At 40.6% G+C, this 245,788-nt stretch overlaps 4 protein-coding genes across 10 annotated transcripts; 1 reads left to right on the top strand and 3 right to left on the bottom strand.

The window, feature by feature from the left end:
• Nucleotides 1-2,285: 2,285 nt before the first annotated feature.
• Nucleotides 2,286-138,307, top strand: WDFY4 (WDFY family member 4). Of its 5 annotated transcripts, none has more exons than XM_069864116.1 (62): nt 2,345-2,524; nt 7,683-7,944; nt 10,951-11,065; nt 11,617-11,720; nt 12,580-12,726; nt 13,364-13,553; nt 14,588-14,777; nt 16,994-17,154; nt 17,490-17,942; nt 19,491-19,595; nt 20,070-20,260; nt 24,306-24,901; nt 29,245-29,338; nt 35,620-35,834; nt 37,582-37,694; nt 38,613-38,820; nt 39,089-39,165; nt 39,881-40,099; nt 41,079-41,263; nt 43,264-43,495; nt 45,365-45,516; nt 46,017-46,128; nt 46,242-46,432; nt 47,990-48,142; nt 48,571-48,644; nt 49,768-49,929; nt 51,590-51,681; nt 52,688-52,787; nt 54,271-54,476; nt 55,087-55,256; nt 55,815-55,940; nt 56,418-56,579; nt 56,692-56,889; nt 58,379-58,496; nt 58,976-59,133; nt 59,575-59,813; nt 62,268-62,377; nt 63,304-63,495; nt 64,065-64,204; nt 77,342-77,419; nt 78,298-78,498; nt 79,327-79,378; nt 80,779-80,942; nt 91,372-91,520; nt 92,639-92,759; nt 95,166-95,251; nt 96,018-96,080; nt 107,934-107,976; nt 108,752-108,871; nt 109,155-109,272; nt 110,115-110,224; nt 114,860-115,013; nt 118,673-118,764; nt 121,740-121,949; nt 122,483-122,630; nt 123,411-123,568; nt 125,225-125,383; nt 129,310-129,489; nt 132,350-132,532; nt 133,150-133,237; nt 136,467-136,578; nt 137,690-138,307. In XM_069864116.1, the coding sequence occupies exons 2-62, from the start codon at nt 7,684-7,686 to the stop codon at nt 137,754-137,756; spliced, it is 9,567 nt and encodes a 3,188-aa protein (XP_069720217.1). In that variant the 5' UTR covers nt 2,345-2,524; nt 7,683; the 3' UTR covers nt 137,757-138,307. The 5 variants fall into 5 exon arrangements, with proteins under 5 accessions (XP_069720220.1, XP_069720217.1, XP_069720216.1 ...); XM_069864115.1 differs by having other exon boundaries at nt 7,671-7,944; XM_069864117.1 differs by having other exon boundaries at nt 2,354-2,524; nt 7,671-7,944; nt 78,298-78,480.
• Nucleotides 97,863-103,557, bottom strand: LRRC18 (leucine rich repeat containing 18). Of its 2 annotated transcripts, none has more exons than XM_069864120.1 (2): nt 103,188-103,557; nt 97,863-98,851 (listed from the first exon to the last, which is right to left on the bottom strand). In XM_069864120.1, the coding sequence occupies exon 2, from the start codon at nt 98,758-98,760 to the stop codon at nt 97,978-97,980; it is 783 nt and encodes a 260-aa protein (XP_069720221.1). In that variant the 5' UTR covers nt 98,761-98,851; nt 103,188-103,557; the 3' UTR covers nt 97,863-97,977. The 2 variants fall into 2 exon arrangements, with proteins under 2 accessions (XP_069720221.1, XP_069720222.1); XM_069864121.1 differs by having other exon boundaries at nt 97,863-98,794.
• A 10,110-nt stretch (nt 138,308-148,417) lies between the features above and the next one.
• Nucleotides 148,418-181,261, bottom strand: VSTM4 (V-set and transmembrane domain containing 4). Its single transcript, XM_069863201.1, has 8 exons — nt 181,107-181,261; nt 175,556-175,954; nt 171,387-171,455; nt 169,769-169,876; nt 165,859-165,892; nt 160,881-160,993; nt 159,974-160,035; nt 148,418-148,587 (listed from the first exon to the last, which is right to left on the bottom strand). Exons 1-8 carry the CDS (start codon nt 181,159-181,161, stop codon nt 148,462-148,464), a joined length of 966 nt encoding a protein of 321 aa, XP_069719302.1. The 5' UTR covers nt 181,162-181,261; the 3' UTR covers nt 148,418-148,461.
• A 20,704-nt stretch (nt 181,262-201,965) lies between these two features.
• On the bottom strand, nt 201,966-222,546 carry TMEM273 (transmembrane protein 273). 2 transcript variants are annotated; one of them, XM_069864123.1, is made up of 6 exons: nt 222,295-222,448; nt 217,767-217,817; nt 216,837-216,947; nt 215,515-215,539; nt 206,112-206,138; nt 201,966-204,178 (listed from the first exon to the last, which is right to left on the bottom strand). In XM_069864123.1, exons 1-6 carry the CDS (start codon nt 222,347-222,349, stop codon nt 204,136-204,138), a joined length of 312 nt encoding a protein of 103 aa, XP_069720224.1. In that variant the 5' UTR covers nt 222,350-222,448; the 3' UTR covers nt 201,966-204,135. The 2 variants fall into 2 exon arrangements, with proteins under 2 accessions (XP_069720224.1, XP_069720223.1); XM_069864122.1 differs by lacking the exon at nt 215,515-215,539 and having other exon boundaries at nt 222,295-222,546.
• Nucleotides 222,547-245,788: the final 23,242 nt, after the last annotated feature.

Below are 245,788 nucleotides of genomic sequence, written 5' to 3'. Positions count from 1 at the left end.
GACTAATTATCCTTGTCATGCATTACAACATTGCTACTACTTGATCAAACTTTATCAGCCAAGGTGCAGGCTAGGTGCTGGGAGGCACAGAGGTTGCAGAGTGCCTGGCCTTGTTCAGATGAGAATGCCAGAGGAAGGAAATTGAGACATTTCCTGAGACAAGTTAGGAACTTCACACCAACACTGCCAACTGACCCATCCTTTTACAGCCAATGGGTTGTGAGGCCAGAGCAGTCAGTGGTGTAACTAGACATATCAATCCAGACTAAGAGTGCTTAGGTGCAAGGAGTGCTGGCAGGCAATAGGCAGAGAAACATTGCCTTGTAGATATGCTGTATGTCTTTGCCAGCTACTAGTCTCATGGCTTCATCAGCATGAACTCCATTTAACTTCAAGATGAAGTTTAGTTATCCGTGCAGGTGTAAAGATATGCAAGTAACCTTACGATCTGCATAGTGTGGCCATGAATTTGTACATACTGCCTTGTTTTCTTCAGAGGTGGTGGCGATGTGTGGGGACAGCAGGCCTGGGCAGGAAAACCTGGCCAAAGAGAGATGGGATGGCTTTCAATCTTGCCCCAGGTGTCCCCATGTGCGTATGCTGGAGGGAGAAGAGCTGAGCTGCTCAAGCTCATGGTCCGCAGGCTTTTTGCTTCATGGCCGACTGTTTTCCCTTCTTTGGGAAGATTTCCTGAAGGAGCTGAATGCCTCCTTCTTTGTAGATGTCAATGTTTGCTGAGAAAAATGATGAGTGAAAATGATGGTTAAACAGATGGTTTAAAATTTTGCATTGCCTTTCTCTGCAGTCTCTCTGTTGGCTTCTCTTCTGCCATTGAAAAGAGAAGGGAAACGAAACAGAGCCAATTCATTTCATGATGTTAAATACCTGAAAAATTATTTCCTCATTTTTCATCAATACTATTTTTATCAAGAAAAAAGTAAGAAGATAGCTGGATTTTATCGGGAAAGTTGAAGAGTGGGGAAAAAAAACCCTGCAGCTAGCATAACCTTTGGTGAATCTAATGCAACTGAAACATACTGTAAGTTGGGTCTCAGGAGAAACCTGTAGTAGCTGGCCTCCAGCCTAGAGCTGGAGGAGTTCTGTGCTTCTAGCCGTTCTGGACCACTAGAATAAGTAAGATACCTTGGTGTGGATGTTATCTGTAAAGGTATGAAACAGGGTGTTTCCACTTATGTGTGGGGTTTAGAGTGGCAGGGAAGAGAGAAGTTTAATAAGTCTCAACATAAGGGACATTATTTGATGCTGTGAGACAAGTAGACCTTGTAGATATCTACAGATCCTTGCTTCAGAAAGCCCACTGTGTGTCCAGCGTGGGTGGGACAGAAAGAAAAGATTTTTCTCTTGATTTTTGTAGGTGGAGGCACAGTGCAAGAGGTTGTTAATATAAACAGCCCAAACTAGAAAGGAAGTTGTGGCATTGTCTCCTACTGCATTAGCTGTTAGTTTGTCTTTACCCCTTGCGTTATTTTTACTACAGATAATTTGGTTACTCCTGTTTTGCTCCAGTGAAGCGAAGATTAGGCAGCAGGGCGTGTTGACACTCTGGACTTTCAGCCCCATCAGCAGTAAGTGCAGAATGAAAAAGAGAAATGGTGCTTCCTGTGTTGCTTGGATTAGAAATGTGCTAGTGAGACTGTGGGTGCTTGAGTCCTCACAGCATCTAGTGAGGAGGGCACCACTGGGTAGGGAAGGTTCCTGGGAAACAAACCTCTCTGATCAAACAGCATAAAGGGTCTGCTGCAAATGACCTTCTATTTTGTGATTTTAAACCAAGACTAAAAGGGCAGAAATGGAGTGTATTTAGGTTTGTTTCTGAGTTATGAATGGGAAAACAATAATGTTTTGTCTGGGATGATGTTAATACTCTCTTCTGTGTCTCTGTGCTTATGCCATTCATCTCACCACTATGTTTTGGCTTTGATCTGACTAGCTGCCTTGACCATTTAATAAGAGAGGTCAAGGACTTAGCATTCACCTTGGCATGCAAATATATTTTATTTAAGTGTACTGCATTTGAGGAAGGACTCCAACTGTTGCCTTATCATTTAGGTACAGGCTGCATAGAAAGCATGAGCTTTGTGGTCCTGCGTTCCTGTAGCGGTTTGGTAAACCTTAAGTTTAAAACCAAAATGAAACAACTACCTCACCCACTCGTCCTCCAACTTTTCTTTGTGAATATGACATGGGAGGAAATATAATACCTGGTTACTCTTGACCTAGGGAGAAGCATGCAATACCTGCCACATTTGTGCATAAGCTGAATTGTTCTAAGTTGCTTTGGGAGATTGGTGGGTCCTGAGCATGTGGTTCATTTGCTCCTCACTTCTGCTTTCCTCAGGAAATAAGTTCATCAGCTAATCAGGTGGTTCACAGTGGAAAGCTTAAAGAGCAGAGAGGGAGTTGCTGCATACATCAAGATGTCTAGTAGGACAGACACAGTAGCGCTTATTTCTCTGGATGTGGTTATTGACTGCAACAGGAGCTGCTGAATCTAGGAGTCCAGGTATGTCAAGAGCTTTGCTTTGAAAGTAGATGGAGCTAACTGTTAATTCTTGAAGGAAACTGCACTATTATCTGCAACTGATTTGTTGTGGTAGGATCTTTTACAAACAACGAAAGTTTTGGTCAAAGTTCACCCTAAACCACAGGACAAGGAGGAAAAAAAGGATCAGTGGTTTGCTTGTATCCTTTAATCCAAGGATGATAATATAATTACAGATGTAAGGGATGTATCTCTCACTGCTGCTAGTGGAGACTTGTTAGATTTGGCTGAACTGCAAGTTCTTATCTAATAAGCTGTTGTTTTGTTATGATCAGAATTGCCCTGGTCTTGTTCCTTTGAGTTTGTTACAACTATATTGTCCATGACTGACCAGAAGCATTCTGTTTGCTCTAGATATGGGGGTATTACTTCAGTTCCAGGAGGACCATATCTCAAAAGCAAGGAAACCACATACCTCTGCTTCTTACTTGGCTGCAGTAGAGGTATAGGCAAGTCAGAGGAGAAACTGTTCCAATTAGATATTTAGATGCTACTTTTTAAAACACTAAAAATGAAGAGTGGGTACATGAGAGAGAGCCTAATTCAGCTTCAGAGCTGCTTTTGGATTGCATGGAGAAGCTCTTCAAACATGAAGAGAAATGCAGTTAAGCAAGCTGAAATGTTGGTGAAAAAGTAGGGGCTGTGTCCTACTGAAATGGGACTTATTCTCAGAACAGTATTCAACCTTCTCTAAACTGACAAGTGTTTTAAACCCCCTCTGTTATTCATAATTGGTCAGCTATTTGTATTTCAATGCACCAGCCAGGGTAGGCTCGTATTGTATGAAGTGCTGTGCCAGAACTTAAGAGACAATACCTTCCCATAGAATTTTCAGTTAAATTGACTTGGCAAGGGTAGGCATGATATTGAATCTTGCAACATGTTTTAATTCATTCCCGTCCTCATATTGGAGAAGATAGAGTGACGTCAAAGTGTAAATCTTTCTGGTGGTGTTTTTAGGTTTGTCTCATGAAATGTGTCAAATATGTTCAATAGATATAGAACTGAAAGGTGTAGACAATTTAAAAAAGGCAGAGGGAGCTCAGGAAGGGAGAACTGAGGTGATTAGGAGAGACAGAAGGTAAGAGAGTAGTCGATGGGCAGTGTTTGCTCTGAGGCTCACTACCTGTGAGCACAGAGTGGTGCGAGCCACATAGGGAGTTTGTGACTGAATTGGGGGACAACTAGAATTTGTGAGATAAGGTGTTCATATAAGACACCAGCGATGCCTTCTACTACTTGGGTCAGTTATGGCATCAGACAGCTTTCATGGGGGGCAGTGGAATCCCTGTTTTTAGCATTTAAAATTATTGACTGGCATGACTCTTTAAAGAACATGTTTGTCTTGGCTGACAAGGAAAGGAAGGGGATATACAGATATCCACACAGTGGATTTTTGGGTTGCTATGAGCTGTATGTTTCTGATAGTCACCAGAATCCTGGGGTTTAATAGTCAATAAAAGGCTGTTGGGAGAAGGAATATTTAAAGCATGTAGTCCTAGTAGTACAGATATGATATTTAGTCTAATACACCTCTTGTCATCTGGACAGTTGTAGTATATAAGGATGCAAACTGCATTGTTCATTTTGCTTTCCTGTACTTTTGGAGATTAAAAAAGTCCATGTACACTCAAATATAGGATTTTTTTTTGCAGATATTTACATAAAAAATGAAACAGACTCTGAAATTTGGTATGAGACTTCATAGTGCTTTAGTCAGTCATCTTGCCACAAGATCCTTCTGTGAAAAGGAATTATTTTAAACATATATATAAACTTAATCTTAGTGCAAATTGGAATTCCGTAGCTGTATGGGATCATTTTTTGGACTCCTGAGGAAGTTAGTCCCAGATAAATATAATTACATTTTCATTTTAAAAATCATGCTTGTTCAGCCAGTAAACTTATAATATGTGTTCTTCCTGTTCTTCTGTCAGCTTTGATCAAGCCTTTCTTCCCTTTTGTCTTATCAGTGTGAAAAGGTGTAGCCATATTGTAATGTGACTTCACACAAGCTTCTTTTAGAACAAAAGGGAAAACACAGGAATAAGTTCCAATTCCTCTCTATTATCTGACACTACTTTCTGGATGAGCACCAAGTTTATTTGATATATTTTCACTTCCACACCTTCTAAAATCTTTATTATTTAGACTTTATTTTTTTGTATTGCTGTGATATTTATAGCTTATCAAAACTGAAATAAAACATTAATTTACACTGAGGATTGGGATAAATGCCGGGATATAGTAGAGAGCCAATATAGAAGAACTTTTCAAACTACTGAAGCTATTCTTAATACTAAAGACACTCGAATGCTGGATCCTGTGATATTGCGATTGATCTGGTAGAATACTTATTCTCTGAGAGGAATAGTAAATGCAAAGGATTTAGAAGTGCAAATGAATGGTAGATACAAAAAAGGCTTTGGAAGAAGGAATATTTAAAGCAGATACTGCAAGTGGAGGCAACTGACTGATACTAGAGGAGTAGTATTTAGTCCAATATACCTCTTATTGTCTAGACAGTGGAAGTAAATAAGGAGGTAAATCATAATCATAATTTTGTTTTCAGTTACTACTGGAGATTAAAGATTTCTATGTACACTCAAATGTCTTACATAGTCTCTTACAATTAGGTCTTCATTAATGAAATTAATTAATGAAGTGTGTGCATATCTGGTTTTAATAGTTACTGTGGAGAGGGGAAGAATTCTTTCATTATATAGGCTCATAGAAAGAGAGCTTTTTTAATAACCAACCCTGCTTGGCTTAGCTGTGCCACCAGCAGAGGTCTGCTAAGTAAATTATGAATAGAAAGACAGAATATTGGTTAACGGATTTGCAGTGCCATTTATTGCAGTACAGTTCAAGGAGTGCCATTGATTAGTCAGTCACTGACTTTGAGGCCAGTGTAAGCACTTTATTTCACCTCTCCATACCTCAGCTTAACCAACAGTAAAATTCCTCAGTAAAGGGTTTGGGGCTTCTCTATAGAAATGACCAAGATGAACGTAGGCAGTGAGAGTGAGTTAGTTGATGCTTAGCACTGGTTTAGGCTAAGCAGAGTAGCTTCCAAAGAGAAAGATTTCCCTTAGGAAGAGAATAATGCCATTTGGGATGCGAGAGCAGCCTCATTGAAAAAGTAACTCTGAACTACGCTCACTAAAGGCCCTGGAACAAGAGTCTAGGCTTTCTCAGCACACCCTGCCGCTTCATGATTACTCACATGGGCTGAAATACCATACCAGGGTTAAGCATAATATATGACAAATGTAACTCCCACACAGTCATGAGGAACAGAGTCTTCCTGTTTACTCTGTGCAGACAGCCATCACACTTTTTCTGCTCACAGGGCTGTGTTGTCTTAACACAGATAATTAAGGAAAACAACAGCAGGGAAACACAGAATGTTGTTGAGGTAGGAAGTTCCAGACTGACATCCATGGTGACTGAGAGAAATTTTGCAGCCCTCCATCTCCTAGCAAAGGATGGAGTGTTGTCTGTGGTAGAATAAGTTAACATCTGCTGTAACGTGAAGAATCAGCATTTGCATCCAAGTGTAGGTGTCTGCTGGAACCACCAGCTTGCTGCAGGTGGTGAGGTGCACAGTGACAAGATAATGTCACCTTTTAGTTTCTGAAGTAAGGAGCTACTGCATGATTGTGGAAGTGAAGCTGGTTCATGTGGTTTGGAGTGGGTGGGATGCAAGTGGTAAGCAAGCTGCATAACTGATAGATGATGAAGGAAGGGAATTCCAAATATAGTGTTGGGTCATAATTTCTAAATAAGGCTCATAACAGAGATTTTTAGAATATATTTTAAGGGAAATGTGTGTTGCTAGTCCAGGAGGTCTGACTCAGTTTTTTAGTCATGATTGCTTTTTGGCATTTTTATTGACAATCTAGAATGACAATCAAAGAGATGCTGTAAAGAAGGACCTATTTCCTAGGGATGGAGGTACACTGGTGTTTTCTTTGAGGAGGGGTAACGATGTGTTAATGATCATTCTAGGTTCGTAAAAGACAATGTATTTTGTAAGCAAAGTGATGAGCTGTGTTCATCTTGGTGACAACTCCCCAGCTGACTGCCCACACTATGATAATCTGTGTGTTGCATTCTGAGTAGTCAGATGATGTCCTGGACATCAAGAAGCACATGGCTGATTTTGATGTAAACTGGAGAAACCTGATTTCCATGAGTGTTGTCATTAGGTAGGCTCTGGGTAACAGGGTGAGCTCATAGAAGGCTATGGCAAAGCAGTAGGGTTGCTGTGGATTTGAGGCTGTGTTAATGACTTTCCAGGAGGCTATGGATGAAAATAGGGCTGGAAAGTAAATGAAAGGACTTGGGGTTGAGATGAGGGTTCCAGATGGATTCCTTTATCTATGGTACAAGATGGACCCACTGTAGGCTCAATTTGATGGAAATGAGGCTGCTAGCAGCACCTTGCTTCTTCATCGAGTCATATCCATTTCAGTTTACAGGATCTACAAATAATGTTTTAGTGGAAATCCCTGCCTCTGTGTGGATCTGCAGAATAGAAGACCTGGATGTCGCTGCCTGTTTGGGCCAGTGCACCCATATGTGTAATCCTTGGCTTTTCAAAACAGCTGCTTTTCAACCTCACTCCAAGTTAGGAATGTATCAGAGATGTGCAGCTTAGTTTAGCATCTATACTCAATGAAATGTGTAACCTGGCTCTTGAGTAGTGCTCCTCTGTTGTAGATCTGATGGTGGCAATAGTTATGACTTGTTTTACAATTGGGACTACTGAAGTATAGGTAGAGGATCTCTTAGCGGCAAAGCTGAGACTGGCATCTAGATTTCCTTCATGGTTTACCAGCTTGTTCTGCAAAAGCCCACATGAGTTGTGTAACACATGTGCACGTCTCATGGGAGAGAGCTTGTCCATGTGACTGCAAGGTGGCAATGATCATGTCCAGAAGCAGAGTTCTTTGCCATCAGAAGTGGAAAGAAGTGGCTGCCAGTGTTTCCATATTTTGAAACTCACCAGCTCCGAAAGTTAAGACTGTCAGTGTCTTTCATGGGTGACTTGACTGGTAGGAGGTGATGTTCACTGTAAATAACACAACATCTTTAACTTAAGGTCTCATTTCAGCATGGACAAAGCAGCTGAACTCACGTGGCAGCTGAAGGATTCACTGGACAAAGATGGACAGCAAAACCAAAGCCCTCATGATGGAGACAAAGCAGAAGTGCTGCTACAGACTGTTCAGAGCAAGGACAAGTTACCCCAGAGCCAGACACTCCAGTGGGAGACTCTAAGCAGACAATTTGTAGAGTACAAGCAAGTGGCTCCATTTCTCATTCCAGAGGAGCAACAAAGAAGGCTGTTGAACTTTCTTCCCCTCTTCTTGAAGGTTTGTTCTCCTTGTTGACTTTGGTGTAGATGCCAAGGATGTAAATTTGAGTTTCTGCTGCTCTATACATTCTGTGGTCAGCCTAACTGAAGGTAGAGTTAGTTGGAGCATGATCCCTTTGTCTAGGTGATAATCACTTTTATTCCACTGGGAGCTTGGGGGACCTGTTTTTTTGTTGTTCTTTCATCCAATTAACCTGCTATGTTAGTGTAAGAAAACTCCTTTCTTTCATGAATGGCTAAACACTGTTCTTGGAGTCAGTGAGTGTGTTGACAAGACATGCATGTTTCAAAGTGAGCACCCTGCAAAGAGGTCATATCATGTCTGCATCATCTATTTTGTTACTTAGTGGAGGCCTGAAGACAGTCTTAGTCTCAGAAAATGTGGTTGTGGCGTGCAGCCAGCTAGAGGAAATGTATGGGTACAGTCTTAACGTGAAATTTTGGAGTTTATGACAATGCTTATCTCTAATTTTAGTGTTTGAAAGAGGAATTATGTTACAGATGGGGAAACTTCAGCATGAGGAGAAGGTCATAGTGTGGATGAGGGACACAGTTGAGAACTAGAACATTTTAGTCGGCAGGCTGGCCTATCCCATGCCCTAGGTCTTCCATCAATTAACAGTTTTTAAGATGGCCATATTGGAAGATGAAACTGGAAGAACTCTGTAATGACTAGGTAGGTTTTGTTTGATAAAGTGTGTGAAACATAGAGGGAATCATGACTGGACCATACAGTGACAGAATGGCAGAGCTTATGCTGATATGAGCAGAAAACCTGCTCTATCTTTAAATGTGCTGGGGCCTTGTTGTAGAATAGAATTGTTTTTCTCTTGAATTACTGTGGGTATTTATGGGTATGGAATCTGTGGGTTTGCACTCTCTCATTATGTAAGACTTCCGGAAGGAAAATAAAAATTTCTTATTGGTGAAACTGCGGTGGTGTATTTCAGCCATCTGTACTTGTGAGAGGATTTTAAATTCTTAAAGGATATTTTGACTACAGAGTATCTTCATGATGGAGATGTGAATTTCTCATTATCTTAACACTTGATTTTGTGCCATAAGACAGATTCTTCCCTTTCACTTTTCGTAGATGTATCAGTGGAATTTCACAGTTCTTTGTAGACATTTAAGTTCAGATGTGTGGCTAGAGTATTTTGGCCTGTATCATTGATTTAGGAGTACACTGTGGAGGATATGACTCTTGACCTTTGAGTCATCATGTGATTTGCCATACAACATTTACTCCTTTTGTGTGCAAACCTTATGCTTTTTGTTAAGCTCCTGGGCTGACATGTGGAAATGGATCTCATTTTGAGTTGTACAAAGGTCTTAAACTGCCTTGCTTCTTCCTATTTAACAGGGGACTCTGTGTAAGCTCCCCCCCTCCTTGGAGGATTTTCATCTCTTGCTTTTCCTTCTTCGTGTGATCACACAGATGGCAGTGCATCTCTGTGGTTTTGTACTTTAGCTGTTACTCATTTAGCTGGAGAGAGAGGATGCTAACCAGATGCCACCTGGGATGTGGGGGCTCATTACTTAATGATATTCCTTGATACAGAAGAAAAAGGTGTAGGAGGAAAATGTTAGCCATCTGCTGGTGATTAAGACCTTGGCTAAGAGTCATTTTAATATAAGCTCTTTATCATCTCTCTTGGTGCCCCAGAAAGTATCAGAAATTTCTATCACGTGGCTGGCTTTTGAGATAGCACTTTCTATGAAGCATAGAATAGGAAGGACAGATGGCAATAGCAGACACAGGAAACTTGTGGCAGGATCTTAAACCTGTAGAAACAGGCTTAAAAGGAAGAAAGAAAATCAGGTTGCATTGTTATCTTATCATTTGAGTTTCCTTGAGGGCAGACATCCTGGAATGGAGTCAGGTTTCTGTTCTACCAGATACAGATATTTTATAGGGCCAAAGATGAACATGGGCATATTTTAAAGGTTGGTGTCTGTCCCATAGGAAGATCACCTACAAAATCAAATCAGAACTTATTGGCCTGGTCTGTAGTGAGATGATATTGCTAAATTTTTGCACAATGGTAGCATTGCAATGAACCTTTGGTTACTGCTCTCTGCTCTGTATGGTCTGAACTTCTAAAACTTATCCTCCTGTTTCTGTTACCAGAAGAGAGAGTATAACAAATATTTTCTGAAGTGTTCAGAGGAATAGGAATCTATCACTGCTTTCTTAGAGTATAGCTTAATGACAAACATAGCTCAGTGGCTATGGGTTTCTTGTCATTGTGTTTGCCCAACTTGCTTCTGCTCTTTACAGGTCTTCTCTCACTTCTGCATCAGAAGTGGAGGAATCAGTAGACCTTGCTCCTGCAACTGAGAGTCTGTGAAAATCATTTTTAGTCCTTGAGAAAAGTAGCTTTTTTAAAAAAAAAAAATATTGAAAAATAATTGATAGTAAAATTGTTTTACTTTTGTAGCCCAGAAGAAAGAGTTGGAGAGATCAATGCAGCAAAACAATGTAAAAGGCAGTCACTTGCGGAACAGAGAAAACACGATTTTTATTTAATTGAAAACCCAGGTTATATTTATGTCTAGCTTTAGTTTTGAGAACACCAGCTTTTGGAGAAGGATATACTTTTACAGAAAGATTATTGGATAAATTTAGCTGTAAACTCCTTGGGGTACATGATGTTTATGTTGTATTTTGAAAGGGACTAGCATGTTTTTTGATACAAATAATTAGTGACACAGGGGCTATGAGATACATTTAAATTGCTTTGATTGTAGTCATTGGAGAAAATGATGCAAATGCGTTCTAGAAGGTGTATTACACAATTCCAAAGGTAGTTCTAGGTTGACTGCTGTATCTGTAGTCTCGGGCTCCTACCTGTCTGGCAAATACTGTAGAATGAACTACACTGGTTGGAGAAGGAATTTTGGAAAAAAAATAGTTGTTTGTTTGTTTTCAGTTATTAGTACTTCTTAATCTATCGAAGTCATGTTGTATCAGAAAGATTTAACAGTTACACTTGGATTTCAGGCCTGGGAACAATCTGCTGGAGTTACCACATTCCCCAACATTCAGCTGTTAGCCAGTGAGGTTTCCAAGCTTCTGACAAAAGAAATTAAGAGGAACCTCAGTGGCAAACCTGCAGGTAATGAGTCCACGCCATATCCGCTGGATCCACTTATTCTGGGAATGTTCTGTCATTCAGCAGTCCTCTGTGCTTACATAAGGGAAATAAAGGGGAAATAGGATGATGCCAAGTGTAGCAATCCAGATCTTCCAGTAGGTATGATATAGCACTGGTTTTGGATGATTGCACTGAAGATCTGTCCTTGGTTTTGGACTTTGTAGCTGGAAATATATAATATTGCAGCTATGCAGCTTTCTTTAATGAGAAAAGTACTGCTAGCCCCATATGGCTTTCCTGGTGGCTGTTGTACATTCTTCATATTGGTCACCTGGCAGACTTCATGAACTGAACTGGTATTACCAGTGAGACTTGTCAGTTTGAAACATGTAGTTTACATGAACTGACCTGATCTTGATGCTGGATCAATATCTTTTTATGTCTTTCTATTCACTTCAATGGTTTCCCACTGCTGTAATTTTGTTAAATTTGTCAGATTTGCTAAGAAAAGATCAACACAGCTTTTCAATCTTTCATTAAGGAATTAAAATTCAATGTTTTTGTGGTAACAGAGGAAGCTCGTCTGGCTTTGGAGCAATTGCTACAGCAGAAAGGGGAAGCAGGAGATGGGCGTTTGCTCCTGAAATCAGTTTATCTGCTCTCACAAACTGACTTGGTAAGAAAAATTACTACAAAGGCTTTGCTGTTGGTGGGGTTTTTTTGTTTGGGGTTTCTTTCTTTTTTACTTCAGAGAAGCTGGGTAGCCATTCCAGCAGTGGAACACCTAAGTCTTGTTATGTTTGTTATCCTCAGTGCTTTGTACTTCAGCATGCCCAGGGTATACAGTTAGATAGAGGGCATACCACCAGGTTTACAGTCCCAGCTTTTCTAAAAAAGAGAAGTAAGCACTCTGTACTTTCAGATACTCTTTTTGTTTTGATCATCAGGCAGCTGTTTTTTCTAGTGTTCCTGCAAGTTATTGATTTTTTCTACTGTGTATCACTGCTCTTCAACCTGTCTTTGTCCAGTTTATATATCAAAATGATTGCTTGTAAGGATCTCTTTATCTGGGAATGAAGTTGTTGGGGTTTCCATCCTGATAGCCCCTCATTTTGAAGCATTTCAGCATATTTCACCAGCTCTGCCTGTACAACCATCCTGAACTCAGACTGGCATCAGCAGTACAGCCTGCTAATAAGCATGAGGGATGCATTTATCTCTGGCATTGAGCTGAGTACTTCCTCATCCTTATTCAGATAAGTGAAGAAAAAAAATCTTATTGTAAGCTTTTTGTGGACATGCTCACTGTCAGAAAGAGCTCTCTATAATTATATATAGTTAGTCACAGCATGAAGTTCCTGATGAAGGTGGATTTGTACAGCCATGTTATATGATTGCCATGCTTGTGTGCCCTACAGCACCTGTAAGGATAAAATGCTCATGTACCTGGTTCATCTGTCATGACTGCACTCTGTGTGGAAACATAAGGGTCAGCTTCTGGAGGGGCTGATTTTGACTTGATTTTCCTTGCCTAGAGAACTATGTGGAACATCATTGAATCTGGTCTTCCAGCTGCTCTGTTGCAGTGCCTGTACCTTTTCTTTACTTTTCCCCTGAAGAAAACTAATGATGATGGAGAAAAAATTGACGATGACACTCAAACTCAAGAGATACTTGTTAAGGTGAGATGTGCCTCTGGGTTCTCATTTGACCCAAGTACTCTGATGTTCACTTAGGGCTTTGGAATGGAGATGGCAATTGGCTCAAACAGCCAGAGAACGAGTAAAATTGGACTGAGAACCATAGAATATGTATCAGGAGCAGTATAAAGCAGACTAAGATGATGCCACTGTATCTCCTTTTGTTGTTAAACAAAACAACATGATGTTGTAAGCAGGAAAAATCCATTGTCAAATATCCTACTGGTGCTTTTACTTAGTCTTTTCATTCCCTACTATTTCCTGGCATCAATTATCGTACTGTAGTTTTATCCATCCTCCCTCACAATTAACTTACCCCAAACTGATAATGGATGGAGTGGCCTACTATTTAGTTTCATGTTCAGTTAGACCTGGTTTATAGCGTTCAGTTTTTATTTCCTAGTACTTGTGTTTAGATTTTGGGGGAGGGCGTTCATGCTATGGTGTTAGGGTCCCCTCTAAACTATGAAGGAACCTTACCTAGAGTTTTGTGCTGCTTTGGTGTTTAGTGGATATGTTCAACTGGTTGGCTTGGTTTACGGTTGGCCAATGGATTTTTCTTCATTTCCCAGGTATTTGTTGAGATGGTTGTTGTAGCTGATGTTTGTTTTCTTTTCAGATAATGCTTAACATGTACAGAGAGAAGCAAGCTGTAGAGGAACTTCTGTCAGCTGATAAGCTTCAGTCTTTAATTATAGCAACTGCTTCCCTCTGGCACCAGTGTAGCCACTCATGGAAAGTACCTACAGGCCGTGTGCTGCGAACGATTTCAAAGGCTCAGACCAAAAACAGCATTATGTACCTACAAGGTGTGGTTTAGTAATTTGGCTTCTACTTTCTTCATAGTTCCAGTGAGAAAGAATTATCAAGAGTCTCCCTGGGATAGATATTTATCTCTACATCATCTGGTAAAAAGTCAATTGCGAAGCATGGACTCCTGGCTTTCTAGCCAGGAGCATTATTTAGTGCTGATGGCCATCTGGAAACTGAAGATTTTTGTACACACAAAATAAAACTACAGGCAAGAGCTGATCCTCCCAATCACAATAGGCAAAGACAAAATATATAATGTTTTTTTTGAAGTGACATCATGATTGGTTGAGTTACATTGTCTTTTCTTCCTAAGCTTTGTTAGTCAGCATTTTTTATGTTAATTACTGTAAAGGCCATAATTCTTCATTTCCACACTTATAATCCACACTTTACTGCCAGTATTCCTTGTCATGGTGTAACTGTATATAGGTGTTTTTATTTTTTAAAATAAATATTTGTCTTCTTGGATGAAATTGTAAGACTGAGGAATAGTAGTTTTAAGAGTACTGAATTGTTTAGGAATTTTACAGCTGTCCTGGAGGTTCTGGACATCAGATTAGACAAGAAAGACTAGGTTTCACTGCTCAGAACAAGATCTGTATAATTCTTTACATTTGCCTCATTGAACAAAGAATTAGTCTGTGAACTCTGCACAGACTATGTGACTAATATAGTACAAAACAATTAAATATCTCACCTTCTGCTTACCAGATACTCAGGTGGCTGGATTCACTGTTTATGACTTTTGGTGAGTGGGTGGATTGGAAGTTCATAGTCTTGAGTCTGAGTCAGCTTCTAGATCTTAAGCAAAGAAATGCATTCATGCTTTAAAACAAGAAATGGGCATCACATAGCTTCTGAGATGAACGTGATCTTTATATATCCTCCTGCCTTTTTTTCAGTAAAAAAAAATGTTACCTGGCTCCTTTTTTTACTGGGAAGTAACTTCTCAAACTTGTTCCAATTTTGGTATGTGAATTCTTTTGACTGTCAGTCCTTAAATATGTGCTACGTTTTTTTTTCACCACAGCTATGGACTGTATTAAAATAGCTATTCAGAATCTCTTTAAACTGGCTGATACCCTACCTGCTTGTGATGTGTGTGAAGCTGCTAGTATCATCTTGTGCTTTGTGAAAGATTCCTATCCAATATCATCAGCTTTATTGACGGAGTTTGAAAATAATGATGGCTACCAACTCCTGCTAAAAATTTTTCTCAGGTAAGTAGGGAGGGTTTTGGTGGCTTGTAAAGGATCATAAAACTTCATTTTCAGAACACGTTTGTCTGTTTTAAAATGTGAATCATGTAACCAATCTGTGTAGATGCAAAGCCAGTAATAAAGACCCCATTTTTGGTTCTTCCGTTGATGTTTTAGGAAGGGAAGGATTCATAAGTTCTACTGAAACCATGATGGCAATTAACTGTAGGAGAAGTTAGTCTCTAGGTAGGGTAGGTACTTAGCACACACGGAGGAAAGGTTTTTTCATTAAATTAGTATTAGATTGGATGTAGGTTGGAGTCACATATCTGAGCTAAGGTGAACACTTAATCCAGGAATGCAGTCAGCTAGGGCAGGAAAGATCTCCTTTATGTGCAGAAAGCAAATAAAAAGAACTCATCAAAACTTATCTGAAATGGTTACGTTCTTCAGAACAAGATGAATATGAACACATCAGTTATCCTAATCAAAAGTAAGAAGTAGAATCTTTTGCTCTCCTTGTTTCCTTTCATTGTCCAACCAGACGCCAAGTTTTGCTAGAGTGGAAGAGTACATTTTACCACTTCCTCAGAAGCACTTATAAGCTTTGTTCTGGTTTTCTTTAATATCATATGAAGGGAACACTTCTAGATCTTCTCAATCTTTTGCTGTTTCCATTCTGGCTTTGCCTTTTCTTTTACTTTTTCTCCAACACTTGCAAGAATGTTGTTCCCTGACCAGTATGCTAGACTCAGGTGTGGTGGTGTATTTTGTAATTTGGATCTAGAGCACTGTAATTTGAATCAGGAATCCAAAGATATCCATAGGTGATTTTTATTTCTGATGATATATGATGACTCAAAATTATTAACCTACAACTAGAAAAAGTTTTGTCTCTCTTCTGGCAGTGTTTTCTTTAGTTACCATAGATTGTTTAGCTTTCCCTTATAAATAGGCTATGTTGAGATGGATATTTCTGATTAAATTCTATCAATATAAGTGTAGAAGTACCTGATCTTTATCAATCATGGCTATAACTGCCCCCGTATTTTTTCTACTGATGTCACTAGGCTGAAGAGACAGAAAGGGTGTTCAGGGCTTCAGATTACTTTCCCTTCCCAGCATATACTGGCAGAAAGGGGTAAACAGAGAGCTTTCCTGAACGTTTTTTGTGACCAGCTGTCCTCTTCTCTGATGCTTAGGATTTCTCTTTCAGGTAAAGAGAATTCATCAGGTTGCATTTTTCCCATCAAAACAGGCACTATGTTTTACCCTGGCCCCCTCTTTTTTTTTTCTGACTCAGTTTAAAGCAGAACAGATTTGTTCTGTCTTCCTCCGAGAGAGTTTTCTAATTCCCAGTGTCAGTCTATTTCTCTGCCACTAATCTGTGCCCAGATACTGCAGTTTTCCTTAAAAACTGACACCTTCTTAGCAGTGCAGAATAGGACAAAATGAATAAGCAGCTCTCTGCCCTTTGACAGACTCTCACTTCAGTCTAAACTATGGCAAATCTGGGGTTATAGTTCAAGCTGTTTCGTAGAATCATAGAATGGTTTGGGTTGGAAGGGACCTTAAAGATTATCTAAATCCAACCCCCTGTGATGGGTGGGGACACCTCCCACTAGACCAGGCTGCTCAAGGCTCCATCCAGCCTGGCCCTGAACACTTCCAGGGATGCAGCAGCCACAACTTCCCTGGGCAACTTGTTCAAGTGCCTCCCCACCCTCATTGTGAAGAAATTGCTCTTTATGTCTAGTCTAAATCTGCCCCCCTTCAGTTTATAGCCATTCCCCTAGTCCTATCCCTACATGCCTTTGAAAAAGTGCCTCCTCAGATTTCTTGTACACCCCCTTCAGGTACTGGAAGGTAGCTACAAGGTCTCCTCGGAGCTTCCTTTTCTCCAGGCTGAACCCCAACTCTCTCAGCCCGTACTCATGGGGGAGGTGTTCTCCTTGTTCCAACATTTATCTTCCTTTTATTCAGAAGACTCTTACAGTGTCACTTCAGATTTCTTCTTCACTTAAAGTTTTGTTCCGATTCAGAATGTGCCACCATGGTGTGGAGTTTCTGTTTGTAAGGTGGTTAAACAAGTCACAGAAATAAGACAAAGACAGTGAAATATATTGTGGAGGAGCAAGGAGTAAAATGGGTAGCTCCTGTGTCCTCAGTACCTGATGATATATTCAAAATATATTGCTAAGGCATGAACGTATGACTCACCCAAGTTTTGTTCCTAGATATGAGGGGTTGCAGCAATCTGAAGGAGACCCCTATCTGCAGGAGATCTTGGACATGCTGACTTGTCTTACAACCTGTGGAAAAACTGAACTGAAAGTTTCTGGCAATATTGTTCACCCGCAATTACCACACTTTAATTTTGAACGGACACGATCTTCTGGTACTGTACATAAGTATATATATGTGGCTATTTAGGCACATCATAGAAAAATGAAGTTCTATTCATTACACATCTTAAGACAGAGGAAGGAGTATGAGATGATGCCTTCTAGTCTATGTGCTTAATGCTGAAGGAGCCTGAATGCTACCTAGATCAAACTGAACCGTGCCAGCTGTAGGGTCTGATCCAAGGTTGAGAACATGCCTCCCAATCATATCCCTCATGTCTGTGACTACTATTTCCACTCTCAGACATGATTTAACAATATAGTTATGGTGTTTGCAGTCTTAAATAGTGTTGATGTAAAAATGATCTTACCTGGTTTTATTCTGCAGGAATGACAGTGAAAAACCTCCAGGCTTTCCAGGTGTTGCAGTCCATTTTCCAGAAAAGTAATGATCAGCACCTGTGTGGAAGAATCTTGGCAGCAATTGGTATCATATGGGCCTGGGACACAGTGAACTTCTTTCTTTTGGAATGGACACTACAACCTATCAGTCAGTTTACTGACATAATCCATTTCAAACCACACCCAGTCCAAGTCCAGTTCTTCAGACTGGTGGAGTCCATAGTACTTGATCTGTCCTACATCCCCCACGAAATTTTGAAGAAGATTCAGTATTTGATTAAGGAAAATGTAGTGCCATTCTGCACCTTAGCAGCTCTACGGTGCCTTCTCAGCATCACCAAAAAGGACCTGTTATTCAGTGACATATTCCGTGACTCTGGGCTCCTAGGCTTACTTCTGGCACTTTTGAGGAAGCAAGCCAAGATCCTGAGGAAGTCAGGTACAACCTAATGTCATCCACAATGTCTGTTGAAGTAGGCACATTAATAAAAATGAATGCATCTCCTTTACAATTGATTATAAATTGTACTAAGTAGCTAAATTTTGTCTACAAGCCAACAGGCCTAAATTTATAATGTACTAAGTTGCATCCTCTCTGCAATCTTAGCTATTTACCATTTTGTTCACTAGCCTAAACAGTTCTGGACTATTCTTCACCAGTGCACAATGAAGTATTCTGGAGGGTACCGTTCAGCTCACACTTTTAAGTGCCAGCTTGAGAGCAAAGGAAAAAAGAGTTTTCCATAGCGCTTAGTTTCTCTGAAAATAACTCTTAATCCTGAGGAGAGGTGGTGGAAAACAGTTTCTTGAATTCTGGCCATCTATTACCAGCAATTACTACCATGCCTTTTCATCTGCCATGGCTATCTCCTGTTACAAAACCAGGTGTGGTAACTGTGGGGTACTGCTGACTTGGAGGACATATTCACATGTTTAAAAGTTTATAACTAATATTTTAAAGAAAGGAAAATGCATGATAACATTTTCTGTGCTACATGAATTGGGAAATGCCTTTAAATTTTGGTGCGGTATCACTTAGTAAAAGAGGAGGAACTCGAAGTACTAGGTGTAACTTCTGATGCAGAAAGCACAATTTATTATTTATGTACATTTATTCCAAACAATAAAAAGAATATGAATTGCAACAGAAGTTCTGGAGTGCAAACATTCATTACTTGTAAGGACACTTAGATTTGTGTTCCTGATATCAGAGAACTGGAGTTTTGTACACGAGTATGTAGATAAGTACTGTCAAGATAGCAACTTACCTTCTGATTATGAGCTGGTGCATAGGGGCCTTCCTCTGTCTTTGCATTAATTTCAATACTTTAGATCACCTAGTGATCTAAACTTTATAGAATGAGTGACTTCACATGTAATTTGTAAATCTAAACACACATGAAGAATGACAGGTGGGAAGACACTATGTGAAATGATCACTGCTCTTCCCTCTTTGGTTTCCAGAAATTTAGCCTGCAAACTTTAAGACATTAAGACCTAAGAATAACCTATCTTACACTGTCCAATAAAAAACTGTTTGCCTTTGAACATGCAAGGGGGTTCTGCTCTTCACTTTTAGTTTACATATTTAAGTACACCCTGCTGCTATATTATCTTACAACTTTGTAGTTCAGAATTTATCATGTTATTTTATTTGTGTGTGCTCCTACCAGGTGTCATTAAACAGTGAACTCTACTTTAGCTGGGAAGTGGAAATACAACTATTGCCTGTAGTTATGCAGGAGTTCTGGGCTTCAGAGCATAGAATCAGACCTGTATTTCCCAACCCCAGACTAGACCCTGATGACTAGACAATGCCCTGTCTGCGTTTTGTTGTGCATTTTAGGGTTCAAGTAGCCTAGAAATAATATTTAAGTGAAAATTAGAATTTGCTGGAGAACCAGTTTTCCTTATTGATTTAATGTATTTTAGCTATAGTTGACCATGTCTTGTATAAATTATAATACAACTTTTAATATGCTGACAGCTGGAACACATCTTTCTGGTCTGGAAGAAGGAACTGAGAAGGAATTAAATGCGGTGATGCTGAGCATGGTGGCTGCCCTTACAGTGGGGTCTGTGAGGAACATTGGTAAGAAGTGACATATGACTGCATTACCTTTGTGATATCCATGGTTAGTGATCCTGATACCTCTTAAGGAATGCCAACAAATCTTCTGACTTTTGTGCTTCAGCAAGAGGTAGAGAACAAAACTAGAAGTGTAGGGGGTAGCAGTACTACGAGTGTGCCAATGCATTGTCCCAAACTGTCAACATAAACTTAAGAGGCATTTAAGCTGAAGACTCTTAAGATGTCTTTTTCTTTTCATTCATTATTAAATTAGGAAGCTGGTATCTCTAAGGATTAGAAATATAATCATCCAGTCATTTTATCCCTAGTTCTTGTGCCATTCAGTTTATGTTGTCTTTAGCTTAGCTAGCTCTTCTTGCCTCTTCTGCTGTGTTTGTAAAAATGCGACACTTTACACCAACACTGAAAATCTTCCTGTGAAAAATGCAGGTAAAGGAAAATACAAGTAATAAATGGTACTGTATTTGTCCCCAGTTGTTCTGAAGGACTATGGAATGGTGCCATATATCAAGATATTTTTGGATGATGAGTGCTACAGGAGTGCTACTCTCAGCATCTTGGAGCAGTTATCAGTCATCAACTATGAAGAATATATGAGCATTATTATTGGGGCTCTTTGTTCTTCTACTCAAGGGGAACTACATCTGAAACTAGATCTACTGAAGGTAACTAATGTGGCCTCCCACTTGGTTGTTCTTTTCTTGGAAACTGCTTGTTTTGTGCCAAATTACTCTTAATCTCACTCTTAGCACTGTGTTTTTTTCCAAGAAGGTAAATGCAGAAGAAAGAGCCTTGGGCCAGTTTTTGATTCTGGTAAATCTGGTGCTTTGATTTTAGTGATGTGTGTGTGTGGTCAACACCTTGACTCAGTATCCAATTGTGAAGTATGTTTAAGATTTATATAGTAATGCAGGTTGAAGCAATGGAAAAGGCGAGATGTGGAGGGAGAATGTGAGAAGTAAAAGACTAAGATTGGAAGGGGCAGGGTGAGCATGAGATGAACAGCTTGATTCTGATGAGTTTCCAAGGTTGAAACCTCACTATCCTTAATTTTGTCACATCCCGCATACATCAGTGTCATGGAAAAAGAGATATGAGATTATGGAAAGGAGGAGTCTTGTGAATGTTTGGAGGAAGAAATTAGAACTATTCATAATCTTTATTATATTTATAGATGGTCTAATCCATAAAGAAGGAAGCAGGAAAAGAATCTATATGCTTTATTTTAGTTTAGATCGTAGGCATCAAATTGAAAAGCAACAGTGTTTTAAGCACTGAATTAGAGATTCATTCTACCTAATTCACTTTTTACCACAAAATTGCATTTGTGTCTGTTATAAAAAAAAAAAAAACAACGAAAAAAAAACCCAGAAATGTGGCAGTTTATAGATTTGACAGTTTATATTTTATAGTTTTATAGCTGCACAGCTGGTGAATGAACCAACAAGGGAGGGTGCCCTCCTGGACCTGCAGTTTGTGAACAGAGAAGGCCTTGTGGGTCGATGTGGCAGTAGGTGGACGCCTAGGACAAAGTGATCATGAGATGATAGGGTTTTCTGTTCTAGGTGAAGTGAAGAGGGTGGTTAGCAGGACAGTAGCATTAAATTTCCAGAGGGCAGACTCTGAACTCTTCAGAAGGCTGGTTGGCAAAGTCTCATGGGAGACAGTACTTAAGGGCAAGGGAGCCCTTGAGGGCTGGGAGCTCTTCAAAAAGGAAATCCTAGCAGCTCAGGAGAAAGCTATCCCCATGTTCCGGAAAAAAAGCCAGCAGGGGAGAAAGCCAGCTTGGTTGAGCAGAGAGATCTTGAGTGATCTCAAGAAGAAAAGAAATGTTTATGGGCTCTGGAAGAGGGGACAGGCCTCTTGGGTGGACTACAGGAGGGAAGTGAGATTGTGTAGAGAAAAAATCAGAAGGGCTAAGGCTCAACTAGAAATCAGATTGGCAAAGTCAGTGAAAGATAACAAAAAATCTATCTATAAATATATCAATAATAAAAGGAGGACTAGGGAGACCATACAGTCCCTATTGGACACAGAAGGAACAACAGTGACAGGGGATGAGGAAAAGGCTGAGGTACTTAATGCCTTCTTTGCCTCAGTCTTTAATTGTAAAGAAAGTTGTTCCCTCTGTGTACAAACCCAGGAGCTAGAGGAGCAAAATGAGGCTCCCATGATCCAAGAGGAGGTGGTCAGATCCTTGCTAGCCCGACTAGACACCCACAAGTCTATGGGGCCAGATGGGATTCACCCTAGGGTATTGAAGGAGCTGGCGGCTGTGCTGGCCAAACCCCTTTCCATCATCTTCCAACAGTCCTGGAAGACTGGGGAAGTTCCACTGGACTGGAGGCTGGCTGATGTTGTGCCCATCTACAAAAAGGGCCGCAGGGAGGACCCAGGAAACTACAGGCCTGTCAGTCTGACCTCAGTGCCAGGGAAAGTCATGGAGCAGGTGATCTTGAGTGCTATCATGAAGCACATGCAAGAGAACCGGGTGATCAGGCCCAGTCAACATGGGTTCACAAAAGGCAGGTCTTGCCAAACTAACCTGATCACCTTCTATGACAAAGTGACTCGGCTGCTGGATGAGGGAAAGGCTGCGGATGTGGTCTTCCTGGACTTCCGTAAAGCCTTTGACACAGTTTCTCACAGCATTCTGCTTAGGAAACTGTCAGCCTCTGGCCTGGACAGGCGCACACTCTCCTGGGTGGAAAACTGGTTGGATGGCCGGGCCCAGAGAGTGGTGGTAAATGGTGTGAAATCCAGCTGGAGGCCAGTGACAAGTGGGGTTCCCCAGGGCTCAGTGCTGGGTCTTTATCAATGACCTGGATGAAGGCATTGAGTGCACCCTTAGCAAGTTTGCGGACGACACTAAGCTGGGTGGAAGTGTTGATCTGCTGGAGGGTAGGGAGGTTCTGCAAAGGGATCTGGACCGCTGGGCAGAGTCCAATGGCATGAGGTTTAATAAGGCCAAATGCCGAGTCCTGCACTTGGGGCACAACAACCCTGTGCAGTGCTACAGACTAGGAGAAGTCTGTCTAGAAAGCTGCCTGGAGGAGAGGGCCCTGGGGGTGTTGGTTGACAGCTGACTGAATATGAGCCAGCAGTGTGCCCAGGTGGCCAAGAAGGCCAATGGCATCTTGGCTTGTATCAGAAACGGCGTGACCAGCAGGTCCAGGGAGGTTATTCTCCCTCTGTACTCGGCACTGGTGAGACCGCTCCTCGAATCCTGTGTTCAGTTCTGGGCCCCTCACCACAAGAAGGATGTTGAGGCTCTGGAGCAAGTCCAGAGAAGAACAACAAAGCTGGTGAAGGGGCTGGAGAACAGGCCTTATGAGGAATGGCTGAGAGAGCTGGGGTTGTTTAGCTTTGAGAAGAGGATGCTGAGGGGAGACCTCATTGCTCTCTATAACTACCTGAAAGGACGTTGTAGAGAGGAGGGTGATGGCCCCTTCTCCCAAGTGGCAGGGGACAGGACAAGAGGGAGTGGCCTCAAGCTCCGCCAGGGGAGATTTAGGCTGGACATTAGGAAAAAATTCTTTACAGAAAGCGTCATTGGGCACTGGAACAGCCTACCCAGGGAGGTGGTTGATTCACCTTCCCTGGAGGTGTTTAAGGCACGGGTAGGCGAGGTGCTGAGGGGCATGGTTTAGTGTTTGATAGGAATGGTTGGACTCGATGATCCAGTGGGTCTCTTCCAACCGGGTTATTCTATGATTCTATGATCCGAAACAGTAAACTTTAACAGTGTTTGTGGAAAAGTTAAGTAGTGTGTTCAAACTAATATGAGAATAAATGTAGCTTCAGTGTCTGATTTTGACAAATGATAACAGAACATAAGGAAATGAATTTATTATCTACATCATTGGGACTGTGATTGTGTTACACGCAAATTCAGATTGATTTGCTAATATATATTTAGCTGTTAAAGCCTAAGCCTAAATGCAATTAGCACTGCCATGTTCCAGCATGGCACGTGGGCAATTATGAGTAATAACAAATAATGGAATGCGAAACAAATTCTGTTAACTTTAACTGAGTTAGCGTGTTTCTAGCAGACATCAGTTTTATAGATTCAAGACAGTGGAATACTAACTCACAGGTGATTAAATTCTAACTAAGTTAGAGCTGGAGGAAATGTGGTTACTGTTGACCTTCTCTGAAATGTGTTAAAGCCAACCTGATAACTTCAACTCTGAGTTATTAAATTTAGTCTCTGTTCAGAAGTCTCTGCCTGGTTTGATACATTATCGTACAAAATTCAATGGCAGTAAGAGTTCTCCCTCCCCCTCCAGTTCTTGCAACACACTCTCACAGTCCTAGATCCTGTTACAGGGTGATATATTTATATTAAACTTCTTCTTCGGCAGGTTGCGAAGTGAATCTCTTTCGTTGGATACTTGTTGGGAAATTTGATTTCTTTGCTTATTCCTGAGAGCGCTATTCCCTACCTGTCAGGCTGTGACTCCATGCAATGCTCTTGGGGGTGCACTCAAATGTTGGTTGTTTGACTCATTGCCTATGTGGGGCAAGGGAGGAGGAGAGAAGTGGCATGGTGGCGACCTTTACTTTGATCAACTTTTTTTCTTCAGAGTGAAACTTTAGTGTCAGGATTTTGGTGGAAACTTAGAATTTTAAAATTTACTCTTCTAAAGCTTCTTTATCCCTTGCTTTAAATGCTTCCATTGTCTTCTTTCTTCCCAATGTTTGTAGTCTCTTCAGAGGGTACTAGAGAGTCCGAAGAGCCATTCAGCTTTCAGAACCTGCAGTGGATTCAATGGACTCTTGTCCCTTCTCTCAGACATGGAAGGTGCATTGCAGGACCCTCCAACTGGGCTGTGGGCAGCAGTTGGACAGAATTGCATATTAGAGCTTGTTTTCTACACGCTTCAGGGGATAACAGCTGCCTTGCACCTGGACCCCGTCAACAGCAACTTCTTTCAGAGTAATGGTCTCTTTGAAAAGATGGCAGAGGATCTTGGGTCACTTGGATGCTTCTGGACACAAAGGGAATGGCAAATCCCTGTAAGCCTTGAGAAGACAAGGACATTTGCAGAGTTCTTAGATGCAGCCTTCTGCTCTTCTGAACCTTTCCCAAAGTGGCTGAAGAACTGCATGTGGATTCTGAATTTTCTTGATCACATGGTCAAAGGAACCCTCCATCTAGAGAGCTACTTCAAGGACAGAAAGCCAGACATGGGAGAGGCATCAAGAGGTGATGAGGAGGGACCCCAAGCTTTTGCTTTCAATAAACTAGGCAACAAGTTCCCTGCCTCTTCCAATAGGCTATGGGGAAACCCTGAAGAGAAGTAAGTCTTCATTTACTACAGGAGATATAACAGTAAGGCTAGTATCTGTACTTTCTGTGGTAGTAAACTGAGGTAAGGTGTGACAGAACCTGCCTGCAACAAAAAAAATCAGTGCTGCAGTCCCAACTCCCAGGCCTCCAGACAGCAGAAATCCCCTCTTTTTGAAAGGTAAATGATGATAAACATTGGGGTATAAGTGCTCAGTGGAGCACTGGGACACACAATCCTGAGAGTTGCAGAGTTTCTGCTGAAGATTCTGACACATGCAATGTAGGACCAGGCTCTAAGGAAAGGGTTGGTGAGATGTGAAGCTTGCATTTAATCTCTGCTTCAATCTGCCTCAGTCAGTTTTGACTCTTTCAATTATGTGGAAAACTGTTTCCAGTCACCTGATAAATTAAAAATAAAAACTATTTAAAATTATTTCAAATGCTTCCCCATGCATTTGCATCCAGGCACATGTGTACTCACACATACTCATTCTTTTACTCATACAGCTGAAACTGAGACAATTGTAAAAGGAATAGTAATGTTGTCTGCCTCATGTAACAAAGGATTTTTATCAAAGTATGTATCCTTTGCAGGAAGGAAAGACTGTACCAGAAATCAGTGTAGCTATAAGCTGTGAGTCTGTTATGAATAACTTGCATTTTGTAACTTGTGAGATCTGCCCTTTCACATGTCTATAGCTTTATCTTGGATCTCTCAGTCCTTTTCTCAAAAATGTTTCTGGTTGGACGTATGCTTAAAAAGGCAAAATTTATAACTATGCAATTCCTTCAGACCTTCTTGTAGGTTGTTCCACAGTCATCTTCCAGGCTACAAGTCTGCCACTTGTAGCTAGCAGTTGCTGAAGTCAGCAGAACTTTTGTTCCCCAAGTAGTGAGGCAGGCTGAGTAAGTATTTCTGGCCATATTTGTATTTGTTTGAAGCAACTAGAAAAACCTGCAGTAGATTTCTTTGCTCCCCATGCAACTGATTCTAAAATAGTCCTGAAGGTGTTTGCTCCCTGTCACCATGCTTCAAATTACGCTGGAAGCTTCTGGTTAGGCACTCAGCGCTGGAACAAGGACTTGGCAATTCAGGACAAATGAATATTCTTTTCAAACTAGATTTTCCTAGCCCTATTTGGGAGAATGAGGGTCAGTGTGTGGAGAGTATATGGGTAGTGGTGATTGTGAGAAGTCCATAGCCAGTAGCGTAAGTATGTGTATAAGGGAGACTCAGAGAAGATAAGGGGGAAAGCATTGTCATTGGTCTGCTCCGGGAAGGGCATGGCTCTCACTTCTACTTGTCTTTCTCAAGTTACCAAACCTGAACCATAAGGCAAGGCTTCCTGAGTCCTTGTGTTGTTCTGCCTGCTGAACTGTGAGGCTGTGCAATAACTGAATGAACATCACTTTTGGAGAAATTAAGCACGTGAATTGGGATGCATTCAGTTCACCGTGCCTGGTTTGGGACAGTTGGGCTTTGGTTCTGGGATGTGAAGGCACAAAAGGAAGCCAAATTACCTAGAGGTGGCTGGAGATTGTCCAGGACAAATGCATGCAGGCACAGTAGAGGAACGTGTACTGGCAAGCTGTCAATCTTCAGACCATAGAGTCTGCATCCTTTCCCAGCAGTAAATTTTCTGAAAAGTAAAAATAAGAAATCAAGTTCTCGGAGTTCCTGCAAGCCTGTAGTTCCCCTGGTGCAGCTTCCTCTTAGCTGCACTCCATGCTCACACTTCCTCCTGAAGAAGGCTTCAGCCTGGCACTATGCAGATTGAAGGGAGGAACTGGAGTGCAGTCAGTGTAGGCGGCCTATGATGCTGCATCCTGCAACAAGTATTTAACATCCCCTAAGAGGGGGAAAGGAAGTAATCCCATGGGAGCCTGTGACTGAGGCACAGGAAAATCAACATTTTAATATTCTAGCCCCTTACACTGTCCTGTGGTCAATGATGCTGCAAGCTAATGGATTACAAGGAAATTGACCCTTTCATTCCCCTTTGAAAAATAGCCCTCTGTGTTCCTGCTTCTGCGTTAATGTTTGAAAAACCTGTGGCAGATGGGATCTCTGTTTTTCCTTTTGCTCCTGGTAATTAGAGATAGCTTGCTGCAAGCTGTGTTAACTGAGGCTGATCTCTCTTTGGGAAGGAAGCCCCTTGTCATGCCCACCCTAGCAGAATGGCTGCTGCAGCTGCTGTTACCACAGACTCACTGTGTTAATGGCACTTTAACTTTTTTGTGGCACTTCATTTTGTCCCTCAAACACTCTGATTTGTCTTATTTTTAAGTATCAGCCAGTGCAGAGCAGATTTGGGATTCATGCTGTGATACTGGTGAGGTAGATGGTGTTGGAGTCGTGGAGCTGACTGGATAGCCCTGAAGCAGTAGAGCGAGCGAGCGCTAGGCAATTTGCACTAGTGAGGAGTTGGTAAATGGAGACAGTTTTTGTACTGAGACAAGCCAGAAAGCCACAGAGAAGGCTGGAGGTAAGGCTTAGTTAATATTAGAGGGGAATGAGTGTACTGTGCTGGCAAGGAGCTAAGGTGTAGTTTGTTGCTGGTCAGAGATTTTCCTTCTTTGTTCTTCCTTCTTAACAGCCCTGGAGAGTGCTAAATGTGTCAGGCAGTCTTCAAATTTAAGAAAACATCTCCTTATGGTTATGGCAATATTTTAATCATTTCATGATTGTATTTAGTTTTTAAAGGATCACTTTCTCTTATTATCTTCTGATATTCACGTTTTGTTAGGTCACATTTACCTTTACCACTCATCATATGCGTTATTAAAAGGTCTCTAATATAAAAAAAAAAATTGAGTTCAGGGGCAACCATATTTCTTCAGTGTCTAAGTCTTTAGGGAGACTGCTGTGTTGTAGGAGAACTGGACAGTCTGCCTGGCAATGCTTTTTTACAGTGCCAGAGATGGAAGTTCGAATTGAATTGAAAGTTTGGGAAGTCAGTCCTTGAATAGAATGGCTTAGGCTAAAAGTAAACTTGCTATGGGGAGCACAGCCACAGGAGGAGAACAGACTGAATTTTGATCATGTTGATTCCAGTGGGCCTGGATTTTTCTCTTCAAATGCATTTAGGATTTTGGGGGGCGAGATGGGAGGAGAGCACATTTTCAGTGTGTACTTTTTTCTTGTTTGACATTTAAAAACTTGCACACATTCATGTCAAGTACAGCTGTGTGTCCACACTGGAGCCACTGATAAAGTAACTATTAATACCAGATCTGATTTTGATTAATTTCACAGAAAATATTGCTAATGATCAATTTCTTTGGGAGTAACTTTCTTGAGGGTGCAGTAAGAAATATTTGTCACTGTGTGGCAGTGTGCTACACGTTACACGTTACTTGCTGCTCTGATGTATGAGATGGTAATTTTTTTTTTTTTTTGAAGTGGCTAATCTGCTAATATGTTAGGCACAGCCTTTTTAGCTTTGTTTCAGTCCCTTATAAAAGCTTTTTTTTTTTTTATGCTCACTCTTTTGCTTGTACCCTTTGTTTTATACAGTCCATAAAGCCTTTTGTGCTTTATTTTTTTCAGTCTAATTACAGCTATCAGATGTTGCCTTTGTTTTCCTCATGAGATCTGTTTGGGGCTGATGTTTCTGATGGTGCACATCACAACTCCAGTTCAGAGGTGCACCCAGAAACGCTGGCGATACTCTGAACATGATGACCCTGCAGTGCCTGAAGCTGTGCTGTGGCTTCATCTGGCCTCTGGCTGGCCTCATGGCATAGGCAGATCTTCTCTGGGGTAACTCTGATGCCTCAGTTCCTTCCTGTGCTTGAATGTACACAGGTGACAAGTGGCAAAAATGGAAACTGATGGGAGAAGTACAGGTATTTAACTTTCTTTTGTTAGTTTAGGCAGATTCTATAATGTTGGAAGGGAGGGTGGCATAACGATTTCACCACGACTGTCTCATCTTTGCTGACTGGTATTATGGCTGGAATACACTGAAGTTATTGTCTGATTAAAGTTACAGACTGCTTTGAAATAGAAAATATAACACTGTTTCTGGACTGATGCATCAGAGAGATCCCTCTGGTTGTCTCTTTTCTGTACTGCAAGTATCTTCAAAGGCAAAGTTTATTCAAGGAGACTGCTGCACATCTTTGAATCTGCAGGTTCCTGAAATGCGAGCTCATGAGCAGGTTATGTCCTGTCTTTGTTACTGTAAGGATGCTTCTACCTGTTCTAGGTCACCTGTATTGTTTTCTTAGTTTCAAATGCTGAGCCTTGTTACTGCTAAGAGGATTTAATGCTGTACTGTGCTGGAATGTTGTTCTTTGCTGTTAATGATAAATGTGATTACATGTCCTATGCATCTTTTTTTCCTGCAGGTGGGAAATGGAAGACTGTGCCATTGTACACCCAGGTGCTGTCTGTGTTATGGTGAGGTTGCTGCCAAAGCTGTACAAAGAGGGACACTCTCAGGTGAGTCCAAACATATTGAAGTGGTGTCTAAACAATGTCTGCTACTTCTCTGTAGCTTCACTTGGAAGAATTGCTTATTCTGTGCAGATGTGTAAGTACTAAAATTTACCTGGAACAGTGGCAGGAGGAACAGTGAAAAATTCAGGGAATCAACAGGTATAAGAACAGCAAGAGCTTTGGCTATCATTTTGATTAAGTGTTTTTATACTTGTCTGATGCAATGCAGGTTTTTGTCACAAAATTCTTACTGGAAAGCATAGAAGTCCCTTGAAATCATTTAAAATATTGCTAATGTATCTAGCAACCAGAACATTCTGGCTCTTTACTCCTAATGCTCCATAAACTTTCAATGCAGCTTAGAATCTGCTTTGCTTTGTCAAATGTTCCATAAACACACCCTCTCTGAACAAGCACATTGCTTATATTGCATCTGCTGTCTGGTCTAAAGTACAGTTAAAGTACATATGGAGGGATTGAAATAAAACCAGATTGTTCATTCAGATCTATGGTAGGTGGAAATGCAACTAACTTCCAGCACATCCCAATTCTGTGTAGCAGAACCAAGCCATTAGCTAGTGAAACTTTGTTAATTGCAGTAACTAATTTCTGAAAAATTACTAGCATGGTTAATTGGATGAGAGAGAGTGTCTTCAAGAAACTATTGGAATTCACTAGAGCCAAGCTGTATGAGAGAGAAAGACTCCCAGACCCTCAGTAGATGGCAGTGTTCTTAAAAATATGACAGGCTTGAGCATAAATTCTAGCAGTTTCAATTACATATTTAAGTGCGTTCATCTGTTCCTGTCTCCTTTTTTGCTAGTCAACACAAAATTATTACTGACAGTGTTTGTTTAGTATTGCTGTTGTGAATAAGATTGTCCCAGGTGAAATGGAACCACTGTTATGTGGGGCCCTGAGTCAGACTCCAACTAGGAGTTAACACATCCTGAGGAACTTTTCATCAAATGACCCATGAAAATGGTAAAGGATAGTCAGACTTTTTTTCTGGCTAATTCTGTTTAAAAGTGGGTGAGAGAATGAGTGGAACCTCAATTCCTGTTGCTGCTGGGTAGTGACACAGAAGGCAAGACTTCACTACCTTTAATCATAACAAATATTACTGCACGAACCCTTATGAAATAAGATGCTACTTGGAACATGAAAGTCGGGTGAGATCTGATGCAATGGTGGACCTCAATGGATAGTAAAGGGGAGCTTCTTGGCAGAAGGACAATAACTGAAGGAATTTCGCCTTTGAATATTTCGCCTGTTCCAAACAGGGTACTATTCTTTCTTTTGGTGCAAGAGTGTGTGGCAGCTGTATGAGAGAGAAAATAATTGCTTTGTGGATGGAGCTTTTTTTTTACTGCGGACTTCCATTAAAAAATCTAAAGGAGCTTCTTAGTCTGAGTTTAAGACCGAGTCAAATAGTACTCTTTTTAGGAGCAATGGTGAAGAACAGACTTTCTGCTTGTTTTAGTGCTGTATTAGCTCTTTTAAGTCCAGGTATTCAGGAGTAATCTGGAAAAATCTTCAGAATCAGTTCAGATCACGAGAAATCCTTTGCTTTCACAGAAGTGACAGTGAAAAAGCACTGCATTTACAGAAGCATTAACATAACTCAATAAAATTTGATTCTGACTCTCAGAGATAATATCCATTTCCTGCCAGATTTGCTGCTTCTCTGTGACCTTTGTCAGATCCAAACGGCGATGGGCTGAAGCAATGTTGAGCCCGTCACTGTAGAAGACAGTAGCAGATAGTAAAATAGGTGGTCTTGCACTGCAGCCATTTCTTCTGACTGTCCAGAGCGACGATTAAAAGCTGAGGAGAGTAGGTTTGTGGTTGTATATTACTGCCATTAATAAGTATGATCAAAAATCCTTTGAAAGTCATATGGGCGTGAAAATTTTCTTAAAAGCCTTAAACATACCACGCCCCCTCACGAGACAGTCTTTGAGCCAGTAAACTATATTTTGCCAATGTTCATGCTTAGGACTGGTATTAAGCCAGTTCTCATCAAACTGTGTACAGTTTGACCAAGTTCAAAGTGGATTTTCTTTTTATTAATATGCTGCCTGTTCAGTGATAAAGGATAGTGTTGTGACATGTGTCAAAAACTATGTACGAGTGAGACAGGTTAGCATCCACTTTAGATAGGTGGCTAGGGATATTCAGTTTCCCCTCAGACATACCTCATACTTGTCTGGCATTTTGGGCCTGTGGCTTGATTTTAAGAGTCTAGAGTGTCACGCAGATCTTTTCCATTTGCTATGTCATGTAAAGAGAAATCTCTTAGATCTGTAAAGGCAGGGTAAGGGAAAGAAAAGAACTTTTGATAAGAGAAAGCATTTTTCCATGTTGTGTCACCATCCTGGCAGATTTTATGAGAGTACGGACAAAAATTTCTCACATGATTCATTATGTAAATTTTCTATACTTTTAATAAGTAATATTCTTGTTTTCACTGCAGGATTTGTCCCCTCTGTTTTTATCCATGTCTCTCCTACGATGAACTGCCATCACATTCACTGTTGTAAAATAAAAACATGCATCAATAAGGACTTTGCACCTTTTTAAACGACCTTTGTCCCTGTTTTAAATTTAGCCGAAACTAGTTGTTCTCACTGCAGATGCTAACAGCATAATACTTTCCAAGTATTTTTACTTCTTAAAAATGTAAATTATGTCTAAACTGAAAAAGTCTCTGACATAGTTAGATATGGCCCACAGAAGACTGACATTTGAGATTTGTCTGCCTTCAGACATTACCAATACCACTGCTAATGTAACTGTTAATATCACAATGACTTCTTAAATTACTGCAGTGCATTATCTGCACAAAGAAATTCTTCTGGTATTTGTCTAGAGCTTCATTCCCCTTTGGGATATGCAGCCAAGGCTTTGGTAGATAGGAAAAGAGAATGGACTAGAACTCTGGTAGGAGGAAGGAGGCTAGAAATACCCTGGCAGCAAGTCCTCCAGTCTGGGCTGGTAGCCAAATGTCAGCTCTTTCCCTTGAGCACTTTCCTGCAGGCTTTGCTCCAGCATTATCTCCAGGGGAATATTTTTTTGCTGAGCCTGTTCTGATCACAGCAGAACTTTTTTTTTTTTAAGGAAAATGCAGAGACTGTCTACGTGTTCTTTTTCCAAGGTTATTTTTGGGTTTTTAGTAAGAAGTTTGCTTGTTCATTAATCAACTAACTTCTGAAGCTTTCACTATTTATACAGACCAAGCAATTCTTCTGTGCTTCCAACCCTTTTATTTGTCCTGTTCCTCTTGCCTTGTATCTCTTCTCTTGTTCTTCTCTCCTTAAAAATCAGACAATGTCTCTGAGGTTGCACTAAAATCTTGGTAATGTATCATGGATTGAAGAGATAGGAACTCTGCCAAGAAACCCTAGCTAACTATACTGAAGGTGATTTTCTACTTTGTCTATTTTCATGCAATCATATCATCATTTATAAGGTGGCGCACAGAGGCAGCTTTGCCTTCCTCTCAGGTGTTTGATAAACACCATATTATAGCACTGCACAGTAGCTAAGAAAAATGAGGAGGAGACACTGCAATCAGCTAATGCTGTGGGAAGGAAATACTACAAGTAAACGTAATTTGGCAAATGAGATCCGTCAGATGATTAGAGTTAACAAAAGGATTCTTAACATTATAACGAGATTTTGCTGCCTGGCTTCAAATGCTCAGGACTTACTAGTACATTTTCTCTAGAAGGCAATAGTAGCCCTGCTACTCATACGAGGAAAGCTCTGTAGCTTCTCTAACACACAAGTTGTACCAAAAGGAAATGTGAAAAGCCTGATGGATGTGATATAATTTGTGAGGCTTTTAACTAGGCCCTGTCTAGGTCAAATTTTTGGAAAAGTATAAACAGTTCATGTGGTTCATAATGTTTTTTTCCCTGTTTACTTGCAGGGAGTGCATGAACGCAAGTTTCTTCTTTAACTTTGTAAAATCAGTTATACATACTGTTAAGAAAGTAAATTTTGCTTGTTAAGGTCAGTGGTTGAGAATTAATCAGCAAAATATTGTGATAGAAAGGCAATGTGCTTGCAGCTAGGGACTACACATCAGGAATTTGAGCTGAAATCAATTTATGAATTTTTTTTTTGACAATATTTAAAGGAAAAACATTGCACAAGTGATTTTCAGAAGTGACTTAAACTCTCTACATGCAGTGGATTTTAAGCAGATGGATATCTACCTTTTCTTTCGAAAGCACATTGTAAAATCCCGGGTCACTTGAAATATTTGAAAGCATTACTGTGAATGCCTTTATTTCTTCATTGGTAAACTAAATCTCTCTGAAATGTTAGGAAGTTAATTCTAGTTTTCTGTGAAGGGTTGCTAGCTCTTCAAGTGAGAAGTGCTCCCGAGATTGAAAAGTAAGTTTGCTTTTTGCAATTGCACATAGAATTATTGCTGAATCATTTTAAACCTATTAAAATTATATCATTTTAAAATGAATCCACACTGCCAAAGGTTCAAAGTTCTTGCTCATCTTAAGCACAGCATTATCATTTGAAGATGAATAACAGTGAATTGTATTCAGCTACCAAGTTTTGAAACTATATGCTCTTAGAAGGAAGAAGCTGGGAACTACTTAAACAGATTGGGCAAATGTGAAGTGACATTTTCCCCGTAAGACTCTACTCTGAGAGAGAGCCACGAGGCTGACTACATTCTAACTGCACCTTCGATATTCAAATTCATGGTACAAGTAATACGTGTTAGGAAAATCAAACCATGCATATAGAAACACACAGCCTGGTTTCCTGGCCACTGTTAATATTTCCACTAAAATCTCATTTTACTGGAACTAAGATCCATGAAAACAGAATACTTTATTCAAAATAAAGCAATCATGATATTGACAAAGTTGCTAAGCTGATGAAAACAATCAATTTTTTTGTATGCCATTAAGGTTTTATTGGATTTATTTTGGAGTAAACTAGTAGTTTCGTCTGGTCTTGACCTGTGTCCTCTGTTTTCATGTGGTTTTATACATCCAGAAACTTTCCTGAATCTAGTAAAAAAAAAAAAAAAAAGAAAAAAAGAATAAAATAGTAAGTAAAAGGTCCAAAAAGTTATGTGAGACTTTGATACACTGTAGCAATAAATGCCTCTCTGAGGAATAGTGTAGTTTAGTCTGGTGGATGATTTCTGTACTTAATGTGATGCATGGTGAAACTTATGTCACTAAGAATGAACAGTCATTCAGAGAGAAGAAAATGGTATCCAAATAACTTACATTTCAGATATCAAAAATAGTATGTATATATGTTGCATTGGATGTGCTAGTATTATTGTCTAAGTGTTGCAATTGGTGGTTTTGATTGCAGTTTGAAAAAAAAAAAAAGGCTTCTTGGCTTTGAATTTGTCCTATACTGGTTTTGAGTTTGGTCTGTATGCAAAAGAGCTGAATTCCTTTTTACACTAAGGTAGGTTATTCTAAATCCAGTGAACTTGCTTCTCATTCTTGTTACAAAACAAAATCTCAGTATCCTAACGTGCATGTCTGCCATCATTCTTGTCCTTTTCTTTAAAAGTTTGCATAGATATTTCTGAGAAAAGCATATGAGCAAGCCAGAGAACTCTTGGCGGTGGGGAACATTTCATCTTTGTAGGATTTGTGTTTAAATATATGATGCCTGGTTAGTTTTGTCTGAAATCTGTTTAGGTCAGTGAGAGTAGGCTCTCAGGAACAAATTGATTGAAATGTAATTTAGGAGATATTTCTTTAAGACCATTAAGAAGCAATAATGAAGTAGAACTTCAATGCAGAAAAAACATGTACAGAATTGTTTAAAATTAGGTGTTCCATGGTATTGCTTGATAGTTTATTTAAGAATAGTGATCTTAAAATGAAGTGTAGGTCATGTCAATATGACTATGTATGTGCTTAATGTTAAATATATTCCAAGTTACTGTGTTGGTCTTGGAGCTTATGCCTGATAACGTGTTCTTGATGGTAGTCTTTTCTTCTGAATGAGAGCCTATCATTCTTTTCCTCCACTACTACAGTGTTGTGGCAGGAAAGCTCAGCTGTGGGTGGCCAAGAAGCTACACAGATGGATATAAAGACACTGTTAAAGTTCAGAGCTTTATAGAACAGTCATGCAGTTACTCTTGAGCATCTGACCTTAGGGGCTTTTTTTCTGGGCCATATTTTTTTTACACCTAGAGATCTGACAATTTTAAAATAAAATAAAAAAAAGGTAGTTTTAATTCCAGCCCTCTGACTTAATTTTTGCATCCATTTCAGCTTTCACATGAAATCCAATGTGCTGTGGTTGATCATATCCAGTCCCTGGTGAAGTCAGAGAAGAGTCGCCAAGTGATGTGTGGATCTGGCTTGCTGAGCACCATCATAACTTCCTGTCAGGATGCTTTCCGCAGTGACAGTCACCCGCTGCATCTGCCCCTTACTAGACTGTTTGAGAAGCTTGCATCACAGGCTATTGAGCCAGATGTGTTAAGGTATCAGATTGCATCTAATGAGTCCGATTTGCTTTAGTGGTGCAAATTTTTTACAAAGTTTATGTAATAATTGGATACTTCATATAGTGCGGCAGTTCTGCAAGACTCTCAGCATTTTGTTTCATTTCTCAGTTAATACTATTATTGATGATAGGGTATATGTTTAAATGACTTGATGAAAGCGTTATGAGTCTGTAGTGTTCTGCTGCATCATCTTTGCAGGGATTGTAAATCCATTTATGAATGGTAATGAAGTAAGTAACTGCAAAGCAACCAGGGTCATTCTTTCCCAGTAGTTGTATGGAGAAGCTGTTTCCTAAAGAGTAAAAGTTACTTTCTCTTAGCTTCGAGACATGTCAACAAGAGATGAAGAAATAAAAAGCGTAGTCTTGTTTCTCAGTCTCTGTTTCCACTTTGAGGATATACTTTCCTCTTTGATGCTAACAAATGTTAGGCGTGAGAGTACCTAACAGAGATTAGAGTGTGGATGAAATTGGATGTGCAGGGGAAGACTGGATTCATTTTACTCAAAAATGGAACAGAATTACTTAAAAAAAAATCCAAGCCACCATAGATATTTTTTTCCTGAAAAAATAGTTTTATTCAAAACTATTCCTGAATGAAATAAACCTTTGATTTTTTTTTCAGTAGGAAAGGAGAAGTGTAAAGAAAACCAAATATTCGTGATCACTTTGCACCCTTAGCAAGTTTGCGGACGACACTAAGCTGGGTGGAAGTGTCGATCTGCTGGAGGGTAGGGAGGTTCTGCAAAGGGATCTGAACAGGCTGGACCACCGGGCAGAGTCCAATGGCATGAGGTTTAACAAGGCCAAATGCCGAGTCCTGCACTTGGGGCACAACAACCCTATGCAGTGCTACAGACTAGGAGAAGTCTGTCTAGAAAGCTGCCTGGAGGAGAGGGACCTGGGGGTGTTGGTTGACAGCTGACTGAATATGAGCCAGCAGTGTGCCCAGGTGGCCAAGAAGGCCAATGGCATCTTGGCTTGTATCAGAAACGGCGTGACCAGCAGGTCCAGGGAGGTTATTCTCCCTCTGTACTTGGCACTGGTGAGACCGCTCCTCGAATCCTGTGTTCAGTTCTGGGCCCCTCACCACAAGAAGGATGTTGAGGCTCTGGAACGAGTCCAGAGAAGGGCAACAAAGCTGGTGAAGGGGCTGGAGAGCAGGCCTTATGAGGAATGGCTGAGAGAGCTGGGGTTGTTTAGCCTGGAGAAGAGGAGGCTGAGAGGTGACCTCATTGCTCTCTACAACTACCTGAAAGGAGGTTGTAGAGAGGAGGGTGCTGGCCTCTTCTTCCAAGTGACAGGGGACAGGACAAGAGGGAATGGCCTCAAGCTCCGCCAGGGGAGGTTTAGGCTAGATGTTAGGAAAAAGTTCTTTACAGAAAGGGTCATTGGGCACTGGAACAGGCTGCCCAGGGAGGTGGTTGATTCACCTTCCCTGGAGGTGTTTAAGGCACGGGTGGATGAGGTGCTGAGGGATATGGTTTAGTGTTTGATGGGAACGGTTGGACTCGATGATCCGGCGGGTCTCTTCCAACCTGGTTATTCTGTGATTCTGTGAATACATTCCTTCTGGTTTAAACGAGATGTCTTGAAAATTTGGTATCCAATAAGTTGGTCTCCAGAGGACTGAGCTGTAATTGGGTAGTTTCTATGATTCCACAGTGTCCGGTGTGATTGTTTTCCTTTTTTTGTTCCTTTTTTTTTTTTTCCCTGTATGTTAGGCAATTTCTTTCTTTGGGAGGTTCTCCACTGCAACCTTCCAGGCCCAGCTCAAGCAAGACTAAGGCCCTTTCATACCAGGAGAGTGATTCAACTAACGTGGCTCAGAATGAAGGTAAGCATACAGTGAACAGCCTGTTGCCGTTACATTGGCTGGGCTATGGATGTCTCTGTAATGACGGGAAAATTCTGTTGGGGTAGGTTGCTTAAAGGTGGCCACAGTGAAGATGTAGTGTACCTAGTTGTTTTATACTGACTCTTGCCCATGTTGAATGGTATTTAAACACTGAGAACTAAACTAATAACCAGCAGAGATTGAATTACAAGATGTGTGATCAGCCAGATGCTGATATAGACTCAGACTTTGCTGGATCAGATATGGAAACAACCTATGAAAGTACTGATCATATCCACAAAGTGGAGTGTCTTGGTTTGCAGCACGTTTTCCCTGTGGTTTATAGCTAGAAATAGACTAAATATATTAATTGAAGAGCATTGCTTACAATGTCCTATTAGTCTGCCTTTTTTTATGCAGGCAATTTTCCATTAAGTCCTTTCTCTATTCTAACATATCTTGCGGGTGAAAGGCTACAATAGTAGTATTTCATGCTTAAACCATTCTCATGCCTATGAGACACTTGAATACAGTAAGGTGCAAATTTGAGCTTTGCTTTCAATGCAGTGATTCTTCAGATCATCTCCTATGTGTTGGTTGTAACTCTTCTGTCAGAATTGAATGATCTGTGTATAAGAAAAATAGAACCAATGGGCTAGGAGCATTTTTTTACTAGCTTCTTTGAAGATGCGTAGGGAGAAAATGTACTATCCCTTCTGTAAGTTCATCTCTCCTGCCAGCCTCCCATTTTGAAATTCCTTCAATGCAATATTTTTGAGTTTTGCTGAGGATTTCCTCAGGCTGCTTAGGATGTATTATTTGAAGAGCATGCAGAGTTGTTCTTAGCAGTGATAAACTGAATACAGACAAAGCCTGTGTTTGAAAAAAGTATTGCAGACACTGATGTTGATCTTCTAGGTTCAGAAGAGGGCATAGCGGACAATGAAACTGATCCTCAGACAGTTGTGCCTGTTAGCAGATCTCCTTGGATGTCTAAGGGATCTGCACTGGCACTCCAGACTGCAATGAGCCTCATCTCCATGACATCACCTCGAAACTTCCAGCTTCGCAGCACTGCTTTGGCTCCATCATTTGTGGAGTTTGACATGTCCATTGAAGGATACGGGTATTGTTGCTGTTGCTTTTTAGCTGCTCTGCAGTCTCCCTGCTCTTATTTTGGACACAGCAACTAATCACTTCTCTCTTCATCTTAGTAAATCCTGTGCCCTATCATTGCTTCCTTTGCAGCAATGTCGCCAAGCTATTTTGTTATTATCATATGGCTGAGAGCCTAGAATCTGCCTTGCTATGGTTATTCTACAGTATTAAGTCACTGGTACCTTTCAGCTACTATTTTACATTTCTGTTGAATGGGTGCTTGTTTGATTTTGTAGGTGCTTATACCTCCCTACCTTGGCCACTGTCATGGGACCCAGTGCAGAGCAATCTGTCTCAGGAGGAATTGGCATGGGTAAGCATTTTGGCTCACCTACAGCCTCCTGAAAGTGCTGGCTTTTCAGCCCCACTGAAAGCACTCAGCATTTGTGAGAAAAGGCAGAAAATAAGCTATGTGTTTCAATATCGTGTTTCCACCTCTGTGTCCCAGTCCTACTCTGAGCTATGTAACACAGACTACTCATCAAAATGCAGTATCAGGTGCAGCTTAATAGTGTGATGTATTAGCATTAACACCAGGAATACAGATTTGAAATAGACTGCTAAAAGAATGGTCTTAATAGGTAAGAGCCAACAGATTTTAGAGTAATCTGTCATGGAAGAAATAGAAACTGTCACTTAACATAACATGAGATCCACCTACGGATCATTATCCTCTGTTGCGTGAACAGGGAAATGGCTGTACCTTTTGCTTCCTGGATTTTATGAACTCTGAGAAGACTGGTTTCTGGCTCAGTGCTTGCCAATTGATGAGCTCCATGGCATGGAGATCTAGGAGTTATTTCTCTTCAGTCAGTTTTGGGTCATTTATAGCTGTGCACATACTCAGACATGCAGTCTCTATGACATTGAAGACAGACAGTAAAATCTAATAGAACAGAACAGAAATTTAACCACATGTTCTAGTGTTGGTTCTTACGTGTTTTGTGCTACAAATGAAACAAAGCAATTTGTTAATGTCTGTACAGAGAAACCGGCTTCCTTACTGCCTTTTTGTTTTCTGTCTACAGGCACAAGAATGTTTCCTCCCTCAAGTGGCCTGACAGTCTCCTGCTGGTTTCTGGTTAGCAAGTTTGGTTTGGTGCACAACAGTCACCCACTGCGTTTCCTTACAGTTGTGAGGCACATGTCAAGAACAGAGCAAGAATTTGTTTGCTTTTCAGTAAGCTTCTTACCACAGGACCATTCTTTGGTCATTTCCACAGAAGAAGTGGAATTTCAGCCACTCGGTGAGGCTCTCCTCAGTTAAGCTGTAGTACTGTGTCCTCTGATTATTTGGAATTATTTTTTTATCAAATTTCCTCTTCTTATAAGTACCCAGGACACTACTGAGACTTTTAATCTCTTCGCTTTTCTTCTGGCAGCTTGCTGTGATTGTAATTCTTGGTCATGTTTCAGTTTTAAGTTTTCTGTAGGCAGTGAGGCCTGCAATATACGATAAAACTTGTAGAAATTCTAAGGAAAACTTTTAAATGTCATTTATGTGGTTGTGTGCAGTTGTGGGGACTGGACTTGGACCAACTGTTTCCTCTCTGTTCTGTGTGGCACTAGACAGATTTAGGGAGTAGGGCTGAGGAGTTTGGGGGTGATCTAGCTTCCTCATAAAATAGTTCATTTCCTTTCTTCATGTTTAGTATCTTTTCTATCATGATAGCTTTTTAATCTTTTTTCCTTGTTGTCATTTATCCTTTTCTCCTTACTGAGTACACTAGGTACTTCAAATGTGAATGTGATTGAGCATTGCAGAGGAGGTTGGGAATGGAGCAGGAATAGTAAGGATTTTTCATGTACAGTTGACATTATATGAATGCTCTGATTTAAAATCCCAGCTTGCCTCTTTTTATAAAACCCACAAGTTAAAGTACAGAGTTCTATCATCTCATGAATTGCTAGGAATATTTTTTCAGTGTAAGCTGACTTGGTGAATATCCTGAGGGATTCTCCTCTTAGAATATGTTGCAGTGCTGAAGCAGCTAGCAGGTTCTATTTGGGAGTATGGCACGTTGTATGCTGGAGGGATCTTGAAAGTTGTCCAAGTCTTAGGTCCCGATAATAAACCTTTAGGGAATATTTTAAAGACTTTGGACAGAATTACCAAATCACTCTATACTCAGGGTTGTGTTTTGTGTCACATTTGATGGTTGTATTCCAGAGGCAGGGGAAGGTCAGTGACTTTCTGTTGACTGCTACCTATTTTTGCTGTTACAGATATCATGGAACCTGAGAGTGAAGTCCCAAATCCCTCCCCTTTGCCAGGGCAAGTACAGTTTGGCTGTGGCAAGCTACTGGTCACTGGCCAGTGGCATCATCTCACAGTGACGCTTGCTAAGGAAGCAAAGAAGAACTGCATTGCATCAGCTTATATAAATGGTCAGATGCTTGGTTCTGCAAAGGTAAAGGCTCTCTGCATAGATCTTGTACCTCATGTTTGCCTTTTCATTTTTATCACCCCATATATATGCCACGACTTTTCAGTATTAATCTGAGAGACACAAAACATGGTGATTATATGACGCATGCCACTGTGCTGTGTGTGAATGGAGTCAGAAATCCTTGCAGCCTGGGATGAGTATTTGTGCCGCTTTTCAGAAGTGTGTTTGCTATCAGCTTATACTGATGCTTTGAACCAGTTCCCAGTATACAGATAACTAGGGCAATTTTGAGTGATGGCACTCATCTGACAGGTGGAGTTACTTTGCTTGCAGGTAGCTCAGAGTTTTATGTTAATGGAATTCAGCTTTACCCTTAGGCCAAAATTTTCTGAATTAGCTAGTGATTTTGAGGATCTCTCTGTTTGCACCTAAGATTTTCAGAAGTTGTCATCTATAAAAAGTAATTCATGTTAAGGTGTGATCATAGAACTCTAAATTGAAGGTGCTTTGGACTTAGGCTAAAACCTGCCAAGGTGATGAGTTATGTAGGGAAAGCAATCCAAATGCACCTGAAGTGTTCATAATCTGCATGATAAATGAGAAGAGTCTCTGGTTTATATTATCATCATGCTTCTGGTTTTGAAGCCAATCTCAAATTATTTCTGAGGTTAGATTTTTGACTTTTGAATGCTCTAGGCTGGCAATATTGAAAATGTGGACTTTTTCTATTTAAGCTCTGGTGGACGTGGTGTTTTTTTGGTTTTGTTTTTGAATAGAATCTTTTTATTAATTGAAACTTGTAACCTTGGTCTCTTAATTTTATTGCCATATTTCAAATCAGTCTCAACACATGAAAAGCTCATTTGTGCGTTTTATACTTCCCTTGTAAAACAACCTGTTTAATTCCAAATATTCTCTTTCCCATACTTGAGAAAAATGATCTGTCTTCTAAATGCCTGTTGGGACCTATATCCATTTCAAGAATGAAAATTTAATTTAATTTGCCTTCCTTCAAATGAGACTGAAAGTCATCAATAAAACTAAGCTTAAGCATTGCAATTGATTAAGGAATTCACAGCAAATGTGTTTAACATACAGTGAAACAGCTCATAATAAATAAAACAAGCTTTTAGTAAATAAAGGATGGTCCCAGTGCTGAGGTCTCTGACATGATAAAAGCCTTCATCTTGTTGTGTACAACGAAGAAAGGCTTGTGAGAGAAATTAGGATTGCACAAAAGTTGTCAACAATATCAAAATGTATTTTTGGGTGTCATGTCTGGGCAGCGATGGGGTGGGTGGGTCACTGTGTTGCATCAAGCCTAGTTGTTCACTCAAGTATCAAGTCCTGCCTCCTAATCCTGACCAGCCCTGTCTTCTACATCTTAGTAGTCAGAGATCAGTGGATACTAGAAGTGTCATCCTAACAGCAAATTGTTAAAGGCATGGATAAGCCCTGAAGCACAATATAGCCTCTCTCTACCAAAAAACTTCCAACAGCTTCCTACTACAGCTGTCACATTTTAAAAAAACCTATGGATTCAACGTAGGAGGCTGAATCCTCATGCAGTTTAATGGCCCAATTTCTGAAACTGTGTTGCTTTCACTGAAGATAACTTAAGCGCTTGGGCTCTCTACGGTCTTTAAAAACTGTTTATTCTCTGGGAGCCTAGTACAAGGTGCGATCTGTAACTTGGCTTTCCGTGTTTAAAGTCACAGTCTGAGGTGTGAATATTAGAACAAGAAAAATACGTCTGGGGTCAAGATAGGGTTTTTCTTTGCTAACACTGGAAATTATTTTGACTGTGTTTTTTGAGCAAAAAGTAGGCTTGAACTTTATGAAATGCTTATATTTGTAATACTTCTGAAAATCTAATTTCTAAACAGTAGTTGGTAATTGTGTTGCACAACTGCCCAAGACTTCTTTAAGGAAAGAGGAAGCAGGCAGCACCTTCTAGGGACAATAGCTGAAGACACAAAGATTGTATTGGGTCCCCTCAAGGAGTTCTTCCTCTGTTGCAGATGCAGTACCTCCAGCCTTTGCCAGGGAGCTGTATTTCCATGGAACCCTCTTCCTTTATTGATGTCTATGGGTACATAGCTACTCCTCGAATTTGGAGACAGAAGTCCTCCTTGACCTGGCGCCTTGGCCCTGCATACTTGTTTGAGGAAGCCATCTCTGTGGGAACTATAGAGGTGATTAATAAGCTTGGTCCACAGTACTGTAGCAATTTCCAAGCAGTACAGCTTCAAGGTATGTGATAATTCTCACATCCATCACTATTTGTTTGTCAGGGCAACATTCTTTTTATCCTTGTAATCTACAGTTAGTATTCTAGCTGTGCCTAGAGCTTGCTCTAAATCCTGGAACTCTGTGTTGCTGAGTGTTGTACAAGATTGCAGCAAGATACTATGAGGGTCTTATACTGAAAACTGTGCAGAAAAAGAAGGGCAGGAATCAAGCAGCAGAGAGAGATGGAGGGTAAAGAGAGATAACATGTCCTTGAGATGTAAGACTGCAATTTCGGTTGGGTAAACATTAAATGCAGAAAGTCTCAGTTAAAGCTGCTGCTGCTGCTTCATGGTGCTACAGAAAAAAACACAGCAGAAGAAGCAGCAACATCTTTAATTGCATTACATTGCGTTACATTCCATTTAATGAAGAGGCTTTTTAACTAAAGCCTACTGTTAGCTTCAATTATTAAACAGGCAGGCAAAACATTTCAGTTATTGATTACTGTTTGTGCAACAAATAGTGCATTCACCTCTGTACTAAAGCTCAGGTTAAATGGGATGGTAATTTCCCATTTTATAAGAGTAGAATAATATCAACTGGTGGTGCTCCAGCCTAAAGCAAAATGAAAAGACTGGCTGAAAACATTCCTACAGAATGCTGTTTATCTAGACCAAAAAAAAATCTCTGAGTCAGCCATGGGAAGGGGTTTTGAAAAAGAAATTATATCAAAATACAACCCTAAAATGAAAATGTTATGAACACACGTCAGAAGGATTTGATTTTTGAAGTGTTGAGACTTCATGAAATCTGGGGTGTTCATCCTCTGCACACTGGTCTTCCTAACTGGACTTCAGTACTTATCACAGATTGCAGTCATCTGACTTCAGCGATGCCCTGAGGCAGGGAAATCACAGGGCACTATACAAGATGTGATCTCATCATTGTGAAATGATATCTTTCTCTTTTTCCACATCCCTGCCTCCCTTTCTTTGCCAGAAGGGAAGGGGAGGGAGGGGAGAAGGCAGGGAACTTGGTACCTAACATTTCCCTATTCCATAAAAAAACCCAAAGAAACTTTTCTGATGGAAATTTTTGACTTAAAAAAAGTTTCAACACAAACCCCCAAAATACTGTAGTTTATTCCTTAAATTGGATTTACAACCTTGCTGTGGACAGCGGTTTTGAATTTTCAGCAGCGTTGTGTCCCATCTCATGAGTATCTCATTGCTTCTCACTAATTAGCCATGTGCTAATTATTTTTCCTGTAAAGGCGTTAGTGAACAGTTACATAAATCAACTGTTTTCTCAATTTATAAAATCGTCAAAAATACAAGATTTAAAAAAAAAAAATCCAAGTGAGAGCAGGAATATAAATTCTTGAAAGAAAAGCATATCTGAATTTCATACAATCATTCAACTGCTGAACCTGGTATTTTCTAGAAGCTTTCCATGTATTGTGAGTTGGCAGCTGTAAATATTTACCACTGTTCTTTTTTTTCCACACGAGTCTTTGCTCCTGGTAGCCCTGAGAAAGCTCCCAGTGGAAGGCCTCTGAAATGTTTTCTCTGCACAGAAAGTAGATCTTGTGTGGACAGAGAAAGGGTTATCTCATGAAACTCCAGAGATCTTCAGAACACTAGGAGAGAATGTAGGATCTATACAAACTGTAACCAGAGACAAGCCAAGCACATCTTCTCTTGGTGCTTACGCTGGCAAGCTGCCATAGACTGTTGTAAAGAGTGAGGACAGTCTTCTGATGATAGAAATTGATTATGACTTAACTATAAAAACTTTGGTTTCCTCCAGTTACTTTTCATCTGCCTCTCTCCTGTCTCACATGTTTAGCATGCAAAATACCTTCAGAGTTTGTGGTTTCTCTTATTTTAGGTGAGGACAAATATGATGATCATAATCCTACACCTCTGGTGGCAGAAGAGAAGATTTCTTTTGGAATCAATGCCATGTGCTCATCCCTCACTACAGTTCAAGATATAAAGAGCTTCTACAATGAAGTGGATGGCCGGCTGATTGCCAAAGAGGTCACAGATCTTCCTCATTAGTCTTAAACACATTTTCTCTTGTTTGATTGGTTTCCTAGAGCGCAGTTTATTACTTGGTTTTAGTTGCATAACTTCAGTGAATTTTTTTTTTCATTCTAGTCATAGTTTTCTTTTCATCTATGGAGAGAGACAGATTGGACAGTGTGAACACAGTGTTAAAAGCGTTTCTTAAAATAGGAACAAAAGCCATAGTTCTCAGGTCTAATGATAATTTGTTTCAGTCTGTGATTTCTTCAGGCCTTCACAATGACCTTTCACACACTATTCTAGCCAGGCTTACTGACATGTCAAAGTAATGGCGTTATGGGATATTTTAAGTGGGTGAATATTTGTCCTAGCAATCAACTTTGAAGGGAAAATAGTTTTTATAGTCTAGAAGTAATAAAATAATCTAAAGTATTGGAGCATCTGCTTGTTACTTTTTGTCTACCCGGTACTGCCATATTTTCTTCTTAGGATGTCTCTTTTCATCTGTTTAGATTGGGATTAACTCTCGGGACAGTTCAACTCCAATATTCCTAGCGAAGAATATTGCTGGACACCTCTCAGGTTCCTTGCGGACTATTGGGTCAGTGGCTGTGGGCCAATATGGTAAATGAACTATTTCTTAATGTTTCATAATGTTTAGGAGCCGGGCTTTTCTCTGTCCACTAACGGACTAAGTCCATGTAACTTCCTGGTAGAGTAACACTGTAATTCCCTAGGGGTAAGACTGTTCCAGTCCTCTGCAGCAGCTACTAGCCTGAACTTCATTGGAGGCCCTGCCATTCTCCTGGGTCTCATTGCTATGGCCTGTGATGACCACACCTTGTATGCAACTGTGAAAGTCCTGAACTCCATCCTGAACAGTTCCCCAATGAGTGAAAAATTGATGAGACACATACGTGGATACCAGGTAGACAGTCTTTTTTTCATTCGTTCTGGTTATAGTATTTCTTTTGCAGAACCATATCCCAAAATCTATCAATGGCAATGAACCAAGCCCATCCTGGCTATTAGCAGTCATGGTTGGAATTTTGTAAGTTTTGAGATCTTTGAGAGGGGAGTATAGGATAGTGCTCTAAGTCCTGTGCTTACAATCACTGGGAACCTCTGTATCAGTATATCTGCTGATGGGAAGGTGAGGTCAGATACCTCTTGTTCAGATATGATCTAATAAACTGAAGCCAGTCCAGCAGATTTGCGAGTGACCTACCCTTCACATTTTCCCAACATACTTGATCCCTCTCATAAGAGACCACTTTTCAGGCAGGTCTGCTTCCCTTGGCTCATCCAGCCTAAGATTTCTCATTACAGACTACCCAGTGTAGGGCTGACAATGACAATGGTTTCACTGTGTATTAGGAATTGTGGTGATATAAATAATTGCTGTCTGGATTTCATTGATTAAGTTTGTCCTAATTCATCTTTTAAACCTGAAAGCTGTGCAGATCAAGGAGTTTGGTTATCTTTAAGCACTGTTTATACAATATTGGATGGGTTAAGGCTCAAGCATGGAATTTCAGCTCAGTATAGTTTACTTTAGGCTGTATAGGCTAAGAAGAATCTTACAGAACAGCGAAAACTATTTAACAGAGATGGTTCCAAATGAGACTTTAAACATTGGTTTCATGAATGACTTATTATAAACTTTCAATTTTCCAAGTTTGTGAATTTTTCATTAATTGATCCTGATTCATATTAAGATATTTATCATACTTAGATATTGCTTGCCCGGTCCTTTCTTGTAGGTGAACGCCAGCCTTTAGATTGTGTATGAACTGTTCCATTTGGCTTTGTGTTACATAGTGTTCTCTACCCATGAGTGATTATCATGTTGCAATGGAATGGTTTTACTTTTTGTTTGGATGCCTGACCCATTTTTTTCTTGAGCAGCAAAATAATAAATATGTGTCTTGATTCATATTTTTGAATGAATGTCTATTCCTTCCAACCTATTCAAAAGGTAGTGGTTTTCTAAACATTTTTCTCACTGGAATTCATTGAGCAATCAAACATAGACTTACCTGATAAACTGGCAGTGTTTCACACAGATGTCTTTCATTTGAAGAGGACAATGTTAGTGTTTTTTTTAAACTAATACCATTTACCAGCAACTAATAACACATCTATGAAAAATAGTGTAGAAAACCTGCTATGATTATTTACGATTTGTATGCTGCTTTTTGTAAATTCTGTTCAATACAATATGGCATGTATTTTGCTCCTGTGCAGTGCCACAGAGTTGTAAAACACTTTCAAAAACTTATCATTTAACTTACTGCACAAAATTTTTTTCCTGGACCGTAACCTTCTCTTTCTTCATGTTGCTTATATAAAATATATGCTTGCATGACTGCTACAGCCAAGTAAACTGTGCATTTGTCTTGAATTAAAAAGTATTATATGTTAGTTTACAGAAATACAGATTTACACGTAGTAGATACTTAGTAAGTTTTTTTTTTTCTCTCAGTTGCTGACCTATCTGTTGAAGAGGAAGACACAGCTTTTAAACAACAGGATTTTACAATTAATGCTGTCCTTAGTAGGCACAGCTGAGCTTGGCTTTGAGTCTTCAGTCATCAAGAATTATAGTGCATTCCAGTATGTTCTCTGCAACTTTGAGGTAAAACTGTTAATGTTACTTTGTGGGTTTGGCTGAATTAAAAATGGCTTTATAGTATGAGGCTTGGTTTGTTCATAGCACCTCCCAGATACAATATTTGGGGTGGGGTGTCGTGGTTGTCCACACTGTGTGGAGTTGATAGCTTCTGGAATGGCAGGTCCTCTGTCACCACGGCTCCCCACTGTTCCCTGGAGCAGTTCCTGGAGTGTTCCTGCAGGTCCTGAGAGCCTGTTCCTCAAAACTAGCTCAGGAGCAGCAGCTCCTCACACTGGCAGGGATTTCCCAGCACCTGCAGGTTGCCACTGCAGAAATGACTGACAGTTTATGATGTTAAACTCCCTGAACTATGTCTAACTATTCTCTGCCACAGATTACTATCCTCTCAGTTCAGCAAAGCAGTAAAACCTCCGCTTTACTTTGTCTTCCAGCTTTGGATGAAAGCACCAGAGAATCTTGACCTTGCTCTTTTTTCACATCTTGTGGAAATCTTGCAGTCCTCCAGGTACACAAGCTAGTGTATGATTCAGAAATGTGTAGAACAAGCTCCTTTGTAACCTGAAGCTGGAACCATGAGGAAGATATAAAGGGCCCAATTCTAATTGGAATCAGTGGACTCTGGGAATGAATCATTCCTGTATTGCTCTTTCAAGGTTGGAGTCAGCTGTTTGATAGGCCCCTGAGGTGACTGTGGTGCCAGGCTGGGAAAAACTATGTGGTGACCTGGTTCACATGGAACCACTGCTGTACAATGAAAGTTAAAATGTCTGCTGGGAAGGGGGATCTGAATATTTTAATTGAGTATGAAGTAATAATAAAAAGTGATATGTATTAAATAATAATTATATATGCTATCAAATAGATAATATATTTATATAAATATAAAATATTGCTATATAGAAATATTATAAATGTATTATAAATTATTATATATGTATACAGACTATTATATATTTATATAATTAAATTATCATGTAATTATTTAGTTATATGGATGTACACATTCTTACACAAATATATTTAGCATTTATATATAAAATATGAATATACATTAAGCATAGATATAACATATATATAATAATAAATATATATGTATGAAATAATAATAAAAAGTAAGTGAAGTTTTGTTTGATGCCAAAACACAACTCAGGAAGACCTTTTTTAGAACAATATACTTTCTTAATCAGATCTATAAATGTGTCTGGAGAGACACAGTATGGCAGAGGGGCTGAGTAAAGCAGGATGCTAGATTCCTTCTTTTTGGTACCAGAAAACTCTATGCAGAGCTGTCTGGTTCCCCTTACTCAGTTTTAAAAGAACAGCATGTATTACCAAAACCTCACTGCTTGAAAAATTCAATAATGTTTTCTTTGAACTCATTGAAATGCAGAAGTTTCTGGGGGCCAGGAGGTGCAGATAGGAAGGGTAGAGAACACACGAAGATGTCTTCAGGTCTCCATCACTGACACATATTCAATTTGTCTGACAGTGTTTGAAATGTTGCCAAGGCAACATTAGAAGCCAAAGATGCAAAGTATTAGTGTAATCTGAGAATCCTTTTAGCTGAAACCCAGCAAATTTGGTTCTTTCCAGTAAAAGCTTTAAATAGTCCCTGTACTTTTTTACAGAGATGGAAGTCAGAATGCTGCAGTTGCCTACCAGGTGCAAATGGTGCCCAAATTAATTTTCCTCTTTAATAATCCTGAAATCAGTAACTCCAGGATTACTGTGGCCTGCAATATTATCTCTCATCTGTTGCAAGGATACTTTAACACAACGGATGTTCTCAGGTAACCTTCGTATTGATACCTTTTCTCAGTTTGCAGGTGAGCTGTACTCCTGCCAAAACTTCCCTCACCTCATCTTTGGTAGAAGCCCCGAGATCTTTAGTAACTGCAGGAATTCCCACTGATGAAAATCTCTTTCATGCCTTCAAAACATACTCCAGTCCAACCTTTTATTTGTGTGAGGATGGGCTGGATAATGATCCTTGCAATGATGGCACAAACAGTTCTGTTGGTATGACTGAAACTAATCAAAGTCTGTACTTAATATTTCATTTCATTAAAGGTTGCCCCTAAAGTATTGCAATTAGTATAGTATTGCATCTTGGCCTAAGTCAACTAAGAACATAATCCCGTTGACTTGTCTTATATCACAGTAACTGTCTTTTTTATTCCTGAATTTCAGTCAGCCAATACATGTTAGGATTTCGTGAAGCAAAGAATTCAAATTCTTGTTTGCTTTCCGCAAAATATAAACACTACTGTTTTTATATTCCCAGCCTATTTGCATCAGCCTGTAGCTATGAACTGGGGAAGATCCATACAGTGCTGTCTACAGCCACTTAACTCCAGGGAGATGCTTTGCATAGATGACAACTCTGGTTTTAAAGTTCTTTGTCAAAATAAAATGTAGAAACAGAATTGCACATAGGAACTGTGGTCTCTGCAGTCAGCCTTTAGCTCTGTTGAAGAGTGTGAGCACCTTAGGTAGTTAACGTGGAATAAGCTGATAAATAAACTTACTGCTTGCCAGCTGTTTTGTGGAATTACCTGTATGTATGTTCCTACCATGGGCTTGTACAACTTAGCCCATTCTTTTTTCATATAGATATGAGCAGCTGATTTAGCATATCAGATTTGCCTTGTGGTAAGGAGTGTGCACCAGTGTTTTTCTTAAAATACCGTAATCTGTTATTCTACGGTGATTTAGCTGGTTGTCAGGTGCAGGAGTGCTGAGTGAGGGAATAAAGACAGTCTCAGTCCTTCCACCTTCAGGAGAGCAGAGACCGTAGCAGACTCTCAGCAGCACTGAAAGGTTCAAAGGTTTCTGCTGGTCCCAGGCTTCAGACACATCTAACTGAAATTGTTGTGTGGACCATATCTGTGGTGGTCTGTCCCTTAAGAAATGCTCTTCTTGTGAGCAGGAGGAGGTTATGCACTTTCACTAAGTGTGTATGTCACGTGAATCTTTCTATCATTAAAACCAGCTGCTGTGTTAAAGCACACTGCAAGTGAGAAGGTATTGCCAGTCCTCCTCTCCGAGTGTTCGCTGAGGTTTCTCTGCTCTCCTCTATGCGCTTGAAAACCAAGTGGTGATAACAGTGATATCTGAAGGCCACAGGCTGTTCAGAATCTTTTGTATGAACAGGGTGCTTAACTCAGTATTGCTTTCCTCATGGTAAAAGACTTCTAAACTCAAGAGATGAAAAGAAAAATGTTTTCAGAATAGAAATTACTTGCATTGTAGAGAAACGTCCTTTTTATTTGCCTCCTAGAGTATGAACATTTGCATTCCTATTTCAACCCTATTTCTGCAGTGATTAGAATCTCCAATGGTTGTCATTAACAGTCTTCATTAATGAGTATTGAGATTTGCATGTAACCTCAAAATAATTAAATGAATGTCTATCTGCTGACCAAAACTGATTCCCTCTTTTTCTGCAAGGATTGGGTTGTTTCTTGTTTACACTTTGAAACCTTCTTCTGTGGATGAAAATCAGATTTGCCTGGATGGTGTGGCTGAGATGCCCAATGAAGGTGAGGAGCTGCCTTTCGTGTGTGTGTTCTGATAGACAGCTGAACTACTTCCCTTCTTCCTCAGGGCATGACGAACCCTAAATGCAACATAGTGTTCTACCTCCAGTGGCAGGAAGAGACATGATTTGAATTACTTCACTTGGAAAGGGACAGGCTGCATTGAGGTGACCGGAAATTGTGGGGAAAACTTATATTGCTACAAAGGCCTGATGTGAAGAGTAGCAAAGCGACGATCACTCTATATTCATGCAGGAAGGCCTGATCTACTGCAAGATCCACCTCCTGCTGAGAGAGTGACCCTTTTGTCCTCTCTCTATTAATAAACCAGAAGTACTTCGGTTTCATTGTCCAGAGCCTCCACAATGTTGGATTTCATTGATACACACAGAGATAAAGGATACTAAATTGAAATTGCCCCAAAACTACAGTACTGGACTCATACAAGGAATAAAATTTTACTTGACATCCCGGATTTTCTGTGAACATTTTGCTACACTTAGAATTGTAGCAGATAATAATGTGGAGCTCTGCGCCTTTTAAAGTTTATGTGTATTTATGTCAGCTTTGTGTGTGGGAGCTTCTAGACAGCTGGCTCTTTTATTGTGATCTTTCAGTTGAGAATCTATTGGTTGTTGCACCTCTGAACAAAATATTATATACCAAGGAGACACTGGTCACTGTAGTTTATGTATATTAGTATCACAGCTAGGCAATACAAGTCACATTGCTTGTTTGCATTTCCCTCTGTGATTTACCTGAGATTACTTCCTGCAGATTATTATTAAATGTGTAGTCCGGATGGACTTGACAATGTAAGCACTGGTCATTTCTGATTTTAGCAGGAATTCTTACACTCAAAATCTCATGGCTGCATCTTTTTACTTTAGAAAAGACTGGTATAAATATTTCCTCTGGGCTAATCTGGTGCGAACAAGGTTGTTCATCAAAGCAATGGAACATGTGTTTTGTTTCTTCATTAGTCTTTATTACTTTCTGATATTTGCAGCCTTAAGCCAAACATCTGGAAAGACAATCTGGCTTCGAAACCAGTTACTGAAGACGCTGTTAGATGTAATGTACTCAGACAAACTTCATTTGTCCTCTGAGTAAGTAGAAACAATTTAGAAAGCTTTGTGTGTCTCTGTCTTCTAGATTTCCACTTTACTGGTACTTGACTAGAACTAAACGCACCAATAATATTTGAGCTTCAACAAAATAGAAGTATGTTTTCAGAGAATGTCTCAAAGGAGGAACCCAGATACTTCTTCTGCATTGCAAGGGTTGAAGAAAGCCCAGCTGCCCTTGCAAATCAATTCGTACTAATGTGGGATTACTTGCACCCCTCTATCATAACCATGAACATGCAGTTACTATAGTTCTAACTTGCATAACAGAAAGGCAGAGTTGGTAGTGCTGGGTGCTGTCCCCGTGCATTTTCATTTGTTAATATATGTTGAACTTCCAAATTTAAACTGTAATTTTGGATTTCATAGGTTGACAGACCTAGTCTGTGATGTAGTTTACCTCAGTTGTTGATAAACACTTTCAGAAGGAGCTTCATGTTAATGAGCTGGTTTTGCCTGACAGTAATATAAGGTTGGATTTTGTAAAATCATAGAATAATTTGGGTTGGAAGAGACCCTCTAAGGTCATCCAATCCAACCCTCATACCATGAATAGGGATATTTTCAACTAAATCAGGTTGTTCACAGCCCTGTCCAACCTGACCTTGAATGTTTCCAGGGATGGGGCTTCTACCAGCACTCTGGGCAACCTGTTCCAGTTTTTCACCACTCTCACTGTAAAGAAGTTCTTCCTTGTATCTAGTCTAAATCTACCCTCTTCCAAGTTTAAAATCATCACCCCTTGTCCTGTTGCAACAGAGGCCCTGCTACAGTGCTTGTCCCCACCTTTCTTATTAGCCCTCTTTAAGTACTGGAAGGTTGCAGTAAGGTGTCCCTGGAGCCTTCCCTTCTCCAAGATGAACAATCCCAACTCTCTCAGACTTTCTTCACATGAGAGATGTTCCTTCCCACTGATCATTTCTGTGACCCTCCTCTGGACCTGCTCCAACAGATCCATGTCTTTCCTGCACTGAGAACTCCTGAGCTGAACAAGTACTCCACGATAGGGTCTCAAAAAAGCAGAGCAGAGGAGCAGAATCATCTCCCACAACCTGCCGGCCACAGTTTCTTTCGATGCAGCCCATCATACAGTTGGCCTTACGGGCTGCAAGCACACATTGCCAGCTCATGTCCAGCTTTTCCTCCACTAGTTTTCCTGTGGCAGGACTGCTCTTAATCCCTTCAGTCCCCAGCCCAATTCCTTGTCAATCTGCCCAGCAGATCCATACCTCTCTAATTTAGAGAGAAGGATGTTGTGGGGAACTGTCAAAGGACTTTAGTGGGAATTAACTGTGTGGAAGAGTGTGTTAAATCTTTGTAATTCTGTGTTGTGATACACTTTTAGTCAGAATTTTTCTAGAGAAACTTGAGCTTTAAATCACGGTGAGATTATTTTAAATAAAATCGCCTTTCTGTCTTCCACCATGTGTCTTTTCATGCATTTTCATTTCTCTGTTTGTCGTAGGGAACAAGAGGAGGTATTTTTTGCACTGGGGCCAGACTGGTTTCTGCTCTTCACACAGAGCCACCTGCACCCTACTACAGTTGTGCTAGGAATCAAGCTACTCCTGTGCTTCCTTCACAATCGTTTACTGCTGAACAAATTCAAGGAGGGCATATTGGCAGGGCGCTGGCTGGAAAACAGCTCTGCAGGGCTGAGTATTCTAATGGGTATGTGTTGGTTTAATGCTCCAAAACCAATCCCTTGGTCCAGCTCAGTGACAGCAGATCGCTGAAGTAGGTGAACAGAGAATTCCCACTGAACTCAGCAGACCAAGAATTGATAGCACATTCTAGAGCAACCTTTTCCTAGTATTTCAGCTTTTCTGTGCTGAAGAGTAGAAGGCGTTTCTTCTCCCTTGCATGATGCTTGGCATTTCTGATTAGCAATTGCAGGGAGATGGGCCTTTTTGTCTTGCATAGTATCAGGCTAGTCAGTAAGCCTGTGAGATGTCCAGGTGTTACCTTGTGCCCTGAAACCTTCTGTTTCTATAAGATTTGTTCACCTTTCTTTTTTGTTAACTATATCTGTAGTTCTGAGAAAGAGAAGCATAAGGAAGTAGAAGAATTTACGGAACCTCTACTGTAATCAAAGTGATTATGGGAAAAACTGTTAGCTATTAGTCTGAGGAAGTTTTATAAAATATTACAACCTAGCAGAGTATTGAGTGGTCTGGAGAAAGACAAATGAAGATAAATTTGGATGAGTAATTCTTCCTCTGATATAGGATGCTTTTTTATCCACTTCCTCAGGATAATTTCCTTTTCTTTTCCTTTAAAGATAATTTAAAAACTCAGCCCCCAGTGCCTGACAATGGCTCCTTCTTGATTTTCGGGTTTTCGGTGTTGCAAAGATGTCTGACTGATCATGTCCACATCCCTGAGATATACTTGCTTGTAGCAGGGCTCTTTCTGGCAACTCCACAGTCTGAACCACCTGAAGCAGACAAGGTATGGAAAAAATAGTGTACAAGCATGAAGCAGCTATTGCTTGACTACTTTGGTATTTTGTGCTCTTTCCCATGAGAGGATTTTCAGGCAAGTTAGCCCTACTTGGGGTTTTGAGATAGTTAAAATGTAGTCATTCAAACTTTAAAAATGAAGCAAGTTCACTTTGATTTTAAGAAATCTGTGTTTGGAACAAACTTGTTCATGCAGGTGTTAAATGTTTTTTAACTGCTGTAGTTTAGAAGGTAATTCAGGTTAGCTTCCCTCTCTGTTCTTACATTGTCAAGATTCATTAAAATCTCAGAATTAATGGATTTGGTTCTTTTTCCCTAGTGCTCTGAGAAGCCATAAGGCATCTTTGCACTGGGAGCGCCAAAGACTTATTTCAGAAGAGAAAAACTCATTAGTACTACCCTGGGGAAACACATTTAATAGGAGAGGGAGGGAAGTGCTGGGAGTGAAGATGTTTTGGGTTTTTTCTGATGCGGAGAGAGCAAGTGTATTTCTTGATGCATCATATATGATTCTCCATCTCTTCTTGAACTATTTCTCCTGTTGTAGAAAGATCTTGAGTCTATGTTGCAGTGGATCTTGCAGCACCACCTTACAGAGAAAGTCCTAAAAATTGGGTTGTGTGCAGAGGCAGCTACTTTACTGCTGGAAATGGTTAGAGTCACTGTGGACAAGGTAAGCATTTTGTTGCAAGGACTGTGAAATGTAAATGGCAGAACAAACTGCTTGAGACTGTCAGATGACAGTGACAGTATTTACCTGTAAACTCTACCCTTCCTTTGCCTATTCACAGGGTAATACTGAGCACAACAGTGAGCAGGGACTGCAAAGCATCAGCCCAACTATTGTCCTGTTTGTTACACAGCAGATGATGTGATAGACTTATGTTTAAGAACGTTTTATCACTGAGATGTATCTTACCCACAATATTACCCATTTTGTAAATTCTTGATGGTGAAGATATGCCATCTCTCTGATTGGGTGTATCTTCAAACTACAAGCTGGAAGTTGGCTACTTCTCCCTTGCCTCACTTCTCTGTGGCCATGTCATGTTTACTTAGTTGCTTAGGAATACCTAGAGAGGAGCAAAGATGAACTTATATGAGTGAGAGGAATGATGCCTTGACTAGATGCACATTTGTCTTTGTTCAGCCTGTTGCAGATGCAGATGCCTCCTGGGAGATTACCTATCCAGGGAACATTATCCAGTTTCTGTGCTTGATCTATCACTGTTATACTCAGGACCCCATGTGGCACTGTCCTGACTTCTTGAAAACTTTGGCTATGGTTGCTTTCCATTCTGAACCACCCAAGGTATGTGCATCTAAGCAAGCACAAGCCCTTCAAATCTGAGATGGGCTGCTAGGAAGAAAAACAAATTTAAAGGATATCATGAGTTAAAATACATTGCTGTCTGCTTCTACAGGGAGGCTCTGAAGGCCTTTTGTCTCCTGATGGTCCAGCCATTGCTGAAGGGAAAGGCTGTGTTGATCTCTCCTCTCTCCCACTCCTACCACACCCTGCCAAGAAACAAGTGTGGGATTTTGTGCGAGTCCTCCTGATGGACAGTCTTCTCAACATCCCAGCAAACAAACAAGGACATCCACTTGACATGCTTCTTGAGGTCTCTGTTCTAGTTACCAGGCTGGGGTGGAAGGACAGGAGGTATCCTCCTAGTGGCCTGGTGGAAAAAATGCTAACAGTGATGAAGAGGTGTATTCAGTCAGCTTTTTCGACTGTCTAGGATAAGGCTGGGATTACAGCTTTTAGAAAGCATGCATTACTTCTTGGCCCATCTGGTCTTCCTTCTTAGTGGAAAGAAATTCCTGTCTTTTCAACAAGGAAGAAAGGCCTTTTCTGCATGCTTTGCATTCATATGAACTAAGCAAATGCTGCTCGGAGACAACAACAGAAGCATTTTTGGGGCAACATTTAACATTGAAGTAAGGCATGAAAAAAATTCCATTTTCCTAAGTAATACTTACTTGTCATTAGAATAGCTCTTGAATTTGTTAAGAACAGATTTCATACAGAGGATTCCTGTGTACTGTTTTTTGAGGCCATTTCTTTTCAGTGCTCAAGTAAGCCAAAACCAACTTTCTCTACTCTTAGTATAAATCCATACAAGCTGTAGTAGCTGAGTCTGGATTATGGATATCAACCACTCAAAGCACTGGAAAGAGTCAGAGTACCCTGAAGAAAGGGAAAATTCAAAATTTAGGCTTCAGTTCCAAATGGCACTAATCTAGGTATCCCAGATATGAATTCTGATGCAGTCTTAGCTTAGTAATAGGAATAGTAATGAACATAAACTTGACTGCAACTGTCATGAGCTAAATCATCTTGCAGAGCAGCAATTCCTTAAAGATTAATATAGTAACAACCCAAGGCTTGGTACAGTTTAAAATAGAGGTTGGCTCTTCAAACTGTCTGAATCTTGGGCATGCTAAATAGCACTGAAATTCCCTGAGGGAAAGATCTCTTGGGAACCACCAGTGAACCTAGGTTCTAGCCCTGTGCAAAACTTTATGTTCAGCGTGCAGAGGACCACTGTCCTGGCTATCAGCCAGAGAGTGTAGACCTACATAAGATTTCCTCTTTTCCCAGCTAGGGTATGAGGTTCTGCTGTCCAGTTACTGTCTGCACATGGGCTCTTGCTGAGCTCTGTATGAGAGGTGCCATATTGGCTTTGCATTGAGGAATACACCAAATCTCTGTATTCAAGTGTTACTAAGGATTAGCTGTCACAGATAATTTCACAGCTTGCAGCAGCTGTTTCATATTCCCACACTGGTGTCTGAAGTGTGCAAGTAAGGTAGAGTAGTTGTCCCAGCTCTTCTTGTGCTGTTTTTCCCTTCCTTTTACTAACATGGTACCTAGGTGCTTAAGGGAATGTTGGTCATTTTGAATTATCTCAGACAGTACTGAGTGTCTCTTGGAATTTCTACTTGCTTCTTTGAGCACAAGTTTTACTGAATCTGAATCTATGTCAGGATTAGCCTGCTAAATATCCAATGAAATCAAAGCATTTTGAATAAAGGCTGAAAATAAATTTGAGTATAATTTCCTGGTTGTTTTTCTGCTGCTCTAATATGTATACGGTTACTGTATAGGCTTTTCCAGAGGAAGCCACCAGTGAGCAGAAGAGATATTTCCAGACCAAAGTTTTGCTGTCTGCTATGGACATCTTCTCTGTTACCAGCCAAGGAGAGGGGAAAACAAGACCAAGAGGTGAGCAGTAAGAACCAGGTCATTAGCGAGTTGGTATTTAGCATGTAGCTGTAATTGCTAGAAAGATTTGGAAACACTAGCTAGAAGGACAGTCCAGGTCAGCAGGCTGGACTGTGCATTCTCTCCTTTTGTTGGCCAGTTTACATTAATTACTGTAGTTTTACCATTATTCTAGAAAGCCTCTTCACTTTTTCCTCGTTTTTTGAGAACAGACTCTGAACGTTAAAAAGGGAATAGTTGGAAAGAAACCTATCTGATAACTCAGTTATTGCTGCTCTCCTTTTTGATTCAGTAGTTGGACCAGTCCTTCATGACAGTATTTTAGTGAGATTGCTTCTGCTCTTCTGAAGAAGAATTTTCTTACATATGTCCCTACTCTGAGGCTGTTCCTTCTCAGCTCTGGTGACCTCACATCTCCCATAATTCTTCTTGCATTTCAGCTTGTTTTGGAATAATCAGCCTTTTTGTATCTTCTCCAGGGAACAGTGATCCTCATGGCACTTCAGAATCAATGGCACCCATAACCATGATGAATATTACCTATTTTGCCCAGAAGCTGGTTGAGAAGCTGAACAGCAGGATGTTTGCTGCTGACCCTAAGGAAATCCTGATCTTCACTACCAAACAGATTATAGTGGTGAGTCACATGATATTTTTTTTTACAACTATTATCAATACGTTGTAATGTGCTGTTTCACACTGAGGTCATGATACTACAGTTCTTAACAAGATGGCTGTAATCCATCTTCTGATTGTGATTATTCCTGTTTTCTTGCATAAGTGCATAACATCTGTAAATGGCAATCGCAGCTAGGTGTGTAAAGAAGGGAAACTTGACTCTTTCATGTGACTGTCTGTTGGCTATGTATGTGTTGCTGAACAACAATAAAATAATTTCCACTGCAATTCCAGGGACTTCAGCAGAAATACAGAACAACTGAATTTATATCTAATGATGTAGTTTAAGGGAATTTTGTTGAAATAAGTTTGCAGCAGCTTAAATGAAATGAAAGGAGTGGATCTTGGGGAGACAGTTCTTTGAGCAAGCCAAGTACTCTGCTGTTTTGTGTTTTCACAGGTTTTAGAGAGCTCCACCTCTCAAAAGGAAACTTTCCTCAATGCCCTCTACAGCTGCCTTAACAGAGCCATCCTGTACTGCCTATCTAGACCACGACAGTCACTGTCTGAACAATTGAACGTCCTGAACACTCTCAATGTCCTCCAGGAGCAGTGGGACATTATTTTTGCAACTTATAACTCAAATTATAATTTTATCATCTGCCTAATGTATTGTCTTTGCCAACTTAATTTGGGCAGGTACAAATGTTCATCTCAGCATAACCTTTGTTTATATCTCTGCTGTTATCTATGGGAGTGGGTGCAGAGGGGGACACTTCCCAAAACTTAGGCAACATCCGTTTTGAGGAAATCCTAGAAGCTGAACTGGAGCTGGATTCAGCTAGACTAGGGACTTTGGATGTGGTATATGTACTGTATCCTAGCAAGTATTTGACCCATTGGGCTCAGTGCTCTAAGGTCTTAAAGCACCATTCAGCTTTAAGTAGGGTGCACTTTCCTCTCTAATTTAGTCTTGTTGAAGTGGCAGAGTAAAATCATTGGGGAAAAGATGGCTGTTTTCCTCACACACTTAAAAACACGAAAAACACGCAACAGAAATATTTTGATGTGATTTTTTATCATTTAATCTGTAGAAGAGGGAGGTTACCAATGTGCTCAGTATTCTGGAGGCAATGGATTGTCTTAGAGCAAGAAAGTGGAAGGGATAAAATGTTCTTCAATGAGAAGGCTATTATTTTCCTTGCAACAATTGTGAGCAGAAAATTTCTTAACCACCTCTCTTACTCAAAGGCAGGCTAGTATGTGAGCTTGTGGGTATAATAAGCAAGGCACAATGCATGGTAATAGTGTGGCACTTAATTCCATTTCTTTTAATTTTGAAAATGCTGTTTTGTTTCAGAGACATCCGTACAAGCTCGCATATTTGTCTAAACAGAACCCTTAAAATTTGCACATAGGTTTGATTACTCCTCTTTATTAACCAAAACATCTGTGTTGTATTTGTGTTTCTCGTCCAGCATTTCCAGCAGCTTACTTTGGAGTAGTAACTGCAGCTAACAAGCTTGAACTGATTTAAGTGGTGCTGGCTCACAAACTCATCATTAAAATGAGACTCTGGAAATCTTCATGGGATGTTGGCTAAAATTATTCCACAAATGTGCAGGTGGCCATTCTCTTAAGACCATCTGCATAGGCTAATTTAGTGAGGTGTTTTTTCTGATCCAGCAGCTATTCTTGTGTGGGTTTAAAACATTTATAAAGCTGTGCACGGATCTTGTGAATCTTTCTGTTATGGTTGTTGTTACTCAGGTCTAAGCTCCAAAACACTGGTCAATTTTATCATTGATTTGGATAGGGCTAGAACATCCATATGTACTCTTTTTGCTCTTCTTAGAGGTGATGTGTCAGAGGTGCTCTTGCTAATGTAAGCTGAGAAGTTATTATAGAAACTTCTTTTGTGGAAAAAAAAGAAAATATTGGCTAGTGTTTTATTCACTATAATGATGACTGTTGTTTCAATGAAAACCTTCTGTGTTGTTTAGATGGTCTGAATTGAATCCATTAATACAGCATCGCATCAGAAATAAGCTTCACTTCCTGGGGTCTTTTCTTGATTGTTCTTATTCCAGTCAGATAATTTCCAGGTCAAAACTGTTGAGATGGGGGAAGGGTTACTTGTATGTTGTAAGAGCAGAAACATATTTAAAAAACTAAATTACAGAAGTACTGCTGTTATCCAAAAGCCAAACATAGCAAAACCAGAGAATCAGAATTGTCATATTTAAAACAAAATCAGAAATAAAAATGGCAGCTTTGCATACCTAAGAGATATGACTTTCCCATGTAGTAGTGCCTGTTTGCAGTTGATAGAACGTAGTATTTTGCTGGTGGCCATACTTAATATATATTATTGACAGAACTTCTGTGACCAAATCCAGGTTTTCTGGATGCCTTAACTAAGACTGTTCCATTTATTTTAAGCATTACTGCTGTGCTGAAATTCCTGATGTCTTTTACCTGACTGGTAAAATACAGATACACATCCTATTCCACCCCAAAAGCAGCATCAACTCTTTTTTTGGCCATGGTGGTGTTCTCAGTTATAATCACATCTACATGGTACTAATATAACAGTGCTAAAGACTGCATCATTTTTGCATTGGGCACTTTATAAACTGAGCAAACAGTCGCCGGTGCAAAGAACTCAGTCTCAGCAAGCAGTTCTGGAGCAGGGTATGGCAAGGCAGTGTTTCCCACATAGTGGGAGATATGTGTAGTGACGAAACTCAGAGCAAAGAGATGGGATACAGGATGTTCAGGAAAGTGCAAGAAAGCTGGATACAATCTGGGTGCATCAGTACAGACCTGTGTTCCAGCTAATTGCTATGAATAGTAGACACAATTGCACTAAGGAGTGCAGGGATAAGGCATTTACAGTAGTGTGATCCATAGGAAGGATCTTAATGATTGCTTCTTAACTTTGAAAACCTGACTGGCAGTAGTTCAGTTCCCATTTCCTGTAAATCCTCCAGTATCATGTAATTGCTGTAAATCCTTAAGCCTAGGGATGTTATCTACTAAACGAATCAAGTAGGAGTGGATGTGTAGAAATATCTTTGGTTTTTTTCACTGTCCTCTGTTTGTTTTAAGTCTGGTTTCCTCATGTGACTTTTTTTTTTTTTTTTGTCACAGCTATCCAGAAGGCTTTGGGGTGGATGCAAAACCAAAGCTAGCTTCATATCACCAAATCTTCTCTGCACCCAGTGAGGAGGAAAAGGGCAACCTGCCTACTCTAGATGATGGTAATTTGTGTCATATGCTGCCTTTGGCCAGCAGAGCAGGAAAATGCCTGGCCTAAACAGTTTTCAGAGTACTTCATGCAAGTGCTGCTTAGTTGACTCTTTGCTGTATAGGCACTGTGGACACAGCATAGTGAATGTAAAGTTGAGCTAAACTTGACTTGTGCTTGCATCATATCTTTTTATTCAGAAATTATGCCCACATCCTCAGGAGTGAGTGATTCCAGTTTTGAGATCTCTTGCCTATGTTATGGCCAGTGTTTTTGTGCCCAGATGTGTAATATTTGTAGCTCTACTTTTTTCAAGGCCTATACAGAGCTTGTGTCGGTCTGTTGAACACAGGAAGAAACATTTTGCTCTTTTAAGAACAACACTGGAAAAATTTGGGGCTGGATTCAATGTAGGGGCTATCAGCTGAACCCTACAGCAGAGTGATGCTTTTTATATATAAATATATAAATAGATATATAGAGATATGATGTATCCAAATAAGTCTGATTCACAGGGAAATGCATCAAAACAGCTCCACACTTCCTTGTATGGTATCTTGTTGCTGTGTCAAATTATACCTACTTGGTTAGCTTCCCTCCACCACCTCTAGTGATGTTGGGCAACATAAAGGTCCTTTACGTGCTTTAGCATTCTGTGTTTGATAGTAAGATCATCAAAATTCTGAAGAGGTGGTTTTCCATGGCAGAAACGAGATAGAACCATCTGTCACTCCTACTTGTTTCTTTTAGGGAGTTGTATTAGACCAACTAATCTGGCTTAGATCCCATGGAGGCAGTAGATAAAATGGAACAATGCAACTGATTCCAGCAGTTACTCTGGACCAGTTCTGTTCCACATGAGGTTTTTTTGCTTTATCTGCTGCTTGACCTGTTACATAAAAAAATGACTCTTCATTTGTAGTTTCTTTTGTTTCCTAGTCCATCAGGAGATTCGGAGAACTATAGAAATCATCTGGAAGCAGATCATTTTACAGAGGCGGCAGGCATTGGAGGACACTTACAAGATGGACCTTTCTGTAAAAGGAAATGACAAAGAAAGGGAAATGAAGATAATGGAGATCACTCCTTTATGGGAAGAAATTATGACAAAAGCTTGGCAACACTTGATAGGTCTCTGTTCTTTTATGGAACACTCATTGCAGTAAGCAAAGACGTTGCAGTACATATAGCACTTAATGGAAAGCCATGGATTCCTTTGTTGTACCTTTCCTCTGCTCATCACCAGCCAGATAAAGCAGATCCTTAGTTTCTCTTATCCAGGATTGTGATTGCTTTCTGTGTTATGACCATGGCCCTTCTGTAACCATCTGGTGATGTTGTAGGGCTTATACTGTACTGCAAGAAAGAGTAATCTCCTTAGACAGTTGTATCCCATAGGAGTATTTAAAAGAGAAGATATTAGGATGAAGAAGGGCATTCCAATGTGTGTAGTGTTGCAGGGATTCGAAGTTCATGTCTGTATAATGAAATCAATCTATGGCAGACCTCTGTGAGGCTTTTAAATAGAAACTTGAGAAGCACATGTGAATTCAATGTTGCTTTGATAAATAGAAGGACAATCCAGCTGGAGTGAGGCACTGCCATATTACGACTTTTGTGACAAGGATATAAAACCTATACCTTCCCCCAGGTTCAACTTCAAGCCTTTACAAGCTTTTTTCATCTGTTTTGCCCCACAGCATCTGAAAAGAAGCTTCTCCAGAATAAAGCAGGGCCAGGCCTGTCGCAGAGCAAGCACAGTTCCTGGAGTGAAAGCTTCTCTTCAGCTATTAGGTTTATGCCTGGCCGAAATACAAAGGAAATGATATGCAAATCTGAGGTAATTGCTATTCTTTGTCTTTTCTGTCTCTGTCACTGGTCTGCCTTTGGTGTGACTCTGGAGAGTTTGTCTGGAGTTGGGAGGCTTCTGAGTATGTCTGTTAACATGTTCTATTGCAAACTAAACGCCTATTGCAGCTGAGGTTACTTTCCGAGGCTGCTGGAAATTATTACAAAGAAACAGTCATTGATCTGAAGAACTTCAGTTGGCATCCTTAACATATAATGTATTAATACATATTTTAACATGAGGCCTAGTTATGGCACTTGAAAGGAAAAACCTAAGCATCCCATGTGTGTTTGTGCTCCCTGGAGGTGTTCAAGGCCAGGCTGGATGGGCCCTTGAGCAACCTGGTCTGATGGGAGGTGTTCCTGCCCATGGCAGGAGGGTTGGAACTAGATGGTCTTTGAGGTCCCTTCCAACCCAACCCATACTGATTCTATGTTTCTGTGATTCTATGATCACTATAGTATTGTCCTTTTATCTTCTACTCAAGTATTAAAGGTCCCAAAGCCTCAAGAGACAAGTTCTTATATAAAACATGGAAGGGTCTGGAGGCTATGTAGAATTCCAACTGCCAGCACTGTAGCTAAACTATGTTTCCCACGTGTAAGCTCCTCCTTTGCTAAGATAGAGGGATATTTCCATGCTTTTGCTGGCATTTGTCAAGAACAGAAATGAAAAAGCACCAGTTAAATGTTTCTTATTTAATTATGTTAGGGCTAGAGTAGCCAGCTATAGGGTAGGGTAGGGCATTAGAGCTTTGGACTAAGCTTTTGTTACTGCAGTGCTGAACATGTTAAGGTCAATTTTTCTTCTGTTGAGGAGACAGAAAGTCTGTTGCGGCATTAGTTTAGGGAGTCAACCCTCTGGCTGTAGGTTGCAGCTTTATCCCCAGTGATGACTGGCTCACTTCCAGGTGTGTTGATCAGGAAGGTCATGATACCTAAGTAATGTGTCTGTTAATACCCTACTGAGCTGCAAGTATTTTCTCAGCATGCCACAACACCCTTCTTATTCCTTACAAGCACTTCGCTGCTTACAGAGTGAGCAAGTTCTTCCCAGGTATGTATGTAGACTGTGACGTCATACTACAAGAACATCAACTATTTGCCCTAGGGTCTGTTTAATTATTTTTTAAAATTAATTTTGATTATTACAGCTGATTACACCTCAGTGAGCAATGTAATTGATATTCGTAGATGTATCCCAAGGAACACTTTGTACAACATGCTTTTTGCTGTTGAAGGTTAAAGACTCCGTTATTGTTTTTTCCCTAAATATGCCCACATCATTAGTTCCTCCAGTGAAAAGGTTGCCATCTGGAAAAGGCAGCGCGGAGACATTATTCAGGCACAAATGCATGAAATTGGTGTTTCTGCATCTTCTGTCTCTCTTCTGCAAGGAAGCGGCTTGTAATTAAAGGAGTTCAGAGGAAACATTACTCATTTTGTGTTATTCCTTATCATGTCAAGGACTGACAGCTCCACAGCTCTGATAAATTGTTCCTCTCAATGAGATGCAAAGCTACAGTTCCAAATGTTCTTCTCCGCTCTCACTCTCCCCCTTTCTCTCTCCAGTCTATCTTTAAAAGAGTTTGATGCGCTTTTCAGAGAGATGAAATCTAAGGGGAAGACAATCAGTTTCTTAGCTTCTCAACTTCCCTCTTCATATACTTCACGAGCAAGGTCTAAGGTGGGATTTTCAGAATCAAAGGAACTTGGGAGCACAAGTTACATTAAAAGTCAATTGTATTTGTGCTTCTAACTTTAAAAAAGTTAGAATTTTAAAAAACTAACTTTAAAAAAGCACTTTAAAAAGTGCTGTAGTGGGATTTTGTATCCTTTACTGTCTCAGGCCCCTTCTGTTTTAAGCTGGGAAAAATCTTTGCATACTGGCTTCTGTCTTCACCACTGTTAGTTATGGACCTGTGCCCTGCAGGAACCCAGTTATAACATTGAGATAAAAACAGCAGTATGAACTACGTAGTGAGAGAGAAATTCTTTAAATCCCATAGTAAAATACAAATCTTTGCATTTACTGAGAGCTAAGCACAGTTGTTCCTGACTAGCAAACTTATTAAATTTGAGAAAAATGCAGAAATTCAGCCAGGATTTCAAAGCTTGTCCAATATAAAGAAGTAGTGAGTTGAATACTGGATTATTAATTTTATTTTTTATTGACTGAAAATAAACAAGAAAGTTGAAGCAGTAATAGCATTTGCTGAAGATTAAAGCAAACAAAAAAAAAAAACCTGGAAAACCAAATATCCCCCTCAAAACTATCAGGTTTTTCCCTGTTGTAATTTAGAAAATAGCAAGTGTGCTTTTGAGACCCAATCCTCACTCTGGAAAAACCTGCGAAATTCAAACTGTTCACTCCAGCAAAGGATCAGGCCCCAGTTTTCTGAACAACTGTTTCTCAGGATCCCCAGCATCAGTGAATCCAGTTCCTTGGTATGTGTTGGCAAATGTCAGAATTAGCAAGGTAATGCATCTGTGTTCTCATCATGTTTCTGAATCCACTTTGCTATCTCATGCTCTGCTCCGAGTTTTGTCTGGAAGGTATGATCATGATCACACATCTGATAGTAGAATGGTGATGATCTGCTCTGGTAATTGCTATCTTGTGCTTTTTTCTTGTGCTAAGTGTGAGTAGCCATGGAGGAGCAAGAGCACTGTACAAAGTCAGATTTTTTGAAAGCTTACAGGTGACAGATTTGGGTAAATCACCAGCAGGAGGGTCTATAAGACTGTGAATACAGTGGTAAAGTGTTCACTATCATTGACTTTCCTGTTTCAAAGTAACTATTTTGGTCTCTTACTCCTTCTCCTCCCTCCTTCCCCCACAACTTCTGCTGTCAGAATCTAGGTTATGTATTTAATTTTTAGTTTAGCAATGACTGATTATTTTTGTTGTCTTCAACAAACTGCAAGAGCAGCAAGGGACCACTATAACAATCATACTTCAGTAAACTGTAAATCAGCTTCTACCATCCTGAGGTTCTTCCTGAGGATGACTGCCTGAGTGATGTTACAAGCAGCATAATTCTAGCTACCGTAAAATGCACTGCCTCAGATATAGTTGGTATTCTTTACAAGGGTTGCAGAGCCTCCTCATTTTTACAGCAGGCATGTTTTGGTTCATGACTGACTACAAAATCAAGCTTGATGTTGACCAGCCTGGGGTTTCAAACACTGAGCCCCACTGCATCAGAGAGGGGTTGCTTAAAGTGGAGGAAGACATGTGAGGTAGTGCAAAGGAGAGTGAGGTTGAAAAAACAGACTGCAGATGTGGGATGAATGAGGGTCAAGCTCAATTTAGTAGTTTGTGGTCGGTACAATGAAGAAGATAGACATATTTGAAATATAATCACTATTACTTCTTAAAAAGATGTTTTTCTTACCAATCAGTTGGTCTTTTATAAGCTTTTCAAGTTAACTGAGCAAGTTAAAACAAGCAAACATATAATGGTATTTATTTGAAAAGTGCATCATTTGTGTAACTTCTTTATCTTCATAATAGAAGGATAATTAACATCACTAATTATCTAATTAAGTTCATTAACTATCCACCAACAGTGCACCGTGAAGTTGACATTATGTTCTTCTGTCAACAAATGCCTTAATTTCTTAGGAAGTAATTAAAATGTAAATTAGCATGTCATTAAATGCACAAGGGAAGTTTGGAATCAAATATTCATTTCAAAACTGCTCATAGCACACTTTTTTTTACTTTAATGAAAGCAGGCTCTTTACTATTAATGGTGTATATTAAACAATTTCCATTATAATATTATTGTCTTGTTTAATAACTTGCTCAAAGCTAAATTACAGTAAGCTGTAGCAATCTGGAAAAAGTTTCTTTAACTTTGAACAAAGAAATTTTTATGTCCTCTTAACTGAATTTTTGACACTTCTCATTTATCATTTTCAGATTGTTTACAAGATCATAAAGAAATAATTCAACAGGTCATTAAGTTAGAAAAGAACTGTATGCAAACAAAATACTAAGTTATCTAATGTTACGCAGTGCCTATCACTGCACTTCCTGAAATGTCCAAGAATAGTTTCCACATTTATTGGATGTAACTGCTCAACAGAGAAGTTGAATATAAAGTTTTTATGATGATGAATACAAATTACTAGATATGCAGGCCTCTCACCCCACGGTCTGTCCCCTAAATATCCAGTACTGGTTGCTACAGGAGATGGTGTGTGACAACGCAATGCACAGTAGAAAATCTACCCTAGAAAAATTATTCCTGTCTTGATTTATATCAGTTTCATCTTAAAACCTGAAATACAAGAAATAATATCTCTTCCAAAAGTTTTTGTGGGTAACTATTCAGAGAGAATTTTTCTGTGTTTTTAAACGTGGTGTTGCCCTGTGGCAGCAAAGTCTCCTCATTTAATTATACACTGTATGAAAGATGTTTTCTTTTTTTCCTGAAGTTTTTTTTTTAAATATATTGTTGCCTGTCAAACTAAAGATTGTTTACTTCAAGTTATGTTTGCAAATAGGATTTCATCAAGTGAAGTTTAATACTTAAATTTGTTGGCATTGAACCCTCATCTTTTAAGATCCCCTGGTTGCAGAGTTTTATCTTCATGTAACAGAGATGATGCTAGACAAGTTGTATGGTGTTACTGTGAATGAAGACTTTCATTTGGTTGCAGAGAAAACATAGAAACAAGTGCTAGCCATGTAAACAGAATTATTTTTTCTCTGCTGAATATAGAAAGACAAATATTTTTTCATATTTCTTTCTTAAAATAGGTCCATTTTCTTCCAGAATTTTGATGCAGCATTTTAATTATAATAATTCCAGAAAGAAATTGTTTTTATTAAGTTACTTTATATGGTGTGTTTGATTCAAAAGCCTTAAGTGGCAATTGAAACTGGATCAAATTTACATTTTTGTTTTAAAATTTTGGATGTAGTCAACATTCTCATCCAAATTTTCCCACAAGAAAATAATTTGTCATTATTCATTACTTTTAAGTTCTAAATTTGTTTTATTTTTAAAGACAAATACTGCATGTTTTCAATTATGCTATTTATTATTAGAAATCTTCATAAGGAGAAGAACTATTACAAAATTTGCTTTTCAACAAGATAGGAGTTTATATAGTTTATCTTGTCTCATGCAGAGAATTGTATAAAACGCACATAGGAATCTGAGTACCCAGAAAATTAAGAATGAGTTTCTGTCAGACAGCAGGGGCTGAAAATAGCTATGAGTGTGAACGGGATAGTGATACATGCAAGCAGAGAACAAGAAATCAGGGGAAGTCCTACAAAACTCTGCAAGATGAACTTAAATATTTCTCCTAAATGAGAGTACATGTTGCTAACCTATGTTGAATTCTGTGGCCATTCATTTCTTGTAGTTCTTATCCTTGCTGGTCAAATTAAAAGTAAAGCTTTGATGTACGTATCTGTAATCCATTGATGCTTTCTGCTGCAGAATAGCCTTTGGAGTCTAAAAATCTCCAGAATTAATCTTGTCATCTTTAGATGTGTGCCATTTTAGGAAAATGGTAACTTTAGGGGGTAGGAAAAATATGTTTCTTTGTTTTCTGTACTCTGAACTCTAAGTATATATTCATGTTTACAGAATTCTTTCATCAGCTGAAAGATTAGAAGTGCACATATTTCATAAATAGAAGTCATGATTCAAATGTAATCAGAAAATGCCATTGCATGTGGTTTTCAGATAAATCCTTTGGGATATTATGTAATAAAGCCATAAGTTACATACACCTGCAGAAATTTGTAGAAAATCACTATTTTAAACAAAAACAGGAAGAAGGTAACAACAAATGAAGGCAAGAAGAGATCCCATTGCTATTCCACTTAATGCCAAAGTCTGACCTATGCCTTTTACTGGAGGTGAGAGATAATATCTCTGCTGTGACAGGATGGAGATTGAACCCTCAAGATGTTAAGTGAATTATTTAAAGTCACAGAAGTCATCCTCAGAGATAGGATTAAAGAGTGAATGTGTCTCAACTTCCATTGTGCTTTTTTACTATTAGGAGACACGTTTCTGTTCTCCCAAGAATTCATCTCTTCAATAGTATCATCTGTTGAAGGCATGTATGTGTATGCACACATACATACATACAGTTGCTGTAGAAGTAGAGCTGCTTCTGTGCTGCCTGAGTTTAGCTGATAAATACAGTGTGGAAGTTTCATTGTATGTACATCATGCTTTGGGTTTATCCTCTTGAAACCCACCACTGTGTGTGGGTACATTTACGATGCACTGAAATATGGAGGTTTTTCTCATTAAGTTTGCTATTCCCCAGTGAACTGGCGATGCCAGGAAACCATCCATGATCTTTAGGAGCAGTTGGCACTGTGCATTAGCCACCTAGTGGGTCGAGGCACGAAGCTTCCATTCAACACTTAACTGCTGGAACTACAGTCTGTTGAAAAGCTAAATGAATTTTGGCAAAGTAAAAATAAAATCCACATGGCAATAACAACTTTGTGATTGAAAGAGCCTGCAAACAAACCTCAGTGTGGAGAGTATATGCAAAGACTAAGACAAACTGCTCTTTAATCTAAGGAAAGCATTATCTGCCCTAGCTTAATGCTCGTTACCTGGTGACAAATGAAGCAATCGTTCCTCTTATGAAATTAACCTACTTGCTTCCTGGTGTGTAGTCAATTACTTGAAAAGTAGTCCGGTCACAAGATGGGTGGCATATGATTTGCACAGGGTAGCAATGTACCTGGTGTCTGATTCACTATGTTAGATTTAGTGGCAGTAGTAGACCTGGAGATGTTAGGACTTTGTCTCTGTATTTGAATACAACAGGGATGGTGAATTGGAGGCTCCACTGGGCTCTAGTAATCTACTCTAACCCTTGGATTCTTCTGTGTAAAACTGCCATGTTAGCTGTAATCTTATCTGCTTGTGAGGCTGATGAAGTAGGGAGTATTTAGCAGGAAGAAATCAGAAGCCTTGGGCTTTAATTGTGCATGTCAAGAGGGGAAATTCTGGCTAGATGTGTGGAAACAGGAGGAGCATGAGAACTAAAGTGAATACAAGAAGATAGTTTTCACACTTCGAAAGAGTTTAGGCTCAAAACTTAATTGCTGACAGTCTGCTTCTGTAGCTACGTAAGTCATAGTGGTTCGGGAATTTTACTTTTAAAAAATTATTGGGTTTATATGGTGACTGCAAATATCAATTGCTTTTGTGAGAAAGTGTTTTCTTCCTCACTACTTCGCATCACCTGTTATGCAGGCCAGAGCACAGAGCTGGGATATGGGGCTGCTGAGAGGAGTAATGCTGTGCCACAGGTGGATCCCATTTAAATTTGAGCTGCTGGGGAATATATACCTAAGTGAAACTGTACAGTTTGCTCTTTATAAAATGGCATTTAATCCTTAGAGTTCTATTTCATAATGTATTTTCTTCATAGAAATTGCAACTTTCCTGTTTGATTCAAGCTGGGAAGAGTGTATCATGTAATTTTTCTCACTCTAATGATGCTAATTTTCTGTTTCCCTCTCTTGCAGTCATTGCCCCTGGAGGTTTTGAGCATATTTAATTGCCACTTTTAAGGTCCAAGTGCTGTGTATACATTATCTGCGTGTTTGTATATTAAATGCTTGGATTAAAGGCAAGTGTTGCCCCCCTTCAGTAGCAGACAACTTGTATATAAAAATTGTGAAACGTATGCCTAAACATACCCTGAAACACAGTAATTTCTTGAATCAGGGTAATCAAATCTGCTTCTGCCATGCATAAAACCTTTGTCACTGTCATGTAGGCTATTTACAGTTTGTTGTGTCCCTGGGCTCCTTACCTGCTATTTGGTTTTTCTATGCTCATGGATACTTACTACAAACCTAGTGATTGCCTGAATAGCTGTAATTATATAAAAAAAATTATGCAGAATGGTGTAAGCCCAGGTTAGAGGAAAACGGAATATGGACTTTTCCTGTGATATAAAATCTAGTATCTGGTAAATCAGATACATTAGAATATATATATACAAGAGTAGAAGGTATTTCTATATTAGTTTGACAGCTTGTTTCCCCCTCCCACTACTGCATACTGTCACCATATACATACTCTTCGTAGGCTTATTAGGTTTCAAGTTAGTTCAGGTTTGGTTTGCCTCATTACCAACCCCTGCTCCCATGCAGCCAAGTCATAGTGGCAGGATGTTCCAGAAATTCACTTGTTTTTGTTTCCCCATCTGTAAGCTAAAGACTTTGACCTCTTACATAAAGTGCTCTGGGAGGTACTGGTAAAAAGTATTGTACAAGAGTAGGTTTTTTTTTTCCTAGCTGCAATGCTATATGAATGCTTTTACTGTATGTACTTACAGTATTTATTTTGCTCAGAAGATCTAAAGTAGTAGACTAATACCACCAGTTCTAATCCTCACCAACAGAAGACTAACACAAATGCTTCAAAACAAATATGTGGGTATTCCCACTATCATCCATGCTACTATTCACTTCGTACAGTGAGGGACATGAATATCGGGGCTTTCCTTTGGCTCTTCCAAATCCAAAACTATGTTTTCTTGAAGTTTATTTTTATTTATTAAGAGTTTTGGCACATACTTCTGTGTGTATGTGTGTTCTGTAATACAACACAGAGACTTTAATTCCCCAAAGAAAGCCTCAAAGTACAGAGCTCCAATTACATAATGTTTCTTTACGGCATGTGTGCCATCTGTATCATACAATATGAGTTTATTATGGCAAGCCTGAATATTTATGGGCTGCAGGAGTGTTAAGTGAGATATATATATATATATAATTTGTGTGTGTGTATATACATAAAATCAGTCATAGAATGTTCCAGAGCTCATCAGAGAATTGTTAGCTTAGAAGTCCCACCTCAACCTTTTCTTTTTGTTTTTCTTTTCAACTGTTTCTTATTGCAAGCAGCCTTTCAGCTTTCACTGAAAGAAATTATAGAAATTCCACTCTCTGTGTTGTTTTGGCATGCTGATTTCTCTATTTGCCAGCACTTTCTCCTTGCTGATTTTGCCTTTCCCCAATGCTAATAATTTTCTCTCCAATTTGCAGGAGGTCTCCATGCAGCAAGAGAAGAAATGTTTTGTTTATTTTGTGGTTTGTTTTTGTTTTTTTTAATAGGAAAACAGCTTGTAAATTCCACCACCTTTCAAGCTCTAAATATTGCCTGGGGAATCCGAGGCAGCAAAATGACCTGATTCTACTTAGAATGTGATTTCCTAAGGCTGAAAAGTTAAAAATGTGTGTAATAACTACTTAAATCATGGTATCATACTCAAATATTTACAACTGGATGGATCAATATGACCTTTTAGTCTGCTGTTTCCTAGAATACAGGTCATATTTCTTGCTTTTCTGTGTATAAAACTCAAACCAGATATTACACAGTATTAACAATTATCAAAGCTGGCATATTGTTTTGTTCAAGATAAACAATGCCACAATGCAATATCTATTTAATCTACTGCATAAAGAGTCACCATTTTAAAGAATAACAACCTACAATTTTTAATGAAACTGACTATTTTTTAGAAACTTGTTTGCATTAGCAAGATCAACAGCATCCTAGCTTGTTTCAGAAATGGTGTGGCCAGCAGAGATATCAAACGCATTGTCCCCTTGTACTCATTGCTGGTGAGGCTGCAACTTGAATCCTGTGTTCAGTTTTGAGCCTCTTGCTACAAGAAAGACCTTGAGCTGCTGCAGTGTGTGCAAGGAATGGCAACAAAGCTGGTGTTTGGAGTACAGGTCTTATGAGGAGAGGCTGAGGGAGCTGGGGTCGTTTAGTCTGGAGAAAAGGAGGCAGATAGGAGACTGTATCGCTCTCTACAACTTCCTGAAAGGAGATTGTAGTGAGGCAGGAGTTGGTTTCTTCTCTCAAATAACAAGCAATAGGACAAGAGGAAAGGCCCTTAAGTTGTGCCAGAGGACGCATAGACTGGATATTAAGAGATATTACTTAAGGGTTGCCAAGTATTGGAACAGGCTGCCCAGGGAAGTGGTTGAGTCACCATCCATGGGAGGAATTTAAAAGATGTGTGGATGTGGTGCTTAGGGACATGGTTTAGTGGTGGACTTCAGTGTTATGTTTCTGGTTGGACTTGATGATCTTAAAGGGCTTCTCCAACCTAAACGATTCTGTGATTCATTGATCAGTGTAATTGTCCTGACTGAACACAAAATAACCAATAACTTGGTCTATATTCTCCATGTTTATTGGACATAGTTTTCATCATTTTCAGGTTTTGGTTTTGTTTGGTTTGGTTTTGGGGTTTGTTTGTTTGTGGTTTTTTTCCAAATACAGTGATCTCCAGTTTTGTTAATTGTTCATTTCACTTTACAACCAGACGGTTTTCTTGTGGAGGTGATCATCAGGGACATGTTCATCTGGTTTAAGGTGGCTAGCTCTAGTTCATTTGGAAGCCAAAGTGCTTAGTCTTCGGTTCACCAGACATGGTTAGCAGAATTTTTCCTTCTTAGGATCCTTCATATGTTTCAAAGGCTAGGAGTTGGGTCAGTGACACCAGTGGGAATCTTTGTAATGGGGACTTTGACCTTAGGGGGTCTCATGAGTGACCATGAGTGACATACAGACTATGAACAACTTTGAAACAGCTGCCAGTGGAGCACTGACTTCGCTTGAATAGCCTGTGGGTATCCAAAATGGTTGTCATTACTTGGAGGAACTGGTTGTCTATTCTGAATGGCTTTTACTCCATGTCCACATAGAGCTGGGACCTCAGCCCTTCTCCTGTACTAAGCCCAGCTCAACAGCACAGAGATGCTGCTGCTTTCTAGGTCAGCCTTTATGGGAGTTTTATATGAATTATGGAATAGTTTTGAGGCCACAACTGTGATTACAGGTTTAATGATGCTTTAAACAAACAAAAATGTAATGACTTTCATCAGTGTAAAACAGGAACTTCCTGCAGGGAAACACCAATAAATGTGACTTCACGGCAGGGGTACGGACCTGGCTGGCAGCCAGCAGTAATCGGCACACCACATAGACCTTGTGTGTTAACTTAATTATAGCACAGTGCAAGCAGCAACTAGACAATTTACTGTGAGGAATCACTGCCAGCATGGCACAGAGTCCATGCATTTAAAAGTTACCCATCTGATCCACGGCTTGAGGTAGTGAGAGGCTGAGACTTTCACAGCCAGTTTATACTTGTGCTGTTATTCACAGAAATCCCCTCTTTGTCAGGGATGCTTGGGTGTGCACAAGAACCTTCAAATGGCACTGGAGGCACTCTTAACTTCTCCTGTATCATCTCTGAACAGCATCTGCCTTCTCTGCCACCTCTGATCCTCAGGAATTTATCAAAGGAATAGATACTCCTGTTCCTCACTGCAATGCATCCTTCCTACACATTGGGCTGGCACATGGAATACGTATTTATGATTTTTTTGGATACTCTGACATTTTGGATTCTGTTTCTTTAAGCAGTGATTAGGAGCATGATCCTCATTCAGGTCCCAATGTGCTGTACCATTAACTTCAGGAAAAAAAAATGTTGCTCTTTCAAAGAGCTTTTAGATTGGAAAAAATTAAAGCAAATATGCTCAGAAGATCATACGTGAAATCATGTAGTTGTAATAGGATATTGATAATCTTTTTTCCAGGAAATACACTGTCAAACACGAGAATTTTTACCTGTGACTGTTAGCAAGAAGGCCGTGGCACTGAACTCCTCCCAGTAGCTACTTGTCAGCAGTCACACAAAAAGTTACTGAGCAAGGAGACAAATAGAATTTTATAGATAGTTAGCAGAAAGGGGAACAAGCCTTGCACTTTCAAAGCTGGAAGCTTGTTCTTGATTAATGTTCAACAGCTGAATTTGAGGAATTGGTATGATAGGGAATATCTTAGGTAGTATTTTGTTGTTATTTGCCACCTGAGGAATTCCACTGAGTTTAATAATGTTTCTGCTCATCTTTTCAAAAGGGATGCACAGAAGTTCTCTGGTTTGTGTTCAGTATAGGTCTTGACTATGTGCACCTTGTGAGCCTAAAACCTGTGGGTATTTGTAGAGTAGGTAAGAAGAGGATGAAACCCATCTCTTTTCCCCACTCCCTGAATTTAAGGATCCCACCACACTGGACCTTTGTTCTTGATCTTAACCTGTGTAACTCTGAGGTTAGTATTATTGTCTCTGTTTTGTGGTTGGAGAGGTAGTGGTTTAGGGCAATTGCATGTCTTGCTGAAGATCATATAACAATCTGCAGAGTGGGGAATGCAACTCATCATTTCTTGACAGCAGTTCATCAGTTTTATACTTGCACAGATACCCTTAGCTTGAGAAGTTCATTCCAGTAAAACAGCAGATGAAATGTGTGACTATTAATGCACGTTCACTGTTCTGTCAGTCTCCTGGATTCTAGAAGGAAAGGAAAGGTGGCCAAGAAGTTCTGTCAGATATCATTAATTCTAGAGATGTCTAAGGAGCACTGAGTTTTAGGGGATGTCTCCTATGTAGTGGAGCAGAGGCAGTTGTTATAGGTGTTATGCAGTAGCACAGCTCCACAAGTTTCCAGTTCTAAAGTTAGCTCAAACATCTCTGCACTACAATTCCTTTAGTGTATTTATACTCCCAAGTCACTTTTGGCTGGAGGACTTGGGCTCCTATATCTCAAAAGTGTTTCTGGAAACTGTTCTTTTCCTGTCTGCAAAATGGCAATGTGGACCACTCTTTTGTTTGCATTTTCTGTTTACGCAGCAAGAAGCAGGTGTATCGTTATAAATATTTACCTCAGTCGGGGTCTCTACAACAGAGAAATGTCTGTTATGCTTGCTGCAGAAGCTAATTCATACTAACTAATTCAGCTCCAAAAGGAGGAGCCTTAAATTTTATTTGCTCTTTTCATTCTCTTTCTGAGTAATTTAACTAATGCCCCTTGTTAAGATAATGAATATTTGTCTTCCTGGTGTAAGTCTGCAAGTTGCTCTCAGATGATTGCCTCTTCACTATACTGTCTGGAAAGCCATCAAACTTGCAGACACAGGCCATATTCCTTAATTATTCTTGTAAAAGTCAGAGCATCTGGTGCCTGCTTCTGCCCCTTATATAGTTTGCACCTGCAAAACTTTGTTGTAATGTGTTCTGATGTTTCTTCTAGGGATTTGTGTCATGCATGGAAAGGTACCGAAGAACTGGGCAGGAGCTGTATGCCTCTTTGTACAAGAACCACATACAGGTAAAGAACAAGAATATTGTGCAGGAGCTTTCTGGTTGAAAGGATGCTCCTGAACTACCCTGGGAAATCAGGCATATCAGAAGTAAGATGAGTTAGTATGTCCAAAGAAATGCTGAAATACTCTGTTCCTGACATCACCACTGAAGTGTGATAGAGCATCACTCATCAATCAGCTTCCTTGCTTTATCTTCAGAAGCCTTTTCCTTTTTTTTTTTTTAAATTAATTATTCCACTCTCACAGTAGCCAAAATTAAAGTGGTGACTTTGACCTCTTTTTCTTAGCAGTCAGAAAAACTTTTCAAGAGGTCTCAAGCTCTTGAAACCAGTAAAATCTCACAAGTATGTTTTTGTTTCAGGATTGGCCATCAAAGGCCCAAAAGCTTTTCGTTTGTTGAAATTCTCACCTCTTCCCTCCTTTAAATTGCTATTTTAGTACTCTCCTGCCCCTTTCACATACTTCCTAAGTAGTAGTAATTCAGTTTAGGCCATGTTTGGAGGGAGAACAGTACACTTCTGACTGAAACTTTAGGACTGTGTTCTCAGTGAGCATGGTTGTTGCCATTTGACACAAAAATTCCTTAAAAAAAAAATGGAGTCTATAAAACCTCTGTGAGCTCTATTCTCCTGGCTCACTGTTTTGAGTTGGAAATGCAATGAAAGTAAGCTATTTTCAAGGAGGTTGCAACATGGTTCTATTTGTCACTGTATCTTAGTTTGACTAGTAGCATCTCCCACAGCACACTTTTGATGGGCAGTTGGACCTGTGTTTGCTGGGTCTGCAGTGATCCCACCCACCCCTCTGGATCACTGGAGTGGTGCCACTGCTGGATGGGAGGAGAAGTGAGCAGAAGGTAGCACAAAGTGGTTCTGTCCCACAGATGCTGCAGTGTGGTTACAGCAAAGCAGCCAAAGACTGGATGATACTTGAGCAACTTTTCTACAAAAGATGCCTATGGGGAGATGGATCACGATCATTAGAGCCACAATGGATTCTTGATTGTTGTGAAGGGCCTTCACGAATGAGGAGGAGGATTCAGCACGTGAAGACCCAAGCAGCAATGGTGAGAATAAAGAGTGAGGTAGAAAGCTTTGGCAGAAGGTGCGCAATTTCTTTTAGCAGTTTCTGGTGACTTTACACTCACCTCTTTCCCCTGGTTCTCATCACCTGACTCATCAATGTGTCAGTGCTATGCTTGGAGAACCCACTGAACGGGTCTGGTTTAAAGAGACTAAGAGGGGCTACAATAGGTTTAGCAGCACCAGAATGATTTTCCCTCTTTTCTGATATAAGATCTCCCCAGATAGGTGAGAGTATAACTCAACCATTACTTTTCGTCTTGTAATATCTCATGGGTATAGCACTTCCCAATGTATGCAACAGAGTCCAGTTAGATGGCGGCACTGTCCTGTTAGTCTTATGCTTATTAGAGCAGCTAGAACTGGGGAATGATCAAAAGGGAATAAGTGTTGTTGAACTGTGTGTTAAACTGTATATGTGGGGTGCTTACTACTGTCTGTCTCTATAGTGTCAAAACCTATCTGCCAAAACCTATCAACCAGAAGCTGAAGCACTTTAGTATATCAGAAGGTTCCTGTCTCTAGGACATTTTCAGATTTTATGCAAAGCTTGGATTCTGGCAGTTTTCCGTAGACTAGGTGATATGTTTTTTATCCTGTAAGTGGCCTCATGCGGGATCATTTTTGAAAAGACAATAGTCCTTTTGCTTAGTTGTTGATGTTTGTTCCTACATTTAATTGTCCCTTTAGGTCCTTTCAAATGAGTTTATTTGAATTCCCAAGGTATTTATTTGCAATGTAGTTAGAAATCTGTTTTTCTCTGTACAAGGTTCTGAGTTATCTTTTCTTGCCTGTATATTCCATTCTAGTCATACCTAGTTTCTTTTCAGATTCTCCTAGCAAACAGAAATGAAACAACTACCCCTGCTGAAGAGATTCCAGGTAATCATTTGGGGTTAAATTACATCATCAAGAGGGTAGACACAAACAGCCAAAGAGAACTGGAAATAGTGTATGGAGTTCCAGGTCAGAATTTCATCTAATGAAAAATACTTGTCGATGCTCTGGGCTAAAAAGTTACCGTAACATCTGGGAAAACACAGATGCAATTGTTATATGTGATATATAAACTGTCTTCAGAATTATTTCTCTTTTGTTGCTACCAGAAAGATCTGAAAGCAAAAAACTTACCTTGAAAGCTTTGGGCATTCTTGGGCACCTGAAATGTTCCCAGCTGCTTAAACTCAGAAGGAAAAGTGCAGACTTCCCCTTGCTTTTAGCAGATGCTCCAATTCTACCTCTGAAATGGTATCTAAAACCAAGCCTTGGATGGCTCAGAGAAATGATAATGGGAATTGTAACTTTCCAAGACTGTGGACAAAATAAAGCCATCAAGAATGCTAATGTGTCAAATTGTATTTCAGTGTTCAAAAAAGAACCAGATTTTTCAAAATGTGATCATTATGTCCTTATTTTTCATTTCCAAGGCAAGATTTTCTGTTACATGAGATATTAAAAGAAGAAGGTCAGGGAATGGGGAGTGAAATTTGGTACAGAAGTCAGTAGTTTTCAGAGAGGGGAAAACACTGAGAAAGAACTGTAGTATGGAAAAGTCAGCCAAGTCTAAGACAGTGGATTTTAACCACCTATATGGCTGCTCCAAGTCAAGCTCCTAGTGTGTACTATTGGAAATAAGCAGTATTGTTTGTATGTATCACACTTCTTAGTATGATACAGCCTAGCAAACAAATGAGAGAGAACCTTATTGTTCTAGACTCCAAAAAAAAGATTAAAGTATTACATAGCTTCTGCATGAAAGTGGTTACAGTCTACTTTAATAATACTGATTATGCCTTCCCTAACTGTGTGCATTGCATGAATTTGCAAAACCTGGTACACAGCTTATGCAAGATATGAGTGATTGTCTCTCCTTGGATTCCAAGATCCTGCTCAGTGCATGTTCCCGAAAGACTACCATTTCAGTTTTTTCCTCATTTCATCTGAGTATGTGAACAGACTATTTTTTTAATTATTTGATTCTCAGATGATCAGCCCAGCACAGTGCAGAAATGAGAATAAATACATTTCTTCAATGTGTTTGAATCTGCAGTAATTATAGGGATTTAGCTTGAATTATGACTGAATGCAGGTACCTGTTTTTCGTTCCCTTAACTAAGCATTCTTCTTTAGCAGTCACAGATTTTACTTCTCTCTTACTTGTTTTTTGCAGGTAAATAATGCTGTTTCCCAAGGTAGAAAGATTGGGTAAAAGTCTAAATTGTAAATGCTTTGGGTGTCATCCAGCTGCCACTAAAACTGCCATTACTTTTATACTGATATAGGAGAGCTGATATTAAATGGAGCAGAAAGGGAGACGGATAAGGGATCGGATTGTAACCAGCTAACATTCTTCCCTGCTCTACATGAAAGTTTCCATTCAGAAGACTTCTTGGAACTCTGCATAGAGAGACAAATTATATTGCAGGAATTCGTAGAGAATGAAAAGGTAGGAAAGATGAACTGGAAAACTTTCTCTGGGGAGAAGGCATCTTAGAGGGTGAATTGGAGGTGGATGGCTGGCTGTTCCTTTCCAGTCTGGTGTTCAGGTGGATTCAGGCTATGGAAAACCTCATCAGTATTCGCTTCTTTAGAGCAATTGCAATTTTCCAGCCACTATGTGAACTCCTATATAGACTTATTCTTGAAGAGTACTTAACATTAAATCTTTTACTTTAAAGACAAAAATTTGGGCATGTGATGAGGATATTCTCGTACCTGTGAAACAGTATTGTCTGAGTTTGCCTAAGACATGGCAAATTATGAGACTGAGAACTTCTGTCCTGCTTCCCCACCTTTACTCATGCTCAGAACAGTGCCTGGATCGTATTTGTTTATTAACTCTGGAAGAGTGTGCCAATTTGGAATAAGTTGCTAGTTGATTGATGTGTAAATCTCTTCCTGATGAATACATAAAATGTTTTCTTCCTCCCTTCACATGCCTTTTTGTTCTCTGCCTCCCCATGAGTACTGGACGGATTCTTCCCTGTAAGCCACAGAATCTTTCTCTACTTGCTGTTTGGGGGTTCTATCGTATGTTATCTGGTCAAAAGAGTACTGTCCCTTCTTTCTTCTTGTGCTAGACTGGATGCTCTTCTCCCAGATTTCTTCCCAGCAAAAAGAAGAGGCAGGTTCAGGAACCCTGGAGGAGGACATGAGCTGTGGGGTAAACAGGAGTGACTCTGTTGGGGGGGTGGCAGATTTGTTCTGGTATTCTTAACTTAATTTGTTTACTTGAAAGGCAGCAAATTACCCTTGGCTTTCAGAATAGTGCCCATAATGGTGACTACAAACCAGATCCTTGGTACTGGATGTGCATGGCACACAGTCATTTTTCTCAGGACTGTGAGAGGTTCTGTCATCAGAAGTAGACCTGGCCTCATTCTCTGGTCTTTTGCAGTGCAGTTGTTTCTTCCAGTGGCATTGTTAACCTTGTTGGCCCAAAAGTTAGCACCCATAATGAAAGCCAAGGGTCAGATTTGGAGTATTTAAACTCAGCCATTATGGTGCTGTGACAGTTCTACATAGATATAGAAATAATTGTTTTTCTTTAATGTCTCAATACCACTGCCACATTTTTGTGATGCTTTGCCAGTGGCCAGGGGTCACACTCTTGCTCTCAGACATGATGGCTTCCTCCTATTAAAGGTGTTGGTATACTGTCTGTCTATACAACATAATTCATTTCCCTGCCTCTATCCTTCCTCCCCCACCCCCACCTCCACCCCATACCTCTCCCCGTCAGAAGGAGACAAGCATGAAAATGCTAGACGTGTTTTCAGTGTGCTGATCTCATTTTGAGCCTTCAGGCTGTCTGTCTCTTCTGCATGTAACTCTGCAGGAAGCTGTCAGAAACGCCAGGCATGTTTTTTTCCAGCAGCAGTCACCATGTTGCCAAGCTGACAGAAGTATTAAAAAAAGCAGTAGGGGGTGACATTAGCTGTCCTGCACTCACTTAGTGCACTGCGGTCCTGCCTTGTAAATAGCTGCCTCGTGAGCCATTTGCGCTTTAAGCAGGCAACTGGAACCATGTTACCTACTGCACAGGAAAGTCATTGTGATACTTTGGCAGATACTAGATTGATTTCTGGAACATAGGGATAGCCCTTCTCTGGAAAGTGGCCATTATTTTAAATTGTCACCCAGTGCTATTTTTTTCTGCATTACCATTATACAGACACCTTTGTACATGTTCAGATATGTCAGAAGGCTTTTTGCAGAAGCAGCAGATTACTTTGTTGGTTCAGAGTATGTTCTCAACAAATTCAGTTAGGAAAATATAGGTGCAGGTGGGATATTGTCATGCTAATATCTAATATTTAGTTTTATCTTCCTTGCAAAATAGAAAACATTTTTAGGCATTCCTGTGAAATTAATTTTAAGTATTTAACAAGATGTGTTTATCACTTGGACTATTGAAAGAAAAGGGTTCAGTTTTAATATAGGCTAAGAAAGGAAACTGCTGAGTGATGAAGTTTGGTCTCTGACAGAGTGGAGACTAATCATATGAGGGAACAGTCATAACTCCGTGTTTAAATAACACCAAGACCATCCAAAGATCACCTTTAGATATGGTTTTTTGCTCCTTTTTTCAATGTGCTTAACTACCCAGAGAGGAAGGCATTTCTAAGATTTAAAAGTCAAACTCTCTGAATTTAGAAAATGCCAGAAATCAAGAAATTCATCCTAGATCTGTGCAATTATAGCCTTTAGCCATAACACTATCCTTTCTACTTCACCAATATATAGGGTGGAAGGTATATATATCCAAATCCGTGCCTTCAAAGTAGTATTTCATTGCATTGACGTAAGTATGTCTCTTCCATACAGGATCCTTGTAATACACATTGGCATGTGCTGGAGAAATCTCCTTTAGTGACTTCCAGGCCTCAGGTATCTGCCAAAGTGGCAGCAGGAGAGCATAGTAGGAATATGTCACAAATCACAGATCTCCTCCACAACATGTGCCTGGGAGAATGTGTTGGAAGAGCACAATTTCTTTCCTGATTATTTGAAATTTATCTTCAGCTGGTTTGCACCTCTCAGCTGCCTCTACATTCCTGCTGCATTTTGAGCTATCTGTCCCATTCTCCTCAGCCTCATAGTGCAGCCTCCAGGTCTTGGGGTTCTTGATGTCAACCCATTTCCCTTGCCCAGAGACTCCCAGACTCTCCTCTGTGGCTACCCTACTTCACATGTAGTGCCATTTCAATTACACGAAGCTCCTTGCTGTTCTTTCCCTGTTTCTTTCTATACTCTGCACCAGTTTCCTCTAGTACCCATCATGCTTACAATGATCTGCTAGGGCCAGATCTAAAAGCCAAAAACCCTGTATTCAGTGCAGGTGAAATGCAAGACACAGAGAGCCATTGTTGCATTTTGGCTCTGTGGAGGCACATAAAGAGGTGAGTGAGTGCTCAGAGGAGTTATACGTGTTTGTGGCTCGCCCATGCACTGAGAGTCTGGGCACAACAGATAGAGGGTTAGGGCAGTTCTTTGTAGGCTAAAGGAGCATGGTGGGCTGGTAGCTGAGGTTTTGTTCCTTCACCTTCTCCTTTACAGATCGCCCAGCAGCGACCATTTTTAAAAGCTAGGCAAAAAGAATGCTCTTGGAATTCTTTGTGAGCTCAAAGCTGGGAATTGAGTCACTTCATTGCTCAGCGTGGACTTGTGCCATAATTGCAGTAGTGTGAGGTAGTATTTATGTGTGTATGCCCAAAGCACAAGATGTTTTTTCTGCACACAGAAGTCAATGTGTGTAATTTGCTAGATAAATATATCAGCCTGCTGGTGCAGATTTACAGATTTTGCTGTCAAGGCTGTTCTCTCAAAAGTCACTGAACTGTCTCCTTGGTTCTATCTTTTGATGAGGCTCCCATGAGTCTATGGTGCGTTCAGGTGAAGATTATATTTTACATTATCTTCAGTGTACTGAGACTGCACGAAGTATAGGCATAGAAGGAGAGGTTATATGTGATGTGCATGATGTTGCACAACATGTGATGCTGCAGAAATGGGCAAGAGAAATGCAAATGGGAACCTGTCCTGACCTAATCTATCAATTCGCCTACCCAAAGCCAGAGCCACCCCTTAAAATAACCCTGGCTTACCAGCAGAGACAGGGAGATAGGATTTCTATATCTGCAACCTGAGCCCCCAACTGCAATGTTGCCTCCCTGATCTTTACAAGCCTGAAGTAGTTCTGCCAGGTTGTTAATGTGTGGTTAACATGTAATAGATGAAGAAAGTTTTGGAAGGCTTGGGAAATTATTTTGGCATAGAAATTCTGAATTTTGGAGAAAAGTAAACCTCTGCCAGCAAGTCATCCAAAGCAGTAAGAAAACCAAGCAGCTGAGGTAATGAACCTGAAGTTAACGAGAAGACATGGCCTAGCAGAAATCTGGGCATGCAGCCTTTCCTTGAAGAAGGGGCTGGAGTGAGCATGGGAGCTGCCAAGGACAATAATAGAAGGGATTAGCATAAATCAGTTAGAGGGAGTGGAATCAATAGTAGGGAGAGAGGAGCTTATTAAAGAACAGGCTCAGTTGAAAGAAGGAGTAGCTGTAAGGTTCAGCATCTAGGACTATTAAAACAGTGCAGCAGCTCTGCATCTTCTTGGTGGAACCAGTTCACAGCAATGCAAAACAGCAAGGCAGTCTTTCATGGGAGCACTGTTCAGCTTCATCCTAGTGGGAGGATGCAGCAGTAAAGGAGTTTACATGTGCTGATGTGCAGTGGGAACAGGGACTGGCTATTGTGGTCAAAGCAGAGGACTAGGAAGCTAGGTCCTTGGCACAAGCCATTTCCCTTTTCTGTGCCTCAGTTTCTCTTCTTCCCTCCCTGTTGCAGGAGCAGAGATTGTAATGACTACCTCACTGCAGAAGGGACTGCTGAAACTCTTTGTGTGTTCAGATGGGAGTGTCTGAAGGAAGGGCAAGGTGTAGCAGATGTTTACTTCTCTGACTTGCCCTGTCTGGGTTTCTGCTGCAGTAGAGAGGCTGCTGAGAGCCCCTTCGGAGCACATGCTCATCCAGCCATACTCCAGTTCAGTGAACAACGATGCTACTAGATGTAAAGGACAGGATCTGACTCATGCTGTCACAAAAGAACAGTAGCTTTAGTCAGATCTCTGCTCTTCTGCATGTGCTCCTTCACTGTGATACTTCCAGTATTCCTGATTCATATCTGACTCTGGGTGGGTGGTTTTGGTGTTCATCTTGATGAAAAGCATCTTTCCATTGTAACTACTCCCTGAATCTCTGCAGAGCTCCTGGCAAACCCCAGGGTCCTGACCACCAAAACAAGCAAGCACGTTTGATCCCCTAACAGTTAACTCCTTTCTGTAGAAAGATGCAACAGGGAAAGGAGCCAGCAGACTTTGCCATGGTTATTCCTGAAACAGTCATAGGAGCAGTGGGAGAGGCATGAACTTGAGTGAACTGGCCTAAGGAGAGATTAAGGACTCATATTAGTTTTCAGCAACATTTTTTGTTTGAGAGGACTCTGGAGTGAGACAGAGATGTCTGGGTGTGGAAGAGGTATGAGCACAATCCTATTAGAATTGGCTTCCAGATGCTATTACCATCAGCTAAGGGACGCCAGCTTCTCAGGCTGGCAATGGGCTGGGACAGATGGCAGCTTTCATCACAGAAAGCAAGGACAAAGAGCAGTCCCAGTGCAGATGACCATGTACAAGACAAGAACCTTCTTCTGCTGCCCTTCATTTCTCCTAAATATCTGATATTCTTTCCTTGGAGCATTTGGGAAGTTGTTAAAATGTGAGAAGTGCACGTTGAAGAAACGCCTCCTACATGGGGTTTTTGCTCGAATGGAGGGAGGGTGAGTGGAGGCTACCTGCAAAAAAGCAAAATTGTGACTGCAAGGCTTTTTTTCTAGCGATTGCAATGGTTTCACTCAAGTTTGATGGAAGAAATATGATCCAATGTTTGTAGCTGTTCAGATGTGGCCAAACTTGAGCCTAGAGCTCCTACCACTAAAGACTAGGTCAAGTAGATTTAGTTTCCTTTGGTCATTGAGCAACTGGAGAGAATGAAGCAACCTGTCATGTATTCATAAGTTGTGATTAATGAGACGCATGTGTGACCATTTCAGAGTAATACGAGACTTCAACAACAAGCAAATTAACAATCATTGCAGAAAAAGATTTGTGAGTGACACAGAGAGGGGGACCTATTTGGTCTCGCCTACCATGATAACATGTGTTTCCTTGGCCAAAAATTGTGAAAGCAACGTATTTGATTTCATGTACTTCTGTGACTCTAAATAAGATTTACCCTACTTTACTGACAGGTCCCTCTGTAGCTGATGCACCCTGGATTCCTCAGTGCACAACAGGAAGGGCAGAAAGTATATAGCTACAGATTACAGATCTCTGATTAATGATACAATGCTACCTGAACGTGTTCCTTTTGTGTGTATTGTGCAAAGTTTTTGTACTTTTTGCTGAGCACGTGATTAGCTGTGTGTTTATACACACAAAACTAACTTGCCAAACTACCTGATCACCTTCTATGACAAAGTGACTCGGCTGCTGGATGAGGGAAAGGCTGTGGATGTGGTCTTCCTGGACTTCAGTAAAGCCTTTGACACAGTTTCTCACAGCATTCTGCTTCAGAAACTGTCAGCCTCTGGCCTGGACAGGCGCACACTCTCCTGGGTGGAAAACTGGTTGAATGGCCGGGCCCAGAGAGTGGTGGGAAATGGTGTGAAATCCAGCTGGAGGCCAGTGACAAGTGGGGTTCCCCAGGGCTCAGTGCTGGGTCCAGCTCTGTTCAATGTCTTTATCAATGACCTGGATGAAGGCATTGAGTGCACCCTTAGCAAGTTTGCAGATGACACTAAGCTGGGTGGAAGTGTCAATCTGCTGGAGGGTCGGGAGGCTCTGCAAAGGGATCTGAACAGGCTGGACCGCTGGGCTGAGTCCAATGGCATGAGGTTTAACAAGGCCGAATGCCGGGTCCTGCACTTGGGGCACAACAACCCTATGCAGTGCTACAGACTAGGAGAAGTCTGTCTAGAAAGCTGCCTGGAGGAGAGGGACCTGGGGGTGTTGGTTGACAGCCGACTGAACATGAGCCAGCAGTGTGCCCAGGTGGCCAAGAAGGCCAATGGCATCTTGGCTTGTATCAGAAACGGCGTGACCAGCAGGTCCAGGGAGGTTATTCTCCCTCTGTACTCGGCACTGGTGAGACTGCTTCTCGAATACTGTGTTCAGTTCTGGGCCCCTCACCACAAGAAGGATGTTGAGGCTCTGGAGCGAGTCCAGAGAAGAGCAACGAAGCTGGTGAAGGGGCTGGAGAGCAGGTCTTATGAGGAGTGGCTGAGAGAGCTGGGGTTGTTTAGCCTGGAGAAGAGGAGGCTGAGGGGAGACCTCATTGCTCTCTACAACTACCTGAAAGGAGGTTGTAGAGAGGAGGGTGCTGGCCTCTTCTTCCAAGTGACAGGGGACAGGACAAGAGGGAATGGCCTCAAGCTCCGCCAGGGGAGGTTTAGGCTGAACATTAGGAAAAAATTATTCACAGAAAGGGTCATTGGGCACTGGAAGAGGCTGCCCAGGGAGGTGGTTGATTCACCTTCCCTGGAGGTGTTTAAGGCACGGGTGGATGAGGTGCTGAGGGATATGGTTTAGTGTTTGATGGGAACGGTTGGACTCGATGATCCAGTGGGTCTCTTCCAACCTGGTGATTCTATGATTATAGGAAAGCATGAGATCACAGAATCATTTAAGTTGGAAAAGACCTTTAAGATCATAAAGTCCAACCATAAACCTAACACTGCCAAGTCCACCACTACACCAATGAGGAGGGGGAAGGGGCCTCAGGAAGGACCTAAGCCACTGGTTGCAGAGAAGGTTTATGAAGATTAAGAATTACTCCATACCTAACATGTTATAGTTTTTCCTTAAGGTTCTGCTACTAAGACACAGCATAGTTGTTTAAAGTCTGAAATGACTTGGACTAGCCATTCTTTTGTCCTTCCTCTGTAAATATTTTATGTTCAGGAGATTGTGTGGCATAGGTGTGTTCTAGTTATGTGGGTTTGTGACTTTAATTTCCTTGCATTGTATTTTTCCCCAGAGGGGCCGTGATAACACTTCTAGAGTAGGCAGGAATAGAAGGCTAAGCCTCCTGCAGTGTTTTTGAAAACTACATAAGGACTTTTTGCATCTTCAGGCATGCAATTCCTCTGGAAATCTGTGTCTTGAACTCCAGGACAGGTATGCTTTTATAGCTGTTTGCTTAAGCACAACTGCAACATTTATGAACAGCTCTTCTGAAAAAAAAAAAAAAAACAAGAAAAAGAAAAAATCTATGCCTTCAGCTTTAATTTCCCCATATGTATGAATGAACAGAGTAATCAAGAGATGCAGGGCTTTGGGCAATACTATAGAAGGTAATTATTCAATTATTTTATGTCATGTTTGCTTCATTGATTAATGATTCCAGAGGCTAGTGAACTGGTTTCTGTTCTGACAGAAAAGGAAAGGTTTTATTTAATCTATGATAATTTCAGGCTGCTTGGTATTTCAATGCAAGATTGTAGGTATAAGCCTGTTCTATTGGGGATTCTCTAGTACATCTCTTTGTTGGATCTTTATTACTCACCTGGAATAAAATGAGCCCCATTCTTCAAATGAGAACAAATTATTTGGCCCAAGGGCCGTACTATATCTAACAGTGCAGATGTATTTAATTCTGTTGAGATAATAACATAAAATTTGAAGAAATGGACTTTGCACTGGTGACTTACTGGTTGGATAGTACAGAAGACAATGTATGGGGGCCTAGAGTTTAAGGTTTGAGAAAGAGGGGTACGCTCTCACTCCCCTCTCAAGGCCTGTTGACATGCCCTGGTCCTGCCTTAGAGGGAGTAACAAAGTGATTATTTGTGCCAGACCATTTTAGTGATCATGAGCAGCCCCCTTCACCATCCTCGTGCCTCCTGAAACCACACACGTAATTTTTGACATAGGAGCTGGGCTTTTTAAGGTGAATTTCTTATAAGTCTGGTTTTCAACTTTGTGTCCATTTAGCTATTTTACACAATTTCCTGGTGTACTAATATTAAGTTACCTTCCTTTTGGGAAGAAGCCATCTTTCTGCTATTTAATTACTTCAGCAAAACCTGTGGTTTACTACAGCAAGCAGAATTCCCCAGTATTCTTAGTGCATGCATACATGCCTCTAACCACGTAATGGCACGCACGCACACAGACACTCCAGTTTTGGAGTTTTGTGGTTGGCATATCCCCACAGAGACAGACATTCCTGTGGGATCTGTAACCATTTCTGGATTGTATGTAGTTCAGGATTCTGTTGGTTTACAGGAGGAACTCAGCAGTGAGCAGTTTTCTTGGTATGCAAGGTTGTATTTGTCTTAAGATTTCAGGAGCATTAGTGGTTTATTGTAGTGCAAGTGTTTGAAGGGATTTTTACAAATAGAGGGTGCTTCATCTGAGACTGGACTGATTATACGTCTGTCCATGGAATGTAGGAGATGCTAGTTCAAAGTTCTGGTCCAAACTGGGCACAGCAGTGAGTTGACCTTGATCCTCCCAGACTGTACTAATCAGTTGACTGCTCTTTTGGGGCTAAGTATATGTAGAAGACTGAATCAATGGACAAGAAAAATAAGGAACCTCATGCCTCTAAATTTTAGGGAAATTCTTTGCAATTAGTTACTGCTAGATTTAAAATCAAAACTTTAAGTTTCCTGCAGCCCATGGGATTTTCCAGATCATTGGGTTTTTCTGGTCTTTGTATTGGTCTGTTTACTTGCTACACTGTCTCTCAGCCACAGAAACTGTTTCAGAAAAAAAGGGGTTTTTTATTCTTTCTCAAAGCCAATCAATTCCCAACTTTCTATGAACTGGCATATATCACAGAATCACAGATTCATAGAATAACCAGGTTGGAAGAGACCCACTGGATCATCGAGTGCAACCATTCCTATCAAACACTAAACCATGCCCCTTAGCACCTCGTCCACCCGAAGAATATGACTGAAGAACTGTTTTATTGAAAAAATTCCTATTGCTTCTAAGTTGTGGGTTAGAAATTCCTGTATTTTAAGGGCCAAGTTAATTTGATCAGGAGAAAGAAAAAGAGAGTGAGTCTTATGATGCCAAGGGGGGATGGGGTTTAAACTATTCCAGAATGTTTAACTAGATCTTTAAGATGACTAGGATCATAAATTCGTATATTTTCATTAGCCTTCTTTATAATATAGAAAGGAAAATTGCCAGTGCAAGGAGTTTTGTGTTGATGAGATTTCATCCATTGTATGCTGATTCAGCTGGCTCTAGTGAGGTAGACGCTTAGCTTATTGGATCCTTACCTTGCTGGTTGTTTCCTGGGATCCTTTTGCAGGACTTCTCAAGTATAGATTTCACTAGGAACTAAATAAAAGCATTTGCCTTTTCTCTGTATTCTAAATATACATATATTTATTTTATATCACTGTTTTTCTGCATGATGCTGTGAAAGTACTTTCTCAGTGCTTCATCCCCCTGCTTGTGTAGTAAGTACTGCTATCTAATTCAGTTTCGCAGTACTAACTCCTGCAACATTTTCAAACACTTCAAGTTTTGTAGTGATGTTGCTAAATATAGCCACAGATAGATGGGGAAGGAACAGATTTACTGAGGGAAAAGGGCATCAGACCCTCCCACTACTAGTACCACAGAAGCATACACTGTCAGTTGTAAGGTCATTTTGTGGCTGCATTCCTATAGACGTGCCAGTCAAGAAGTAGCCAATCAGGAGCAAACACCCTTCTACATCATTGCATCTTGCTCCCTGTGTCCCTGTCCCTTGTGTTACCCTCACCTGGCTTCATTATGCTTGTTTCCATACTAGGTCACATTCAAGTGCTCTGTGGCTGTTGTGCAGGGGCATACGGCGTTGGAGGGAGTGTTGCTCTTTGGCAAAGAGCACTTTTACATCTGTGAATGCTTTGTGTTATCTCCTCTAGAAGATATCTACTGTACACATCACTGCTTGTCCAGGTAAGTCATTCTTCCCTCCCAGAAATCTGCTTGGTTAACTTTGGTATTGACACATGGATACCTAGTTTCACAGACTTTGGGGGGATTTCAAGAGGAATACTAGTACAGCAAGAAGTTTGCCATCCTTTCCAACTGTTCACAGAACTGTTTAATGTAAGTAACATAGGTGCCTGTTCACAGGCTCTGGAGGTGCCACAAAACTCTAGCTCCAACAGATAGAGATAATGGGAAGTCTAACACAGATGTTGCTGGTTTTCAATTGTTTTAAAGTGTTGTTAATGTTCCTTTCTGACTGGCTCCCATCTTTTATTCATACGGAATAGTCATTACAAGAGCCTTTAGCTTGATTGTCTCGTAAGTTTTTTGTTTGTTTCTCCAAGACAGAATCATAATTAATATTTGGCACACTACTATCATCTTTGACTTATAATTTATTGAAACTGATCAATATTGAAAATGAGTCTGTTAGACTTAGCTCTTTGCACATACTGTGTGCTTACATGCAAAGCCCTGTGGGACATGGGTAACTTGGCAGTTTTATCCCCCTGCCTCCGTCTGCTTTACATCTGATTCGAAGTCCTGTATCAGTCAATCTGATTGTGTGACTTAAAGATTGATTGCACTGGGTCTGATAAAAGCTTAAGTTGTTTTTCTAAGGGATTTCCTATTGGCTTTGCTGCAGATAGCCACTGCAGTACATGTACACAACTATGATAATAATGAATGAATTGCTTAATTTTTAGTTCCAATAAATTGTTGTTTATAATAGCTACATGTCCATATGATGCTTGCCCTTGACCCAGGCTTTCACATTCTCCCACCCAGCTCCTTCCCTTGCTGCTTCTCAGACTTCAAGGTGAGCAAAACATTACTGTCTGCCTATTTGCATACATTAAAATAATTCCAAACCTCCACAGGCTCTTTAATTTGTTCTTGGAACTAGTACAAAATTTTCCTTCAGTATTTAGGTTTGTTTTCAATTCATGTATGCCCCAGTTGATCTTACTATCTCTGAGTATTTTTAGTCTTCTTGAGGGAGGATTTGAATGTTCATGAAGGCTGTCCTGATCTTTTATGTTTCAAATTGTTTTTTCTTTCTTTATGTTTTTCTCTTCCAGCATCAGTGATCCATTTATTTTCAACTTGTGTCATAAAGATCATGCTGTGGGAGATCAGATGTGTTCCCGTTATTCCTATCATGATATAAAAGAGATTCATCTGATGCGCTTCCTTCTGCAGGTAGTAACTAACATGCTTGGTTATTTGATGGGAAGCTGCAACAGCAGTTAGCACATCTGACTGAAAATGGCTTACAGAATTTTTACTAAGACTGCTGAGATTTCTTTTCTTGAGTTTCCAAGTGCTTTTCCTCCCATCACTGCTTCTTTAGCCTTTGGTAATACAAACCCCTTCCTGTATTCACCAGAGTGTTTAAGTACCCTCCCTGGAGTGGCTGGCTCATTAATTGTTTAGCTAACAATTTTTTTCATTGTTTATCTCAATGTTTTTGACAATAAGACTTGAAGTCAAGTTCCTATGTTTTGGTGGAAGTTCCTAGTAAGTGTCCACTTCAGTAATACTCAGCTCCTACGGACTTCAGTAGTTTTGGACATAGGTGGATTATGTAACTTGCTTACCCTGGGCCTTTTGGAATAATTTTCAAGTCGTACATGTGAGTCAATAAATGAATCATAAACTGGAGCAGAGGATTTGAATCCTCTGTGCCTTTAGCTGCATTATCCAGAAGCTACTCATTACTAGTGGGCTGGTATGTTTTTAGTTTTGTCTGGTTTAGGTGAACTTGTGATGAAAATCACAGAAGAGTTGTAGCTAGAGCTCCTGGCAGCACCATAGCCTGCCCTTGCTCTTGAGGGATTTGGTACACTCTTTAGAGTACTTCACAGATTTTGTTTGGCAAAATTATGGAGTTTTGAAGTAGCCGTAACTAGTTGCCTGTTATTTTGAATCCATTTTTGGAAGGTTGAGATTCAACAGAGAATTAAGAAATCATTTGGAAAATTCAAAAGTTGGAGAAAATGTGGCTCGTAATTATCTTATGTAGTATGGCAGTCATCCATGACTCAGCCCTGTTTTATTTTATATTTAAAGGCATATGCAAAATGGACAATTTTAATAGGTAGAGACTTGCTTCAGGATATAGCATATCTCGGTGGTTAGGTCACTCTGCAAGTGTGTATAGGAGTGTTAAGTCTTGTCCTGAGTAACTCAATGAAGCTTATTTTCCTATGTCACTGGTGAGGAATCTGAGTAACAGAACTATCGCCTCTTCTGTTTTATGAATAGTGTCAAAGCTGCTAGTGGAATCTTGCCACCTTCTCATGTATTCATGTGTCTGTACATGCATGGGGGTTTTTAATCATGTGAAATGGAAGTGCTTTGTGTGACACAAAGTGAAAAGATGAGATGAGCAAAATTAGTCTTTTAATGTGCCTGAGGCAAAGGTGGAGCTGGTTGTTTTGAGGGTTTTTTGTGTTTTTTCTTGGTTGGGGGTGTGGGTGTTTTAATTTTTGCATTGTTTCAGTTATGTAACTGAAAACTTAGGTATCTGTATCAGGCTCTCAACTTCTTGCATTGGGACTCCATGGCACAAACTGCTTTGAAAAAAATATTGCAGAAAAAGAAGAAAACTGCTTCCTTCTGCTTTCCCTGCGGCACAGGTGGATCAGCTGTGATCACAAACAGCTACTGTGTCTCAGAGAACTGATCTCCTGTTCACGCACATAGCCCAGCTAAGGGCAAAGCACTGTGAAACCACACAGCCCAATCCTGTAATGGTGACACTTAAGCAGACTTGGTTTGGAAAGCTGAGCTTCCAAGTAAACAGATGCTGCAAGCTGTTTATTGTCATACCTACACTCATATTACCTTTTAGCTTTATACTTCATTCGTGTATCACGTACAGGGTAGTTGCCATTGTGGTGTTTTTCTGAGCTTTTATTGCACCTGCCACATTTGGATTGAAACTCATGTCTGGATTCCCAGACACTACATGTTATTTATAGTTTTACTTGATTGACTTTGGGGAAAAAGGACTACTCATTGGGTAAATAATAGGGTTATATGTAAATGCCCAATATAGCAATGTGTGGAGGCATTGTGGAAAAAAAAGGGGTGTTCAAATTTAATTATTTAAAGCTTCAGTAAGAAACGCCATGAGCTCCCCTTCCTCCTTTGATTCTTCTAGTCAGGAGGAATTATTTTGGTATTTCTGTTGAGCTTGCTATTTACTTAGAAAGCAGTATGTTTGCTTTCTAAAAGGAAGTTATTTAGCATCCCCTTTTCACATTATCTTTCTCACCTAATTAGAAGTAAATGCTACTAGTGTCTCGTTGATCACACTGAGATTTCAAGATAAAATGGGAGGAGGTGGGAGATAGAACTAGTATATGGAGTTTTCTTTTGCTTCAGAGAAGCATTTGAACTCGTAGTCAACCCAGTAAGACCATTCTTAAAGTTGGAGAAATTTAGAATATTAGGCGTATTTTGTTACACTTCTTCTCACTGCAAACAAAATCAAGGCTCTTTTTCTCAAGCCCTGAAGAACAGGACTGGCTATGGTGGACACTTTGCAACACTAGGCTTTGCTCTGCAGCCCTTCACACTCTGAATTATTTCCCTTTCCAGGAGATCGCCTTGGAAATATTCTTCAAAAGTGGTTACTCCAGATTTCTCGTCTTCCATAACAGTGACCGAAATAAGATATTTAAGAGGTAATCATAATTTCATAGTAACATGTGAACACCCAAGTGACACTCACAGTCTATTGCCTTCACTTACCTTGGACTCATATATGTCCTGTGCTGCCCCACAGGCTTTTTCTTCAATTGCAGCTCCTTGGTCTCTAATGAGTTACACTTAAGGAAAGCTATGAAATTTTCCTTTCACTGATGTGTGAATTCTTCTGAGCGTTATACAGCAATTGATTTATTAAGGGAGCTAATACTTGTTTAGAACTCTCCTAGCACCAGTTGGTGTGTGCACACCCCAGGGACTTAAAATTATAGCTGTGTTGCTTCCTTTCAGTGAGACAAGAGCCACCTCCGTCTCACATCACAGTACTGGATGAAAGGATATTTCTTCCTGCTTTCTTCCAACACATGAAGTTTTATTAGATTCTCTAGGAATAGGTTCTGTCCAGGAATCTTACAAGTGATCTGTTGACAGAGCCAGCTGCTTTGTTTAGGCCTTATCTTTGCTTTCTCTCAGCTCTGACAAATATCTCTTGGGGGAATCTTGTGGAGGTAGCTTAAAATAAGAAACTGCTCTTATCCATCCCACAGGCAACTCCTTAACATTAAATTTGTGCTTTTGCTGTGTTTTCTTGCAGCTTTGTCCAGGGTTAGAGTCTCTGTGAAATGCTGTGGCATATTTCAGGAAGAAAGTTACTATCAGGACGTGACATAGCTTATATACATAAGTAACGTCTACAGATAACTGTTTAAAAAATTATAATGTGAACTTTCATATTTCTTATAGATTTTGTTCTTTCCAACCTGCTTTGAAGTCAAAGGGCATAACAGAAGAGTCCCTGAACATAAGGTAAAACATAGGAAACACTGGATAAATGTAGATGACAAGTGCAAATGTGAGAATAAGTTGTGCCTTAAAGAAAGCATTTAGAAACTCACCTATTTTTAAGATTCAAAGTTATCCTCATAACTCCAAAAAGCAGTGTAGTGTACAACCTCCACTTTATGAAGATGTGAAGAGTATGTTAAGTAGCTGACTATGCTGTTGATTAATAATTATTACCTCCTTAATATAGCTTTATGGGCAAATTCTACACAGATGATTACTGTCAGAACGAGACAGTTGTTGAGGTGAGGTTAGAGCTTAAGTGGGAAGTTAGAGAAAATTACCCCAGTGGGCATGCTTCCCTTTACCAAGCTCCAGTCTGGGAGGTGAAAGACTAAGGGTTTGATCAGTCTACTTTTCTCTCATTTGAATGCTGGAGCTTCTTCTGAGTTAGAAGAATTCAAAAGCAGCACAAGAGGCTCCTTCCCCATCTAGGGAGCAATGAATGTGTTCCGTGGCATCCCATCTCTTCCTGCGCTACTGGAGGCAAGGCAGACTAAGCTCTTCAACCAAACGCATGATCAATAATTGCACAGCTGAGGCATGGAAAGAAGAAATTATTAGTTTGATGCATCATATGTTGTTGAGGTAGTAGTATTTCTGGGAAACCCATATCTGTTTTTCCACCTAGTCCACAGGAATAGCACACAGGAGTTCTGACTCCCAGGCTTTGCTGTAGTCATTTATAAAAAGATATTGGGTTGTTACTGAACAACTAAATACTTTGCCCTGATGCTTTATTCTTCATTTAAATATACTTAAATGTTCATCACTATACGTTGATAAGACCACAGCCAGCACCTTTTCTCATGTCATGCTTGACTGCTTTTATAATCTGTACCTGTATACTGCTGTTTGCAGGCTGTCATCACTCTGCCCTAGGGATGTGATTTGAGCAAGTGAATGTGTGTGCTCAGGTGTGCATGTGAACAGAAATCTCACCAGACCTGAATTCATCAATTCACCAGCTGACTATTGGATCATGGAAGATGGTGACTCTTCTCTTAGTCATTGCTTAAGTGATGTGCCCAAGACTCTTAAAAAGAGCAATCTTTTCCCTACCCCTTCTCCCTTCTGTACCTTCCTTGGAAGGAGACCCAGGGGCAGACAAAACACAAACAATAATACAGGTAGTGGTGCTAGTTGTGTCATGCAAGTTAGAGTTCACTGCACCCAGGTATAGCACCCAAAATCCCAGAGAACTTGTTTGTGCAGGGTCTGGCTTCTCGATGGCAAACAGGATCACTGGTTGTTTAGCTCTACCCATTCTGTTTGCACTGCTTTAGTTACTACTGAGCATAACATTTGTTTCTGCTGTCTCTGCTGAACTGAAATAGGCTTATGATTCCTACCCTGACAGTGCATATCTGAGATTCACTGAGGGGCTGGTGGGAGCCATCAGCAGAAGTTTCCCAAGTCTGTTCCTTTTCCTTCAAATGATATTTACTAAGACTAGTTTTGATGTGTCTCATCCTATGAAAATGAACAGGACTAATGTCTGGGTGTCAGTGGTGAGAGTGGAGTTAGTAGAAAAACCGATCATTTTGAAGATTACTTCACTGGACACACAGAAGACCAGAAGCAAACAAACAAACAAACCCAAACATGGAAAAATGTAGGAACAGCTCCAGATAGAAACAGCACTTCCTTTCTCAAATGCACCTCTTCCCAAATAAACATTTGTTTTAGTTATTTTGGGTTTTGGTTTAGACACCACACAGACCTGTTGCTTCTAGAACTAGTACATCTTTAAAGGAAGAGAACTACAGGAAAAGGAAAGTGGAAAGAGATCAGCTTTTTATTGGCATGGACTGGACTGCACAGTACACGGGATATAGTCTGTGAAGTGCCTTGGTAGATCTCAGGGCTGTTTGCCTCTTACTCTCCATTCTTCCTGGTTATCCTTTGCAGAGGAATTGGGTGTAAGGAGTGAAGGGAAAGTTAGCTTCTTTGAGGAGCTGGGTGTCATATTCATTAACTTGTTCAGCTTGTCCTTCTCACCCTGACATGTCTTCAGGCAGGAATGGCACAGGTCTTTCTCTTGTACTAAATAAAGCGTTTCTATGCGTTTGATGGAGTCAACACACTCTTCATGATTTGCTGAATCTGGGAAAGGATTTCTTTCTACATTCATTTTCTTGAGCTTGGGGAGTGTTTCCACACTGTTTGGGATAGTGGTCAAGGCATTGTCAAAGAGACCTATCTCTCTAAGTTCACTCAGGGCTCCAAGACTGATGGGAATACTTTCAAGACAATTCAAGCCAATGTTGAGAATATGTAGGTTCTTGAGAAGTTTCAATTCTTCTGGCAGGGTGGTGAGCTTGTTGTTGCATAGATTCAGGTAGAAAAGCTTCTGAAGTGTACCTATTGCCTTGGGGAGCTCCTCAAGTTGATTACTGTGTAGATCCAGCCAGCGCAGTTTCTGGAACTTTTCAATACTGCTTGGAATCTTTCTTATCATGTTTCTGCTCAAATCAAGTTCATCCACATCAGCCAGTTTCAGAATGCAGTTTGGGAAGGTGGTGATACCCATCTTGCTTAAGTCAAGATGGAGTCCTCCATCAAAAGATACACGTATTGAATTTTTAGCAATTTTCAAGGTGATCTTCTTTCCTTTTGGACCTTTTGCTTTCCCCTTGGCCATCTCGCTCTACTGAGACAGGCAGACACAGCAAATTCTGTGGATGACACGTGGGAACTCCAGTAAAGACTTTAAAAGTAATAGCTGTTACTCCCTAATTAAAAGCAAAGTAAATGCTTAGTTATAAATTAAAATGTGACTGCTGGACTCCTTAGAAGTCTTTTATTTTCAAGGGCAGTACTTTTTGACCCTGGAGCTGCAACCCTATAAGTCCTTTTTGAAAGTATTTTGAGTAGGTAAAATTCTAATAATTTACAATACTATTTTATTGTGTTGTGACACCTATATTGTATTACAGAGTGAAATTACATGTGGGGGAAATTTGCTGTCTTTCATTTCTAGGTGTTAATTTGAGCTCAGCATGTAATGGAACTGCAAGAAATGCATTGTTATCTATCTGCTGTTTGAGAACCCTGAGTGGGTCTCAATCCAGCCCTTAAGGACTACACTAAAAGAAGCTAACCAAAATTGTACTTATTCTACCAGACCAACAGGCTTCTTTACAGGCCTGGCATCTATTGACAGGTTAAACATCCTGTTTAACGGACCTGAGATCTGGGCTCTGGATGCTATTGAAAGATTAAATATTTAAAACAAATGATTGAGTCTTGTTTTAACTAGGACCTCAGGAATGTAGAGGGCTTTCAGATTTGCCAGGACTGCTTGCAGTTCACACTGCTTGCAGATTGCAACAGGGATCTGTGTCAGTGCAGCTTAATGACATGTTAAGCCAGGCCTTTGCATCTCTTTTGCTTTCAAGAACAGACACTGGATACTCTAACCTTGTCTTCCCATGCATGCTGGTGGATAGATGGCTCCCCCTGTGAATGTGCCCTGCCCTCAAAAAATGTGTGTAGGTATTCTGGTCAGGCTTTTGACTCACACCAATGCTTACCATGTGCTATGTGTTTTGTTGGATTGAGGCCTCTATGAGTAGTAGTCCACTGTAGTCTCAGGTCCCAAGAACTTACTCTCTAACTCAAGGTCATCAAATACAGCTGCTGATTATGGCTAGTGACAAAGGAAATAGACTGCTTCCCTGAAAATGAATGACAATATTCCTTTCAACCAGAGCACAGAGAGGAGTGTGGCTAATCTTAGGATGGTCTAGGTGCTCTGGCATTTAATTATGAAGAGTCAAATTGCAGCTTTGATGAATGATTGTTTGGGACAAAATATGGATTTGTCTACAGTATATTTCCCTATTAGAAAGATTTCATTACCAACCCTTGGGGCTTTTTGGCTACTCATTAATCATGTGCAAATACATGAAGGGGAAACTCAGGCTACAACTAAGGCATTACAGCTTCTTTTCAATTACGTGCCATAGCCAAAAATAATGCAGAAACAAGGGGGATCTATGCCAGTTACCACCCACCCTCCTGGGAGCTCTGTAATGAGGCAGATGCTTTAGAAAATCCTGGAAACAGCACAATGGCGTCAATCTTGCCCTGAGGCTGTGTTGCAAAATTGAATGTTTGTTGTTTTATATAAAAATATTTAAACACAATTAAATCTTTCTGTGTCTGTCACCGATGTTTCTCTCTCTCTCACCAATACTTACAGGGCCATGTTACCATTATGTCTGAATGCGTCTCGCTCTTTGCTGCATTTAGCCTTACAGCACCCCAGGGGCAATATCAATGCTTTCTTGTAGACCGGTAACTGAAGTAAAGTACTCTATGGTGAAAAATTAAGCACTTTTCCATCTCTGTTGATGTTAGCCTAAATAATTTGCCCAGAAGTGGATAGGAAGTTCTGAAGATCAAAACAATAGTGTTTGGTGGTTTTTTTAAATCATTTTCAGGATTTGATGCAATATTCTTGTTGGCAATTCCGTGCAGATAAAGTTCAGCTGCATGCAAAATGCCAGAGTTCTGCTGCTGGTACAGGACACACAGAATGTATTATTGATGCCCAGAGGGTAACTACCATTCTCCAGAAAAAAAATCTACAGGATGGCTTACTTTGGCAGAATGGAAAGAAACTTTTTGCTTCCTGCAATTGATGTGAACCATGTGACTTTGGGGTCCAACTTTTTTTTTTTTTCCAATTTTGTGTTGGATTACTTGAACAAAACTTTCAGTGTATTTTGATCAATGAAGTTTTTCATCCAAGTATGACTTAAAAAAAAATTTAAAGGGACCTCGAGGAAAAGAAGTACACATTTTTTCTAAATTCAAAATTATAATTTCTTTTAAGATGCTTTTTAAGACCTCTTTAAAACTCTCAGAAAGAAAACACTGTGTTCAGTTACTAGTAATTTTTTTCTATCACATTTAATTTAAATCCAGTGGGGAAACATTGATCTGAAACAATTTCCTTATAAATACCAGCTAGCCAAAATAATGAGTGTGTTGTGCAGCTGTCTGTTGATGCTGGCTCCCAGGGCTGGTGTCCCCCGGTGCTCTGCGTGCCCGGGAGCACTAGAGGGAGCCTGGTGCGGAACGTTGAGTGCGGGAGGCTTGTCGAGAATAACAATAAAACTTAACTGTCAATAAACCTTGCCAACTTGTTACAACAAAGTTTGAACCCGGACCTTTCAGATTTTTAAGAAACGCAAACAAATAGATAAGCGTGATTTTTCCTGAAGGCAAATATTTTTGTATGGTGTGCTGGAAAATACCCAGACTTAAAAGAGATTTAACTACCTGAAGACAGGGTCAGGTCTCCTTCAGTTGGATTTTTTTAAATGCTACCGTGGACCAGATGCACTGATCAGAAAAAAATGAGTCCCTAGGGAGAGTTCACACTTTCCAAGTGCTATTTCCTTTGGGTTAAAAGTGGGAGCCATATTTCAAATTTACAAAAAGGTGATTTTCAATCCCAGAGGTACAAATTAACATTAGATTTCTGCAGAAACACTGCAGCGCACCAGACAGCTTGAAGAGGGCAAATAGCTCTCATCTCTCTGCATGTGAACTAATTATCAGTGTTTCACAGGGCTGTAGCTGGAGATAATGGAGCTTACTTAGCCATGTCTCATTTTCTTTAGCTCTGCATAAGAGGGCTCCAGTTCTGTATCCACCGATATTAAAAATTCAGGAATCACAGGAACCCTTCTTGCTGTAAATGTTAATTATGCCTGTTCAATCTCATGCTCGCAGTGTATTCACTAGGATTGCAGAGGGAGAGGTTGCCCTACTACCTAAGAAATTATGATGATAAAATGGAACTCTTTTTATTCACTTTGCCTAAATCCTCACCCCACTGTGAGGTTCATCCTCTGAGTTCCTGGCAAGCCTTTGCTCAAGGGTGGGGATGCTGCATTTCTATGTGATAAAGTCTCGCTAAAGAGGACCTTGACTAGAAAACTCTTTCCCTTTTTATCCACACTTGGTAAAATCTTTGGTCTGGATTTGGCTTTTGAAAGCCCAGGGCTAACCCCAAAGCTTTAGAAGTGTTTCAGAGGCCCAGAGCTTTGAGGCTGATCTGATAGTGAGTAGAAAATGTGTCAAGGTCATCATGCTGCCTGTGGTGCTGGGAGCTACAGGGAGGGAACAGACGTTGAACATCAGATATACGGCTGTTGGTGTCTCTCTGAGGCAAGGAGATTACCCCCTACCTGCACTTAAGCACTTGCACTGCACCCAGTCACAGCCCATTGTAGCTTAAGCCTGTCCTAAGAAGGAAATCTGATCCTAGAAGAATACAGATTTGGACTCTGATGAAGCAGTCTCTTCTACCTTAAACTTTCTTCTTCCTTTCTCAGCATAGGGCTGTCAGGAGCAGAACAGGCCTTCTGCCTGTGACACTGTCAGGGTGTTTCAGGACCTCCTCCTCTGTGGTTCTGCTTGTTTGTTTCCTCCCATAAGCTGCTGGTTCCTGTTTTATTGCACCCAAAGCTGCACAGAACCATCCTGATCCCATCTTGATCTAGTCTGTGAGAAAAGTTTCCCCTGTCTTTCCTCCTGGAAGTCTGTGTAATGCAGAGCAGCCTTTACAAGGTCAGCAGAGTTACGTGTGCCTTACACCTCTTTGGGGGCAGGAAGGCAATGAGCTGACATGTTTTAATTCACTCATGGAATATCTCCCTGGCAATGTTTTCATATAAAGCTTAAACCAGCACTCATACAGTCACAGATTTTGCATGAAGCCAAGCAGTTCTAGCTAGGGTAGGTTTTCATGTCCCTGCCCAGCAGCCTGTTGTTTTTTTGTTGTCTGGATACAACCTGTTGTGGAAAAGAGATTAATTCACTGACTGTCTTAAATGTAGTATCTTGCTAATGAGCAGGTTTAGACTAAATACTGCAATGAGCAAACAGATAGAGAGAGGTCCTTTCCTTAATTTTCTTACTTTTCTAGATCACTTCAGAGCCACTGTGCAATCACATAGTGCAAGGTCACTTATAAAACCAAAGCCCACCAAGAATATACAAAAATATTGTCTCAACAATACTACCAGACTGCCCCATTACATAAGATCTTACCAGCTAGAAGCTAGGAAGACTTAGAAGGTAAGGTATAGATGTCACAAGCTGCTTGTTTTTTTCAGTGTGGACTTCGTCTTCATGGTCTGTTACTGTGCAGTTGTTCCCTGTCTACTCTTCTTTGAGTAACGAATTTGCCTTTCTATCTGTAAATAGACCTGTGAGCCGGAAGCGCTGGACAATTTCCTTTTCACAGTCCTACAAATTCTGAATCGTACTTCCTTGACGGAAAATGGCAGCCGTTCAAGAAACTTGTGTGTGTTAGTGTGCGAGGGTGAGGAGGAGTGGCAAAAAGGACATCCCCAGCTCCAAGGTCTTACTGTTCCATTCTCCTTCCACAGCCTGTGCAACCTTTGTTTCTAGGCAACAACAATGCTAAGTCCTTGGAGATCGTTAGCACAATGCTTGGTTCCAGAATCCAAGTTCAAGCTGCAGGGAAAAGAATTGAATGGCATTCAGTGTCTATAAATGTTAGATTTCAAATTATGCAGAAAGAAAAATTATCTGGACCTAGTTAGACTCTGTCAACTTCTAACATTGCCTTAACTATCTGTCTTAGGCATTCGGCTATTTCATTTTCCTTGGCTATAAAGCGTTGTGAGGTAGTTGTATGTGTGTATTAAAATTCGCAAAATTTGTGATACAATCCTTAGCACATGCCAGATCAGGTACATGTGGACACAGGAAGGAAGGCTCATTCAGTGGTGCAGCAGAGAGGTTATGAGCTGCACTCTTTATTCTTCTATTTGTGATTCTTCAAAAGTGCAGTTGGTAAAACAATTTCCCTTTGTAGCATGTGTATTTACTGGAATTTGTATCTCTGACTGGGGGTTCCAAGCTCAAGTTTTTAGTGAATTGTTGCAATAATTTCAAAGTAGTATCTAGAAAAAAAAGAACTATAGAAGAGATGCTGTATGTTTTGTGGTAGGTATTGTTCACAAAAGATGCAACATTGAGGTCCCTTTCTTGCTGATAATCCGTCTGGGAAATTATTGGCACAAAGAAGCTGACAATGTTGATGTGCTTGCATGATTTCAGGACTGGAGATTGTGTTCTGTGCACGTCAACAAATTAATTGAGTTTACTTTATGTTTTTCTTCTGCAACCTGAAGTGTGCCATTTCTGCAGTGGAAGTGCAGTGGAACCCTTCATCTGCTTTAAGCCTGAGAATAAACACAGTGCAGTATTCTGTACATGAGGATGATTCTTTTCTCCCTCACTAGCCCCTACAAGACATCCTACTTCAAGGAGCCCTACTTTAGTATTATACTTATTTGTGAGTTTTGTATATCTCTATTCTTTGAACACAGAGTAAGAATACCTGAAAGGTGGACAAACGAGAAGTTTCCTGTATATTCATTGTAAACTAATCAATCCTAACACTTTTCTGACATTTGAGAGAGACTTTACTGTTTCATAGGGAAAGCTCACATTCCTTTTGACCTCTTCTTTAATCTTTTAATAGCAGGAATTGGACCTAAGATGTGGCTTACCAGTAAGGGGGTTTTCCTCACAATATTTCTGCTAAATGCAAAGGTTCTTTAAGAAAAATGGGTTTAGGAAAGCCTTAGCACTGTTTTGTATACTTAAGAAGTCTAGGGGATGGAAAACAAAAAGAAAATTAAAGCAGCTTTTTGAAGTCTAAGAACCCAATTAAGTTTGTTGGAATTTTAGTATTAATTTAGGTGGGGGCAAAAATTTATCCATTGAGATTCTCATCTGCAGTGAATCTACAAATAGGTTGAAGTGCACCTGTTTCTAGCAAATGGAGAGCACTGGCCATCACAAGACTGAGATCATAGTCTGATGTTAATGGAAGTGGGATTAATAAATCATTTATGTATCGTGTAGCCAAAGGTGGATCATCATTAATACACATCATGCTTAAATTGTGACATTGCTAGTGCCCTACAAATACCTTATAGATTTAGATATAGATAAATATGTAGCTACTTCCTGTGAATTCACATAATTTCACCACCTTTTGGAGTTCAGTTATTTATATTTATAAAAAACTTATGTCTCGTTTTTCAAACCAGCATTTTTTTTTATTTGTTCATTTTTAAATGGATGTACTGTGGTTGGATAGCTGCAGTTGATCCACTCTGAGCTTTTGCTATGCTGGCTAGGGAGGAATGCTAATTGGTTACCTAGGAGAAGAGAGGAATAAGCTTAGGCTGCCTAAAATGTGATTCATATTCCACACCTATATAAGATATCAAAGGAGGATGCAGAATTCCAGATCTCTAGAGATTTGGAGGGAGCATCTTATCTGGTCCCCTGAGACCCACAAGGATGGCTCTTACAAGGGCGTGAGTAAATTTAGCCTTGCATATTTTCATGATACAGTAAACTCATCAACTTCTTTGAATTATATTGTGGCTTCCAAAGTCAGCAGAAATAGGACTGATTTGATCCTTTTAGAGTCCTTATTAGCAGTTTAGAGCATGTGACAAGCACAGCAAGAGTTCCATGAGAGGATTACGGCATCCACAATTCAACATATATTATGTATATTTGAATTACCTACACACAGACCGGCCCAGTTTAGTCGTGCATGTAGTAGTTCATAATGCTGCCACTTTAAAATGTTGGAAGGCTGACGGATTGTGCAGGTTTGTACATTATATGACTCCCTGCTTTCTAACTCAGCCATAAATCCAAAATAAACTTAAGCAGCTATAGTGAGCCTGTTTGCCGCTGCAGAAAGGGATGAACCTAACATGATCCCTCTCTGACAAACACCCTAATCCAAGCACACTTCAAATAATGTCAGGAATCTTGATCCTGTTCCATCACTTTGAGACACTCTTTCTGATTTCCAAATGTCTACTGGAAACCTTACAAAGGCAAGTAGGGCAAAGCTCTGTGAAATCTACATGTAATGCAAGAGGGCTGAACTGTGAAGGGTAAGTGTTCATAATATCTGTTTTCTCTTTCCAAATTCCTACATTCTTGAGCTACATGTGGCTCAAAGTAGGGGTGCAAAACCACCATAATTCTATGCTAGCCAATGCACTTTCTTGAGAAAGACCCTATTTTCCCATATCAAATATGCACTACATCTTTTTGTGTTGCCTGGTTTCTATAACTAGAGCCTATCATTGTTAGGTTTCATCTGCTTAGCAGGAGAACTAAACAAAGGTCAGGAGATGTAGACCATGAGCTAGAATTGGTCCTGGGTTTCATATTTGTTCATGGAATACTTTATTACTGAGGCTGTACAAAATCCCTCCCTCAGATACACACTTTTCCCTGAAGAGAGTGCCTAAGCAAGAAATAAAATACAGTGTTGAGTAAATCATAGTGGTTTTCCTTTATGTGCACTATTAACTGGTCCAGGAGTGAATAGGCAGTAAAATAATGAGAAGTAGTTTACAAGAATTTACTGCAGCAAACTCAATAAAACTGTAATGATCACAGCCAATTCTGATGTTTTATTTAGACCTTTGAGCACAAGAGTGCAAAATAGAGACTTGTTGTTCCTCTGCCAGTTTTATAATCTATGGCTGAACTGATTTCCTTACACTTCAGGAATTTAGTAATCCGGTCTCTGATCTGGGACCTTAGGATAGGTTTAAAGTTGTGCACTCAAAGGGAAAAGCATCTCCTGCTACCAGTTATACGATACCATGTCAATAACCCCATTTACTTTGGCAGATCTAAAGTTTCTTTAATCCAGACACTGTCACTTGTCTCAGACTGGTCTCTAGGAATTGACAAGACCAAATCCATGGCCTTCACTTTCTAGCTCAGTGTAGTTGAAATGTTACTTTTGTTTATTCAGAACCTTTGACCCTTCCACATTTTTAGGTGAATTCCTCTGTTTAGAATCTGCTTTCATTTGGTTTTTTTTTTATTTAAAGTTTCAGTAAAAAGTTGCATTTTGAGAAGGAAGACTGCGGAAAACCCTTATTAATTCTTCTACTTTAAAAACAACATTAAAATGGCAACCTATGGTTTAAGGACTACATTAGTTTCAAAATGCTTTGTGCAAAAAGATTGTCTGTGATATGGAGACTGAGCCACCTATGTTTTCAAGCTAGTATTTTCAGAATGCTTCAGAAAAGCATAAGCCTTTGAGAATAAGGCTTCAGAATAAAACTAGAAAGCCTTAACGGTACATGCCACTAGCACTCTGGCTCTACAGTGGGATGGGAGTGGGAGCACAGACTGTGCATCGTGGCAATACCTTGGAACAGTGGAGGAGGCTGCTGTCCTCAGCTGTCCATCTGTTTCTCCTGCAGGGACAGCTTCCCTGCCTGTGAGTTACCTTCTGAATTCTTGCAGTTTGCAGTGATATCTTAAGGCAAACAGAATCCATCCTTAGCACCACCATCCTACTTCCTTCTTTTTTCTTTATTAAATATCATACTTTAATTGGCCCCTAATTCGGGAGCAGAATGGCAAGTAGCTTAGGGAGGGTCAGCATGTCATAGGGAGAGTAACTGACAGTGATAAATTCATCAGCCACCTGAAGCTAGACCATCCCTGTTCATCAGGCAGAGCCTTCCTTCCTAATGAAATCATTAACAGAATTTGTATTGTGCAGCACTAACCTAACCGATGATGCTCTGATTTTAGAATTATTTGGTCAATGTTGAAACCTCAAAATTCTCCTTGACTGGTGTTCTCTCATTTCTGTGGGATGAGAGCAGCGGATCCAGGGAGCACAGATGTTAATGTATTAACTTTCTCTTATTGCTCTGAAGCAGGCTATTTCAATTGAATATTTGTTTCATACAGGAAACTCTCAGGAGGGGACAAGACAATGCTCCAGAAGTGGCAGGTAAGCTCAATCTTTGCTGCATATGGTTAAGTGAAGAATTTCAGCAACAGAGAAGTGTGTGTGTATGTATGTACTTCAAGGCCTTAGCTGTTCTCTCACTGCTGGAGGTGACATTATTGGCAAGAAGAGCAGAGTATTTACATCTGGTAATTGCAGAGGTTTTGCTCCTCCTGCTGTGAAGCATATGGTGCTACTGTCTGGCAGATGAAGTGTGATTTTATGCACACTTTTAAACTGAGACCGGAGAGAGCCAACAAGTTGAATGGCTGTTCACAGATCATCTGTGCATCTAAATCAATGCACCTCTCATTTCCCAGATGTTTTGCTGAGCTGGGAGATTCATTTACTTTATTGTACCCTGATCTTTGTGACCTAAGACACATTGAAGAAATCTATACATTCTTGCTTATATGTAGGACTTTGTGCAGCCTTTTCTGTAGAGGCATTTGTCCAGGATTTTTCAATATACAGGCTCACTTCTAAATTGGGGGAAAGTGCTCTGTTATGCAAATACAGTATAAAAGCACTGAGTGATTATAGACAAATGCAAATGTTCTGTCTGAAGAAGGGCCAGAATGAAGACACAGATTCCGTTGAATGGATTGTTGTATAAGAGAGATTGTGCTGATTTGAATGGTAATGGATGATTAATTACACTATTTATAGTTCTTGCCCTGATGGACCTAGGAAACATACGGTTCTGAGGGTGCCTTCAAGGCATGGTTTTCAGGGTTAAGGTTAGGAGATTTTAATGTTTGTTTCCTTTGCGTGGCAGAAGAGGGAGATCAGCAACTTCGATTACCTCATGTATCTGAACACACTGGCTGGCCGCAGCTACAATGATTACATGCAGTACCCTGTGTTTCCATGGGTCCTTGCTGACTATCACTCCAAGGTCAGTGCTTGCTGTAACATTCTGTACTTTTTATGGTAGCAACCATATAAAGGTTTGTTGAATGGCGTCATTGAAGCAGAAAAGTCTTGACCAAGGGTTCAAAATTTGAGATGGTTAATTTGAACTGTACTGATTTTTTATAGATTAATTTTAGGAATTGAGTCTGTGGCCCTCCTGTATAGGTAAAACTTCCAACACAGCCTCGCCACTATCCACTGAGCTAGTCCTGATGTCTAAGACTTGGTTATCTAAAATCCACATCTTTGCTGGTTTTGCTCTTCAGACTCTAAATCTTACTAATCCTCATACATTTCGGGACCTGTCAAAGCCCATGGGAGCGCAAACTGTAGAGAGGAAATGCAAGTTCATCCAGCGCTACAATGAGGTGGAGAAGAGTGAGGGTGAGTGTTTTGGGACACCAACAGCAGAAGCTTGAGTCCACTCTTTGGGGATGCTGGTGAATCTCTTGGCAGAATTCTCCCAAAAAAATTCCCAACCTGTGCCTAAGGGAGGGTCCATGCCAAGGAGACCTTCTCTCTTCTGGATACAAACTGGTTGTTGAGGACTTGAAGAGCAATGACTCCTGCAAGTACTGCCTTGTGTGCCTTATAATCCCTTGGGCAGGAAGAGATGCTGCAGAAAAAAAAAGCAATGTTCCCTAGAAAAGACTGCTTCATTAGCTAAGCTGCACATATTAGTCTTGTCTGTTAGCTAAGCACTATGTAAAAGACTACTGCATGTAGCTTATCTAATAGCTACTTTAAGAAAAGGAAACAGGATGTCTAGCTGTTATACTCTGGAGATCAAGACCTTTTTTGGTAGTAATAGGGAAAAGAATGTTCTGGAAATTTAAAAGCCTTATTCTTCAGAAAATTAAATGGGAGAGGCAAAAATGAACATACGGAGATGGCAGTAACTGTGCATACTCTGCAGATACTCAAGGTGTGCTTTTGCTCACAGATCCTTGAACATACAACAGACTACCCAGGGAGGTGGTTGATTCACCTTCCCTGGAGGTGTTTAAGGCATGAGTGGGCGCGGTGCTAAGGGGCATGGTTTAGTGTTTGATAGGAATGGTTGGACTCGATGATCCGGTGGGTCTCTTCCAAACTGGTTATTCTATGATTCTATGATATCTGCTTTAAAGACCTGCTCCCTATTTAGTTGTGCTGTCGTAACTGAATGCCATAGGCTTGAAATGGTCGTGTTTGGTGCTGAAATCTGATTTGTGTCCAATTTCCAGGAGACCTGTCGGCCCAGTGCCATTATTGTACTCACTATTCATCAGCAATTATAGTGGCTTCTTACCTGGTCCGACTGGAGCCATTTACCCAGACCTTCTGTTCTTTGCAGGTAAGGGGACAAGATAGCTTCCCTCTTTCACCTTGTTATAAACCACGTAACACGTTATGGTGGCTGTGTATTGAAGGGGGTTTAATTCTTTTGACATTTTCTGTATACTCTATGTGGACTCAGCTCACTGAAGGCTCTACGCTGTGTCTGTTGAATTCAGTGAAAGCATCTTAGTGGGAGCATGATTGATGCCTGATGATCTTGTTTTTTTCTGAGGGAGAAGGGGTATTTTGTTTTGGTTCTGTGATGTATTTTGTGAGAGCTGAGGCATGTAAAAACCTAGACAAAGTTTTACTACCTGTCTGGACATAAGCTTATAACTTTGTGGCAGATGGGACTTTCATGGTAAGTATTTTAAGTCCAAGTGTGCATATAGTAACGCAGCTACAGGCAACCACTTGGAGCTGGCTGTGGTGGCATTAAAAGCATTCCTCAGCCAGATGAGGATGCACAGTTTCTGGTGGGTGGGGAATAATAACAAGGATCATGGCATCAGCTCCCTGTAGGAAAAGTGGGGCGAGGCTACATCCAGTGCTCTAGAAGGAATGTGGTTTTTTTTGCTTGTTCTGAACTCAGCACAGTTTTATGGTGCCAAAAGCACACACCGTGGAATGGAATTTCATGGAAACTGAACTTTGTTCTTACCTTTCCCAGCTGGTCAGCATACAGGGGCACTAAATTTCCTGAGTTCAACAGGTACTTGGTGCCACACAAACACGGACACTTGGGCTGTAGCAGAAAGTTGTTATCCCTATTTCTGTAATATGTATTGTGTTATAGCAGGATCTACCAGGAGGACAGGTCCTCAAAAGTACATCCTTGCTGAACTCTGCCTATCCTTATGGAGCAATATGAGGGAGACAGCTAGGCCAGAATATTCCACACTTGGAGACTGCTGTATGTGCTGGTTGTGCTGGTACTTTTTCTTTTGTTTTGGTTTTGGCTTTTTTTATAAACAAATGCAAATTAAGTGCTGTGCTAATTAAGTAATAAGCCCTATGATATCGACTGTTACCAGCAGCTGCTGATGGGTTAGTGAACCACCTGAGGCAATGGTTAGCATTGCACTGTGTGAGCTATGTTAGCTGCAGTCGTGAATGACTGTGGAACAGTTGTTTTTTTGTAATAAGCAACAAAAACTGCTGTATCTCACTGGCACACTTTTCATGTATAACATGTTCCTAGTCTGAGTAGCTGCTTTGCAGCTGTGTGTGTGTAATTAGCAGGTAACCAGCATTTTTGTGGGGACAGTTGTCTTCAAAGGCTGCTGAGATCTGAAGCACTCTTTTTTTTCTGGATGTGAATCCACTGAAACTGTTCAACTTCCCTTCTCATTCATTTGCTCTTCTGTTGCTGCATGTTCAGATGAACTCATTGCTGTCATTTCCCTCAAGTGACTGTTCCTGTAGCGGCTTAAAAATTGCTAACTATGGGATGCAGTCAAGCAAACAGCAGACCTGAGAACGGTGCAATCAAATCAAGAGCAGGTTGGCAGAGGAGTACTCTCAAACGTAAGACCTTCAAGGGTACTGTTCTGGGAGCTGTGATAGCTTCTCAGCATCTTAAAATTGAATGCTTGTAACTGCGAATGGCCAACCTGAATGCAAATGACAAGGGATGAAACAACTTGGGTGCGCTCCTTGTGAAAAATTGATGTTGGCATAATATCATCTTTCTCAAGGCAAAGAATTGATTTGCACTGCACCACAGAAGAAGCCAGTGAGAAAGCATTGCCTCTAGTAAGGGAACTGTAAAGGAGTTTACAAAACTTTATTATTTCCCACATTATTTAAGTGTGTTGAGATCTGACTCTGTAGAAAAGTGTGTGTTTATGCTTTGAATACTGTACTGGAATAAGTAAAAAGTGGCTCATCAGACAGGTTTTGATAGTACCTTCCACTTCACCTTAGTCAATTACCTCCTAAAATTCCTTTCAGGAATTGGTCTCAGCACCACAAAAAAGTCACAATGATTTCTGTTTTGTGTCTTTCATTGGAAAGGCATTTGAGGATCCTGTGCCTTAGAAATAAGTGAGACTTGCTTTTGATTCAAGTTAGCTTTTATACACTTCTATTCTTATCCTACTGTTGCACTTCAGCTAGCTGGCTGATCTTCTATCCTGGCATTTACCTCTCAAAGGTACTTGTAGAGAATAGGGTTCTTATGCCTACTCTGAAATGATGATGATAATAATAATAATAATAATGAAAGTAATAATATATATACAAATATATGAGATTGCACCCCCACCCATCACACCTCAATAACTAGACATCACCACAAATAACTGTAGAGCAGGCACGAGGGAATGGGTCCACAGCTAGGAGGAAGCTGGACTCAGGAACTGGGTTCAGGAACACATGGATCTGGGATCAGGAACAACCAAACAAATGGGTCCTCACTAGATGTTGGCCATCGCAGAAGAGAGAGAGGCGCTTGTGATCATTCAATTGTATACTGAGTATGACATATACAGATGGAATACTCTGTTGGTCACTTTAGGGTCACCCTATTCGCCCCTCCTTGCAGGTGCGGCCCCCTTCCGCCAACTCGAGGATGGCCTTGGTTAAGTATAAGCATTGGTCTTTTTGCACAAAAATTGTCACTTTTGGAGAACATCGTCTCAAAAACATGCAGTTAGCTTTCAGAAAATGAAGTTACCTACAGCAGCTGAGTTAATCACAAAAATTACTCTAGCTCAAACCATGACATATTCTTGATTGTGTCACTGACTCTTAAGCAGTCAGTACTCAGTTTGATTATTTCTCAGCATCTCTAGGCACGTGGTAGGTCTTTGCACCTTTGTAAGCATCTTTTAGAAACTTTTTTGAGGTCTTTGGGTCTAAAGCACCACCAAGGATTAGTGATGCTTGGTTTTATAAATATGGGAAATTCTAACTTCTCTCTTGAGATCATTTTGACTAGTTGCTTTGTATATACCCTACTGAAACATAGCTTTAAAAAGCATTTTTTTCTAGTATTCCTTATGACAGTGTAAGGCCTCTGCTGAAAGGAAAGAAAGCAGAGACTTACTGGGTCTAGCTGCAGAAAAACCGCAAGAGTTTATGTCGACTTGCAATCTAAAGGCATAAAGCAATTCTTGATTCTCTTTTCCCTTTCAGTGCAGTTTTTTGCATTCGTAGAGAGAGAAAACTCATTAATTCTGATGTAAATATATGCAAATAAATTTATTAATATAGGAAATGGGAAAATCAGTTATTGCTTCCTTTATAAATAATACAGGCTTAAGTTTTAAAGATATTACTTTCCCTAAAATGAATTAGACAGCCAGGGAAAAAATCACATTTTTTCGTGGTGGTAATATCTTTAACCAGATTTGTCACGCTAACAGCATTTCCTATGTATATATTATTTTTATTTAATACAGGTAATCTTTTTATTACAAATCATATTGTTTCTCAGGAGATTACCATCAGCTCTCATAAAAGCTGCAAAAAAAGATGAAAAAGCATCAATCACTACTAGACACAGCATGCTACGTGCAGATTAAATATACAAAGCCCTTTAATATGCTTCAATGAGATACTTGTTAGCTGTTGATTTATTTATAGTCCTTCTTCTACTCCGTTTTAATTTCAATTTGAATTTGACTCCAAGGGTCCCTGCCTAATAATGATCAAGAACAAGATGACCTTGTGCATCAGATTAACTCCAGCTAGGCTTACTTGTGTGATTAGCCACTTTTTCACTCAATCCCTTGAGTGGAAGTGGGAACGCTTCACAATTGTCAGTGGTACAAGGAAGAAGAACAAGGAGGTAAAGCAGAACTACACTGTCATTTAGAGATGAGGCTGGACCAAAAGGATGGTCAGAATTCACCTCAGGGGAAACAAGGATGGGGTCTTTCAATCTAGTGGAATGTATGTTGGCCTTTGGTGGGAGTCTATCTCAAAAGGCAAGCAAGGAGATATGGCTTCAGAACTTAGTGTTTATTGACTTCTGTGTTTTGACAGCTTATCCATGAAGGTAGTTTCTCCCTAATAAAAGATAATGATAAAAGGCATTTCTTGAGTTGCAGTTCCCAGACTTAGTAGAGTTTGTAGATCCAAAGGAGTTGCATCATAAGTGTGCAGGTACTCATCTCAGGTGGCCAAAAGGGTAGCAGTTCTTGCTGTCAGAAACGGATGTTGGAACTGCACCTTTCCTGTTTACCTAGATCTGATGAATGTTATAGGTATATATGAAGGTACCTGCCTTCCCCAAAGGATTTTCTCAGGACAATTGCATATAAGATTGTTCACAACTATTTGGGTCACAACTGAAGTGAAAACACTAAATTTGTGTCCACGTCTTGCAAATCAGCTTGGGATTAAAGCAATTAATTGCCATCAGGAGTGTTAACAATGCTCAAGTTGCCCATGATAACTTCTGCTTGCCCCTGTGTTATTGCAAGTTGTGCTAAACTCCCAGCTGTATGCCATTTTTAACCTACATATCTGCTAGGCAGCCCCTAACAAAAGATCAGAGTATATAGAGCTGGGATAGATCTAGAAGATATCACCTGATCAAACACATGGTAAGGTGATTATTGCAGAATTGGCTAAGATTCTGAATCTGCTTTTATTTAACAGAATATTCTCACTGCAATCTTTTCTGTCTGTTTCCATTTCACAGGGTGGGAGTTTTGATGTCGCAGACAGGATGTTTCACAGTGTTAAGAGCACGTGGGAATCTGCGTCAAGGGACAACATGAGTGACGTCAGGGAACTCATCCCTGAATTCTTCTACTTGCCTGAGTTCCTAACCAATGCAAATCACTTTGAACTTGGTAAGTTCGAGAAGTCTTCAGTGCCCCTTTTCTGCTCCCCAGCATCCTGCCAAGTGAAAAGATCCAGATCATGAGCTGAGAGTTGGTCCCCGGAATATGCAGACTGATGAAGCTCTCAAGCAATGAGATATCAAGTTTTATTAAAATAAGGCTACATATACATAATCTTCTGATATCTGAATGATATCAGAAGAATGAAGTTTCCAGCTCAGAAGGGAACATAGTGCCTGTTAGTTACTGTGTAAAGGAGATTTGTCAGACAAAGGCAGATTTTGATATAAGAATTCTAGTTGTCTGCTTTTGAAAATTTAGTCTGTATGATCACATCTATGGGCTATGAACAATATGTTATATTAATTTGACTTCCAGAGATAGATAAGTATTATTGGTGTCATCCAGCCAGACTTCTGTAAAGACCCCCAAAACATCCTTCTTTCTAAATTGGAGAGATATGGATTTGATGGGTGGACCGTTCACTGGATCAGGAATTGGCTGGATGCTTGCATCCAGGGTCTAGTGGTCAAACAGCTTGATGATCCAGATGGAGATTAGTGACAAGTAGTGTTCCTCAGAGGTAAATATTGAGACCAATACTGTTTAATATCTTTATCAATGATGTAGACAGTAGGATCGAGTGCACCCTCAGCAAGTTTACTGGCAGCACCAAGCTGAGTGGTGCAGTCGACACATTTGGGGGACAGAATACCACCCAGAGGGACCTGGACAAGCTGGAGAAGTGGGGCATGTGTGAACTTCATGAGGTTCAAGAAGGTGAAAGGCAAGGTCCTGCTCCCGGGTCGGTACAATCTCTGGTATCAATACAGGCTGGGGGATTGAAGGCAACCTGGCTGAGATTGACTTGGGAGTACTAGTGGTTTAAAAGCTGTGCTTGAGCCAGCAATGTGCACTCACTTCCCAGAAGGCCAACTATATCCTGGGCTGCATCAAAAGAAGCGTGGTCAGCAGGTCGAGGGAGGTGATTCTGCCCCTCTACTCTGCTCTTATAAGACTCTATACAGAGTACTGCGTTCAGTTCTGGAGTCCTCAACACAGGAAAGACATGGACCTGTTTGAGTGGGTCCAGAGGAGGGCCACAAAAATGATGAGAGGAATGGGACATCTCTCTTATGAAGAAAGTCTGAGAGAGTTGGGGTCGTTCAACCCAGAGAAGAGAAGGATCTGAGGAGACTTTATTGTGACCTTTCAGTACTTAAAGGTGACTTTATAGGAATCATAGAATTGTTCAGGTTGGAAAAGAACTTCAAGCTCATCAAGTCCAACCATAAATCTAACTCTGCCAAGTAAGCCACTAACCATGTTCCTAAGTGCCACATCAAGTCTTTTCAATATCTCCAAGAATGGTGACTCAACCACTTCCCTGGGCATCCAGTTCCAATGCTTGACAACTCTTATGGTGACGAAATTTTTCCTAATATCTAGTCTAAATCTGCCCTAGTGCAGAGAACAACACTCACCTCTCTACAACCTCTTTTCAGGGAGTTGTAGAGAGCAATAGGCTCTTCCCCTAGCCTCCTTTTCTCCAGACTAAACAATTCCAGTTCCCTCAGCTGCTCTTCATAAGACTTCTCCTCCAGACCCTTCATCAGCTTAATTGCCCTTCTCTGGACACGTTCCAGCACCTCAATGTCTTTCTTGTAGTGAGGGGCCCAAAAGCAAACACAGGGTTCAGTGGATAACCTCACTAGTACTGAGTACATGGGAACAATCTCTAGTCCTGCTGGTCATGCTATTTCTGATACAAACTAGAATGCTTTTGGCCTTCTTGGCCACCTGGGCACACTGCTGCCTCATATTCAGGCAGCTATCAACCAACAGCCCCAAGTTCCTTTCTGCCAGGGAGCTTCTCCAAGCCTGTAGCTTATTGGTTGTTGTGACCCAAGTGCAGGACCTAACACTGAGCTTGTTGAACCCCATACGATTAGCTTTAGCCCGTTGATCCAGCCTGTCCCAATTTGGAGTCATCTGCAAACCTACAGAGGGTGCACTCAATCCCCTCATTCATATAATTTATAAAAATATTAAACAGAACCTGAGGGACACTGAGCCTTGGGGAAGCCACTAATTGGACTTAACTTCATTCACCACAACTCTTTGGGCCTGACAATGCAGCCAGATTTTACCAAGCAAAGGGTACATCTATCCAAGCCATAAGCAGCCAAGAAAGACGGGAACAATCTTTTTGGCAGGGCCTGTTGCAATAGGATGGGGGTAATGATTTTAAACTAGAAGAAAGTGGATTTAGACTAGTTATAAAGAAGGAATTTTTCACAATGAGTGTGGTGAAATACTGGAACGGGTTGCCCAAAGTGCTGGTAGAAACCCCATCCCTGGAAGCATTCAAGGTCAAGTTGGACAGGGCTCTGAGCAACCTGATCTAGTTGAAAATATCCTTGCTTATTGTAGGGGGGTTGGACTAGATGACCTTAAAGGGTCCCTTCCAACCCAAACAATTTTATGATGATTAAGTGGTGTTGGTCAAAGGTATTTTTTTAAATCTCATGTCTTTGGTGATCAAAGTTACCAAATGTTCTTGTTATCACCTTGAAAGTTTCTGTATAAGGCACGTGAATTTAATTCCTGACCTCAAGCAGCATCACAATCCCTTCTGAATGTACACTGTCTCTAGACCTTTCTGTATCTCTGATGGAGGGTCAGAAGAGAATGCAGAAAAAAAAGTATTCAGAAATAGTCATGGCAGTCCTGATTCACTTCACTTTACAGAAAATCAGATCATTTTCAATGCAAAGCTGCTTTTTGTAGTGGCATAGGTTGGTGGACAGTTAAGGCAGGGGAGAAATACCTTATGGATCATCCTAAATTGGTAATGGCAAAGACAACTTAGCCCATGGTCTTGAGGTCTTGCTATAATTGTATTTAAGTTCTAGGTAAGATGAGACATGCTAAGAAAAGAGTGGAATGGGAAAAAAGATCTTAGAGGACTGGAGTAATGGGAGGAGGCCAAGAAACAGAGCCTGACTGAAATCAAGATCAAGAGACTGACCTGAGTGGAATCAAGTGGACGGACCTAAAAAGACACCAGAATCTTGCCAGTAGAGAGGAAATAAAGTATACAGGAAGATTTTCCAATAGGCAAAGCCAAGAATGTGACTGTGTTCACTGCTACACTGTAAAGAAACTTGTGGTTCCAGACTTGAGCCTCAGCTAGGATTTAAATTCATCTAGTTGTGCAACACTGTGTTCTGATTTAAGAACATATGCTCACCTTCTGAAACGAATCAGGTTGCAAAGGACTTGAGAACAGAATCCCAGTGGCTTTAGTAGGGATATCTGGCAGTGAAGCCCACAGGATTATGTTTAAAAAGAAAGTTGTGCCAACAGGTTTGTCTTGTCTGAGTTTGCAGTCTGTTCTAAAATGGTTTGTACTGAGGACACAAATATTTTTACTGTATTAGCGACAATTACTAGAACATCTTCTTAGTGCTTTATTACTGGATCACAAATCCCAGCAGAAATTTATTCTGCAGTGTTCTATGGCACTATATTTGATGTAGAATACGAACCTGCATGTTTGAAAATCACCTTAATTTCTTTTGACTTCACCTTTTTTAAAAAAAAGCTGTTCTTATTTCCAGTCTGGGTGATTCTTGGTTTTAATTCTTCCTTTGTAATTCCTGCAGGCTGCATGCAGGATGGAACAGTGCTGGGAGATGTGCAGCTTCCTCCCTGGGCAGATGGGGACCCCCATAAATTTATCCTCCTGCACAGACAGGTCAGTGAATATCAAGATTCATGACAAAATACTGGACTGGGTTCCACTGAAAATGAAATTCTGAACGCCAGGGTCACAAACCAAAATGTTAGTTTCAAATGCATCCTGCATTTGCAGAGTCCATGTGGGTTCTGAATTTTGCATGTCTACTTGTCTAATGATTCACCCAGAATCAAGGCCAGCTTTCCAGACCAGGTGAGGTGAGGTTATTATTCAAGTCTGTGGCATGGACCTATCTCAGCCCTTAAGGGCACGTGGACATAACATAGTGCATGCCTGTGTCATTTATATGCACACAGTTCCATGTTCAGAGTGATTCAAAAAAAAAAAACAAACACAAAACCAAAACCAACCAACCAAACAAAAACTTGAGAGAAATGCTTATTGTGGCTTGTTTGGCACGTAAGGTACTGACCTGTGCTCCTTACTGCTTGTATGTGTAATGGTGGCACTCCAAAGGTACTTAGATACAATGCGGAACATCTACTTTTGCCTTGTACTTTGGCATAAGGATGCAGCTTAGAAATGGATTGATTATCTCAATCATCCTGGCATAGCGTGGTTTTGCTCTTTTTGTAGAGTGATCTTGGGTTGTGTGAACTAGATTTGTTTTGGATTAAATGAAACCAAAAGCTGCACTCCAGTTGTGCTCTCCAGATGCTCGTGGCATTCAGCTTGTGGGAGCAGACTAGATCTAGTTTAAAGTAAAGCCCCCGCAGTGCACATAATGTGGATACTGGGCCCTCTCTACCATCTGTTCTGTTTCACAGATCTGCTTCCACTAAGCTGCCCTATTTGATAACATTGGCACAACTGATAAAGCCACACAACTTCTACAAATTAATTGAAATCACAAATAGGAGCAATTTGGCAAACGAAAGATCATGTTTATAAATTCGTGATCTTAGTGATTTGCCAGACCTGATCAGACCTCACATGCAGACAGTCTGATATTCTCTCTCCAACCCTAGTTAGTGCTACATGTTACACAGGAGGGTGCAAGAAATCTTGCTCTGGAAAGTTGATTGACCTGACTAGGAAAGTTCTTCTAACCCTAAAATGGAGAGTTAGAGATCCTGAATTCTGAAACAGGGTTTCTGTATCCTCTGAAATAATCCACCAGACTGGTTGTACTTGTTACTGTTTTCATGGTCGTTATTGGGAGACTTCACAGTGAGTTTGGTGCATTAAACATCCAGCTCAACACTGTTCTGAGTTTGGCTACTGCTTTAAAGAATACAAGAGCAAAGAATTTTTCTTAACTGTGAGTAGCTCCCAGTTTCATGCTTAATGAGTTAGGAATCTCATCTACTAAACAAATTTATTTACTTCCTCCTTAGACTGCAAGTGGTCCCTTCCTGGCTGGGCTTGTCATAGTGCTCAATGAAATACTGAGAGTCTGCAAAATTGCAGCTCTGTTGGTTGCTTTGTTTTGCTCTGGCAGTGATGCCAGGCAAAATTTACAGTTTGTAATTCATGGACTAACTGCTTTTATTAATGAGGATGAGTTCTGAGTCTGTTCATAAGTGTTTTCCTGTTGTTTGCAGGGCACAAATTGTATGCTATGCTTGTTCTCTGAGCTGCCCTGTGATCATTATAGCTGTGGGCAGGGTCATTTAAACCAGCTGCACTGGGCTAACTGCCTGCTCTGTGAAATGAGCCATTGTTCTGGATACCATTAGTTTGTTTATTTCTGCTGTGCTTTGGGTGGGATGGTCTGCTTGGGAGACCTTTAACTGAGCATCAGGGAGTATTGCACAGTCAAATGATTTGGAGATAGGAAAGTATTTTTAATAATGCTTAACACTGCTGCTTGAATCATTGGGCAAGGCCATTTGGGAATGCACAAAAATTTGGAGAGGCAGGTGATGGCAGGAGCAGTAGCATTTAGTGAAGCCTCGTTGGTAAGACTGGCTAAACTGGAGGTAGGCAGAGGTTCAACTCAAACTTGTGTCCACTGCTTATGAACTTGCTCTCTGGGTCTTCCAAGCACATGTTTTCTGCTGTGATTACAGTGAATTTTCTAGGGAGATCATGCTGGAGTGTATGTATTGCTCTGTAGCCTATCTCCCTGTCTTGACCACTAATAACTGGTTCTTACGATTCCAATAATTCACACACCTGTCGCTATGGGTGGCAAATGTAAGCAAGTTAGCCATTTCTTAATTTGGGGAAAAATGTTCAGACCTTGAATTTTTCTGGGATGAGGAGATTTGGTGCTATGACAATTTCTGCTTAAGCCCTGTGAGGGTAGCAAAGAGTTTTCTGATCAGATCCAAGCAGTCTTGAAGGTTCTGTCATACAGCCTCCTGGCTGCACCCCAACTCTGATACTGAAAAACTCCTTCCCTGTCTTGTCTCACAGCACTGTCTGCTGGTTCATGACATGCAGCCTCTCCTGCTATACCCTTCAGACCCAATTTAAAGCTCCTCCGCTAGTTCTCTTGCTTTTTATGTTTATACGTATCTTCTTAAGTAAACTATCTGCCACACTGTGATTCAGAACTAAGGCATATTTCTACAAATAGAGTAGTACCTGTGGTTTATCTGTAAAGCAACATGTGGTACCAAATGCTAACAAATGTTTTGCTTATTTAAACCATCTTCTGTCAGCAACAGTATTGGTGAAGACATGATAGCACAGGCTTTAATGTATACTAGAAGCTGCAGAATGTGCCAAGGTTTGTAGAGTCCTTGCACTTTGCTTGGTGGAACCTGCCTGTGTTGTTTCTGAGGATATTGCTTCCAGTGTCTGTGAAGACAAGCATGCTGAAATCTGTCCTTCTTTTACCTGTAGGGATCTACCCTTCATCTCTTTGGTCACATTTTCTGAGTATGTGCTGAAAATTATAGTACTGGAGAAACTCCAAGTGTGAAGATTCACTGCAGAGAACTTAAGTCTCCAGCAGGGTCTGGAAAGTGGTGATGTATTTGTAATGGACACACACTAGTGAATTAATTTTCTTTTGGCTTTAGGCACTGGAGAGTGACTATGTCAGTGCACATCTCCATCACTGGATAGATCTGATTTTTGGTCACAAGCAACATGGCTCAGCTGCAGTGGAGGCAGTTAACACTTATCACCCTTACTTCTATGGAGACAAGATGGACCTCAACATTAAAGATCCCCTGATTAAGAGCACCATCCTGGGTTTCATCAGCAACTTTGGACAGATACCAAAGCAGGTACCACTTTATCTAGACAGCAAAATTTACTTGGGTCTTGTAGTATTTTAACTGGAAAGCAAGAATAGAAACTTCAATCAGGGACAGTTCTGATTCAAATCTGCTGGAAGATGGGCTACAGACTTCTCCATATTGTGTGCAACATCAGTATGCACACACGTACATGTGTGTGATTGCACTTTATAATCATCCTGTTCCTGTTGCATGCCATACAGCTGTGGCATCAAATCTGAGTTCTGCTCCTTCAGTACAATGACATGAGTAACCACTAACCTGGGAATGGGTACAGTCAAATAAAAGCTACTCAAAGTCTCACCTATGCTTTTTCTCTTCTCCTGAATCTCTGTGATTAGCTCCTATCTCTATCAGGAAGAGATGTAGTTTGATAAAAACGTAGTAAGAGTAAGATTTTATTTCAATGAAGAGGTTCACATATGACAGTCGTGAAGTCTATGATTAAGGATGTAAACAGACCTCTCCTGCATGATCTTGCAAATAGAGATTCATTTTTCAATGCTGTTCCTTTGTTCTAGCTCTTCACAAAACCACATCCATCCAGGAATGCCCAAGGGAGAAGTCCATCAGGCAGAGACACTATGCTGTCCCTTCACTCAAGTGGAATTCTTCCTCCATTTATAAGCAGCTTGCAAAATCTGAAGCTCTCACCAATTACAATAAAAGGTGCTGCAGGGACTGTGCTTCAGTCCTTGGATGGGGTGAATCTGGATTTTCGAGTCACACAGCGTTGTATAAGTTGGCACAATCAAGATCCTGTCTGTCAATTGTTGAATTGTTTGCTTATTATGAGCAGACATTGAAAACACTCAGATACTCAGGAGAGATCCTGAAACTTCTATTGTAGAGTTCAGAGTAGATATTTTTTTTAATATGCCTAAACCTTTTCTGTCCTTTACGTTCTGAATATGTTAATTTGAAACAAAAAGCTCACTGTTTTTCATTTGTTCTGTTTTTATATTCAACAGCAAAGTAAATGCTGGATGTCTTTCGCTGCTTCTCAATCTTCAATTCTTTTCTTTTTCTTCCTCTTTTTTTAGTCTGTTACTTTTCTTACCATGAAGAAGCCTGGAAAAATCCAGTTTGTCTGCTTTTTTATCCCACAGTGACATTGTTTATCACATATCTTCTGCAGACAGTGGGCTCCTTTAGCTGTAATACAGAGGCTGCTGGTGACGTGCCCGGCATCCTCTGTAAAGCATGGCATAAAGCAGTCTGCCAATGAAAAGGAGCTCCTTTAGAGCACATCACTCCCTCTGTGTGGATTTATGTGGTCCATTAGAGGGGAGTGTTTCCACTCTTCTGTCTGGAATGTCAGTTGTAGAGTAGAATTCTGTCTGTGGGCCTGGCCACAGCACTGAGCCCAGTTGTGGGCTGCCAGCTGCACCTATGCAAGGAGAAAAGTGCTACAAAACCAACAGAATTAAATATGTTCTCTCTCGTCAGACTATCCCAGGGGAGCTATTGGGCACATTGTTCATACTGAGAAAGGCATTCTGGCTGTTGAAAAAAACAAGGTTTTGATGCCTCCTCTTTGGAGCAAAACATTCTGCTGGGGATTTGAGGACTTCACCTGTTGCTTTGGCAACTACGGATCTGAGAAGGTAAATAAGAAAAAGTATAAGCATTCCACAAATGAGTGATGTCTGTGGTCTTTGGCTGGTTTGGGGACCAATTTCAGAGGTTGTTGGGAAGCTCGTTTCAGAGGATGCTGTACTCACAGGACTTTCTCACAGTCAATCTTCTTGTGGAATATAAAGTTGGATATCCCTACAGAGTAAAAGTCACTCTGTGCTGCTGAAAAATGTGGCATTTCCCCTCTAAATTATCTCAAGATTTCCTTCAAGTGACTGTGTTGTCTGTCAAAATGAAAGAGAAACCCTGTTTCATAGATTGTAAGGACAATACAAGATCTCTCTGGCCACTGATTAGAAATTTGATTGTGCAGAACTTTTTGCTGGAATTAAGATAGAACCATCTATCAATTCCCCTCTGGCTCTGAAGCTTAGCCCAATGCATTAATTCAAAATTATAATGTCTTGTATTCTACAAAGTTAATACTTGTACTTCCTTGCTGTTGAAAGTCAATGGTCTCTGTCATCATACTGCTTGGTAGGGCACTTGACAGATCCAGTTTATTCCTCTACCACAAACATATTGATTTTTTGGTGTGTTTGGAACAATGTTATGACACTCAAAAGATATCTGAGCTAGCTTGGGTTAGCAGAATATGTCATTCAGCAAGATACTGACTTGGGTATTTGTGCAGGACACATCAGTATATTTTTACAGACATACCCACAGTCAATAGGTGTGAAAAAGCCATGAGATGTATTTTGCTTTCTGCTCCTTGTATAAAATTATGGAGAGTTTTCTCCATTGATTTCAAAATCAGTGCTTAGCAAGTCATAGTGCTGCTGTAGGTATAAATTATGTGACACTGAGCATAGTGAGTGTGATTACACAGCCACTGTGAGATCTTGTTGGGAGTACAGCTTGAGTTTACTCTGGGTCAACAGTTTCCCTGGACATGATCTTAAAAGAAAATTTTGTCCTCCTTCTAAGTAGGTAAAGGTTTGTTCTGTCTGTGGTATGGTTTTTATCGCCGTGCCATCTAATTCCACCAGAATCATTAACACAATTGTGTCGTCCTGGTTGTGTTGGGGAGAGGTAATGCAGAATGTGAACGTAGGATATTTATTCTATAATCATAGTAATATATAATAAATCTGACCTTGGTTTAGGCTGATTTTGGTGGTACTAACAGAGCCATTGGGACAGAATGGATTTTAGTGCTTTGGCTTTGGGATTTTCACTGCAAGTAAGAGGAGGGTTGAAGAGCCTGGCACTAACTCTTTCAGCAGCTGTCATTATAGCCTGAGCTTTCTTTTCAATCTACATTGAATGTTTGCATTCTGTCATTATATGGTAGCTGAAAGATTGCCTGAAGTAAGAGATTGCCTGAAGTTATGTAGGAAGTCTGTGGAACAAGAGGGATTGGGACTCAGATCTCCTAAGACATATGACGCTGACCTTTGTCCATCCTTCCTGGAGGATGGCACAACTGCATGCAGCCACAGCCTGTGCCTGTACATATTATGCAGCTGTGCTGTGAGATAGAGAATAGTTAAGATGAGCTTTTCTTTCCTAGATTTTAAGAAATGGAGGCTTGGTTCTGAAAACTGAATTTGCCGTTTGGTATTAATAAATGCATGTTATCACCATATAAGCATTTGACTTAAAGCTGCTTCTTTGTACAGAATGTGACTACATTTGAGTGTATGGCAGACTGGGGAAAGTGCCTCTGCGCTGTGTGTCCTTCAGCAACTACCATAATCACATCTGGAACAAGTTCTGTTGTGTGTGTCTGGGAACTTTCCTTGGTAAAGGACAAAGTGAAGTGCCTAAACTTGAGACAGGTTAGTACTGTGGCTCTTTTGCTATAGAAACTTAATGAAAACCAAAAGATGAGTTACTTTCTCTCAGATGACTGGCAGAGGAAACACCTTAGGTCAGTCAAGAAGGCAGAAAATAACAGCAATCAGCAGTTTTATGTGACAGATTTTTATCAAGTCGGGAGCTGATAATGTGCCTTATGCTCACAGCTTATTGTTATGAACTCTGCTTGTTTTCCCTTGCCTCACTCTCACTTTTGGTAGCTTTTCTAAAGTTTATCATGATCAAAAAAAAAGTGAAGATAAGACATACACTCTCCTTACTTGAAGTGCTGCCAACCCTTGAATTATTTTCAAAAACCTGTATCACTTAGAGATGCTTATAGCGATTTTGGGTCTGCTACAGCAATGGATGGGATCTCCAAAACACCTTGCAAACTTAGCTGATGGGGATGAAGGCTCAGCTAGGAACAATTCTTGATTCTTGTCTCTCATCCTGAATTCAGAACATAGAAGGTTTTCCTGTCACTCCATGAGGTAGAGGTGCATCCACTAAAAATTATATAGTTTGCATCCTCATTGTCCGAAGTCCTTTAGTGGTTGTTGAATTGGAGCTCATCTATAGTCATCAAACAGCTGTGTAAATGTTATTTCATTCACGTAAGTGAATTCTCGTGGAAGATTTGTGTGGCTCAGCTGTGGTGAGTTCTCAGTTTTATCATGTACACACAGAGTACACCTCTATCATACCTGAAAGGCAGCACAGACCACTTTTCTCTAAGAAATCAAGAAATAGAAAACACTCTTCTACTTTTAGGCAAACTAATAAAGGGTTCATTGATCAGCAAGATCTCCAAGTGTTAGAAACAACGTCTGTTCATTTGCTCTGGAGGGATACTCAGGTGATATTTCAGCACTTTCCATGCTGTAAGCCGAAACATATTTTATTTGTTGTTAAATGATGTGAAGACTTCCATGTTTGTTGGGATACCAGAAAAGTATTTAGATATTAATTTATCTGAAATTATTGTGCATTGAAATGGGGGAGAACTGTGTTTAGAGCAGTCTCTCTTCTGAGGTTTATGCTGTTTCCTGTTTGAGAAGAAGCCGGAAATATGGGACAAGATCTGCAGTGATGACTTTTTAGTTCAACTGGTTATTATTCCAAACCAGGACATGGACATAAAAATGGAAGAAATAGCAGACGAGAAAAGCATAAGCAGTAATCTTCATCAGCATCAAAATTATACCAGTGAAGGTGTCAGTTTGAGTTTCAGGCAACTGTTTGAAGAGGCTGTCTTTTATTTCCAATATAAAAGCCCTTCTCTTTAACAATCTGAAATCAGCTTTGCTGATGTGCTTCATTGTGATTAATCTGGTATTACCCAAAGTCCACAAAGTGGCATGAGATCATGCAATGACAAATTCTGTATTTTTTTCCTTCTTTTTGCTGGCAGAGGCTTTTTTCTTCTGATGACTGTCTGGCATAGATGTAAATTTTAACTATGGTTCTAAATGTCTTCCAGTGAATTACTTGCTGCTTTCATGTAATTCACTGTTTCATGGTGGCTGCTTTTTGTGCTGAACCAAAAAAAATGTATCATCTTTCCTGAGAGAGTGAGCTTTGCTTAAGTAAAGCTGATGTGCTATAAAGTGGATGCTATTCACTTACCAGCTGTCTCATGGGACTGACACATTCTGGTTCGGAATGTAGTAAAGTACAGAAACTATATTTCAGCAGAAAAAAAAAGTTGCAAAGGCTGCTTCCACAGTTTTGTGGAAGACTAAAGACTGAGCATAATAGCCTTAGTATTGATCCATGCAATTTACCAGTTCCCTCAGTGTTCATGAGCAGAGTGATTGGTGTGATCCAGCCCACAGCATTTCTGGGCCAAATGAAATGCTGGGCTGCAAGAAGCATCTAGGCAAGCTGTACCATCTGCCACAGAGACCTCTCAGGGAGATGTTGAGCACAGTTGTGAAGCATCTGTGTCCACGTTAGGCAGTTAAGTTGGATGGTCAAACTTGGTTGAAGTTTTCATGGACTGAGCATTCCTGCAGTGAGGCCAGTCCTCTTTTTTAGCCTTTTGATATTTGTAAATTGACTCTGGAGATAAGCGTCTCAGTTCTTTGCAGATATGCTGTGGGATATTGCCTGTTAAGGGAAATATCAGTCAGTCTTTGCAGAGCAGTAGATAGTAGATGGTAGAGCTAAAACCACAACAATTGGTTTTGCATGAATATGGATTGAGATACTGGTAGAGTGAAGCCACAATTACAACTATGCTCAGGTTTAGCTCTCTCTTCTACACTCAGCTTGTATTTAAAGCACTTCTCTGCCAGGTACGTAAGTCTTTTGGGGTTAAAAAAAAAAAAAAAAGAAAAAATTGTTTTGATTAAAAATTATGCAGAAGCTTAAGCTTGCCTTGCCTTGTCGCTTTGAATGCTGTTGCAGTGGGTATGTTTCCTTTTGTGCTTCGGAGGAAAGAGAAAGAAATGTTGGGACCTCAAATCAGCTTTGTCTCAGCCCCTTTTGCAGAGGTCTTGTGCATTTCTCATGCACAGGCACTGGATTATACCCACTCCTATGTAAAGAGACTGTTGTACAATCAGTCCAAAGCTATTGCTGAACCTCCTTTTCTATGCTCAGTTTGAAGTGTTTCCAATCTCTGAAGACCACTGTTGAAGTCCCCCCTTTTTTTTTTTTTGCCAGTATTTTTAGTCAGCAGTTCTTCTGAATGGAATAAATCACAAACTGAAATTCATCCCTCACAGCTGCAGGTCACCTTCAGCAGCACATAGCCTGCTGCAGCTCAGCTTCTTCACCAGTGGGTTGATGTTTGAATACTGTTGTCCTAGTAACCCTGGCAAGTGGCAGCACATGTTAGCCAGCAAGAATTCAGTATCACAGTCACACACTGGAGATGAGTATGAGATGTGTTTGCAAAAATCACCCAGAACATGTGGCTCTTCTGCTTCATGCTGAACTGAGATAGACCCTGAAGATATGCTAATTATGTCATGTAGAGAAAGCCAGCAGGGAATATGAATTTACTCTTAAAAGCAACATTAAAACTGGTAGGTCTGATTTTTCACAGTAAGGCATCTAAAAATCGAGCCCTGAAAGGCTTTTTAGGAAAGCTATGAAGGACTTTTCCTCTGTTTCCCTACAAGCTTTACTGACATTGGTGGTTATGCAGTAGAATGTATACTGCTGTCACTTGAGAATGCTGCATTAAACAATTGTCATCAGTAAACATAAATCCATGATTTCTGTCTGTGCTATTAAATTGCCTAATGTATAGTCTTTTTTTATGAAATTGTTTAGATAAGGCTAAATTAAACTGAGAACTTCTTTTGTCTCCAGAACCTATAAAACAACAGCAAAAAAGAATGTTGAGTAATGATGAAAAAGAAAGGAATTCCTATAGGGCTTTAAAGCAAACATTCTTCCCAAATGCTGTTTTTCTTCTTAGCTAAAATTGGAAAAATATTAATACTTGTTCAGAAAAACAGAAGGATAAGACTAAGAAGGTCACTGAAATACATCCTCGTAAGTTTTATTTCAAAATGGTTTTTTTAAATATTGATAAATAGTCTTTTCCAAACATAAATTCTACTTAAGGCTGCATGGACTGAAGTGAAAAAATGTTTTGTTGCTGAGCACAAATCACTGTTGTAGAATCTGAAATGTATGCCATGGGCCTTAAGTTACTGTGCAACTTGGGACAAGTCATATAATCTCTCGAAGCCTCAACTTTCCTCAACCATGAATTGAGAGCAAGGATGCTTATGTAAGTTCCTTTGGTGTTTCACTCTCCTACCCTTTTCTGCTCTCCAAAGAATGACTAAGTTTCTTGTTCTTACTAAGCAAATGACAGTAGGATTGTGGTTCCCTAGTAAATCAGCCACCCTCTGTTGTGGTTTGTTGGTTGCTTTTTCTCCACCAGGCTTTATACGGGCACACTCAGGCAGTGACCTGCCTTGCTGCATCTGTGACCTACAGCATCTTTGTGAGTGGATCCGATGACAGAACCTGCATCATTTGGGACCTGAACCAGCTGACGTACATAAACCAGCTTCCTGCCCACAGGGCAAGCCTCTGTTCTGTTGCCATAAACAATTCAACAGTAAGATCTTCATTTATCATCTTCCTTCTGATGCATCCATGAACATTTCATGATAATTTAATGGGTACTCTTCTCAACATAAAAAACATCCTGAGAGTCTGATACATTGATTTTTTTTTTTCTTCTACAGAGTTTGCTAAGAGTGTTCTTAATGACGAGAGGCAAGCACTAAAAGCAACATCTTAGACTGAGTAGCTAAGTGGAAGCATCTTTGGATGGGCAAACAGCAGGATTAAACAACTTTTAGTCTATGAAGCATAAAGTATTACCCTAGTAGTTCCTAGATTTGACTTGCCCGTAACCATATTGCCTCCATTATTTCATTAATTTCTCCTGATATTCACACAGCAGAGCCATATCAGCTGAGACATGTTAGACCTCAGTCTGCCATCTCGGCTGACAACTGCCTTATACCTCTGTGGTGACAATGTTGGCTATTGGTTTTCCCTTCTACTCTCAGGTGTGGGAAGACGTCTTAGTAGCAGTGGGTGTGTCTGTTGTGGTCTGTGCCTGGCCAGAATTTCATGCATTTTGATAGAAAAATATCTGGATGAGATTTTTTCCAAGTTTCTACCTCCTGAATATGTTGTTTAGACATTTCTATTTTCTGTCTCTATTAGAATACTAGAACAAGGTTCCAGCTGTGCAGACAATTTGAAGTTGAATCCAGTACTGGAGCATGTACCAAGAGCGGCAAAATTGAGTTCATAGCAGTAAGAAACTAGGCAGACGTTCTCTACTTAGTATGTGCCAAAAGAATAAGCTCGTATCAGAAATTTATTAACCCTGCAGTTCAATGGCTAGCAATTGAGGGTGAACAGTAGTCTGTTCAGTGCCAGCTCAGCTCGTAGGCCCAAGGGTCCTGGTTAGTGTAAAATGGCCAGTGGGTTCAGCAGGCCAGTTCAGAATATCCTAGTCGTCCCTTATGAAGTCAGCTGAAGCAGTGCCATGCATTTGGAAATGAGTGGTTGATCTGGCACAGACCATAGGGTTGAAACCCCAAGAGGATGAAGTCCTCTCCTTTCTAAGTCTCAGTCCACCGTTGACTGTAGTCTTTGTAGTTGATAGCTCCCCTTCTGAACGTGTCACAAAATGAGGTGATCTGTGCCAGGAACAGTCTAGTGGTGGATACAGGAGCATCTCTCCAGTGTTTTGAAGTGCAAATGGTTAAACTGAGTGGACAATAGTCTGGTTCATTTAGAAGAGGAAAAACTTCAGGAAAGTATGACTGAAAATTCAAGTCAAAAAGATGATGAGGTCCATATGTTGTGGATGAGAAAATTCTTTTTGATGTTAGCAGAACAGGATGATTAATTCTGAAATGTGTTTTTGTTCATATTTTGTGTGTATATATATATATACACACATGTATTATAACATGAAGTTGTAAACAAAACTTCCATTATTCTAAATATAATATTCTGATTGACACAACATTACATATTTGGTAACAAGTATTTTTCCTGGTGAATTCAGAGTGTTTTGAAGCAAAGTTTGAAGGAAACACATTTCTGAACCACATACTTTTCTGTGAAATACAAACTCTATACAGCTCTTTGTTACGTGAACGTTAGTTGTTATATTTGCTTAAGCATCTAGAATCTCCATTTATAGATTCAGACCTCTTGGTGTTTGCATTATGTAGACACAAAATAAAAAGGCTGTCACCAAAAGTTTCTAAGCTAAGGAGAATTTTAAAAGCTTTCTGTAAATAGTGATATCAGTTAGTATAAAATCCCTGGTCTAGATGTGAAAAACACCCTATATCATTACTAAATGCATGAATATTACGTACTCTCATGCAGATAACTGAAATTTAGTCCCTTTACATATTGGCAACTCTGTTTTGAATGTGTTATCCTTGTTTATCTTCAGAATTCTGCCCTTCAGTGTGAAGAGCTCTGGCCCCAGATTAAGCAGAGATGAAGTGTTCTGTTAGTTGATTTCAACCAGATGCGTGCTGCTAATTTAAGGACAGTGGCCTTTCCCAGAATCAGATGACTCTGCTGATGGTGTTCTATATTAGCTGGTTCTTTGTATGCATTAAGGGTGGAAAGGTTAGGTGGAATTTCAATTAGTAACCTGATCAAAATGCACTTTTGATAAGACCATTTAAAATTGCAGCATTGGCTCTTGGTTCTGTTTGGGTTTTGCCCTTAAGGATTACCTATGTATTTGTTTCTTATGGTGCAGTCTGTGGTAAGACTATGCACCTGGATGGAAGGGAGAGGAGAGATTCATATGCAGAGGATGTTTTCTGCATCAACAGTGCAGCTCACTGAATGCTGAGTTGGTCATTGGTCAAATGAAATGCACAGTCTCAAATTGCGATGACATTAAGCTCCCTGTGAGGGGCAGAGGAGGATTATGAAATCACCAAAGGCTTCGCAGCTAAGCAGGTGAACACCACATCATGTAAGAGAATGCTTCTTTGTAAAACTTTAAAAGAACACTAGTCCTGGAACCTACCTGTGGTAGGTATTGCCTGAGCATAGTCACTGTCTCTGACAGCAGCAAGGTCAGTTGGTTATTCTGCATATTCACTAAAAACCTGGATTTTCAATAGAAAGGGAACATTTAAAGAAATGTTTTCATTTTAAAAATTAAAAAACCCACTTTATTTCTGCATTATCTTGCTAAATCTGAGACAGTCGGTGTGGGCTTCTACGATGTAAAAATGTGTGAATTTTTCATGAGAAAAGAATGTCATTTTTACTTCCACAGTTTATATCATTTGCCCAGAAGCAAAACAAAGGTCAGAATTCAAGTCAAAGAAACACTGTAATTTCTCATCAGGAATTAAGAGATGTGAGGAGGGTGAGCATAGGATTTTGAAACACTGCTTCTTGCTTTGTTACAGGGTGACATTATCTCTTGTGCTGGATCTTACCTGTATCTGTGGACAATCAATGGCCAGCTTCTTGCAAGTGTTAACACCTCCTGTAGCCCAAAAAGCCGTATTGTTTCCTGCTGCTTTGCTGAAGTGATGGACTGGGACACACGCAGCATCATCATCACAGGAAGCACAGATGGAGTGGTGAAGGTAGGTGGATGAGGGAGCAGATAGGGAATACTGATTCATTGTAGACCAAAGGCAGAATTTTGCATGCTAAATGGAGGGACAGAGCTAGTAAAAGCACGTTCCACTTTATTAACAGCACAGGCTAAAAACTGAAAATCAGAGTAAAATGTTTGTTTCCTATCAACTTTTATCCTCCTGAATGGAGTCTGCCATTCAGAAAGAGTTTTGAAAATGTACTTTCCATTCTGGTGTGGTTTTGAAAGTAAAAATTATATTGCCTATCAGAAATATGTTTGAGACTGGTTTCTGAGAGCTGGTTCACAGTTCAGTTTATTAAGTCATCTTTCTCGGGAGCAGGAATTCATTGCTGGTCCCACCTCCAGTCTGGTGGGAGAGCTTGGGTTACTGAGACCCTCACTAGTGTGTCAGCCCTGCAACCCTACCACCTCCCTGCATATATTTCTCCAGTGTGACACCCTGCAGTGCAGTGGCCAAGGGAGAGATGATGCTGCGAAATCCTGCTATGTTGATAGAAGTCTGGTTTCCACCCCTTTTCTGGGAAGCAGATGACCATATCTCTCTCTTGTTCCATTGTAATAATCAATGCTTTTTCCATTTTTACCTCCTTGCTGGCAAAGCTGTGGAAGACTGAATATGCCAATACCCCAGAGCAAGCTGCTGAGCTGAGAGTGCAGAGAGATACAGTGGAAGAGCCAGGCAACATAGGTATGGCCACAGGGTAGCCACAAACTGCATTGTGACTGTTTGGTGCAGACCTTGTTTGTTTGTGAGGAAGAAGACTGTGAGTGAGTACCGTGGTGTGAAGTGGGGGATGTTGAAAATGACTGGTACAGTACTACCCTGCCTTAGAGACAGAAAGCGCCCTTAAGCCACCAGTCTCATGGGCATATCCTGCCTGGATAAAGCTGAAGGCTTCTTCATAGGCTGTTATGTGTTCTCTCTAGCCTGATAGACCACCTTTCTGCATAAGCCTATGAAACTATTGAACTATCCTGGCTCCAGAAAGCCCATTCTCTTGGTACCTCTGCGGATGGCCTGTACTAAAGTATCCTGGCATGATGTCAGAGGAGGCAGTGTCAGATCCTGCCCTGGGACATAATAGGGAACTTTGTCTTTGCCATCTTACATGAGGTCAGAGGCTTTAAACTGGTGGGAGACCAGCAGCAGTTTATTCAGGAGCTGTTTACTCAAGGCTGTGCCAAGCCAAAGCTGATACTCTGGAGTTCTTGCAGAACTGAGGTTAAGATGATGAGGCTATGGTGCTGACTAGTATTAAAAACAACTCAAGTTCACTTCTGCATCTTAACAAATACAGGAGCTGAAACCTGCCAGGGAATTTTAAAGGCACATTCTAAATAGCAGAGCTTGCTTCTCTTCACAGCATATTTTATAACATAAAGTAATTGTGGTGTTAGTATGTATAATTTACACCATTTCTTTGCTGTTATCCTCATTACAGATATTCTTTATTGCTTCAATTTTAGGCACACAATTTGTATAAATATTCAGCTACAGATGCAACATCTGCATAAAAAGAAACTATACAGTAACTGGGCATTACCACCGAGATCTTCAGAAGGGCTATTCAGGGAATTTAGCATCTACATGTAGTCTTCTTGGACTTGAATAAAGCCTTTGATACAGTTTCTCATAGCATTCTGCTTAGGAAACTGTCAGCCTCTGGCCTGGACGGGCGCACACTCTCCTGGGTGGAAAACTGGTTGGATGGCCGGGCCCAGAGAGTGGTGGTAAATGGTGTGAAATCCAGCTGGAGGCCAGTGACAAGTGGGGTTCCCCAGGGCTCAGTGCTGGGTCCAGCCCTGTTCAATGTCTTTATCAATGACCTGGATGAAGGCATTGAGTGCACCCTTAGCAAGTTTGCAGATGACACTAAGCTGGGTGGAAGTGTCGATCTGCTGGAGGGTAGGGAGGCTCTGCAAAGGGATCTGAACAGGCTGGACCGCTGGGCTGAGTCCAATGGCATGAGGTTTAAGAAGGCCAAATGCCGGGTCCTGCACTCGGGGCACAACAACCCTATGCAGTGCTACAGACTAGGAGAAGCCTGTCTAGAAAGCTGCCTGGAGGAGAGGGACCTGGAGGTGTTGACTGAAGATGAGCCAGCAGTGTGCCCAGGTGGCCAAGAAGGCCAATGGCATCTTGGCTTGTATCAGAAACGGTGTGACCAGCAGGTCCAGGGAGGTTATTCTCCCTCTGTACTCGGCACTGGTGAGACCGCTCCTTGAATACTGTGTTCAGTTCTGGGCCCCTCACCACAAGAAGGATGTTGAGGCTCTGGAGCGAGTCCAGAGAAGAGCGACAAAGCTGGTGAAGTGGCTGAAGAACAAGTCTTACGAGGAGCGACTGAGAGCGCTGGGGTTGTTTAGCCTTGAGAAGAGGAGGCTGAGGGGAGACCTTATTGCTCTCTACAACTGCCTGAAGGGAGGTTGTGGAGAGGAGGGTGATGGCCTCTTCTCCCAAGTGACAGGGGACAGGACAAGAGGGAATGGCCTCAAGCTCCGCCAGGGGAGGTTCAGGCTCAACATAAGGAAATAATTCTTCACTGAAAGGGTCATTAGGCAATGGAACAGGCTGCCCAGGGAGGTGGTTGACTCGCCTTCCCTGGAGGTGTTTAAGGTGCAGGTGAATGAGGTACTGAGGGGCATGTTTTAGAGATTGGTGGGAATAGTTGGACTCGATGATCCGCTGAGTCTCTTCCAACCTGGTGATTCTATGATTCTACATTACTTAGATTGTTATGTGAAAATATTTATTCATACAGAGGCATAGGAAATGCCAAACCAGGTGCCCATCCTACCTGTTGTTATGCCTCACAGTAGCTAGAGCCAGATGCTTCTAGGGGAGATGCAAGAACACCAGAGATGCGAGATAGTCTGGCTGTGGTAGCTACATATTTGGTTTCATTATTGTCTCTAATAGAGATTGCTGTAAGTGAAATCCAAAAATTCCCAAATCCTTGTAGCATTCTGTAGTTATTTTGCAGCTTTTTTTTACATGTAGAAACATTTGTTTTAAGAATTTCCGAAGTTCTTGTGCATAATTTCCAGTGTCAGACATTTCCATGCCTTATCTTAAACAGTTGTCTAAATGGAGACTTAAAAGCTGCCCAGGGGAGTGCAGCAGAACACTCCTGTTGCGCCTTCTTCGTAGAGGATCATAGAAGACATATGCTGACCCCAGGAATCTGATAATGTGTGCAGACACACTCCTGTTTGCATGTGAGCGTAAGGAGGCATGTTCGCAGATGTGTACCGTGACAGTGTTCTTTATTAAAGAGTTGAGATGTGTAATCAAAGCAGTGGCATGCTCTCTTAAACTATTCAGATGACTTCAGATCATTTTAAATGGCCGATAATTCCCACATCTCACTCTACACATTAAAGAAAATAAAATTAATACAAAACACAGTCATTAAAAAGACCAAAGTAACTATGATTGAGTCGTGTTGTTAGGTGTATGTGTATGTATGTGTGTGTATGTGAAATGTTGTCAGCATTTAATTATTCGTTCTGTTATGAGGAGATTTAGATAAGTTGATAATACCAGGGCTTTATGCAATTTCTTTTTACTAGGCAATTATGCGCTGTATTATATCTTGGCAGCAAGGTATTGTGGGGCATCTTATTAAGCACAGAGCCAGTGAAAACTGATGAACAATTTTGCTGAACAAGGCATGCAATTTAGAAAGCAATAATACACAAATCCAATTTAGAACACAATTGATACAGCCGCACGTCAGCACATGTAACTATCATAGCCACAAATTAAATTGGGATGGGCCTATTTTGCAACAGCACAGGCTGAGATTAAATATATTTGTTCTCAACTTAACAACTTGCTGACCGTAAATAATAACAATCCCATCCATGCTTCCCCAAGATACTTTCTAAATATTTATGTTTGAACCACACAACAGGTAACAAGAGTGGAAAACATCTTGTTCTCTTTCGGGAACTGAATCCCAGCCTTGCCTTGACTGGAAAACCAAGTAAAACCAGTCCAGCAGTAACAGCACTGGCTGTATCCAGGTACTGTCCTTCCCTTCGCATTGCAGGCGGTGCCCAGCAGAGGGCGCGACGCCAGCCTCGTGGTCTCCGTGGCTCTGCCCTAAATGGAGGGGGGGATTATTTTATTCTAAACTTTGTAATACTGCTGGGGGTTTGTCTTTGGGTTGGTTTTGGCTTGGTTTGCTATTTAGTAGTGTTGGTGTTTCTAAAATCGCAGTTGAATCACTGTCTTAGCCAAGCACAATCACTCTGGTAGCTGGCCTGGCTAACTGTGAAGTGAAGGATTTGGGGATAGTTAGTGATCATGCAACCCAGGAAAAATAGCAGCTTTCAGCCAGAGTAGTTATAGAGATCGGTGGCTGCTGCACTCTCTCTGCACCACAGAAAGGCAACTATCCTAGGAGTTGCTGAAGATGCCATCTCCTTAAAATATAAACAGGAAGTTTCTGGCCAAAGGAAAACTTTCTTGTTAAACTCCGCTCTGTTTGCACAGGCAGTATTCTAGTTTATTCAGTCCCCGCCCAGCAGTTTCAGCTGCATGTAATATTTGTTATTATCTCCTACTGCAGGATGTTATGATGTACTGTAAAACAGTTGCTGCCTTTCTCTAAAAAAGTGTTGGCATTTTGATAGTTGCAAAAATGGTTCTTTTATTCTGTATGATCAGATGTAAAGCACTTAGGGAGTGTGAATCACAGAAAGTGGGAAAGTTAGGGGAAGTGAGGGGTTAGTTTCATTAGTGTTGATGGCACTGCATGCAGCACAGATCTCAATGGCTAAAGCCATGGTAGTATGTGCTGGCAACTAAGAATTCTGAAGCTGGCCAACAGATTTAATTAACATATAGAGTCTTATAGAGTCTTATCATCACAGAAGGGTAAAAGCTCCTGATCTGGCTAGATTGTCCACAGCTAACCCACTGAACTCCAGTAAAGTCTGGATCTAGTTCTAAGTTCAGTCTTTGAAGTATGAATCTGTCTACTGTATATCATTTATCTTCAAATTTAACGTTAAAGATAATGTGCTCCCCTGAATGTTGCATCTTCCTAATTGTTACGCATACAGGAGAAAGCTTTGATTGTATTTGTATCTCATTCTTAAACATTCTTCTTTGGTTTTTTTCTTTCTCAAGAAATTCCTCCAAGATCCTAGTTGGTGATGACTGGGGAAGAGTCTACTGCTGGTCTGTGGATGGATAGGAAGTAATAGTGAAGAAGTCTTGCTTTTTCAGCCTTTGGGATGGAGTGAAATTACCTTTCAGAGCATGAAAGAGTGAGAGAAGCTGTACGCCTATGCTTGGGGACTGCATCACAAAGGAGTTGTTGGACTGACTCTGATTGAAATTAGATAATGAACTCCAGAGCTGAGTGAGACACACTGACAGACATGCACATAGACAACGAGATTTTGCAGGTTTTGTGCTGAGAAAACTTTTGTATTTGAAGTGTTATTTTAGATACTGATTTTGGCATAATATGTTGTATTTTAAAAATAATAGCTATCAAATAAAACTGCATTGACTATGCCAAAGAGCAGTGCAGCTTAATAAAATCAACATATTCTGATTTTAACACCGTGGGATCAGAAAATACTAAGGCTTCCAACAGATGTTGTGGGACTTTGTTGCAGTATATTTGTTCTTATTAATATACAAGTATGTTAATATCTCTATTTCTATACATCCTCTTTCCATGAATCTGCATGAAAATGTATGCATGCCTTTAAAAAAGCTGGTTGGATTGCAAAGTGAAGGTAGGAATTCCCAGGCTGAGTGATGCATGTGTTATGGTGCAGTCTTGAGTTTTCTAATCTCTGACTTTTTTTTTTTTTCCCATAGTGAGTAGAGCAGTCAAAAGGCATGGAATGGGCGGAGATGAAGATTTGACAGAGCTGGTCGACATTATTTCATTCTCCTCCTTCAATGCCTTCTTTCCTAGCCTTGTTCTGATGTTCTCAGGAGTATCAGTATATCATAGAATCATAGAATAACCAGGTTGGAAGAGACCCACCGGATCATCAAGTCCAACCATTCCTATCAAACACTAAACCATGCCCCTCAGCACCTCGTCCACCCGTGCCTTAAACACCTCCAGGGAAAGCGAGTCAACCACCTCCCTGGGCAGACCGTTCCATTGCCTAATGACCCTTTCAGTGAAGAGTTATTTCCTTATGTTGAGCCTGAACCTCCCCTGGCGGAGCTTGAGGCCATTCCCTCTTGTCCTGTCCCCTGTCACTTGGAAGAAGAGGCCAGCTCCCTCCTCTCTACAACCTCCTTTCAGGTAGTTATAGAGAGCAATGAGGTCTCCCCTCAGCCTCCTCTTCTCAAGGCTAAACAACCCCAGCTCTCTCAGCCCTTCCTCATAAGGCCTGTTCTCCAGCCCCCTCACCAGCTTCGTTGCTCTTCTCTGGACTCGCTCCAGAGCCTCAACATCCTTCTTGTGGTGAGGGGCCCAGAACTGAACACAGTATTTGAAGAGCGGTCTCACCAGTGCTGAGTACAGAGGGAGAACAACCTCCCTGGACCTGCTGGTCACGCCGTTTCTGATACAAGCCAAGATGCCATTGGCCTTCTTGGCCACCCTACTTCAGCATTACCTTCATAATCACTCTGCACAGTAGAAGTGAGTGTTTGGAGTATAAGAAGGCTGAGGCCGTCGTGCCATAGTGTAATAAATTTAAGTGCCATTTGTGTCCCTGGTTGAGATGGAGAAAGTGGGAAGAATCAAGCTCCATAACACTTCATGAGAATTTGAAGGAGCTAAACACACCCTCTACCCTGCCCTTCCTTTACCTAGTAAAGAAATAGAGTGTTTTAGGAGGCACTAGAAGTCATTGTATAGCAGGAAAACTATGATATAATTGCCATCAGGGAAATGTGGTGGGACAATTTGCACAACTGGAATGCTGCTATTGTTGGCTATAAACTCTTCAGGCAGGATAGGCAAGGAAGGAGAGTCTGCGTGGGTAGCCCTCGGTGGTAGAGAGTGTTTTGATTGCCTTGAGCTCAATGGTGGTGATGATAGGGTTAAGTGCCTATGGGTAAAATTCAGTCGAACACTCAATAAGGCAGATATCATGGCGGGGATCTGCTATAAACCACCCAGCCAGGAAGAAGAGTCTGATAAGATATTCTACAAGCAACTGGGAGAAGTCTCACAGTCATTAGTCTTTGTTCTTGGGGAAAGACTTCAACTTACCATATGTCTGCTCAAAGTATAGTACAGCAGAAAGGAAACGGTCTAGGAGGTTCCTGGTGTGGGTGTGTGTGGTAGACAACTTCCTGACACAAATGGGGAGTGAACCAGCTAGGGAATGTACCTGTTGTTTGTGAACAGAGAAGGCCTGTCAGTTCTAGATATGGAGGTAGCTTTCACTGACACATAGACAATACCTGGTGCTATCTCAGGGGCAGTAGTGGTGCCTGTGTGGTGGGCATCCTGATGTGTTACTGTTTCTCTGCATGGGATGTAGAGGTAGCACATCTAGAATATGACTGAAAAATTAAGCAAGTAGAACAATTCCACAGCAAAGACTTTCAGCATACCTCCATTGTTACTGCAGTGGCACAGTGCAAACATCGCCAGAGCGTTGTAATTATCTCAGAACCAGCGTTTGCAAGGCATAAGTAGCTCATGGTGAGAATTACCCTTAAAAGAAAGCCAATCCCATTAGTACACGAAATGAAGAAATAAGGCACAGTCTTAACTCTGCTCTGTAGGGAAACCAAGAGGAGAAATGTGGAACAGCACAACCTTTATATGACTTTAAAAATAAGTTTAATCTAATAGGAGACTATAAACCCTAAAATGCCTTAATCACACTTATTTGGTTATTGCACAGACCATATTGCTTCCTTGTTTGGTAACAGAAATCTTATAAATTTTACAGTGAGCATTAAATACTGTCTGATTTCTGTAGCTTTGTGTTGGCTAATAAACGCTTGTGCAACAATATTTGCAGAGCTGCCTGTGCACTGTAGGGCCTTTGCATCCTCATAAAACAGAATTTGCTCAAAATTTTTTTGAGAACTCCATGCAAACAGATCTGTAACTCCCACAGGAAAGTTTCCCCTGTGATTGTCACCATGTGCTACTGCTCCCAAGTCCTTTTCATATAAGGATCTCAAAGCTTGTAATAAGAGGGTATTGGTAAGATCATCTCATTCAGGATCACCTATGGCTGTCACAAGGGAAGTTATCCAAGAGCCATGTGAGCTAAAATAATTTACAGGAATATGCTTCTCTCTGCTTGAAGATGCAGCCTGTCATGCTTATCTCTAATCTTTTAGGAGGTATCCCAAGAAAGTTGAAAAACAAGCCCAGAAAAGCCCTGGACCTGATCCCAGATCTCTTGTCTTCTCCTGCTTGGTACTAAGCACCTCTGAGCTTTTTCCTTTACAGACAGGTCATCATCAAAGCTCTTCCCAAGTATCAGGAGGTTCCTGGACATTTGCCAAATGAAGTTTTTAAAAGGGGATTCCCCCTTGTTACCTGCACTGGAATGGAATGTCATGTGGAAACCTAGTAACCAGAATCAGGCAGCCTTCAGCAGTACATTGGAATCTTGGCTACCATGAGTGATATTTGCTTTAATGAGTACCAAGTAAATGGAGGTCTTGTGACTGGGACAGCTGGGTCTGTATTCAGTGATCACTTGATGTGTTTTACACTCAAGTGTTGCAACCCTAAGCATGTGGAGGCTTGTTGATGTAGGTTAGTCACTGAGGGAGCAAAAGTGAGAGTGCTGGCCAGAGCTGAGGGTGTGTCCCTGTGGTGGAAAGAACATTGTCAGCTCTTAATGATGGCGGAGTGATGTGGATGACTGCAACAGCAGCATGGGAACTTTCCCTGTTTCAGGTCAGAAATTGTCTCCTTGTTTAGTTTGCATAAGATGTCTAAAGACTTTGCTTCTCTCTTACATAGCTGTTCCCTGAAAGGAGAGACAACAAAAAGTCATGCTTCTATAGCTACTCCAGTTTTGGTGGGATGCTCAGCTGCGAAGGAGGGAAGCACAGGGATTAAGCTACTGGAATGTACAGTGAGAGTGATCTTTGGACCCTCCTGTGCTTAGCCCATTCCCCATGGTCTCCTGGCTCTGTGGCAGTCTCTAGTGGAGGGGTGGTTGCAAATTAAATCTGTTCTGCCAATATTTGTTATTTTACCTCCTTAGTTTACTGACAACACTGGACTAACCCAAATAAAATGCAGTCAAGGTGTAGTCATTTAAGTTCCCACCTTTGGCTGTCACAGTTTTAGACCCCCAGATCTGGTAAGCAAGCAAAAGGCATATCTTTATTGTGGCAGTAGGATCATGCATGTTGTAAACAAGGGATTCCAGTAGCATCATTGAAATAACCATAGTTGCTGCCAGACTATGAGATAATTTGGTTGGGAAGCTGACATCCTGATTTGCTCCAAAGCTTTCGTCTGCCTGGCAGGCAGGCCTCTGCCTGTAACATGGCATTTGTTGACTTTGGTTGTATAAGGACTCCGTTGCCAGCTTGCTGGGTGCAGCAGCCTGTGAGGTTCAGGGAAGGTGTCTGAAGCTCTGGGCAGTTCTTGGCTCTTCAAAGCCTGATTATGAGCTGAATATATACTCTGTATTTGGTCTGTATATTTACAGGCCCTTCAGTGCTGGGACCGTGATAAGTGGGAGGAAGCCCACTAGAAATCTACTCAAGCAGGTCTAATTGTACTAAACAGAACAGCTCAGTAGAGTGGAAAATAGTTCTAATATATCTACCCGAAGAAGATAATGACCTTTTAAATAACAGAAGCAATTTTATTTCAATACCGCAATTACTCTGAACTCTCAAATGTCAAAGTGCTGAGCACTTTCAAAATAACTTAATTTAGACATTTATAGCACTTAGACACTGCTAGTTTCTTATCTAACCTAATTATGGGTTGTACAGGAAATTGCAAAGGATCCCAATTAATGTTATTTTTTATAGTGATACATAGGAGTGGCCTTTGCCATTTGCCATCTTCATGTGCACAGTGATTTACTAATTTGGGGGTTTGAGGTAGTTCCCTAGCAAAGCAGAGTTTTTCTGTCCTCTGTTTGCTCTTTGAGAGCAAGCAAGGATGAAGTAGAGGTATAAGTGAGCATAGCTATGTTTGCTTGAAGGATTTGAGGGGCTATATGTTCCCACGAGAACAGAGTACTGATGCAAGGCAGGACCATTTAAGTCATAGGAATGCCGTATTGAATAAAAATTTGGCTGGCCCTCAATCTTTTTGATTCTCTCCGATCTGCATACTTAAGCGAGGGTTCTCCACTTACTTGTCTCCCACAGGACTAGTGCAGAGGAATGAGATTTGTAAAGCTGCTTAACTGGCTGCCTGAAAAATCCTTTCACAGACGAGGCCGAGCAGTTTCCCTTCTAGTTCCTATTTACAGCAAGAAGAATCAGAGGTGAAAGAATTAGTGTAGCACCACTGAGCAATATCCAGTGACTCCTTGTTTGCTTTTATGGCAAGGGGAGGATGCATGGCCAGTTACCATGTTTGAAACTGATAACTGTTGCCCATCCTTGTGTGGGTTTTTGTACAGTATATTTTATGTGATGTCCTGCTTCTGTGCTCTCCACCAATGTCAGGAGAGAACTATTAGCAGTCAGAGAAGTTCCTGGAAGCCTCCTCTTTCCTGGGCATAATCCAAAAGGATCAATGGCTTGTTTGTCAAAGAAAGATGTGGGTCTCTGGGTAGCTCCGTACTGTAACTGCTGTCAACTGTGCCCAAGATCATGCCAGCCCAGAACAGGAATGCAAAAGCTCCTAAAGGTGACCTTTTCTTGTGCAGCTCTATGTACAGAGCCCTAATGCACTGTTGCACTCTCGTTCAGTTCCTTATGATAAAATATTGCTGCAGACAAGACAGACAGATAGAATTTTAACATGGCTTAACAATTTAAATTAAATCCAGAGGGGAAGGTTTGAGTTTGACTCAACATCTTGCATTCAACAGGGGTACAAGGAATTGTCACACAGAGAGGTAGGAAGTCTCTTTAGCCGAAGTTTTTTCCCTAGCCAAGACCAGAACCCAAGTGAGCTTGCCTGGGGACTCTGCAGATGACCTTCTGCTTCCCTGGTGTGAGATGCAGGAGAGTTCCGGGTCCCGCACAGCAAAGAGAAATGCAATTCCAGTGACTAGCTGTGTTATGTACCAAAACAAAAACTTGAGCAGGTCTCAGCTTGAGACTCAAAAAGGGCTGCCAGAAAGTTTCTGACTGGGATTTTCAAAAACTAAAAAACCTCTTGTGGAGTTGGCAAATAATGTGGTAATGTTGGTGAGGTACAAGGGAGAATTAACACAATATGGTGCCAAGACAGGTAGGATTCCTGCCCTACCTATTGCTAAGCAGTCAGTAGACCACACTAGTTTAGCATTTAGCCTCTGAGAAGATATACTACAATATAAAACTGCTATGAAGCTTGCCGAAAGAGCTAGGGCTGCTAGGGAGAGCGATTGTGTGTTCTACATGTTGGAGTGTGTTTTGTGCTGGTATTTCAGCAGGCATTTTCTTCTGTGGGCTGTGCTCAGAATGGGGTATGGGAAGCCATATCAAAATCTAACCTAACCATTCCCCAAATTTCCAGGACTCTTTCCTCTGGAATAATTTGCTAATCTATTTCAGAGAAGCAGTGTTGGGAATAATTTGTTCTTTACAAGAGGAAAGCCTGACAGAATTGAGGTCGCTAATTCCCTTTTCCACTTTCCCTTCGATAGTCTTCAAATATGGAGAATACTGTTAAGAAGAAATGGAGGCATTTTGTATGTCTACTGGGGAAAAGGCAAAAAGATTTAGCCTATATACTAAGAAAAATTTTGAATTATTAGGGCTGTGGAAATGGATGGTGAGGACACTATGGAACCTTATTGCTGAAAGTTTCTAAGAGGAGGTTAGGCCAACCTCTACTGGTTTAAGTCAGGCTGAGTTGATCTAACCTTGAGATCAAGCTATAGACTAGCTGACGTCTCAAAACCTGTTTCATCTCCACTTTCTCTTTTTTCTGAGAGGAATAACACAATCTCAGAATCTTCTATTGACATGCAGTCTTTTGATCTACCCTGCCTCCCAATCAAGGAAGCAAAATGGATTCAAACCAGGTAGTGGAACAAAGCACACCAACTGAGTATATTCCAGCGTAGTGCAGGAAAATCCTAAGAGCAATTGTTATACAGTGGAATTTAGGATTTTTATGTTTTACACTGTCAGGTTAAACCGAAGCCAAAAATTATCTTTACACCTTGATATTACTCACCGGAATTGTGCTGGAAAAGTCCTTAAAGAGCAGAATTTGACCTACAAATCAAAAGTCATATGAGACCTTATCTGGTGTGAGTCCTGCTACGCCAGCAGAACCTGGCCAAACCCTGGCTAAGGACACAAGTTTACTGAACTTCTTAATGAAGAGAACCCCACAATTACGTTACAGTTATTCTAAAACAAATAATTTGCTTGTAATTACAGAGATAATGACATTCTGACCACACCTACCAATTAGAAAGTTGTAATAAAGAGTAATAAAACACCTTTTCCTTGGGCTGCAGAATCAACCCACACACTGCCTACAACACTAATATGATTTACTCCTATTTGCTGATGGAGGATCCTAGTAATAAAATTTAATGTGGAGGAACAAGGTGCATTTAACCAAAGCTGTAAACATCTCTAATTCTATTTAAAGCTATAGGGTGCTGTACAATAACATTTAACAATCTGATACTAAATTGGTGTGAAGCTAATGGAGCTGTATTTGTTAAAATTACAGCACTAGGCCATGTTTTACCAATGACAACAGGAGGAGTAACCAAAATAGTATGAGTCAGCAGACTCCAACTGATGCTTAATAAGGTATTAAGAGTCTTCATGGGAGCTCCTGTCATAAAAGAACAGTGGGCCACATTCAGCTCTGCTGCTGTTCTGCTGAAGCCAGAGGGAGTTAGGCCAGAGATTAATTCGGCTTTGCAGTGCCTCTTGGAAGGAGCTAAATCCAACTTATTCTGCATCTCTCCCACTAGAGCGTATTTTTCTTAATGAAATTTTCTTCTCTGTAGCTGAAATGAGTTGCTTTGACAGTTAAAGATGTACAATTAATTGCAAGGTAAAGGGTGATGTTTTTCTTTCTTCAGTGATATGATATGACATTATTAAATCTAGGTGCACACTGCATAAGAAGAGGCATAGGAAATGTCAGCTCTAGAAGATGGGTGTGCTTGTAAGCAGTATTTCCTTTCACTCAGCTGATCTATTGCCTTTCAGGATTCTGCTGTCATCTGAAGTCAGTCACAAGTGGAAAATGTTTTAAAATAATGGAATTTTGTGCAGAATGAAAAATTCAATTCTCATCTATTGGGATGAGTACCAAGCAAACACATCCTTGAATCATTCTCTAGCAAGTAATAAATCCTACACAGACTGAGAGAACTTCTCTCACCAAAAAAAGGTAATTTATTTAACTCAATTAATTACTATTTTGGGGAATTAGATATCAAGCATAAGCAAGAATATATAGACTATTAATACACAAAGAATGGTATTCATTAAAATACTGGGTGTAAACATACAGTAGAGGATTTTTCTGAACAATGGCCAGTTGTATGCAGAAGGAATGTTTATATACCAAACTTTAGAAAGGTTTCAGAACTAAGCAGTCAACTCATTAATATGTTAGGGTTTTATTTTTTATTCCAAAGGAATCGCTAGTAAGTTCCATACTTTTATAAGGCCTTCCTTACAGCTGTCTGCATAATAGTCAGTCAGACTCTGGCTGTTCTGAAATTTATCCCTGAATATATGATTGCTCTTGAGCACCAATTTTTATTTTGGTCAGTGAGTTAATTGCTGTTGTCTCTCAAAGTCCATTACCTTATCAGAGAAAAAGAAAAGATACCATGCCCTTTTGGTGGGTGATTAAACTCCTGAGATAATGAAAAGTTGAAACATTTTCTTGACAGCTGCCAAATACAAACATTAAAAATGCAAGTAATTACTAGCAAACCTATTGATAAAAGCTGGCCTTAGTTTGGAAAGAATTGTTTTGATGAGGTACTAGAATTGGAATTAGTACTGCGTATTATGAACAACCTCACAAACTTTTCTAAATTCTTTTTTTTATACAAGATACTTTTATCTAACATGGAAGCTGGTGACTGCATTTTATGTTTATACATCCTTGCTATACAGTAACAGATTATGTATGCTGTCTAATCTCTACTTCCATTCAAAAATGTTAAAAACCAGTTTATGCAGCCACTTTGATGAAATCCACCAAAAGGCAGTGATGTGCTCTTTCCCTTTGTCTCATGTCCCCAGCCCTGCATTGTCACCCTTGCCCTCCTCGCCTGTGCTCCCTCCCATACAGTAACAGGAATAAGGCCATGAATTCCTGTGATGATTCCAGCTCTGCTCTGTGCCATGATGAGAAGTTACCATATCACTAAAAATGTCTGACATGTAAAGGAGAAAGCAATTTGGATCACCTTGATCAGGATTTCAAAACCTAAGATCTGCGACTGTTACTCCAAAATCCACACTAAATACTGCTAAATGAGTGGCCTCTCAAGGGTCTCCCCCTCAGACCTGGAGAACACCTGGCACACACCAAGTATCAGATCTCCATGTCCTGATGGTGAGGTAAGGAGCCCTTACTTTTACTTCTGCAAGAACTCTGCAGTTACTCAAAGGCTAAAGCTTCATAAGGGCTGAAAGATGTGTACCCAGCTCTCCCTGAGCTTGAGTGGGATTTGGGCATTGGAGATTTAGGAGCTTGAAAACATCAGTCCAGCTGTTTTTCATGACTGAAATGCCTAGGATGCCACAGACTGGCCATTTTTCCATGAATAAGTGTATCAAAGGAAAAGGGAGAATGCTTTCTCAGTTATCAAGAGGAAGAGTGTTTTGTGCTTCCACATTAGGATCACTTCCCTATCTCCTAAACCCTGGTCATTCCAATGAAATAACTCCAAAGTAAGTAAGCAGAGCATTAATGGAATCTGCTCCATACTAAAGGAGAAGCTCTGAGATTTTTCCTCTATATCAGCAGCTCAGCAATGTAGCAAGGCCATAAGAGAAAACTCTCACAATTTTGGGAGCACCAATCTAGTTTAAAGCCAAAGGCAAGCACTATCAAGGTTTTCCTATTCCCAATCACAATTAAACAAACACCAAATCTTGGAAAACATTCCCAAGCTATAAATATTCTTCCTCAAATCACTGAGGTTTAACTACAAGTGTTTCCTTTGGATTATTTCGAAATTATTGACTTCAAGCACTTAAGAAGAACTTTGCTAGAAGTAACATTAAGACTTTAAAGACAATGTCATTTAGAAAGGGAATTTGAAAATACAGGAACCAAACCTTTTTGTAACTATTTCTGCAGGAGGAACAAAAACAGAAAAAATAATTTTAACTTTTCTTTTGCTGTAGAAAAAAGGCTCAGCTTTACTGTGTTAAAATTTTTCTGATGGGAAAAACAGCATTAAATTGACATATTTCCTGGTCAGTGGTTATTTGTCCTCAGAAGCAGGCTGATGTGCATGGATCCCGCCACTAGTCCTTCTGAAGCTTGCTAAGATGTTGATGTTTGCAGCTGGACTCGTCACATTAGCATCAAAGAAGAAATAATGTTTAGTAATGAAAATTCCCCATGTGGAACTTCAATACTTTTAAAATGGGGGGCTGAACACTAGGAAGTGTGTCTCTAGGATGTCACTTGTAGACCAGCTGGTTTTTCTATGATTACTTTCAACTACATTTTGTTTAAAAGCCTCATAGAAAAATAGAAGTGCATGAATGGAAATAAAAAAATATGGACATTCATACAATTTTTATAAATAAACAGCCCAGTAAGAATTAAATAGAACACGAACAAAGGACATTTATACAGGCATAAACTATTACATCTTGTTCTCTTCAAAGAGTATCTGTGCATAGACTGTCGTACTGGGAATGCCTTTGGCTTCCTGAATTGGCTTCATAAGTTCGAGTTCAGCATATGTTAAAGTCTCCTCTGTGATTTTCGGCTAGGAAACAGAACCAACAAATTACAGTTATAATATTGTTACCACTAAGAATAAAAGATGCCTTAAATTTTCTATAGAATGGGCTGTATGTCTTCTCTCACATGTGCTAATTTTACTATGCTGTTAATCAGTTTAGTCTGGATTTGAGTTAGTTCATAGGAGACGAAACAAAAAAAAATACTAAAAATAAGAAACAGGAAATAGTAGGAATTTCATGTTAATTTCCAATTTTACATGTTTCTCAAACAATGAACATTCAAATATGATAATTCAAATATGGCTAATTTTAAAAGCTTGTGACGGCAAAGTGTTCAGCCTCTTTACTACTAAATTTCCCAGTTTAATATTAGTTATTGCAGATTTCACAATTTGAAATATATATGCCAGATTTACTTTCCAGCTGTAAACCTTGGACCAGTTATATCTCTAACCATAGCCACTCAAAGTACCTCTCGTTATGTTCCTTAACAGAACCAAAAAACACATTGAACACATTAAAAATGCAGAAGGCAGCAAAACCGGATAGAATTTAGTTACTGTAATTTTAATGGGATTTTAACACTTTTGCCATGATATAGATGAGTTCAGAGTTTAGAACAAAGGCTATACCACCAAAGCTGTCTGATGTATTCTACTGGTTGACTTAAAACTATAAAACTTCACCAAGAGTGACATTATCAAGATACTGAACAAATTTCAGATGGGAGACAGGAGAGCTGCCTACGGCTACCGAGGACCTCATCCAGACTGAAAGCAGTGGCTTAGAGGAGGAAAGTCTTGTGTCCTTCTGACTGTGTTGGCTTATCATTTGGGAGTGAGTTGTTCATGTCAAATTCACATCAGAAAATGTAGCAACAAATAAAAGAGTTTCTGTGGAACTGTACATCAGGCCCCAGTACTTGAAATTTCAGTTCATCTGCATAAGAAAAATAGAGTTGGTGCACCATAGAATCATAGAATAACCAGGTTGGAAGAGACTCACAGGATCATCGAGTCCAACCATTCCTATCAAACACTAAACCATGCCCCTTAGCACCACGAAGAACGGTGAAATGCAAAGGCTCTGTGCAAGTGAAGAACTGGAGAATTAGTTCTTCTATCTTCTTGGGTATTGTGTTCTACCAGAATGTAACTGATGTCCGTAAGTTTAAGCTTAAAAAGCCTACAAAAAAAAGCCCCAAACTGAAAACATTTCAGCCACACAAACTTTTGCAATCACAATACCTTAGAGAAAAGGTTGCATCTCTGAGACCAAAAAATTTTTTGCCAGTTTTAAACTCCAAACTGACTCCAAGTTCATAAACCAAGATTTTCAATGCAGTACTTAAATGTTATAATGAAGAAACTTGACAATATTTTCCGGTGCCAAGAAGTTTCCTTTGTTTTATTTATTGCTATTTCTTTCTTTCTGATTAAACATGAATGATTCCTGTTTCCTTCAAATGTGTTTGACTAATTATTATATTGTCTTCTGGCTAAAAAGATAAACATCTAATATCCTCTGAAATCAGTCCCTGTGCTTCCCTGCTTCCTGTATTTTGCACTGCTGTGGAATCCTCTCATTTTGCCTTGACAGTTGCACACACTCTGGATTGCAGACTGTTTTCCTCTGGGTGGATCATTTTACATTTTTCTAGTAATAAATTAATCTTATTTCTCCTCTGCAGATCTGATCCTGAAATACTTTGTGCAGCTGCTGCTGCTGCAAGTGGTGTCATCAAAGTCAGTTGTTCTGTACATGTAAGTAAAGGCCACTTGCAGGGCTAACTGTCTGCAGGACTGTAATCTTTGCACTTGATTACTCACAATTCAAATGCTCCACTGTTGACTACACAGCAAATTTTCTGCTTTCATTGAATTCCCTGGTATAACGATGTAAAAGCACTTCCTGTGGTCTCAGCCTGATCTTGTATGTAACAGAAATAAAATCACACATTTGTTTTCTTTGCTCATGTGTTAGAACTGAACTGAACCACAATGTTTAGAAAGACATCTGTCCTATCCTGGCCTTGGCTTAAGAGTTAAAAAAAACTCTTAGTCAACTGCTCTGAAAATTATTTAATTTTTATATTACCCTTCTTTCTAGCCTGAGAGTAATAGTCTCAGTTTGTACGCATTTAAGTTGGTTTTGCCTTTTATGATATGTTAAAGACTCCCTCTGAGATTTCAATACTGTATGTGCCCATATCTTCAGTAGGTAGAACAGAAGCTAAATACAGGAGCTACATTGAGGCTGGAGATCACAATAACACCAGCAAATGTTGAAGATTTTATTCTCAGTGTATGATAGAATATCTAATCTCTGTTTGAAGGTATCAGGAGCTTTGCTGCCAGCTTCAGTGGGTGTCACCTCAGACACCCTCAACCCAGAATGATACGGTGCATTTGAAAAGCCTCCTAAAACTGAATCTGATAAAACTTTTCAAACACGTCAGTCACTGCCAGAGTAAAACTCTGCATTTCCTAAGACTGACCCAGTGCATCTTTTGAAGCAGAACTATTTCCATTGTTCTGTAGAAATCAGTTGCTCAGGGCACACTAAATCTGTATATGCTTTCCACTTTGCTGTTTAACTGCATTTTATGTTATGTTTCCATTTAGGAAATGCTGCATGTCCTAAAATAGTCACCCCAACGCCCAGCTCATGTAAATTTTAGAACTAAGATTTATGAAATCATATTGTCCAGGTGTTTTATTATATTATCCCAAAATTGCATTGTTTTTCAGTGTAGATTATCTCTTTATTCTTACTTTATTCTATTATGTTTGGATATGAAAAATAACGCCAGATTCCCCAAAACAGGTCATTGGGCAGTAGTGGCTGATGTGTTGCTTTCATACATTTTTATGATGTTCCTATAGTAAACATAATTTAATAAAGCCAAAACACACTAAATAAATAATTGCATCTAGAAAAGCAATAAAACCAAATAAAATTAGTACATTCATAAGTGGAAAAGGTACTTCAATTACTGCTACAAGCAACAGCACACCATAAAATGTGTAGAATAATTTCCCTTATGCATATTTCTAGTATGTAATAATTTGATTGAAAATATGAGGAAACACACAGGAGGTTCAAAATTGTGAAGGGTATACAGTTTTCAGCAAAGGATGCGTAATAACAGTGCATGGAAGCCAACACTACTTTAAAGTACCTATGGTAGCCAGGGTTTTATTCCATACGCTCTCCTGTACTTCATTTATCAACCACAGGTGTAATTTAATTTTGCTGGTTTGTTTGTCCAAACCCATTTTTTTTCAAACAGGCAGGGAAAGAAAACTGGTTCCACAATTTCATCTTTTGTTTGGACTGGATAGCGTTTTGGCAATGTCAACCTGGAACCTTGCCACAACCTCCTTTTTGGAACAATAGTGTGACTTTAGTCACTGATGTTATAGTTCAGACTGATAATAGGGCAGAAGAGGAAGAGACAAGGAATGACTCTCTGTCCATTCTGGCTCTTCATTTAGGAGTTCATTGAGATGTCTATGGCTACAATATTCTTTTGTGAAAAATTACATCATTGTTCTAAAATAATATTGAAATTCTTTCTTCAAATAGGATTCTGTTCCAAAGTGACGTTTCTAGATACAGTCTTTATCTTGTATGTCTGTTTTCTCATCTTGGGATCACATATTTTGCACTAATATAAACTAGGAAGAGCCATCACTTCCCAGCATATCTTCTGGCAAATGCAAAATGATTCCTCTTCCAAATTTCTTCCATATTAACTTTAGTTTATTCCAGTCACAGGGCTTCCTATAGGCAACTATTCAACAGTTCACTTATAGGAATTTTCCTTAATAAACAATCTGTGAAGTCTATCATGTGAATATTCAAAAGGAACTAAAATATATGTATACATAGTTTTGGTTTTATTTGGTTCGTCCAGTATAGAAATGTGTTAGAAATTCTCTACAAGAGTTGGGTTTTTAATGAAAATTACTCTGATTTTTATGTCATAATTACCAGGAATGTCAATTTTGCTCTTCTCAGCCTTAGCTGTTTCTTGGCAGCCTCAGGGATGTTTATACTGCGAACACTATCAGACTGAAAGTTTTAACTAAGACCACTTTTACCCAAATTTATAATTAGATATGAAGAAAACAAGCAAATAACAACCTCATAAATTTAACTTGTTTGGAAATACAAGTGATGCTAACTTGCATTTATGGATTGCTGCAATCTCACTGTTCCGTGACCACACCAGTTATCACGAAGACAAAATTAATTCAAATTTCTTATTTTAGAAATAAACATTCTCTTTATTCCAGTTTGCTATCAAAAATAAGCAGAAAAGGGCTCACTTCCCAGTTCACTTCAATATTTTAGTAACTACTGGTGCCGACATCTGCCTTAGAATTCAGTGTCTATATGAATGCATGTGATGGTAGTTTTTGTTTGGGATATGATGCAGAATGACTTTAACAAGGGACAGGGCAAGAAAATTATATTTACGGACCAAACTGAACTTTCATGCCTAAGTTTTCTGAATTTAATAAGCGTATGTCCAAAGTTCCAGTTAGAGCTTTGTAATATTTCTAGTAACTCTGATTTTCCTGAAAATGAACCCCCACCCTCACTGGCCTAACCTTGCCAATTATGCATGTTTGCTGTTTTGATCGCCAGAGTATAGCAAATTGCCTCCTCTGGAGTGGCTACAGTGTGCTATTAAGCACCAGGGGTTGACGGAGGAAATGCAAATGGAAAAGGTACAGAGTCAAAAGATAGTGGTGAAGTTTGTTTGATCCAGTCTCTAGGAATTGCACTTCTCTTCAGGTGGTTCCACAGCACACAGAAAGCCACTCTGCCCCAGTGCCATGAAGTAGCTCTTCCTTAGCAAGCACATGCTGGTACTACCATTTTCTTCTTTCTCTTGCAAAGGCCAGGCTCAGATCTTTGGCCTCTTCCCTTTCATATTTGAGAAACATCCTGTTTTGCAGTCACACTCAGTAAAGAGCTCCACAGGAAAAATGTGGATACTGTCCAGATGGCACAGCTCAGGAGCATCCTGTATCATGGCCTGAGCCCACTCAGTCAGAATATGTCTAGACAGCACTCTCCCGGCCAACTGGAAGGGCTTTGGTAACAGGGACAGATTGTTGCTTCTCTCTGCACGAATGCCCAGATGGAAGGAAACTGCAGACTGTGTGCAGCCTAAGAAAAAGAGGAAAAGGGGCTTGGCCCATCTTCTCTTCTGCACATCTCCTTTTCATAAGCATTTTTTTTTTTTTTTTCTGAAGCTGTGGGAGGAGATGGAGTGTGGCTGCCAGCTTGGCCATCTGGAGGGTCAACTATGGAGCTAAAGGCAAACGTGTGCTGAAGTGAAGATACGATGTTTGATAGACAGGCTGCAACTACCTTGTCTGGGTCATCAGGACTGAGCGAGACAGCATATGTTAGCAACGGGGTTACGCAGGATTTTGTGAAGTTAATAGTGAGAAAGCCCTCTTGTAGCTTCAGAGAGAAAAGCATTAGCCTTCAACAGTCATGTTTTTTAATGTATACAGGAAAACTGCTCTCTCTAGATTCTTTGGTCTTTCTTGTGCTGAAATGAATAGCAGTCCTCAGGGGCCTTACACTCAAACCCTTGAACCTCAGTGGGATGGTTCCCTCATCAAGGTAGTAACTTAAGCCAGTAGTCAGAAAGAGGTTTTCCTTTTTTCTCTTTAGAGCTTTGTATGTTTACCAATGTCAGCGTCTTGACTGCAAGTATAAAGCCAGAGATTCCCCTGGAAGAGAGGAACTTAAAAAATTACTTCTGCAGACCTTCATGAAAAACTGAAGCTAGATCTGCAAGAGAAGTTATCCCATAGAAATGCAACTGCTTCCCACTAAGAGCACTGAAATATCAAGGGAGCCATTGTCTTGTCAGTGCCAAAGATAAGAATAGAAAATTGGAAAACACGGGGAGTAGGAAGCATGACTTTAGTGATATTACCAGTTAAAAAGGACCGTTTCTTTCCACTAAGATGCCTATTTTTCACTCCCTAAAAGACGACTGATCTCTGAGAACAATGTCTACATCAATATCTCTCTTTCAGCATTGCATCTAAATTTTGCTCTTGAATCCCATACAAATTATGATAACAAAGTCAGGGACTAAAATTATTTACTAAGTACCATTGTGACTTTATTTTAAAGAAACAAACTCACAAATATAGAGCACACAGTGACTATAAGGGGTGAACCAGTCCATCTTTCTTCATTAATACATGGCAAAGGTCTCTACAGCCTGTTTTAACAAATTTGGGGGAAAAGTTCTTCACCTTTGCTAATATTTTATTCCTTTTACAGTTGTAGAATTATTTCTAGACTCTAAACAAAACTAACTGCTGGAAATCTGGCTGATGACTTCTTATCCTTTAAAAAGGCCCAAGGAAATAATTAAAGGTTTTCAGTTTTCTGGTGACACTTGTATTTCTCCAACTGTGTTGTCACACAAAAATAATTTGCTGTGGGATTTTGTAAATACGTAAATGTTGACACAAGTCCAGCAAGAGATTTTATGTATTTATACAAACTATTCCTTCTTGAGGGTAAAGATAGCAACGTGTCATCTGAATGTGAAAGCAGGCATAGCTCAGTGATTTTGAATATGTTGTGTTCCGAGAGTCAACCTGCATGTGTGAATTATATTCATGTAGAAATGTTCCTACAGATATCTCACATCCTAAAGAAAGACTGTGAAAAAAAAGATTATTCATCTCACAGAGAGGGAAATGATGTGGACTACATGGAAGTATTCAAGAATCATAGGGAGCTGTGGAAAAAAATTTTCACCACTTCTTTTATATGTCATATATGTTACTTGAAGTCTGTGGGCATCAATAATGCCTTGAGAAATTCAGAACTTAAAACATCATTACATGTTGTGGAGGAGACAGCTCTTCTAAAAGAGGGTGACAGAGCTTTTAATTTAAAACCATCCAGAAAAAAAGGAAGACCTGATTGTCCCCAGATCCAGAATCCACAAATTACTGAACAGATGTATTTCACTTTCTTGCTCAATCTAAAGGAAAGGGCCAGTAGGTTAAGACAAATGAGGAACTCTACTAGTGCAAAAAACTGACCAGACTACCTTTCCTAGGCAGATTGATGCATATGATGTAAGACGGGTTTTAATGATGCAGTGCTTGAGAGATGAAAAAGAAGACAGGAAAAAAAAAATCACCCCCATCTATCACGTACAAGCTTGCAATGGGTAAATTTTGTCCCAGGTTGTTGTGAGTTGGAGGATAGCAGGCTGGAGAGCAGTTTAGAATGCACAAATTCCCCAGCAAGCAAAAAACCAAAAGCAGCTCTTCACATTTCACAGCCCTCTTAAGTGGCAATCAGACTGCAGAAAACTTGCTCTTACATCTAGACCCCTTTCCCAAAACGTCACTGGTCCTGATAGACAGTGTAGCTGGTTGGTTTGTTGTACAATTGGAAACGCACTCCTGAAACCTAGAAGTCAAAAAGATTTTTCATGTGAAGGAATCTTAAGCTTCTGGGCAAATTTAGGAACACCTGTCTTCATTGCTTGATTCAAGAGTATACACCCATACAGACCACCAAACATGAATTTGCTGAGTGCATGCAGGTAATGAGACCAAGTCATAGCCTTCTCAGTTCCGCAAGTGTCCAACCCCTGTCAAATTCTTGCTCAAAAGAACACTCTTCTGCCTTGTGGCCATGGAAGGAGCAGGGAGCCTGATAACTATGAGCTCTTCCTGTTTCTCAAGTAGCTTTTACACCACTCTTCTCATCATCAAAAGAAAATCTCAGTGATCACACGGCAGCCAGCCACCAGTGATCCAATCCATGTTGGGATAAACAATGTTATCTGCACTTTATGAGCTGTAGCTAGAAGGATTTTTCTCTTAAATAACTCAACTATGGTCATGCTGCTTCAGGAGTACTCTTATGTACTGCATGCTTTACATATGCAATGTGTTTGAAGAACTAAGCCCAATGGCATGATTTGTAATACTGGATATATTCACATGATTTCAAAGCGGGTCAATTAATGCCTTAGGAAAAGGCCATAAAAGTCACTGGAAGAATCAGGTAGATTCCCTACAGCCTGTATTATCTGTGCAAGTATTCCACTCCTTAAAATTTAGTGTGAAAGTAATGGCATTAAAAAATTTTTGCAGAAGTAAAGATTGCAGGATTTGGCCAAACATGAAGTCACATCCTTTCCACTGGCTTGGTTATGCAAACCTTCATGAAAAGACACAGAAACCTTTTCATTTAGATGGGGTTCTATAACCCACACTCCTGGGCTATGACGACTAATCTCCAGGAGGCAATGTAAAGCTTACCAGAAAATTTGGTTGAGGAAGTATAATATTTATCCCTACCAACTCAAAGGGCTAAGTACGTAAGGCTATAGCAGAACACTCCTTAGGGAGCAGAATTTGTGGGCCCCTAGAATTTTCTTCTCTATAATGACTCTCTGTGCTTCTTGCATGCTATAAAAACCATCCCGTTTTGCATTTCAGCATCTCTATTTCCTTCGATCTGTACACATTTCTCATTGATGCTAATAGAGAATGACACTGATGGGGAATATTTTTGCAACAAGGGGAGCATAGAATTGTTATTCTGGCTAAAGCAAAAGCAATATGACTTAAGCAGAGTTCTTAAAAGTCTTTACTCAAGGCTGTGCAATTCAACATATTAGGCTTTCTCTTTTTTTAATTTTCATTGAGATTATGTCCATATTTTATCCAGGTTATTGTATTCTTGTAAAATTATACTGCAACCCTCTCTAGCACGTTAACAACAAAAGAAATTCTCTAGCTTATTATAAACATCTTTCAAGAAATCAGAAGCACATGTCCTCTGGAAATAATTTTGCTGGTATTTAGATTACTACAAAAAATTTCCCAAAACACTGGAACTATTTTGTAATGTTCCCTTATAGTCTAGCTTGTTTGCTTAGGTTTTCTAGAATATTCTCCCAGTGCCTCAGAGTGGTGTCTTCCTTGGGTTGCACAAGGAAGCTGCAGAAGTTGTCCAGAAATTCAGCAATTTGAATCTGTCTTTGCAGTGACGATTACCTAGTAACTATGTGCCATCAGTGAAAAAAGACCTAGTACAAACACCAGCTGTGCAATAATTACATTTGGAAAGAAAAAATTCTTTTATCTTGCAGGGATTTGGCAGGATAACTATAGTATGATTTTTTTTTCTCCAAAGCAGGCTAAAATTTTAAAATCTGAGAAATTTTTGAGAATTAAAAAAAATGGGGGAAGCAAGTTTGCTGAAAATCAATAAAATGTTTCATCTAGATGCATTTTTCGTGTCTTTTTCTCTGTTATTATTACCATTTTGTATCTTTGCTGAAACTTCTTCTACTTCAATTAGTTTAAGTTCCTTACTGAATATTCATATAAAAACAGAAAAATTGGATTTTTTTTCTGAGAATACTGAAACATAGGGGCTTTACAACTGTGTCATAAAGGGAGGCAAAAGGAACAGAAATGGGAAACAGCTCTGGGGAGCATCCTGCCCAGCTTTTGAATGTGCCTTAGAGACTGACTTGGGTTTAATTTATTTTGTACTTTAAAGTATTGCTAGGTGCATTTGGGTCTTTAAAATTCTTTGGATAATATTTGTTGGATTACTTTTTGATTTAAAACTAACTCAGGCCCGCAGATTGTGTGTTTTCTGCAGGCTGCAACGTCTCTTCAGGAGTACTCTGAGATAAGCAATGAAAGTGGAAAGAGCAACGTATGGAACAGCTGCCAGAATCGAGTCCCATAGCAAGGCATTAAAACTGAGCCTACTGGCTACATACAGCATGCGAATCCTCAGTCATGCTAGGGAAGACAAAGCTGACTCCAATGTTTGAAAAGGCTTTACTCCTGCTCACCTCCAATGAGCTGTACCTTGACTGGGGAGCATAACAGGAAGGGAAGAGCCTACAGCTATTAGTGGCCCATATCCTTGGATTTATTCCAGAAAGAAAAAGCATCCAGAAGCAGATTTACCTCAAGTTCAGCATGTGTTGATGTGCTTTATTGACCTGCAGAAAGAGTGTGAGTACTTTAACTAATGACTCCTCATCCTTGGAGGGCTTAATAACTAATTTTTGATGTAGTTGTGTGCCTGGATGCAGTGATTAACACAGTTTGTGCACAGCAAAGGGTGGCTGTCATCCCCTGATGCCAAGCACTGTCTTTATCCTCTTAGCATAGCTTTGGCCTGACATAATTACCAACATGAATATAAGGTTATTTTCATGGATTTTAAAACTCGACTTCTTCTTCTGCCGAAACCTGACCTGTAAGAGCAGCCTGGCCAAGATGCAGTCTCTGCAGGACCAGCATAGGAGAGGTGACCTCCATACCCAAGCAGCAATATCACCTAAGGTTTTTTTAGCTGAACTTTTCTGAAGACACATAGCATTATGCCCAGGTATCCTGAGTTGTACCCTGACCATGCTTAAAAGGGCAGAGTTTATTTACTGGCAATTGGTGGGAAAATTCCCAATTCTAAACCTCATCTGAAAGTGAAGCCATCACAGAGGTGTTCGGTTATTCACATGGCCTGACTTTAGGAATTCACTTTCACATAAGTTGGTGAGTCACTTTGGGCTCTCTATGTTGCCAGAGAAGGGAGAAAGTATTCCCAAAAGGCAATTCACAGCATCTAAGCTAAGTTAGTAGGAGCATCAGGCTTCAACTCTTAAGTCATCTCTCTACTGACTATATGGGGACCCCAGCAAACCACCCTCTTTAAATAGGCCGTTGAAGTTACTTGTTATAAAACTCTTGCTCCCAGATGTTTTGTCCAGGTAGTGCTTTGTTACTAAAGCAGAGAATCATCTCTCCATCCTTTTGATTTGTATGGTATATATTTGCAGAGTTTCTTTTTCCAAATGGAAACTCATATCCAACAGGAATTGTCATATGAGGGCTTTTTTCCCCCCTTAATATGAGCTATATGCATACATCTTATTCCTACAATCCAGTTATTCCTGACTTACACCACTGCAGAGCAGAGTCAGGCTGCCCATTTCTGACTTTAAAAGTATGAAAAGCAGTGTGATCAGTACAGTCATGATTCTGTCAGTAACTGGTATTTTTGTGCAAAGCACCAACTGCCAGAAGCATGTGAGAATCAATAACAGGTTTCATTTAAGAACAGGCTAAATTTGTAGACATGACAACTGCTAGAAAACATAGTCCAGTGTAAGCTAATGCTGAAAATGAAAAAAAGCCAAGATAATTCATCACTTGTAAAGTTATTTCTTTAAAAAAAAAAAAAAAGACTTGTATGATTTTTAAGCCAATTTATAGTTTCGGAACATAGAGTTCTGGTAACATTACAGCAATTGCATTGAGAGAGAACAATATAGAGAAAATAATGTCATAGAAAATTACTTACCAAGATCAATTTTCTTTGAGGTTTCAAGAGCTTGGGCTTAGGAAAATTATTGGCTATTGGAGCTATGGAAATAAATATTAAGGGATCATTTCATATTATCATCACTTACCGCCATTTTTTGTATATGTATTATCAATTTATAAATTACAAATCAATAGCAGATTAGGAGCAAATACATGTACTTATAACAGAGCTTAACTTTATTTCAGGTAACATTTTACAATGAAGTGTAGGGTTTATTAATTAGAAAAAAACCCCATGATATTAAGGCATTTGATAAGCAAAACATGCTGTTTGTGTACAGAAGCTAAAGCAAATAAACCCCTTGAGAAGTGATCACTTGTGATCTCACCCACAGTAAAGTTTCAGACCTTTTCCCTCCTTTCTCCCAGTGGCTCAGCACCAGCAGTACTGCTCAGAAAGAAGACCTAAGATTTTGTAAGACTGATCCTAGAGGCAATTGCAAATATTCTTTAAAAGTGAGCTGCCCATGAGGTTGATCTTTATCTTCTCAAGTGTACCTGCAATTTTAAGAGTGAAACACTTCCCTCAGTCTATGCCCAACACAAAATTTCATCTTGCCTAACTTTAATCTTATCTTGGAGCAGGTGAATCCTGCTTACAGTGGTTCCTCTCCTCTGATTACAGGGACAGGAGACCCCTTGCTTGGATTTGGTGACTAGCTTTTCAATAGCTAAAGCTGCAGGGAGGTGAGCGCCTGGTCCCAGTAGCAGGCATGAGCCACTTCTTCCTCCACCAATGGGAGCGAGCACAGGTTGTCTCACAGGCAGAGTCTGTGGCAGAATGCAGGAGTCCTGGCATCATGTGTTCTGCTGTCTCTCTATGGTTGTGTGTGGGATTTGAAATAACTCTGTACTCTTTAACCACTGCACCTCTGTTTTCATACCTTTTGCTGGGATGGCTGGTGGCTGCTCCAGTTTCTCTTTTTCCTTCTTTTTCTTTACCTTCTTGGGCTGCAGAGGGGACATGCTTGTCACACTGGTAACTGTCTCCCCAGAGCTGCAAAGCAGAGGTCCATGTGTAAGGGCAATGGAGGGAAAGACAGTTTGACCCAGTGAGTTCACACAAACACATCCCCTTCCACTTGCATGTGTCCCTGCCCAACAACTTGAATTTTGACCTGGGGATACACTGAAAAACCCTTACAAAGGCTGAAAATGCTCTGGGTCTTGAATTTTTTCAAACATGCAGCCTGGCAGAGAAACTCATGAATCTGGACTTTCCTGGCACAGGAAATGCAAATTGTCAGGATCAAACAAGACTTATTGCATAGCACCTATTCCTTAAAAAATGTGCATGACCTCATTGCTGCACCCAGGGTGAGCTTGTACCCTTCTGTCATCAAGGGCCAGAGGCAGAGATGGGTTAAGGGACTTTTGTAAGCTCACAAGTAAAACATATGGCAAAATAAAATCTTCAATGTGGTTTCTGAGGTGAGACTGGCTGAGGGGCCAACAGGCCAGGAGAGCACAGTGTGCCTTCAGGCAGCTTGCACACCAGTATTTGAATAAGCTAGCTTTTTAAAAGAGGCTGGTGTGCCCAGTGCACCTCAAATGGAGAAACCATGCTCTGATCTCTAAACTCGCGCATTCTCCAGCACATCTGCACTGAAAAAGCACTAGTAAGTATGAGGGAAGAGTACAAGCCATATTGTAAACAGACTCCTGTCCAAGAGAGCTTCTGTGTTTAGACTATTACAGTTCAACATCCTTCAAGTCTGGCGTTTTTACCCTTAGCATCTCCCAAAGTCTGAGGTAATATATCCTGCTTTGAATATTTAGCAATTAGATATGCAGTCAGGTTGCAGCAATTCTCACCACGTGACAGCTGAGCTGTGGTAACTGACTGTGCAAGTGCTTCTAGCTTGCAGCTAATGTGAAATAAAATTGTATGGGCTTAACTGGTAATGAAAGAAGTTTTAACTTATGGCTAGGGTGGGAAGAGAGCATGTAGCAGTTAGTTATGACTATGGTGGTGGAGATGACTTGGTAAGAAGTTGCTGCTCAGATGCATCTGACCACGGGCTTGGCACCAGAAAGATCAACACAGCACGATTTTGGAGACCTTTCTGTTCTGCACTGGTGAATAACACCACACAATGTGATCCAACCAGGTTATCCATATTCATAACACTGACAACACTGATTTCATTGCATTTTAAATCACTTGTTCCAAGTTGCTGTTTCTCTCCAGGTTCTCTTGTGCTATTTCTCACACAAGAATTACAAAATAAGAGACATTATAATTTTACACAGCTGTAAATCCAATGAATGTCACTACCATTGATTAAATCACACTGGATTTATACCTGTGTAGATTACAAAAAGCCCACGGTTTGGAGATTTTCCAGAGTTCTGTTCCATGCACTCATTCCAAAATATAGGTTTGCTGACAAACTTGTTTTAAAGTCTTTAAAATGTAAAATATTTTCATGATATATAAATAAATTGCATCAATTATGTAAACTGAGGGTTGTATTAAAATAATTTCCAAATCTGCCTGCGCTATTGTGAACTTATCCCACAACAACCATTTGTTTCTATATTAAAATCAAAGCATGAAATTGTTTAAAACCAGCAGGAAATGAAACTGTCCTGGCTAGATTCATTGCTCAAACACAGCAAACTACAAAGAACAAAGAATACCAAAAAGGGGATGAGAATGGTTTCGTAATGTTTTTTGTTGTAATAATCCAAGGTCATTAACACAGATGCGTAGCTTAATGATACTATCATTCTGATACAGTTACTTTAAGCACTATATATGAAAAGACTTAGTGTCAATTCATTGCATCAGTTATTATTCCTGTTTTGCCACTGAAAACGTGAAGCGACAGAGAAATGTGTTCATAGCTTACACTTTTCTTTCAAATGCCAGGGCCATACAGAGTTAACTCATTCTGGGAGATTCAGTAACTGTACTTGCTGTCTTAGAACTGAGCTCCTCAAATCAAACAAGGAAGCTCAGAAAAGACTTCTTGGCTCCAAAACACTGCCTCTTTGTGTGCTTGTCTTGTTCTATGTCTAAAAGAAAAGTTAAGTTTTTATCTCCAGCTCCTCCTCCAGCCTCCTGGCTCCTATTTCCACAGTGTCATACTGTGCATTTCTTGAAGGATCTAATGAGTTTTTAGAGAGCAAACAAAAGACAGGAGTTTGGAGTATGGAGGGGGAAAAAAACAACTGTGAAAAGTGTCTAACAATCACGGCACCAGGACAGTGGTTTCCCTGAAGGTCATGGCTGGTATTTCTGGGACATACTGTCCCAAAAGCTGGCAAACTGCTGCAATTTTGGGGTTTGCTATCCTTATTAGAGTCAAGGATCTGGGACTTTTCCTGCGGTTTTATAGGTCAGTGATTCTTTCTTGTCTGCAGGGTGACATGATGACAAAGAATTCACCTGAGTGAACTGGGAGCTGCTTTGGTATTTTCCAAATAAAGGAGCTGTGTGAGAAGATGTCAGAGGAGGACTGGGTACATGGTTCTGGTTTAGGCAGGCAGAATTTGCTCCTACACCATTAGAACACTTTTTTCACCTCAAATTATTTGTCTCCAGAAGAGCAGTCATTGAAGGACTGGAGAGTTCAGGCCAAAACAAGTAAGTAAAAGACTGAAAAAGAATTCTTATTTTCAAAGCTACATATTCTGGAAGTTTGTGGATCAGAAAACTGGCAAAATGAGCTAATAACAGGGAAGATAATAATAAGAAAGATATTTAAAGAAGAGGAAACCCCCAGAAAATAGGACTAGATGGTTTGGAAAACTCAAAATAACTGTAGTTTTTATTTAGTTTTGGGGGGTTTTTTTAAGTGAGAAAGAAATAGTTTTAGGTTAAGTCATTTTTTTTTCTCAATTTATTATTAGTCAAGTAGGAAATCACAACCCAAATATTGCTTTGTTCTACTCAGGAAATCTGGATTTAATTTTCATTTCTACCAAGGCCATTTTGTGAGACCTGGGGCAAATCACTTAGCCTTTTGTGCTTCGAATTCCAATTAAGTAAAAACACCATTGTGATGTCAAGACATGAAATATTTTAAGATGCTTAGGTATTACTGCAGTGGGAGTACAGACATTTCTTAGACACTGGACTACTAATGTAACTTTGAAACTGAATTCTGCTCTGAGTTCGAAATATCCCTAAGGGAGCTGTAGCTGAGGCCCTCTAATCAAGGCTGAGTTTTGCACAGCATAGTCATTTTGACTGGCAGAAATCTCATGCAAGTTAGTTCATTGGTTTGGCCTAATGGATATTTAGACACTGAACTTTGGGTCTAAGTGTGCTGAAATAGATGCCAAGAAAATGTATATACAGGTAAAGTGACGTGAGCGCAAATGAAAAAATGGTTTGTGTTTTGAGCAGAGGGAGGAAAACAAATTATACCAAGTGTATAATACCATCATACAAAAAATTATGTTACTGGTAATATCTTTTAATTTTACAACCCTGAAGTCAATACACTTCAGACATGCATTTAGGGCATCAAGACTTTCATTAGCATATCTTGCCTCACTGAAATACATGAAACCTTATTTTTATCCATATAGAGTCATGCATTTATTTCACTTCTGGAGCTTCTGTCTTACAGTGAAAAAATCATATTGGCTGTTTTTCCCCTTGCTATTCAGCCTCCTAAGTTTAGTGTTTGAAGTTATGTAAGTACCACATCATGTATTCCCAGAGAGGCATATTTTATATTATGAGTCTTCTTATCTGACTGGCATGCTTCATTTTTTCAGTCAACTTTTCAATCAGTTCTCTTTTTTCTCCTCCTCTTGTGTTCTCTACCAATCTATGATCATTTCCTCCCACTCCCCCTGCTGCTTTTTTGGTTTTCTAATTCCAACTTTGTCCCAGCAGTTAATAAAGAAGGGGAAAGAAAACATACAGGGGAAAACAAAAGCTGCTGAGCTGTCTTTGTGAATTTTTGGTGGTCAGGGTCACACAAAGTCAGGGTCACACAAAAAACATGAAAGTTTCAGTTTGTACTGGCCTTTTCTGAACTTTGTTGCTTTGTTGTGACTTCACTCTGAGCTTTGCTTAGATTGAATACAGCAGTCATCCATGAGAATGTACTAAAAATTACAGTATTTGAGGATCTAGGATATGCTCTTCTTGGCATTGAATCTCATAGTATCTGTGATACCAAGTGGTATGTATTTAAACTACAAGACTAGAAACACATGTTTTATGTCACTGAAAACTGGGAAACAGCTGTTCTTCTGTGCTGTTATGAGGCATCCCTCTTTAATCTTTTTTGTTTGTAAAATGCTTCCATCATCTTTTTTCTGCTGCAGTTCCAGCACAATTTATATCTCAAGAAGATCATATGATGGAAAGCAATTTTATCACACCACACAATCAAAAACTTTCAGCAGCAAGTGGTATTTAAAGGGACAGTGACTGCAGCAGAAGCCAAATTTTTTCCTTCACTTGGAGTCTTCAGCTGGAAGAAGACTGTGGGCCTGGAAAACCTTTGAGCCCCACACCCTGATCCTGGTTACAGGTATCACTGGGTTTCATTATGGTTTGTTTTATGTACAGAGATGGTTTAAGTCATTATCATCTGGTGAGGTGTTGGGAAACCCTAGAAAGCCACACAGGATGGAAGAAGCCTTCTCCAGAAAGCAGTTCAGAGCCTCATGACTGATCTGCAGGATCTACAGCTAGATACCCAAGGTAGGTCTCTTTTTTATCATGCACAGCAGCTGCTGGCTTGCAGGCATGTTAGTGAGTGATGGATGTGGGACTCTCTAACCTCCTGTAAACATTTTGTAAAGCGTAATTCAATTTCTCCAGCATATCTAGCAAAAAAACAAGAAGAACTGGTCCCTTCGGTTATAGTAAATAGAAGTGTAATCTCCTACCTGTTCTGGGGGCATTTCACCAGGTAATGCTTCACTGTTAAAGAAAAGAAAAAAGAAAATGTGGCTTCACACCAACACAGTTTATGAGTTACAAATGGCCACTGCAGATGACCTGTGTTGCTGAGACTGTAGAGTTGCCAGCCTGTTACAATGGAAGAGCTGCTAATTGTCACCATACATTATATTGTGCATTAAAATGTAGTCTGTCTTAAAGACATAGCTAAGCTTAGAAAAGGGAAATGTATCAAAAAAAACTCAAAAATCTGCTGTGGGAGTGCTAGGCAACATACCTTTCAGTGGTCAGCCCAGTCAAAAGACAGCTTGCTAAGGACATGCATAGCAGGCCAGTAATTTTACTTTGAAGACTTCTATTTCCCTTGTGGTGCCTCTACTTATTTCCAGAAGCCTGAAATAAACCATTCACCCACAGGAGCCACTGCCGTTCCTAATGTAAGCCAGATTCTGGCTTCAGGCATAAAGGGATTGCCTCTTGGGATTGGATCAGAGGTCCAGTCCAGCCACTAGCCCATCTCTGGCAGCTCTGTGTGTGTGAGCTGTATAAATCCTTCTGCTTCACATTGCTTTGAATCAGTAGTCCTGAGCAAGGGCAGCTTCCCTGCCTCCAGCCTTTCAGGAGCCAGGGTTAATAGGACACTCTTTTGTGGCTTAGTGGCTTCTTTGCCCTACTCAAGCTGTGCAGCGTGCTGAGTGTGGAGTCATGCAGGCAGGCAGAGACGCTCTGGCTCTTTAGGTTGAGCTACTGCAACCTTAATTTTCTGAAGGAAAAGAGGGTGCATCCCTGGGCCATGACAGTTGACTCCAACATAGACTGGGGTCTATGACCATGAAAAAAGACCATGAAAACCAGACAATAGATCACGTAGATGATTATCCCCTCTCTACAGGAAAGATTTCTTATTTAGTCTCACCTAAATTCTCCCATTCTCAGGAAGCTACACACCTCTTACATTTTAGTCCTAAGGAAAGGGGAGATGAGAGCACAGGAATGGGGGCTAACACAGGGTTCATGTATGAGCCAGCCAAGGCACTGCTTTCTCCTATCTGTCTGTCCTTTTTCAGATGTCAAGGAGAACAGTAGGCCTGACTCTTCAGAAGTGAGGGGAAGCTCATGCACACTGTTAACATGCTTTAAGCATCTCTACACATGTACTATTTTGGTTTGCCCTATAGCAAATACTCAAAGGCTTTCAATCAGAGACTGGGAAGAGCAAGCACTCCTGTAACAAATGGGCACAGCCCTTTACCAAAACCACAAAGGGGTTGCCAGCTGCAACTACTGCTGCTCCACACAGTATCCATAGCTGCCCTGTATGATGGGCCAGCCCTAGCTGCAATGGGGACACTCCAGAGGGATCTTCTTCAGCTTCATCTACTGCAAATCCCAACGCTTAATTCAGGTATGAATTGCTCTCTGTCCAGGCTGGGCTGTTCTTGTAGAGGGCTGGGCAAAGTTTTCCCTCCTTCTCACTGTGCTTACTCGGGTATCTGTCTCCATTCCTTGGGGTACGGTAGGGGGAAGAGAGGGGAGAGGAGGAAGCTGGAGCAGTGGGAGAACAGACTGAGCTGCTGGTGTCCCTGCGATAGGAGTGGGGTGACTGGAGAGGTTCAGGGAGAAGTCCTGATGAAAATTCGCCCAGAAAGCTGAGGTAAAGAGATAGTTATATTGTCCTGGAACCCTGAACTGGTCTCAAGAGGAAGACCAGAGCCAGGCTTTTCTTGGAGGGCCTCTGAGGAAGATAATGCTGCAATCACCTTACTGAAGGGGGAAGAAGACTGTACCTGGGGTCTGCCTGGAGGACTGGGATGATGCAGACGGAGGACTGCTCTGCTGTCCCTGTCTTTTCTCCTTTCCTCAAGGAAAGATGGACTTCATGTTTCACTGCAGACTCTTTTCACATGAAAGCTAGCATCTGCCCTGTCCAGTCAAGGATGGAGAGGAGGTAAGATAATGCTTTTTAAGGAGCAATACCTTATTCTAACAGTCTAAATGAGAGAGCGCTGCTGTTGGCTGACAGAGTGGGTATCTTGTGATCAGATCCTCTCTGGAAGGTGCCTCTGCAGAGGGTAAATCTTGAGGGAGGAAGGGGCTCTTTGTGTCCCCTGCCCATATGGCTCAGTGGAAACAACACATCCCAGTGTTTTGCTGCTCTCCCCAGCAAAGGTTCAGGGCTGGACTTGCTGCCATGGCCCCGGAGGCTGTGGGGGGAAAAAGCAATACAGGACTGGTAGAAACTGTGTCCTTCGCTGACACAGTGCTTCTTCAGAAATTTTAATTCTCCGATGTGTGACTGGATGCCAAGCAAATTAATGTGGCTCCAGAAAATACTCCGATGAGGTGGTCCTAGCTGAAAGACTTGCCTGAAAATCTTATTGCTGTATACTGAGTGCCTGTCTGCTAAGCTTTACTCTGTTATACTACCACTGATCCGCAAGTTTAATGCTGCCAGTGTTTACTGGGTAACGTTCAAAATCTAAATAAAAACTTGGTGAAGTCTGCAATTATTCATATATTAGGGTAGTGAAGAAAGGATTTAGCAGCCCAGAAGAGATAACTTTTCCTCTCTTGTATATACTTACTCTATACTGTATTCTATATTATTTCTATATTTAACAGGTACTAGTTCATTGTAAAGACACTTTTTCTCCAAGCTACTTGTATGCTTACACCAGCATAAAAACAAAAACAGAAGCAAAACCTAGCTCAATGTCTGCTCAAGAAAAAACAAGATACATCAGTGTGTCTAGTGCTGGTGGCTTTGGGGTGACTCACCATGACCAACATACTTAATTGTAGTACTCCCTTGGCACAAAATTCTTTGTCATCACTTAACAGGGTAGGAAGAATAACATGGATCTTGCTGCTTCCTCTTGGCAAACAGAGTAGTTGGGTTCAGTTAGAATCAGTTACTCTACTGAATACACTAGCAGGAAGATGGAGTCACAGCCTGAAACGTGTTTGTTGTCAGGCAAGGACTTCCGTATACATCTATTTTTGGTTTGTGTGTCTTTTCCCTCATGTAGCTGAGTCACTCATTCCTTCATGGTGTGCGTGTAGTACTGAAGAGGCAGCAAAGTCACGACTCTCTCCTGTCATTAGCAGGACAAACCACTAACAAATTCCTTTTCAAAGATTCTCTTCAGAGATGGTCCTCTAACACGGTGCCTGCTGAGCATGCTGGTATCTTGTCCTCACAGTTTGTGTGAGGTCTCCAAATAAACCACTCTTAAACTGAAATGAAAGTAAAGCCTGCACTGGCTACTTCACAGATATGAAATAGCATTTCTTATTACCAGGACTGCTTTCATGTAGATGTAACCTCTTTGAGAAACTCTCTCTGAGAGGAGAAGAATGAAACACAAATCCTTGATCTCGAAAAAATATTTTGAAAATGTGTATCTGAATGATGAAATTATGCTTTAGTTTCAAAAAATGCTACAAATGAGAGAGTGCTAATAACATTCCAAAGAATACTAACAGCCAGCCAAGAAAGAAGAAAACAGAACAGTATGAGACTGCTTCGAAACCCCTATAAATGCCTGCAGAAATGTCACTCATGCAAAATATCAGCTAGATTTTATCAGAATACAATTTAATGATGCAGCACTAGGTCTTCTTTTAAAGGTTCCATCAACCTTCAGTACAAGTTTAGACAATGCTGAAAGCAAATTTAAAGTGCTATTCAAAGGGAGCAAAATGCCTTTGTTCTAGTTTTGCTGGCGGGAATGTTTTTTTATACCAATAATTTTTTGTTTTGTTTTTATTAAAATCAAGGTAAGGAGATGTTTCTCTTTCCTGCTTCTTTTTTCTGCGTTCTCCTTTTAGCCCCCCCCCCCCACTTCCCCTCTTTGGTAAGGGCCTTGCAGTCAGCAAGAATGACATTTCACTCACCTGTAGATCTCCTCTTGTTCAGAAGTGACTGACAGAGGATGACAAGTGTGAAAAGGAGGACGCTGATGATTCCTATTGAACACACAAGCACTGCATAGACATACAGATCTGAAAGCCAAGCATAGATGACGGTCAATGTTGTGGCTGTATGCTCCATGCTTAAATGATAGAAAAAAAATTAAACCTACAAGATCTAAAAAGACCCCAGCCCAGAAGTTTTAGGGTAACAGTTCAGAAGTAATCTAAGCCTCTTGAAACTTCCATGTAGTATACTCATCAGTTTAAAAATTGATTGATGTGCCATTAAATACAAATAGGTATAACTACACCTAAGAGGGGTTGCTTTCAGGAGGCAAGAAAGGGCTAGTTTGGGTTTTTTTCTTTCAGTTGGGGACTGATTATGGTGTTGGTTTTTGGGTTTTTTTGGTGCAGCAACCAAAAACCAAAAGGACTTCAGCTGAATTTCCCAGTTCAAACAGCTGCGCTCTTTTGGCTTGGATTTCTTTTTCAGAAAAAAACAAGCAGACAAAAAAAACAACACAAGAAAAATGCTGGTGAGGACAGTGCTGAGTGGCTGAAGAAGAAGGATGAGAGTTTGTGATTGCTTCTTCTGATGGTAGCGCTGGCTGGAAAGTTTTGGTTTTTTTTTTTTCTTTTCCTTTTGCAATCTACAGCCTCAGTCTCCCTTTATGACTTTCAATCAGGCACCATAACACATTCCCAGTGGAGCTGACAGGACTTGTACCATGGCAGATCAAGATGGAGTATTTTGTTCAGAAGGAGAAGAAATCTTTAATGACTTATTTCTCCTTTAACTAGAACTCCATAGTACTTTGAGGAATGATCTACCCATTAATGTCTTGAAATGTCCTTAGGGAAGCATTTTGGCTTCTTTCCTGCTTCACAGAGAGGAAATTAAGTCTCAGAGGTCAAGTGTTCTTATAGAAAATAGCATTGCTGGAACTAGACCCCTGACCTGCAGTTCTGTGCTTTGCTCCCCTTATGTGGTACAAAAATAGTTTGTAAATTGTTGTTTAAACAGCAAGGGTCCCTACAGAACCTAGGCCATCCTGCATGCAAGCACTCCTTTGTGGCAGGCAGCACAACTGTAAATGCTGTGCTGGTGCTTCACTGGTGCTCCAGACTGGAACAGGACAGGGAGAAGGGAATTTAAACTCTGGGTTTCACTCTCCTGGAACTGTTATCTGCAAATATACACGCAAAATAGTGCTTGCTTTAAAACTCAAAGGAGCTTCAAGCTGCTTTTGCAGTGGAGACTGTGTTCAGAGAGCAGTTGCTAAGGCTAGTGGAAGAACAGAGTGCTTGATATCTCTTCAAACATGCTCAGCACCTTCCAGGATAAGTGTCTGCATTTGCATAGCCAGGCATAGGTTATTTTCCAATTGACTATGACAAATGGATGAGAAACTAAAGCTGGAGCCTTCCATTCTCCTTTCTCCAGCATCCCTTCTACTCTGTGGAATGGTTTCTCAGACAAGGCCTAAGTTTGCACAAGAACTAGAAAGATTGGTCCTTATTGGGCCACTTTAACTGTCCTATAGCATTGGACTACACTAACATCTTGTATAGAACCAGGAGCAGTTAGATGCATCTTTACCTTCAAAAAACTTCCAAGCTTCATGTTTTTTCTTGAAAGCTGGATCATCAGAAGATTTTGATGAAATCACTGAAAAAAGACAAAGAAGATATGACACGAAGCAAAAATGTGTAGCATAAAAAGTTGAGACCTCTTGAAGTAAAGGTAGTTTTGCCTTAGGCTTCAGTGCACCAAGACTTTGCTTTGTCTCACAGGATAATTACATTTTCATGAAACACTGCAGTTCTAAAACAGCATTATAAAAATGTCTTTCAGCAAATCTCATCTGGCTTGGGACCATCACTGCTCCCTGTTGTCATCTTATTCTGGGAGGATGCAATGTGTGGCTTTTCAATTGAAATTTAAATGCAGAGAAGTAGAGTAAAATAACAGAAACACCCTCTAGAAGAGCCTAGACCTTAGAACAGGGTGGCCATGTGCTTCTAAGGTCTGTAACGGCTTTGTGGGGATGGTCATAGTATCCAATGGGAAAGAAAGCTGACATTTATGCTATATGCAGCTGGCTTTATTCCAACTCTGTGTTCTCAGTTACCCAGAACTCATACCTCTAGGGCTGCAGTTTGTGTTTCTGTACCAGAACAGTCTACTTCTGAGAGAGGAGATTAACAACTTTTGCTCAAAAGAGTGGAAATTTATTTTCCCTTGTAGTTATATGTGAAGAAGGATTTTTAACACCGTAGTCTATTTCTAAGTCTTTGAGGTTAAAAAAAAAATCAGTTAGAAGAGCAGTGGCTTTATTGAAGGACAGAGCTGTGAAGGTTCCCCAAGAGTTGACTTGGAGCTAGCCACATTAGCCATAGCTTTTTTAAAAAACAGGGAAGTCATTCTAGCAATGCTTGGCATTGAAGTAATCTCTGTCAACATGACAACATTTCCCCAATTCTGCAACCAATTCTGTAGGCCTCAGATTTTATCCAACTTGTCTTCCTTCTAAGCTTTTGTGGATGTCCCTTGGCAGGTGTAACTGCCCTGCAATTTCTGCAACAGCACTCAAATAAAACGTTGAAAGACTGTTCATGAGTTCTTTTTCTTCTTACTTGCCTTAAAAGTTGGCTTCTATGCCATGCCTTTTATACATGGATATGATACATGGATGTTTATCTACCTGCAAAAAAACCCACCCACGCATGCATGGACTTTCTGAAGCATGTCCAAAGGACAGTGACCTCTTCTTCCTGTGTGAACAAAAATCAGGACCTAAATGCTCTTTTTGCATTCACTGGATGAGCAATTATGTAAGAAATTTGACTGCATAGAGATACTATTTTGATTTTGGGCATAACTGCAAGACATCAACTGTGATGTGTTTGAACACTATTCTCTTACTTGATAAAGCCCAAGCAGTACAATTTAAGTATCCAAATGTTTCAGGCAATTTATAGTGCTCCTTTTGTTGCATCCTGGATCTAAATGTAATGTAAGTAAATCCCTTTACAATGAAAAGCATAACCAATCATAATATAAAGTACGAAATGTGTTCGGAAGAAAATTTCCTTGCAAATCCAAAGTGTTTCCATTGGGAAAACTGGAGACTTTATCAGCACTTTGAAAAGAGTTGCCTTTCCTCCCATGTGTATTAAGTCCTGTATTCTCAGAGAGCATTAACCAAATGCTAAGGCAGTCCTTTGTTTCCAGTAAAGAGGCTTTAAACAGTCAAACAGTTGCTATGGCACTTGAGGATAGGGAATTTTTCAGATATCTTTTTGTATCTTTAATCTGGATTTAGAATTAGAATAAATGCTCTTTTGGGGTGATAAGGTGGTGGTGTCTGCCTCAGATCCGCACCAGGTGTCTTTTCCATGAGTTTAGTCTGCAAGTGGGCCTGCCTTCCTCCCTCGTCTCAGGTTTCCTGCTCTGCTTTGGGTTATTTCTGAAGCAGAGAGAAGCAATACAGCTGACCTGTCAGTATGAGATGGATGAAGTCAAGAGGCTCCAATCCATACCCCGATTATGTATTCATAAATCATACTAAAAAACGGCGAAAAGCAGTATTTAAGCTGGACTGAAAAGTTATGGTTTTCCTTCTTTGCAATAATTATATGGATTAGCTAGGAAGAGCAATGAGAGGTTTCTGTGTTATAGTTAACAATAGCCAGAGCAGCTATGAAACATGCAGAGTGGCTTTTTGTGAGGAGGGGTAGGACAGGTGGTCTGTCAATATCATGTATTGCTTTTTCTTCTGCTGCCATTTACCCAGAACACGTCCTTTCCTTTCCACGCGCTCCTGACAAATCTATATGATTCACTACAGGCATTTAAGACATTCTATTATTCAGTGAAGGAGAAATCACTCTTTAAGCTGCTGACCTGCCCTATGAAATAACATTATCACCGGAAAATACTAAAAATTATTCTCTATCTGATTTTCTCTTGCTTTTTTTTTTGTTTTTAAGACAGCTACATGGTCTGTTGCAGAGGATCTGAGTGGAAGGGTCAGTATACTCTAAGCTCCCACCTGAAATGTTATTCTCACCCTTCACTGCTTCCCTCTGTCTCTTGACACCACACCTTGCCCTTTCTAGCTCCCTTCCCTCAAGTCATCCTCAGAATTTCTTCTCTGAAGCACCGGGAAAAAGGTGTAGTCTATCCTCTAGGAGACTCTGGGATTGTATGATGACCTCCTAGCCCTGCTTGTTGGCCAGCAAGCCTCAACTGTGACCAGCCATTTGAGGCACTACTGGAAGTATCAACACCTGGTAGCAGCTCTCAGCCTCTCTTCCTCTTCACCCCTGGCACAACATCTGAACCACTTGTTCTTTGTGGGTTAAGATGAAAGCCTTGGCTTCACTTCCCCAGAGGAGTCATCAGCTTTTTGCCCTTTCTCAAAGGTAAGAGGCTGAGGCAGATGGGATGATCAGTCCTCCTGCTTGAGAGTTTCTTCTTGACAGTGGCCGAATCTCTCCTTTCAGCTAAATCTAGAGGGGCAAAAGAGGAAGACATAGGCAGAGGAGGAGAGACAGTTCCTAGCCAAGCACAGAAGCAGCAGGGAAGAATGACTGCTGAGCATGAAGCAAGCTAATACTCAAAGTCTGTAGAGGTAAATCATGCATGCAATAAAGTTTCATTTGATATCCCTGTGTGGTTACAAGACTACCCACTGTGTCCAGCTCCAGGCACTCCACATGGGGTCTGTTCTTGTGAAATTTAATGCCCCGCCAGAGATTAAGATGGCTGAGCTTAGAAACTGCTGGGCTGTAGTGTATTTACCCAGTTTAAAAACAAAAGAAGTGAAAACAGCAACAAAAATAGAAAAAGAAACTTTTCTCTGAACCGTTAAGCTAACTAATTCTTTGTTCCATACTCAAATAGCTCCCATCTCCATAACTACATTAGTACTGGACGACTCCCATGATATGTTCAGAAGCCCCAGTTAGTAACTGCAACATGGAAGGTCACTGGGCACACAGCAGTTCAAGAACAGGAGTCAAAGAAGTCTGTTTTCTAAATCCAGCTTCACCCATTTCTGAAAGTGTAGATGTGGTGGCATTAGATTTGAGCTGGCCCACTCCAAAGAGAAGGCTGTTTTTCAAATTGGTTCAAAACCCTCACTCACCATGCATCACTTCTTTATCTGAAGTTCAACACCAGCAGGCTCACTGCTACTTTTCTAGATCTGCTTTCTGCCTACAAGTGGTATAATCAAAAGTACAGAAGTGATACTAGAAATACTACTTACCAACTGCTACTACATTAAAACTAAAAGCAATGGAAATATCAACAGAGAGGCAAAACATAGATCTAACATATAATGCTTCCATTTCTGGCTGGCCCACTGCACAGTGTTCAAAAAAATAAGTTACTTTATCTCTGTTTCTGTCTCTTTGTATTTAAATAATAACGGTATTTGTTTATTCCCCCTAGCAAAGCTGTAGAAACCTGCAGCTGAAGGTAAAGAAGTTTTAATTACTGCTGCTGTGACAAAAGGCAAGGGAAATAGACTATCTTCTATAAATCTACCAATCTTCCGATTTCTTTAAATTTTATTTTGGGCTGAATAATATTTAAATTGTAATGCGTAAGCAAAGAAGTATTAGGTTTTTTTCTCATACCCAAGTATAACACTTAAAAATAGCCTAACTTCAAACATCTTCTGCATGAACTTGCAAGAAAAGAAAAAAAGGGTCTGTGGGACAAGAAAAAATACAGAATTGAAATCGGTAGTCTCTCACCTCTTATTTCAGTAGCTGCTGTGCCATTTGACCACGCTGTCCATTTATTCCTGTGTTTGCCAATTTCCTGGACTTTGCATATATAATGTCCTTGATCTGTTTGCTGGAGGCTTAGAATAAGGAATTTGTACATAGTTCCATGCTTTTCTTTTAGAAGATGAAGTCTTTGCTTGTGGAAATGATGAGTATAATTTCCATAATACTGGATAGACCCAAACTTTGTCATTTTGATCATCAGATACTCCTGGTTAGGTGATGCAGCAAAGACCCACCGCACAGCCAGCAAAGTGTCTGTCTTTCTCTTTTGAGAAATGTGGCAGTAAAGGGTAGCATTATCTCCCTCGGTGTATCGCACTGTTGGTCCTGGAGAGACTGTCACATTTAAAGCCTCACAAACATCTGCAAAGGACAGAAAAGATGGTGAGAATCCTCCATACCAGCACAACAGCACCATAATATGTCCCACCATGCAAGTCCACAGCAAGTAAACTGATGGCATCTGTTCAGTATGCAGCAGTTTAATGGGCTTTTAGAACCTGACATCTGCTGTCTCTTTGTGCATGTTAAAGATGGTATGAGGGCCTCCTCCAGTGAGTCTGCTTTAGTACTCTTGCTGGCACTAATTAATAAAACAGGGCTGAAGTAGACACCTTGCTACTGTCATAGTCCCAACATCACATAATCTTTTGTCAGTCTGAACAAGCATTAATCTAAAACTAGCCTGGAGCAAGAGCCAAGGAAGTCGTTTTGAGCGCTATTCCACGACCAGCTCTTCCATTGAATTGCACCCTTCTCAGGATTTCCAGGCTAAATCGTTTCAATAGCCAGTTTATGCCCACTTGCTCCTGTGCCAATTTTAAGTTTAAAGAGTGTTTTCTTCTCTTAGCACTTGCTTCCTGACACCATATAGAAACAATTATCTAGTGTCTCAGCCTTTGCTTTGTTGAGCGAAAGAAGCCAAGCTCTGTTAGAGTCCTCTAGCAGTCTTCATTTCAGTAGTCACCTTGGTAGCCCTTCTCTGCCCTAGTTCCAGTTTAAATATTGGTTTGTAATTTTTTTTAATTTTCATGCGGGTGATTGGAATTACAGTGTCTGGGAAGAAACTCTCCAGTGTCCTGTGAAACAGCCATGGTACTCCCCAGACTGGACTGGGATATCCCATACCTAGTATATCCTGGAATTCTGTTGTCCTTTTCCCTGATATTTTCACATGTGATTATATGTAAGTTTATAATTAAATAATAAATTAGGCGTTTTCCCTTCTTTCTCATTTTGCTTCAGTTCCTAGTGTATCAAATTCTTACTAATCCCCACGTATGCGACTTTGCTTTACTAAGATATGCTCCACTTTTGTTATTTGATCCTCTGGTTTTCCTACATGCTATCCCAATCTTATGCTAACTTGATAAGGTTACATAATTTCAATGTGTTTCTGTCTACTTCTTTTAGACATCATTTTTGCAAACCTAACATGATTCTGTTCCCTAGATGATCACTGAAAGTCTGCTAACCTCCCCATATGCCCGTAACCAGCTCCTCACTTTACAGTTCCCCATGTCCTCTGTTTTAAGTAATGTTCTTCTTGTCATAATCAAACAGTTATCTCTAACCTGGGTTAAATCTGTAAAATTATTCCTTCTGACTACAAATTCTAATTAATCTGATACTACTTGCATGATAAAATATGACATGAGATTATATTGGGACAAATGATTATTCCATTGTTGTATTCATTTCTGACTCATTTTTCTGTTCATCATCATGAACCTAGCTTAGACCAGTTGTTTGTCTCCCTGCTTTACTTCTAACAATGGCCAGTATAGGTGAAGGTTTAAAGAAGTCCATAGCTGTCCATTACAGCACGATTTTTCTTTCCTAACTGATGAATGCTGGACTCGTTTTATTTCCTTCCTAATGTACACGAAAAAACGTTCCTATTAGTTGTATCAGAGACTGACCTATTTTTGACCAATGGTATATTATGGCAATGTGTTCCCTAAATCACTTATAATATACCAGTCTGATGGCACCCACTAGAGAGAGAACTATATTTCAAGAGTGAGCAAGCACTCCCTGCAATGCATTCTGCAAAGCATGAAACGTCCTCTAAAATGTGAATATTAGGCTTCCTGTTATGTGAATATACTGTACTCAAATACTAATGAGAATTGCAACTCTGGCAGAATGGGGGTTTTTTCTTCATTTCTGGACACTTTTCTAGCACATCAGCTAGAAACATTTCAACAAAGAGGATGAGCATTTTGGCAGAGACTCTTGTCTGACATCAGCCCCTGAAACACAAGCATATACTTATCTTCAAAATAAGCAAGTAAAGTATTTCCATTCTATTTCTGAAGGAGTATCGGAGGCCAAGACACTGGTTTTATGGCCGCAGTGAAGCCATTACATGGAGTGGTAAGTTCTACCACCTTAGTTGAAGTAAATCCACTAAATCAACGAAGTTACATTGCAGGTGTTTGAGAAGAACTCTCTGAAAATTAACAGTATAATAATTATTTTGCATCATTTCAATAGAAAGCTCTACAGAATGGTGTATTTTTTTCCAAGCAGATAATAATTTTTCTGCTTTGTAAAGTGAGTTGCATAAAGAAAGGGGATTTTTAAATTTATTTAAGAAATTACAGCTAAGCATGCCCTAGATTATTGATATAATTATCTGTGCATGACGTTTGTGTGTGTAATTCATCTAAGTGCCAAAGCAAGAGATTGTTTTAGACTGCAGAAAGTACACAATTAGAACAGGATGTTGAAATTTAAAATTAAGGCTGAATACCACCAGAAGCTTTCTAGGCATGAAACTTTACTTATTCCTTGCTGGAGTTTCCTGACCTTGGTGCCTGCATCTGGTACAGGCAGATGTGAAGGTAAGATGTCTGCCTCTGCCATCGAAATAAGGTTAAATTTTGAAGGTTATGCTCTTCACTAACTAATGAATAAATTTAAGAATTTCAACACTTTCTGGGGTTCTCATAATTACTTAGGCTACAAATGTTTACTAAATAAATCATTAAAATGTGGTTTGAGTAAATTAAAAACACAAACTATTTCTACTGAATTTATGAACATGTTGTGAATAGTGTAAAGAAAAACAATTATGTCATTTTCCTGACATGTGAACTTCTTGTTTGAAAAAGCTGGTCAGGATTAATTGTGGAATAGAGTTCCAAGATAAAAGGCAAAAGAACCATTGCTTAATTTAAAACTAGGCAGAACACGGTGCCAGAAAGCACCCAAGAGAAAATAGAGAGGAACTCACGATATGGTGATGATAGAAGCCTCTGCAAGAAGATAAAGAAGCATTGTATGTGGAGTCTCTGATCCCCTTCTAGCTGTTTACACTCATACAAAAAATGGTATTTTATATCTACGGCTTCTACTTTTCTTCTGGGGACATGCCTTTTCATAAGGAAATATCAAATCTTGCATACTTCGTGTTGTCTGATCAGTGGGAACACATCTCCTTCCCTTCCTTCTGTGGCTCCTATTGGTGAGGCTACACAACTGCACCAATGGGGAGAGTTTGGGCCATTTCCAAATGCTTTTACCATGATTTCACCTCATCTTACGTTGAAAAGGGCCAGGTGATGCTTTATATAACACAGAAAAAGTGTCCATTTGACTCAATCCTCCCACTGCCATTGGAGCAGAACAGTGCTGGATTTTGGAGGAAGGAGGTCATTTACCTGTTATGTGGAAAGGAAAAGCCTCATTCAAGGCTCCCAGACATTAGTGGAAATGTTCCTCCTGTCTTTAGCAGGCATTGGATCAGCCCCAACGTGAGGTTTACCCTTGTAATAAACTCCTTGCCAAGACAGGGGACTGACACAACTTGAAAGCATGCTTGTATGCCAACAGCGCACTGAATTTCTGGACAAAAGATTGCTTCTTCAAGTGAGGAATTACTGGTTTTCTTCTCTTGCCTTCCCAGTATAGCATGATGTAGCCACTCAGGTGGAGCTCACCACAAGAGTTTTAGTCTTACTTCTGCTTGGAAAGGGAAACTATTTATAGAAAAGGGGAGCAGACTGAGCCAAAAACTTGAGGATTAATGCGCTTAATCATCAAACATGTCCCCCAATTTGCAACTAGCTCACTTGGTTACCCCCATCCTAATATTTTCACTGTTTGTTTCTTTGGTACCCTTCTGTTTGTTTCTTTGGCATGTCTCACTAGCCTGTTATGATTCAGGGGAGGTTACTGCTAACTAAACTCTGGTTTGAAAAAATACTATTTTGTAAATAGTCCACTTTTGCATACACTAGTGCAATCCCCAGTATTAGCTAGTATTTAGCTTTGTTGTCAGCCATATTACATAGCAAAACATTTCTATAGCACTGTCAGGAATAACAAATAATACTTTTAGCTCCCAGAAACCTCTCTACACCTGTGCTGTCACCTCTGTCTGCAGTGGAACAGTAGCAAAGGACCCACAGTCACTGCTGGGCCCTTACATTTGGTGAACAGTTTCAGAACGCCTGTGTTTTTGTGGAAGAACCCCAGATACTTTGGTGGAGATACAAGTAGAGTTGTTCTTCTGCACTACTGCTCACGACCCAGATGTAGTGTAATATATATGGGCCCCTCTTCCTCACTCCATGGAGACTGATAGGAAGAATCTACAACCCACCCCTCAGTCCTTGCTGATAGCGAAGGGACGTGTCATTAGGGTAGTTACTTTCTGATCTTGGATTTGCATGGCCAGAAACATATGGGATGGCTTTTATCTGTGTTCCGATTTGCTCCGTGAAATAATGTTACTATCAAAGCCTGCTTTATTTTGACTTCTCTACAACTAAAACCAAGAACAGCAGATGAGCCAGGAAGATGCAAAGCTTTTTGTTTAAATGAAAGTAATTAAGAGCTGGCTACCAAGATCACCAAAGCAACCAGCTGCTTTCAGTTGAACGTATCTGTCTGCAAGTTTTACAAGTCAGAGGCTCCTTCTCAGAGTAAGCTTCTGCATTGACTTAAGGTGGACTTGAAACAAATCTCTGCCTCCATCCTCTTCCTTTTGATGAGAAAAATTAAATTCAATTCTTTTATTAACTTGAAAGAGCAGGGCTTTCCCACGCCTCTAACCCTCACTGCACCCTGAACCTCAGACAGAGACGACCGGAGTGTGTTTTGCAGCTTCAGAACACAACGTCGGTCTTTGATTTTGGAGGCACAAAGGTCTGGAACGGAGCAGATTTTTTAATAAGTGACCTGGGGCTCCGTTGGCACCGGCCGCCGCCGGGCTCCAGGCACCTGTGGGAAGCCTCGCTAGCCCTCCCTTGGCTCAGCCTCTGCGCGGTTCTCCGGTGCAGCCCAGCGCTGCCCCGCCCGCCACAGGCGGTGGCGAAGGGAGGACACCTAACTTGTGCACGAGAACTGTTTTCTTTCTAAAACTCGCAGTAGCGGGTCGTGTCACCGCGCAGAAAAGCTGCTGCCGGGCGTCCCCGGGCGCCCTCCCCAGCCTCTCCCGGGGCCCGAGCCCCTCCCCGGGGCCGATGCGCAGCGGGGTCCCGTCCCGGCAGCGGCTGCCGCTTACCTGGGGCCGGGGCCGTGGCCAGCAGGGCGGCCAGCGCCGTGGTCAGGAGGAGCATGGCCCGCGGGGCGCCGGGTCCCGTCCCTTCCCTCTGCCGAGCCGTCTCCCTCCTCTCCTGCCCGGCCTCTCGCCTCCTCCCCACCCGGTCCTCCCTTCTGCCCGTGCCGTTCCTCTCCTCCCCTTTCTCCTCCTTTTTTTTTTCCGCTTTCTTCCTTCCTTCCCTGTTTCTTTGCTCTTCCCACCGTCCTGCCCCTCTATTCGACTCTCCTCCTCTTTTTCTCGCCTTCTCTTCCCCTGTCTCCGCACCGAGCTCAGCTGGGCGGGGTGGCGCTAGGGCTGGATGGGGCTGCTCCACCTGCAGCCTCGGTGATCCCCGTGTGCTCCCACCCCCTGCCCGAAGGACAGGGCTCTGTGCAGATGGCAAGCGAGAAGCTCCCTTCTCTGAGCACAGAAAGCCTCTTTTCGAGCAGGTGAGAAAGCCTAACACCTGGGGGTTGTGGGGCAGGGTGGTGGGGTGGAGATGGTTGCTGTGCATCCTCTCTCTTTTCCTGGAGTTGTCTGAAGTTTTTCAAACACTTGTGCCCGTTCACTTCATCCTACTCCTTTTCCAGGTAATTCTATTTAAGGGCTGTTTCCTTTTCTGTGGGCCCTGCTGGTGACAGCATAAGGACTAGAGCATCTGCAGGTAGGAGTGACCCTTCAGCAGGCATGGGGATAGATGCTCTATGCTGTCTGGATATTACACACGATGCTCTGGTGTTGGGAGGATTTTGTCCTCAGCTGTGGCAGCACAACTGTTGACCACTGACATTCACACTCTCTAAAAAAGTCCTACATTAATCGATATAGCAACTTATAGTGCATCACCCCAAAGTTACTGTGCTTGTTTTGCCAAATGGCACTGTACTTCTAGGCCAGAAAGGACAAGGGAAGTTGGCAACTTGCAGTCTGCTCCAGTCCTTCCCCTTTGTTCCTTTGGAAGGTGTTTATCATTTGAAAGTCTACAAATCTCCGGAGTCAATGGCTTAATCCTTCTACTAGCAGGTATTGTGCATTACACCTGATTTTAGTATTCACATTGCATGAAATGTGGATGATACAAACCCTTTGGCATTCGTACTTCCCTGGACAGGACAATTAGTACTGATTTAGCAGTTCCACACCTCTCCTAGTAATCCCTGAGGCAGGATAGTACATGCCTGTTTTTAAGCATCACAGAAAATTTAACATGTGCTTCATCTGATCCTTAAGAGCCTGAACACTGCCTTTGATAGACGTGGAAGGGAAGAGAAGGTGTGCGAACGTGACATGATGTTTGCATGGCTTCTTTGGGCCACTGTGTAATTCTTTTACTTCAGGGACAGACTTTTGTGTTAGTACAGCAAGTGCTCCTTGCAAGAGAATGGCAGGTCAGGATAATGCACAGAACAATCAGCAGACCTGAGGAAATGGGAGCAGTAATTAAAAGTTGTACTGCCTGGGGAGCTAATTAAGATCTGTAGATTTGATTTTACTCCATTAACACAGCAAAGGGAAATCCCATCAAAGAGATAAGCTAATTCAAAAAGAAACAGACAAATTCACAAAAAAAGTGTACCAGCAATTATTTAATTTGATGGTCCTGATGGAGTCTCCAGCTCAGGAAGTCCTTGGGCTGCTGATTGAGACAGAAACCAGGGATAACTGATTTTGCATACTCTTTTCCAAAGCATTTTCTGCTTTCCATTGTTGGAGAAGGTACTAGGCTGGATGAACATTTTAGACCTTCTCATACAATTCTGCTAGGCTCATCATGCCTCAACCCATGTCTCTCGTAAATTACTGCAGTCTACTAACCTTTTAATGGTGTGTAAAAAATAGTGACATAAAGATATCAATAACGATCGCCTAAGCTCTTACATGAGTGCCTGGACCTACAGAGTTTAAAGGTACACTGTGAGAATCAGTATCAATGTCTATGTCTTTGCAGCCATCCCAGTTACTGGTGGCACTAACAGTTCCTTTACTTGCATCAAAAACCCTACCGAGCTTTGGGACAGAGCTGGATTGATCAGTTGTTGAGATGGCTTAGGATGCTATTTATCACTTTACTAGTGATAGGAGATAGATAGCAGAAGAGTCAGAGGTCCATTTGAGCTTCTCCAGTTGTATGTGTGTGCCGGTTTACTGAAAACATATTTGTTCTGTTTCACAGCTTGTGATCTCTGTATCTTTGTCATTTTCCTGTGTATAATTGTACACTTTCTTTTGTGTAGAATTATTTGGCTGGTTTCTGCCCCACTGAGATACCTTTATTAACATAACAACATTAAAAATGCTTTTCATTCTTAAAGGAACATTCTTTTGAATTTTAGCTTGAAGTTCTTTTACACTTGTCATTGGATGAATAAGCTCGAGTGATGCTGCCCTTTTAGGGTTTGTTTGGTTTTTTTTTTCCCAAGGAAGAGCTTTTCTTTGCAGAGCTAGGAACAGAACCTGTAGACTTCTATGCATGGGCCCCTTTCTTGCTGCTAGCATGTACTGCCACGGCACCTGAAGTACCTAAATAAAGCTACATTTTGCCAAGCTTTTGGGATATGCTCATGGTCTAGACAGCACTAGTCATCCTAGTGAACTCTGGAGAAACACAGACTGTGGATCTTCTCAGATTTGCTGCTGACTTGCTGGATGCTTTTACACAAATCTGTTCCAACCTCTGGACTGCAGCTGGGTGATCTGTATCCTTCCTTTGTGCATGGATTGAAAGGGTTTGCTAATGGAACTAGGGCAGCCTGCATGAAAGGTTGCAATTATGTCATTTGCATTATTTCACTATTAAAATCTTTAATTGCTTCAACCAGTTGTAGTAGCTGAGATGTTTCCACTTTGGTAAAACATTCATTCAAGCCTATTGACGCCTCGTACCTGATGCTGTCACAGTTTACCCATGCAGCGAAATTCCCAGAGGCCAAATAAAAGTACAGTACGATTCCCTCCGTCACTCGCAGGCCAGGCACACAGTGTAAGTAAGTCAGTGTAACTCCTTTAGCTCCTCTGGAAATGTGCTGATGCATGCAAGTGGAATCTCTGACCTGCAGGATATGGCTTTCTCAGCTTTGGCAGCACCTATGTGGCCTGCTTTCCTGGTGGAACAGATCTCTGATGAGTAAAGTGCCTACTCAGCACTCTGGTGCAGCTGACAGAGCTCAGACTGCCATTTCGTGCAGAGCTAGGAGCCCCTTGCTCCCTGGTGGCAACGTTATTGAAATGATCAGTCTCAGTCACTCTGGGAGAGACCTTTTGTGCAAATCTCTGCCTCCTTGCAAGGTCACATCTATCAGGAGGAGTAACCACAGCCTCTTGGCTCTTGCTGTCTGGTCCTCCCTCACTGGCTGCTGTTCTTAACATGCCTTCTTCTATTGAAAAGTCTTACTCATGTCCCAAAATCTGTCTCCAAAAACTGCTGCAGGATTCCTGTGAGCACAGTTGTGGCTTGCCCTTACAGCAATAATGCAGTGCAGTAGAGGGATACAGTAGCATGCACTGCAACTCACACAGGACTGTTCTGTGTTCTCTAGTACCAGCAGAAATACGTCTACAAGGCTGAAGCTCTCACTGTATGCAGATGGACAGGGGTGGGTTGATTGCCTGCTTTCATATCTAATACATTGTTAAGGGAAGTTACGCTTGTTCTGAGTGACGCTACCTACCTACAGCAGTCAACTGGCTCTCTGAACTTCTTTATCTAGACTGATCAGGGCAACTATAGCTTAGTGCCCTGCCACACCTCTTCCAGGCAGCGTGCACAGATGTTACCTGCCTGCCTGAATCTTATCATAGACACATGAGTTATGGCCGGGTCTTGTTCAGAATCCAGCAGCTGGTATCTCCCATGGCCCAAGGAATTCTAATTGCACATGAATGTTCAGTGATTAGAGATGGATAAAATCCAAACTGATTGAAAATTGCCAAGCATGGAGGGAGTTTGGATCTGTATCCAAACTTTCCCATGCCTTTAATGGGCCAATTTAACTTCAAACTGTAACAGTCTAGAGCTTCTGAACGGCGTGGCTTAGGATTAAAAACTCTACCCTGGTATTTTTCCTTAGCTATTTTGTGGACTGTGTGGAAAATACTGTTTTGTGGATCCAGATGCACATCAATGGGACATTAGATCTTCACAAATATAAGCTTTTTAGGTCTCTGAATGTTATGCAATGTTTGCACTGTTTGGGTTTTGATGCTGGTTTACTTATTGCCATTTATCTGACTGATTGGCAAGTTGCTAGATAAGGGGATGACATTACTGAAGTTTTCCTTGCTCCATTTTCTTTTCCTTTTGTATCACTCATATGAATGATTCTGGCTCAAAAAAATCTTTCAGCATTCTTGTGAGCAGAATTGTGGCTTGCCCTTACAACAATATTGCAGTGCAGCAGGGGGATATGGTAGCATCCATCTGGGAAGGAACTGATGTTTTGTGTAGTACAACCATACTTTCCTGGATAGGTAAAATCATTATCATTACTAGTGATGCTGTAATGTATTTTTCGATTTTCTGTTTTCTTCAAATAAGAGCACTTTTTTTTTCTTTGCTTTTGTTGCTACTTCTGTGTTAATGTTTGGGACTGCATAAAAGCACAGGGGATTTGTTACATTTTTGTTAGGTCTTACTTCAAGTTTGATCATTCCAACTTGCAGGGCACTGCTAATCTTGAAAAAAAAGAGATTTGTGACTATTTTGATGTTTTGCAAGAGTGGTTAGAAACTTGTTCATATACTTTCCGAATCCTTAGATGTATGCAAGAGCTGAAACCTGATTAAATCTCATTGTGCATTGTCACGCACGAAGACATAGTCACAGCTTCATGTCGTTGTACATAGCAGTGTTGTTTGAGGACCATTAAAAAGTCCATTGCAGTTCCAATTCTGTTCTCCAAAGATACTAAAACATCGCTTTTCACTGTCTGTATTTCTGGCACTAGGTGAGCAAATGTCATACTAAGATGAATTTCAATGCCTTTGCAGTGCATTAATATGTTCTGGCTATGCATTCTCATTAGGCGCCTGTCCCAGTTAAAACATTACTGACAGTACTTTGCTCTGAGCTACCCACTGTGAGCCTCCTGATCCCACTCTGCCCAGCTCAGAGAGGTCATTGATGCCAGAGCTGCATGGTTGGTGAGAGCTGCCCTGACAATGCACTCTGCTGTCCCCTATTTTGGCTTGCCTGCCTCCCCAAATAAGTGTTACAACCAAGTCTGAGGAAGCATAAGCCTCTCCTGAAGGCTGCAGAGACGTGGTTGACCTGTGAAATCTCCTGTCCCATGGAATTTGGCCTGTGCTTCCCACACAACCTGTGCTGGCACCATATTTAAAAATTTGTGTCCATAATTTGTCTCTTGGTCTTCAGTCTAAGAGATGTTCTACTGCCTCTTTGTCAACAGGAGATATAAGAATTACTCTAGTGGGAAATAGCATTGATTCATCTAGCTCAGTGCCCTCTTTCTGACAGTAATTGATAGCAAATACTTGAAGAAGTGCAATACAGGCAGGGCAAATACACCATACTGTGTTCCCAAGAGACTATTCCAACTTCATATGGTTAGAAGCACTCACTGTTTCAAAAGACATTGTGTCCCAGACCCTCACTGATTGGACCCAACTACACTATGTGCTCCTTTGCCATTTTGTTCTGTGCTGAGGAGACAGAAGTTTGTGAATGTACCCCTCCTCCCTGGTCAAGGTGGGTCCGTGACTCCCATGGTACTGGATGTGGTCCAGATAGGAATAAAGCTTGGTGATGACAGAGGGAGAACTTTCTGAGGTGAAGCTGATCACCCTACCAAGGCACTGAACTAATACCAGAAGATATAATGCACTTTTCTAGAATTTGCATGGTTACATTTGGATTTATTGCCTTAAGTTTTCAAACATTTCTCCAACAAATTTTCCAAATTAGCAGATTTATCCTGGATGTATTTTAAGAATAAAAAGGCTTCCATGTAGATTCCTTGGGCCTACCTGCTTCTGCTCAGGCCAGAAATATCACAAGAAATGCAGACCTAGCCTGCATCTGTTATTGCTGCATTACATGTAGGACCTGCCTTCTCCAGGAATCCGTGTGGAAAATTGACTGTGAAGTTTATACTAGTTCTGTTATCTAGCAAGTGGAACCAAAATACTGTCTGAATTTTACAAATTTCTAACTCACCTTTGGAAAGAGCTGAAGTTTACAGCTGGAAAGCAACTACAAACTTGATAAAACGTGCACAAACTAGAGAGAGTCCAGCGGGAGCTCAGCAAGGAGGACCACAGCTCTAGAAAACATGCCCTGTGAGGAAACACAGGAAAGCTGGGATTGCTCAGTGAAGCCTGGGAAGCATAATAAATCTGCAGGTATTGTAAGGCTCTTGGAAAAAGAGGGAGTAAACAGACTAACAGCTGATTGAGAAACTGCAGATCGAAACTGCAGGAAGCACAATAAGATATCAGAAAACCCTTTCTAACCATGAGGTTAGTTAAGAGCTGGAATAGGGAGGTGAGGAGGCCTCATTATGAGAGGTTTTTCAATATAGATAGGCAAATATTTGTCAGAAATGGTCTAAGTCTGGTCAGCTTTTCAGAAGGGTAATGGACTAAATGAGATCTGAAGAGCTCTTCTAGTTCTAGTTTTGTTTTCTTTTATACTGTTTTATGCTCTCTTTGTGTTGTCTCCCGTATAGAAATACTAAATCCTTGAGCACACTACAGGAAAGACCTTTTAGCTCTTCACATCTGAAGGAATAACAACATTTTGTCCCTGACCTACTTTGTTCTATTCAGACACAGATAGCATCATGTCCCCTTATCTCCATTTTATACCATGTCCCCCAAGACTCTCTTCTGTTTCTGCTTTGGGTGAGAAATTCTGTCTCTGTGTTTTGGATTTTTTTAAACATTCCAGACTGGAAACAAAATACCCACACACATACCCGCAGCACAGTTTGTTGTCAGAAAAGCAGGGAATCCTTCCCTAACCTCAGGAATGTCCCTGGAAGATGTGCTTGCCTTTTGCTGTGTTGTCAGGAATGGTGCTGTTACGTTTTGACAGCCACTAACTTTAAAACAAGTTCTTCAAACTTCAAAACAGAAGTAAAAAACTACTGTTTCTCAAGGAGTTCTCTCAGTAAAGATCTTTACCAGGGACAGTTTAATCAGTAATCTCTAGGCAAATTTTGTATGCTATATAGGGTGGAGTAGTGGTCAGGAGGAATTATGAATGAGACAAGTAATCATGTTTCTTGCTGAGCAGTGAAATAATGAACAAATATCCAGCAGGTCCATGAAATGCTTAAAAAGTTACCTCACTTCTGTTTCCAAGGTGACCTGTTTGAAGAATTTTTGGCACAGCTTTGAATAAACAAAATATTTTTCTTTCATGTCCTTCAAATATTGAATTTTTGGGGATATATTCTCTTTTATGTTGTCGATGAGGATATATAGTATCTACCTTTAAGAGAAAAAAGGGCTGATACTGAAGCAATTTAAAAGCATCTCCTTCCCTAGCTGACAGGTGCAGAATATTGTATGTTCTTCATCTTCTTTCCTTTAAAGGTAAAAATAAGGAGCAAAAAAAAAAAATGTTTCTTCAGTTCTTCTTAAACTATAATTGCAGGTGCCATTTGTTAAATGATTCTTTGCAGGGAGTATGAGAGAAGCCACATCATGCAAATCGTGCATACCGTATGCTTGGATGCATCGTTTAACCAAATACAGACATTTTCTTAGCAGTGTTATGGCCATGTGGATTAGATGTAGCATTGCCATATAACAAAATTAGCTTGTATTTCTTCTGCCTGAAAAGTTATCTTGTTTAAACTCTCAATTTGCACTACTTATTAAAAAAGAATAAATCTGATTTTTTTTCTGCATTCCTCTCCTTACATGAGAAGGCAATAAACAAAGTTCCTCATGTATCTCTTAAAGCAGGGAGAAGACAGCTATATCAACAATGGGCCTTAGAACGGCACCAAATTATTTCCACTGTTTGATTGAAGAGGCTCCTCTGACCCATTAAAATTAGTGATTTTGATGTTGTGAAGTAGCAGCCAGATCCCTTTAGGCTGTGTCCAGTCTGATTTGCTGGCTTCATGGCTATGTGGAACAATAGTCTGTGCAGGGCAGCAGGGACGTGTGCAGAATTACAATTAAGCATCCGTGAAATTCCTCTATGCAATTACAAAAAAAAAGGATTTTTCTTCTAAATGACAGAAAACCTATATGTATACCTGTATGTATGTGTACTCTATAGCTTGGGCAGGACAGCTTTGAATGCAGGATTGTCCCCTAGAAACATGACAAATTATTTTTCCCACCTGTGAAGGTATTAAAGGTTTATTGTGTTGATATTAAGTCAGATGTTGGCAAAGCTCCCTGTTTCTTTTTTTTCAGATGACTAATATTGGCTCCATTTGGAAAAAAAAAAAGACAAACTTCTTGGTGGAGAGCCAATGCATAGAACATTTGTACTCCAATCTTTAAAGTATGTCATTATTAATAGTGGAGGAGATTTTGATGGAGATTGCTAACAGAGAGTGTCAACAAGCAGTGGCCAAGTGCAACGGCAGAGGTGGTACAACAATCTGAACAAAGAAACGTGTAATTTTAAAATGGTCAGATATGAAAAGCTTTGGGAAAATTGCTGGCAAAGGTTATAACAGCAATGCTGAGAGCAGCAGCAGAGCTAACGCAGGCTGGATCATACTGATAGGCCAATCATTCATGGCTTCATGTCTGCTGAGTCTCCGTAGCTGCAGCAGGGTGGGGCTTTTCCTGCCACTTTGGGATTTGTTGGACAGTAGCTAGGAAAGAAGGGTGTCATTTACTTTTTTGGTGATTTGCTACATCCTTGAGAAGATGGTCCATAACAGTACTTCATCCACATTTTATTTTCAGGATCTGTCAGAAAAAAAAATGGAAAGGGGCAAAAGAGGGATGTCAGAGGGTGAAATGTGTAATACTAAGATCAGTACATCACTTTGAAGTGAAGCATTTCAGGTTTTCCAGCATAATCCTCCCTTGGTCAGCGGCAGGATCATTCCATAAGCACAGTCAATACCTCTGTGTTATGTTTTATGGGTCTGTGGCATTATATAAAAGCAATGCTGTTACTTGAAGCAGCAATTTTATCAAAATATATGTTGTCCGTGGTAGATATTGAGTAAAGGGCTTCCATTTGGGAGAGTTATTGCTGAAAGATATAAACTTGATGCCCCATACCTGGGGTTGACCTTACCAGGCTGATGGAGGTACTCAGAGGTTTGTGTGTGCCTGGGTGACTATGGAGAGACACAAATGGAAAGAAGGAGGGCACAGCTCCTTCTCTGGGACTCACAGTAGACATCATGATGATCTTTCAGGGAAGACTGTATCTGAACCTAAGTAACCTCTGGAATTAAACAGGATAGGTGGGTGAAAGGATCTAAATTCTGCCTGAATAGCACATGAAGTGTATTAATCCCTTGTTGAGTGTCTGCTGGTGATTCTGCTTTTGAAGCCTGATTTATTATTTTTTTTATTCAGACTCTCCTCTGACTGTCATTGCAAAGGCAGTCAACAATTTGACTGAAAAGAAAAGCTCACCATACAGTAAATGACCACAGTGTTAAATGACCATAATACAAGCCATGACATGTGCAAGTAATTTTCAAAAAGCAGTGTATTTAGACATTGCTCTGAAGACAAAAAGATTGTATGCAAAAGAAGGAAGCAGAATGCTGTCTCTCAAAAGTAATAGCACACATTGAAGGCTCCAAAATCTTCCAAAACTGTTTGTGGTATACCCTCAGGGTAAGGAAATATTATCATTATAGAGAAGTAATTTGAGTGAAACTGGAGATCATAACATTCAACTTACCAATTGCAAATGTATACCGTCAAAAAGCAGGTTTCCAATAATAACACAGAAACTTTCCCTGCTTCTTTTGATCTGTTAGCATGTAATGAGTATACTTTCCCTCTCTGTTACTGAACTTAGGAAATTAAATAAAATCAAAACCATATTTAAAACACCGACTCAAAAACATTATGCTTACATATATGTCAAAGACATATGTTATATTAGTCATTATAATTAAAATAAGACACATCTGTTTTATTATGGAATGCAAGTAATGTGCCACTAATTACTAGCATCTGTAGTTCTTTCTATTTATGATATTTCCATTTTTAAGTGCTGCACATTCTGTGGATTAATAAAATGTGCAAATGTACACTTAAAATTTAAATTTGAAAATTATGATACCCTGAGCTGTACTGTGATTTCACTTACATCAGCATTTGTTTTCAGGGACTTCCTGCCTTCCCATGAATTGTCTGCTTTTCCCCTTCAGCAACCAGAACAGATGTTCAACAACTGGACTGATACTCCTTCCCTGTCTTTTCCAGAGAAACAGGCCTAAGTTTACCTCCTCTTTAGGGCAAAGGTAGCTTTCCTGGGAGGCTGTGTCTTGGAGTGATTGTGTCCTTTCAGTGCTGTTCAGCACTCTGAGAGCTTCCTTATTTCCTGAGAGGTGTCTGTAAAGTCTTTTTTAGTTGCTTTGGTCACTCGTCCTCTGATGGTTGCTCTGTCTTGAACAGACTTACCACGTTAAGATCAACAATAAGATTTTCCTTCTTCACCACATCGTAGAAAATTGTCTTATTTCCAGTTTGTTAACTGTCCATACATCTAGTTCTTGTAGTTCTTTAATGGGCTTTCCCTTTGACCTATTTTATTCTCAGTGTAGTGTTAATATGACTGTTTCTGGCATTACATTGACTTGCACATCAGAGGCAAAATTAGTAAGCATCCCAGAGCGGGTAGCCAAATCATGTTATTTAGCCATGCTGTCATAGTACTGTTGGTGTTGCCGTCGTTGAAATTGCCAGGTCTTGCTTGCCATCTCGCCAATAATTATGGTTCTCAAATAGTTTTAAACTCTGGGCATTATTTTGGCTTGTGTGTCCAGTCTCGTACTGTTGTTTTGGACTCCAAGCTGCACGGGCTGCTCCTGTCTTGATTTCTTTACTTATGGTGGGTTTTGTACACTATTGTGGCCACAGTATCAGAGCAGCCTGCACTCTGTAAGCTTTGGTCCAGTCTGGGTGACTTCCTCTGCTTGGCAGATTCCAGATGTTTTGCCAGAGTTTATTTCTGGGTCTTTCATGAACCCTTCTCTAACCTATGTGTTTGTCTGTATCTAACGCCAGTGAAGAATTATTTTCTTACCAGGAACCTAGTTAGTCAACTCCCATCCTCCACAGCTCCCTTTCTTCCCCCTCCCTGAAAAAAAATGTTCATCATTCAGGTCTTAGATCTTTTGTATTTGCATTCTATACTTTCCATTTCCCCTGCATTAAAGAATCTTGTTCCATATTTGTATGGAGTGCGGTCCTTCTTAAGTTTCTGTAATCCATTTTTATTGTAAGCCTCTTGGCTGTCATAATTGAAAAATATTAAAACCCTCAGGTCTTAGAGATCCAACTTTTATCAGAAATAAATTTACTTTCTGTCCAGTATCTTCTGATAACATTCATTGTTCGTAGCTGTAGAAACTGTGCAAGTCTTTTTAAGGGTTTTTTTCACTAGTAGGGAGTTGACCCCCTCCATTATTCATTCCTGCAGAACAGTTTTGTGGTTTGATTTTTCCCTAGTACTGCACTTTGTCCTGAGCTAACACCAAGTCTGGGAGTATGACAGACTGTAAATGTGATATGTCAGTATCGCTCTGCGCGAACCTCCATCAAACAGAACGTTTCCTTCTACACATCTCATTCCAGTACTTTTTAAAGGCACAGCTCCACACATGCTGTGAACACTCCTTATTCCCCAGGACATTTACTTTTCCACCCCTCTTTTCTATGCCCCGCAGTGGCATTGAGGAGGAGGAAAATTAAGAGAGCTTAATGCATCCTGCAGCCCAGGGCTATGGATTCCTCCCAGCTGCTTGAAGAGTGTTAATGGACACAGTACAGACCAAAAAAAGGACGGAGGGAATCTGACCAACCATTTTTAAAGCTTCACCTCTGTTGTTAATGACACCTTTGAGAGCTAATGAAACAGTTTTCCGACATGGTTCTGGGCTCTGCAATTTCTTATGAGTATGAGCATAAGAGTAGTATTGCATACTCCAGTGGGAAGTTTACTTGGGCAAAATTCCCACTGAGGTCAGCTGGGATTTCTCCAGAGCAATCTTTGCCTAATAAATCCCTTAATGGTAATAATATTGAGTTTGGGGTTGGAGTTAAACAGAAGAATATTTTAAATGAAAAAAATATATATGTATGGGCTGTGCTCTCCTGTCTGTGCTGCTTTTTCTTGCAGTTATTCCACCAAGTTGCTCCCAGTTTTTGTTGGTGCATAGCTGTGTGCAGAATCATGCCCCCTATTGCCATTCGAAATAACTCATGAAAAAGCCTGTTTTATACAATTATTTTTTCAAATATGAATTTATAGCTTTAAACTAGTCAACAGCATGACATCTAATGAGTCCTGGAGTATCTTAACCATAAAATAAAATTACAGAAAGTCCTTATTTTCCTTAAATGATGGTGTGATGGCAGAGTGGTTACAACATTGGGCTTTTTGCCAGAGGTATAAACTCCCTTGTCATGCTAGTGATGAGTGTTTTCAAGACAGGTATAGAATAAGATCCTGCTGCTTTGAAGATTTTCTTAGTCAATTCAGCTGTAAAGGGGTACCACTTATTCCAGCTGAGAGTCAGAATGGCAACTGCCTGTGGTAAAAATCTATATGTTTTCTTAAACATGGTTTATCAGAGTTAGGATGTATTGGCTGTGCCAGTCCGATGGGCTGAACTAGCTTCTCTTAAATTGTGGTCATTTTCCTACTGCTTCTGCCAGCAGATGTGTATTTCAAATGTAAGTTAGTATGTCGTGTGAGCAGCAGAACTAACGTTTGCTTCCCAACAGATTTGTGTTAATTGCTTCATTGACTTATTAGCTAAATGGGGCTGTGGCTATTATGAGGTGTCAGGTAAACTTTAAAGAGAGATCTAGAGAATGTCCCAGACTTGGAAAAAGCTTGAAATGGGGTTTTGTGTCTTCTTAGGCACTAGTATCTACACTGTAGAAAGGACTAATAAGGTCTTCATGAAGCATACGGGAATGTAACTGTCTTGGAGGCTTCTCCCCTTCTGTCATATTCTGATGGAAACTGGCCAGTCTATGAAAACCTTGGTGGGAGGAGGCTGACTTCACTTGAGCTCCAAAATTCTCTGAAAGAAAATATTTCCAAAATCCCAGCACTTTATGGGGATCCATGCTGTCAAACATAAAGTCTGAACAGATCTGCCATGAACAGGTTAATGTTGGGTGTTCCAGGAGATACCTTGTATTCAGCTGTTCCTGTGACCAGTTATGATAATCTGAAATCCACGCTACAGTTGGACTCCATCCAGCAGTGTGTAGGGACTGGTCTGCTTAAGCTGACTCTTGACTTTCATTTTAGGTAAAGTCTATTCGACCTTACTATGGTAAAGTAATTAATATTACTTTAAAACTGCATCTGTTTCTCCTCTTGTGCTTTTTAACATCTACACAACTCAATTGTTTTGATTTTCTCTTTATTTCCCCCCAGTATGAAAGAGGCTGATTTTTACTCTCGGTATTAAGTTGCATCGACTTCTTTAATGCCATTACATTAGTATCAATTGGCAGTGTCCAAAAGGACTAAAAGGCATCATCTAGAAGGCAACAGAGAGAAAATCCTCATCTGACAGGCCGCACTCAGGTACTACTGTTAGATTCTAGGATCTTCCCAGGAAATTGCAATATAGAAAATTGGAACTGTGAGAACTATGAGAAGAGTTAGATTTCTGTATACCATACATTTCTGCATTACGGAGAAATTCGGGAAAAAAAAAAAAAAAGAAATATTTCTCTTTCTCACTAAATTCTTAGCATTCTTACTCAAGTCAGAGAAAGTCTTCTATTCTCCAGAGTCCCTAAGAATGTGCTTAAGTCAAGGAAGAAGTGATTTTAAGGAGAATTTCTGTGGAGCTGTATCTACTTCCTAACAGCCACTTCCATGTGGGAATCAAGCCATTTAGGTATACAGTTCCTGACTCTGGGGCAATTAAAATCTCAGCTATAATGTTATATTAACACAGAATTCAGTGTGCCTAATGACATATTAAATCTTCTTAAATTATAGCTAAATTACAAAAAGGACTAATTTACCAAAACTCATTAATAAATGTTTAGAAAAGGAAGCTAATTGAATTATTCCTTGTTTGTCAGAGACAGATAATCTCCTTGTGAGAAATCTCATTTTTTCTGAAGCATGATTAATTGGCCTGACGAGTCAGAGATTATGACAAATTATGCAGGAGGAGATAATAAATAAGTCAGTAGGAAGGCCTGAGAGTAGAGAACTAGCAGCTGTTATTTGGTTTGAGGCTTGGTACCTCTTCTGGATTCATCCTGACCCTTGTGTGGTTTCCTTGCTCCTGCTGCAGACAATCCATGCAGCAGTCACAGCCACCATTCACTCCATTCTGAAGGCTGGTTGGCAAAGTCTCATGGGAGACAGTACTTAAGGGCAAGGGAGCCCTTGAGGGCTGGGAGCTCTTCAAAAAGGAAATCCTAGCAGCTCAGGAGAAAGCCATCCCCGTGTTCCAGAAAAAAAGCCGGCAGGGGAAAAAAACAGCTTGGTTGAACAGAGAGATGTTGAGTGATCTCAAGAAGAAGAGAAATGTTTATGGGCTCTGGAAGAGGGGACAGGCCTCTTGGGTGGACTACAGGAGGGAAGTGAGATTGTGTAGAGAAAAAATCAGAAGGGCTAAGGCTCAACTAGAAATCACATTGGCAAAGTCTGTGAAAGATAACAAAAAATCTTTCTATAAATATATAAATAATAAAAGGAGGACTAGGGAGACCATACAGTCCCTATTGGACACAGAAGGAACAACAGTGACAGGGGATGAGTAAAAGGCTGAGGTACTTAATGCCTTCTTTGCCTCAGTCTTTAATTGTAAAGAAAGTTGTTCCCTCTGTGTACAAACCCAGGAGCTAGAGGAGCAAAATGAGGCTCCCATGATCCAAGAGGAGGTAGTCAGAGCCTTGCTGGCCCAACTAGACACCCACAAGTCTATGGGGCCAGATGGGATTCATCCAAGGGTATTGAAGGAGCTGGCAGATGTGCTGGCCAAACCCCTTTCCATCATCTTCCAACAGTCCTGGAAGACTGGGGAAGTCCCACTGGACTGGAGGCTGGCTGATGTTGTGCCCATCTACAAGAAGGGTCGCAGGGAGGATCCAGGGAACTACAGGCCTGTCAGTCTGACCTCAGTGCCAGGGAAAGTCATGGAGCAGGTGATCTTGAGTGCTATCATGAAGCACATGCAAGAGAACCGGGTGATCAGGCCCAGTAAACACGGGTTCACAAAAGGCAGGTCTTGCCAAACTAACCTGATCGCCTTCTATGACAAAGTGACTCGGCTGCTGGATGAGGGAAAGGCTGTGGATGTGGTCTTCCTGGACTTCAGTAAAGCCTTTGACACAGTTTCTCACAGCATTCTGCTTAGGAAACTGTCAGCCTCTGGCCTGGACAGGCGCACACTCTCCTGGGTGGAAAACTGATTGGATGGCCGGGCCCAGAGAGTGGTGGGAAATGGTGTGAAATCCAGCTGGAGGCCAGTGACAAGTGGGGTTCCCCAGGGCTCAGTGCTGGGTCCAGCCCTCTTCAATGTCTTTATCAATGACCTGGATGAAGGCATTGAGTGCACCCTTAGCAAGTTTGCAGATGACACTAAGCTGGGTGGAAGTGTCAATCTGCTGGAGGGCAGGGAGGCTCTGCAAAGGGATCTGAACAGGCTGGACTGCTGGGCTGAGTCCAATGGGATGAGGTTTAACAAGGCCAAATGCCGGGTCCTGCACTTGGGGCACAACAACCCTATGTAGTGCTACAGACTAGGAGAAGTCTGTCTAGAAAGCTGCCTGGAGGAGAGGGACCTGGGGGTGTTGGTCGACAGCTGACTGAAGATGAGCCAGCAGTGTGCCCAGGTGGCCAAGAAGGCCGATGGCATCTTGGCTTGTATCAGAAACGGTGTGACCAGCAGGTCCAGGGAGGTTATTCTCCCTCTGTACTCGGCACTGGTGAGACCGCTCCTCGAATCCTGTGTTCAGTTGTGGGCCCCTCACCACAAGAAGGATGTTGAGGCTCTGGAGCAAGTCCAGAGAAGAGCAACGAAGCTGGGGAAGGGGCTGGAGAACAGGTCTTACGAGGAGCGGCTGAGAGAGCTGGGGTTGTTTAGCCTTGAGAAGAGGAGGCTGAGGGGAGACCTCATTGCTCTCTATAACTACCTGAAAGGAGGTTGTAGAGAGGAGGGCGATGGCCTCTTCTCCCAAGTGACAGGGGACAGGACAAGAGGAAATGGCCTCAAGCTCCGCCAGGGGAGATTTAGGCTGGACATTAGGAAAAAATTTTTCACAGAAAGGGTCACTGGGCACTGGAACAGGCTGCCCAGGGAGGTGGTTGATTCATCTTCCCTGGAAGTGTTTAAGGGACAGGTGGACAAGGTGCTAAGGGGCATAGTTTAGTGTTTGATAGGAATGGTTTGATTCAATGATCCGGTGGGTCTCTTCCAACCTGGTTATTCTATGATTCCCTGAATCCTCTAAGCCTCAGCCCCTTTCACGTCAATAGCATCACCTCCCCAAAAAGGGTGACTGAAGAATCACATGCTTTTAGGCCAGTGACTGGTTTCTACTTACTGAATAATCAAGGGATTGAGATTATTTTTTTATTTTTCTTTAGTTGTGGTGGGAAAGCATTTATGGCTCATACAGAAGGACCAGTCACAGCTTCTACTTCTTCCCATTAAACTCAATGGAGAAATTAAAATTAGTTTTAGCTGTGCTTCTCTCTGAAAGAAAAAATGTGTCTAAGCCCTTCAATGAGGTGTACATAAGGGATAACACTGCACGAGTATACACTCCTTTAGGAGAAGGCTTCAGCATATCCACTGAGACTGATGAATTTTTCTGGGCCATAGAGGTGTGGTTCAAGCTTCAAACTCCAGCAGTGAGCAAAGAGCCAGGGGTGGGATGTGTGCTTGTGCCTCAAGCTGCCAGCTGCTCCATCTGGGCACAGACACAGATGAGGCTGGTACTGAGGTGCCAAATAAGGTGTTTTGGTTTTCCGCTCTTGAGTATCTGACCTGAATGTCTTTCAGTCTAATTCATGAAAAGCACAGGGCAAGGGTGTCAAAATTTGAGGTTAATCGTTGAACTTTGTGTACAAATTTGCCTCTTTTCATCATCTTGTTCAAAAAGCCTGGCAGATCGTAGAACAGAATGAATAGTCTGTTGGGTTTGTCGATGTTATATTGTGTGGGCCTCAGAATAATTTTCTGTTTGCAACTTCTTGTATGTGTAGATTATGCTATTTAACAGGAACTAGATTTAAGTTACTGTCTCACTAACATTATTTGGAATATGTTTTCAATTGGATCTAAATTATTTATTAATGTGCTGTATTGGTATCTAGATGGTAGTACTCATGGAAATTGACTATTTGGCACTACTGGTGCTTCCTAGTAGTTGGATAATACATGACATTTACCTTTAAATAACAGGGGATACTTTACTGTACACCTCTAACTCGCCTCTGCCTGTCTCTAGTACAAATCATTTGCGTATGAGTTCCCAGCAATGTGCAGTGGGCTTTTCCTGCACAACATCTTGATGAATTTTGAGAGGAGATTCAGGGCTAGGCTTTTTCCCTTCTTAAGACAGGAACTTCCTGCGCTTGTGCACATCACAGGGAAGAAACTGCCTCTCCGGTAGCAAGCAGATATGGACCTGATTACTGAGGTTGTGTTTGTAACCCTATGAATTAAAAAAATCCATAAGCACAGTCAAAATAATCCTGACAGCTTAGAGGGTGTAGGGTTTTTAATTAATACTACTGATCTCCTGATTTCTGAGCTTTTATGATATAGGAGAGGTCAGAGCTTCTAACTGTTCTCTACAGCCTCAAGAACAAGGTATATTTTAAAGTGGAGGCTGCCATAGGTACATGATTTGAAGACCTAGTGGCTCAAACAGAGTATCAGATAGTACAAAACTTTATGATAAATAATGACTGTTGGCAGCACTCTGGTTTTTCTGTTGTTACTGACTCTGCTATAGCAGTAATTTGAGGTGACTGTTAAGTTCTTAAATCCTGCCTTTTTCTGTGCAATCATTTTTGCCCCTTTCCTAACATTGTTTAGTTTTGTCTTAAATTTATTTCTCCTATTTTATCATCAATTTTTTTATCTGAAAAAAGCAATTTCCCATCCACCAAGCTCATCCAGTCAATTTCTCACACCAGGACACACTGAGGTCCCTCAGAGCTTCTCCAGCTCTACTTTGGGGACTGCATCCCTTTGGGAGGAAGGAGCAGAAGCCTCCACTGGGGGAGTCCCAAAGGAAACATCCAGGTACCTGTTGCCTTTGAGACCTGAGGTCAGCGACCCTCCCTCAGGACAAAAAGATGCCAGCAGACTCCCAAAGAGGGACCAGCGTTGGAAGAGCAAGGTCCCAAGGCTGTTGAAGATGCCCATTGGATGAGGGGTAGATTCACCGACTAGGCTGCCTAGCTTTCACACTTCCTTTGCCAGTTGCTGTTAGAACTGCTTATACAACAAATGTGCAGCAGCCTTTTCCTTTAAGTTGCTGGTTTGTGTTTTGTATGCATTTTAAGGTGGCAGCTCCTTTGAAGCAGTCCCTGCTGGAGCCCTTGTGCACTCACTACAGGTTTTCATTGCTTTCCTAGTGTCACTCTAATGAGTTTAAATATCAAGCAGCTTAAAACATACAGGATTTTTTTCCCAAAAGGGGTGAGTAGTCAGTGTTTTATATTCATTGGAGCATTTCAGTCAATTTTAATCACAGCAGAATACGTTTGCATCTGGTCTCAGCCCTGTGAGTCCTCCCTCAGTATTGTGGAATAATTGAAGAATGTGATTAAAAGTAATTATTTTAATTGCTCATTGACTCAGAAATATTTCTGATAGTGCTGATTAGAATCTGTAAAGGCAAAGGCCTTGTGGGTTATCTGCATCAGGGTAGACCACTATCAGCAGTGGTGTGAGAGATGCAAATGAAACATTGCTAGCCTCCTATGAGTGCTGTGTGAATTACAGGGAGGAAACATTTTTTAACAGACTTCAGAAGTCAGAATATATGCACTGTCCCAGTTTGACCATGAAGCATATGGGCTTGTTATTAGTCCACACAGTGTTCAACCTCAGTGTAGTATTGCTGACTTTGCTGAGGTTCCCATTTGATGCAGTTGTGAGTGAAAGCACTGAGTTCTTCTATGGCTAAGCCTGAAATAGGAGAATCAAGATCTAAGACAATAGTCTTAGTCTTCTGCATTTGATTAAGCTCAGCTGTAAGAAACTGAAAAAACCACTTCTAACTAAGATGATCTGATTTTTCGCTTGCAGGCATAACAGAGGCCAAGAAAAATTCAGGTTGCAACTGTTTTGATTATTACGACGTTTGCCATCCCTTCTGTTTGGGAGGAGCTGAATCAGACTCTTTTATTCCTCACACCATTCAGAGCAGATTTATATCAGTGAGGTCTGATTTACAGGACTCCTCCCACAGGCACTTCTTTTCTACCCGTGTAGTAGTACTGAGTGCAGTGTATTTTTGTCTGATTTATTACCATGTGAGTGAGTGCTGCACCAAGCCATGTCGCTCCTGTGGTTAGTCTTGATTTGCATTGATGCAACTCATAGCAGGATTTAACCTGAATGTTCCCACTGTTGCTGTGGTACATTCATTGTAATTAAAGCCAATGCTGCATCATTATCTCTTTAGAAATGCATGCTGTGTATGCACCTCTTAGCTTACTTCTTGTAATTACAACTGTCTTCTCATCTGAATAACTCTATTCACAAACACCATTATGTTGCTGTGCATCTGCCTGAGAAGGCTGCAGGTCCAGCATGACATAACTGGGGCATATGTCCAAACCCTGACTTGAAATTTCTTCTCCCTGTTATCCGTTCAGGGGAATGCCTGTGACCTCAGGCACAGCTCAGCATGGGCAAGCGTAAACTGTGCTGGACAGGCAAACAGGCAAGTGCAGATGCCTGTTGTGCTGGTTGTGGACTGCCAAGGCTGCATCTTTGATCAAGAATTAGTGGAACTAACAGTGGCTTTCATCTGTTGACTGACTGCTTCCAATATGCTTCCCTTTCTTCTAGTTTTCCTTCACTGATTATTTCTGAGCAGTGCTGTGCAGCTTGGCCAAAATTCAAGAGCTGCTGATGTGACAGAAGTTGTTGATAAAGCTGGTTGTAGAAATGGGCAAAACTAGCAACTCCTTGGGTTGCAAAATAGCTGCAGCAGCTTCATTTGTCTATACAGAGTCAGGCTGGCTGCTACAGTTATGTGGTAGGAGAGTTAGGCTTTATTGGGTACTGACTGTGGCTCCCACAGCAGCCCTGTGCAGCAACTAAGTGTGCCCAAACCTCTCAGTGGCAGCAGAAGCAGCAGCTCCAGTGACCCCTGCCCAGCTGTTGGTCTCAGCACTGCACATCCTTTTCCCATACCCAGGGAGCCAAGGAACACACCAAAAGTTTTTGGGAACTTGTAATCTATTCACCATCCGAGCACATGTGCCTGATCTAGATTTCTAACCTTATTTCTCTAGGCCTTTCTCCTGTATGGCTTATAACCTGCCATTTTTTTTTATTTTCATCTCTATTTCCCATAGAGCATTGAAATGATGTGAAAGAAACATTTGTTCACACAAATAAAGGAAGGTAATAGCTTCTGTTCCTGACCACATGCTCTCTTCTGTTCCAAGTCTTAATTAAAATAGTACTAAAGGAAGCAAATAAATTAACAGATACCTTACAAGATGGTTTATTCACTTACACATGTGCACACACACAATTATTTACAAGTATCACAGTACTGTTTTAGTTTATCTGTTAGCAAATGCTACTAATGAACTGCAGTGTTACTGAACTGAGTCACAGATATCTAGGAATCCAGGGAAATTATTCCAATACATCATTTTTTTCTGAAAATAAACCTTACATTTTGTTATCCAAAATGTGTGGAAAAACTACCATCCAGTTTCCTTTGGACATTTCAAAAATTACCTGCTTTGCTGAGGTCAGAACGAAAACATATTCAAGTCCTTTCATTTACAGTTACATGAAGTACAGTAGCTTGTTTTTCATAGAAACAAAATTCTTGTAGCTCTGCAATTATGCTCTGAGAGTGTCTTGACTCTAAGTCCCTGACTCAACACATTAGCTCTGCCTTTAATGTGTGGGATTAATTGCAGCTCTTCACTATCTGAAAGTTGATTATTGAATGGGCTGGACTTCAAAAAACAGTTGCCTTTTTTTTTATTTTAAGTTGGGTAACTTCTGTTATATTACAGTAGTGAAGAACCATTAAGAACTTTATTATGATCTGCCACACGGCATAACTGTGAGCAGACTCTGGTTTAGACTTTAGGAATTTATGTTAGATGATAGATTTAAAAACTCCATATGTCTATGGACATTGACCTGAGGTAAAAGTTTAGGAAGATCTTTCTGATCTTTGGATCTGGATAATAGTTATTTATAAGTTGCAATAAAATAACATCCTTCTTGGGGTAATTCTGTAATGCTATGACGTAATAGACATGCCTGTGAAATATTGTTAATTACTTAATGTTGTGCATGCTGTCTGCCTGAGGCTGTTAAGTCTCTGAGTCCTGCTGGTTTCCTGGAAGGAGCTGTAGGAATAGCAGAGGACACCCAACATGGCATTGCTGCTAGTCAAATGCTCCCAGAGCACCCACAGCTGATATTTGCTGCCCTGTCCTCACAAGCTGAAAGGAACACCTGACTTGAAATACAAAAATCTTCTTCCTTTTCTTGCACCTTGTGATGACAGTGTCTGTTATAATACAGCATTCTTGAAAGAAGTAGATTAAACAGAATAGAATCTTTAGCAGTATTTTCTGAACTGCGATCGGAGCCACAAGCTCACAGCTTTGATAGAAGTTTGAATGAGTATACGAAGTAACCTGGGTTTCAAGCATTCAAAATTACTTAAACTATTCTCAATGTTCTAAGAAAAAAACTAATTTTTCTTGTTGTCACTCCCACTGTAAGAAGCATGTAGTTGGAGCTGGGCAAAGCAATTTTGATGAAATCAAGTTCAACAGAATATATAAGGCTAGAAGAAGAATGAAGGAGCTGGGAAACTGAAATTATTCACAGATTCTGGTTGAACTTAGTGCATTGTTTTATACTGAAAACCAGGGTTGGTTGAATTTTGCAAATGTCAGATTAGCTTGTTGTAGAATGTCGACGTGAAATGTTTTGTTTCAGATATCTAGAAACTTTTGGTGTAGTCTACAAAACTGGTTTCACTTCAGTGTTCTAAAAACAAAACTGAAAAACATTTCAAAAAGGATTTTTTCATATTAAATGGCCACAGTTCTTTTAAAATGGCTGAATTAGCACTACCACAAAAGGTGTCTATCCTAAAGCTAAAAAATGTGTAACTTTAGAATTAATTAAATGTTTTCCTATTAACATAAAATATGTATTTCCTGAAACATGTGAGGAGCCTTGTTTTGCTTCAACTTTGAATGATTTTTAAAGTTACTTAAGTCATTATTTACCTGTCTTGAAATATGGGCATGGCCATGAAGTCTGCTGCTGAAATGTTTTGCTACCTTTTTGATTACTCTCTATTTAATTGATTTTAGAAATTGATCTTAAAGTTATTGCAGACTAAATGGGATCTATTAATGAGAAGATCTTATCTGTTTTCCTCTCCTCACACATTTCCTTCATATACATGCTGTTGGGGACTGCAGGCTTTTTGTGTGCAGGTGATTGAAGTTAGCATGCACTATAAGCTCTTCCTGTAATCAATCAATCAGTCTTTCAATTAAAGAACAAAGAAAGGAGTTGGTATTGGTGAGATTCCTGACTGTGCGTGAGAGACTTCTATTGATCCTCAGAGTAGGTAACTGTTGATTGCAAAAGTATTATTGATCATTTGTACTTTGTTTTCCTTGTACATTGACATCTCTGAAAAGAAAGAAACATCATAGGTTAACAACTTTCTGGCTTTGGTTTTACCTGAAATGATTCATAGCATCATTGTAAAAGCTGAGCTGGAGATAATCAGATTAAGAAATACGGGAATTCTAGAAAATTATTAATGGAGCTGCTGGAATTACATTCATGATATTCCTCCCTTTCCTAGATGTTCCTTTGTATCTTTGGAGGTACTTGTTTGTCCCAAGTGAGTTAACAGAACACGTGTATGATTCTGGATGTTTTGGTGACTTCTAGAGGACATCTTCACCGCTACTGGGAATTCACTAGCAGCAAGCTATGCATTTTAGGGCAGCATCCTGCTATGAGACCTGCTTATAGTGTTACAAATTCTGGATTACCATCATTTAGGCTGCTTCTCAGTATTGTCTTGTCATGTGAGTGAGGAGCAGCTGAGCAGCTCCTGGATATGTATTACGGCTGCATCTTTTCATTAGCTTACTATTTGGATTACCTGCTAATGGAGGGGTAGCTGCGTTGCAGCATAGTATGCCTGGGCCTTATGCTAGGGTGTTCTGGGTATGCAACTGGGAAGCTGGAGGACAAGGCAGTTAAATCATATAAAATCATAGAATAGAATCATAGAACAACCAGGTTGGAAGAGACCCACCGGATCATCGAGTCCAACCATTCCTATCAAACACTAAACCATGCCCCTTAGCACCTCATCCACCCGTGCCTTAAACACCTCCAGGGAAGGTGACTCAACCACCTCCCTGGGCAGCCTGTTCCAGTGCCCAGTGACCCTTTCTGTGAAAAATTTTTTTCTAATGTCCAGCCTAAATCTCCCCTGGCAGAGCTTGAGGCCATTCCCTCTTGTCCTGTCCCCTGTCACCTGGGAGAAGAGGTTAGCTCCCTCCTCTCTACAACCTCCTTTCAGGTAGTTGTAGAGAGCAATGAGGTCTCCCCTCAGCCTCCTCTTCTCCAGGCTAAACAACCCCAGCTCTCTCAGTCGCTCCTCATAAGACCCGCTCTCCAGCCCCTTCCCCAGCTTCGTTGCTCTTCTCTGGACTTGCTCCAGAGCCTCAACATCCTTCTTGTGGTGAGGGGCCCACAACTGAACACAGGATTCGAGGAGCGGTCTCACCAGTGCCGAGTACAGAGGGAGAATAACTTCCCTGGACCTGCTGGTCACACCGTTTCTGATACAAGCCAAGATGCCATTGGCCTTCTTGGCCACCTGGGCACACTGCTGGCTCATCTTCAGTCGGCTGTCGACCAACACCCCCAGGTCCCTCTCCTCCAGGCAGCTTTCTAGACAGACTTCTCCTAGTCTGTAGCACTGCACAGGGTTGTTGTGCCCCAAGTGCAGGACCCGGCATTTGGCCTTGTTAAACCTCATCCTATTGGACTCAGCCCAGCAGTCCAGCCTGTTCAGATCCCTTTGCAGAGCCTCCCTGCCCTCCAGCAGATTGACACTTCCACCCAGCTTAGTGTCATCTGCAAACTTGCTAAGGGTGCACTCAATGCCTTCATCCAGGTCATTGATAAAGACATTGAAGAGGGCTGGACCCAGCACTGAGCCCTGGGGAACCCCACTTGTCACTGGCCTCCAGCTGGATTTCACACCATTTCCCACCACTCTCTGGGCCCGGCCATCCAACCAGTTTTCCACCCAGGAGAGTGTGCGCCTGTCCAGGCCAGAGGCTGACAGTTTCCGAAGCAGAATGCTGTGAGAAACTGTGTTAAAGGCTTTTTTTTTTTTTTGACAAATCAAAACACTCTGCTGTGCAGAGTGTTTGCTGACCTGTGGGCATGTCTGGGCTGTCAAAAGGAACTCGGGGTAGTCCCACAGCTGCATGACCTTTCTGTTTATCTAGGCAGATGTGCCTTTCCAATCTCTGCTTAGTACAGTCACTGTGTCTCCCTGTTCCACTAGACTCCCCATTCCTCTGGAACATACCTGTTTTGGCTTGATCCCATGTTTGACCTGCAAAGTATAGAAAGTGAGATATTAATTGCGGCTTTCAGAGCAGTAATAAAAGATGAGCATTCAAAGAAGTTACACGTTAGCAGCTGGGGAAAAGCAATAACTTTTAATCCTTTCTCTTTTCTTCACTGCTCTCAATCTTTTATTCAGTTTTACTCCATCTAGTGTCAGTGCTTGGAAGTAAGATCTTTTCTTGTGTTGCAGCCCACAACTTGTTTATATTATTAGATCTCATGACTCCATTGGAAAATGGTATCTATCATAGTTCCTTTCCTTCAACACTAATTAAGCATTTTCTGGTGACTTTGCTAAAGAATAAACTCATGGGAAGTTTGTCAGGGAATCATTTCCCTCAGATTTTTTTTTTCTTTCTCTGAGAGAAGCTTTGTTACACATCTTTTAGAAAGCTGTGCTGAAATTTTCTGCTCATGTGAAATTCAATGCACTAACCATTAGTCTGTAAAGTAAAGTGTGAAGACCTAATTCTCATCTTTCCAGTTTGAACTGGGCATACAGTTCATGGGAAACTATATGGTGAGGCATATATGGGCTGCAATCACAGGGAAATTCCTGGGTTGTTTTCTTGCTGTTTCATCCCTTATTTCTTCCTGCAGTTTGGACCTAGAACTTGTTAGCATAACTCAGCGCTGTCCTGCAGTACTTCCATAGCTAAATTCCTGTACTGCCTGCTTTGCCCAGCCCTTGAGGAGCTTCCAGGGTATCCAGAGAAGGTATCCTCTGAAGTGCAAAAGCTCACCAGTGTCTGCCAGCCAGCCTACCCACCCTCAGCCTGATGGCCATGCTGGAGGTACCTGGGGAATGTCTCAGCCCTCCTTTGCCTGCACCAGTCTGGCACTTTGCAGACCCAAGGAATTTCTTTTAGTGATATAGCTCTGTTATTACCCATGTTCTCATGGTTATGCAGCAATATTTTCAGCTTGTTCCAAACAGTTTGTGGCTTCCCTTTCCCAGAAAGGAGAGACATTCCAAAACATAATCGGGGACCTGATATGTCCTTTGCTTATGAACTCGCCAAAATTTCTTCACACAAAATACATAGATTTAAGCATGTGAACTAAATTACACAGATTTCTGCCCGTCTGGAACTTAGCCATTAAAAAAACAATTCTTCCCTCTTCTTCTGGCTATGAAAATAGATTAATGGAGAACAAGTGATTTGAGCTAACTGGCATGAATCAGCAATGGATTAGGTTCAGGGATGCTCACTTAATCCCTCTCCTGCCTGTGTCAGAGGACAAAAAGGGGGCAGGGAGGTGTGGAGGCCAGCGCTCTTCTCTGTGTAACCCAATGTAGTCGTTAAGTCACCAGAAGAGTGGCTTTCTTGATGATGCTGCCTTCTCACTGTTGACAATGCCAGTTGCTGCAGGCAAGGATGGTCCAGCCTTCCCCAGCACCTTGGCTGTAATATCTCACTATTTCCCTTGTGCCAGATGTCCTTGAACAACCCAATATCTCTGAAAATTATCTTTATGTTATGCTGCATAGATTTTTGGCAGGGCCAGTTCCCTAAAGCAGTGGAGATGTGTGACTGCCTGACCAGAATATGCAGCTGTGCTGGTAGGGAGAGGAAGTGGAGCAGGACTGTGTCTGGAGATGGGACACTGAATTGTTCCGTTTTCCTCGCCTCCAGGCAGTGATAGAAGCTCACTTAAAGGAACCAGTTCACAAACACTTTAGAAACAGAATTACTATCTAAAGCAGTAGTTATTCTTCAGCACTAGCAGTTCAATATCTATGTAGTAAATTGGATTTCAGAGCAGGTCAGGTGTTGTTTCAATGCACAAAAAAATAACCTAGTTACTTTTCAAGTAGTGTTTTTCTGTCTTTTTCCATTTACAAGTCCATACAAATTTCCCATTGAAGCTTTGCCCTCTGTGGAGTGTGTTTAAGCCCAACTTAAACCCCTATAGAAGGCCTTTAAGCCTATAAACGTCTGTGAATCTATGAGAAATACTCCATGGATTCCCAAGCATTTGCAGCCTTCTAGGCAGAAGTCAGCATCACTTTGTCTGATACTAGCTCATTTCTTGCAGTCTTCTATTTGCTCTCTGACACTAGGCTGTAAATTGCACATGGAGGGAAGTGATTATAAGTAACAGCCAGTAGATATACAAACTTAGCTTTGCTGATACCTAGTATAGGTCCTTTGAGGCAGAACTCTTGGAGAGTAAGAGATCAGGGAACTGAAGTAAAATTATCTGACAGACTATATATGTGATTTTTTAAAAGGATCTATAAATAATCTTATTTTCTCAGGAGTCACTGAAAAAATGGCTCCTAAGAGTCCATCTGAAATTAGTGAATCTTGCTTTCGTATGTTTAGCATGAACTCGTCCAGAAATTCAATGGGGTACAGAGAATTCTGTGAGCTGGAACGTGCAGGTTCTCTGATTTTGATACTGTTCCATTCTGGCTGAGACCTGTGGCACTCAGTGTCTTGTGTGAGGAGGCCTTGTTTTGTTTTGTTTTTAAGCTGTCCTTTAGCTATGATAGCAGCTTTCATTCCTAGTTAATCCCATGTTGTCACCTCTCTGACAAGCCCTCATCAACATAACCTACTCAGTCTGAATAGCAGACAGTCGCTGCCTGGGAGCAGGAGGGTTCTCGGCTTGGTGGCATCTAATATTTGATTTACCCTGGATGCCTGTTGACAGGAGTGAAGAGGGTGCTCTTCCAGAAACATTTCTGATTTTATTTTTTTTTATCCAGACTCACAGCAGCTCCAGGGGAAGGTAGGGTTACTCATTTATTGCTGGAGTCAGTGGCACCAGCAGGTTTGCCAGCAGAGACTGCGACAGCTATGGAAGGAATTGCCTCCAACAGGTGTCTGAATGTTACTAGCAAAGCATTCTCCTGACTCAGCAGGTTTGAAACCAACTCTTACAAATGATTTAGAGCTATTCAAGACTAGCCTCAAACAGTTGTGCAGAGGGGTAGGAAGAAGTAAAGACTCCTCTGTGTTTGGCAGCTGGGAAAATGTCACTCGCAAATGCAGCCCCCAGATCTGAAGAGAACACAGGCATCCAGGGCCAGATGCTCTCCCAGGGAATGTGGAGAGTGGCCAGGGAGGAGCAAAAAATAGCCAGAAGGGTGCCTCTGCCCATCATTCTGGTAACTGGCATCAGTGAAGTTTGCTGTGCACTGGAAAGGGTTTTAATGGATTAGTCTCGCCCTAACAGTCTGGGCTATATGTATATGTATATATAAAAACTGTCTTTGTGTGCGTATGTGTCTATATATGAAATGTTCCCTCCTTTCAGGAATGGAGCTAAGAGGAACTGAGAGCCTGGAAGTGCCTACGGAGTGTCTTAGTGCTGATTTTTAAAGTGAGCACAGTGCAAAGCTTAGTGTCCTTCCTTTTGAAGTGTGTGATGCAAAGACTAATTTTTTTTTTTATGGAAAGGGTAGCCTGAGCCAATATAACTTGTCCAACGTTGTTCAGATGGCAACAAGTTCAGCTAGACAGAACAGTGACAGAATCAGGCAGCAAAGCCAGTTTATTTCTCTACTCACTGGTGACCATTGCCTCAACACAGAATGAGTGTTTATAGTTTGTTTCTGCAAATGTGTACATGCAAGGAGTTAAGACAGTCACTTCTGCTGAAATCATGTGCTCACTTTAACATTTACACAAACACACATGGTGTTGTTTAGGCCATTTCTGGTCATACTTACATTTATTTGCAATAGCATGCATTATTATTGCTTTTTTGTTTTTTGTGCAAGCCTAGTGAGCTGAATTTGCAATTTCAGTCAGTTGCAGGTCAAGCGAATGCAGAGTCATACATTACATTTAAAGAAGAAAGTACTTTTTGAAAATTAGGATTCTTCACTGTTAAATGTATGAAGGTCAGGTTGGGAACAGGTAGAGCAGCTGGGACTCTGCAGGAAAGGCTAAGCCAAATCACCTTTTCAAACCATTCTGTACCAGTTCTTGCTCTTCTAGTAAGACTGGTAACACTCCAACACTTTCCTCAGAATACCCATGGCTGTGCCCATTACCATTAACACCCATTAACAAATTCCTTTCCAATGCCTGTATTTCTTACTTGCATTCCATGTGTTGGAAGAGAATCAGAATGATAAGAGACAGCTGGAAGGAACTAAGGAAGCATGTTTAAGCAGTAGGAAACTTGGAAGGTGGAGTCTGTAATCTTGCAGATAAAGATGGGATGCTGTAGCACCCATCTCCTGGGAAAATATGGCAGACATAGATTTATGCCTAGGAAAATGTGTCCTTCATATCTATCTGCAGTCGACAGTGTTTGTTAGTGCTTTTTAGAGACTGCCAATTCAGTGGTCACATTTTTGTGTAACGTGTAATTGATTTAATCTCCTTCTGAAAAAGTGTCCAAAGAAATCCTATGTTAACATTTTAATGGGGGTCTTAGCAGGAAGGCTACAACTTCAATGAAAGCTGGAGAATGAACTAGCCTCCTTCCAGGTATCTTCAGGCTGAAAAGTGAGATACCTTACTGCTGGGAAAAATGCCCTCTTAAAGTCAGGTCAGTGCAAAGAAAACATCTGCTTCCAAGTGTGACCTATTTCCACAGGAGGGAAGTACTTCATTGAAAAGTGAAATTATCAACAGTTGCTGTAGCATGGCTTAAAACACCACCGGCCCCTGTTTCCTGCTCTCTTTGTATAAAAATCTTCTGTGGAACTGGATAAAGACAATTCCTTTGCGGATTTATTTTTGGCACCACATTATTTTATTACTTTAAGTAATTTATGATTGAACTTGTCTATAGTAGAGCAGCAGCATGTGCTTGCATCTTAAGCAGATATAATTTCAATGGATAGTAGAATGGCTAAGACAGTATCTCTCTTTGGCTGCAAGCTGTTTGTATAGTGTTACATGTGAATAGCAGATGCAGTATCTGAGTTGCTGCAATGCATTTCAATGCCCAGCGTTCTGTGCAAGGTAAGTTCTAGATCTTGATTCTTCTTCCTTGTGCACCACTGTTCCAGTGATATGCTCAGACAAGGCCTAAGTCTTTCTTTTCTTTCACTGTGTGTTTACTTGAGGATTTTGATTTGTAAATTTTGGAGCTTTGTCAAGCACCCTAGCATCAAAACTAGGTGTCCAGTTAAGTTTATTTGTGAGTTCAGACTCTAGTGGTTAGATGGGTGTGTCTCTCATTTGCAACTGATACTGTCAGTGGTATGACGGACTCATGCCTACTCCATTGGCTTCCTATTTGATAAATGATGCATTTTGTAGTTCACGGTATTAGTTTGGACTATATAGATCTGAACAAACTTCTATGCTCTCCAAAAGAAGAGATTTTTCTTTCTATCTGACTTTAAACCTTTTTGAGGGACATGAGATTGTTGGATCAGCCTCCTGTTCAGTATCTCTGCTTGTCAGTGCAGAGTTGAACACGACAAAACACTAGGAAAAATGTTCTTGGCTCAAATGTTTAGGCCGAGACAGTTCTGCTAGTTGGAAGAAACTGCAGCTCAACATTCAAACCTGCAAATGATTGCCCAAACCTAGTTTTTGCCATGCTATCCATCTCTGATGTTTGTATTTTCCAAGTGGATTTCATCTCATATTATCCATGGTACTGGTTTTAGAGTTAGTCAGTATGGAGACTGGGGGCTTTCAAGGTGTGATAACATTCCAAGCCCTCCTCCAATTGCCTAGAGAACACTCTGATTCCTAGGAGTACCTTGTGTTCCCCAGGCACAGTCTAGCTAAGGAAGGAGAAGTGGGTCCCTTTGAAGAGTTCAAGTGGGAAAATATATGAGAACATCTAGATGCTACTTTGAGTACCAAATGAAAATCCCTAATACGCTTGGCACTTGGTTGATGCAGCTCCCAAGCTCCTCCTCTCCTCCATCAAACATCATAATGATTTGTCTATTGTATTTAAAACCTGATCTCCTGCTGAGTGATTTACATGGGGTCCTGTAGAACCCAATGAGTAGAATTGAGAGTTTTGGTGTGTGCTGTTGCCCAGAATGTGTTGAGGCAACAGATTCCTTTTTGCAATTGCAGCAGGTTAAAATATGTACCTTTTCCATTTTGGTAAACATTCTCTGTCCTTCTCCTTGTCTCTGTATGTCTCTTTCTTTGTCTCCTTCTGTCAAAATAAATCTGGCTGCCATGCACTGTAGTTAACTCAAAATATTGCCAGCATTAAATGTGCCCAGACATTTTTATTAATACATTAAACGTCAATGAAATTTTTAGGCATTATAATTTACCAAGCTCACACCAAGATGGCATTTGAAACTGACGTGAGCTATTAATTAAAAAAGAGGACATTAAATAATCGTCAGTTGGCAACTAAATTACAGTTTAGTTAGCTGACTGAAGCTTGCCTCAAGCCTCTTTCTTTTCTCAAGTGTTAGTAAATATCCCATTGAGTTTAAGACTACTCCATTATGAATCACTTGTTTAAATCTCAGTGTTAAGTACCTGACTAAATAAAGAGGTAAATGCAGTTAATTGTTTCACAATGATCTGTCAGTGTCATGTAGCTGTAGAAACAGTTCTGCTTTAACTATTTGGGAAACTATCAAGGGGGACACATCAGAATGCTTTCTGATTTTAGTGGAAACCTGTTCTTGCACCACGTTGGTCTAGGTTCAGTACCAGATCTTAAGGTTTTAGAATAAAAGATTATCTGCATCAAGACCTTCAGCTGGTACGAGGCTTAGCAACTCCATCAGCTGGGATGGTGCAGTGCTGGGTGACACCCATTGAGAGTATATGCCAGCTGGGGAGAGAAATTATTTAATGGCTTGAGATGCTTGTGGAAGTAATAATGTGAAATTTAAAACAAAATTTGGCTGAGGATGAATTTGTTGAGTGCTCTGTCAGTTGATTAAGGTGTTTTTTTCCCTGCACAAACACTAATCATCATTATTAGTCAAGAAAAAAATGAAGTTGTCTGTAGAAGATATGCTAATTCTCCTCTCTGATCCTAAAAGGGTAGTGTCTTGATTATCACTGAGGCTTTCATGTTGCCTGTGTCCCTGAGGGGTTCAGGATGGCTGTATGATCAGCTGGACTAAAACCAGAACAGAGTGATGTCAAACAATGGACTTTGCCTTATCAAAGGGTTTATTAGGACCAGACATTGGCCTAAAAATGCCATGAGTTAGAATCCCCAGGGAACTGAAGCAAGTAGCTAAAATCAGTTTAGACCTAATTATCACAAGTGTATAGTGCCCTAAATAAATGGAAGACTATCCCTATGAAATATGGGGAAAAATAAATTGGATAAAAATGAGCATAAAGCTTGGATTTTCTTGAGGAATCTCCTACGTATTTATAACATTGTAGCACTTACCAGTGCAAGTACTAAGGATTAGTTTATAGGGGCATTTTTAAATGTTTGCTGTGGATCTGGTAGTATTTTTACTGTCAGAGGCTTCCTCAAATTAATACCTGTCTTATAGAATCCTATAGTGAGCCATGAAGGAGTAGCGCATAAATGCTCTGAAGTGAATGAGAACAAAGATTTCTTAGTAAATTACTCATTGGCACAGCAGAATTGAAAAATACAAATGATTAAGTAATGATGCTGGATTTTTAGTTATTTTGTGCTTAATAAAAAAAAAAAATCATCTTTAACATACATAATTTTGCCCTTAAACATTGTAGATTTGCAACTTCTCTCACTGACCAGTGTCAGTGGCTCTCAGGCAAAGAGATTGTGTGTTATGTCAAGTTTCCAGCCTTAAGACCAAAATTTTGGCATAATACTGGAAGTTTCACTCTACCTTTTAGCAAATGCCTGTAGACTGGGATGAGGAACCATCAAAGCAGTCAGTGTAAGGTCATCATTAAAAATGTTAAATTTTGCTGCCATGACAAAGTCAATCACTTCCCCTAGAAAGATCAGCGGATGGTATCATAGCTGTTCAGACTGTCTCTGAAGGAAAATATCACACATAATAAAAAACAAGGGGAGGTAGAAAAGTCTAATGTGTCGCAGTTCATAGATCATACCATCTGCATTTCATCCAGGCGGTAAATCTGCTCCCTTCTGTGTCTTTTCTTGTCTTTCCTCTTCTCTCTTTATTCCATTTTCTCTTGACTGTGATCTCTGGCTTCTCTTTTTCAGCTTAGCTCTTTCTCATGACCTTCCCATTTATTAGAATGCCTATACTGTCCTTAATATCCCAGAAAGTTTACTGGATAGTCTATGTTTGTTCTTTTGGCCATATAATAATCCAAATCTATTTTTTAATGCACAGAAAGTATGAGTGTCTTGTAAGAGAATAGTGTGTTACTAGAAAAGAAACATTTTGTGACATTTAGTTGTATTATGATAAGGAACGATCTCCCTGGAAAAATAACAGATGCTTTACGGCTGGGTCCCTTCTCTGTTGGACAGGCAAAACATTGAAGTTCTTGCTACAAGGGATGCCCTTCCTTTGATCTTCAACTGCGTGTTTACATATGCTGTGCTGTCTTTATGAGGAACGACTGTGGTGGGGACATCCTTCTATCCAGCTCTCAGAGAGGCCAAAAGCCATTTCTTAGGTCATTGAGTACAGCTGTTGCTTTCAATTCATGAGAATGCCAGTTAATTAATGTTTGGGGGTTTTTAGCCTCTTATAAAATGTCACAGAGGGACACAAAAACATGTCCACATCTGTAGATTACCATGAGACAACAGGCAACTTGCAGACAAACGTTCCTACTTCTGTACATCTCTACCCTCTGGCCTCTCCTTGGAGGAGATGAGGAGCAGCCATTGCCTAAGCAATGTAGCACCATCTCTTCTGCCTGTGAACCTGTTGGGTACTCAAAACCTAAAATGGTCTTATTGTTCCTGGGTAGCAGGGAGGAAAGTGAAGGGCAAAAATGCCTCCCTTCCAGCAGGCATCATTGCTGCATGACCTTGACCTGTAAGAGCGTGGAGTGAAGGGAGTTCTCAGGACTGAGATCCAGACACAGAATCTGGGAAACATTTATAAACATTTATCCTGTTTTACATTTTTTTCTTTTTCCTTTCTTTTGTTTTTTTTTAATCTAAAGACCTTGTGAATATATGACAATATAGTAAAAAGCTTATTTCAGAAAAATATGTGGAAAAGCTCCAGCAATGTCAAAGAACATCCAGCATTTTCAAAAATAAGTTGGGTGTTCTTTGCTTTTTCTTAAAATTAGTTTCCTATTATAATCAAACCCTGTTAAAAGGAATTTCCTTTTTTCACAGAGATACACTGGATACACTGTGTACCATGGTCCTCCAGAGGCTTGCAGGTGTGTTACGTGTTATCATTCAAAGCACAGTTGTGGGAAGCATCATGAATAAATAGAGAGAGGAGTTAAACATTACAGTTTGTGTGTCACATTGCCTCAGAAAATTCACGGGGTAACGACTCTTACCTTCTATCCATTTTGCCATCTGACTCTAAAGAGAGAACAGGAAAATGTGATTAGTTAAGAAACCAGGAAAAGAGTGGTGATAGGCCTGCTCAGAAGTTGTGAGGATGCAACCAAGAGAACATAGTTACAGGTGGTAAAGACTCAGCCATCCTTTATGAGGCAAAACTTTGATATTAGTAGTGTCATGCAACCTTCCTACAGCCCTTCTTTATTCTTCTAGCTGAACTATCTCTATGTTGATTTTCTCAGAGTTGTATCTTCTTTCAGTAAGGATTATCTCCCCAAATATTTAATGAGATTGCCTCACTGCTTTGATTTCTGCTATGGTTTCCTTCACACACAAATTTTCATGTGAGTACAGACCTCTATTGACAAGCAAAATGTAGACTGCAAAGATTTGCCTTAGCAAAGTCACAAGACTTTTTGTAAAAAGGTACAGTTTGTACTCTTGTTTTGGTCGACCTGTTAGGAGTTTGCATTTCCTCATTTGCCACAATCTGTTGCTAATGTATTTGCTGTGCTGTTTTTATATCTAGCTCTTAACTGTAGTAGTTGAGTTTTACTGTGTGCTGTTACTTCATTCCACAGATGACAGTTGTATTTCAGCAATGGAAGAAATAGCAATATTTGCTCCTCAATGCTCTGTGAAGTACTTAGGAGCTCAGTCAAGTAAGAGGGGCTCTGTGCAGAATATGGAGGTCCATGGAACAGCATTGCCTCTGGGGAGGCCCATGCAACAAATTCTGCCTGTGACTAACTTCTATCCAAGGTCAGAAGGAGCTGTTGCTAAAAGCAGTTGCAATGTTAGGTCAAAGAACTTCTCCTGTTTCAAATGAAAAACAGTCACAGTGGAAAAGTTATAGGTAGTTTTGCTGTGTACTCTCATGGAAACTGCCTATCTTAGAGTCAGACAGTCGCATTTGAAGGAAAAGTACAGAATCAGCAAAATAAATAGTTTTTTTGGCTAGGAAGCGTGAGCAAGCCTCTTGCCCATTGTGCAAAACCAACAGGCTTTTTAACTTATGTTAAATAGACAGAATTTGGGTTTTTTAAAAAAAAAAATCTTCTAAGAGATACCCAGGCAGTACGCTGAAGTGAATTCTGTTTCTCTTGTAAGGGTAAAGAGCAGAGCTCGTGATACTAAAATGTGAATCAGCAGTTCTAGAGACTCCAGCACTTCAGAAACTTTAAAAATAGTTCTTCAAAGGAAAACCTGAGCCATAGTACACACACAGTTCCTAACACTGAGGCTTTGATCTGCTATATCAGAATATAAGGAGATCTAGATCTCTGGATAAGAAATCAGGAATGTTTTTTCTTACCTTCAAAGACATTGTCAATCATTTGGTTTTTGATCATGCAGATTATTAGTGCTACAAAACCAATTGCTAGAAATGCTCCCAGAGTAACTCCTAGAATAACATATGTGAAATCTGCAAAATTTGAAAAAAGTCAGTGAGTATAGACTATAAATTAATAAATACAGTCTGTGTGTTTCAGATGCAGAAAAATATTTCCAGTATTTAAATGCATCCCTAAAAAAAAAATCATATTTATTCTTCAGGAAGTCTGATGATGTTGAGCCAGACTAGGTAACTGAGGAGAGTTTACTCTTTTAACCCCCTGCATGTGATGAGGCTGTGTGAACCTGTGGTGAAAGGGCTCAATGCCATCTTGTGATAAAGAACAACTCTAGCTTTTGGTGCATGCAAGTCTCAGTTGAGTTTTAGAGCTAGGGCTCTATTTTTCATCCAGAGTGAAATTCCCTATCCCTATTACCTTGCCACTTTGTGTACCCTGCTAATGTATTATCCCTGCTTCCCACAGCTGCACATGCACAGCTTAATCTCCACCTCCCAGTCCCCAGCCTCCTGGCCTGCTCAACTATTCTGCCTCTGTAAATCTTGGCTGAGAGGAAGCAGGAGAATTTTTTAGTGTAAGCTATGAACCATACTGGAATTTTGCATTGTTGTATATGCAGTAGAGTCTACCGTCATATGCCGGGTAGGAGGTTGCCTGTGTTCAGGATTTGTGTTCCAGGCTCAGTCCTCCCTATGCTCATTATATTTGCCTAAGAGTAGTTTAAAAGCCCCAGACACGTCAGGACTCTGCTGTGCTAGGCGAAGTACAAACCTGCAATCAGATAATTATCTTCTGAACATAAAAAGTACTAAAGTCTTTTAAGCACATTCATTTCTGTTATATTTGCTTTGCCTTACTGTCTGGAAGCAAAAATCTCACTGTGGACTCACCTATTTCCTCCTCTGAGTTTCCAGAAGCATAGACCTTTGCTGTCCGAAAATCTGAAATGGAAATATTTTAGCCTGTTAGGACATCAAGGAGAATGCTTTATATTCAAGAATAATGTTGTATCTGGCTGTATCCAAGGGGATGGTTTATCTTGGTAAAGCTTAAGAAAGTATCTGAGGCTTCCTGGAGTAGTAAAGTGTTATCAGTCAAGTTAATGAGGACATCCAAGGAATATGACCGCCACATGCCGTGTTTTGGACAGAACAGAAAAAAAAAATTAGACATTTATATTGCCTTAGTGCGATTTCCATTCAAGTTTCCTCACTGCAAGCCTGAAAGCTGTATACACAAGAAGTTGCTATAAATAATAAGAAAAAAAGATTAAGGATGTAGTAAAACTAGTAAGACATGCTAACAACAGAAGATACAGCACACCTCAGCACTCTTCTCCAGAAAACATGAATCCCAATCCTGCTCTTAGTTCAAGTCTTCACAATGTGATTTATTGCTACCAGAGAAAAGACTTTTTTTTTTCCTCTTGCAAGAAAATTATGAGCTGGAAAACAGCCTTTTCAGAGACTCCCATGCCAAGTTCCTTGTTCATCAAAAGGGCACCCTCCTGGCCCTTCCCTTTTCCATAAAGCCTCTGAGCTGTGCTCAAGCCCTCAGAATGGAGTGGCTTTGAAGAAAACATTTCCCACATACTTTTTGAAGGAAACAGATTCAGAATTTTCCATACAAGCAAACAAAAAAGTCAGGAAAAAGGCGAGATGTCATGATTCATTTTAGTACTGCTTGCTTATTATAGGAAGTTGCTTAGAGGGTACACTTAAATATTTTTCAGTGATGCACATGCAAGAATATTTTCACTGAAGTTTTTTCAAATAGCTCCAAATGACGTTACTGATATATAGCTGCATGAGGTGCCAGGAACATGAGAAGGCTCTAAAGGCAGATAGGACTCCTACATTTTAAAAAAGCGTGCTATGAAATGTCTGCCTCCTGTACACGCTTCAGGCAGAACATGAAGCCCTCTCCTACAGCTACTGCTCTTTAGCAATCCACTGCCTGGGTGGCAGTACATATGGGACCTGTTGGGAAGATAGCTCTTCTGCATGCATCATCTTTTCATAGCTATTCCTTGCTGTAGTGGGAAATTGTGAGGGAATATCATCTGACTGAAACTCAAGTGGGATGTTAAGCTCTTAAATGCATCCGATTTTCCTGCTGCTAAGGTGTCCAACATTGTAAGCCCTAGCTCACGTCTCCTCTCTCTCCTCCACTTCTTGTGGAGAAATAATTCCATTTACTGGAGGTTTGGAGGGCTGTGCTTTCATTTCTTGTCCAGTAAAATGAAAGCTAGAAATATGATTGTTTTTAAACTTGAAGCATAATTCTCCCACTCCAAACCCAACCATTTTGGTATCTTTACAGAAATCCATCTTGTGTCTGCTTTTCAGACTGCTGAAACTTTCTGCTGAGCCGAGTGTAAGTTATGAGGCTTCTATGGTTGTGTCAGAAAAGTCTGATATATTGAGTGGCTCACAACAGATTTGTTTTTATTTCCTGGTCTTAATTACATTTCTAATCCCAAATTTTCATTAAAAAATCTGGAGGTGGTCTTAAAAAAATCTTGAGTTTTAAAGCAAAGTTGTTTTGAGAGCTACAATTATGTGCTGAAAGTCCTTTTTCTGCCAAACTTCTTCATAATTAAAATGTCTAGAACCTTGTTTTGCACAGGTGGAGATGTTTTTTCTCCAAAAATGCCATGATTCTCAGAGAAGGGTGTTGTGAGAGGGGGAGAATATGATATGATTACAAAAAGCTGGCTATACTATATGACAAGGTTCAAAGTTACAAGGAAAAAAAATATTTTTTAAACAATCTAAGACTTCACAGTGGGTGTGAAAAGCATAGTTCCTGAATTTCCGGATTAAAAACCAGTCTCTTTGCTCTCGCCTGTGAATTTATTTCATTATAAATTTTAAAGAAAAACCCTTTCTTCTTTCCCCTTAATTATTCTTTGTGCTTATATGAAGAATGTTTTAAATTCAGATGTAATAAAAGTAGTATTGTATTACTTTTATTATCCTAATGATCATAATACATAGACCTTAATGTATGCTTTCTAATGGATTTAAACCAGTGACAGATTATGTGTTTTATGGCAGAAATAATATTTTACATGGAATATTTCATGTAGGTCAGTTTAATATATTAAGATTAAATTATTAGTTTCTTTTAAAAAGGGAGGGAAATCTTTAGAAAACCCACAGGACTAGAAAGAACATTTTCAATTCATACTTTCAATATGGTTTTAATTAAGGTTTAATATCTTTTACTGAATGCTGTTTAAATAACATTTGCTTTCGAGGACTGTGTTAGATATCCACCTTCTGTTTGTTTCAGTTTCTTAGGTGGGAAGATGTGGATTGACTAATTCAAATACATGCTTGTTGCTGTTGACCTAGATCGTGTCTTCAGTTTGGAGGTATACACAAACCTCCTGGTATGGAGGGGTTAGAAATGATGCCCCAGATTCTGCAGTACTTCGGTCCCCTTGCTAGCTTTTTGACCCCTTGTCCCTGGGTTTAAACTAAATGGGTTTAAAATAACTCCCGTACCTTGATGAAACCACCTACACTTGGAGACTGTTTCTAGGTGAAAGTACGTTGCAGATTAATTTGATGTCTATACATAGGTGATTTGGGGATCATTTTTCAAAGGGTCCCAAAGCAACTGATGGTACTTTCTCACCTCTCCTGCGTGCCTGACTTGGGTGTAGTGTGCAACTGGCGCTGTAATAGAGATGTGCCACCCGGGGCCCTAGCAGTACCGGGAGGCTGGTGACAGGCATGGGCTCTGCCTCCAGCAGTGGGGGAAGGCTTTTGTGCATCTGTTGCTGGTAGCAAGTCCCACAATCAGACTGCAGACTAGACAGGTCTAGAGGTCATTAGAGGTGGAGGATGGAGAAAAAGTAAGTGTGAATCTGCTGCAGCAGCTTGCCTGAGGAACTGGGCTGTGTCAGGTATGCTGTAAGCAGGCGTGCAGCTAAGGAAGCTTTTGCTTCAAACTGCCCACTGCGGTCAATTCCCTCAAGGTGAATTTGCTGAGCAGACGATGGACCTGCAAAAAAATACACCAGACCGGGAGCCCCTGATCTGTGATCTCAGTGAATCCCCAAGCAGGCTTAGCCCTGCTATGCATGGAGGTGAGGAAAGTGGTGCAGAACGCAATTTGGGCATAAGATCAGGGAGCTCATTTTCCCCACCATATGAGATTTTGTGAAAAACTCAAGCTATAAACTTCAATGATAAACAACATGTACCTTGTCTTAGTGCACAGCACTTGCCTTAGTCCCTTTGCTTCTATAGCCTCCTGCTCCCATGTGGCTTCCTTCTCACTTTCTGCCCCATCAAGCAGAAAGGATAATGAGAGCAGCAAATTCCTATGTGTACTCTGAGAAGGACTACAGGAGGATAGAGCACTGCTGTACAGATATGGATAGCTTTGCTTGTGGAATCTGAAGCAGGAGGGGATATCATAGAGTCATAGAATGATTTGAATTGGAAGGGACCTTAAAGATCATATAGTTCCAGCCCCTCTGTCACGGATAGGAACACCTTCCCCTAGATGAAGTTGCTCAAAGCCTCATCCAACCTGGCCTTAGACACTGTCTGGGATAGGGCATCCACAGTTTCTCTTAACAACCTGTTCCGATGCCTCACCAGCCTCACAGTCAAAAAATTTCTTCCTAATATCTAATCTAAATGCAAGCTGGAACAGTTGGTCTGCATGCTTCTGGTGGGGCAAACTGCCCTTGTGTGATTCCCCGAGGGTAGGTGATGATTTTGTATGAATTTCTACATGAATTAAGGTAGTGTGGGAGGTATCCATTAGGTAAAGTTGAGGCTTTTGCCACCAGAGGGTGTTTGCCCTCTTAACTAATGTCTCAGAGACTATAATAACCCATGTATGTTTCTGTCTTTGTAGCTGCTGCCAACTCCATCCTCCCCATTAGTTCACCTTAGTCCCCCTGTTAATATGATCCCTGTTGACACTTCCTATTTATGAGCCCCACTTCTTCCCTGCATAAAGTGGAGGAAGTATTAGAAGCAACCTGTGTCAGGAGCATTGAAGTCCTGTAAATGAGAGTCACAGGAACCAAAAGGAGCTTGCAGGTAGCATACACACAAACTTTTTTCTTATACTTTACTGAAGTACTGTTTTATACACGGTACCAAACAGGATGCAGCTCTGCTATCTCTTCTGCAAAGGTGCAGGTATGCTTCATGATGTCTTCTAGATTGTGCACAGTTGACCCTTTACCACTCAGTCTAGGAAACGTTAGCTAGAAAACTCAGCAAAATACCCCACTGTCTCAAAGAACGTCCTTTCTCCGAGGAACAGAATTATAATGAAGCTTTAAACAACATGCATACAATTAGACTGGGAAATAACCCCAGCAAGCTCGGGGTGACGAGGAAAGCTCTCAAAAAGGATGGAAAAAAAATACGATAGATCACTTACGTAAGAGAAGAAGAAACGCCATTAGGACTGATATCCAGCTTGTCAGTAAGGTCATTGGGAACTTTTGACAACAGCGTGGTTTCACACAAATTTTCTGAATTCAAATCTTCCGTGTTGTCTTTTTTTTTAGGAAAAAAAACCCAACATGCTAAAGCAGATCACGTGACTGTATTGGGAAACTACAGCCACATCCTGAGTAGTAACATTTGCAAACAGAAGTTCCCTTTTTTGGGTTTAAGTTCAACATATAAATAAGCTCCCCTCTTGGCTGTCCCTTCTGTGGGGAAAGTGAACAGCCAACAGTCCCAGCCTAGTTCAGTTGTTTTGCTCTCCAAGGGACTTTTAAATACTAACATTTATTTTTATAAAATTGAAAAAATCCTACTGCAATGAACTGGTCTCTGCTTAAGTCTTCTAAATCCGTGAAGATGCAAATGGGTTTTCTGTCTTAGAAGAAGAATCTTCTGAGACAATCTCTGTCAATGTTAGATTTATTTTTTTTTTAAGTCAACATGAATACTATCATAACATTTTGAGGAGAGGAGTACTTGGCTGAATATTTCTCTTTCATAGTCAGCTTTTACAGCAGCAGAGTGTAAGAAACTCACCAGGGTTGCAAAACCATTGCAAGACAGTTCCTGGAAAAGAACTTCTACCTGAGAAAAAAATATCTTAACATAGTAGGAACCAAAAAACAGGAACTTGCTAGCAGATGATGCTTCTGATAGGAGTCAAGCTTATTCTTTGAACCACAGTGAAAACACAGACTTTTCTGTTTTTCAGGAATATTCATATTTTCAAACAGGTTAGCCTGCTCCAGAACTGAATGAAAGCAAAACATACAAGTAAATATTAGTGCTTTTTGCTAAGAGAACTCATACCTCCCAGCTCAAATCAGGTCCATCCTTCAGAGGTGGGGGGCACAAGAACATTTTTTTGCATTACAGGTCTCTGGAGGATCTCTGTGATTGCTTTTGCCTCTTGATGTACTTATCTGCTTTAGATGAGTCCTTTGCTGTCTGGTATCTTCATTTCATATAGATGCTTATATGCTCCAATCAAAATAATCTGACATTTATCTTGAGTGAGAAGTTTTAAGAGAAAAAACTCTTGGATGTTTTTTTTTCCTCTTATTTGTCAAGGAATGTCTGAGCAATCTGGTCTCAGAAGAATCTCATATCTTAACAAGACAGATGTTTCTTATAGCATTAAGTAAATTACGGTTGTAAAGCCCTCCTTCCAGAAATCTGTTTTTAATAGGACCATTATAGTCCAAAAAGTATGCCGGTGACTGGATGTGTGTGGAAAAATTACTGCAAATGAACAAGATGTTCACAAATATTTAGTTGTTCTGACAAGCTGTGAGTGAGAAATTGTACTCACTGTACTTTCTAACCCATCAGTAACCTTTGTGTCTTTGCTGGCACTTGGAGTGCTATCCCCCACTTCCTCTGATGTGGCAGACCAAAGGGCCTCGCTAGCACACCAAACCTCAAACACTGGAGTGACATTCCCAGGCTTTTTTCTATCAAGCCTGTTTTTAACCCTTCCCCCTTCATGTCTAGTTTAACGCTCAATTGATGAGCACTGCTAACTTCTTGGTAAGCATCCTTTTGCGCCTTGGGGACAAGTGCCTGATGTTGTGCAGGCCAAACCCTGGTCAAAAAACTCAGAGTTTTGCTTCTTACAGCAGGTTCGGAGCCAGGTATTTATTTCCTGGCTCTTCCTACTCATGCATGTGTGTGTAATTAATTTTTGCTCTTTCGCTGATCCTGGTTCTCTTTGGGATCAGAGTTGAAAATACCAAAACCAAGCAAACAAAAATCACTGCATCTGGATGGAAAATATCAGGATCCTCATAAGATACCCCCCCCCCAATAAGTTCATACCTCACGTATTTCATCTGTAGATTATCCCCATCCAAGTTTCCTGGGAACCTCTTATGGAAGGAATAACATGAATATCAACTTTTTTTTTTTTCTTTTTTGGTGGGGGGTTGTTTCCTCTGCCCCAAATCAGTGGTCTTGGAGGGCTCTAACGTTTCAGACAAGCAACATCTGAGTATTTGGCTGAACTCTCTAAAACTGCTTGGCTTATTCCATTGCTACTTCTCCACAAAATGCCTAAGATAGCTCAGCTAGCTGACTGCACACTGATGACTACATGTGGTTCACTATTCTCATTCACAGCATTCCTCCAGTGAGGAAAAGCATGGATCAGAATAAGCCAGGCTTAATAAAATTCTGCTTTGTAGTAGGTTTATTCTGACTCTTGACCAAACTGGGAAATGGGTTTCAAGCATAGTCATTTTTATCAACCCTCTCTGTATTTCCCACTCTCCGCCATCCAGCCACTGGGCAGGATATATACATTTAATTAATTCTGCTTTTACCTTTGACCTGTAAATAGTGGGAGTAATGTCAGATTTATACGTTATATGAATAACAAGGATTTCTCAAGAGACCCTATCCTGGTGAAAGAGGCTAACTGTAATTTTCAGCTGTGAGTAATTGTATATAATATAATCCTAAATGATTTTTCTTCTGTAATTTCATTAGAGTTTAGAAATTTAATTAGATTTTGAATCACTCTGAAATAAAGTAGCAAAACACCCAGAGACTAAGAGCAGTGGTTATTTTCTCCTCGGGGGCCAGAATTCTTGGTCTCAAATTGGCATGTGTTCATTAGGAGGAAGTTTGCAGAAGTTCTTGATATATTATTGTCTTTCAGAACGGACTCTGAATAGGTCTTTGGAGAGCATTAGAAGAGCACACAATTATTATACAGACTCTTTTTGAGGTTTAAGATCATCTGCCTTGCATACACTTAATAAAAATATGCCTCTAAAGTTGTTTAAGAAACTGTGGAGATGGAAAAGATGCTCCTCCAGTGCCTCAGTGCTCTTCCTGGTTTATTAGCAACTCCAGTACCTGTGTATGATGGTACAGAGAGGAGTTGTTTCCTTTACTTTAATGATTAGGTAGGTTTATGGTTATTTTTATTGCTACACATATGAACTGTCGTGGTGGCTGTAATTAGAGACACACTAAAATGCTATTGCTTCTCTTCCATCAGAGGTTCAAAGGAAATCTGTCCTTCTGGCAAACTTTGATTCTATATGGAATTTGTCCCATGTGCAAAAAAAATGGAATTAAACTGCACTGAAGAGGGCAAAGCAAAGACCATTGCAGTAGCTTATGAGCGTGTGAGGTGCCGGAACAGTTGTGGTGGGCTCAGAAAGGGAAGGAGAACCTCTTAAAAGATTCCGAGGGACTAGATAGGCAAATTTATGTTCCCTTTTAGGTTTAACTGGTGTAATGTGAGTTTATAAAGATGATCTGATTTATATGCTTAACTGAAAAGGGGATTTAAGCGTTTAGGAGCACATTCTCTAAAGCCTTTATGCAAACAGCAGTGCCTCTTTTCTCATTGGGATTTGTTGCTTGGACCAGGACTATCCACTTGATTTTGTGAAAGTATGTTCTTAAAGGGCAACGTTTAACAAATTGAGGAGCTAGGGTAGAGAAGAGGAAATTCAGATTACTTTCAGCATGGCAACAATATAAGGAAGCATAATGGAGCTACATACAACATTAATTAATGAATCTAACAGAAATTAGCAAGGTGAGAGAGCACAAACATTGTGAAAGGAAGAACTACAGCAGCATAGATCAATCAATCAAACAAGTCTTTAAATAATGGCCATCCAACCTATTTGAAAAGAAAGAGGAAGCTCCAATGCAATGGGATGCATGTCAGTCCCAAAGTAAGAACTCAGAAGGAAATCCTCAGGCCAGACAGGATATTCTGTTACTGACAGACCTTTGGAACCATTGCTAGCATCCTCTGTACCAGCCACTGCAGGCAGGCATAGAGTGAAATGGTTCGTTGGTCTAATCGAATGGGTCATTTCTTTGCTTCATTAACAGCTCTTGATGAGAGCCAGTCCTCTGGCTCAAATATAAGATTTCAGAGTTTGGCCAGGCAAATCTTGAAGTCTGACTAAAAGAAATTCTTGGGAAAGATCGGAAATTTTTGTGCACGTGGCTTGATGGATATCAGTGGAGGTTAGACAACCTCAAGGTAGTCTGATGTGAGTGGAGTGTGTGCTGCCTTCCATCAATGTGTCATGGCACATCATAGAACAAATTGAACATGTTCAGGCTGGTTACTGCCAAAAATCAAGGTTCTTTTGCTATGGGCATCCGGAACAAATGGAAACTATGCTTGAAAACTCACAGCTGCTCTTCCTTTGCTGTTTTCTCCATCTCCTCCTCTGTCAGGACTCTGAGCTGCTGGGACAACTGGGAGGGATTTCACATCTCAGCAAGTAACAGAATCTCAGATGTTTGGTTTGTTAACAAAGGGAAACATGCCCACACAATTTATTTAACGCCTTCCTCCCTTGACATTAAGGAATACTGTGGGACACCATTCAACATTTCAGTCTTGCTACTTTTTTTTTCCTCCTCTATTTCTGTTTCCTTTTCAGTGTAAAGGAATGAGTTACATTGCAGAGAGGCTGGTACATTTAAAAAATATATTTTCTTGACTTTACTTGAGGGACACTATAGCTTGGTCCTGTTGCCAACTCATAGAGGTGCAGGGAGGCAAAGATGTCTCTTTTGTGAGACATCAGGAAAGAAAATGCCAAAGTAGTCCATGGCTCAGCTGAGTAGTCCACTCATTTGCAGATGCTCTGTGCCAGATCTTGTTCTCGTTTTGGGTTTATAAAACTGTGTGGTATCCCTCATGAAAGTAACAATTTTAAGAGAGTTTAATTTCTTCCATACTGAGGGTATTTCTTTCAGGAGATCTGCATCTATGTGTCATTATTCCTTGCTTCTCAATCAAGAGGATTTTTTTTGTATTTCTAAACCAGATTGATTGTATGTTATGCTGCAGCAGGGAAAAAGGTTATACAACAGAAAGCAATTTATTCAATGGTGAAGGAAAGCATCTGCACATCACATTGGGAAGCTGTGTATCTTTCGAGTTAACACATAGCAACAAGCATATTATGTGCTGGGATGAAGCACCGGTAGGCAGACATAAATTTGGATTGAAAAATAAATCTTTTTGTAGGAAACAGGGCTGATCTATGTGCTTAAAAGGTGCAGATCTGCTATTTGCATGAAAACAGCTAAATTCATTCTAGATGAGTTTCAGGCTCCTGCCACTGTGCTGTAGGCATGGTCTGGCAACTTACTGATGCTGTTTCCCGATGACACATTATGTAGCTCAGACTTGAGTATAAACAGTAGGAGCATTCATGGTTACTCTTCTCTGATGTGTTTTCCCATAGTGATATCTGTCAGCTGGAGAGCTTTGGTACCCACACACAGTGTTATATGGCTTTCAGTGTGGTGATCTTATGGTCAGGGTGTTATGTTTTTTTCACTGTTTCTCTCTGTGTGTTTGGTGAGGGGACAGAGATCTGTTTAGAGCAAGACATGTTATAAGCTATTGAAGATCTTTCTTTCCTGTCCAGACCTACGTAGCCACAGCAGCAACTCTCTCTAGCATTATCCCTCTGTCTCTTTAATTTCCTGGGATTCCAGGTAACATACAGAGAGCATAATCATTGGTGACATTTTTTCCCTGTCTTCTGCTGCTTTAGACGAGAGGATTTAAATTCCTTTCTGGTTTCAGCTAAAAATTTTCTAGGAGAGTTGTCAATCTCCAGCTAGAGCATTTAGGCTTATTGGTATGTTCTTAGGATTACCTTTGCTGACCTTTAAACGTAGTCCACAGCCTCATATGTATTTGTAGACAACAGCCAAAAGGAATGGCTTTACAAAAACTTGTAATCTTACTTGTCTTGTCTTAGACAACCATTGTCTGATGTGTAGCCTGTTGTATAAAATGTTTATAAAAGTTGAAGACAGATTGTCTAGTATGAAATAGCTTATTTAGGTTAAAAAGATTAATAATAAAGACTCCTCCAGGCTTTTAATAAAATCACCACCTGGCTTGTCAGTTAGCTGAGAGAGTCTAGAAGTAGGAGGATGTATTCATGCTTGAGATGACTGAGGAGTATTTCAGTTAGCTAAGAAAATAGTGAAAAGGTCAGGATCCTGCTTTAAATGTAGTAGCCCATGAGTCACTGAGAAGGATGAAAAAGTTTAACAAGTCAAAGGAAGTGAGAGACCAAGAATTAGGCCTGTGTTCCTCCAAATGCAAGGTTGCAAGTAATAGTCATTAGAGACAGAGGCTCTGTTTCGTTTTGTAGTTCAGTTTTGGTTTATTTAAAAGAGCAAATTTAAAAGCAGAACCAAAACACACACCTAGGAAACAATGCAAAAATAAAGATAGAAGGACTGTATTGCACTAAGACCAGGTTTACAGAAACGCTGGGTTTTGCTACCATGTGAAATTTCAGGTGTAAGATATGTTAATTGAGCCTGTTGCATATTTCCGTGACAGTGCAGACTTTAGTAACATGGTGCCATGGTATGCAGTCCTTCCTGTCTCCTCTCCAACTGACTTCAAGAACAGATCCTCGCCTCATCTGAAATGGATGATGGATGAAGCAGAGCGAGGAAGGCAGTTGTTTTATGTGTCTTTCTATTTCCATCATTCAGTAGGACTAGCAGGCCTTATTTATTATTTACCTCCTATGCCAAAGACAGAACAAACTTGTATTAATCTCAGCAAAGCTGCTCATATGCATCAGTAGATGCCTTTCACCACTTGGTCCAACTTCATCAGAAATCTAGGTCTGGGTGGGGAAGGAGGTGGCTGTTTGTTTCCTTGGCTGGCTTTGGCTAACAGCTCCTCTCTGTACAGGTCAGCTCCAGGCTGGAGTCTGCTCAGGGAGAGAAGGGACTTCCTTCACAGAGCATGTAGATTTTGGTACATTCAGCATCCTGTGGGAAAACCCCTTCACGTGCCATTTGTCTCATTGCTTGCATCTATCTGAGCAAGCTGTGGGGAGAAGGAGATTCCTTCCCATACTGTATATTCTCTGAAGTGCTATAAAGTCACAACAGAGATGCTGTTGCATTTGGAAGGGTGCTAGACGAGCTGGTAGGCTGTGGGACGAAACAGTCCCATGAAGGAGATTAAAGATGTCCTTGTGGAAAAGTTTGGCTCTCTGAGCAAAGAATTTAGGGCTGGGTGGCCCAAAATGAAGGCCCTAGTACTCACTGGTTGATATTGTCTGCTCCTCTGATTATCAAGCGCCTGTCTGTGTTGATAAAGTTCCTTTACTGAGGCAGTGCTGCTAGAATTTTTCCTATGTAGGTTTTCATACGGCATGAACAAAACATCTCAGGCAGCTCAGCTTAGTCATTGTTGCACATTCTGATACACTCAGTTGTATCTTAAAATACCCTTGGAGGGAATGATGATAAATTAGAAAGTTCCTAAGCAGCCTCTGGAAAATGGCTGGGTGATTACTTTTTGAAGGGGGCATGTGTGGTGTTGGAGCAAAATGCAGTGTCCAAGAAAATTCAGAGCAAGAGAAAGAGAGCGTAAAGTATGTCTAATTCCTATCCAATATTCTTACATCAACTATTCCCCTGTACTTTAACAGAGTGAAGCCACTGTGAGTAGTTTATACCAGAAAAATGGGGTAAACACTTCCAAATGCATTGTGGCTATTGGGGAAAAAAAAACAAACAACAACAATAACAAAAACCAACCAAACTCCAGACACCAAAGACATTGAAAATCTGGAGCTAGAGTTATACTTCACAGGAAGTTAAACCATCAGAAATTTTTAAGTAACTGCAAAAGCACAAGGTTTTGGTGATTCTAATGTGAAGATTTGATTTTTGGCAGATTATTTGATTTCGGATTTATTTTTTCCAGATAATGTTTAGAGTTCTACAATTCACAGAGGTTCAGGACTGGGAGGTTGATCCCAGCCACTCTCAGGTTGTGTCCTTAAATTCCTCCTGCTGATGCTTGCTGTCAGGGTACAGAGCAGCGACGTTTTCTGCTCTGCAGCTGGTGCTTTGTACTTCTGAAAATCGACCTGTTTATTTACTGCTGACTCAGGAGATGGAACATAAATAGTTGTGTTAATGGTAAATCTAAGGTTGCCCGGGAAAGAAATTAGCAAGTCAAACTATTTGAAAGTGATGACACCAGAGCCAAAACAGAGTATTTCTATTGTTGTTTCTCTAAAACACTTCTGGTTTTATGTATTAGTCCTTACCACATTTAAAGTAGCGCATAAAATGAACGAGACAGGGCACTGGGTGTAATCACAGTTTCTCTTTTTTAGCTTTGCCTTTTCCTGACATGTTTGTCTTGTAATTGTACAATTCTTAGGGTATTTGGGATATTAACAATTTTTAGAGGTATTACGAGTCCTGTTTTTAAGGGAGAACCCTAAGAGGATAGTAAAACTAAATTGCCCACCTGTGATAACATTTTTAATGGATCGATTAGGCTTTTAAAGGAAAAATCAAGGGAGTTCAGTGGGAGTAGAAGGTGGCAGAGTGGACAGATTTGATCTTGCCAACAATTGCTGTAGTGGAGGTGATATGGTCCTTTGGTCTTGTCTGTATGTGTTTTCTGTCCTTTATCAATTATGCTGATGTCAGGAAAGTAAAATAGATGAGACCTGCATAGGACAAGATGCAGTTTTGGAGGTGGTAGGAGAACTGGGAAGCTTTAACCAATTTTGCTAATACAGCCAGAGACACCATTTCTTTCCATGCAACACCCACACTCAAGGGAGGTGTTTGAATGAACAACCTCACTGTTTTGCAGAGGAAGGGCAGGACGCTTGGATTTCTTTTCTGGCCTCTCCTCATGTTGGTCCAGAAGCATCTATACTTGATGGACTCTATAGAAAGCAAAAAGGTGACTTGCTCTGCTGAGTGTCAAATGCTGGGGAAGCAGTTCTTTACTGTATGGTTATTTAAGTGGTTTACTACTCTTTCAAGAATAATGGCGTCAAAGGCATGGCATCTGGCTTTGAAGACAGAGGAGTTTGGAGAAAGCGTGTCTTTCAATGAGACCTTGTTGATTTCTCTCATAAAAACTGTGTTGACTACGTACCTCCTTAGTACCTAGGTGCCTCTTGGAGAGCACAGCTGTCCTTATGTCTCTCTAGCTTAGCAGGAAGAAAACTGTTTGCCTGCCTACTTCAAATCCCGAACTTCATTAAGGTGAGAATACATGTAAGTTGTCATGGTTGACAGGACTACTTGGCAGATTAAAACCAGTGATGTTGGAAAATCTGAGCCGCATCTAAATATAAAAGCGACAAATGCATTCAGTAATACATATTTTCAGGAAATAATAAGGGTATCATAACACACTGCTTATAGCTACTACCTACTGTTACAGAGAACTGTAAGTACTTGATTCTTTTCCAAAGGAATTTTGCAGCTTTAGTGGCTAAGCAGTGTATAGAAGGCTCAGGGTTTGTTGCTGCTTTTGGCCTGAGCAGGAAAAATTGGTTTCTTTATGGCCAAAAATCTGCAGGTTGTTTCTTCCAAATGACTTACTAAGGAACAGGGGTTTTAGTCTGAATGATGCCTTTTATGTCTCTTCTTTTCCTAGGTATAAAATAGGGTTTTCAACAGAATAAATCAGAATAAATAAAACAGAATAAATACAATGTGCCAGAAATGTGGAAAGGTAGAGGTTCTATCAGGAATGATCTCCTGAAAAACATCAGTTGTTCTTTTTTGAGAATGTAGTTTAAGTACCTCACAGGAGTTGCGATGCAGGTAGTTCATATCCCTGTTATCCTCTCTTGGCTGGGACTCCAGCTGAATTGCATTCTTGTGATGTGCTGTAATCACAGAATCATAGAATCACCAGGTTGGAAGAGACCCACCGGATCATCAAGTCCAACCATTCCCACCAATCTCTAAACCATGCCCCTCAGTACCTCATCCACCCGCACCTTAAACACCTCCAGGGAAGGTGAGTCAACCACCTCCCTGGGCAGACCGTTCCATTGCCTAATGACCCTTTCTGTGAAGAATTTTTTGCTTATGTCGAGCCTAAATCTCCCCTGGCGGAGCTTGAGGCCATTCCTTCTTGTCCTGTCCCTTGTCACCTGGGAGAAGAGGCCAGCTCCCTCCTCTCCACAATCTCCCTTCAGGTAGTTGTAGAGAGCAATGAGGTCTCCCCTCAGCCTCCTCTTCTCCAGGCTAAACAACCCCAGCTCTCTCAGTTGCTTCTCATAAGACTTGTTCTTCAGCCCCTTCGCCAGCTTCGTTGCTCTTCTCTGGACTCGCTCCAGAGCCTCAACATCCTTCTTGTGGTGAGGGGCCCAGAACTGAACACAGGATGCAAGGAGCGGTCTCACCAGTGCTGAGTACAGAGCCTCCCTGGACCTGCTGGTCATGCCGTTTCTGATACAAGCCAAGATGCCATTGGCCTTCTTGGCCACCTGGGCACACTGCTGGCTCATCTTCAGTCGGCTGTCGACCAACACCCCCAGGCCCCTCTCCTCCAGGCAGCTTTCCAGCCAGACTTCTCCCAGTCTGTAGCACTGCATAGGGTTGTTGTGCCCCAAGTGCAGGACCCGGCATTTGGCCTTGTTAAACCTCATCCCATTGGACTCAGCCCAGCGGTCCAGCCTGTTCAGATCCCTTTGCAGAGCCTCCCTGCCCTCCAGCAGATTGACACTTCCACCCAGCTTAGTGTCATCTGCAAACTTGCTAAGGGTGCACTCAATGCCTTCATCCAGGTCATTGATAAAGACATTGAAGAGGGCTGGACCCAGCACTGAGCCCTGGGGAACCCCACTTGTCACTGGCCTCCAGCTGGATTTCACACCATTTCCCACCACTCTCTGGGCCCGGCCATCCAACCAGTTTTCCACCCAGGAGAGTGTGCGCCTGTCCAGGCCAGAGGCTGACAGTTTCTGAAGCAGAATGCTGTGAGAAACTGTGTCAAAGGCTTTACGGAAGTCCAGGAAGACCACATCCACAGCCTTTCCCTCATCCAAGAGTCTAGTCACTTTGTCATAGAAGGAGATCAGGTTAGTTTGGCAAGAGAACACAGAACAATCCATTGCACCACACGAACACAGCAAAAATGTGATGTGTCCTACAATCTTTTTGGGTTTCTGACTAGTCAATTCAACCTTCAAAAGAGCGGACATGAAATATCAGAAATGTAATTTCTACAGGTAAAGCCTGAAGAGGAATGAGTAGAAATGTTTGGCTGGGATTTTTTTGCTGGGTTTCTTTTTGATTGGTTTGTTTTATTTTTAATGACTAAAAGACTGAAAAACTCCTGACCAACTCTAGCTCTGTATCTAATGATAAGGATGATAATGATTTGATGTCAGACTGCTAGTCAAGGTGGACAGGCTAGTGGGCAAACAGGCTCCTACAACGTGTTTATATTATTCCTCAAATGTATCCTGTTGTTGGTAGCAAATTTTGTATTCATACAAAGCAGACCCACTTAAACAAACTATCGAGTTCTGCCTCAAAGTAATTGCCGCTTACTTTTTTTATAATATGAGCAAAGCTGGTGATGTAATATTAGACTAAACTACATACCATTTTGGTGCTAATATTTGCTCTTACACTAGGCATAAATAAGCTGGGTCTTCTCTTGGGATAAAGCTGATACTGCATCTTTAGTGAAATATAATAGGCATAAACAAGCCAATTGCCCTGCTTTGGGATAAAAATTAAGTGATTTTTCTCCTTTTGCATTTAACAAACACTGAAAAACAGTAGACAATCTTCATAAAACACCGAGTTAAAATGAAACAACCATTCATCATTCATTTCCATGCAGATTCCCCTCAAATACATTATCTGCCTGTAAAGGCAGTCATTTTGCTCTTGCACATGGTGTGGCAGAAACCTTAAAGTTTGCAGTCCCTGACAGAGGCTTCTCAAAAATCTCAGTCTCTTTGCATCATGGAGCTGCACCTGTCTTGCTCTGGCATGCAGAGTAGAGAGATGTTTATGGACAAACAAGGAAGAAGGGCACCAAACCCCCAATTTGAATGCCCAAAATTAAAGACTTAAATATGTTTTCTTTAAGCACTGCTTTCTTTAAGCACTTATATATAATATAGATAAATAAATATCTGTGTTAGGTCCTTCAGCAGGAATTTAAGCACCTACATCACAGTCTAAGATACTTAAATTAGGTTAGAGAATCTAACCAGTGTTGTCTTTCTGACAGATCAGGCCTGAGGTCTTTCCTATGGAGGCAGTGCTAATGATGGGCAATTAGCTCAAACAGCATCTCCACTCATAGTTGCTTTGCTAGTAAAATCATCACTATGCGTGATCAAGTGACAGCCAAGGCATTAAATTTTGGCTATGTTACTTACATCTGCCTGCATCACTACACAAATTAATATTATGGATCTGAAACAGGACTGCCTTTCCCACTAAGTCCTTGAAGCACAACAGATTCAGGCAGTGCCATTCCCCTATGTTGTCCATCTCTATTGAGCCTGTGTTTCCACTCCCCTGCTTCTCCTCATAAGGAGCACCTAGTGAATTAGGTCTATTTGAAGATGTCTAAAGGCCTTATATTATGTACAACAAATGCAAGACAGCCACTGATCACAGCTTATGTAAAGTTAATATGTTTTCTGGTCTTCATTGCTCTGTAGAAATCAAGCCCTTGACTGTAAAATGTTCCTTGATTTCCTTCCCCCTTGTTTGTCTCTCTTCTTGTTTGTCAGTCAAAAGTATATCAGATGGACCGGTTCGGGTGCAATGCAGGGTTGCATAGAGGTGTTGATGTCTGAGGGAGCGAGGAACAGAAATAACATGTTAAGTATTCTAGGGCTGGCTTTGAACTATGTGAATTTGTAATATGCAAGCTGTGCCAGAAAAGGGAATGTGAGGTTACTGCAGTCACTCAAGCCTGGGCAGATATCTGTCATTCCAAAACTATGCTGTTGAGAACTTTGGTTGAGGGGGAGCATCAAGGAGGGGAAAATAGGAAGTGGAATGTAGGTTCTCAGGATTGCAGTCTATTAAGATGCAGTAGTGCCATCATGAAAAACTCACCTATTTCTTCCCCAGGAAAAAAAGTGGAAGCAGATAACATTACATCAGGTCTCTTGGTTTGCAGGGTTTGTATAAATCTGGTCCAGTGTACACTCGTCTATCTAAATTTAGGTTGAGAGTCCTGTGTTCAAGGGCAATCTGAAGGACACTTTTGCCTCACTTGGGCTCTTGTTCTCTGTGGGCTTGTAACCTGAACCTGCCTATAGGCACCGAGTCTCTTCATGGGTTCAGCAAAGCAAGAGTTTGCAGGGTGAGGAGTGAGGAAGAGATCACATCTACATATGCATGTATATGCCACAGCAAATGAAAATCATCCCCTTTTCAGTGATGACTATCCATAAAGGCCACCATCTATTACTGGCATGCCAGAAGGAGAGGTCTTCACAGAGGCACCACTCCTCCGGCCTCTGGGGCCTGTTTTCTGCCTATAGCACTTAGCTCTGGGTTCTGCCTGGCAGCCTTTCTGTAAAGCATTTCAGCTTGTTTTGTTACAACACTGCTAAACAGACAGGAGGCATCTGTCACATCTTCGGTGCCTGTGCAGAATTCCCTTCTCTCCATGGTTGCTGGCACTGACTGGGGTGTGCAATGGATTTGACTTTGCCAGGTGTGCAATACGCTTCGTTGTCCAACAGCCTTTCTGAGCCTCCTGCCACGAAATGCTGCAGCAGAGGCATTTCTGATGGTCTTCACTGGCATAGGGAACTAAACTAATGCCTTGATGTCGTATTTGAAATTGAATTTTGCATCTCCAGTGATTTCTTTTCACTTTTACAGCATCTTCCCCATGTTTTTCTTCATGGCTTTCCATGCCTTGATAATAGTTGCATAGAAATGCAGGCTGGGCTGGAGCTGATGTCTTGTTGACTTGCTTGGATCTGTTCTCATCTTTTGGGATCTTCAGTATTAATTGTCCATTTTCTCCTTTTTCTGAGCTTTCTCTTTTCCTGCCAACCCCTGTGGCTGTACTGTCTCCTAACAGTGAATGCAGTGGTGGGTTTTGTTCAAAATTAATTTCCCTGATACCCAAAGATAAAGAAGATTAATAAAAACCTGAGTCAGTACCACCTATAGTAGTAGGAAATTTCTGATCTGAAAATTGGAGGGTTTTCAGTGATCCCCATGTTCAAATGATCTGACACAGCAATTAAGGGAGGCAACGTTCATTTCCTATCATGTTTCTCAGACATTCAGTTCTCTAACTCACCAAGGAAAATGAGTTACCCATGTGCAGTTCAGTGTGTCACTGCTTTAGTATTTTATTTTGTTTTCTCTATGACTAGAAGATTTTTAAATTGCTCAGGTCACCAGCAATAGCCCAATCCAGCAACATTTAGGCAATGTTAGTAAAATTACAAGGTGTCTTTCATCTGTGAGGAACCTCCCCCCCCAAGTCCTTTATGGTCATCATTAGGAAGTCATTCTTTCATCCTTGCAGACTTTATTGGAGCGAAATGCAAGCCCTGCTTAGTTGAGGCTGCAGTATTTGCTTGAGACTGCAACAGTGCAAGACTTGAGGAGGCTCAATCTGATTGTTACTCACTCCTTAGGCAAATGTCTAAGGAAGAGCTTGGTACAGTCCTGTATCATTGGGCTGCTTTGTGGACCTGTGAGCAGGTTATGTGGGTGTTGGGGAGCAGGCAGCCTGTGGGAGAGGAAAAGACAGTATCAGAGGTGAGACAAGTTAAATAGCTGTAGGAGGATGCTAATGTTCAAAAAGCAGAGGCGGGACCACCTTCTCTGGCTACAGCAAAAGGGGAACAGCATGGTGAAGAAGAAAAGTAATGCAAAACTGAGTGTCCCACTAGAAATACAGTCTTTGAAGTGCCATGGCCATGAACAGGCATAAAGGGGACCAATGATAAACAAGTAGATGTATTTTGTAAAGCAGCTCATGGGGCTTTTGTCTAGGGAAATTTTAGGTAAAGTTTAAAAAGTCAGGTCAGACAAGGAGACAAAGTCATACTATTGTAGGAGGCAAGGCTGGAACTGAAGGTGGAAGTACAGGGTACAGTGATGTTAGTCTGAGCAGGGGCCCAGTAAAGGGCTTGGCTCAGTTTACAGATCTACAAAACTCACACAGCATTTTACAAAGAGGGCCTATAGCAGTCAGGTACCTCTTGCAGTTGCATCCCCTGGACTGGGTATCCATATCCCCTTGGCTCTTCAAACTATCCTCTGTCTCTTCAGTGAACTCTTGCTATCCCACTTGGTGTGATAAAAGAAACTGCTAAAACTGGAGGCTGCTGAGTGCTGTGCTGCCTCTGTTCAAATCTCTGATGAGCTCCTCCTTGTAGCTCTAGGTTTAATTAGTTTTCATTGCAATATTAATGATCCAAACAAACCATTTTAACTTTCCTGTTGCACAGCTGGAAACTACTTATTTAGCATTCTGTTCTATAAGAGAATCGCACCAACTTCCTTTCCCCTCCCACATTTGTCCCATTAATATGCATTAAAATCACAGTCTTATTGGCATAGAGTTTCAGACCTGCTATAAAATTCTAATAATTTCTTAAAATGGCAAGGTTGAACTAATGACAGCACCTCATCTAAATAATACAAAGATAGATTTCTCCCAGAGTTTGATGGCAGTGATGATTAATACTTCATTTATTTATTTACAATCTATCAGCATTTACAAAGATTTGCTCATTCCTCTGTGCACACACACAATGTCTATTGAACTTCATGATTTTACAGCAGAAATGCCTAATTTGTTAGTCTTCAACAAAAATGCCTTCTTTCGCTCCTTTTATCCCCAGGAAAAGGGCTCCCTCCAGCTGTGTAGTATTGTAAAAATAAAACTTCCTAACTCCATCTAGCTATATTTACATATCATATTTCTTTTTCTGTCTACCTAGCTGACTCAGTAGAGACCTTTAGTGGGTGAGTATCTTGACTGATGGGACTCATGACCCATTTTCTTAACTTTTGTGGTCTCGCATGGGAAAAAGTTTGATGTGTGAAGTGTTTTGCCAGAACATTTCTATGTAGCAGAAGTTTCATTAAGGTTTTTATCAGTGAAGTGGATTTGGTAATGCTCTCATGCTGGTTTCCTTCATATTTTTGAGAGTTTGTCATTCATTTGTTGTGCTGAAGTATTACTGTGAATGGTAACTTACAAAAGCACATTGTTAACAAGCTGGAATGTATCTGTCCAACGAGCTCCTCCTGGGGACTGGGAAAAAGCAACAGCATGTGTTATCTCTTCAGAAGCTGTGAGAGCTGGAGGGGGAGAGAAGGAGACAGGGTGCTGTCCCCTTGCTCGTCTGCAAAAAAGTGGAGGTAAACCTCACATGAACTGAAAACAATATCAGAATCATATCCTGACAGTGTGATAAGTTTATGCAGTCTGCATGCACTGCTGTGTGGCATGATGAAGGACCCATTCCCTGGTCTGGAAGCACAGTTCATTGCTAGCCCATGTCCCATCTGGGAAGGGCACCATCAAGAAAGGAAGATAATAGTAACAGGGAGATAACTACCCCAAAGTTTCATGTAGCCAGAGTTCCCTGTAATGTCTTGCTGGAGTTGACTGTTCCACAGCAGGAAAACAAGCAGTTGAGACACATTTCTTACTCCAAATGCAACTGTTGTTTAAGATTAAAATTATTAAGGTCTCTTATCACTTCCAGCTAGCCATAGCTTACCACACAAATATCTCTCTTATTTGATTTCCTTTCCCTATCAGTAAATATCTCTGTCCACCTCTAAGAACACACTGGTGCCTCCCAAAATCTCAAATTAAATAGTTCTCCAGAACCAACATGTGTGTTCTGTGTATCTGTTAGCTAAAAGTGAACCCAGAGCATTGTAACTTTTACTGGTATTTATGGTTGGGCCTTCCAGCAAAGTTTCCAACAGCATGTCCATACAGGTGAGCATAGCTTAATTTAAATGAGTTTAACATCACTTATTTCACTGGTATTTAATCCAATGTGTTTTACATTATATTTGCTGTGAGCTGCAATAACAACCCTATGGCTAATTAGCATGGTTCAGCTGATGGTATAGTGGTGAACCATGTCAAATAATACACTAAGTTTTAAGCAGTATAACTTAGGGCTCAGGCTAAGGTCTGAGTTTCTACAGCATACAGGTTACCACATGTGACTACTTACTTACCCAGGGGCTTATTGTCCTCCCTGGTCTACCAAGATAATTATGTGTTTCCAGTTCCATCAGAAAGATGAGATTTAATTTAAGTTCTTATTGGGAGGACTTTCTTATTGTGGATTCCCCAAACCTGACTCTGCAGTTTCTGCAGAGTCAGGTTTGGGGAATCTACAGGGGCCAGTAGGATCCAGAGTAGGAATACGAGGCAGTACGGTTAAGCCAGACAACTGCTGGGCTAACCTCCTGGCTTGGCTTGACAGCAATAAGCTCAGCACGTGCAATTGCATCTTCAGTGACCTGCTTTGTTCTTTCTTCAGTCAGTCCCTTAGCCAAAATAGTGTTGTCATGCTAAAATCAAAGTAACTATACCAAGGGACGGATCTGTTTTAATAAAATTATTTTCTAAATTGATTTAAATCGGTGTTCAAACTGTGTGCATGGCTTCCTTCAGTGACAGAAGTATGATTTTACCTCTTTCTATTCTGGTAGCTCTGCAGAGCTGAATCACCTGAGGGGATCAGGCTTGTGTGTCTCCATAGCTGGGCATTTCCATTAAAACTGAGCCAACTTTTGATAACAAAATTCTAATTGTCAGTGATGTTTCACTAAAGAGCTTTAGGTGACTTTCTACTTCCAGACTAAATCACATGGCACTTAGAGAAACATAATTTTATCTCATACCAGAGCACATGTTTCATTGCTGGTAGGGCTGACTGCATCTCTTAAAAACAAGATTTCAGGAAAGCAAGTTCTTCATACTATTTCTGTTTGCATGGCACTTTGAACCTTTGCAACATCAGCCAGCTTCAGGTTTTTCTTCTGCAGCTGTGAATGTGAACTTCTGTGGGTTTTGGAGGACTGAGGTCTAACTGCCTTATGTAGGAAACATTTCACTGCACTGTCCTCTCTTTAAATGAAAGAATCCTTTATTGTGCTAAAAGAAACATAAAAAATTATACATTTTGGGGATAAGCTGGTGTGTCTGCATTAAACACAACCTTTTGACTTGTAATAGAAACATTAAAGCCAGCAACCCTGCAGATGCACTGAAAGAGAAAACCCCAGACACCTACCGTTAATTTCAGAAAGGGCATTTCCAAAGGCAAATGGTACTGCAGGACCTAGGTGCATTTATAGTTGTTTATGAATAATTGATAATTATATTAAAGGTGCAGGGTTGACTGGGCAGGCTCCTCCTCTTGAACTGAAATCTTGTCTCAAAATCTTTAGCCATTTGGCTTGTGATTGAAAGCTGTGTGGCATTTCCACATTGAAGCTCATTGCAGAGAAAGTCTTGAAGCTGTCAATTGTTCCAAGAGCTAATGGAGGCATTAAAAATGTAGCAGCTTACTGGGGAGAAATCAGGGTGGGTGGGGAACACGTGTTACTAGCATATGTTGTAGCTGCATTGTAAGTGGTCTCCACATATTCATGAATGATGACTGACCTCTTCTCTGCTAGGGCACATGTGTGCACGTCCATCATGACAACAGACTCTGAGCTTACTCCATCAGAAGCCCTCAGGAACATAACCCCCATATCTGTCTCCAAATATAGCTCTGCAGGTCTGCAATATAAGGCAGTGGGGATAGCTGCTAGATCAGGAGCCATTTGGAAACTGTGCTGCAGTGATATCCACTGAGATCTCTATGCCTGGTTGGTGACCTTCTTTGCTAAGAGGCAAATGTCTGCAGCTTGTAAAAGAAAAAGATGCATCTGAATGCCTTTCCACTTTTAAAAGCTCCTCAGTGCCGCCTCAGCAGAGCAAGTGAAACCTGCAAGTGACGGTGCTTACTGTACTTGTACTGTATAAATGTATGCAGCTATACATCTGGACAGAGAGGCATGTCCCAAGCAGGTGCCAGGAATAATTCCTGGGGCTGCTTCTGATTGAGCCAAACCACTAACTAGGAACTCCTTCAAAGTCAGTTCCAGTGAAAATAAGGCCAGTAACCCCTCTCTGCCTCAGTGTCATCCTTTGTAACCTCTTTGTAAAATAAGACTGTGTAACAGCTCACAAGTTATTAGGGAAGACTTATTCATTTATATTTAAAGTACACCTGGATCCTTGGAGAAAAGTAACTTATAAAGCAATAATAAATATAAATAATAATAATTCTTTTATCACTGTGAAATTGCAGGGATTTGGTCAATATCATTTGACAACAGCTTTGTTTGTCCTGTAGATTACAACAAAGAACAAATCATCTTCTCCGAGTGTTTTTGAACATGGAGCATGAGAATGATATATTGCTATCTTTTAAAAGAAAATTAAAACTTTAACTCTAAGATGTGTGTAATAAAATGGCACTTTAATTCTCTAGTGTGCCATGCAGGTTTCTTCCGTTAATTTATTCTCTTCTTTTCTTTTTGTACTTCATGTAATATTCTGAAGTTATTAATGTTGCAATATATCTGACCACAAAAACCTGCCTTCTAATGTTGTTAAGACTGTGAATTAACTCCACAAATGGAAGGCGTTTCTGACTATAAAGAAACAGACCATACTTGGGAGAAAATTATTAGGAACCTGACAGATACACAAGAACTTCTAAAGGAAGGTTTTCCCAGGTGTTTTGCCATGATTTCTTGCCCATGGGATTTCAGATGTCAGTAGCATGTCTCTGTGATACAGACACCTGTGAACACCATCGCCTGAGCTGCTGCAGCCCCTGGGCCATGGCCTCTTGATGCAGCTGATGCTTCTGGAACAGCAGTGCCAGTAGCATGCTTAGATACCTTCCTGTGACTGATCACCTGGCACACAGGCAAGTTGAGTGGATGCACAAAGGATCTTCTTGAGTCTTTTTCTTTGGCCAACCTGCTGAGATATATCCTGACAGATGCCAGATTACTATGAGGAAGGCTGCACTGAACCATGACACATACATCCATCTGGATTTCGTGGCCTGTCACATTGTGTGGACAGTGCAGCCCTTACAGAGGGCTACAAAAAAAAATATCTGACTGAGGCTGCATAAAGTTTCCGTTCTGGCATTTTTCCTAGGCTGCAAATGTCTGGCTCTAGGTGGGCAGGGATTCTTGTCTTTAGTAGTATTAATCAAAGATCTTCTAACTAGCAGTATTTCTCAGAAGTCTAATTCCTAAATGGCCACTTCTCATGGCTACTGATTTTACACCCTCTTTTCAGGTCTTGCTGGCCAGACCACTGACTCTAGCACAGTTGTGTGAGTGTTTACCTGATACCTGAGCTCCCTGATTCTTGACACAAGCAAGAGAGAGGTTGATTGGTGGTGTCTTTCCAGTGTCTGAGCAGAGGTAGGTTGCATTGCCCTTGCCCATTGTTAGACTTCTGAAGAAGAATGGGGTACGGTTAAGGCAAATTTTTCATTTGATGAAATAACTGCTCATCCCCCTCAATGCTTCCAGGCAGAGAACTGCTGAAGTGGGGCCAAGCCACTGCCACGCTCTCCTCTGTCCTCCAGCCCTTGTGCTCAGCATACTGAAAGCTGAAGACACTCGCTTTTTCCAGGGCTGTTAAATGAACAGTGAAAGGAAATGGACTTAAAGGCTCATTTAACTGGAGAAAAACACCTGCTTTTATTTGGAAAAGGTGGCGTTTGCTTGTCACTCCTGTCAGCAGCATGGGCTCTGCCCAAAAGGCCTTTTAGGCACCTGATTATGTAGGAGGGGGAGCTATGTTGTTGTGCTGTAACACTTAAGAGTGCTGGCGGGCCATGGGGCAAGGAGAGGCGGGTTAGGTGTCAGACGTGGGGGATGTCATTCCCAGCACTGCTCAGCACCTCTCACTGGCACAAGGTGCCGTTTCCCCCTCTCCTAGCCACAGTGCAGGAAGGAGGGCGTTGGCGTGGGCAGATTTTCTCTATCAAGACAACTGATTATATATCTCTTCCGTTCATCTTTCTGTTTCCTGACTGATTTCTAAGTGAAACCTAACACCCTTCACTTATGTGAACTTGTTGCTGGCAAGAGATGGCACCCTATCTTGCTCAAATTTGCCAACAGTTTTAGTGTCCACCTTATATCTTCCTGATAGCTCTAAAGTCCCGTTGCATTGCAGTGGTCAAGAATGGCACTCGTGTCTGAAAGTTAAAGCTTACAGCAAAAGCAGGCTGGAGGTAAGGTGCTTGCCCAGCACGGAGAGCACAGCAGGACTGTGGGCAAAGCAGGACTGTTGACAGGGCTTCTCAGGCAGAGTGAAGTTTGGTGTGGTTTGCTTCAGAAAGCTGAAATGAAGGGGCTTAGAGGAGGATGCCTAATTTCTTTAGGCACCTTTGATCTGATCTTATAAAAGCTTAATCTGCTCATATTTCCTGCTGGAAAATTCACAAGGAGTCAAAAGAAATAGGACCAGACCTGCAAAGTTTAGAAGAAAAACACTGACTTTGGGGGTTTTTGTTGCACCTAGTTTTCCTTTTATTCTCTCCTTGTTTTTTAGGACTTGCCCAATATCCCCATTCCATTTACATCTTCTCTTGTGCACATTTCATTTGTAATTCCTCACTCCGGAGACCTCAGCCACTGCTGGATTTCAGTCCCCTTTCTGGTGGCCAGAGTCTTGCCACCTCTCTTCAGCTCTCTCAGCACTCAGAGGTTAGGCTAAGCCAGTCAGAAAGGCTTCATCTCTTATCCATGGGGATGAAGGACTGTGTCCTGAGACTATGATTCTTCCTGCAGGAACTAAGGTATTTCAAACCTCCCAGGAGTGTCTGCTACCCTCCACTGATGAGAATGGGAGTCTAGATGGCCAGTTTGAACTTCGAAAGGGCCAGTACTGGGTGTGATAGATTCTGCCATTGAATATCATCTCCTTGCTTATATGGGATATTTTACACAGGAGCTTTTCTCTCCCTCACATCACCTGTTGTGAACCATCCATGCATTCAAGTGCTGAAACAAGTGTTCTTGAGTGTCTCTGTCCTGAGGGTGAATTGTTGCATTCATTCCCTGTTATAACAGTAATAGTAATAATAATGTCTTCTATTTATAGAGATTCAGAGTTTCCCAAAGAGCCATCTTTGAGATGGAACACACCAACAGTTAGATAGTGCATAGCAACCCTAGACAACAACTTCAGATAGATGAATCTATCCAGTTGAAGCTGAAGATGAGATTTCATTTGGCAGAAGATAATTGCAAAAGTTATTAATTATTATTGTTGTTGTTTATGCAGCTCTAGACTCAAGAGCAATAGAAACTTTCTAAATACTACCAGTAGGAAGACAAAAGTGCAAAGGCATTATTATCATACCATGGTAATTTGCAGAAGGCAGAATGTGCTAATAAAAATCCTCCCTTGGAGGTTTTCCCATCTAGGACTCAGCATAAGCTGATGAATAGTCCATAATGCTAAAAGAGGAGAGAGCTGGACTCTCCTCCCAGCTTTTCTATACGTTCCCAGTGTAACCTTGAGCATGTAGTTTAGTTGCTGTGAATAAGTCTACACAGCATATTGTAAATATTTAACTTAAGGTGAGATCTGGAAAGCATTCCAATAGAGATCTTTTATACGAAACTCTGTGTGTTTTGCAGCATAATTTTATTCAAATTGACAGTTGTTGGTGCTTTTTATCTTAAGCATCAGGACTGCGTGTACATGGGACCTGGATTTATAGATCATCTTCTCTCAGTGTAAGGTTGGGTGCTTGCTTTCTCTGGTGCTGGCTATAGTGGCAATCCCTTTTTTACCTGATGACTATTATTAAAATCTCATGGACTTCACAAACTAATGTACCTCAAATAGTAAACTTAAGGACGTGTATCTGAAGTATGCTGTGGAAACAGTGAGTCCACAGATGATTTTTGAAGACAACTGGGAGAATTTGGTGACCATCATTATTTACATTGATGACAAAATAAATGGTAAAGCTGTGAAAGGTAAAAAGGAAAAAGTGAATCAGGACACTGGAACTAACCAGATCACAGCATCAAATGTTGAAAAAATGTAAAAACATTGCTGTTTAAATAACATCTATTTTTTTTACTAATTTCTATTTATACCACCAGTGCCTCGATTTCTTTGTATTTTCTGGTCTTGCATTACTAAGATGGAAATTTTGTGTTTGTTTCTTCAACTGTTTTCTTAAAAAGCTTTCTGAATTGGTAGAGATATTTTTTCTACTGAGATGTTTCATATTTGTGTTCAAGTAGGCAGGAAAAAAGATTAGTCCAAGGTCGCATTAGCATCCCTTCGGTAAGGACAGCACAAACTTTCTTTTTAAAGCAGTAAGCAAACAGAGCATGTTCCAGCTCCCACTCATGTCTCTGGAAGGGTTTCTATTGACTGAAGCTGGCAAAGCCATATCTGCCAGGCTGCTTCTGTAGTCAACACCAGTTTCCAAAATACCCTGCTTCTGTGCATCACGTTGCAGTGTCTGAGGGGCTGCTGTCCTTTGGCAGGGTTGGGATATTGAAATCAATGGGAC

Source organism: Phaenicophaeus curvirostris, chromosome 9, assembly GCF_032191515.1.
Source record: "Phaenicophaeus curvirostris isolate KB17595 chromosome 9, BPBGC_Pcur_1.0, whole genome shotgun sequence".
In the NCBI taxonomy this organism is placed as follows: Eukaryota; Metazoa; Chordata; class Aves; order Cuculiformes; family Cuculidae; genus Phaenicophaeus; species Phaenicophaeus curvirostris.
The sequence above is the reverse complement of the archived record's forward strand: the minus strand, read 5'-3'. Positions and strand labels throughout refer to the sequence as shown.

Bases quoted from the DNA above. Each gene is read 5' to 3' on its own strand.
- LRRC18 (XM_069864120.1), bottom strand. From the start codon at position 98,760: ATGGCCAAGGGGAAAGCAAAAGGTCCAAAAGGAAAGAAGATCACCTTG.
- VSTM4 (XM_069863201.1), bottom strand. From the start codon at position 181,161: ATGCTCCTCCTGACCACGGCGCTGGCCGCCCTGCTGGCCACGGCCCCG. The intron at 171,456-175,555 runs GTGAGAGACTAC...GTCTTTTTTCAG, and splicing joins AGCAGCTACTGAAATAAGAG to TGATTTCATCAAAATCTTCT. The intron at 169,877-171,386 runs GTAAAGATGCAT...CTTGGCTTTCAG, and splicing joins AGCTTGGAAGTTTTTTGAAG to ATCTGTATGTCTATGCAGTG.
- WDFY4 (XM_069864116.1), top strand. From the start codon at position 7,684: ATGGACAAAGCAGCTGAACTCACGTGGCAGCTGAAGGATTCACTGGAC. The intron at 35,835-37,581 runs GTATCAGATTGC...CCTGTATGTTAG, and splicing joins ATTGAGCCAGATGTGTTAAG to GCAATTTCTTTCTTTGGGAG. The intron at 123,569-125,224 runs GTAAATAAGAAA...TTCTTTGTACAG, and splicing joins GCAACTACGGATCTGAGAAG to AATGTGACTACATTTGAGTG.
- TMEM273 (XM_069864122.1), bottom strand. From the start codon at position 222,349: ATGACCTTACTGACAAGCTGGATATCAGTCCTAATGGCGTTTCTTCTT. The intron at 216,948-217,766 runs GTGAGTCCACAG...CAAATTTTGCAG, and splicing joins AAACTCAGAGGAGGAAATAG to ATTTCACATATGTTATTCTA. The intron at 204,179-206,111 runs GTATGTTCCAGA...CTTTCTTTTCAG, and splicing joins ATGGGATCAAGCCAAAACAG to AGATGTCAATGTACAAGGAA.